The sequence below is a fragment of the Diceros bicornis genome, chromosome 5, assembly GCF_020826845.1.
Source record: "Diceros bicornis minor isolate mBicDic1 chromosome 5, mDicBic1.mat.cur, whole genome shotgun sequence".
Taxonomy (NCBI): Eukaryota; Metazoa; Chordata; class Mammalia; order Perissodactyla; family Rhinocerotidae; genus Diceros; species Diceros bicornis.
This window is the reverse complement of record NC_080744.1, coordinates 71974360-72262717: the sequence shown is the minus strand read 5'-3', so window position 1 is coordinate 72262717 and position 288358 is coordinate 71974360. Positions and strand designations below refer to the sequence as shown.

Below are 288358 nucleotides of genomic sequence, written 5' to 3'. Positions count from 1 at the left end.
GCATCCCAGCCATGGGTCCCACTCCAACCCAGGCCACCTGAGAAATGGGTTTCCAAAGCACTGTCACCACTAGGTGACCCCTGAAAGTGAACAAGGCCATAGCTGTTCAGGCAGCATTCCAGGACATATGCAGCTGTTTCCCCCCACTATGTGGGATGCACAAAGGGACAGCTGGCAAAGACAGTGGACCAAGATGCATTGGAGGCTCTAAGGGGAGGATCTAGAGCAAGGACCTTGTGCATTGCCTCAGGCCCAGCAGCAGCTTTCATTCTGCAGCCTACCTCAGAGATACCTGTGAAAAGCCCATCAGTGTGGATTTACAATGTAAACGGGAACCAAATCCCAATCAGTTAATACCAGATCCCAAGAGACAAGGTGAGATCTTGAAGCTCTCACCTGTAGATGCTTTAGAACTGTCAGGAGTGAAAAACAGGGGACCCGAGGGCTGTGCTGTTCAAACTGTGATGAAGGACAAACAGCATCTGCCACAGTGAGGAGCTTGTTAGAAATCCAGAATCATGCACTCCACTCCAGACCTACGAGATCAGAATCTCTGGGGGTGGGCCCAGGAATGTATTAGCAAGACCCACCAAGTGATTTGTATGCACCTTAAAGTTTGAGATGCACTGCCCTCGGGATCTCTTGGTCCCAATTAATTCTTTCCACCCCTAGATTTGCTAATATTTCCCACTCTATCTCTTGACTCTTTTTTGGTGGCAAGGGGAAATAATATTTCAGGAACTGATGGAAATTAAAAAATCACTCCCAATTCAAGCCTCTAGCAAAATAGTGATTTTCATTATGTGTCCATATGTTCCCTTCTAATCCTTGTCCACGTGCAAGATTTATTTTTTTCATTAATGCCATCAGTTACATAATTTAAATCATACTCTATCCTAACATTACATCATAAGCATGTTTCTGCTACAGTCTTCCTATTTATCATTTTAATGGCTCTAAAACATGCCATCTAGTGCATGTACGTAATTATCCAGACTCCTATTATTAAGTACTTGGATTGCTTCCGTTGTCCCTACTATACATGTTCCAAAAGAAAAAAGAAAGCTAAAGACAGATATGATGAGCCCTGGGGGTTTGCTCAGGACAAAGAAGAATAAATATTTAAATTACACCCCCTCCACCTAAGAAGCATATGGGGGAGGGAGACCTGTCTAAGCATTTGATCATATTAAGGGGAAAAAACAACTAGAATTTCCAGCTTCTGTTGTTGCTTTATGCTGTTAAAGGATGGAGGAGATGGTCCTGTGTGATCAGAGCACCTTAACCAGTTTCTGGCTAGCTGAGATGAAGTTTGGCATTGTGGATGGAGAGATAAATTGTTCAGCAAAAGAAATGAACAGAATTTTTGAGAACTGGAAGCTGGCAGAGAGGAAATGAAAAGTATTCAAAGAGAGAGGCCTGTGACATTGGCCACAATCCAGGACTTAAGGGAAAATGTGACCAGAGAGAAAATTCCCACTGCAGGGAATGGGCGATGGACTTTCCAGACAGTGGTGTCTAGTGGCCGATTTTAAGTTGTTGCCTATTCTGTGCTCTGCTACAGTCCCTTCATGTTACTCCAAATCCTCAATAAAGTCTGATACACAATCCACTTTGTAGCAGTGGTATTTGGGGACAATAAAGACATCTGGGAGGTGGGAAATGTGAAGGAATGCAATCTGGAAAGGGAAAGCAGTCCCAGGGACAAGTGAGGAAGCAGGAAATCACAATGACAGTCACTAGGAGTAATGTGACCCCTGAGAATGTTCAGTTAGACTGATATGAATAATAGGACACTAGTTTTACCAGCCTAGTATATCAATTTCTATCATCTCTATTTCATTTGTTCCAATTACTTGCTCAAATGTCTTATTTCTTTGTTCTTACTGAATTGAATGACAAGTATCCCCTTATCTTATAAAATTGTCCCAGAATTCCGGAGGCTAACTCAATCCAAAAAGGGCTGGTCCTGCTTCCAAACACCAGTTGGAGAGAAGTGCAAAGCCTGCTGGGTCTACTAGTATGGTTTCATGCCTTGTGGTCTCACCATTGAAGACTGGTCCTGCCGTGTATGATGGATGACAATCTGCAGTGCCCTCTGTGGCCTATGGCACAGTCTACTGAGAGGCACTTGACCTGAGCTCCCAGGGCCCACATTCATATGCCCAGCCCTTCTGTCCAAACATAGCACAAAGACAGGTGGTCTGTGTCTAGAGGAGCAGATAGCCTCAGCCATGCCAGCCCTCCCTGTGAACTTATGTCCTTGATGATCATCAGCTAAGACTCTCCCTCCCTCCTGGGGATTTTCTCTTTGGGATCTGTGTCAGTCGGCATCCTAGCAGGAAAGAGATGGCACACTCAAAGTGTTAACTGAAGAGGATTTAATGAAATAACATTTACAGAGGTTGAGCAGAGTTAAGGGAAACACCAGAGGATGGAAAAACACCCACGGACAGGCCACAGTGTGCAGCCATTACCACTCAGCCTGAAGAGAGAAGGAGAGGGAGGAGTGTCCCCAGAACCCTGCGGGAGCTGGAGCAGTGGGAGAGGAGTCACCCAACAGGAGCCATGGCCACAGGTAGACAATCAAAACTCCTGCCAAACTGCAGCCCAGTAGGAAGAGTGGGGGGAATAAATGCCTTAACCTCTCACCTCCTGCCCTCCAATCTTCTGTCTGGATCTCCTATTAGCCAAAATCAACAGAAGCTAAAGGACAGGGGACCCTGGGTGATATGGTCCATATATGTCAGCATACTGGAGCAAATGAAAAATAACCAGTACAACCCACCCCTGTTACCACTCAGCATCCATTCATGAACTTTTCTTGGATGGGGAAAAAATATATGTCCCCAACCTAGGGATATAAAGTCTCATCAACCAGCATATTGTCTGGGGTGATATCAATTTAGTCCCACTCTACCCTGGAACCTACATTGTAATGTATCCACCTCTAGGTGAGTAAATGAAACAATTAATATAAAGCATAGCTGCTAGAGTCCTGCCTTCTATGGCTGATCATGAGGCCTAGGTTGATAACCGTAGTGTTGTTCTTCTACCATTCCATACCCCCTCTACCTTCAACAGTCCCTCAGCTGTTGGAGTATTTTATCTAGTGGAATGACCCAAATCTTCATTCATAGAGGATCCAAATTCTCGGTGCCCTGTCTTTATTGGGTTGCCAGTTTCCGCAGACCCCCAAAGAACATGAAGAGGCCTTGAAGGCCTCACCTGGAAGCATTTTTGAACCCTCAAGAGAGAATAGGTGCCTTAGGACAGCACTACTCAAACCATGGTCTGAGGGTGGATAACATCAGCATCACTGGAGAACTTGCTAGAAATCTAGATTCATGCTCCCATGCCAGATCACCCCTATGGGATGGGGAGTAACAAGAGATTCCTTCGTGAATCCCTGAATTCCCAAGCTAGTCCTCCTTGCCCCCATTGTGTAGCAGTAACCACAGTTCCCCTTGGATATTGGGATCAATCACCCTGACAGCACAGTGATCCCCTTCTCTGCCTACTGGTTCAATATGAGGACACCCAAATGGCCACAGGATGATCTCAGTTTCCAATTTAACAGACCCCTAACTATGTTCTCTGGTGGAAGCATTTCTTCTTTGTCACTAGGCATTTCCAAACTCACCAAGTTCAAGGTTACAAGGATGGAAAACAAAAATTCTATAAGTGGGTTATTAGGTATAATAGTGAGAGGAATCATTCTCGCCTTCATCCCTTGGTTCCCAGACTAGGATCATCCAGCTAGAGGGAAGATGGCACTATATACTGGCCTCCGGATTAAGGTAAATACTGCATCCTGTAGGTCAGCCACCATAACTGGAGACTTCCACAGGCCATTCTATATTTCAGTCATGCCAACTGCTTCTGAGTGATGAGGCATGTAGTAAACCAGTGAATTTCATGGGCGTGAACCCACTGCTGCACTTTCCTTACAAATGAGTTCTTTGGTTGAAGTTCATGTTTGTGAGATATGCTGAGATGAATGAAACACCACAAATGGTGGGGAGGGCAGGGAGGGCAAATCCATATCCAAAATATGAATCTATCCCCACTACCCTCCATGATGGAAGGGGTCCAATGTAATCAACCTGCCACCAAGTGGCTGGCCTGTGTCCCACAATACACCTCTGGGGAATGGTGCCATATCAGGGGCTGAGCATTGGCCTCATCCATTGGCAAGTTGCATATCCAGAAGTGATGGAAACCAGATGAGCCTTAATGAGAGAAAGTTCATGTTGCTGAACCTATGTATAGCCTCTATCCTTTCCACTATGGTCACTTCGTTCATGGTGCTATTAGCAAGCACCAGAGTGGCTAGGGGAAGAGGCTGACATCCATAGGTTGGGTCATCTTGTCCACCTGATTATTGAGAGCCTTCTCTGCAGTACAGGCCTTCTGATAGGTATTTAGTTGGCACATGAATATTTTCAGATTTGGGGCCCCATCAAAGACGTCGTTCCACTTACATCTCCACAAGACTGCCTTGAATCCTCTCTTCCAATCTTATACAGTTGGGTTAGCACTCTGATTCTCCTATTGGGCATGGCTAGAAGCTCCATAGAACATCCCTATCTGCCACAGACACTTCCTGTACCATTGGGTCGGCTGGGTCTTAAGGCCCAAACAGCAAGGTAGCTTTCATCACAGCCTCAACCTGTTCTAGAGCCCTTTACTGCTCTGGGCCCCATTCAAAACCAGCAGCCTTATGGATGTACCTAGTAAATGCATCAGAATGGCACACACAAATGTGCTATACATCACTCCAAAAATCCAAAGAGGCCCATTAACCATTGAGCCTCTTTCTTCACAGTGGATGATGCAAGGTAAAGCAAAATATTTCTCTTCTTAGAGGGGATATCCCAACATGTCCCAGACTTCTATAACCCTAGAAACTTCACCAATATGGCAGGCTCCTGAATTTCCATAGCAGTTTTCTCTCACCCTCTGGCAACCACGTGCCATCTCTGGTTGCTTGCTACTTCCCACTCACCAGAGCCAGTTAGCATAATATCAATGTAACAGACATCCAGTTCTGTGGGCTGACAAGATGATCAGGGTCCCATATAATAGAACAGAGATTGGAGAATTAACAAATCCCTAAGGTAATGCAATTAAGGTATACCACTGTCTCCTGCCAGGAGAAGGTAAACTCTTTTTGATTATCTTTATTTATTGGGATGCAATAGACAGTATTTTCTAGTACAGTGGTTCTCAAACTTTAGTGTGCATGAGAATCACCTAGAAAGTTTGTTCTAACACAACTTCTGGGCCCCAACTCCCAGGATTTTTAATTCAGTTGGTCTTGTCAGTCCTACAATTTGTCAGTTGGAGTCCTATAATTTATATTTCTAACAAGTTACAAAGTGATACTGAAGCTGTGATCCAGGGACCACACTTTGAAAACTGCTGTTCTAATAAGACACCAGGGACCACACCAGGTGCATTACAGGTGCCAGAGGCTGGCTAATCTTCTCTACTAAAGATACCACATCTAGAACAACTTCTGAGAAGGGCATCAATACTTGATTGTGTTTATTAAAATCTAGAGTCATTTTCTAGGACGCATTGACTGTTGCACCAGACAGGTAAGTTAAATGGTGATGTGATTAGAATCACCTGCCCTACATCTCTTAAGTCTGGCAGGAGCACAATTCCCCTGAGATGCAGCATTGCTTTTGGTTTACTATTTTGGCACAAGGAGGCAGTTCCAGGGGCTTCCATGGGGCCCCTTCTACACTAATAGCCCTCACTTCATGGGTCAGAAAACCAATGTGGTATTTCCACCAGTCACTAAGTATGTATATCTTTGCTGACTATACATTCCAGAACCAGAGAAATAACTACAGGATGGGTCGGTGATCCCTCTGGACCCACTATGAGATGCTCTTAGGCCACCTGACTCTTTTAAGCCCCGACTCTGACCAGTAGATCACTGTGGAATTTAGGGGATGAGCTTTAGTTCTGAGGTGGTTTCTAATAACTGACACAAGTCCTGGGTATTTCTTTCTTCCCAGTGCACAGGCACCCTGGTAAATCGCCATTGGTCCCTCTAGGAAACCTTGGAAGGACATTTGCAGTATACTTACAGCCAGGTCACAGGGACCTTCCCCAAAGGGACCTAGGTTTCCCATAAATTCAGGGACCCAAGCTTGTGAATGGACTTAGATCTGGGAAAAGAATTAGTGGTCATGAATTCTTACTAGGATGACTCAAGTCAAATTTTGGCCCACAGATCTAGAATTTTTCTGCTGATATAGGTCATCTATTTCATTTCTAGGTACCTCGTGTCAATCAGCCATGCCCCAGATCCCAGTGGTTCAAAACATTCTTATTACCATTCTGCCTCTGCTGATTTTATGGTAGTAGCACCCACCTTGTTTCTGAGGGTTAAGCACCACCACGTGGCCCCTTCCAGTCTATGGAACCCCATTAGCACTACTGAAATCTGGCAACCTAATGCCATAGCATCATCTCTCACCATTATCTCTAACCTATAAAGGACAGTTCTTCAAGAATGCTGGGACTCCTCTTACTAATGCAGTCTTAATGCCTCGGTGAAGGGATTGTCCTCAGGGCCCTCCAGAGAAGTTTTTGAGGTGACTGAACCAGTTGCAAATAACAGACACATTCTCATCTCCCTGAGCCTTTGGACTCCCTCTGCAAGATCCCAGGGAAATTCCAGGCATCACAACCTCATTGATTGCAGGCCATTTATTGACTTTATATTTCAATCAACTTAGCAGACTATTAATGCCTCTCTCAAGTGCTTGAGCCATCATATTAAATCCAGAATCCTGTGTGACTGCACACACATCAGTAAATTCTTATCTTATATTTTGTCTTCCTTGGTCTAAACCGATTGGAATCTATTCCCATCCATGCTCGCCAGACTCCTGCTGATACCAAGTGGCAGGATTTTCCAACTTCTGCAGTGTTGATGTTGAAGACTTTGTACTTTTCCCTCTGGCCAATCCTAGGACCTAACTCTAGCTATGGTCCTGGAGACAATAAGGGTGTGTGGGGGAGGGTGGATCCTGCAGCTGCCCCAGACGAAGTCACTGAAAAGTTTAATGCAAAAAGAGGCTGGTTCCCTCAGACAGGGGTGAAGGGGCTGTTTCCACTGACAAGGAAGGTTCAATGGAATTTTGGGGTTCAACATTGTCAGCCTCACCTGTGCCTGCCCAAATTTCCCCATCCTAAGTCTCAGGATCCCTCCTTTTTTTTTTTTTTTTTAATTTAATTTTATTTATTTTTTTCCCAAAGCCCCAGTAGATAGTTGTATGTCATAGCTGCACATCATTCTAGTTGCTGCATGTGGGACGCAGCCCCAGCATGGCCGGAGAAGCGGTGCATCGGTGCACGCCCGGGATCCAAACCCGGGCCGCCAGCAGCGGAGAGTGCGCACTTAACTGCTAAGCCACGGGGCCGGCCCTCAGGATCCCTCTTAAACACTGTACTTACTTTAGCTAAGAGACTTTAACACTCACACTTAACTAACATTGCACATTTAACTGGCACTGAAGCTCTGCAACCCAGACCTTGTACCAGATCCTTAGCCATGTCTGTCCTGCAGCTAAATGAAGTAAAATATACTTTTACTTCTGCATACGTGCCTTCTGTCTTCTGGGGCTTCGGCTGTGAATTCAACTTTTGGAGTTTATCTTTCTCTTCGTGTAAATTCTCCAGGGCAATCATGAGCAGTCAGCCCACCCCAGAATGTATGTAATCATCAATCTTCCCATAGCAACTGAACACTAATGATTCCTCTAATGCTTTACTCTCAAGCTGCACTCCATCCTACACCACTATTGGTAATGTTTTGATAACTGTTAGTCTACATGCCACAGACTATTAGTGTCCCACTTCCTCCAGCAAGGAGGTTACCCCTGTGCTCATCAAATATCCGAGGACCCAATTACAGAATCTTATTTTAAGAGTCTGTTTCCTGATGCCACTCCTGGTACTAATTGCTCTATTAGACAGGAAGGAGAAGGTATACTCAAGGGATTAATTGAAGAAAGTTTAATTAACGAACTATTTTTAGAAGTGTATTCAGGCACTAGACTTGCCTCCAAGCAATGTTGAAAGGACCCCTCCTATCTAAAACAAAAAGGCAAAGGTTTACTTAGCTTTCAGCAAGGAGATAAATACACAGACAGAAACAGAAAATTGAAGCTTTATATCAGAATAGATTAGTAAACACTTAACTATATCATAAAGGGTAAAGGGAAAGAAAGCATCAAAAATAACTATAATCACTTCAATTTGGTCAAAAACTCAATGGCACAAAAAAGAATAATTTGTGACAAAAAAAACATAGGAGGGGAAGAGGAAAAGGATAGAACATGCATAGGTTAATGGAGATAAGAGGCTACCAGAGAAAGGACTATCCATCTATGAGATCTTTTATACAAACCTAATGATAACCACACACACACAAAAAATCAGAGCAGAGCCACAAATCATAAATAAAGAGAAAACTGAGAAAAACATCACAGGAAACCACCAAACCGATAGCAGATAGAAATACAAGGAAAAATAAACAATGGAAATATAGAATGACCAGAAGACAAAAGATAAAATGGTAGTATTAAGACCTCATATATCAATAATCACTCTAAATGTAAATGGATTGAATTCATAAATATGAATTCAATGTTGGTGAATATCCCGCCTTCAGGAAACACATCTCAGCTCTAAAGACAAAGAGAGGCTCAGAGTGAAGGGATGTTAGATGATACTAAAAGAAAGTGACAACCAAAAGAAAGCAGGTGTAGCCATACTTACATCAGACAAAACAGACTTCAAGACAAAAAAGATAATAAGAGACAAAGATGGGCATTATATAATGATAAAAGGGACATTCCACCAAGAAGACATAACACTTATTAATATATATTCACCTAACACGGGAGCACAATCGTATATAAAGTAAGCATTAACAGAACTAAAAGGAGAAATTGACAGCAACACAATAATAGCAGGGGAGCTTACCACCCTCACGTCAATGGATAGATCATCCAGACAGAAAGTCAACAAGGACACATTGGCTTTAAATGAAACACTAGACCAGCTGGACTTAATAGATATATATAGAACATTCTATCCAAAAACAGCAGAATACACATTCTTCTCAAATGCACATGGAACATTCTCAAAGATAGACCATATGTTGGGAAAGAAGGCAAGCCTCAATAAATTTAAGAAGATTGAAATCATATCGAGCATCTTTTCCAACCGTAATGGTATGAAACTAGAAATCAACTACAAGAAAAAAGCTGGAAAAGTCACAAATATGTGGAGACTAAACAACATGCTACTGAACAACTATTGGATCAATGAAGAAATCAAAGGAGAAATAAAAAAATATCTGGAAACGTGAAAATGAAAATACCATACCATCTCTTATGGGATGCAGCAAAAATGGTCTAAGAGGGACATTTACAGTAATACAGGCCTACCTCAAGAAACAAGAAAAATCTCAAATAAACAATCTTATACTATACCTAAAAGAACTAGAAAAAAGGAGAACAAACAAAGATCAAAGTCAGTAGAAGGAAGGAAACAATAAAAATCAGAGCAGAAATAAACAAAATAGAGACTAAAAAGCAGTAGAAAAGATCAATGAAACTAAGAGCTGGTCCTTTGAGAAGATAAACAAAATTGACAAACCCTTAGCCAGACTCACTAAGGAAAAAAGAGAGAAGGCTCAAATAGATAAAATCAGAAATGAATGAAGAGAAATTACAATGGACATCACAGAAATACAAAGGATTATAAGAGACTACTATGAAAAGCTAAATGCCAACAAATTGGATAACCTAGAAGAAATGGATAAATTCTTAGACACATACAACCTCCCAAAACTGAATCAAGAAGAAATGGAGAATGTGAACAGATCAATTACAAGTAAAGAGATTGAAACAGTAATCAAAAATCTCCCAAAAAACAAAAGTCCAGGCCCAATGGCTTCTCTGGTGAATTCTACCAAACATTCAAAGAAGATTCAATACCTATACTTAGCAAACTCTTCCAAAAAACTTAAGAGGAAGGGATGCTTACTAACTCATTTTACAAGACCAATATCACCATGATTCCAAAACCAGACAAGGACAACAAAGAAAAGGAAAATTACAGGCCAATATTCCTTATGAACATAGATGCAAAAATCCTCATCAAAATATTAGCAAATCAAATACAATACGTTAAAAGGATCATACACCATGATCAAGTGGGATTTATACCAGGGATGCAGGGATGGTTCAACATCTGCAAATCAATCAATGTGATACACCAATAAAGAATGTGATACACAAAATAAAGAATAAAAATCACAGGATCATCTCAATAGATGCAGAGAAAGCATTTGACAAGATTCAACACCCATTTATGATTAAAACTTCTCAATAAAATGGGTATAGAAGGAAAGTACCTCAACATAATAAAGGCCATATATGACAAACCCACAGCCAACATCATGCTCAATGGTGAAAAACTGAAAGCCATCCCTCTGAGTACAGGAACAAGACAAGGATGCCCACTCTCGCCACTCTTTTTCAAAATAGTACTGGAGGTTTTGGCCAGAGCAATTAGGCAAGAAAAAGAAATAAAAGGGATCCAAATTGGAAAGGAAGAAGTAAAACTGTCACTATTTGCAGATGACATGATTCTATATATAAAAAAACTCTAAAGAATCCACCAAAAAACTATTAGAAACAATCAATGAGTATAGTAAGGTTGTAGGGTACAAAAGCAACTTACAAAAATCAGTTGCATTTCTATATTGTAATAATGAACTAGCAGAAAGAGAACTCAAGGTAAAGTCCCATTTCCAATCACAACAAAAAGGATAAAATACCTAGGAATAGATTTAACCAAGGAGGTGGTTAGCAATCCTGAGAAAAAAGAACAAAGCTGGAGGTATCACTCCCTGAATTCAAAATATACTACAAAGCTATGGTAATCAAAACAGCATGGTACTGGTACAAAAACAGACATACAGATCAATGGAACAGAACTGAGAGCCCAGAAATAAATCCACACATCTATGGACAGGTAATCGACAAAGGAGTCAAGAACATACAATGGAGAAAGGAAAGTCTCTTCAATAAATGGTGCTGGGAAAACTGGACAGCCACATGCAAAAGAATGAAAATAGACCGTTATCTTACACCATACACAAAAATTAACTCAAAATGGATTAAAGACTTGAACATAAGACCTGAAACTCCTAGAAGAAAACATCGTCAGTGTGCTCTTTGACATCAGTCTTAGCAGTATCTTTTTAAATATCGTGTCTACTCAGGCAAGGGAAACAAAAGAAAAATAAACAAATGAGACTACTTCAACTCAAAAGCTTCTGCATGGGAAAGGAAACTATCAACAAAATGAAAAGATAATCCCCCAAGTGGGAGAAAATATTTGCAAATCATATATCTGACAAGGGGTTAATTTCCAAAATATATAAAGAACTCATACAACTCAACAACAAAAAATAAATAACCCAATCAAAAAATGGGCAGAGGATATGAACAGACATTTTTCCAAAGAAGACATACAGATGGCCAACAGGCACATGAAAAGAGGTTCAACATCACTAATTATTCATGAATTGCAAATCAAAACTACAATGAGATATCATCTCACACCCTTCAGAATGGCTATAAGTAACAAAACAAGAAATAACTTTGTTGTGTTGAAGAGGATGTGGAGAAAAGGGAACTCTCATACACTGTTGGTGGGAAGGCAAACTGGTGCAGCCACTATGGAAAACATTACGGAGATTTCTCAAAAAATTAAAAATAGAAATACCATATGATTCTGCTATTCCACTACTGAGTATTTATCCAAAAAACACTAAGTCAATAATTCAAAAAGATTTATGTACCCCTATGTTCATTGCAGCATTATTCACAATAGCCAAGATGTGGGAGCAACCCAAGTTCCATCAATGGATGAATGGATAAAGATGTGGTATATATATACAATGGAATACTACTCAGCCGTAAAAAAAAGACAAAATCATCCCATTTGCAACAACGTGGATGGACCTTGAGGGTATTATGCTAAGCAAAATAAGTCAGACAGAGAAAGACAAATACCATATGATTTCACTCATATGTGGAAGATAAACAAACAAACACATAGATAAGAAGAACAGATCAGTGGTTACCAGAGAGGAAGAAGATGGGGGGAGGGCAAAAGGGTTAAAGGGGCACATATGTATGGTGATGGATAAAAACTAGACTACTGGTGGTAAACACGATGCAGTCTACACAGAAACTGAAATATAATAATGTACACCTGAAATTTATACAGTGCTGTAAGCCAATATGACCTCAATAAAATAATTTTTTTTAAAAAGAAGTGTAGGCAGAGATAAGAGAACCAGCAAGGAATGGTGAAAAATATAGGATTGATGACAATGAGAAGCCATTACCACCCCTTGCTTGGGGAGGGAACAGTGATACAGAATCCAGCAAGCATTGTTGGGCCATAGGTCGAGGAACACACTGGGTCACAGCCACCCTAAAACCATAGCGCAGCAGGAAACGAGTCAGGAGAATAAACACTGCCAGCTTCTTTCCCCTTCTGCATTCCACTCTCTGCCTGTGCCTCCATTGCCCAATCTCAACCAGAAGCATTAGCCTGGGTGATGTCATTCAAAGAGGTCATCCTCCCAGGACACAGCAGCACAGGGAAAGATGGAGAGTAGATCTGGAGGGACAGAAGGAGAATAACTCGCATTAGGCCCTTGGTGTTCTTCCCTGCCCTCAGATCTTAGGCATGGCCCAACTAGTGCATCAAAATCAGTTTTCTAACTTTGAATATTTGGGAAAGGGGATTGGAGTATCTGTCCCTGATGTCCCTTGGGCTTCTTACGCAGTTTGGTCCACTGTCTCTACACTCTTCTGCACCAAGGACAGGGGCAACCTTGCTAAGTCCTACTGCATTCCCTCCTCCAAGAAAAAGAGTGTCTTCTTGCCTAATACACATAATTAAGAGGGACCACAGAACTGAGACTCCTTCAGCCTGACTACACAGAGAAGCAGCTGGTCAATATACCCCTTCCCCAGTAATTACACTCTATATTATAAGCCACTCCCATTTCACACCAGTCAGTCCATTAAGTGGGGAGATGTTAGGCTTCATCCTATAGGTAGAATGGGGGCTTGGGCTTCCTACTAACATATATTAAGAGAATAGTGACCCTAAAGGACTGGATGACCCCAGGAAGCTGAACCTTGGGCTACATAAACAGTGCTGAAGTGAACATGCTTATGCATGTGGGTTTTTTCCTTCTCTTGGATTACCAAATACAGCTCTAATATCATTTGAAAGAAGAGCTTGGTGTTGAGCTCATAGCTATGAAACAGGGAACCTTGTGAGAAAAATGCCACACACATTTATGAGCAGCTGCTTGTAACAGGGGCTTTGGACACAAAGATGAGTAAGGCACAGCCCTGCCCTTGAGAAGCTCACTTCCATGGGTCAAAATCAAAGTTCCAACCACTGTATCACAATTTGCCAGCCTGAGAAAAGTGTTTTCCTAGAGGTTCAAAATTCTAGAATCCAGTCTCAGCTCTGCCATTCACTAGCAGCGTGAAATGAAAAAGTCTCTTCATTTACACAAAAAATATCAAAAACAGTGTGGGGTCCAGAGATGCCAGTAAAGAAGCAATATTGAGAGCAAGGTCAGCATCACGGTGGAGTGAGTTGTTCCCTTAGTCTCTCCCGCTAAGTTACAACCAAACGAACATTCACTAACCAACAGAGGATTTCCTACAAAGCACAATAGGATGTCTGAGAGATCCATGCAGCCATACATCTGAAGTGGGGGTACTGGATCCCCAGGAAGCAGTGGAAGGAGGTGAGTGGATGCCCTCACCCTCCCCAGCAGCAGTGATCTAGGTTATGGGTTCTCACACAGCAGCCAGCATGCAACAGTAAGGTGGGGGGCAAGCAGGCCTGTGCACAAATGTTTTCACTTTTGGCACAGCTCAGCCACTGCAGAGGTGACCCCACCAAGCACAGCAGCCCAGGTGAACTGCCCATGAGCTCAGAGCAGGCTCACGTGCACAAAAGAAAGTGCCCCTCCCCTCTCACCTAGCACACCAGCTCGGCCAGTCCCTAGCCAAGGCAGCAGTTCCACACCAGAGCACCTGCGTGTGCAGGTGTGACCTGCCAAGTGGCTGCAACCAGCAGGCAAACACAGATGAGCCCTACTGGCACAACTTCCAGCAGCCAAGGGGGGGTTCAGAAAACACAGCTCCTGCTCCCCGCTGCTGCCCAGAGGTGGCAAGTGGAATCTGCGACCTGATACCACTACAAATGCCTTGGCAAAGGATCAGTTCATAAAACACCATGAAAAACTATAGTAACTCTTCAGAGCAGAAGGAAAATGACAAGTCTCCAGAAACCAATGCTGAAGTTACAGAAATTTAAAATCTAAATGACAGAGAATTCAAAACACTTGTCACAAAGAAACTCAACGAGTTACAAGAAAACTCAGAAAGACAGTTCAATGAACTCAGGGGTAAAATTAATGAGCAGAAGGAATATTTCACCAAAGAGATTGAAATTATTAAAAAAAAACAAACAGAAATTCTGGAGATGAAGAACACAATGAATGACATATAAAAACAATCTAGAAAACTTAAAAAACAGAGATGATGTTATGGAGGACAGAATTAGTGATTTAGAGAGTAGAAATATAGACATGCTTCAGGTGGAGGGAGAGAGATAACTAAGTCTTAAAAAATGAAGAAAGTCTTCAAGAAATATCTGACTCAATTAGGAAATGCAACATAAGGAATATAGTATTCCAGAGGGAGAAGTGAGGGAGAAAGGAGCAGAGAGCTTGTTCAAAGAAATAATAGCTGAGAACTTCCCAAACCTGGGGAAGGAACTGGGCTTACAAGTACATGAAGCGAATAGAACTCCTAATGACGTCAATGCAAAAAGACCTTCTCCATGGCATATAATAGCAAAACTGGCAAAAGTCAATGACAAAGAAAAAATATTAAGGGCAGCAAGGCAGAAGAGAATACTCTACAAAGGAATCCCTACCAGGCTTTTAGCAGATTTCTCAGCAGAAACCTTACAGGCAAGGAGAGGTTGGAATGATATATTCAAAATACTGAAAGACAAAAACTTTCAACCAAGAATACTCTATCCAGCAAAACTACTCTTCAGATATGATGGAGAAATAAAAGCTTTCTCAGATAAGCAAAAGCTGAGGGAGTGCATCGCCACTAGACCTCCCTTACAAGAATGATCAAGGATACCCTCATAACTGAAACAAAAAGGCAAAGGTTTAGACAGCCTTGAGCAAGGAGATAAACAGATGGACAAAATCAGAAAATTGCAGCTCTCTATCAGAGCAGGTTAGCAAACACTTCATTATAACATAAAAGATAAAGAGAAGGAAAGCATCAAAAATAACTATAACTACTTCAATTAAGTCACAGACTCACAACACAAAACAGAATAATTTGTAACAACCTAACAACTTAGGAGAGGAAGAGGAAAGGGATGGAACCTGCTTAGGCTAATGGAGATAAGAGGCTATCAGAAAATGTACTCTTTCATGTACGAGATCTTTTATACAAACTTCATGGTAACCATTAAACAAAAAAATCAGAGCAGAGACACAAATCATAAATAAAGAGAAAACTGAGAAAATCATCACAGAAAATCACCAAACTGAAATGGCAGTCAGAAATACAAAGTAAGAGAAACAACGGAAATATGGAACAACCAGAAAACAAGAGATAAATTGGCAGTATTAAGCCCTCGTATATCAATAATCACTCTAAAAGTAAATGGATTGAATTCTCCAATCAAAAGACACAGAGTGGCTAGATGGATTAAAAAATAAGACCCAACAATATGCTGCCTCCAGGAAACACACCTCAGCTCTAAAGACAAACACAGGCTTAGAGTAAAGGGATGGAAGACAATACTCCAAGCAAATAGCAAGCAAAAGAAAGCAGGTGTTGCCATACTTATATCAGACAAAGCAGACTTCAAGATAAAAAATGCAATGAGAGACAAAGAAAGGCAGTATATAAAGATAAAAGAGACATTCCACTAAGAGGACATAACACTTATGAATATATATGCACCTAACACAAGAGCACCAAAGTATATAAAGCAACTATTAACAGACCTAAAGGGAGAAATTAACAGCAACACAATAATATTAGGGGACCTAAACATCCAACTTACATCAATGGATAGATAATCCAGACAGAAAGTCAACAAGGAAATAGTGGACCTAAATGAAAAACTAGACCAGACGGACTTAATAGATATATATAGAACATTCTATCCAAAAATAGCAGAATAGCCATTCTTCTGAAGTGCACATGGAACATTCTCAAAGATAGACCATATGTTGGGAAACAAGGCAAGCCTCAATAAATTTAAGAAGATTGAAATCATATCAAGCATATTTTCTGACGACAGTGGTATGAAACTAGAAATCAACTACATGAAAAAAGCTGGAAAAGTCACAAATATGCAGAGACTAAACAACATGCTACTAAACAACTATTGGATCAACAAAGAAATCAAAAAATACCTGGAGACAAATGAAATTACAGCACACCAACTGTTATGGGATGCAGGAAAAGTGGTTCCAAGAGGGAAATTCATTGCAATACAGGCCCACCTCAACAAACAAGAAAAATCTGAAATAAGTAATCTCAAATTACACCCAATGAAACTAGAAAAAGAGGAACAAACAAACCCAGAGCCAGCAGAAGGAGGGAAATAATAAAAAAGAGCAGAAATAAAAGAAGTAGAGACCAAAAAAAAGAGTAGAAAGGATCAATGAAATTAAGAGGTGGTTCTTTGAGAAGATAAACAAAATTGAAAAACCTTTAGCCAGACTCACTAAGAAAAAAAGAGAGAAGGTTCAAATAAATAAAATTAGAAATGAAAGAGGAGAAATTACAATAGTTACCACAGAAACACAAAGGATTATAAGAGAATACTATGAAAAACTATATGCCAACAAACTGGATAACCTAGAAAAATGGATAAATCCTTAGACTCATAAAACCTCCCAAAACTGAATCAAGAAGAAATAGAGAATCTGAATAGACAATCACAAGTAAAGAGATTGAAACAGTAATCAAAAACCTCCCAAAAAGAAAAGTCCAGGACCAGATGGCTTCTCTGGAGAATTCTACCAAACATTCAAAGAAGATTTAATACCTATCCTTCTCAAACTATTCCAAAAAATTAAAGAAGACAGAACACTTCCTAACTCATTCTATGAGGCCAACATCACCCTGATACCAGAACCAGACAAGGACAACACAAAGAAGGAAAATTACAGGTCAATATCACTGATGAACATAGATGTAAAAATCCTCAACAAAATATTGGCAAACCGAATACAGCAATACATTAAAAGGATCATACACCATGATCAAGTGGGATTTATTCCAGTAATGCAGGGATGGTTCAACATCTGCCAATCAATCAATGTGATACACCACATTAACAAAATGAGGAATAAAAATCACATGATCATCTCAATAGATGCTGAGAAAGCTTTTGACAAGATCCAACATCCATTTATGATAAAAATGCTCAATAAAATTGGTATAGAAGGAAAGTACCTCAACAGAATAAAGGCCATATATGACAAACCCACAGCCAGCACCATAGTTAACAGTGAAAAACTGAAAGCCATCCCTCTGAGAATAGGAACAAGACAAGGGTGCCCACTCTCACCACTCCAATTCAACCTAGTACTGGAAGTTTTAGCTAGAGCAATTAGGTAAGAAAAAGAAATAAAAGGGATCCAAATTGGAAAGAAAGAAATGAAACTCTCCCTGTTTGAAGATGGCATGATCCTGTCTGTAGAAAACCCTAAAGAATCCACCAAAAAACTATTAGAAATAATTAACAACTACAGCAAAGTTGCAGGGTACAAAACCAACTTACAAAAATCAGTTGCATCTATACACTAGTAACAAACTAGCAGAAAGAGAACTCAAGAATACAATCCCATCTACAATCACAACAAAGGGGATAAACATCTAGGAATAAATTTAACCATGGAGGTGAAAGACCTATACAGTGAAAACTGTAAGATATTATTGAAAGAAATTGAAGAAGACATAAAGAAATGGAAAGATATTCCATGTTCATGAATTGAAAGAATAAACATAGTTAAAATGTCCATATTACCTAAAGCAATCTACAGATTTAATGCAATCCTAATCAGAATCCCAATGGCATTCTTCACAGAAATAGAACAAAGAATCTTAAAATTTATAAAGAACAACAGAAGACCTCGAATTTTAAATCTTAAAATTTATAAAGCAGTCCTGAGGAAAAAGAACAAAGCTGGAGGTATCACAATCTCTGACTTCAAAATGTACTACAAAGCTATAGTAATCAAAACAGCATGGTTCTGGCACAAAAACAGACACACAGATCAACGGAACAGAACTGAGAGCCCAGAAGTAAACCCACACATCTATGGACAGCTAATCTTTGACAAAGAAGCCAAGAACACACAATGGAGAAAGGAAAGTCTCTTCAAAAAATGGTGCTGGGAAAACTGGACAGCCACGTGCAAAAGAATGAAAGTAGACCATTATCTTATACCATACACAAAAATCATCTCAAAATGAATTAAAGACTTGAATATAAGACCTGAAACTGTAAAGCTCTTAGAAGAAAATATAGGCTGTACCCTTTTTGACATCAGTCTTAGCAGCATCTTTTCAAATACCATGTCTACTCACAGAAGGGAAATAAAAGAAAGAATAAACAAATGGGACTACATCAGACTAAAAAGCTTCTGTAAGGCAAAGGAAACCATGAAGAAAACAAAAAGACAACCCACCAATTGGGAGAAAATATTTTCAAATCATATATCTGACAAGGGATTAATTTCCAAAATATATAAAGATCTCACACAACTCAACAACAACAAAACAAACAACCTGATCAAAAAATGGGCAGAGGAGATGAACAGACATTTTTCCAAAGAAGATATACAGATGGCCAACAGGCACATGAAAAGATGTTCAACATCATTCATTATTAGGGAAATGCAAATCAAAATTACAATGAGATATCACCTCACACTTGTCAGAATGGCTATAATTAACAAGACAAAAAAATAAGAAATGTTGGAGAGGATGTGCAGAAAAGGGAACCCTCATACACTGCTGGTGGGAATGCAAACTGGTGCAGCCACTACGGGAAACAGTATGGAGATTTCTCAAAAAATTAAAAATAGAAATACCATACAATCCAGCTATCTCACTACTGGGTATTTATCTAAAGAACTTGAAATCAATGATCCAAAGAGATTTATGCACCCCTAAGTTCATTGCAGCATTATTCACAATAGCCAAAACGTGGAAAAAATCCAAGTGCCCTTCTAAAGATGAATGGATAAAGAAGATGTGGTATATACATACAATGGAATACTACTAGGCCCTAAAAAAGGACAAAATCATCCCATTTGCAACAACATGGATGGACCTTGAGGGTATGACGTTAAGCGAAATAAGCCAGACAGAGGAAGACAAATACTGCATGATTTCACTCATATGTGGCAAATAATGAATACATGGATAAAGAGAACAGATTAGTGGTTACCAGAGGGAAAGGGGTTTGGGGCGAGAAGTGAAAGGGGTAGAGGGACACATATGTTTGGTGACGGACAATAATTAGACTACTGGGAGTGAGCACAATGAAGTCTATCTAGAAACTGATAAACAATAACGTACACCCAAAAATGGTTTACAATGTTGTAAACCATTATGATCTCAATAAAATTACTGGAAAAAATAAAAAATAAAAATAAATAAAATTTTATTTAAAAAAATATAAAACAATTCATGAATTTGTAAGTCATCCCAACACTCTTCAAGTGGCAAGATAGTTAAATTAAGTTATATCTGATATTTTGCCAATTTTCAATCATATAAAAACCATAGCTGTGCAAATATTTTTGTTTTGTAATTATGAAAACATATGTCAAAGTAGGAGAATAGAATGTATTTTATTTAACAGTTCACAGCTTGACTTATATCTTTTAAATACTGACACATAAGTGGGCCCCCATGTGTACTCTTGACTTAAGCCCACACATATTAGGGGTGGACCTATGAATACGACATAATCCCTGACCCCAGTGATGTCCCAGATAGTCATTCATTTATTTAACATGTACATATTGAGTACCTACTATGTACTAGGTAGGCGCTGTCCTAGGTACTGAAGAACTTTCCATGAGCAACAGCTGACTCTGCCCTCAGCAGCTTAAAACCCAGCGAAGGCAGACATTGCTCAGATCATCACAGACAACAATGGTCTATTTATCTCTGGGATCAAGTCCTCAGTAGACACAGAGATATGCCATCCAGATCCTGCTTCAAGAAAGGACTTAGTGGTCCAGCTTTGGGATGATGCTGTTGACAGACAGTCTCAAAAGGAGACTGGCCCTAGTCTGATTTTCTGCTCTCTCTAACAGCAGAAAAATACAAAATACAGACTCTTAAAGCAAGCATCCACTTGTCGTCCATCTCCCATAGGCTGTGGTTCTTTGAGTCACTTCCCGCCTCTCTGCAGTGGGAGGGAGAGGACAGAGAGAGAGAGGGATACTCAGGAAACAACTTCATACTGTGGAATACAACCCTGCCACATTAATTTTTCTGGAGTTCTTAAAAGGAATATGCTTCCAAACTAAAGAAAGAAAAAAAGTTAAAAATATAACCACTTTTGAGGTCCATTTTGGGGTCAGGAATCTTTGAGATAATATTAATTATGACACTTAAAATCCTAAAGTTCCCTTGTCCTCAAAAACGTCTTGACCCCAGTCTGGCCTCACCCTCAGAAGAGCTGTAAACATGCAACAGGCACTTCAAAGGCAAACCAACACGGGTGAGAGGGTGCAGGGCAGGGAAGTCCCATGGTGGAAGCAATAGGGCTCCTCTCTCCTCGCTCCTCGCACAGCACAGACAGCGGCTCCCAGCCCCTGGTACCCGGTGCCTGCCCAGCCCAGGGCAGTGGAGTGCCCGTGAGTCCAATCAGCTCCCCCGACACCCTCCACTGTAACCTCCAGCAGGCCCTATCCTGCCAGAAACACCTCTGGGCTTGCTCCTCCTGGGCAGGTAAAGTTTAAAATGGATGCTATTCTCGACCGCATATTCATCCGTTTGTACTCACCATGGCTGCTGGTTAACGACAGGAAGCATAAATGAAACATGAATTAATAGGTAAGATATAACGATAATTATGGCCAACGTGTCTGGGAATGCTCATCACCAGATCTGTCAGTTCCATCCATCCGGCCACAATGCCTCTAGTTCTTAACATACCACAGTTAAAAAGAGAAAATTAGGCCATAAAAGTCTTTTTTTGTCTCTTTCATATCATTACACGCAGATAGGTTGCAATAAGCTCAGTCCCCAAACTAAAGACCATTAAATTCACTTGTCATCTGCGGCCGGCAATGGCCCTTTCGGAGATGGAGACTGGAAACAAAGAGGCTCACTGTCGTGAAGTTCAGGGAGTCACTGTTGGAGAAAGCCTGGGCCGGACCCATATTAACATCTATTACTTTGGTCTCTACCTGTCCTGTGCGTGCCTCAGACTCCAGGGCCCGATCCGGTGGGTTTTCCCAGCATCGCCAGCCCCCTTGAGCGCACTAAATGCAACATGACGGGCCAAGTGTGTGACCTCAATAGCTGACATCAGCATTTTCTGGTGCCAGTGGGGCCAAGTGGATTAATAATGACTAAATGACCTTTGCCCATGACCCGGGGACCTCCAGTAAAGCTCTGCTGTGTGCAGCAGCCTTTTAGCCATATTTAGGTTAGGGCTTTCAAGGAAAAGGAGATGAGTGTCTTGCACAGACTGATGCCAGGAGACAGATCTAGGGGAACAGTCTCAGAATGCAGGGTGGAGAAGAGGGATTTCAGGGGAGTCAACAGGAGCAGAGGTGCCCTGGGAACAGAAGCCCCCAGGAATTCAGAAAAACTCCAGGGAAGGCTTTAGCCTTCCAAATTCAGAGAATAAGTGCCTTGATCAATCTTATCCAGACAGTAGGAGTCTGGGAGACCCTGGTGAAGTCTGCATTATACAGGATTTCCACTGAAATCAGCACAGCATTGGAGAATACAGCCCAGGGCGCAGCTCCACGAAATAAAGTCAGCTGTGCAAGAGCAGCTCAGCTCAGAGCACGATGCTTCCCAGCCTGTGGGTGGCAGGGACTACTAGCTGCTCCCCAGTACACACTGTCCCCTTTTTTAGCAACCACACTCAGATTTTAACTGGGGAAGTGATGTGTTCAGCTAAAAAAAATATATTCCCAGTCCTCCTGTGGAAGATAAACAAATACATGGACAAAGAGAACAGATCAGTGGTTACCAGAGGGGAAGGGGGTTAGGAGGTGGGCATAAGGGGTAAACGGGCACGTATGTATGGTGACTGACAAATAAGAATGTACCACTGAAATTTCACAATGTTATAAACTATTATGACCTCAATAAAATAAAAAAATAAAGACAAAAATAAAAATTGTAAAACTAGAAAAAAAATATTTATATATATATATTCCCAGTCTTTCTTGCAATGAGGTGTGGTCATATGACTAAGTTCTCGCCAATGAAGTGCAAGAAGAGTGTGGTACGGGACGCCCAGGAAGGCTGCTTAAGGAACCTAACTCAGCTGACCCTTCTGCCCTTCCATCCCTCCAACCCCCAGCTCTTTATTTTCTCTTTCTGCAGGCCTGGAAGTTGGGTGTATTGGCTGGAGCTCCAGCAGCCCTTTGTACCATGAGGTGACTTTGAGAATGAAAATCATGTGCTGAGGATGAGGAGCCTGGGTCTTTAATGACACTGTGGAGTTGCCATACAAACTTCAGACTTCCTGGCCCCAGGAAGCTTTTATGTAAGAAATACCAACCTCCTTGATGTTCCAGGAAATGAGAAGCATGTTCCATCATCAGGGGTTGGCACTGGCGGGTAGCTCTGCCTGGGGCACTCTCTCTCCAGATATCAGCCTGGTTTGCTCCCTCACCAACTTTAACTCTCTGGCAGAAAAGTACTAAGAACCTAAAGCTCTAAGTCATTCTCTGACCACCCTGCATATAATAACGTCCATGTCCCCAGTGGTCCAAAGGACCTATCCCCATCTGTGATACTATGTATCTTTTCCTCGTCCATTTCTTATTGTCTATCTCCCTCCACTAGAACAGAAGCGTCACAGGGCAGGAGTTTGGGCTATTCTGTGCATTGCTGCACGTTCTGTGTCTAGAACAGTGACTGACACAGAGAAGGTGCTTGATAGAGGTTTGTTGAACAAATGAATGGTGCAATCTGATGGACAGGCTCCGTGTGCTCAATCGTCCTCCCAGGCCCTGGCGTGGGGTCCATCAGATCCAGGAAGGGTCACTGGGCAGCCTCCCCCTCTATGGTCACCAGGAATGAGGCTGGGATTGGGGCTACCTGTCTGCAGTGGGTGGGGCCGAGGAGACGGGGCAGGGCTCAGTCTCCTGACTCTGGCAGGCTTGTGAGGGGAGAAAAGCTAGCCCCTGGCCCCTTTTCTGCCCTCTCCCAGTTCAGGTGTGTGCACCCGACACGGGGGGTCTGCCCAGGATTTATAACATGCTAACACAGCTACAGGGCCCTTGAACCAAGTCTGTACCCCATGTATGCCCATCAGTCAGCCCCAAGAAATACTTGATGTGTGGGGTGCTGGGATGGGTGACTTTATGTGTGAACTTGGCTGGGCCATGGTGCCTGGATATTTGGTCAAACATTATTGTAGGTGTTGCTGTAAAGGTATTTTTCAGATGAGATTAACATTTTAATTGGTGGACATTGAGTAAAGCAGATTATCCTCCATAATGTGGGTGGGCCTTATCTAATCAGTTGAAGGCCTTAAAAGGAAAAAGACTAATGTCCCCAGAGGAAGAGGGAATTCTTCAGCAGGCTGCTTTTGGATTCAAACTGCAATTCTTCCCTAGATCTCAAGCCTGCTGGCCCACCCTGCAAATTTTAGACTTGCCAGCCTCCCCAATCACAAGAGCTAATTCCTTAAAATAAATCTCTCTCTATATATATACACACATCCTATTGATCCTGTTTCTCTGAGGACCCTAATCCTAATACAGATGCCATTCTTCTTCTGTATTCCAGGAATACTGGGAGGCCTCAGATATCTGATGAGAAAGCCCCACACAGACCCTCAGCCTCACTAATAAAAATGAGTAAACAATTAATGAATGTCTCCCAAGGAAGCAATACACACCTGGACCCACTGGATCAAATCAAGAACATGCGTGGACGTTGCATACTATGAAAGCACAGGGCTCAGAGCATGGAGACGGAAGACAATGGCTTTATTTATTATTGAATGAAGAACCAGGCCTACAGACAGAGGGGGCCCCTGGTCCCCCAGGGGAGCTGAACCCTTATTCCAGGACAGCAGGGAGATCTCACACTGGCAAAACAGCAGGCAGCACTTTCCCAGCACACTGGCCAAAGCCGATGCGGTAACCGTCCCCCTGGCAGTGCCCTGGAACAGAGGAGGACAGGGGTCAGCCATGAAGCTGCCGAGCTCACTGGAACCAACGCCCAGGCAGCCGCGGTGCCAGACAGCACACAGCTGGGCCCGAGGTGGGAAGGCGCCATCAGAATGACAACCACGCATTTCAAACAGAAGAATAACCCTCCCCAGAAGGTGGGCAGAGCCCCAGGGCACTTGAGATGGAACTCTGGGCCTACCCCACGGTTGGGGACCCTCAGAAGCACTGCAAGGATGGCTTGATGGCTTTCCTGACACGTGATCAACTCTCCCCACGCGGGTTTCAGTTCAAATCCTAGGTCTGCTCATTAGCCTGAAGCCAGACTACCTGAGTTCAAAGCCTGGCTCCACCTCTTACTGGCTGTATGATCTTCCCCCGAGAACTCAGTTTCCCCATCTGTGAAATGGATCTAATGATAGTATTCCCTGCATAGGCCTGTGCAAAGATGATATGAGTAAATACACAGAGAACGCCGAGAACAGCACCTGGCCCATAGCAACTGCTCAATGAGTGTTGGATATCATGACAATTATAAGCCGGGGGACGGGGGCAACTTGTTTAACCTCTGAGCTCAGCCCCATCGTCTGCAATGGGAATAACAATCCTTCTCTCCCAGGGCTGCGAGGATTAGATGAAATATGCAGGTGAAGCCCCCAGCACGACATCTCTCACAGACTAGACGTTCAACAATTGTTAGTTCATTCAATCCCATCTCAACAAAAGTGACGGAAAGGCAGAGAAGAGGAGAGCTTGTCCCTGTCCTAAAGGAGGGTCCACTCAGCGGCAGCAGCTGGTCTAGACAAGAGTTAGAGGAGAGCACAGCATGGAGGAGACAGGAGTAGAAAGAAGGGACATCTGAGCCGGAACTTGATGGCGGGTGGGAGTTCACCCGAGGGGACACAATGAAAAGGGCCTTCCAGACAGAGGGAACAGCGTGTGCAAAGGCACGGAGACACAGGCGAGAGATGTACTTACTGCATTTGTTCAGTGACGCTGTCGTGCAGGGCACCCTGAAAAGCCAGTTCACAGAGGGCTCTGAGAAGCCATGTTAAGGACTTCGAACCTTATCCTGAGGACACTGAGGTGACACAGAGGAGTTTTCAGCAAGAGAGAGAAAGCTATGTTTTACAGCTATACTTTAATGAGAGCCCTCTCTGGTGGCCCCAGTGAGAAGATGGATGGAAACACGTAGACTTATCAGTGTTGGATGTTTCTCAAGGGCCCCAGGCCACGTGGAAGCTGGTTAAGGTGTTGGCCAGGGCGGTGCTGAGGCAATGGTGACCAGGCCTACGATGGACATGAGGGACACTGCAGGGGATGTCCGTGACCTTGAGTTATATAAAAATGCCACCAGAGGGTCAGCCCTGGTGGCCTAGTGGTTAAGTTTGGCGCGCTCCACTTCAGCGGCCCAGGTTCAGTTCCCAGGCGCAGACCTACACCACTCACCTGTCAGTGGCCATGCTGTGATGGCAGCTCACATATAAAAAGAGGAAGATTGGTAACAGATGTTAGCTCAGGGTGAATCTTCCTCAGCAAAAAAGAAAAAAACCCCAGACCCCCTCACCTGCTGATTTAGGAGACAAGCCCTAAATCTGTAGCGATGCCTTCTGCCACCCAGTGTGAAGAGGAGAAAACGACGAGCTGCAAGGCTCCAGCAACCAAAAAAATCAAAGCTCACTGCTGAGAGGACGCGCAGCCATCTGAACACTGAGACCGAGGGCAGATTTGTGAGATGAGGTCGGTGACGTCTCCACGGGGACAGGCTCTCTTAGGGGGTCCTCACGGCAGCCCCCAGCTCAGCAGCGGCTTACTCCACCCATCTCCTCCCTGCTCCCCCCACCTGCTCAGTCACCTGCTCTGAGCGCTGGCCTTCTCTGGGAAGGCAGCAGCTGGGATGCCAGAGCAACATCCCCAAACCAGCCCCTCACCCTCCCTGGCATCGCCAAGGCGCACCTCTGTGCCCAGGGTGCCAACCCTTAACACTCAGGGTCACCCTTGGTCCAGAGCAACATCCTTGCCTATTTGTTGCTCAGTTTCTTTATTTTTCTGTCAGTCACTTTTGAATCCCAATGCTCAGAAATATCCATAACCCTGAGGGAAAAAAACCTATTAAAGCAAAACCTGGCAGAAATTCATTAATCATCTATCAACGCGACTAACTCAGGGCTGCAGCATTTTTAAAGAGCCTTCTTCCTGGCACGCTGCAAACACTGATGGGGTGTCCTCCTCCTCCCTCTTCCCCAATGCTGGGTGCTCTGTCACTTACCACTGCTCCCTCCTGCCCTGGAGTGACAACGGCGCCACCACTGCCCTAAACAGCACGTGCTTGCTTCCTGAATACAGACGCACGATTACACCATCTCACTTCCCAACCAGCCATCCTGGCCGGCAAACCTGGCGACTGCTCCCCATTTACAGCCGCCACGGCACATGGCCTGGACGGGGTCTCTCAACCTCAGCACTAGTGACATCTTGGGCCAGACGATTCTATCTCATGACGGGCTGTCCTGTGCACTGTAGGATTTTAGCAGTATCCCTGGCCGCCACTCAGGGATAATCAAAATTGTCTCTAGATATGGCCCAGTGTCCCCCGAGGGGGAAACCCGCTCTGTTTGAGACCCCTGGCCTAGAGGATGAAGGGAGCTGTCCCTCTGCACCCCGTTGAGGAGGGGCCTGAGTCTTCCAAAGCCCCAGACTCTGCTCTCCAGTCTGGGGCGGAGACGCTAGGGGACAGGTGCATTCATGCAGGACAGAGAGTGCCGAGAGCTCAGAGCACGAGGAGAGTCTGCACCCAAGTCACAGCGTGTCACTAAGCGCTGGAGAGAAGGGAGAGCCGGCTCCCCGCCTCTCGGGTTGGGCTCTATCAACTACGGAGATGGGAAGTAAAAGCGTGCCCACCTTCTCTGGAATATTAGCCCCGCCGTCCTGATCTCGCTGGCCCTTTCCTGGAAACTGACCTTCAGCCTACTCCCCACTCCATCCCCCCAGTGGGAATGAAAACCCATAGCTACAGCCCAATTTTCCAGCTTCCCAGGGGGCCACACCTGCAAACACATCGGGGTGCACACCCTCACCTCACAGGGGGACGAGACTCCAAGGCCAGAGACATGGGGCCAGCCCCAGGTGCGTCAGTGGCAGAGCCAGCCTGAAATCAGGGTTTTCCCTCAGCTCCCCAGAGCTTCAGGGGAGTCCCAACTGTACTACGTGACTAAACAAAACTAAAGGAAATGATTTGGGATAATTTGGTAAGGTGAAGGTGGTGGGCTTTGCATCCCAACGGAGTTGGTTGCATTCCAAGGATGCCATCCGCTAGCTGTGTGATTCTGGTCCAGCTACTTAACCTCTCTGGACCTCCAATGGCTCATTTGTAAATCAGAATAATAGTACCGTGGGAATTAAATGTGATAATGCATGTAAGGTGATGTGCATAGTACATAGCACACAGTAAGTGCATAATAAATTGCTATTGTTGTGTTACTGTTGTCTTCATTGTGGTTTTTTTGTGTGTGTTTTAGTTAAAAACTACTGGTCAGCAGGCTTAGGTTTAGACTTCTGGTTCAAGACGGGGATCTGATTCCATACATTAACTCTTTCCTTCTCTTATATTCCTATGGAAATAGTCAAAGAAATATAAATAGAAAGAAAAAGTCTGTAACAACACTAGATACAAGAAAGGAGATCCTAAAAAAGATGGAACTGGTACTGGGTGTTAGAAGACATGGAGGATGAAGAGCAGTGGGAGGGGCTGGAGGGCATCACGGAGGATGAAGAGCAGTGGGAGGGGCTGGAGGGCATCACGGAGGATGAAGAGCAGTGGGAGGGGCTGGAGGGCATCACGGAGGATGAAGAGCAGTGGGAGGGGCTGGAGGGCACCATGGAGGATGAAGAGCAGTGGGAGGGGCTGGAGGGCTCATGGAGGATGAAGAGCAGTGGGAGGGGCTGAAGGGCATCACGGAGGATGAAGAGCAGTGGAAGGGGCTGGAGGGCATCCCGGCAGTAAGAACAGCATGTACAAACACCTGGAATTGGCAGTGAGCTCTGTTCTGTAGATGGAGGAGGCCTCCCTGCCCAAAAGGTTGGCCAAGGTTGGAGCACAAGAATAGATACCATTGGTTAGGCTAGAGAGCAGGGAGGGTGGGCAGGAGTTGAGAGAAAACAGAGCCACAGCCTGAGCCTTTGGGGCCCCAAGGGGGTAGTGTGGCTGAATTAATCAAGCCAAGACCCCTCCCACAGGCACATGGGCCACTGTCCATGGTCCTGGATGAGAAGGGTCACTGCTTCTATGTCCTGGGACTCCTGGCCAGCCTTGCCCAAGAATTCTGAATCAGGCAAGGGAAGCAGTGATGGTGGGGAGAAAAAAAGGAGGAGACAGAGAGACACAGAGGCAGACCTGATGGAAGATGCTACCACTGAGAGACTGCAGAGGAAAAAAGGGGAGATTTTTGTTTGGATATTGTTTCCAAATAATTTCAGATACCAAGAAAGAAGCCACAACTACCTACAACTACCATCAACTGTCGGAAGGAGAGGGAGAGATGCACGTATGGAGCAGTACACGGCAGTCACATATCTGTGACAACAAACACGCTCTTTCAGGGCCCAAGCTGAACACCAGATGGGGAGAGAGAGCGGAACTGGGGATGGATGAGTTCCATCAGAGTGCTCAGAGATTTCTGCGGATGTTGTTTGTTTGTTTATGTCACCTTCTCTTACTGAACATTTTGTGGGTTTTGGACTCTCAGAAACGAGATTCACATTGCACCACAGAGAGACAAGATGACATGATGGTTTAAGAGCATGGACCCTGGAGACCAACCACCTGGGTTCAAATTCTGGTTTCCACCCTTTTCCATCTGTGTGATACTGGGTAAATACGAATCTTTCTGGGCCTCAGTCTCCATATCTGAAAAATGGGGCTAATAGAGCACCTTCCTTGTAAGGACTATAAAAGGTATTACATGTGAAGCACTTGGAACAGTGTCTCAGAACAGAAAGTGCTGCCTGTGTTGGCTGATGTCAGGACCTCTGAAAGTTCTATCCCGTTTCCAATGGTCAGAAATTGATCTGGACAGTCACCCATGATGAGAGAGCAGGGAGATGACATGGTTACATCTGAGCAGGTACAGTCAGAGAAGCAGGAGAGAGCCAGGAAAGGGCTGCAGAAACAAGCGTGGCTTTCAGCAGGAGGGTGGCTCGGCAGGGCTATGTGCCCAGACAGGTTGTGGAAGGTGAGGGCACAGCACTCCGCCAGCTCTGGTTACCTCACCAAAGGTGACACAGCTGACACACCGACTCCACCTGTCTGTTTCCCCGCTCACCCTCTCCTTCCCACAGGGGAGCAGAGCTCAGATCTCAGCCCTGTCCACTCCTTAAGGTTTTCAGTCGTCCCCTTCAGTATGAAATCTTTTTTATTAATATATAATTTATGCCTCTTCTATTGCCAATTTATAATTCTTCATTCTTGTTCCAGGGAATTCCACCAATCTATTCTCATTTCCCTCTTCTCTTGCCAACATGTGCTTCTTCAGATCCAAGGAATTGCCTTTCCCTGAATGTCTCTGCCTGGCCTCCATAAATCCTTCTGGAGCGAGGCATTATATAAACAAACAAACAAGTAAGTGACCCTCACAGCATCTTGGCTCCTTTCTCCTACCTTCTCTGGCTCAAACACCAAGAACACATGTGAATCCCACCTGCCCAAGTTATCAGTCTCCTTTCTTCCAGGCCCTGCATAGCTGCCAGGTCTAGAATGGCTTGGTTGGGGCCTATATTACAGTCATGACAGAGAGTTCAAGCCACAGTTTTCTCCTCTCCCATCCCCTCTCCTTCCTTCCTGTCCTCAAACCGAAACTTCAGAAAGTGCTTTCACTCAATCCACAGAACCATGATCGAAGGCCTGCAGTAGGTCTGGTAAGCACTGCAGAAACACTGGGAGCAAAACCGGCAAGAGAATCAGAAGGCCTGAGCTGCAGCATCCCAGCTCATCAGTGTGTGACCTTCAGCAAGCAACCTACCTTCTGGCAGCCTATGTTTTTTACTCTGTAAAATCAGGGCAATGATACCTTACCCAGGGGCTCTTTTGAGTATAAAATGAAATAATGGAAGCGGACATGCCTACAACATGGTTGGCCCCTAGCAGATACTCAGTAAATATTAGTCAAATTGGGACTAGAAAGGGTATGGTAAGGCTGTAGAAATGGGAGGGGCAAAATGGGTACTTATTGATTAATTCTGGGTATCATTTGCTTCTGTCTTGAGCTCTGCCCACATCTCCTCTACCAAATCCACTTCGTTTAATCAACCAACTAACAATCACACTGAGCACCCACTATGTGACTGGCACACAGTCAGACTGCAGAGAGATGTAAAGACTGAACCCTGCCCTCTAAGAGCTTTGTGATAGGCTGAATGATGGCCCCCAAAGACATCAGGTCCTAACCCCTGAACCTGTTAGTGTGACCTTATATGGTAAGGTTTTTGCAGATGTGATCAAGTTAGGGATCTTCAGACGAGGAGACGATCTGGGTGGACCATAAACGCCATCACAAGTGTGTCATGACAGAGAGGCAGAGGGGGATCAGACAGACAGAAGTGGAGGAACCAATGTGAAGATGGCCGTGATGTGGCGACAAGCCAAGGAATGCAAGCAGCCACTAGAAGGTGGGAGAGGCAAGGAACGGATCCTCCCCTACAGCCTCCAGAAGGAGTGTGGGCCTTCCCACACCTGGAGTTCAGACTTCTGCCCTCTAGAACTGTGAGAGAATTTCTGTTGTTTTAAGCCAGCAAGCATGTGGTTTTTTGTTACTGCCATCACAGGAAAGCAATAAGAGCCCTTAGTCAAGCATGGGAACAGACAACCATACAATTAACCAGGATTCGGTGTTCTAAGTGAGTTGCTAGTGGAGAGCACAAACAAATTGATTCTACCTGAGCAACCAGAGAAGGCACTATTGGGGCTGAACCAGAGTTAAGTCCACAGGTATGCAGGCAGTGGGGAAAGCAGGGTTACGTATTAGAATGAGGTTTAGTGGGAGGGCAGAATCAAATGAAGCAAGGGTGTGAGGCAAAAGGGAGCCATGAGAAGATGTTGAGCAGAAATGGAACAGGGGGAAAGCACACCTGAAGGATGATTTTCCAGGTACCGTGAGCAGGATGATTGCAGGGGGCTGGGGCAAAAGCTGTTCTAGCAATCCAGGCATGGTAGGATGGTGGTCTGGAGCAGGCCAGCTGCACAGAGATGGCAGGATGCTTTACAAGGATGCTCAGCAGGCCGTGCAGATGAAATGGGTCCATGGTTCCACCCTACAGAGCAGACAGTCAGTGGTACCAAGACAGGGTCAAGGAGGCGGGGTGACAATAAGACATACCAGGGGAAATGTGTGGTCAGCAGGGAGAGAGCAAGACGTGGAGTGTGAATGCAGAGGACAGAGACTCCCTCACCCTGCTTAGAGGGCAGACAGGCACCACTGATTCACACAGTTCACGTAAGGACCCCCATTAAGAAGGGCTCAAGATGCTGGGCCTTCTAAAAAGTGGATTCTAAAAACAGCAATGACGAGAAAGAAAACAATGGGCTGGCCCCGTGGCGTAGTGGTTGGGTTCAGCGCACTCCGCTTTGGCAGCCCAGGTTCGCGGGTTCAGATCCTGGGCGCAGACAAACACCACTCATCAGCCATGCTGTGGCGGTGTCCCACATACAAAAAATGGAGGAAGATTGGCACAGATGTTAGCTCAGGGCTAATCTTCCTCAAGCAAAAAAAGAGGAAGCTTGGCAAGAGACATTAGCTCAGGGTGAATCTTCTTCAGCAAAAAAGAAATAAAATAAATAAAAAAAGAAAAGAAAACGATGAAGATTATCACCAATTTTAGGTGCTCACAAGGTAACATACACTCTATTAGCACTTTAGACACTATCAAAGGGGTTAAGAATCGGGGTTCTGAAGATAAGCTGCCTGGATGGGAAACATGATTTCATTATTTACTGGCTGCAAGATCCTGGGCAAGCTGTTTAACACCACTTGGCCTTTGTTTTCTCATCTGTAAAATGGTGCAGTAGTGACAACTGGAATATAATTCCACAAGTGCAGAGACAGCATTTGTCTTGTTCACCACTGGAACCCCTGTACGAGACGCATAGGAGGTACTTGAGAAACGTCTACTGAAGGAACCAACTGGCTCATCTTACCCTTACAACTACACTGTGAGGTTAAGTATTGTACCATTAACTCCATTTTAAAGATGAGGAAACTGAGTCTCAGAAAGACTAAATAATTTGATAAAGGTCACATAGCCGCTGGGGGATCTGGGAGTCCAACTTGAGTCTGTCTGACTCAAGAGAGGGCTGCGGACCATTAAGGTGCCTTCCTCTCTAGCAATAATATGTGGTAGGCAGAGTGGGCCCCCAAAGACGTAAGGGGTGCCCTAGTCTCCTCGGAATGGGCTGCTGGGAAACCTCAGTCACTAACAAAGCCTGGTCATAGGATGCAGGGTCTCTGCACTGCAAAGTCCAGAACAAAGGGAACCTGCCACTATTTCATAATTTCACTCAGGGAGACAAGAGACAAAGCAGGACTTCTATGATCTTTTAGGTCCAGGGAGACTCAGATTTAAAGTCCCTGGTGGCCAAGGCTGTGGTGAAGGACACAACAAGCAGACACAGACCCGGGAATGCCAGAGTGGGACCGAGTTAGGACAGATGGCTTCGTGGCCAGATGGAAGCCACATGGTTGGAACAGTGCACAGCAGGCAAGGAGAAGATGACGCCCGCCGGGCTTGGCCGTCCTCACCTGTTATGATGACTTCATCCCCATCCAGGAGAAACGTCCTGGTCTGTCCATTCCCCAGCTCTATGGCTTTTGTTCCCCTCCATGACAGCTCCAACATGCAGCCAAAACTTTCCGGCTCCTTCATAACAGGAAAGGGAAGGAAGGATCATATGTATTTATGTGTTGGTGAGCACATCTGCTCCGGTGTGGACAGTGCTTAGCAAGGCCTGGGAGCCCCAGACGGAGGCAGGGGGCTTCACGTCCCTCAGAGACCCTGTCTTGGGGCACACTGTGGAAATGCCCTTGAGGCTCGGCCCCCTGCCCCTGTTCACCTTGGTCAGGACTTGGGGAATGCCAGACCAGCATCCCCAGGCCCCTCTGCCAGGCCTCTGCCACTCTGGAGGCTGCAGCTTACCCAGATACTGTTGGGCCTGACACCCTCCCACTGGGAAGACATTTCCCATCCAACAAGAGGCTGCAGTCAGGACCCTGCAGGAAGTGACTGACACATGTGCCACCCCAAAGTCATCATCTCTTAAGGCTCCAAGACTCTACCATGGGCTTTCAGTGGCACGGGGTGTGGGGCGGGGGAGGAAGGGCCTCAGCAGCAGGACCACTTCATCCTGCGAGGGTGCAGTATGCGACGGTGACCACCAAATATGATGGCCATTTCCTGACTCTCCCCGACACGTCATTCTGAACCTCTTCTATGTAGACAGACATAGCCTCCCATTCTTACACCAGTCTCTTTAGGTCTGAATTTGGAAAAGAAGCCCCTTCTGCACCCAGAGATGGATGAAGCTATGAGTAGGACAGAGTTGTAAGATATGCCCACCTCAAGCTGGATTCCCTTCTCAAGGGAGAGCTGAGGGCCCTCTGGTCTGGGTGGGGAGTGGGGGGGCTCTACATGGGCAGCTCCCAAGGCAATCGGATACTCACTGGCCCGCTGATGGTTCCAGAAGCCAAGAGGTCCCCCGGCCGCAGGTTGCAACCATTGACAGAGTGGTGAGTGAGCTGCTGCAGCATCGTCCAGTACATGTACTGAGGGCAAGGGACACAGAGGTGGGGACGAGCAGGGGTGGGTTTGTCCCAGCCTCCCTGAGGCAGCTCACATAGCCCGCCCCGCTCACAACAGCCTTCCCTGGGCTTTCTCCCTGGCTCCCCCAACTGGCTCTCCCAGGTCCCTTAGAGCAACAACAAGCTGTCCTCCTGCAGAGTTACCCAGGGACCTTCTCCCACCTCTCTCCCAGCTCCTCTGCTCCTTCCAGCCCTCCCCTACCCCACCTGCTCCAAGAAGCCGACCTCACTGCTCAGACCCTCAATCTGCAGCATGCTCATCTGTCCCTAATTATACTCTGCCCTGTGGATATCCTTGAGTCCTAAGTTGACACAGTTCTAGGCATCATCACAGCACAGGCTTCTCAAGAGCAAAGACCTCACTTGCATTCTCCCACCCTGGGCCTTGGAACAAACACTGGGCAATGGAGCTGAATGATTCACACAGGACATCAGAGCAGGCTGAGGAACAAAGGAGTGCTGAAGGAGGTCAGACTATGGGGAAAGGGGTCCAAGGACCACATGCCAACCGAGAGGCTCAGACGCAACACACGCCTGTGCCTCTCCAAGTCCACAGCTTCCTAGATTGGCCACTCCTGGAGCTACATACCCAGGCAAAGGAAACCTTAGAAATAGATTCTTGCCTTATATCTTCTTACTAGCCTAAGGAGCCCAGAACAATGTTAATTAGAGGGAAACAGGAGGAAATAGGAACACATTGATTCAGAGGATGTTTGAATGGTCAATAAACATACGAAAACGTGCCCACTTGCATTAGTCATTAGGGAAATCACAATCCCCCAGAATGGCTAAAACTAAAAGGCAAACACCACCATGTGTGGACCAGGATGTGGAGCAGCCAAGCAGCTGAAACACTTATACACTGCTAGTGGGAGTATAAATAGTTGCAACGCCTTTGGAAGTACCCCTGGGCTGAGTATATACATATATATACTCTGTGACCCAGCAATTCTATTCCTGGACATCCACCCAACAGCCACCTGTACGTATGTGCACCAAGAAACGTGGACTAGAATGTTCATAGTAACTGTAATAGACAAAAAAGGGAAACAACCCAAATGTCCATCAAGAGTAGAATGAATAAATCAGTTGTGGAATATTTACACAGTGGAACATGATACAGCAGTGTATAATGAACTACCACTACAAACAGCAACATGGTTGAATCTCACAAACAGAATGTTAAAACAAAAGAAGCCAGACAGAAAAGAATATGTACTGTATGATCTCATTTCTATAAAACTGAAAAACAGACAAAATTAATGTATGGTAGTAGAAGTCAGGAGAGAGGTTACACTTGGAGAGAGTGATGAAGTGACTGGAAGGGGGCACCAGGAGGCGGCTGAGGTCCTGGAAATTTTTTCTGGATCTGGGTGCTGGTTGCACCAGGATGTTGACTTTGTGAAAATTCATCAAGCTATACACTTATAATTGTGCATTTTCATCTATACGTGTTATGCTTCAATTAAAAGTTCACTTAAAAAATATAAGTCACTCTGATCAATCCAGCCCCTGGCAGGACAGGAGAAGCCAGAGACTAGACCCTTATAGGAACATCTATTGTTCCCCAAGAAAATCACTGGCCACGTCTACGCAGCCTCCATCTGGAGGGGTCTCTGACCTCACGGTCTCTTTGGAAAGGAACAGGGCATGGAAGTTCCAGGCCCTCATGCTGACCCACCAGCATATCCCACAGTGGATGCTATTCCCCCGTTCCTGCCAGGAAGAAAGATCTCCCTCATTCCCTCACTTCCAAGATACAATATGCCTAGCTTCAAAGCTTACCTTAAAATTGGACTTGCATATGGTAGCTGCCTGGCTCATTCCTTCTCCTATTGGAAAGACAAGACAAGTCACATTGACAAAGAGACTTAATTCCATAATCAAGGAGGGAAAAAAACCCACTTTGTAAGGTGAATTGTTTTGTGGTCTAAGCTTCCAATGTGATTTCACTCAAAGAGTCCATGAGACACAAGCTCACAGGATATCAGAACTGGGAGACTTCCAAAGAGAGGATCTAGTCCAGGGATGGCAAACAGATGCACACAAGCCACGACTTTCTCCTCCCACACCCATGGCAGCCAGCATGAATTGATCACGGCACTTATTTCCTTCGAATTCAAATGTAGCCCCACAATCCTTCTTAACAGAATGCTCCTGGCAGCCAATAATTAACTGGAGATGGTATACAAGTTGAAACCTATTTGCCATACCCCGAGGAGCCCTTTGGACAGCTGAGGCCATCTGTCCCCTGCCAAACTCCTTCAATGATGGGCAGTGTGCTCCTTCATAACGTACTTCCACAATATTTATTAAACACCCACTACTTGCAAGGCACCAGGCCATTGCTGTACCATTTCTGAACAGTGCTAATAATTAGAAAGCTCTTCTCCCCCAGAATCGCCCTCCCCCGCTTGGCCCTGGCTTCCCCTCTGAGGCTGCACAGAACAGGTGTGCTCCCCATGTAAGGTCAGGGTCCCCCAAGCCTGCTCCTGCCCATATCCTTTCACGCAGATCCCCACTCGGAACATCAGAAGTGCACATTCAGGACTGGAGTGGAGAGGGGGTCATGGAAACATCCCTGCACTCAGTCCTCCCTCTCCTAGGTCTTTCCACATCTCCAGACTCTGCACCTTCTTATAATCTTGTCCCTTTCCCAACAGTGCACAACCCTGGATGTTTCCAGGTTTCCAGGCAGGAGGAAAACAAGACAGAAATGGGCTCCACAGAGGCACGTGTGGGTCTGAGGACACGAGCCTAGAACTTAGGACACTGGGTTGTAGTCTCAGCCTTGCCATTAGCCAGCTAAGCGATGCAGGATGAAGCCCTTTTCCTCTCTGAGCCTCAGTTTCCCAATCTGTAACATGAAAGAGTGGGGCCGGCATGGTTTTCCAGAGGGCACGATGGCAGCTATGAGGCTCTTTCTCACAGCCCTTTACTCTACGAAGCATCCTGCTCCCGTGGGAGATAGCTCCTTCCTCCTTCCGGAGGACACTGAGTCTGCTGCCAGGAATGACCTCCACAAAGGGCCAAGACCCTGGAGCTGGCAGTGGGAAAGCCACAGCAGAGCCTGGTATATAAGACAGGACAAAAGGAGGAGAGAAACCTAGGAAGAAAAGAGATTTAGCCAGAGTATGGCCCAGGGGATCTGTGTGGCCCCTAGGCAAACCACCCCCAGCCCTGAGGGTCCCCATCAGGAATGGAAAGTGACGCCCGATTCTTCCTAGATACAGGCACTGTTCTAGACCTTGACACGGGTCGACCTCCTTAACCCTCACAACTGTGCCATGATGTGAATGCCATCATTATTCCATTTTACAGACAACAAACTGGGGCACAAACAGGTTCAGTAACTTGCCCCAAGTCCCATAGCTGGACAGGGGCAGAGCCAAGACTCGAACCCCACATAGCCTGCAGGGCCAGGCTCTTTATCACCGACGCTCCGCTGGTCTATTAATTGACCAGCTAAGCAGCCTTAGGGGGACATGGGCCCTGTCTGCGAGGCTCTCAGAGCTGACCCAGGGTAGGGCGTGGGGTCTGGGTGTGCGAGCTCTGTGTGGCCCCAGAGGGCAGCACCAGGCCTCCTGTGGGCAGGCCCATGAGGACACACTTTCCAACAAGCACTGGATGAAATGTGCCACCCGGGTGAGGGGTCAGCAGTGGTGTGTGAGCAGAGGCCGGGCAGACCCTGGGTGGGGGGGTTGGAGAGAGGATTCAAGTAGAGGACAGAGGTCCCGACTCCACGCTTTCTGGCCCTAACAGTTGAGAGCTCAGCGATACGGGGTTAACACCATGTGGGCCCAGTGTGGTGCCCTTTGAACACAAGGGTGTCCCTTCCTTCCTCTTTCCTTTACAAGAGCGCCACATGTCTCCAAGCTGCAGCAGGCGACACCTGTCACCCCCCGGGGAGCTCAGGAGCCATCCAGGCACCAAGCCCCTGGACGCACCCTCCAACTCCATGATAGTACCTTTCAGGGCGACAGAGAGGTTGATGTCGAACGTGTAGGGCTGGTCATGGCAGAGATACGGCAGGGGTCTGGGGTCCTGCAAGGGCAGAGCACAGCACAGAGGGGCGCTGGCAGGCAGGCTGAGCTGGCCCAGACTGCGCCCACAGCAGACCAGCCAGGCCCAGGCACAGAGGACCCAAGGTAGAATAAGTGTTCCCTCTCCAGGGACCTAGTACCGTGTCCCTGACGGTGCAGGGCGAGGGTGGTCTTATGTGCCAGGCTCCAGGAAAAGAAACCGAGGGAGGGGCATCAGTGGGTCAAAGGTGCAGGGGCCAAATGAGAGATGTCCCAGAGAGCTGGGGGTGGAGGGACACTGGGGAAGGTGGGCAGCGGGAGGGCCAGAGATGGAGAACAAAGCAAGGCCTGTGGGGAGAGGCCTCTGGGGCAGCAGAAAGGGAAGGTGGCCCCCAGAGGCCACAACCCTGCCTGGTGCTGGGCCCAGCTGTGGAGGCAGCTTTGATGGCCAGGCCAGAAAGTCTGCACTGAGGCCAAAACAGTGTTTTCCCAAAGTGCAATACGTGAATCACCAGTGGTACGTGAGATAATTCTGGTGACTTTATTTTAATAGTTATGTGTTTCTTTTTATGATTAACTTGGTGGCTACCGACACCAGTAGGGATATAAAGTTCCTTTTCTAAGTGCATTATTTGAGTTTAAAATGGGAGCCACTTTAAAGAAAAGCATTAAATAATAGTTCAGATTGGCAAGAGTTGAGAAGGCTGCACATCAATGGAATGTGGGAAGGGCTGGCATAAAGGGAGAGGGAGCCAGCGATCTGCAGCAAGGGTAAAGCAGTGCCCTGTGGACGGAGAGAGAGCTGGATGAAGGATGGAGGCTGGAGGGGACGAGCCTCAGGGGCAGCAGCAGCCCAAGCGGTCCATGGGCCAGACGAGGCTGGGAGGGTGGGATGCAGAAGCGACAGGTACGGACTCACCCCGAGGGGGAAGAGACAAGTCTTGGTGACTGAAAACGATGGGGGGTGTGCTGTGGCAGGAGCGTGGGAACCCCACAGGAGCTCCAGGAGGAGCCGGTTTGCGGGGAAGATTCTAAGTTTCTAGCAGAGCAACGTGAGATGACAGCAGGGCTGAGAGGGCCGAGGAGCGTGGGGGGTCTGGATGCAGGAGCCACGCGTGAGGTGGGGGCGGAGGCCACCAGCGAGGGGAGAAGCTCAGGGACAGTGTGGAGGGAGGGGGGCAAATGGCTGAGAGCTCAGCGGGGCTGCCCCACGTGGAGGACAGAGCCGGACTAGAATATCGCTGGGCTCGGGGAGACATACGAGAACCGGGACAGGTCGGGTGCCAGGGCCAGGGGGAGAGAGTGCCAAGGAAGAGTAGGGGCTGCCAGGGGGTCCAAGATGAAGACGACACAGGCCACAGCATTGGCCAAGCTCGCAGGGCACTTTGAAGATCACAGCTCACTGGCAGTGATGGGGCGGGGGCAGCGGCCAGACTGCGTCTGGCTGAGGGGTGACGGGTAGAGAGCAGCGTGGCAAGTGGTGCAGGCAACAGCAGGAGCAAGAAGCAGGACCCCCTTGCTGCCCGGCCCCACACCGCATTCTCTAAGTTGGGCTCCAGGGGGTGCCATTCACACAGAACACAACTCGATAGCGACCGGGGAAGCTGTGCAATGTGGTGGTACCGGCAGAGACCCCTCCTTCTGCCAACTAGCCAGTGCCCGTGGCCTCAGAGGACTCTGAAGGTTACAAAATTCTGTGTTTTCCCCAGGAACTGTGCAGGGGGCAGGGAAAGCACAAGGCAGAATGACTGACCTCCAGGCCTGCCTGAAGGTCACTGCAACCAAGACCCCGGCCACATGCGCATGCTGGGGGCAAAATGCTTGGTGGGCAAGCAGCCTTGGAGGCGGAGGGGCCTGGGTCTGAAGCTTCCTACAGAGGGTGTGCTTACCTGCTCTGGGTTGGGCACGGCAAAGGGCAGGAGGGCATCCATGGGCACCACCCACGGAGAGATGGTGGTTCCAAAACTCTTCCCGAGGAACGGCCCAAGAGGGAGGTACTCCCACTTCTGAATGTCTCGAGCTGCAGGAGAAGGGCGGAGCAGGGCTTACAAAGGCCTACGGGGCCTCGCCCTAAGGGTCCCTCCTCCCCTTGACCAGACACCCAGCACAGCCCTCCCCCACGGTGCACAGGCCCCAACCAGGTTGCCCCAGGACCAAGTGGCCACAGCATTCAATGCCAAGGGCGGAGGTCCTTTGAGGTCACTGTGCCAGGTTATAGCAAAGAGAAGGATGACGAAAGGGCAGGCAGGATATTTCCCCATGAAGGTGCTGGAAGCTCATCCTCAAACTGAGAGGCAGACACTTCCTGGGACTTATGGCACCACCTCCCTCCTACATATGGCAAGGGGTTGACGCAGGCTCAGAAACTGGGCTGCTTAGTTTGAAATCTTAGCTCAGTGACTAACTGAAATCTCTCTATGCCTCAGTTCCTCACCTGAAAAATGGAAATATAATATTATTTAAAAAGGTAATAATAATATTACCTTGTAGAGATTCAGCAGGAGAGTACATGTGAGGTGTTCAGCACAGGGCCCAATACATAAGTGATCATAAATATTAACTATGACGTCAGCCTTGTCCCTATTCAACTTCAAGAAAATCAGAGCTCAGAGAGGGGAAGTGACTGGCCCAAGAGCTCAGAGCTGAGAAGTCGTTTGATACCCACACCCATGCTCTCAGCCACTATACCACCCGGCTGCCTTTGACCAGACCCAGACCCAGGAAACCATCCATGGCTTCTGTGCAAGTGTCCCAAATACCCAGTCTTCACCCAGAGCAGAGTGTTCGCAGTCAACCAGCCTCAGGACACCCAACATCCCATAATTACCACTCCAGTCGTTCATAAGGACCATTCCAAAAATGTGCTCATGGGCCTTGGAAATGGGGATTGGCTCTCCCAACTTGTTCCCAGGGCCTACAAAGAAAGCCTGATGTGCGGAAAAGTTGATTAGAATCGGGGGCTGACCTGCCGCCCCAGGTCACTTGCTTGGAGGACAAAGGTCAGGCATTTCCAAACCAGGGCCAGGGACCAGGACTGCCACAGGGGGCCTGGCAAGGCTACAAATCCACGGCATTTCTAAGTCATGAACTGCCCCTGAGTGGACAGACGGCCAACTCTGGAAAGTGGTGAGAAGCGGCATGCCACTGCACGCCTAAGGCCCTCCTCACGTGCCCCTGAACACCACAGCAGCCGCCTCTCCCTCCCGCAGTGTGCCCCACGCCACTCTGCTCTTTCCGCCTCACCCGATACACGCTCTGCATTTTACAATTTGACAGCTACCTGAGGCTTGTGAAAAATGAAAATATCAGGGTTTGTATTCACGACATAAAAATCAAAAGGCTGCCTCCGTAATGCAGCAAAGAGAGCCTGATGGGGATCCCCCCTACCCCAATCCCTTGCCCCACCGCCTCTGCAGAAAAACATCATCAACACAATGTCCAGGAACCAACAGAATATCTAGACATCACTGGGGGAAAAAATTGGGAAGATAACTGTAAAAAGCATGCAGAATCAGCTACGATATTTGCAACACCTGAGTCACAGTTTTATTTGTTCTGTGACAGGGTTTAAACATTGCAAATTTTTCATCAAGACAAAAACAAAATCCCCAAAGGGCACCAGATTGTGCTCTCCACCCGCACCGTTTCTCCACACTGTGACTTTCTGCCTTTTCTTCACCTGTCCCCTCCACCCGCCAACAGGGATCAACACCGGTGAAGTACCTGCCTGCAGAGTCCTAAGTTCTCCCAGAGAGAAGGCCCTGCCCCAAACCAGGGCTCAGTGCCCCGCTCTGGTGGATCTGGACTGGGAGACCTCCTCTCAGGGTGCGCGTGGTGCCCACACTAAGGCAGCAGGAGGCAGAGGGCTGGCTGGGAATGCCCTGCTACCGGGAGACTACTGGCAGTGCCCACCCATTTCCCTCCTCTGGACCGAATCCAAAGAAATCACAGGGCAGGACTGGAGAGACAGGAAGCTCCTGCCTGCCTCCAACCAATCTGGATTCCCACAGCCACAGCCCTACCGGGTGGCACACAGCCCCTTCTCCTCCAGCTGCCATGAGGAGACACTCAGGGCTTCCCGAGGCGTCATCTAAAAGCACGGGTGCTGACTGTGGGAAGCCCCCTCCATCTGCCTGCCGGCACTTTCCCCACTGGGCCTGGCTCCACTATGCGGCATCTGACCACCCAGCAGAGACTGAAACACTGCTCCTGTTCGCAGAGTCCTCCCCTCCAGTTCAGCTCCTCCTTCCTAGCACTTTCCTGGTCCCCTCACCTTGGGGCTTCCCAGAGTTCAGTGTCCCTCTTAAAATGCAGCGTGAGGGATCCTTGAGGTGATGGAAATGACTGGATCAGGGTCAACACCCTGGTTGTGATGCCGCACTAGAGCTACACAGGACACCACCACTGGGGGAGACTGTGTGAAGAGTGTTTGCGAGCTCTCTGTATTATTTCTTACAACTGCATGTGAGTCTACAATTATCTCAAAAAAAAGTTTAATTTAAAAAAGTGTGCAGCCCTGAAATAACCAGAGTTCTGAGGCTGTGTGGGCACAGTCACAAGTGCAATGGGGCTGATATAGTTGATTCTTGTTATTCGTAGTAGTTATATTCTATAAAGTCACCACAAACACTGAATTAGCAAATACAGACCCATTGCTCCTAGGGGAAATACAGGGTTAGGCTCCTGGGAGCCTCTGGTCACATATTTACAGCAAGTGATCAATCTATAACCTTGTTTTATGTGTGTTTCTGTTTAAGGACATCTTGTTTAGCATACATTGTGGATTCACTAACATGAACTCACAGCCACCAGAACTGTAACTCATGCCTGAAGGAAGCTTATCTAACACACATATTTTCTCCAAAAGGGCACGCTGCAGCCTTCTTGTGCTTAGGAACACTAGACAGTACTTAAGCACTACAGTTGGCAGGCATTTTAAAGAGCGAAATCACCAACAAAAAGAACAAAAATGCAAAATAACGTGGCACTAAACAGACAGTGAAAAGGACACTTATTAACAGTATCAGAGCCGAAACAAGAAGGCAGAGGATGGCCTTGTTCCACCTCAGCTGGGAACACGCACATAGAGCGACAAATTTTGTGCCACTCTGCACGTTGTCTGTGAATGACCCCCCGAAAGCTCTGCGAGTATTGATTCAGAGGTTGCAAATTGACTTTAGTAAGTAGGTAAATTCACAAACACAGAATCCGTGAAAAATAAGGATCAACTGCACTTCCAAGGGCCACATGGGGACACCGAGCTGCCATTAACGTGGCTGAGATAGGGGAAGGGCCCACTGTGCAGGGCAACCATCCCAGAGAGCTCTCCTGCTGTAATGTTTATTTAGATCCCATACCAATAAAACACCAAGGTACAGCTTACCATTTCCAACTCCATGTCCAAGAGTTTGCAGGCACCATATACAGGAGGCTTAGCTGGAATAACACCAGAAAAGGAGGCTGTTGTGAGTGTCCTGTTGTGAGTATTGGGCCATGGAACTCACTGCATTGGGGGGACACAGAGCTGAGCACCGGCAGGGCCTGGACAATGGGGCACTTACAGTCATCAGGTCTCATCTGTCCCATGGGCCTTCGGATTGGAGTACCAGACACCACGACGGAGGAAGCACGGCCATGGTAGCCCACCGGTAAGTGCAGCCTGATAGAAGAAGGCAAGAGAACGAGGCATCAACACTGTTATACATTGCAAAATAAATTTCAAAAAATTTTTTAATTAAAAACAAAAAGGAGTCAATATATATACATGGTTCACAAACCAAAAGGTACTCTCAAGTATCAACAGATAAATGGATAAGCAAGATGTGGTGTATACATACAATGGAATATTGCTCAGCATTAAAAAGGAAGGAAATTCTGACACATGCTACATGGATGAACTCTGAGGACATTATGCTGAGTGAAATAAGTCAGTCACATTTTAAAAGACAAATACTGTATGATTCCACTTATATGAGGTACTTAGAATAGTCAAGTTCATAGAGACAGGAAGTAGAGTGGTGGTTTCCAGGGGCTGGGGAGAGGGGGGAAATAGGGTCATTATTTAATGCGTGCAGAGTTTCAGTTTGGGAAGATGAAAAGGTTCTGGAGATGGATGGTGGTGATGGTTGCACAACAACGTGGATGTACTTAATGCCACTGAACTGTACACTTAAAAATGGTTAAGATGGTAAATTTCATGTTATGTGTATTTTGCCACAATTTTAAAAAATCAACAGGTACTTAAACAGTGGGAAAAAGCAAGACTTTCTCCCATCCTTGTCTCCAGCACCAATTTGGTGCTGATGCAAACACATGCTGAATAAGAGTAACAGATACTGCGCGGGTACACAGCACTTTCAACATGCCGGCACCACACGGGGTGCTTTTCCTATTGTTTCCCTTTTAATGTACTCTTCACAAAAGCCCTGCCCAGCAGGTGTTATCAGCCAGCACTGAGCAAACTCGGGCTCGGAGAGCATCCACGGCTTGGCTGAGGTCATCCAGCGTGAAGCATGGGCGCTGGGATTCAAACCCAGGTCTCTCCAACCACAAAGTCCTGCTGCTTCCACTGTAGCCCCCTCCCTCCCTACTACAATGGGACCCTGGGACTAGACCATAAAGCTTAGAGCAGAAGAGCCAGCCAGGGCAACAGGAACACTGTCAAGAGCTCTGCTTATAAGACAGAAATATGGGAAAGGAAATGAAAGAGGAAAGCACCCCCAAATATCAAAACACATTATAAAGCGATTTAAAATAGTATGATACTGCTAGGAATGGATCAACTGAACAAACTGAGACCCATGTGTAGATGAAAACATAGTACATGACAAATAAAAATTGATAAATGTTTTTGCACAAGAAGATAAGTTATGTTAGACCCTGTAGTGGATTGAATGGTGGTTCCCCAGAAGACGTGTCCACATCCCAACCCCAGAAAACGTGAATGTGACCTTATTTGGAAAGGGGTTAAGGATCTTGAGAGGAGGTCACCCTGGATTATCCAGGTGGGCCCAAGATCCAATGACAAGTGTCCTTATAAGAGACAGAAGAGGAGAAGGCCGTTTGAGGACCGAGGCGGAGACTGGAGTGACGCGGCATGCAGCCACCAGAAGACGGAAGAACAAGGAAACAGACTGTCCCCTAGAGGCTTCGGAGGCAGTGAGGCCCTGCCAAAACCTTGATTCCAGACTTCTGGCCTCTAGAATTGTGAGAGAATACATTTCTGCTGTAAGCCACCCAGTTCACAGTAATTTGTTATAGCAGCCCAGGAAAGCAATACAGACCCATACCTCACATCACACATAAAAGGAAACTTCAGATGGATTACAGATCTAAATTTGTAAAAAGTAAGGCTATAACAAGTACTAGGGAAAAAAATACAAAAAAAATACTTGGGCTGGAGAAAACCTAAGCAAGACATAAAAGTAAATGCCATAAAAAAAATGATTGATGTGTTTGACTTTATAAAAATTTAAAACTTCCATATTAAGAAAAACAGCAAAGCAAAAGGATGACACACTGGGAGAAAATATTTGCAATGCATTACAACAAAGGGTTAATTTCTATTACATACAAAACACTCTTTCAATTACTAAGAGAGAAGTGACTGTCTAGAAACCTGGCAGGCAGCAGGCAAGAAGATCTGTGAAAGAACATCTAAAACCCGGTAACAGTTTTACCTCTGGAGAAGGGAATCAGATGGGGGAACAGGGTGGGAGGGTCTTGCTTTGTTCCCACTGTTTACCGGTAAATCTCTTTTGAATTCCAGACCATGTAAGTGCACTGACACTTTCTTGTTGCTTTTAGTTTTTTAAAATGTTTGCAAATTTATTTTGCAACATTTATGATATACAAAAAGATATAACAACACATAATCTCCATAATATATAAAGAACTCACACAATTGAACAACAAAAAAAACAAACAACCCGGTCAAAAAATGGGCAGAAGAAATGAACAGACACTTCTCCAAAGAAGATATACAGATGGCCAACAGGAATATGAAAAGATGCTCAACATCACTAATCATTAGGGAAATGCAAATCAAAACAACACTAAGCTATCACCTCACGCCCGTTAGAATGGCTATAATCACCAAGACAAAAAACAACAAATGTTGGAGAGGATGTGGAGAAACAGGAACCCTCATACACAGCTGGTGGGAATGCAAACTGGTGCAGCCTCCATGCAAAAGGGTATGGAGAGTCCTCAAAAAATTAAAAATAGAAATACCCTATGATCCAGCTATCCCACTACTGGGAATCTATCCAACGAACCTGAAATCAACAATCCAAAGAGGCTTATGCACCCCTATGTTCATTGCAGCATTATTCACTATAGCCAAGAAGTGGAAGCAACCCAAGTGTCCCTTGACTGATGACTGGATAAAGAAGATGTGGTATATATACACAATGGAATACTACTCAGCCATAAAAAAGACAAAATCGTCCCATTTGCAACAACATGGATGGACCTGGAGGGTATTATGTTAAGTGCAATAAACAAGAAAGAGAAAGACAAACACCGTATGATCTCACTCATACGTGGAATATAAACCAACACATGGAAAGAGAAAACTTGTATGTGGTTACACGGGCAATGGGGGTGGGCACAAGGGGTGAAGGGAGACATGTATGGTGATGGACAAACAAAAATGTACAACCCAAAATTTCACAATGTTATAAACTATTAAAATATCAATAAAAGAAGATATAATAACACAAATAACCACAGCACCAACAAGCTAAAGAAATGTCTTTGCTAATCCAACGAATTGCCCCCTTCATAGCCCTTCCTGCTCCTTCCCTCCCTTCCTGCTCCCTACCCCAAAAGGAGCCACCATCTGGAATTTGGTGCCCCCATTCTTCTATATTTCTATACACTTTTACTACTGTGTAGTATTTTTTGCATCTTTTTAGATAAATGGCAATTTACTATGCATTTGCCTTATACTACCTATTCAAAAAAATTTATTTTCTAAAAGACTGAGGTGGGGTCGGCCCCATGGCTTAGCAGTTAAGTGTGTGCGCCCTACTGCTGGCGGCCCGGGTTCGGATCCCGGGCATGCACCAATGCACTGCTTGTCCAGCCATGCTGAGGCTGCGTCCCACATACAGCAACTAGAAGGATGTGCAGCTATGACATACAACTATCTACTGGGGCTTTGGTGGAAAAATAAATAAATAAATAAAATTATTAAAAAAATAAAAGACTGAGGTAGATTTAAGCTTAATTACATAGAGTGATGTCAATGATAAACTAAAGTGAAAAAAGCAAATGCCAGCATGGTCGTGTGTGTGTGCATGTAACCTGCAGAGACGCAGAGGCAACACGGCCAACGACTGTTCAGAGTAATTGCCTCTGGTGAGTGAGCTGGGGAAACGTTTCCCTTTCCTCCCCCTTTCCTTCCCTTTACGGGGTTATGTTACAAAATACAACTGTAGACAACTACATTACACGTAATTATTCAAACAACACAGAAGTTAGTCAGCTCTCCCCATGCACACTCCCCCCAGGGAAGCAAAGTGGGTCTAGAGTCTATTATTCTCTGCCTTTCTCTGTGTTCATGCCAGCCTATGCAAATATAAGCGTGTGTGCGTCTATGTGTATGTAAGCGTGTATGTAGGTGTGTACGTGTGTATATGTACATGAGTGTGTATGTGTGTGTGCATGCATGTGTGTGTGTGTTAGGCTGAATACCAGCCCCCCAAAAGATATCCAGGTCCTAATCCCTGGAACCTGTGGATGTTACCTTCTATGGCAAAAGGGACTTTGCAGATGCGGTTAAGTTAATGATCTCGAGATGGGGAGAGTAGCCTGGATTATCCAGGTGGGCCCTAAACGTAACCAAAGGGTCTTTATAAGAGGGAGGTAAGAAGGTCAAAGGATGAAGTAGATGTGATGACTGAAGCAAGAGGTTGCAGTGATTTGAGAAAGGGGTCACAAGCCAAGAAACATAGGTAGCCTCTAGAAGCCAAAAACACCAAGAAAATGGATTGTCCCCTGGAGCCTCCAGAAGGAACCAGCCCTGCCAACTGACGTTAGCCCAGTGAGACTGATTTTGGACTTCTGGCCTCCAGACTGTAAGAGAATATATTTGTGTTGTTTTAAGCCACCAATTTTGTGGTAATTTGTTACAGCCACAATAGGAAACTAAAACAGTACGTACGTGCATATATATTTTTTCTGTCTTTTTATAAAAATGAGAACTCACTTTACATAATACCTTCACTTAAGATATCCTGCACACCCCTTTTGATCCTAAACCTTTCTTCAATAACTACAAAACATTTCATATTGTGAATAGATCACAATTTTTCAATATTCCTCCACCAATAAGCATTCAGACTGCTTCCAGCTTAGGGTCGTTAGAAATACTGCTAGTCAACATTTTTGCTCTTGAATACAAACATTATTTCTATAGGCCAGATGCATGAAAGTGAGCTTGTGGGCCAAAGGGTATGCACATTTTAAATTTTCAGTGTTTTACTTCCTGTATTTTCTGTTTGGGTTAATCACAATAAGCATACATTACCTTTCTAATAAAAGACACACACATGAGTAAAAAAGGCACAGTCGAGGCCACCTTGCATCACACGTCACGAGAGAAGGACTGTTTGCTCTTATCCTGCAGAAGGAAATGGGCTGCGACTCCCTCATGTGGCCTGGAGACTGCACAAGGCCAGAGTCTTGAATATCTGCCCATCTCCGGTCCCCGATTCAGCCCAGCCTTGTTCTGCAACCTTGGCCTTGTTGCTTAACTTCTCTGGGTTGTAACCTGCTCTCTCTCCTCTTCTTCTTCCTCTTGGTTCTAATATGCATTTCCCCTCCTGGCACAGCCTATCTGAAACACTCACTGAAAGAGGGAAAAGCGTGTCCGCCACCCCAGCTACAGAGTGTGGCTGACAGCACCTAGCCTGGGGTGTGCACCTGCCACTGTGTTCTAAGTAACTGTCACATTCAAAGGACAGCACAGAACAAAGGGGCAAGGATCTCAGCTCTGCGTTCTCGGCTCAGGCAACGGCCTTGACCTCTACCTTCCTCTCTGAGTCTGTTTTCCCTCCTGTGAAATGGGGCTAGCAGTCATGGCCTTGGTGACCTCACAGAACTACTATGAAGATCAAATAAATGAACGTATCTCACATTTTGAGCTGACCACATTTTGAGAAATACATAGCACGGGGCACACTTGAGGATTCTCAGTCATCGGAAAATGCTAAGTATGAAGAACGCTAGGATTTAAGACTTGAGGCTAGAAAAATAATATACGGCTTACAAATGAAAGAATCTGAAAGGATCTTAGTGACTCAGGGGATCTAATTCTAACCTCTGTTCTCCAGATGAAGGAGTTTAATGGACTTGTCCCATGAGCCCACAGCAGGTCCAGCACATCTTCTGAGAAGACGAGCAGAAGCTGAGATAGCTCTGCCTTCAGAAGTTGTGACATCATGGTCATTACTGTTTTTTATCCCCAGTTTACTTTAACCTAAGAGGGACTTGGCAGTTCCTAGGACAACGTGCTGCTAGAAATGGAAAGACAGACTTTGAACTTATCCACACTGTGGTCCAGGACATACCAATTTGGCATCAATGCATTTTCCTTGCTCCTGAACATGATTCCGACATTCGTAGCATGATGCCGAGAGGAATAGAAGTCCGTGTAGTCGCCTGCAGAGGAAAAACATGAGATCCCACCAGTGACCCAGGTACCTCAGGAAGAAGGGATGGTTCCAAGGATTAGGGTGAGAGAAACAAGGAGGAGGAAGCAAAAGTGCAAGCTTCTCCTGCATCCCTCTTCTGGGGTTTTGGCAGGCAGGGGCCATGAGTGCACACCCAACATTTGCACTGTCCCAAAGCTTGGCACCAAATGCAACACAAATGAGCCTCACTAAAGATTCGATATGAGAACTCCCATCTGAGAAACATGTAAGAAACAAGGAACCAAGACTTTCTGAAACAGACAGTGGAATTTGAATATGAAATGGCTGACACCTCTTCCCTTCCTGGGTTTCCCACTCACCTCATCCAACCCATGGGCTCCACTCGTCATGCCTTTGCTTAAGCTGTGCCTGCCACCTGGACTGGCTTCTCCCTTGCATCTGTGTGTCCAAATCCTGGCAACTCTTTGAGGCCCTCCTCCATGAAGTCATATGCCCACTCTCTCTAGCAGGATCTCTTCTCCAAATCCCCTCATCTGATCCCTTCTTGGGGCAGGCTGCACGTCCCACTGGTGTTCCGCTTATGTGTGTGTATCTCAACTCTGCTAAATTGTAGCCACTTCAGAGCAGCCCCAGCCCAGGCCTCATTTTGTTTGACTCACTCTCAGTGCCAAGAACAAGGTCTCAATCACTGTTGATTATGAAGAACGAACTGGGAGGTTTGCATGCTGTAAGCACCATCTCATATAAGGGAGAGAACTGCTAAAATACACAGGAAAAACAAGTTGGGACAGTTTGCCTATTTACCCGCATAAATCTCTCTTCCAAAAAAAAAAACACACAGGGTAGGCCACACCAACACTCTAGACTAGAAATGGAAGTGGTGAAGGACGAGGAGAGAAAGAAAATTATGGGGCCGAATGGAGCAGGGAGCACACTCAGCCTTTGTCGCCGCTTCCCATTTTCAGCCCCAAAGCACAGAGATAACAGCTGAGATATTTTTTAGAATAAATCTATAACAAGAAAACAAGAAAGGGTGCCATCAGCCAACCAAAAATTATAAGGAATCCCTGAAAGACAACTGGCTTGGCAAAAAAAAAACAATAGCACAGCCTCTTGATTGCTAGAGAAGGAAGAGAGAGTGGCTCAGAGAGTACAAGTGATTCAGCCCCTGCCCCCAACCCCGCCCTTCACCCAGCTTTTCCCAAGCAGCCAGCAGCAGAAGACTTCACCCAGGCTGAAGAGCTAGTCCAGAGAGCAGACACAATGCCCCTGGAGGTGGGCGGCCCTCAGGAGAAAGAGCAGCCTCATAGCCAGGAAACAAATACCAGAGCTCGCCACCAGAAGCAAGTCCTGCCCCTTTCCTGGGGGCCGGCTACAGGAAAAGCTGCATCCACAGACATATAATGGAGGAGTTTTGTAGACAAATAAAGATGAGCACGAAACCCAGAATCACCAGGAGAATCCTCACCATGACAGAGATGCCAATTCAGCTTGTGCCAGAAATAAAAGAAAGGAAACAGAATTAATGGAGACACCAGAAGGAGCTAAAATGAAGCACACTTTAATATATTTAATAAAAAAGGATGTTGCATCCATAAATCAAGAACAGGTCATTTGTGAAAAAATCACCTCAGATCTTGAAAACAAAAAATGGAAAGTGACTAGACCATCTCAGACTCAGGGAGGGTGGTTCTGGGCTCCTGTCTGCCCTCCTCCCCATCTGGGTCAGCCCGCCTCAGTCCCTGACATTTGATGCTGGACATATGGTTCCCTCAGCCCTCTTACAGGATGGAAAGCTCGTAAGACACAGAAAATCATTTATAGACACCTAGAGAAAATGAAAAAAGATCCTGTGTTCTAGCTCTTCTCTTAGAAGCAGAAACATAGAAATGAGTGGGTCTTACTTCATAAAATCATGGATCTGAGGGCCAGAAGGGGCCTGGCTTAAAACTATACTTTCAGGTAGATAATTCATATTAGTCTCATTTCATAAATGAAGTGAGGCCCACAGACATTAAACAACTTGCCCAAACCCACATTTGAATTCTGACTCTGCTGTTTCCTGGCTGTGTGTGGCCTTGGGAAAGTTCATTTGCTGCTCTAGACCTCAGTTTTTCCAATGGCAGTAATAATGCCAATCACAGGCATACCATTATAGTAAAGGAAATAAGATGTCTAAAGTACTTATCATAGTGCCTGGCACATAGTAAGCCCAAAATAAATTTCCTTCCCTTGCCCCCACTGGGAGTCGCTGCTGCCCTGCCATAGCTATTTCAACTCAATTTCTCATTAGAGAGGATCAAAGCAGACTCAAAGATCGAATCTTTTTCAAATAACAATCTTTTAAAAAATTACAAGAACGTGTCTCATAAACTACGAAGTGCAGTATAAGTGTCTATCCCTCCAGCATTTACTTTAGAACAACACAGTAGTGTATTTTGTAATAAGACCCACTTGCCCTGCCAGGAACCCAGGGCAGAGCCAGCACAGCCTTTCAGAGCATTCCCGCCAAACTAAAAAAAAAATTAACAGTTTCTGCCTCTTGTTCGTTTGTTTTCTGTATATATGTACAAGTCTATATCAGGATCACTTAAAGGGGGTTGGAGACGGTGACGTCCGGGCCAGGCTGTTAGGTAGAGCGAGAGGAAGGCCAGCCCCCACCCTGGAGGTGCCTGCAGACTAGTTCAGGGGGGAGGGCATGCTGTTCCAAAAGGCTGACAATGATGTGGGGGACAATGCCGTGTACTTGAGACCACCAAACTGTGCACTTAAAAATCATTAAGATGGTACATTTTACGTTATATTTTATCACAATTTAAAAAAATTATTTTAAAAACCTCCTTAACAATAAAGCTTATTTTTTTTATTTAATAAAAAAATACATGTTGGGGCCAGCCCAGTGGCATAGTGGTTTAAGTTCGCACACTCCGCTTCCGCGGCCCGGGGTTCGTGGGTTCGGATCCTGGGCGTGGACCTACACACCGCTCATCAAGCCATGCTGTGGTGGCGTCCCATATACAAAGTAGAGGAAGGTTGGCACAGATGTTAGCTCAGGGACAATCTTCCTCAAGCAAAAAGAGGAAGATTGTCAACAGATGTTAGCTCAGGGCCAATCTTCCTCACCAAAAAAAAAAACGTGTTATGAAAAAATAAATAAGGGAAAGAATGTAATACTGAGGGGAAATACCAGTTGAGATAGACACAAGAGACTTACATATGGCATGATTCTATTTATATGAAATTTCTAGCAGAGGTAAACCTATAGCGGCAGACAGTGGTTACCTAGGGGTGGAAGCAGGACTGCAAACAGGCACAAGGGCACTATTTAGGGTGATGAGTGCTTTAAAATGGGATTGTGCGGATGGCTGCACAACGTATGTATTGACTAAAGCTCATTAAACCATATACTTACAATGGGGCATTGTGGGATATGGAAATTATACCTCAGTGAAGCTGTTTAAAAGCAGAGAGGGTTGAGGGGCGGGCGCAGTGGCGTAGTGGTTAAGTGTGCGTGCTCCACTTCAGCAGCCCAGGGTTCGAAGGTTTGGATCCTGGGTGCGGACCGACTCACTGCTTGTCAGGCCATGCTGTGGCGGCGTCCCATGTAAAGTAGAGGCAGACGGGCACGGATGTTAGCCCAGGGCCAGTCTTCCTCAGCGAAAAGAGGAGGATTGGCATGGATGTTAGCTCAGGGCTGATCTTGCTCACAAAAAAAAAAAAAAAAAACAAAGGCGGGTAGGGGAGAGGGTTTAGAAAGAAGTCGAGAAAAGATAGAACCCAGAGAAAGGAGATGAAAGGAGAGGGAGAAAGGGGAGTGAAGTCCTTCGTCAGGGAGCCAGTGGATGCTGAGTAGAAAGTGGACGATTCTTATCACACTTGGGTTTTGACTTGAGCTATGAGCTTCTGAGCACAGCATTTCAACTGTTTTTAATCCTCAAACTCTTAGATGAGGGTAAGCAAATCCTGAACCTGGGTGCGCCTGTCTTTTGTACATAGATCAGCCACAAGGAAGGCTTCTGGGGGCTGTTCTAGGACAAGGGCCACAGAAACCAGGGCAGAGACAGCAGGAAGGCCTACCAGGGCCCTGGCCGCAGCCCCGTCTTCCGGAAGGAGCTGGCCAGACCAGCCAGCCTCTCAGCACACAGGTGCCCAGGAAACCAAGAAGGCAAGCACCGAGGGGGCTGGTGGACAAGCAGGGAGGAGCCTTCTGCCTCAGGCTGATCCTGCCTCTCTCTGCTTCAGGGTAAGAGAGTTTGGTCAACTCCAATTTCCTGATTGAAACTCCAAACAGACACCCTGCCAAGGGCTCAAACTGGGGCCCTTCAGGACCTCTGGCCTCCTTCTTCAAAACTGCTGACTCATGGACTGAGCTGAGGGCACTTCCCCCACAGCCTTTGGGGAAAAGAGAGCGATCTGCTGTGCAGGGAGCCTTGCAGCCAACTGCAAACTTGAGCAGCCAGCAACTACCCTCGGTGAGAGCTCTGGCCTTTAGACACGGCCTGAGTCAACGCCTGGGTCAGCGACGGGGAGGGGGTAACAGCTCTAGAACTCCTCCTCCATTACCTGCCCCACCAGGAAGCAGGGACCAAGGGACCTGGCCAGCCATCCTGGCCCACTAAGCTGCTCCAGGCACGTCTAGGAAAGAGACTACTCACCTATGGCGGCGGGAAGATGCATCGTGGCAGAAGCCTGGGAGGTGAACGCGCTGAAACACAGAACCAGGGACTTCAAGGTCGAGCAAGCGGCGAAGCGGGGTCCCTGCTCTGGTCACCCACCCGCAGGCTCAGCCCACACCATCCCCAGAATCCTGCTCACAATCTCCAGTGAAACCTCCTGGCTGGCCTGGGGCCAGGGCTGGGCCGACATGGGCCACACTAGGGAGCGCGTCCACCCACAAAAGCCGGGATGCCTCTTCTCTGCCTCTATGTTCCACTCTAGGAAACAGGCTACATTACTCCTACTGGAAACCAGACAAGGACACAGACGATGCTGATGAGGAACGGCTGAGTGAGCAAGGGACTGGGCCAGGGGGCCTCACCTGGCCACTCCTGTCCAGGGACAGAGGTAATCCCAGTCAGCCCAGAGCCCTCCCACCAACATGCAGCCTGGGGTGGGACTGGCTGAGGCCAAGGCAGCCAAGTGGTGACTCAGAATGGCCCTGACTACCACACTGTCCTCTTCTCCCCGCCCACCAATGTCCACGCGCTCCTCACTGCTTCCGAAGCTCCGTGTCATCTCTGAGCCTGGCTTGGCTGGCAGACAGCAAGTTCTGCAAGAATCCTCTTGCCTCCTTCCAGGCAGCCTGACCCAGGCCCATGAAGCTGTTGAGAGTTGGCTAGAACCAAAACAGGGAGAAAGAAGACCATGCATGGGAAAGCCCTGGGCAGGATCCCTCCTGTCAATGGGAGAGAGGCTGGCCAGCCAGCCAGCCAGGGCCCCTGTCACTCATCTCCAGTTCACTCAAACTCACAGACCTTTGTTCCTTAGTTCTGTCATCTGTTCATCAAACTGGGGAAAGGCATCACCTCTCCTGGTGGGGCTTCATCCTCTCATGGACTTGCAGACAACGCAAAACCCAGGAGCTGCTATCTGGGACAGCAGCCCAGTTAAGCTTGGCCTGGCCTGCAGTTGAAGGGGGCTGCGTTCCTCCAGTGGAGGCACACTCCAGTCTGCAGGGCTATCGCAGCCTAAACCAATCCCCTTCATGTAAGTTAAGAAGAGGTTTCTTGGGCAGACAATCTCCAGTGGATTCTGAGGGCCAGAGTTCCAGCCCCAGCTCCAATCCTTCTAGCCATGTGACCTTGAAGAATCGCATCTCATTTCACTGCTCAGGTCCTCATCCATCTAATGAGGATTCCAATTCCTATGCCAGAGGGTCATTGTGGGGACCGAAGGAGAGGATGTGTGTAAAGTTCCTGGCACACAGAAGGTGCTCAATAAATATCACTCTCCCTCCTGACTCAGGAATGGGAAGATGCACATCAAAGCATCTGACCATTTACAGGGAAGTCAATTCACATCCATCCCACATGGACATGTACTTCAGGCTGCCTCCTAAATGGTGGCAACACAGACGACACTTGGCACCAGCTGTCCATTCCTCCCGGGCCGTATCTGCGGACCTGGAGGGCAGGGCCCATGCTCCTTCCCTCAGAGAGCCCAGCAGGCACCTCGCACAGTCAGAGGCTCAGGGTTTAATGAGGAAATTAACCAGTTTCTGGAGAGCCTCATCTCAGAGAGGCTGGGAAAGGCCCAGGACTGCAGAGAGACTGACACCTCCGAGGTGTCCCAAGGCCACTTCCTGTCCTGATAGACAGCTCGTCTATCTCAGAACAACCCCAGCCTTATCCAAGTAAAATCTCTCCAGACCTCTGAAGGCACTACCTCTATCAGAAATGGAAGGGAGGGCTGGCCCCGTGGCTTAGCGGTGAAGCGCGCACACTCCGCTGCTGGCGGCCCGGGTTCGGATCCCGGGCGCGCACAGACACGCCGCTTCTACGGCCATGCTGAGGCCGCGTCCCACGTACAGCAACTAGAAGGATGTGCAACTATGACGTACAACTATCTACTGGGGCTTTGGGGGAAAAATAAATAAATAAAATTATAAAAAAAAAAAAAAAAAAGAAATGGAAGGGAGGGCCGGCCCCATGGCATAGCAGTTAAGTGTGCGCGCTCCGCTACTGGAAGCCCAGGTTCGGATCCCGGGCGCACACCGAGCCACCGCTTCTCCAGCCGTGCTGAGGCCGCGTCCCACATACAGTAACTAGAAGGATGTGCAACTATGACATACAACTATCTACTGGGGCGTTGGGGGAAACAAAAAAAAAGGAGGAGGATTGGCAATAGATGTTAGCTCAGAGCCGATCTTCCTCAGCAAAAAGAGGAAGATTAGCATGGATGTTAGCTCAGGGCTGATCTTCCTCACAAAAAAAAAAAAAGAAAAGAAATGGAAGGCAAAGAGCTTTTTTTTTGGTGGCATTTGCAATAAACGGGGCTGAGATAGGGGGCAAGCCATGTCACAAAGTCCTACCTGCTCGAAGACATCCTGGTGTTTGGAGAGGACAGGCCCGGTGAAGAGGTGCTTAATGACACTAAGGTCCAGGATCTGGTCGCCAATGGCCACGCCAATCCTCAGTCTTGGCTGGAGGAAGACGGTGTGGTCAGCACTGGGGAAAGCCTTAGACCAGCAGTGGCTCATTTACACAGAAAGTCTGTCTATTTAAGAGCCCATGGGTCCCCTCTATGGAGAGGGACTGAGGAACTGGATCCTTAGCACCATAGCCTAGCTCCCTTTGCCTCCCAATGGGCTGAAAATGCCCCTGTGATCTCTGCCCAGGCAGAACCTAGTGTCATCTCTGCCTCTAGGATGAGAAGGGAAAAGAATCTCTGTTCGCTGAATTGGAAATAAATCATACACCCTTTGGAGTGGGGAAGGTGTAGATGGCCTAGTCCAAGCCCCTTATCCAGGCAAAGTCCCCAGCAAAGTTCCTCAGGTGTTGCTTAAATGCCTCTGGTGATGAGGAGCTCACCACCTCACCACAGCTGGATTATTTCTCAGACTTAACCTAGGCCTTCACTCAGGGCAATTCCTTTGCACAGCAGAGCAGAGAGGGCCCCATGCACAGTGCTGAGGGCCAGGGGTTTGGATTAATGAGCTCTGCTGTGGCTCAAACAGAGCAGAGCTCAGGTCATGAGGGAGCACAAGCCAGACTTCTCAGAACGTGCAGGGAAAGTTCCTTTCCACACCATCAAATCCCAGCTTCAGCTCTGACTATGCAGATGTCTCAAATATTTGGCAAAGTCTAGCCTTTGCCCCCATGACCCTGAGCTTTGCCCGTCAACAAGGAACCCGAGAGCACGTCTGCAGAGTTGACCTCCAGGGTCTCTGTCCTGAGCCTGGCTTCCAGCTCTCCTGAATGACCAGCTTTGCCATTTCAATTTCAGGGAGCTTAGAGGTGGGATTACTGGCTGGCCTCATCTCCACAGGCTGCTTATCTCCATGGGCTGAGAGAAGATGGCCATCTCTCCGTGCACATCAGCCCCTGTGACCGGGGTAGACAGAGCCACACCCTCACCTGGCCCTGAGGCCCCAGGCAGACCCTGCCCCGGGGAAGGCTGCCTGGAGAGCCTGGCTAGTCACTCTCAGCTCCACTGCTTAGGGCCTCAGTCTCCCCCTCTGGAAAATGGCAATTGCTGTGATGGGCAAGGAGCTGGGCCACCTGGAGCCCAGTGCCGCCCACTCAGGGGATATGCAGGGCAGAACCTTGGGCCATTTTTCTGACCATGGCCCCCACACCCAGCTGAAGGCAGGAAGGAGCCACCACCCTTGAGCAACCTCCAAGACCTGGTCACAAGCATGGCTGCCTGCTTCCTCAGCTGCAAAGCAGAGACGGGAAACAAAGGCAAGAAGATGCCTTTGTGCTCCAAACTGTGACCTGAGGACCCGGAAAAATAGCCTGAGAGACAGAGTCCCTCTACTTTAAATGTTGAGAGTTATTTTCTTCAGCGCTGGACTGGAAGGGGCTCCCGGCTGGGACCCGGGATCCCTGAGTTCTGCCTGCTCTGTCACTCACCATCCTGTCACTTTGGACAAGTCGCTGGTCCTCTCAGGGCCTCAGGTTCCCATGAATAACCTGAAGGAGACAAACTAGGAGAGATATCCCACTTGTCTAACTTTAAGAGAATAAATGTGCACTGCCTCTGTTCTGTAACATTTGGTCACATCTGATAGAGAGCTGTCCAAAGGAAAGCTTTACCCAACTCCCAGCTGGACAAAGAGGGAAAAGCATCAGGTTTGGACGGTGACAAATGTGGACTCCAACACAAATCTGCCTTACTGGCTGTGAGACCTGGAGCAGGATCCTTGGCCCCTCTGAGCCTCAGTTTCCTCATGTGTAAAATGGGGACAGTAACACAATGGCAGCTTTGTTGTGAGAATTCAATTAATTAATCTCTCAATACGAGGGTAGACATTCATTGAGACAAAACCATTTATGGAGCACCTACTCCATACCAGTAACACACTAAGGCTGCTAACGCACTGGGGAAAGGGGAGCAACTTGGTTCCCGCCCTCTAGAAGCAAAAGGAAACCCAGGGTGTGGTGACAGATAAAAGCCATGGCTGGGGTGCAGTGGGGGGCTCATTCAGTGAGCATGCTTAGGGGACGTCTCTGAGGAGGTGACATTTAAGCTGAGTCCTGAAGAGTGAGAAGGAATCAGGCATGTATAGAGTAGAAGAAAGAGTATTCTAGACAGAAGGAACAACACGTGCTAAGGTCCTGAGGCAGGAAACTGCTCTTAGAATATTCTAGAAAATGAAAGGCAGCCAATTTGGCCAGAGAGGACAGAGAGCCAGGAGGCAGAGGCAGGGCCGGACCACAGGAACTTAATAACTTGGCAGTCAGCTCCAGACTACTACAATTCCTGTATCTCAGAATTGAGATTGAGTCTTCAGATAGAGCCATTATACTTTCTACCAGTCCATGAGCAACCCAAGATGGAGGGAGGGTGTCTCGTGTGTCTTTGATCCCCAACTCCCAGCCCAGGGTCTGACCCAGAGTTGGGGTTCATAAGCATTCACTGAATAAAAAAATGAATGAAGTGATTGCTGGATTAGTTCACTATTGTTCTACCCAAATTATAAAGGGCTGGCTGCCAGCAGGGGGAAAGGGGAGGCTTTGCCTTGGCAACTAGACCAGCCTGGAGAGGCAGCCACCAGCCTTAGAATGTGCAACGCCTGCAATGATAGATTCAGACGAGGCCTGTTCCGCTTGAAGGCCCCGAGCCTTCTGGAATGCCAACGGGGCCAACTCCCCAGTCCAGATCTCCCTTCAGATGGCAGTAGGAAGGGGCTCTCTCTCCCAGACCTCCCTTGTGGCTGTCCCTAATTCTAATATGACACATTCGAATCACATTCTGATATGAAAACAGCAGGGGCACCATGTCTGAAGGCCACTAGCCACACTCTAAGGGACATTAATTCCAGATTCCTCTGGAAAAGCAAGTCAGAGAACCCCATCAGGCCCTCGCAAATGTTTTTGTCTAATTGGTTTGTACTCTCAGGAGAGGTGAGGACCCCAGTGCTGAGCGCAGAATGTTAGAGGAGCGCAGAGGGAGGGCTGCCAGCGGAGTGGTTAGCTAACACAGGTTAAGGTTTAACTTGCCTCCTATTTGCATCTGTGTCCCTCTAGGGGACTGAGTGTTAATTTTTTGCATCCTTGCAACATCTGGTCAGGCCTGGCAGTTGTGAAACCACACAATGACTCTCCTAGAACAAGGCATTTTCTGCAGGCAGGCCCACAAAAGGTCAACCAGTTGGGGCCAACGATGGGCCACCGGGGGAAGGGAAGCCCCTTTCCAGGAAGGGGCCGATTGCCAGGAGCTCCATTTAGCAAACAGTTCCTGAATACTGTTGGGTGCAAGCAGATTCTGGGGTTCTATGGTTTACAGAGCTGAATCAGGAATGCACCTTTAAAGCTGGGAGCAGAAATCTAAGCCAAAAAAATACCATGAACAAATCCATGGGAATCTGCTTTCCCCACCCAGGGACCTTCTCATACATTTGTTGATAAACCCCCCGTTTTCAAAAATTTCTTTCTACCAATCTGACTACTAAGTGAAAGTACTAAGTGAAAGTTCATTTCTCTGCCCAAAAGGGCTTCTTCTGATCAGCAAGGGGATGTCAGGGAGCCCAAAACAGGAGCTGAAAGAATTTCAGCTGCAGGCAAAGAAACTTGACATCTTAGACCCCACAGCTCTACTGCCAGCAAATGCGCTCATCCCTCTAAGCTACTAAAAATACTGGGGTCAATTAATACATCCCGGGTTCTAGGGTTGGGAGCTAACCTGAGAGATGAACAACCGGCCACAATGTGGTGTCTTGGGGGAAGGAAACACACCCCAATAACCTTGGAGTAGGCAGAATGATTGTGCACTTCAGAAACTCGTCGGTAACAATAATCGAATTTGCTCTGCCTGCCTGGGAGGGAGATTTATATATTCCATTTCATTTTGCACTTCATTCTCATACAAACCTGCAGAAACTAAGGCTGAGAGGTTCAATAACTTGCACATCTAGGAAGGTACCGGGCGGGATTCGAACCCACATGCCCTCTCCACGACCGGCTCAAGAGAAAAATGGCCCCTGCCTCCGCTCCGCCCCCATCGCACTCCTCAGGACGGAAATGCGAGGCGAGGCTCCTCAGGCCCCGAATGACACCGGGGGTCTTCGCAAGAGGCGTCTCGCAGGGAAACGACAGGCCTGACGTCCTCTTCGGTCGGGTGCTGGCGGGAGGTGGAGGGGTGGGCGAAGGCCCGAGGAGGGGGAAGGCGGAGTGGGGGCCCGGCGGAGGGGACGCCCTCCCTCCCCGCGCCCGAGGCCGAGTGCAGCAGCTCACGTTGCTTTTGGTGGAGAAGACGCCGTAGGGCAGGTTGTGGATGGGGAAGTCAGAATCCGCGGCCACCGGGACGAACGACATGCTGGCAGGCACGGAGCAGGGCGGCGGGCGGCGGGCTGCGAGCAAGACTGGACTCTGCCGGGGTGGTCCGGCCGGATCACGACCCCTGCGGACTCTGACCCCTCAGGCCCGGCCCCCTAGAGCTGTCCGGGTGACACAGCACGGACGCGGACCGCCTCCTCTACGAAACCCGCCCCTCCGCGAGCCCCGCCCCCGCGGGCCCGCCCCCAGTGAGCCCCGCCCCCGTGGGCTCCGCCTCTCCGTTGGCCCCGCCCCCGCGGCCCGCCCCCAGTGAGCCCCGCCCCCGTGGGCCCCGCCTCTCCGTTGGCCCCGCCCCCAGTGAGCCCCGCCCCGTGGGCCCCGCCCCTCTACAATACCCGTCCCTCTTTGAGCGTCCTCCTCCCCGCGTCCACCTCCCGGGAGACTGTCCAGCTCCCGGTGCAGGGCCTTCGGTCTTACCGAGAGCAATACCCAGCTTGGCATTTAAGGCTCTGCCCTGGGTGGATGCAGCCTCGTTTTGTCCCGGCTGCGTGCCCTGCTTTTCAGCTCAACAGAATTCTTGTCGGTTTCCCTGACACAGCAGACACTCACCCCAGGCGCTGCCTCCTGGGCTCGAAGGATACTTCCAGGCGCGTCCATTCTGCCTTCATAAACCATGCTAATCTGTCAGCCATGACACTTCCACTTTATCGATGAAAAGAACAATCGTGCCTGTTTGGAAGGCTCAATTAATGAGAATTAATCTTCTAAGTATAACCCACCTGTTTATGTCACATTCCAGTGTTAAAATGACGTTGACAAGCTTTTGGACCTTGGACAAGTTACTTAACCTCTTTCAGCCTAAGCTTTCTTCTCTTATAATATTGGTGATAATAGTTCCTGCTTCACCGAGTTGATACAAGAATTGAATTAATTGTGGAGCGCTTGTGCCTAGCATATGGAGACTATATATGTTTGTGTGTAAAGAGAAAGAGAGAGAGGGAGGGAGAAAAGAGAGAGAGGGAGCGAGAAAAAAAGGAAAGAAAAGAGAGAGAGAGAACAAATTTACATCTTAATCCTCTTTCCAAAGCAGATGGTCATAGCTAAATGGGCGAGGAGTTGAGATCCACCTCTGGCAGTAACTAAGTCTTAGCCTTGGGCAAGTTCTCCAATTATCAGTTTTCTCACCTGTAAAAGAGAGGTAGTAATAATAATACCTGCTCGGGGATTTCTGTGATGGTCAAATAATGCCTGGCACGGAATTAGTGATCAATTAACTATTTTTTCCCACAGGGACATCCAACTAGAAAGCCAGCCATTCCTTTGTTTCTGTGCTTTGCTTTTCTTTATGAAGACAATCAAAAAAGGAGAGGATGGCACTGTAAAGGTAAAGTGATCGTCACTGATTGGAAATAAGTTTATAATATAAACGCAGATTTCTTAAAAATCTAAAAATTATTCTTGTAAAATTATAAGAGTATAGGCTGCACAATACTTATCAATACACAAACCAGTATTTGAAACACTGATTTTTGACTAACTTGCTTTGGAATTCTTACGACAGTAGAGTCAAAAGTTAATAAATTAATGGATACACAAGCAGAGCTGACTAAAAATAAATTTGAAAACAAATTTAAGCCAATATCCTAGAAATTATTTTTAAAGAATATTTTAAAGGTTGCAGAACCATCCCAAGGTTTGTAAAAATGACCCTTTCTCTTCAAAAACATTTTTTATGAATAATAATGATAAACAGACAAATAAATAAATAAATAAAAGTAAATAAGAAGTTGCAACCCCTTCACTGCAATGTCTTGCCCCATTTCACCTCTCATCCACTGTCCTCCTCCCTAAATTGGTTTAAATCATCTTATTCTTCAAAGCACACATGTGTCAACAGCCAGTCCCAAGTCTCCAAGCAGTTCCTCCCTATCTTCCGCTGTCTAAACATCTCTGCCTTTTCAACAAGATCAGCAGTAAAGTGTGTACCAAATAACTTGTAATTAGAATAAAGTATTAAAATTGTGAGTGACTAATGTAAAGAAGGAAGAGGAGGAGGAGGTGAGGAAGGAGGAGAAGGAAGGGAAGAGGAAGAGGAAGAAAGAAAAAGAGTGAGGGGGAAGGAGAAAGGGAGAGAGAGACAGAGTAGGGAAGGAAGGAAGGAAAAATGGAAGAAAGGAAGGAGAGAGGGAAAAAAGAAGGAAGGAAAAGAAAGAATGTTAGGGCAGATTCAAGTTGTTGTCTGTAATCAGTCATGTGTAGTCAGCTGGAATTTTTTGAGCCAACGTTACAGCCAGGACGCTGGGAACACACATGAGAGTGGTCTGTGTGAGGGCTTCAGGCACACATTTAACCCGCCAGGATGAGGTGGGATCCTAGCAGAGTTAGAAAAGTAGCCAGCAGGGCCAGCCCCATGGCTTAGCGGTTAAGTGCGTACGCTCGCTACTGGCGGCCCGGGTTCGGATCCTGGGTGCGCACCGACGCACCACTTCTCTGGCCATGCTGAGGCTGCGTCCCACATACAGCAACTAGAAGGATGTGCAACTATGACATACAACTATCTACTGGGGCTTTGGGGAAAACAAAAAAAGGAGGAGGATTGGCAATGGATGTTAGCTCAGAGCAGGTCTTCCTCAGCAAAAAAAAAAAAAATAGTAGCCAGCAGTGGGGCAAGGGTTCCCTGAAGGTCCTTGAGGAAAGGCACAGTGAATGCAGGGTTAGGGAGGCTGCCCTGCAGTTTGGCTTGGAGGCTGGAAGCTGGTAGGATAATGTGAGATGAAAGGGCCTGAAACCAGAAGGCCTGAGATGTGGGATATTACAAGTAGGGCAGGCGACTGAGCCCCTCTTCCTAGGCCCTGAGATGACCGAAGCTGCTGTGATCACTCTGTGATCACCCTGTAAGGGGCTCAGTCCTGCCCAGCCTCTTGGCTCTCATCTCCCACCCTGAGTGGCTTTGCCAAGGGCAGAGCTCAGTTTTGGTTAAGTCTGCCTTGGGGAGGGATGAAGGGAAGTGTCTGGCAGTGGTAGGTGGTCTGACTTGTTCTGGTAGGTTCCATAAAGGGGAAAAGAGGAGAGTTGCCCCCCTGCTGCGGAAGATATAGCAGCACCACAGCAGCTTCAGTTCCTCTTTTACTGAGAGTGTGCCATGTGAGCGGTGATGGGCCAGGAGCTTCCACTGAATACACGCAAGCTAATGAAAGCCTAGATGATAAAAGCCTGCAAAGAGAAAACCAAAAACCTTTTTGGGTGAAGGGGGCGGGGCAGAAGTGTGTGTGGGAAGGGGTGTGGGCATAAGATAGTTGAAGGGGGAGTAAGATTTCATAGTTTTAAAATAGACTTGCCAACCCACTAATTATATATAATGTCTGAAAACACCAAAGCTGTTCTCTATTTGGAAAAAAAACATTTGAAGTAACTTGCAAACACACTATATTTTCTTTTCTTCCTCCTTTTTTGGGAGGGGGTGTGTTGAGCCTGTACATTACAACAATTCTAAGAAAGAATTTTAAGGAAAAAATGCCCATAATCCCACCATCCTACAGGCTCCGTTTGTGTGCACATGATTTTTGTGAACTTTACTTAGAGGCAATTTTTCAGTCTGCCTACATTTTTCTCCTGAACATTCTTCCTTGTGGCCAGATAGACTTCATTATTATCATTTTCACTGGCTGAAGAAGTTGCGGTGTTTTGGATTGTAAGAATAAGGGAGCGGTGAAGATCTGCACGCACAGAATGTTTTCCTTTTCCTACACTGTTGTCCGAGGGTAAATGCCTGTTGTCAAAGGGTGTGGACGCCTTCAGGACGGGAATTGAGTTTTAGCACCTCCATCACTCAGGGCTGGTTTGAGCCTCTGCAGCACCAAATGTGGTGCCTCCGTGGATGCTAGAACGCAGCATCGATGCTAACACTAGAGGCTTCAGCGGTTACACTGCAGGCCTCATTCACACAGCATGCCCTGTACTCCTTCACAGGAGAACTGGGAAAGGGCTTTCTGAATCCAAGGCACGGATATCTTGCAAGGGCTCCAAGAAGCTGACGGTTGCCATTCAGATAAGCAGGACATGGACACTGCCTGCACTGGGAGCCGAGTGGGGTGGTCTTTTTTTGTGCGATACTCAGAAGTCCATCTATTCCCCTTCTCCCCACTCTACTTGCACTTGAATTACTTGAGTGCAGTTCCAGGGTCCTCTAAATGTTGAGCTCCCTTGAGAGAACAGAATGTCACTCGTGTTTGCACACGACATCTATTCCTCTGATGCTGAAATGTATGATATACATGCCAAACACACAGTGTCCACTATAAGCCGTGTACAATAGACATTTCTGAGCACAAGCCTTAAGAAGAGAAGACATTTACCTCGCTAAATGCTTGGTCTCTATCACAGTTCCCTCTTTTTCTTGACTTCTTTGAAGCAGAGCCAGATGAACCAGCTCAACCAGGCCTGGGGTTTTTGCAATATAAAAAATTTTCTTCCTGCCCTCTTTCTTTCTGTCTTTCGTCTGCTTTAACTGTTTCGGGTCCTATTGTATCCATATTTTGATAGAATACTGCCTCAAAGCCATTTTGGATTTAAGCTGGATCTGAATGACCCACAAACAATGGGCAGCATGTTAAATAGAGTATCATTGACAATTGACTAGATAGTAATGTTATCATACAATAAGTTTTCACTTACTGTTATCAAAGCACAGGCAACTTTTCAGATTATTCTTCTCTGTAATTTCAACAAGGTACTTATAACTTTGTTTTACTTTCTTGCATGAATACATATTGAAGAGTTTTCCCATACAAATTTTTCCTTTTCCCATCTGAATTTTCAGGGCTTTTCTGAGCTAGAGCTGTGAGTCCAACCCTGCACCCAGAAATGCAGAGAAATTTTGATACTTAACATGTACTCTGTATTCAACCTGTTTGGCTTAGGTAAATAGATAATTCTCAGTGCCTGTCTCCCCAAACATCGCTTTCCTCTGTCAACACTAACTGCACACTAAAATACGTCTCTCATAAACGTCTCTGCTCCCTCCTGCCTAAGATAACCCAGGAATATAGCACCGAGTTTAGACCTGCTTATCTCTCACCTAAGGCTTCCGGACCAAAAGTTCTACTCCTAGTCTGCCATCTGCCTTCCTGGCTTATTACTGGAAATCCCTCTATGCCATCCCTCTGTGCTGGACAGACCAGGGGAAGCTAAAGCTTCAGTGTTTACCATGCCTGCGCTTCCTTTTGAGGGGAGTGACCCAAATCTGTTCTTTCTGCCATCAGTTCATGGGGCTCCTTCTTGTACATTGAGGGAAATCAGCATAGCTACCTGGACATAATACACTGGGCTAGACCATCGCTGTCTAATAGAATGTTCTGCAATGATGAAGATGTTCTATATCTGTGGTATCCAATCCAGAGCCACTAGAGCATTTGAAATGTTACTAGTGAATGAAGAATCAAAGTCTTCATTTTATTTAATTTTAACTGCTTTAAATTTAAATTTAAAAAGCCACATACGGCTGGTGGCTACTACACTAGACAGCACACCTATATACTCTGCTGCTGTCTGTAGTGGTGTCCCATGGCCCTGAAATTGAACATGACTTTTTTTTTAAAGGAGTGCAAGATTCGCTATGCTACCTAAACGTAGACCAAACCAGAGAGCCAGAAGAACCAGCCCAAACATACCTATCTTCTTCAGGGGTCTCTACAGAGTTATCTGAACCTACCGTCAGAGGAGAGCCACTTTGTGTTTTTAATTAATACACTTTATTTTTTAGAGTAGTTTTAGGTTTAAAGAAAAATTAAGCAGAAAATATGGAGAGTTTCCATATACCCCCTACCCCAACACAGTTTCTTCTATTATTAACATCTTGAATTTGTATGGCACATTTGTTACAACTGATGAACCAGTATTGATACATTATTATTAAGTAAAGTCCATGGTTTACATTAGGGTTCCTCTCTTTGTGTTGTACAGTTCTATGAGTTTTGACAAATGCATAGTCATGTATCCACTATTACAGTATCATACAGACTTAGTTTCACTGCCCTAAAAATCCCCCGTGCTTCACCTATTCATTCCTTCTGCCACGTGAACCCATAGCCACCACTCTTTTACTGTCTCTATAGTTTTGCCTTTTCCAGAATATCATAATAGTTGCTAGCCTTTTGAGGCTGGCTTCTTTCAGTTAGCAATATACATTTAAGTTTCCTCCATGTATTTTTGTGCCTTGATAGCTCATTTCTTTTTATCACTGAATACACTTCCATTATATAGATGTACCATAGCTCATTTACCCATTCACATACTGAAGGACATCTTGGTTGCTTCATAATTTTTGGCAATTATGAATAAAGCTGCTAAAAACATTTGTGTACAGGTTTTTGTGTGGAAATAGTTTTTAACTCATTTGGACAAATACCTAGGATGCAATTGCTGGGTCGTAGGGTAAGACTATGTTTAGCTTTTAAGAAACTGCTAAAAGTGTCTTCCAAAGTGGCTGTACCATGTTGCATTGCCAATGAATGAGAATTCTTGTTGCTCCACATCCTCAACAACATTTGGTGGTGTATTTTGGATTTAAGTTATTCTACTAGGTATGTAGTAGTATCTCATTGTTGTTTTAATTTGCAATTCCCCAATGACCTATGATGTGGAGCATCTTTTCATTTGCTTATTTGCCCTTTATATATCTTCTTTGATGAGGTGTCTGTTCAGGTCTTTTGCTCATTTTTAAATTGGGTTGTTTTCTTATGGTTAACTTTTAAGAATTATTTGTGTATTTTGATAAAAGTTCTTTATCAGATATGTTTTGCTAATATTTTCTCCCCGTCTTTGGCTTGTCTTTTCATTCTCTGAAGTGTTTTTTGCAGAGCAATTTTTAACATTGATGAAGTCCAACTTACAATTTTTTCTTTCATAAATTGTGCTTTTGGTGTTTTTTATCTAAAAAGTTATAGCCAAACATAAAGTCACTTAGATTTTCTCTTATTTTCTGTAAGTTTTATAGTTTTGTGATTTATATTTAGGTCTTTGATCCATTTTGAGGTTATTTTTGTGAAAGGTTCAAGGTCTGTGTCTAGATTCATTTTTTTTACATGTGAACATCCAGTTGGTCTAGCACCATTGGTTGAAAAGACTATCTTTTCTCCATGAATGGTATTTGCTCCTTTGTCAAAGATCAGTTGACTGTATACCTGTGGGTCTGTTTCTGGGCTCTCTGTTCCATTCCATTCATCTGTCTATTCTTCCATGAATGCCAGTCTTGATTACTGTAGCTTTACAGTAAGTCTTGAAGTCAGGTAGTGTCAGCCCTATGACTTTGTCCTTCTTCAATATTGTGTTGGCTATTCTGGACCTTCTACCTTTCCATATGAACTTTTGAATCACTTTTGTCAATATCCACAAGATAACTTGCTGAGATTTTGATTGGAATTGTGTTGAATTTATAGATCAAGTTGGGAAGAACTGACAATATTGAGTCTTCCTATCAACGAACATGGAATAGCTCTCCATTTATTTAGATGTTCTTTGATTTCTTTCATTAGTTTTGTAGTCTTCCTCACATAGGTCTTGTACATATTTTGTTAGATTTATACTTATTTCATATTTTTGTTGGTACCAATGTAAATGGTGTAATTTCAAATTTAAATTTTTCATTGCTGGTATTTACAAAATCAATTGACTTTTGTATATTAACCTTGCATCCTGCAATCTTGCTACAATCACTTATTTGTTCCAGGGTCTTTTATGTTGATTCTTTGGGATTTTCTACCTGGACAATCACGTCACCTGTGACCAGTTTTTTTTCTTCCCAATCTGTATACCTTTTCTTGTCTTACTGCATTAGCTAGGAATTTCAGTACAATGTGGAATAGGAGTGGTGGTGAGAAAGGACATCCTTGTCTTGTTCTCAGTCTTAGGGGGAAAATATTTAGTTTCTCACCATTAAATATGATGTTAACTAGGTTTTTTGTAGATTTTTTTTATCTAGTTAAGAAAGCTTCTCTGTTGTCTTAGTTTTTAGAGTTTTCATCATAAAGGTGTTGAATTTTGTCCAATGTTTTTTCTGCATCTATCAATATATTTTTCTTCTTTAGCCTATCGATGTGATTACATTAGTTGATTTTCAAATGTTGAACCAGCCTTGTTTACTTGGAATAAATCCCACTTGTTTGTGGTGTATAATTAATACATTATTGGATTCAATTTGCTATTTTGTTGAGGATTTTTACAACTATGTTCATAAGAGATGTTAGTAGTTTTCTTGTAATGTCTTTGTCTGGTTTTGGTATTAGGGTAATACTGGCCTCATAGAATGAATCAGGAAATATTTCCTCTGTTCCTATTTTCTGGAAGAGATTGTAGAGAATTGGTATAATTTATTCCTTAAATGTTTGGTAGAATTCACATTGAAACCATCTGGGCCTGGTGCTTTCTTTTTTGTAAAGCAATCAATTATTGATTAAATTTCTTTAACAGATACACACCTATTAGATTATCTGTTTCTCCTTGAGTTTTGATAGATCTTACCTTTCAAAAAATTGGTCCATTTCACCTTAGTTATCAGATTTGTAGGCACAGAGTTGTTCAGAAGATTCCTTTCCTCTTTTAATGCCTACGGGATCAGCAGTAATGGCCCCCTTTCCTTTCTCATAGAGCAACTTTTTAATATTACAAATATGTCAGTGGCCTTTTGGGACTCCAACAGGCTATCCTCTAAAAAGGTTTCCAGATGTTGCTAAGGTCTTTTGTTGGTTAGAGTCTGTCCATCTCTTATCTCTACATTTCTGACTTTCCATTCTACTGGCTCTCTGAATTACTCTTGATGCTGTGTTAATAAAAAAGGAAAAACAGAAGGGCAGGAAGCCAGTCTTTGAAAAAATACCACAACAAACTACACAGGTTCTTTCCTTAATTCCCCAAAATGACTATTTAGATGTTCTAGAAACTCTACGAGAAAAGAGGAAGTCTAGCCATTATCAGTTTAGTATAAATTGTCTTTCACATTGGGAAAAACATCTTCTGAGTAAGAAGTACTCTGCTTAGAGTAAAGGAATAATTTCAAGACTGTACTGCTCAATACAAAAGTTAGCATTCCAGGAAAATTAGGGAAAGGACACTTGGCTAGACTTGAACATAGAAACCCCAGACAAATTAGTGTATGAAGACCACAGTACAAGATAATTTGTGATTTATTGTTTTAGTATTTAGGTGTGTAGTGAAGCTGAAATACTTTGTGTTAATGGATTTTTGTGACAATTTTTAAAAGTAATTTACAAATTAAATGCTGAGGCTGATTCCACAGCCATTTCATGCATAACCTCCAATTTCAAAATGTGGTCATCAAAACTGCTTTATAATTAACTTTTTCAATACTTTGGACCTCAGGTACAGAAAATTTGATTAATCATAATCCTTGGTTCATGACACCCTCAACATTGGTTTACACACGGCCTGATTTTAGTTATGTCTAATGTAAGCATTCCGAACCTACAATCAGAACCTACTTACTCTCAAAAATGTTGGGGTCTTGACCATATGGTACCACATCCCTTGCCTCTACTCATCTAAGGGTATCATCCTGAATTTTCTCATCACTACCCTGCTTCCTCTTCATATAAATTACATCTGTATGACTTGCATAAAAGAGTGTATTTTATTACTTTTTATAGGTGAGCATGTCGTATATTTTGAGATGTTTTTTGCTTACTATACTTCGAAGGCTTACTATATTTCTATTTTGTTGTGTCACTAGGCATCATTAGTTTTGATTACTGTATAATAGTCCACAGTAAGAATACACCACATTTTATTCATCCATTCTTCTTCAGTGGGGACTTAGGTTGTTTCTGGGTTTTTGCTTTTTGTAAATAGTGCTATGAAAATTCTTGTACAAGTCCCCTGTTACCTATGTGCAAGTTTTTCTTAGGTATACACTTAGGAGTGAAATTTCTGGATTATAGGATGTGTGAAAGTCCAACTTTAAAAAGTAATGCCAAATATTCCAAACGATTGAACCACTTGTGCGTGTGTGTGCGTATGTGTGTGTGTGAGAGGAAGATCGCCCCAAGCTTACATCTGTTGCCAATCTTCCTCTTTTTTTGCTTGAGGAAGACTGTCCCTGAGCTAACATCCATGCCAATCCTCCTCTATTTTGTATGTGGGACGCCTCCACAGCATGGCTTGATGAGAGGTGTGTAGGTCCATGCCTAGGATCTGAACCTGCAAACCCCGGGCCGCCGAAGTGCAGCACGTGAACCTAACCACTATGCTACCAGGCTGGCCTCGGATTGAACCACTTTTGGCTAACACCAGCAACCTATAAGAGATTATGTGGAATTCCTCCAACACTAGATATTACCAGACTTTAAAATTTTTGCCAATTGAATGAGTATAAAATGGTATCTCATTGTGGTCTTGATTTGCATTGTAACTTCTCCCAGTTTGTAACTCATCTTTTCACTTTCTTTGAAGAAACATACCTTATGGCATCTGTTGGTGAATAGAATACCTCTTTTAATAGACAAATTCATGAGTAACGCTTTCGGTTAAGGCTTTGTGTCTTCAGTAGTCCTTGTCTATCCCAAGGTCTAAGAAGTAGTCTTTACTTTTTTTTCCTGAGTTGTAAATTTTTGTCTTTTACATTTAAGACATTAATTTCTTTTCCTATGTATGGCATGAGATAGGGATTAATTTTCACCTTTTTCCATACAGATAACCAACTGTTCTAGCTCTAATTATCAGACTCCTTTCCCCACTGTGGTGTGCTGTCTCTCTCTTATATCAGACTTCAGTCCATGCATGGCTTTTTCTGGGCAATCTAGTCTATTCCATTGGGAAATCTGTACATCCTTAGCTAATACCATGCTATTTTAATTAACATGGCTTCATAGTGAGTCCTAACATCTGGCAGGACAAGTGCCCACATCCCTGCTCTTAATTTTCTGAAATGTCCTAGCCCTTTGCTTTCTTTTACCTTTTAATGCAGAATCACCTTAACTAGTTTCATGAGAAAACTTGGTGGGATTTTGATTGGACCAGCTTTGAATCTATAGGTCTATTTAGAGACAAATGACATCTTTATGATATTGTCTTCCTAGCCATGAACATGTCTATTTATAATGAGGTCTTAGTTATTATCTCTTACTAATGCTTTAGAATTTTTTCTTAAAGAGGTCTTTGACATATATTGTTAATTTCCTTGGTAGCTGGTATTACTACTATTCTAAAAGGTGTTTTCTGGTTTTCTAGTTACTACTGCTGTAAAGAAATGCAACTAGCTTCAGAAAATCAATGTTATACCTAGCTACCTAACTAAACCCTGTATTTCTAGTACTTTCTGGATTTGGGTTTTCCAAAAAAAAAAAAAAAAAAAAGTAATGTACAAATAATGTTTCCTCTTTTCTACTTCTTATGACTTTGTTTTGACTTACTCTGTTGTCTAGGATCTCCAACACAATTTTGAATATAAGCAGTGATACTGGGTAGCTCTTTGTTTCTGACTTGAAAAGGGAATGAGTTTTTTTCTTTTTGGAAGGTGCTTGCTTTTTTGTTTATTTGTTGGTTGGTTTTACATAGAAAGTATCAGCTTAAGGAAACTCTTTTCTAGTCCTAATTTATCAAAAGTTTTTATCATAAATGGGTGTTAAATTCTACTAAATACTTTAACTGAATCTACTGAGATAGTTATAAAGTTTTCTCTTATTTTAATCTGTTAATGCGATAAATTACATTTACAGATTTTAATCCTAAACCATCATTACATACGTAGAACACACAAGTAAACAAATTTAAACCCAGAAATTTGTACTGTAAAATACTGCTTTCATCTATTTTACATATTTCATGTTTAAAAAAAAGGTTGCTGTCAGATAAGTTTGAAAACCACAGGACATATTATCTTGAGGGTCTTTCCACTCCACAATTCTCCAATTGCCATGTCTGAATTATGCTCTTTCAGTTTCTCTAATCTTACCAGAAAATGAAGCTTCTACTAGATGCTAATTCAGTGTGACAGAGTACAGAACAGACAATCAGACAAGAGCTAGAAAATATGACATCTAAGGGACAGAAAGAAGTTCTTGGCTTTAAAGAAACGCTGATATCTTCAACTCACAAGAATGTAAGAACACAATTTATCATCAAAAGATTAGTCACAAACAGATGCGAGATGAATGATAGTAGTACTCTTACAAAATTAATAAAGTAGAAAATGAAAGGACTAAAAGTCAAAATGAACTACCAGAAAGAATACGGAGAAAAAGTAACGTAAGGGAACATTATGGTTTTCCTTTTTATTTAATCAAAGACTGGTGGATAAACATAAATACAGCACAATTATTTCAGATCATTCTTCATATTGTATACACACAGACCAATGAACGTAATCTGAAAGAAACCTGCAGTTAGCAACGAAATGCATACAGCTTTTCCTTCCCTCGCTCAAAAAAATTTAAAAACACACAAACTTAGAATCTCATCAGCACACACTCCCTTGTGACAAATGATTCAGACATAAATAGTGGGTGCAAAGAAACTATATGCTAACACATGTATAACCTTTGTTAATGAAAAAACAGAAGCAGCCATAATGATTAAGATACATTCAGTTACTGGTAACTAGTTGTGCCCTAAAGGGCATCATCAAAAGAGAAATCGTGCTGCAGAGAAAAGCTATATATACATACACAATGAGAAAATAAACTGCAAGATTAATGCATGCATGTTTAATACTGGAAAAATCACAGCCCTCCAAAATTTCTCCACGTTTGTTATAAAAGCCCTCTGCACTCAACTAAAATTAAAATGATCTTAAAAGGATAATACTTGTAAAGTTTACTTAAGTCTTTTCAGCCACAGAAACTGCAATGGAAATAAATGTTCAGAGTCATTTTCAAAACAAAAACAAAAATCTATTCTTCTGATGACATGCATGATTAAAAGGTCTATGCAAGATACATTGCTCTACATTCCCAATGACTAGGAAAAAAAACCTCAAGTCAATTTTTAGTTTGCAGATGGTCAAAGGATTTTGTATTCCAGCAGGAGTTCAAATCTTCTGGATCTTTTCACCAACAACTACCGGATTTTCTTTTCTGATTTTCTCAGCAGCATCAGCTTTGTAATTGTAAGAGCAATTGTGTACATCTGAGTAACGGTGTACACCACAGTAAACATTTCCACACCGGCATTCAAACCCTGAAAATGGATTAATACACACATGTGAATTGGATGGAAGGTCTAAATATTAAGTTCCTTAGCATAACTAATATGAAAAAGATCATGTATTTAGGGCAGCAATCTAAACTAAGACTCATTCTAAACGAGCAGTTTCATGATGTAGTAACTTTCTTAAAATTCACTAGCTGATAGCTCCATTTCTTGTTCTTATATACAAATATAGGTCTGTACCACAGCAAGTTATAACCACTTCTCTGAGCTCAAGTTTTTCTACCTGTGACATGGCCATAATTACTACTTATCAAAAACAGGATTGCGAAATTAAAAATGTGAGAACATTTCTCAAATACAAATACTACAATGTGAAAATGAGCATACTCTCAGAATGCAATCTTAAAATTTAATTAAGAAAGATGAAACTTCTGACAGAACTGTTAACAAAGAACACATTAACCATATTAGCTTTCCTTAGGTAATTTCCAATGGAGATGCTAACTGTAGAGTAAGTGCACGGGATCTAAAGTTAGGTTGCCTAAGCCTGAATCTCCTTACTAACATAGGCAAATTACTTAGCCTCTCTGAACCTCAATTTCTGCATCTGTAATTCTGGAATAATAAGTTACTGTAAGGATTAAATGAGGAATGAATTAAGTGCTTAACATATAGTAAACATGCAATAAAGGCTACTTATTTTAGGGAAATGCCCAAAAAGTTGAAGCCAAAAGAGAGATATAAGGAGTGTGGATAGTCTTTATATAAAACTGGTCCTGCTTTCCAAAATTAGGATTTTATGGTATGCTGGAATTGTTGGAAATGGAGCACAGGATCAATATTTTAAACATTGACATCTGATGTAAACTTCCTTTACCACATTTTTTTTTTTTACTTCAAAACCATATTCTGTAACATCATAATAATGAATGAAAAATGAAGCCAACAGTAACACTAGACTGACAGAAACTTAGTAATTTTCATCTTGTCCAATCTGTCAAAGTTTCAGCCTTTCAATCATGAAGTCTGAGAGGTTCTGAGATTTATAAAGACTATATTTGATACTAAATATGTATATTTTAAAATGTCTTACTTGTTCATGTTTGTATTCTTTAAACAAACACATTTGCTAAGGTATAGGTCAGCCTTAAATAGCTTTGATATCAGACTGTGATCTCCTTTCCTCTTTATCTCCAACCTATTCCTTATGGCCAGAGAAGACTTCCTAAAACATAATTTTGCTCAAAATCTTAACTACTCTTCTCAGCTCATAAGCCAAATTTTTACGCAGAGTATTCAGCACAATGTCTGGCACATAGTAAACAATAAATGGTAACTATTTATAGCTGCAACTCCTCCCCACCAATTAACCACAGCAGACATTATTAGCCTTGTCTCTATTTCTGACTGCAGTATCAAACACCCTTCTTCACACATTCTATGCTATAGCTACATTGCCCATTTATGCTCTCTGAATATGCCCTATTCTTTCCTTTCTCTGGGCTTTTGTTCAAGCTATTCTTTCTACCTGAAATGCCCCTACTTCCATCAGTTATAAGTCCTACTCGTCTTTCAAAACCTAGCTGAAGACCCATTCTGATGCTTTCCTTGAAAGACTTCTACTCCATGCTTCTTTTATATAAATCAATTCTCCCGTCCCTGAATTCCCAAAACAATCTATTTGACTGGACTCAGTGTACTTTCTTTATTAAATATCCAAATAGTATTTTGAACATTTTTTTCTCCCTCTCTTAATAACAATACCATCTAACAGCTCTGTTACCGCAGTCAACGTGTATTGATTACTTATTGTGTGGCAGCATGAGGCTAATCGCCTTACAAGTATTAACTCACTGAACCCTCACAACAACCTATGATTAGCCACAGGCAAAGTACTTCACAGCTCACCAAGTACTTAAGTATTCTCTCAGGTGCCATTTCTGCCTCTTTGAAGGCCAGAGCCACATCTTGGCCCTTTCACAGCACCTGGCACACTGACCTTACTTGTCTAATATTCTCAAACTCAGCTGAAATGAACTTTTAAAAGAAAAGCTACTCATTTCACTTTTAGGTATATAATTAAAGCTACTCTTATTTCTTTAGGAAAATTAAGCTGATGCATATCCAATATTAACTCTCATGGGAACAGAAACAATCTTAATAGAAGCCAGTAATAGTAAGCCATGAGTTATTTTAAAACACAATCTTAATTTTACACCATTTGATTTAGCCCTTACCAGTAAGTCCCACTTTCTTCCTGCACATGAAACAGCGATTCTTTTTCTGTTTTGGTTTTTCAAGAGACTTGCTTTGCTCTTCAGATGGCTGCTGTGCCGTATCTGATACTGAAGCTGACAAAAATAGGAAGGTGGTAAAATTTAATTATTCAGTAAGATTTTGATATTTGGTGGTGGTTGTCCCCCACCCCCAGTGATTTGTTATTCAGAGCATAACTGAGGACTTTATCTATTAGCATGGAAAGATCCTCACATTAAGTTACAAAGTAGTTTACATAATATGACCCCCTTTTAGTTAAATGTACGTACGTATATATGTATGTATATATACACACATGCAGAAGACCTAGAAAAATACATTATGTTAACAGTAGCTCTAGAAAGTGCTGTATTTTCTAATTTTTCTAATAATTATGTATTTGACCAATAAAAGGCATACACACACACACAACTTGGGTATTCTAACAGAATGTGCATGTAAGAAAATGGCCATGTGCAAACTTCTATATATTGTTGGGGTGAGAACTATGTAGATTTCTCAGAGAACAAGGAAAAAAAGGCTGAAACCAAGATTTAGTGGAATACTACGTATGTTTAAAATTCTCTGAATGTTTCAAATAAAACCTTTAAAATGCTAGGAATAAGATAAATTGATTAAAATGTTATAATTAAGATAATAAATTGATGCATTTAGGTAGTGAAACCAAGGCCAGTTGCACCAAGACAAGTCAAATTACTGCCCCTAAATCCTAACTAATATGACCCCCCTCCCTCCTGTCACTAACTACTCTGGCCATCCTGAATGCTATCACCAGAGTTACAGTCCATACACATGACTTAGCAGACATGACATGTTGCTCTAAAATGGTCAGTGACTTGCCACGGATCAAGTTGATATTTTATCACCAACTAGTCCTTCAGGAATCTACTGCTCAATCTACTGCTATGGGACTATGCTAGGCACCTCTGCTCAGGCTGTTTACAACCAATTCAAAAGGGCTTCCTTTCTCTCCTTCATTTCATCTAGGTCCTCTTCTTTCTAAGGTTAAGCTCAAGGACCCCTTTCTCCAGGAAACTCCTGTCTTAGCTGTCTGCAGCTTTTCACTCTGATTACCCTTAACTCCCTTAAAAGTCTCTACCAAATACTGGGCACTTCACATGAGCCCCGATTTCAATCCATGCTTCACGCATTGCATCTAATCATCTGCCATAAGCGAAAATCTAATGATGTGCCCTCCAATGTTTAAAATTCTTTCACAACTTCCCACTAACCCCCAGGATAAAGTCCAGAGGTCCTTCATGATTTTTCTCATCCTCCTTTCTCTAGCCTCGTCTCTCACCATTCCTCAATGATACTCCATGTTTCAGTCATGCTGAAGTATTTGTAGTATCTCTGAACATACCAAATTCTCTCTTCCCTCTGGGCTTTTGAAAAGTTGTCCTTTCTATGTGGAATACTTAATACTTTTTCCATGCCCTCTTGTCCCTCTCTTTACCTGGCTAACTCCAATTTGTCTTTCTTGTTTACGCGTATAACATCAACCCTTACTCCATTCCCTTCCCCACAACTCAAAATAGGAAACCCTTCTATGTGCCCCAGTTGCACTTTCCATACTACTATAATTGCCTACTTGACTTAACTTGGCTTTAAGTAAACTCCTTCAGGACAGGAACCTGTCCTTTTCATCCCTGTTACCAGTGCCTATCCCAGTGCCTCCTACCACACAGCAGGCACTCAACCACGATCTGTTGAATTGAATTACTGAATTACTTACCTTATGTATTTATGTGCCCTGTTTCCCCAACTACACTGTAAGCCCGCTGAGGAGAGGGATGGTATCTTATTCCCTGTTTGAATCTCCAGCACCTATCACAGTGAACTACACGTAGTAGATGCTCAAACATTTGGTGTTATGGATTCTAATCTGCTTATGTTAACACATTATCTCATATTTTAACAAAATACGACAAAAGGCAAAACACCACAAACTAATGAGTAAATATACATGAATGAAGAACCCTATAACATGACTACTCCATCTAGACGTTCTGAAGCTAGATGGGAGACAGTTCTACTAATACAAACATTTTACTTTTGAAACAGAATATGGACACATAAAACCTTTTATTTTTAATAAATAAATATCCCTAGAATGTAAGCTCCATGAGGCAAGGGCTGAATGTCTTGTTCACTGTTTTCTATCCCCAGCCCCTAGAACAGTTGTCAGATAAAGTTTGGCTGTGTGTAAAGAGCTCAAAAATAGTTTAACTTGCAATCAGGAAAAAAATCTATTATATTTATTGTCTTTGAAATCTATACACCACAATATCTAACCTGTTCTTCCAAGAGAGTCTGATATTCAAATAAACTAATATAAATAATGCTTTAATGGCACTAACAACACTACCACAAGATTATGTATTTTAACAAAACTGGTTTAACCACTGAAACACAAACTTTGGTATCTGGAAATGGAGAAGAATGAAAATACATTTATCTGTTATGCAGACAAATGCTATTACATACCTCAACAAAGGAATTTCACAGTATTAACCCTAAAGATCTGTCTACAGCAAATGATTTTTTTTTTAACTGAGACAAACACACAACCTTTAAAGTTAAGGATCAGTTCAACACTGGCTATCTAAAAGCTTATAAGCTAGGGCTCAAATTTGAGGCTGATCAACATCTACTATATCCCCGTGAGACTAAGGTAACCTCAGCTTACCTGAAACTAGTCGCTGGTAGTCTGAATTTAAACATTCACCAAATGAATTCATGGGCAAGATGATATAGTACTCTGTAAAAGTCTATGATTCCCAGAAATTACCCTGGTTTCCTCAGTTTATATATGAGATTTAAGACCAAAGCAAGCCTTATCAAACTGTAAGTTATGGAAAAGGAAACAATTCTATCTTTTAAAAGGGCCATACAGTGGACTAAAGGCCAAAATATCATAATCTTATTGAACCTGAAGCCAAAATAAGGACAGTTTCCTCAGAACTAGGCAGTTTTTAATAATCTGAAACGAGAATTGGAAACAGAGATCACCTGCTTGTTAATGATTAAGAACCGGCGGCGGCCTATGTTGCATCCACTGATCCTAAAGGTCTATTTGCAAGGCCTACACAATGACACAAAAGCTGTGAAATAAACTGTACAGCACTTGCCAACTTAATTTTTTTTTTTTATGATTCCCCCCCCCCCCCAAAGCCCCAGTAGATAGTTCTATGTCATAGTTGCACATCCTTCTAGTTGCTGTATGTGGGACACGGCCTCAGCACGGCCGGAGAAGCTGTATGTCGGTGCGCGCCCGGGATCCGAACCCAGGCCGCCAGCAGCAGAGCACGCGCACTTAACCACTAAGCCACGGGGCCGGCCCTGCCAACTTAATTTTTAATGGGAATCCCAACTAGACAAAGTCTACTGGCCACTACTTTTAATTTTAAGATACTTCAAAAAGCACCAGGCAGGTAAAATTAGTTTAACTACCCACATGGAGGATCACATTCAAGAGGAACAAGGCCCTCTGCTCTGGGTCCTGTAAAAAAAAAAAAAAGAAAGAAAGAAAAAAGTACACAAATATAACAATGAGTACGTAAAACTATTTAGCACTATCTCGGTTTGGGGGCATATTCATACACATGGTAAAAAATAAAACTGAACATAAGATGACATTAATAGGTAACCCTCAAACACTACCTTACAGTAGATACAGAATCTATGTAATATAACATATATGCCTTCCTCAAAGAGTCATGACAAGTCTCCTCATTCAAGGATTAGACTAAGCATTTTTGAGGGGACTATTTCTGCTCACCACTGTACACCCAGTGCTGACACAGAGCAGCTGCTCAAAAGATACTTATTGAATGAGCGTACACTTTTACAATGACCCACTGGGATAAAATTCATTTCCCTTCTCTGGACCTCATTTTCTTATATGCAAAATAAGAAGTTGGAGCAAGTGATCTTTAAATTATTCCTAGTTCAAAAATTCTTTACAAAATGCGAAAAATCTAAATATTCAAGAGAAAAATAAGCCTGTATAGTCAGTGTCCAAAAGAAATACAATAAGTCGTATATTTTACATTTTTTAACAGCCATGTTAAAAAGTAAAAACAGATAAAAATATATTACCATTTAAAAATGTAATCAATATGAAAAATATTAATGAAATATTTCACTTTTTTTGGTACTAAGTCTTCAAAGCCCAGTGTATATGTTACACTTACAGTGTAACTAGCAAATAAATATGTACCAAATATCTAATTTTGGACTAGCCACATTTCAAGTGCTCAGTAGCTACACAGGGCTAGTGACCACCATCCCGGACAGAGTAGCTCTGTAGTGAGATCAGTTTCTATTAGCAGCTATCTGGGGGCAAAAAACTGTTACATTAATCTTCTTAAAATACAACTTTGTGTTGTCTTAAAAAACAAACAAAAAGCAACCAACCTTCAAAATGGCTCTCTTCCCTGACCATTGATAGAAACAAATATCTTAGGGATTTTTCCATGATCTGGTTCGAAACAACCTTTCCAGCTTTAGTTCCAACATATACTTGTCTGAATCGGCCACCCCAGCAGCTGTTGTTCTCACTATTGCCCAAATTCCATTTTTTCCTACCTGTACGCTTTTGCTCTCACAATTTCTTCTCCAGCAAAAAAAGCCCTTTTCACTGTGCCTATCTTTCATATGAATGGAATCATACAGTACATGGCCTTTTTCACCTGGCTTCTTTTATTTAGCATGTTTTCAAAGTCCATCCATGTTGTAGTATGTATCAGAACTTCATTCCTTTTTATGGCTGAATAATATTCCTCTGTGTGGATATACCACATTTTGTTTATCTAATCATCTGATGCTGGCCATTTGGGTTGTTTCCACATTTTGGTAATTATGAATAATGCTGCTGTGAACATTCTTATACAAGTTTTTGCGTGGACACATATTTTCAATCTCTTGGGAATTAGGAATGGAATTTCTGGGTCATATAGCTAACACTGTTTAACTTTCTGCGTTAACTTTTTTTTTGGTGAGGAAGATCAGCTAACATCCTGAGCTAACATCCATGCCAATCCTCTTTTTGCTGAGGAAGACTGGCTGTGAGCTACTATCTATTGCCATTCCTCCTCCTTTTTTCCCCCAAAGCCCCAGTAGATAGTTGTATGTTATAGTTGCACATCCTTCTAGTTGCTGTATGTGGGACACCGCCTCAGCATGGCTGGACAAGTGGTGCCTCAGTGCGCGCCCGGGATCCGAACCTGGGCTGCCAGCAGCGGAGGAGCGCGCGCACTTAACCGCTAAGCCATGGGGCCGGCCCCTCTGCGTTAACTTTTTAACTGCCAAACTGTTTCCCAAAGTCGCTGCACCACTTTACATTCCCTACAACAATGTATAAGTGTTCCAATTTCTCCACATCCTTAACAACACTTGGCCATTTGTATATCTTCTTTGGAGAAATGTCTATTCAAATCCTTTGCCCTTTTTAAAACTGGGTTGTCTTTTTATCGTTGAATTGTAATCTTCTTTATATATTCTTATCAGATATATGATTTGTAAATATTTTTTCCCATTCTATGGGTTGTCTTTTCACTCTCTTAATAGTATGAAAGCAAAAGAAAGTTTTTAATTTTAATGTAGTTCAATTTATCTATTTTTTCTTTGGTTGCTTGTGCTTTTAGATGTCATATCTAAGAAACAATTGCCTAATCCAAGGTCATGAAGATTTACACCTGTTATCATTTAAAAGTTTTATAGTTTTAGCTCTCAGAGTTAGGTGTTTGATGTATTTTGGGCAAATTTTTGTATATGGTATGAGGTAGGGGTCCAACTTTATTCTTTTAAATGTTCCAGCATCATTTGTTGAACAGACTATCCTTTCCCTATTGAATGATCTTGGCACCCTTGTTGAAAATCAATTACCCACAAATGTAGGACTGTATTTCTGGACTTTCAATTCTATTCCATGATCTATATGACTATCTTCATGCCAGTACCACGTAGTCTTGATTATTGTAGCTTGTGTTAAATTCTGAAGTTAGGAAGTGTTAGTCCTCCTCCAACTTTGTTCTACCTTTTCAAGATAGTTTTGGCTACTCTCATCCACTCTTTAAAATCAGAAGAAATCTATAATTTTTAATCCAGACACCTTTCCTAAATTAGTCCAAAGGGACTGTCCCTCTCTGATTGCTCTGAACCACTGACTTGACAATTCAACTTTGTATGAAGTCAGGAACCACTCAGTGCAGCAATCCCCTCTACATTGTTCCTGACAATAACTCAGCTTTCCCAGAATGCTTCAGTGATGGAGAGCTTACCACCTTAGTAGGTGATTTCATTCTACTGTTGGAAAGCTTCAAGAGTCTCTTATCCTAAGTCTCCTGTAACTCCCAAATCACTGTGGCATTATAGAGAATAAGAATATCTTTTGTAGTTTACAAAGCTCATTTTGCCTCCATTATTTCACTGACTTTTAATACCCTATAATGTGGACATGGTTATTATTCTCCTTTAAAAATGATGAAAGCAAGGCTTAAACTAGTGGGGGGGGGTGTCAAGATATGAGAACAGAACCTATGAATCCAAATTCCATATTCTTTTTACCATGATCCAATCTCTGAGGGACTGAGAGGTTAACCAAAGTTAAGCATTTTGTTCAATAAGGCAATCAAGTATGATAGTTCAGAGTGGATTAAAACACTTAAAAGTTTTGCTTTTTTTTTTTTAAAAGCTAGCTTTTGTGAACTGGAAATCTGACATTCCTAAGTGACACTGTGTAAGTGAGGTACTGCTATTTGTTAAATTAAAAAGTATAATTAAATGAGAAACATGCTATAATATGCTAAATTCCCAGTTAAACATGAGAAAAATTCTTCAGAGCCATGAGGACAAAATGAAAGCAATACCACAGACCTGATGGCAATATATCCTAGTTATAAGCAGAATATCTACAAAGAAAAAAGCTATTTCAAGGACACTATTCTGAAAACTCCAATAAAAAATGCTAGGAAATTCTGGCTTAGGCACACAGCTGCTACTCATGTATTCTCTTCCATCTGGGATGGTCTTCCAATCTAAATAAATTTTCCTTGAGGGATGCAAACAGAGTAAAAGGAAGAAAACATATACCTGGGTAGGTCATCAAACCAGTTGATCCTACCCTGGGAATGGAGAGGAGCTGGATGTGGCAACAGGAACACATACATCCACACTCCAGTCCAGGAAACACAATTGTCTAGGGAAAGAATACTGGCCTAGAGTCAGGTGCCTGGGTTCCAGTTCCAGCTCAAATGACCATAGGACTTAAGTCAAAGACTTTGTCTCTCCGTCTCTTTTCGTCCATCTATCAAATAGATGGGAAAAAATTCTCTGCATTTGTTCCTAATAAACAGGAAAATCACAAGTACATTTATGTGTTATGAGTGTATGTGTATATATATATAGACGCACACATATTTGTGTGCATGTTTATAATAAAAGACATTCTTAATTCAACAATATAAGGAAGATATTTTTTAAAACTAGGCTGTTAAGAGATTTTACACATCAAAAACTAATCCTCTCAAATTCAGATGAAACTTATACCTGAGTTTTCAAAGATTCTGCTATGCTGAAATTATGAATGCTGTTTTTTAAAGATACTTAAAAGTTAATACTGCTTTAACCTACAAGTCATTGAAATCACACATGAAAAAAGGAGTCTATAAATTTTTGAAGCCCCCTACAATTTCTCCTAATATGGCATCAAGACCACCTTTTGCATTAAGGTACTCAGGGCTAGGTGCGGAAAACTATATTGTTCTTTATGCACCATGAATGGTATAAAAGCATTTCCTATTATGATAGTTCACCAACTTATAATCTTCATTCTTTGTCACACTGGTACAACCGGTGTTGCATCCTTGAGCAGCATACATTTTTTCATTACCAACATTCTAAAATTTGTTCTATCATAAGACAAACATTAACATCTTCATGATTAGCAGCCTGTTTCCATTCTTCCTTACTTAGCTCTCTCTCAAACCTGCTAAGCAACCCTTGCTTCTTGAAATTCTCCCTTGGCATCTGTAGCCTAAAACTAACCAGGATCTAGATGACTTCTTCCTTTCCCCTTTGCTGACTCATTATCTTACTTGCTCCTCTTGATTTCAACCTCTTGTTTTTCAACCTGTGCCAAGGACTTCCAAATCTTAGACATAATACTGATCACACATTTAAATACCTATTATCTACCTACAACTTCCATTGAGCTCTTTTAATTTTGAAATTTGATCACTTCCAACGTACTATATCTAAAATCTCATCTAACCATATTACTTCTTCCAGCCTCCCTGTCTAAAGCAACCACATCATTGCCACTGTCACAAAACTGAAAGCTTTAACACCATCCTTGTCTTATTTCTCATGTCCAATGGATAACTAAATCTTGGGAATTTTTCTGTTTCTACTTTTAAAATAACCCTCATCCTTGCTCTTCCTTAAATTTTTCTTTTTAACTAAAAAAAAATTATTCACTTATAATATTTATGAATTTATAATAACATTTATTTATTAATATATATTAAATATATTTATATATTAAATATATATTTATATATTATTTTTATATATATTATTATAATATATTAAATATATAAATAACATTTATTAATATAATAACATTATAATTTATAATTTATAATAACATGCTGAGTGGACTGGAATATTTAGTAAAATAGTGTTATTTTCTTGCTATAGCAAAATCTACACATAGGCAAATTGTGCCAATCATTTGTTGGGCATGATATCAGAGCAAGGGGAATTACCTAGCTTAACTAAATTTAAACTTGCGCAACCTTAACACTGCCTGATATATCTGTTGCCACCCTGTGGACACCATGTACAATGGAAAGTTTCACTGGTTAGGGCATTTTCTCTCTTTAAATCATGCCATAGGCAAAATGCCAAAATGCTCATCCTTGGGCTTGTCTTACCAGAGTGTCCTTCCTTCTTCAATTAACACATTGTTTCTACACATTGGCAGAATATAACTAATTAAGTATAGATTATTTAACAGGCTCCTAAATGCTTCCTCTACTATCTCTGCCCACTAAGAAAGCCTTCATATACATTTTCAAGTCTTCCTAGATCACTGTGATCCACATAATGGAGATATAAAGAGCACGGGCAAGAACGAGGGGCACCATGCTGTAAATATAAGTAATTGAATGTGACTGTTGTGCTGTAAGTCCCAGATAGGGAAAGAGGGGTGACTGCTAGTCAAGTTAAATAGTCTCTTACACAATCTGAGTCAAAAAACAAGAGATTTCCCTCAAGCCAGCAGCCCCACTTTGCTTGGAGAAGAAACAGTATTTAGATTAAACTGGCCAAAATAGTAAAAGAGAATAGTATAATACTACCACTCATTCATTTATTTATATTTCTCAAAGTAAACAAATTCTGAATTTTCTATGTTTATGCCAATGACATAATTATATATAAGTGGGAAATGACTCCCAACATTTCAGTCAATTAAATACTTGAGAATATAAAATATTCTGCTCCTAAAGAAAATAAATATAAAATTATTATTTTAGGCAGGTGATTTAAAAAATATATGCACCTAGGACAGTGCCTGACCTGTAATACTCAAATGTTAAATAAATGACAAAATATATGCTAGTTCATATGCAAACCTTGCAGGTCTTCTGTTTCAGGTATTGCTTTGTCCACGGATGTACTGTCCACTTGGGAAGATGCTACAGATTCTGATAAAAGTGACTGATTTGATACAGGGCTAGAAAAGCAAATACATTTATAGATTTTAAAAGATGATCTCTAGCATGAATAGTAACTAAAATGACACAATAAGATTTCAACATATCTAAGTAGATCAGTAAGACAAAAATTAACAAAGAGATACTTTTTTATAACTTAACCATAGAGCTTTGAAACAAGAGACCAATTTGGACCAGAAGTCTACTGCTTTTGAAATAAAGGAATAGTGTGTGTCCTTTGTGTATGAATTCACTAAATGAAAACTAGCATGCTAAAGATATGCTTAAGGAACCCTAACACAAACTTGTAAATGATATACTGGTACAGCAGAACTGAACATATCTTATCATGAACTGGAAAAAGAAAGTACAGAGTAGAAACTTAATATTTGTTTCCTAACAATTGAACAAAAAATGAAACAAATATTTCTGTACCTGCAGGCTTCTAAATGATGTGACTTCAAAGTTAAAAAGAAAAAACACACTACAATACAAATAAATATGAGTACCACATCATGATATTAAATAAAGAGAACCTGTGACAAGACTGTATTTTTTAATACAAAGTGCTAATATTTGCAAAATAAGACTAAAATTAGAAGAACTTCACATGCTTCAAAAGGACTTCAGGGATGGGTCAGGATACATTATGAGGAAGAATAAAGGAAAAGCTGTCTGAAAAGGAAATCTGAAGACTTAAAAGACAACCTTCCGCCCCCACCCCCGTGTAAAACAATAAAAAACCCTTTTTAACTAGTCAGTAATAATAGTGAGACAGATACAATTTTAGGCCAGTTAATCCTAAAGTGACTTTACATAGTTTTCCTTAATAGAATTGATCAAATATGGAATATATTCTTTAGTTTTCATTAGCTTTCCAATCCAATTCAGAAACTACATTTTACCTTGGCTGCATAGATGAAGATGTAGAGTCTAATGTTGACTGAGCTTCTGGGACACTGCCATCTGTGCACTGAACTGGTAAAGATTCAGACAGACTACTGACAGAAGTTGCTGTAACAGTACCACATTTCATATTAGTGATTCTGTACTCTGGGCAGTCCAACACTTTATCTAAATCAATCAAGCTCAATTTTCCACAAAATATAGTATTACGGATTTTGTTTTACTATAGAACATGCTGATTCATTACTTTTAGTTAAAATTTTTTCAATAGTTTTCCAATGAAAAAAATGTTAATTTTAACAAAGAAGGAAACCATATACAAATTGTATATATTAATACATTAAATTCCTATTTCTCAGGACTGAATATCACCCAAACTCTTTAATTCACAAACATCTTCCAAGTACTAGCGCACAAATGAGATATTTAAAATAAAAGATAATTTAGCAGTAAGGCAATCATAGGCACAATTAAACTGTGTGCTCAGCACATTAGGTTCGATTATTTTCCCTGTTCTTCATAAGGCAGAAAGGTAGATGATGATTTAATTTAAAAAACCCAAAAAACAAAAAAATAACAATTTAAATTCATTTGATCTCAGCCTTAAGAAAATTTGGAGAAGTTTTGATTAAATGGTTCTAGCTTTTGCCTTGAACATGAAAGCAGTGACAAGAAAGACTCCACACAAAATTTTAAATGAACTAAGTAACAGCCTGCACTTTCATTAACCACAGAAATCTATACATTTAGGCATTAACTTACACAAAAGTATCCTAGATGAATACTATTAACACTTTACTTTTGTAAAGTTTATACTCAGAATCCTCATGATCATTCTTACACAACTACTGAAACAAAAGCCCACCTCAATTCCAGGAGAATCCTTGACACAAAAGGCATAAAGAACTCAAGTGAACTAGGGTTGAACATACCTTACTCTGAGTCAAATTGCCACACCTCTCCTTCCTAATGGAGCGAGGCTTTGGCTAAAATCAGCTGTGGCTATCTACAACCCACTCTGTCCTTCTACAACTATTTTGGCTTCAAAAGTCATCCCAGATAAAAGAACCAAGGTCTTCTTATAGTCCTCACTCCCTTACACCTTTACAAGATAACTATACTATATATTGAAGTACGCCTCTATTTTAATAAGATGATCAAGTTCCGTAGCACAGCAAGTAAGTCTATGGAATGGATTTATAGTAGTTATTTTCAATGGGTAAGGATACTCTTATTTCTGTTTCCCTACCACTGATAATCACAATATGTAATGAGAAATTTTCCTGATATGAATATAGTAATATAAGTACAATGTGAGAGCAGAAAAAAGTATATTGGGTACATTGCGCTATCCAAGTATATCTCAATTATGAATACTGCTATGTTTTAACAGAATTACTTACCAGGTGGGCTTATTCTACCATTACTACTATTCTGTCTTTGAAGATGTTCTTTATAGCATACTGAACACATGCCATTTGTACGGGGGTTTCCATAAAATCCGCAGCCAGTAGAACAAAGCATAGGCACTTGGCTGTGATTAGTTTCTTGAGCCATGTTCCTCTGTTGCACACCTGAAATTTACATAGAATTAGCCAAGAAATCAGACACACACTGCAATCATACATTATCTAAATTTGCTTTATATAATAAAGGAAAACACACATATACTCCCCCCTTAAACCACTCTATGCAGCTATCTCAAGACCTAGGGCTAAGGTAGAGAGAGAAAAAATCAAGACCAAAAGGATACAAACTGAACTTTTATCTCCAACCCACTCTACACAAGCAGGTCTGTACTGGCTCAGAAAGTATTAACTCCTAGAGACAGGTATCTGTTCTGAAGACTCCACACCATCAGAATGTTAAGGAAAACCCTTTAAGTCTAGTTCAATTCGGACTCCTAGTAACAAGAAATACATATTGTAAGTTTTGCCATGTTATGCTATTAAGTTCTAAGCATTTAAATTTTTGCTCGAAGTTCATATGTTAACTTGTATAATTTATTCTGTTTAAAAAGCATGTAACATAATATCAATGCTGGTGAAGATATGGAGAAATGGGCAGAATGCTGGTGAAATGAAAAACTGGTTCAATCTTTTTGGAAAGCAACTTAGCAATTCACCTTAAGAGCCTTGTGAAAGATTGCCCTCTGAACCAATCATTCTCCTACAGGGGTCTTCAATAGAATAACTAGGTATAATCAGAAAAAAGGACACAGAAGAATATACAAGAGATGTGCTTCACAGCACACTTATAATGTTGACAAATGTAAAATAAATGTCCAACATTAGAAGAATGGATTTTTTCAAAAGTTATTAAAAATATTTTAGGAATACTTTTTGAAGGAGGAAAATGCTGATATAATGAATGAAAAGACACAATATGAAATGTATATACAATATGTTGCCAGTTAGGACAAAAAGAGCATCTATTAATCATCAAAAAGGACAGGAAAGAATACATCCAAGGATGGCAAAGCTAATGGTGATTTTTTTTCTGATTTGTATCTTTTTGGTACATTTAAGGTTCTCTTAAAAGAAAATACTACTTGCCTAACTGGGAACAAACTATTTTTTTAAAGTATTTAAAATTTAAAAAACTAACAGGACAGAGGAACTGTTTGGGGACCACATGAAGGAAATAATCAATTACAGCACATGGAAGAACCCCATGGGCCATTCTTCCCATAAAGCAAGTGGTGCTTTGGCATGAATAACATGACAGAAGGTAGTAACAGGCTCTTTCTTACTAAAAAAAAAAAAAAAAAAAAACTTCTCGAATGAAATGAAGGTTACTCCAAAATGAGTGTGCGTATATTTACAGATGAGTCTATGTTCAAAGATTATGAAAGATAAGACTACCAAAGGAGGACACTGTTTTGTCACTGAAGTTTCCTTGAATTAATAAGCAACGAAGGAAAGCATTCACTGTTTACCATTAACAGATATTTTCTTCATCTAAATTATTTGAAAAGACTTGCGGGTTGGGGGGATTTAATGTAAATTTCAGAAGCAAGAGCAATAAAACATTTGACTGGATTATAAAACAAAGCAGCAGGCTTATCATTTGCCTTTAAAAAGAAATGTCATAAAACTGTTGAGACTATTTAGCCCTTTAGCCTAGGAATACAATTTGAAAGTTTAACAAACATTTCTCTTACTCCACAATGGCAAATCATTTCAGAATCCAATCTTTGCTGCTCTGCTTTACATATAGGCTGCTTTAGGTGCCTCCCTCTCCTTCAGTTCTCTAAATACACATATCAAATAAAAAAATAACAATGATGGGATAGAAAAGCTAATGTGAAACACTTTGTTGATTTTTTTTTTTTGGCCTACGTTCCTGAGAGAGAGGAACTGTTTGTTTGGTTTTGGAATCAGGGTAATTGCTGAAGGTCACGTATGTAGCTAATAAGTGATGGAGCCGCGATTCAGTAGAGGTAGTCTGGCTCCAAAGTCCACTCTCTAAATCAGTGGTTCTCCAAGTGTGCTCCATGGACCCCTGGGGAGGTCAAAACTGTTTTCACACTAACGTTAACTAGTTATCTGCCTTTTTCACCGTGTTGACATGTGCACTCGTGGTGCAAAAGCAATGGTGGGTAAAACACCTGGAGCCCTAACAAGGAGCCAAATTAAGACAGTGGCACCGATGTATACTACCAGCCATATTCTTCATCACCACACTCGCACAGTAAAATTATTAATTTTATTAAATCTTGACCCTGAACACACACGTCTTGTTAATGTTTTGAGGCAAAGTGAGAAGTACACACAAAGCATTCCTGTTGCATAAAGAAGTATGATGACTGTTGGAAGAAAAAGCACTTATGCAACTGTTCGAATTGCGAACTGACCAAGTCACCTTTTTCATGGAACATGTTTTTTATTTCAAAGAACGGCTGACAAACTATGGTTATTCAGACGAGTATATGGCAGACATTTTCACAAAAATGAATGAAGTGAGCCTGTCACTTCAAGAAAAACAGCTAAAAGTATTTATTGGCAAGGACAATATTCAAGTGAAAAAAGCATGACAAGTATCTCCAATTTTTAGAGTTTCTGATAAGATCAGTGGTGATATTAATGACATGTTAGTAGCTGGCACTACATATGAACATTTGGAAGATATGCCTAAGTCAGTGAACCAATATTTTCCAAGTGACCCAAGTATGACAGAACAAAATTACTCGTGAACAAAAGATCCATTCAAAGTGGAGGATAGATCAATGAATTTCAAAGTAACAGGACAAAAAGTTTCTACATAGTTTGAGATTCTACACTGCAACTAACCATTTAAGAAACTACAAATTGTCAAGTTTTGGTGTAATATCAAAGAGCAACCTCTATTATCTGAAAACGTTATTAAAATACTCCTTCCTTTTCCACCTACGTGTCTGTGTGACACTGGTTTTTCTTTTTTTTTTTTTTTTAAAGATTGTATTTATTTATTTTTCCCCCAAAGTCCCAGTAGATAGTTGTCTGTCATAGCTGCACATCCTTCTAGTTGCTGTATGTGGGACGCGGCCTCAGCATGGCCGGAGAAGCCGTCGGGTGCCCACCCGGGATCCGAACCTGGGCCGCCAGCAGCTGAGCGCGCGCACTTAACCGCTAAAGCCACGGGGCCGGCCCGACACTGGTTTTTCTTTATAACACTGTAACAGAGGGCTGGCCCCGTGGCTTAGCGGTTGAGTGTTCGCACTCCGCTGCCGGCGGCCCGGGGTTCGGATCCCAGGTGCGCACCGACGCACAGCTCCTCCGGCCATGCTGAGGCCGCGTCCCACGTACAGCAACTAGAAGGATGTGCAGCTATGATAGACAACTATCTACTGGGACTTTGGGGGAAAAATAAATAAATAAAATCTTTAAAAAAAAAAAAACACTGTAACAGATTGAATGCAGAGGAAACTATGAGAATCTTGCTGTTTGTTATTAAGCCAGACCTTAAAGAGATTTGCAAAAATGTGTAACAATGCCACTTTTCTCACTAAATCATGGACAGGGATGGTAATTTTCCATAAAATATTCTTAAAGAAATTATCAAATACTTTGTAATTTTTCTCAGCTTTAATTTGAAATACGATAAATATCACTAGATATAACACAAACAAAAGCTCTTCAGGGTACTCAATAATTTTAGAGAATATAAAGGTCCTCAAGTCCAAAATTTTGCAAATCCACTGCTGTAAACTATGAGAATCAATGCAGGCAGTATCACCTCAAGGGGGCAAACACTGATTCTTTAAGGGAAACGAGCATGGAAAAAAACCTTACTCTTTATATATAAAATACAGATATACCTATAATACATAAACAGATATACAGTATACATGTGGAATTAAAATTTTATGAAGGTGGGAGGCCAATTAGGAAAAAAACTGTTTAAAAATACTCTTTAATGGGGGAAATAAAGAAAAAAAGATTGAGCAACATTGTTCTAAACCACCAACCACTCTATGCTGCCTATTAATGACATTAAAATGATATGTTATAAGATAAGAAAATTAAAGGAACTTTCCCCACTGATTTTTCACAAATTTGTGAAAAGTACAAAATGACCACCAAGCTTTTAAAGCACAGTACCTGCTTTTGAACAATAAGATTAAAACTCAAAAATATGTAACACTAGCAATGTCCCCAAGCCAAACTGCCCTGCACAGCAGCACAAGGATTTTCAGAAGAGCTTTCTTATAAAAAACTATTATACTGGCAGATAAAAAGCACAAATGATTTCACACGTAACTTAAAAAAGAAAAAAAAGAATCAACCTTATTTATTCACCTTTAGGTCACTAAATATACCTTTCCATGAAGATTCAGAAGAAGATCAAAACCATAACAGGGTATCTTAGTACATCTTAGTGGCAAAGATAGGGTAGCTATGGAGAAACTGGAATTCTTGCCTCCCCTTGCTACTGTACCTTTTTGGTAGGTAAACAATTTGCAGGGCCCATCAGTCTGGCATTCAGGAAGGAAAAGAGGGAAGGGAAGAGAACAAGAAGGCAGAACAATTCCTTAATTGCTACATTGTGGGATTATAAAGCTTCAAATCCAAGGAGGTGAAGAATGAGATTACCAGACATAAACAGAAAAACAAATTAGCATGGCATAATAAAAAAAATCTTATGAATTGCAGAGAATTCAGAAAATGTGATTTCTGATTCAATAACATTCATAATCAAAACTACAACCAATTACCCTCTCTACCCCCTCGGATAGTACTTAACAGTTATTCAGAATTTACCACTGGCCAAGAACTGTTTTTATTGTTTTATTTATATTATCTCATTTAATTCTCTCCAGAACCCTATGATGTTGGTGCTGTTGACATCCTCATTAATAAAATGAGGAAACGGATAGTCGAAGAGACTTAATAATTTGCTCAAGGTCACATATCTAGTAACCCAGTTACATCAGTGACTTTTTCTTTATCTAAAAAACGAACAGACATTCAAAGTCCATCCTGTCCCTAGCAAATCTGTGATTCTGTGAGCATTCCTAAATTCTTACGTTTTTCATTTAAAGATAATTTAAAATTTCATTCATTTATTCAACCTTAAGATATTATGCAGCTTTAATTAGCTTAACCAAACTCTTCAGAGAATTTGTTTTTCCTTTAAGTGTTTCTACCTAAGAAATTCTCACTAGCATAAAAAATTCAAGATCAAATATTGTAAGACTACAAAGAAAATTCATTACCAATTATTAAAACCTTGACAAAAGAACAGGAAGGAATGAACACAACATAGACTCAATTATAACTGCAAATACATGTCAATTAAACCTACTTCCCTCTGCTTCATTCCCTCGAGTTAAGTCATCGAGTTCCAATAATTTTCATTTTGAAATGTCTCATGCTTTTTTCTTTTCCATTCCAATTCTGATTTTCATCACTTTACACCTGGGTTATTTTAAGAGTTTTTTTCTTTCTGTTTTACTGCCCCTCCTCCCAATCCATTTATTTAAATTCTCCTAAAACACCAGCTTCTCATCCTATTACTTCTGTTTTAGTTATTGTCCCAGAAAGGAGCACTAGACCTAGCATTCATGCTCTACATAATTAACCCCACCAACCCAATTTCCCTACAAAGTATGCTGTGTGAAAAGAAAATGGGCTTGGGGTCAGAGCAGCACTCCAGCTTTGCCGTTTTTATTACCTCTAAGCACTCGGACATGTTACCAAACTTCTCTAAGTCTCAACTTCCTAAGAGGGTGCTTATATCATCTATCTAACCAGATTAAATAAGAATGCAAATAGAAAGCATCTATATAGTGCCTGGCACATTAGCAGAAACTCAGTAGCTGCTCTTCCTAAAAGCAAGAGTCCTTTGCTCCCATCTGTTTGAAACACATCATGCTCATTGCTGGAACCAAGCATGTAGCTCGTACTGCTCCCTCCTTGGTAAATGCTTCCCAATTCTGCACTCTGTCTATAACAATTCTATCTACTTCAGGAATCAGCTTAAATTCTACTTCATCTGGGTCCATTTCGGCCCACCTTGATCCTCCGCTGCTCTGTATTTCTAAACAATCTGTATGTACCACCCTTTTGGGGCACCTAAGTTTATCATTACTCGAGTGCTTTATAGGTAATACAAGTCATTTCCCAGCTACACTGTAGGTTTCTTCTTCAAATCCCCTTTATGCCTAATATGAATTGCACAAAATATTTTGTTGAATACACACATTTTATTATTGTTTGAAGTATTCATGTCAGGCAAAAAACGGTTATTTTCCATTGAAAAGGGGAGAAAACAGATTGATGAAAAATGCTTCACATCTCAGTTCTCATAATTTATATAATGAACATTGAGCAAGAATGACCAATAGCCCAAGCAAGTTATAAATGCATATATTTTTTTCATTTCATTTCATTGTTTTTCTCCCTCCTCCTGAAAGAAATAGGGAGGAAACATAATTTGTAATTATGTTAGTCTCCTGAAGTTGTAATTCAGTTAGTCTACTGAAGTTGCAAACTGGCAAACAAGTTAAGTCTGACCCACAGCCATGTTTGGTTAAGCTAGCAAATATTCATTTTTTTAAATTAGTTGTTAGCATTCAAAAATTGGGGAATGTCACATAAAAATTCCAGATTTCTAGCTTCTCTTGAAAAATAGCAAGACCTGACAACAGCAGACTCCCGTTCCCAAAATTAAAAGCCATCAACTAGGACCCCTCCTAGACAGAGCCTGTACCTCCAACTCAAGGCCACCTTCACTTTCAGTTACCTAATTTTATAAGCATCAGAGTTTTTAATTCCAAGGTTAACACTTATGACCTTTTCAATTGGGGATCTTTACTATTAATTTCAGGAAAAGAAAAAAATACACATGTTGAGTTAAATAAGAGTGGACATTAAATTTTGAAGTAGTACTGCAGGCACAAAGTGATAACGCCTGCCTTTTTAAATCACTGGAAAACCACTCAGAATTGGCTAATCTTTGCAATTGTATCAAATGGAGATTCCCGGAAAAGAGCAAGGTAGAATTTATGGTATATACTACTATAATTTTTTTTTAATAATAATTGATCAAAAAAGGAATACTCATCCTGGCATAGACGCTTGAGATTAGTATTTCCTGGTAGCATACAGTAATTTCCCATAGAATTCTGAGCATTTGGATCTACCAGCTATCATATGGGCAATAGACATATGTTCTAGGAGTCAAGAACCTTTGCAGAGATGACAAAAAAAATCCAGGAAAGTTCATAAAGCAAATAGATCAGAAAGTATGACTCACTATAAAACACTTGGGATGAATGCTACTCACTCTGATAAAGTATAGGGACTTTGGATTAGGGTTCCTACTGTACTGAGGATGCTTTGTAGTTCTCTCTCTGTATAGCAGTCCCCAGTTCCCTATGTCAGGTTGTCTTTTCTGCTGTTGCTTGGGCTACAAGACAAAAAGGCACGAGTCCGGCTAACATGAGGATAACATCTTTGGGGATACTACATATTCTTTCCCAGAAAATAATTAATTCATCATTTCCAACATACTAGGTTATATAAAAGACCCCAAAGTTAATTCTAGTAAATACAAACCTCACTTTCCCAGTTATCAGTATAAGGAAAGTTTTCGTTGACTGGTATAATAAATCTCACAAGAAGAGGCCACTGTATTGTCTGCAGCTCAAGAAGACAGGTTTTAAAAAAACTGATTGGCATTCCCATTTTAGATGGCTCTCATTTGTTATAGTCTGCCCAAAAATGTTTAAATCAGGGGTTGGCAACAACTTTTCTGTAAATGACCAGATAGGAAATCTTTTAGGCTTCACAGGTCATACAGTCTCTGTTACAACCTCTCGACTTTGCTGTTGTGCAAAAACAGCCACAGACAAAATGTAAACAAATGAGGATGGCTGTGTTCCAATAAAACTATACTTATGGCCACTAAAATTTGAATTTCATAGAATTTCCACATCACAAAGTGTTACTCTTTTGATTTTTATCCCTAACCACTTAAAAATGCAAAAAACATTCTTAAGCTTATGGGTTGAACAAAAACAGATTACAAGCCAAAAGTCTGCCAACCTTTGGATTAAATAAGCAAATGACTTGAGTGTAATCATCACTACAGATGATGCAGGGAGGCTATGGAGACATGGGACTCAAGCATAGGTACTATTAACTGTGGGATTCTCTCATCCAAAGCCAAGGTAAATGTTAAGTATCATTTGCTCTTGCTAAGGCTCATCTAAGTATATGTTCATCACCCTATAAGGCGAAAGGACTGAAAAAGGCAATATCTTATCCAAATCTGTATCCCCAGGTCTGGTTTATACGGAGTTATAGCTAAGACGTAAAAAACGACAGTAATGCTCTTGGTACAAACCCACCTCTATTTAGCACGTTGTTTTCTACTCACCAAGGCTAAATAAACCCATGGTGTCTTAACAATTATAAAATCATTCAGTAACTGAACCTGGAAGATATCTATATTCCTGAAACTGATAGTTTTTGTCTGACTAGTATGTTTTCCTTCCTTACTCTTTCAGGTAACAGAATCTTTCTTTCTTGTGGGAAGACCATTTCATTTGTTTTGGGTAGGCCTAACTCCTCCTTCCCAGGGCCAGACCTGTCTCAGGGGTGGGCACATGATCCAAGCCTCGGCCTGTGACTCAAGCTGGGCCAATCAGTCCTCCCTGGATTTTACTGGTACTACTGGGAAAGAGGCAGACGTTGTTCTGGGATTACCAGTTGTGAAGACAATACAATGTAAACCTGGTGCTGCTGGTGGCCATCTTTGCCAGAATGGAGAAAGAGTCCACGTGACAATTAAAATAAGATAAGCAAGGCCAAAATGGGTAGGGAGGAGAGTGCCCAGAGAAAGATGAGTTGAACTCCTGCATACACCTTGCTGAGGACAGACAGCTCCACCCCTTAGACTTCGCAGTTATGCTTATGTGAGACAAATTCTGGTTTTGCTTTAGTTTGGTTTGAGTTTCTGTCACTTGCAACTCCAAGTCCTTAGGAATATTAGAATCAAATACTAAATGTTGCTCTACTAAAACTCTCCAACCTCAGAGAATAATCAATGCATATCAATACTCCATTAGTTCAATTGAGATTCCTATAGTAAAGAAACCTACAAAAGTAAAGAAACCTACAAAAGTAAAGAAACCAACAACTCCCATTCTTTATTTTTCTTTTAACATATAAAAGTATACAAGTCACAAGTATAAAGTTCAAATTTTCACAAATTGAACACAACTGTGTAACTAGCATCTCAATCAAGACACAGAATATCATCATCAGTACCCCCAAAAAGCTTCCTCACACCCTTTTCAAGTTATTACCCTTTCCCCCAAGGATAACCACCATGTTGACTTCTAACACCCTAGATTAGCTTTTCCTGTTCTTGAACTTTTATAAATGGAATTATACAGTGTATACAATTGTGGCTGGCTTGTCTCCAATTGTTTCTGAGAGTCGACCATGCTAATTTGTCTGTCTGTAGTCCATTCATTCTCACTGCTATCTAGCATATAGTCCACTGTATGAATAAACCACTATCCATTCCAGTGTTGATAGGATTTGGGAACTTTCCAGTTTATGACCATGACAAATACTGCTGTTATAAACATTATTGTATGTGTCTTTTGACTAACATACATAGACATTTCTGCTTAGTATATACCTAGGAGCAGAAATGCTGGGTCATAGGAAATATGTATGTTCACCCTTAGCAGATACTACTAACAGTTTCCCAAAGTGGTTATACAAATTTACACTCTCCTGGCAACTTCAGAGACTCTGGCAATGTATGAGCATTCCAGTTACTCAATATCTCACCAATACTTGTATTGTCTGCTTTATTGGACTGAATGGTGGCCCCAAAGATGTGTCTACATCCTAATCCCTGGAACCCGTGAATACTACCTTATATGGCAAAAGATGTGATTAAGTTAAGGATCTTAGGAGTAGGAGCATATCCTGGATTATCCAGGTGGGCCTAAGATGCAAACACATGTATCCCTAGGAGATAGAGGCAGGGAGAGTTTTGAGATAGACACACAGAAGAGAAGGTGATGTGAAGACAGAGGCAGAGACTGGAGTAACATGGCCATAAGCCAAAGAATGTATGCAGCTACCAGAATCTGGAAGCAAAGAATGCATTCTCTCCTAGACCTCTACAGGGAGCATGGCACTGCTAATACCTTGATTTCAGACTTTTGACCTCCAGAACAGTGAGAATAAATTTCTTTGTTTTAAGCCTCCCAGTTGTATTAATTTGTTATTGCAGCCCTAAGAAATCAATACATTTGCCTTTCTATTTTAAATATTCTTATAAGTGTGTAGTGATATGTCATTGCAGTCTTATAATTTCCATTGCCATTAACAGTAAGGCAGCTGCGCATATTTACATATGTTTATTGGCCATTTGGGTGTCCTCTTTTGTTAACTGCCTATTTAACTTTTTTGTGCATTTTTTCTGTTGGATTGCCTTTTGCTTATTATATCTTCCACTCTGGCTTGTCTTTCCATTTTTAATGGTGTCTTGAAACAAAAAATTCACCTTAATCTAAATTTTGATAACAATTTTCCTTTATAGTTATTTAATAAATCTTTGCCTACTTCAAGGTCATGAAGATGTTCTCTATTTTTTTTCTAAATTTTATTATTTTACCTTTCACATACAGATCTGCAATCCATCTAATTTTTTTAATATAAAGTGAGGTAGGGGTTACGATTGATGTTTTTCCCAATATGGTTATCTAATTAACCCAAAACCATTTATTGAAAAGACCATTCTTTCCCCACTGCACTGCAGTCTCACCTGTGTCCATACATCAGGGACCATACACATATGGGTCTTTTCCTAGACTCTTAATTCTATTCCACTGGTCTGTCTGTTTTAAATTATTATAGATTTTGGACAGCTGGTATTAACTTAGGTTTGGATACCTGGTATCAGTTTTATTCTTCCTCAAGATTGCATTGCTTATTCTTGGCTCTTTGCATTTCCATACAAATTTTAGATTCAGTTTGTCAATTTCTATTAGAAAAAAAAAAAGATCTGATGGGATTGTGTTGAATCTACAGCTGTACAAACACAGTGTTGAATCTACAGATGTACAAACACAGTAAAATATTCCTCAATTTATTTAGGTCTTCTTTAAATTCCCAATAATGTTTTATAGTGTTCATGAAGAGGTCTTGCATGTCTCTCGTGGATATCCCCAGGTATCTGATTTGTTAAAATTGACTGTATGTGGTATCTTTTAAAAATCTCATTTTCTATTTGTTTGTTGCCAGCCTCTAAGGTGGCCCCCAATGATCCCATGCCTCCTGGTCTTCAGTCCCCTCCCACATTTTATCCGTGTTGGTCTGGATGATCAACAGAATACTGCGGAAGTGATGGTGTGTCACTTCTGAGTCTAGTTATAAAAGACACTATGGCTACTGCCTTGCTCTCTTCTCTTGGATCACTCACTCTGGGGAAGCCGGCTACCATTTCATAAGGAAAGGTCCACAAGTTGAGTAACTGAGACCTCTGGCCAACAGCTGTATGAGTGAACTTGGAAGCAAATCCTTCAGCCCTGGTCAAGTCTTTGGAGGACTGCAGCCTGGGGTGACATCTGGATTGCAAACTCATGAGAGACCCTAAGTCAAAACCATACAGCTAAGCCACTTTTTTTCTTTTTTTAAAGATTTTATTTATTTATTTATTTACCCCCCCAAAGCCCCAGCAGATTGTTGTATGTCACAGCTGCACATCCTTCTAGTTGCTGTATGTGTGATGTGGCCTCAGCATGGCCGGAGAAGCGGTGCGTCGGTGCGTGCCCGGGATCCGAACTCGGGCCGCCAGCAGCGGAGCACGCGCACTTAACCGCTGAGCCACGGGGCCGGCCCTAAGCCACTTCTATATTCCTAATAAAAACTGCGTGAGATAATAATTGTTTGTTGTCTTTTTTTTTTTTTGGTGAGGAAGATCAGCCCTGAGCTAACATTTGTGCCCATCTTCTTCTATTTTGTATATGGGATGCCGCCACAGCATGCCTTGAGGAGTGGGTGCGTAGGGCCATGCCTGGGATCCAAAGCTGCAAACGCGGGGCCACCAAGGGGGAGCACGTGAGCTTAACCACTATGCCACCGGGCCGGCCCCTGTTTGTTGTCTTAAGCCACTAAGTTTTGGGGTAATTTGTTATGTAGCAATTAACAACTAATATAGTTACTGGTATATATGTATCTTTGCTTCTCTTTTTGTCCTCCTATGGTCTATTTTCAACACAGCAGCCAGTGACCATGTTAAAATTTAAAGTAAATTACACTGCTTGATTACTCAAAATCCTCCAGTGGCTCCCCAGTTCACCAAGAGTAAAAGCCAAATTCCTTACCAAGACTTGAAGGCTCTACATAATCTGGTCCCCCACTACTCGACCTCCTCTCCTACTCCTACTCCTCCCTGATCATATACACTGCCAGGTATGTTCCTGTCTCAAGGCCTTTATACTTGCTGTAACTTCTACCCTCCAGAAATCCTTATGACTAGGCTCCCTCACCTCCTTCAGGTCTGTGTTCATGTCACCTTTTCAGGGAGGACTTCCCTTACCACCCTATGTAAAACTGCCCCCAGCATTCTTTATTACCCTTTCCAGTTTTTTCTTCAATACTCTTATCTCAACCTTAATTTACTATTAAATTACACTTATTCTGTTTGTCATCCCTCTACTAAAATGTTACCTCTGTAATGGCAGGGATTTTGTCTATTGTGTTTACTAATGCTTAAAATAATGCTTGGCACGTGGTAGGCATTCAATAGTTGTTGAATGCATGCATGAAACTGCCCTGCCACCTTGCCAGCACACAACCTGTAGCCAAGTATTTACCCCCAAGGCAAGAAACTGCAATAGGCTCTTTTGAAAGAAACTGAATTTGCTGTTTGAGAAGAGATCTAGGCCGGCCAGCAGGGACTGCTAGATGTGGTTATGCAGTTTGTGCACTGAACAAAGATGCTTGACCTCAGGCCCCAAGCTTTTAGGTATCTTTCCCAATTCACTCCACTCGGAAAGGGGTTCATTTAGCAATTTGCCTAGTTTAGCATACCAAACATAGTAATTTTATAATTAAACTTCAATTGTAGTCAATTTTATTTTCTCAAACGTACCTAGGTCCCATATCACATACCTTAAAGAATTAGACATAGTTATCATCTGCATAAGGCAACCTAATATCCTTTGTTGCAAAAGGGGGGACCCACTCAAATTTTCTCATTGGTTTCCACACTCATGGGCTTTCATTCACTTTTCTTCTCAAAAAGACTAACATAAAATAAGATCTGTATATATGCAAGATCCATACGCATAATCCTTCTTTTTACTCCCTCCTCTTTGACCTTAAAGCTTATAATTCAACCATGCAGACTTCACCTCCCTGCCTAAACCCCTTTAAGGAATCTCTTCTAAGGCAAATCTCTAATTTAGTCTCCAATTTGTAAATGAATGTCTCTCCCTGATTTCTTCCATTTAATATGGTCATTCTCTAAATTTCTTCTGTTCCCTTCAAACTTTGTACAACACTTTTTATACAAATAACTGGCTTTATTATTAACTTTATTTAACAATATTTATATATTGCTTTATGTGCCAAGCACTGTTGTAAGCACTTTATAAATATCTACTCCTTTAATCCTCATAACAATCCTATGAAATAGGTATTAGCAACATCCTCATTTCACAGATGATGAAACTGAGGCATAGGAAGCTTAAGTGAATTGCTCAAGGTCACACAGCTATTAAGTGATGCAAGTGAGAGTCAACCTAGGCAGTCTGGCTGGATTCCATGCTCTACATCAGTAGTTTTCAAAGCTTATCTGTGGGCCCCTGGGGATCCTTGAGATCCTTTTAGAGGTCCAGGAGGTCAAATCAAAACTATTTTCATAAAAACAAGAGCTTGTTATTTGCCTTTTTCACTGTGTTGACTAGCAGTATAAAAGCAATGGAGAGTAAAACAGGTGGAGCCTTGGCATGAATCAAGGCAGTAGGACCAAACTGTGCAAGCAGTCACTGTATTCTTCATCACCACACTCTCACAATAAAAAAAGCCACTTTCGCTTATGAATATTCTTGATGAAACAATAAAATTATTAATATTATTAAATCTCGATACTGATTACACTTCATTGCATTCTTCCTCTCTGACCTAATTCTGGGATACTGGCACCCATTCAAGTTTCCTGTCCATACACCCCAAATCGAAGTCTACACTAGGACAGAACTGGGCACCATGCTCCCCATCAGTTTCTCATTTCAGGGAAAGGCCGACTAAGGAAATATACCTACACAAATTCAGAGGAAAAGAACTGATAGCTACTTATTGTAATCAACATCATTCTTCAACATGAATTGAAATATAAACAATGAACGAATGATATGGTAAGGCCTGAGAGTAATATAAAAGAGAAAAACCAAATTAAATATACAAAAGAATTATTTAGTTTTTTCAGGGTTGTATCCTCAGCACTGTAGATTATAGGTCAGTACACTTTTTCTCTAAAGGGTCGGATAGAAAATAATTTAGGCTTTATGCACCGTACAGTCTGCTGCAACTACTCAACTCCACTTTGGTAGTGAAAAGGAAGCCACAGACTATTATGTAAATGAGTGGGCATAGCTGTGTTCCAATAAAATTCTTATTTACAAAAAGAGGTGGCCAAAAGAATTTGGCCAGTGGGCCACAGTTTGCCAATCCCTGTTCTAGATCAGTGCCAGGCACATTTGAGGTATTCAAATATATGTTGGATGAATAAAGGAATGATTTCAAAACTATTTTAGTTAGAATATTATCAGGAAAGAGAGCAAAATTTTATCACTGTCAGTCAGTTTTACTTTCTTTTGTCATAGCTCTTCATTCAAGGGTACCTTGTTTCATATACTTATTTGGTCCCTGTTGCTCTACTAGATGCTATTAAAGACAGAAGTTTATGATACGTGGTTCTGTTCTCAAGGCTCAATATAAGTATAAGGACAAAATATTAATGTGTGACTTTCTTATGTCTGCACAGACATCACATCTAACTCCAAAATTACAATAATCCCTATCAGCCACAAAAACACAAAATACTAAGAAGCAACAAAAATAGTTTTAAACTAACTCTACCCTCATAGAGACATAAAAAAAAAATGGATGCCCAAAATGATCGCAAGATTTTCAGAAGCTGATTTCTTTTTAGTTGAAACATCATACCTTGGGAAGAGGAATAACAAATACATTGTGGAAAGAGGCATGACTATAAATCACTGCAAAAAAACTATTATATACACAGGGACAACTTGATGTATAGTATGGCTGGTGAAAAGAACAAAGAACTGAAAATCTTAAAGTTGGTTCTGATTCTGCCACTTCTTAGATAAATGGTCAGCCTCAGGCTCCTCATATTAAGATAAGTTCTTTTCTAATTCATAGGATTTGGGTGGATAAAATGAAACAGTGATTGTGAAAACACTTTATAACCCATAAACAGCAATATAAAGCTCAGAATTAGATGGCTTTTTAAAGTCAAACATCTGAAGTTCATCATGACAGGGAGAGCTGCCAAGTATCAGGTATTTAATAGTAGCTGCAGTCGTAAGGCCAAAACTCCTTATTTACTCACAGCTCGCAAAGGGCAGGTACATAAAAGGCTTCCCTGCCACATAAACAGTGATCATCTGTTAGGAGATCTCAGAATACATCTCACTTCCTACTGATATGACACAACTTTCTTGATCAAAAGTGTGAGGGAATGGTTTCTAACATCCCTCTCTCAAAAGTTTATAAAAGGATGCATCCATTATTCTGGAGAACTGCCAAAAAAATTTACTAAGTGCTTATTATTAGTATTTATAATTGTCAGGGAAGCATAAAAGCAAGTATGTGGTCTCATCGGAGGAAAGAATCCTATGTGCCTGGAATATAGGATGGTGGGAACTGATCCTAGAAAGAGAGTAAGGCCACATCATGAAGTCTTTGTATTCATGCTAAGGAATCTAAATTTAAACCTGTAGGCAATGGGGAATCCTATCACTCTAGAATGGGAAAGGAGGGTTTAACTAAACACTTCACTACCATTTTTTATATACCTCAGGTCGTTCTGAAAAGGATGTAAGGTGACTTTAAAAAAATGCTGTATGACATCAGAAGTAAGCAAAAATAGCCAATCCAAGGAAAAATAAGGAGAACTCAGGTATATCGTCAATAAATAAAATGCATACCTAAAAAGGTATATTTGCTAATTAGAAGCCATTCATTTGATCCTATTCTTCCTAGCAGCCAATGCAAAGGATATGAATAGTTAAGAGGTATAATATTCAAAACAAAAACAAAATCAATTACTCACGAGAAGTACAATTAATCTTGACTCAGATAACATAAGAGCATTTTATCTATAGTTTATAAGCAGAACACAATGTGATATGGTCAACAATATCTATAAGGTAAAATATAAGTTTCTGAGGTTGTTTATTGGTACCATCTTTCAATATAAACCAATAGTTTCATAGCCAACTTCAGTTAATAGGCAATCTACAAGGAGCCAGAGTCAAAAATAAAATCTTAAAGCATCTAAGGGTATGCATGGACTTATCAGGCATGCCTATCATTCAGGCAATCCTTCAGTAAGTTTACTGCTCATAACCATGCTTATTTCTCATAATTATGTGTTCTATCAATGATTGCTGAGGCAGAGGGCAGGAGTGGGGAGAAAACTGAGATGGTAGATTGGGTCAAACACCTCTTCTTTAAGCAGAACAGTTCCTCTTTAGTATTTTTACATATCAGGTTTCTGTAAAAGATTTCACTTGAACAAAGGGATTCAAATGGCTAAAACAAATACTGAAAATCCATTCTAAATTCCTGATTAAGAGCATACTCACAATGCTCAACAGTAAGCCAATCTGGGGTATGATTGACAGACTATCACGAATACTTGAGAGCATAACTAGGCCACCAGTTAGGCAGCCACTCCACCTCTAAATTAAGATGCTCTGAGCAGGTATCCACAGGACACCATTTCAACTTCAGTTCTCCAAACCTTTTCCCTAAATTAAAAAATCAGATCAGAAAACTACATACTTAGATACGTATTAGTAAGCACTCATCGAAAATGTTATTAGCTCTTATTATTGTGTACTAGGCCCTGTGCTAGGCACTTTATATGAATTATCTCATTTAGTTCTCATCTTATTTACATGTTATTGTTAGTGCTGTCAAGTCAATTCCAACTCCTAGCGACCCCATGTACAGCACAGCGGAAGCCTGCTTGTCTTTTTGTGCCATCCTCTCATCTTTCAGTGTTATATCAGACAACGCTCCACTGCTATTCACAGGGTTTTCATGGCCAGTTTTTTCGGAAGTGGGCAGCCCGGTCCTTCTTCCTAGTCCAGAAGCTCAGCTGAAACCTGTCCACCATGGGTGACCTTGCTGCTATTTGAAATAGTGGTGGCACAGCTTTCATCACCACAGCAACATGCAGCCACCCCAGTATGACAACCAACAGGTAGTGTGGTTCCCTGACTGGGAAATGAACCTGGGCCATGCTGGTTAACGGTGCCGATTCTTAACTACTAGACCACCAGGACTGGCTGTATCTATATGAGGAAGGTAATATTATCACCCCTCCCCTTGCTTTTTAATCAGTTAAAGAAACTGAAATCAGACATGCCAATCATTGTTCCTTTGTTAACATTCCCTTTTAATACAATCTGTACCGTGTACAGCTCTTAGCTCTTGCTGCTCTGTCAGTACTGTGGGATAATACCTCCAGATGAGCTAATTAGACCTGGGTGAAAACCTGACCCAACGAACCAATCTAAAATCGGGGGTGCAGGTGGGAAAGAGGTAGAATATCAAACTCATAAAAAGATAGCAAGGCTGTAAACTTCTTGCAATTCCATAAGATTTTTCATAAATCTTTTTAATAATCCCCCTTGTTTCTTCCTTTAGTTAGAATGGATATCTGTTCCAATGTGTTCCTGTCCCTGATTAGAATCCAGTGAACAGTGAGTTCTTTCAGAACATAAAACCATGGTTTCCACTTCTTGGTATACCCTCTAACACCAAATATTTCTAAACACACAGTAAGAGTGATGATCAGTGCTGAAATCCAGACTGCTTTTAGTTTTTAGTAGGATCATCCCAAACAGATCCTCTTACAATAAAACCACTGATACCTAGTCCTTCTTGAAAAACTTTAGATTAATGTACCACTTATAATACTGCCAGTCTTTCAAAAGTGCTTCTAGATTAGAAAGCACTCCACCAGCACCTGAATGTAAAATATGGCTCACTTGAAGCCAAGAAGCAGTCCCTACTGACAGAACTCAATACCTGCAGCACTGCTTAACCCACCCATCCATGCCTTCATTTACAAATCACATTATAATGATTTTTGTAAACTGCCTAAAAATCACTTTACCTAAAATCCAGAGAAAATATACCTAACCTTCACCAAAATTCTTCAAGAAATATTTTTGCTTCCTTTCCACTTCCTCTGTGGAGTTACATCTGAGGCAAGAGCCAACCTTCCATGTTCCAGACAAACAGAGCTGTGTGTCATCAAGAAATGTCATGTTTAATGTAAATACATTACCTAGATTCAAATCCAACCATCTAGAACAGCACTGTCCAATACACTAACTGAAAATACCCTACTTTGTGATTTCCAAATTCTTAATCCTAAGGCCTGAAAATCTATTACTTTGAGGATTTAGAATATGCCACTTAATGTTCCTCCTCTCAAAGAAGCAAAACTTTAAAAATAATAGTAATATTTTTCAAGTACTGATGGCTCACTTAACCTCACAAGACCCCATATTAGGTAGCAAATTACTACTATATCTATTTTATGGATTAGAAAACTGAAGCACATAAAGGTTTAAATTATCTGCTCAATATCACACGGCTGTTAAAGGGATAGTTAGGATCTGATTCCAGGCAGCCTGACTCTACAGCCTGTGTATTTAACCATATTACAAAGCCTTACACAGCCCAGAACTCTGTGTTAAAGCATACTGCAAAATTCAACAGTAAAAGAAGCTAAAACACATTTATAATCTAGGCAAAACTCTGTCCCAGAAATGGGTACACGATCAATGAGAAGCCTATGTGGTAAGGTAAAGGGTAGGGCAGGACTGATGGGACAGAGTATTATGTATGGTGCTCACATACTCCTACATGTACTTTCTAGCCCAGTAAAGGCAATTAGCTCCTTAGCACTCTTCTCTACCTGCTTGGTAGAAGAGTAACATAACACACGAAGAATCATCTCAGAGAGAAAAAAGGAGAAATGGAAATTGGGACCAATTTACCATCATGCAATCTCCCCCAAATCCTTTATGGTTTTAAAAGCTTCTCTCTTTCCTATTGTGTCCTTTCTGCCTAATCTCATCTTAAAACTCAAAGTTTCATTAGTATGTTCTAAGGGCTTCACTCCCCTTGAATTTTATTTTTGACACTAATTAAAAAAGAGAGGAAGGAAGAGTATTGGAGTACTGTAAACAAAATAGCAGCACCAAATTAAACTCGGCTCTACAAGTGAAATGCCAAATGACTAACTGGAGAGTTAAATCTCATATTCCAGACCTTAAACCTTCATTAAAGTGAGACTTGTCATCATTAAACAAGAAGATTATAATAATTCTTCTTTAGAGCTATTGAAAGATTAGGAACTAGATAACCCCATGGAGACTCAGATAGTGCTGTTTATCTTCTGACCAATCCAGAAAGGAAAAAAATTGGGCAAACTAAAACCTTGAGTTTTTCACTACTTTTGAATGCAACTACATATATCTCCTTCATTTCTGCCATGTACCCTTTGACTACTTTCCTAAGAATATTCATATTCAGTGTATATTCTTCATATACTTTCTAAATATCTTCTCACTCACTGATTCTAAAGACAATTTTGATTTTCCTTCAGCCAATATATTTGTGATGTGAAAGAGAAAGTAAGTTCATCTTAGTGCAAATAACATTCATGCTACTCCATGTCTCCCTAAACAGCTAACAAGATTTTATGAATCTTTATCCACATGCTCATCATTTTGCTCAAGGCAGCGTCTTACATTTCAATCATCTCATGTATACAAACCATGCATTCCTCTAAGGGGGGAAAATATTCAATTAAGAGTCTTACTCCCAAATCCATGAAGAAAAAACAAGGGAGGGAGGAGTAGGAAAAAACCACCACCCCCGCCCCGCAACTGATTCTTCAGGTGGTAACTTTTAGTAAAAGAAAAAGAAGTTTTTTTCTTCAATAGGTATTTATAAAGCACTTCTAAAAACAAAGTTGGCAAGTTTGAAAGACTTCCAACTGCATTTAGGAATCAAGAGTTCCTTTATTTTGAAGTATACACTCTCTCTGATTAAATAGAGCTATCTTAAACATTATTAATTATAATTTAAATTATTAAACTATTTCCAAGAGCAATTTTCAATATTAATATCTAAAATCATATTCCCCAAATACATTTTTATGGTTGTTGAGCCAAAATATTACTTTAAAAAGTCTGAAATGAACTGCAAAATAAACAGCAATCTAAGGAATTATAATCTTTTGCTTCACAATAACATGAGTAATGCAGATTCCAATGCTTAGAGTAACTGTGAAAAGATGCATGGTCACTAATGATATTTTAGTTATTAAGTGTTATTCTCAAAAATACACCCTAAATGAAAATCTACCACTTACTCCACCCTCAGTATCTTACCCACCAGAAAAAAACAGACCCTAAAAAATGCCTCATCATGATTTAAGTGTATCTTCAAGCACTTTAGATTTAAAAAATTTTAAGTTACTATGCCCAGTTACATAGGGTTACAGGCTAAAGTCTACTCACACAGTTGAGGTTGATGAGCAAACAGCTGTCCTGTATCTTGAGACAGACATTAGCTTCCTGCCTTCCCTATCCTCATAAGCAGCTACTTAAAGTTTGAGTTTTATGCAAGAAAACATTTTAAAGCCTTCAGTGTTTTACTGCAGCAGACTTCAGATTCATTCCTGTAACACATTTAACATGAAACAGAGTTGAGACAGTTAAAATTAACTATGTACATTTTAAATGTCTAAAATTTTAAGGAGTGCTTTCACTATTATAATAGCTACTAGTTACATAAAAAGGGTTGCTGAGGTAAAATTAAGAAATAAAAACATTTCATTTGGTATTTAACACCAATGTATAATATATCAATATGTAACTTTAATATATAGATTTTTCTTCACCTGGCCACAGGCTAGGTGAGCAAGGTAATCATTTATACCCACCAAAGTAAGCAAAACTAGGTATTTTCCTAAAGCTTAGCTAATTTTTCTAGCATAAACAGCCACCAACTAAAGAACAACTTTTACAAACAGACAGTCAATGGCGTGACTTCAGTGTCCTAAGAATATCCCTTGGGAGCCTCTTGATTGGGGAGAATGAGATTCTTGGTCCTGTTGTGACAGGATGAGGAGTCATATTTCTGAGATTTACTATCAAGGTTTATAGCACATTTTCCCACCTATTCAATTTTCTACAGTACCATTATTGCTACAGGTTAACCAAGTGTTAGAAGGCTTGTTTGGAAAAGAAAGCTGCATTCCATCAAAATGTCCTAGAATATACCCAGATAACTACTTTTCACTACATGTACAATATTGCCCTCAATTTCTATAGTAAATTTTAGGAAAAGCTTTAGGATTTCACAAACAGAGTAAATTTACTATTTAAATTAACAATATGGCTTAAAAACACCACGAGAAACAGCATCCACTCAAATTTCACTGATTAATTTTTAAGTATTATTTAATGTTGAAATATTTATTGCACATTTGCTATGCTATAAAAGATGACCAAAGGTTTTAGGCTTCATTCAAAATAATTCAAATGTTTCTTTATAATCTACTTATTGTCTACATGTAAATGATTTAAGAAGTAATTCAAAATCTCATAAAAGTTGTAACTTGATAGAATAATTTTCACACAAGTTAAAATATTTGTCCCAGAGTCTAACTGTGCTTCAGTAGAACTTACTGAAACTTTCCGATTTTCACCACAGGTTTAAATGAGCCTAAAATACAACACAATAGCTAAAAAATAAATTGTACCAATCTTGGGCTGTAAAACAGATGCATGCTTTCTGTAAAATAATAATAATAATTAGCTAAAGAGAGATTATGGTGTAATAGACAGCACCCCGAGAATTTTACATGCACACTTAATCTGCATTCCACCCTAAAAGGTAGATGCAATTATGACCACTCTTTACAGATTATCGAACTGAAGTTTGGAGATATTAGGAATTTGTTTAAGATCACAGAGCTAATAAGTGGCAGAGATAGGACTTGAATCCGATTTATCTCCAAAGCCTGGTGCTCTTAAGCATCAACCCAGATTATGGACAACAGCAATCTATCATACTGATCAAATCATATCTAGAACTGATATCTGGATTTGGTACCCTATGTTAAGTGTGATATTGATAGACGAGTGTTATCAGGAAGCCAACAGGATAGTTATAAATTCAGGAAAGCCATCTCTTACAACAAACGCCTGTTAGAAAGGGGAGTAAGGAACCTCAAAGATAAAAAAGGAATGCATTTTTAAGGGCTGTTAAAGAGAAAAAAGAGCAGGCTTATGTCATGAGGCACAAAAGTACAGAATTTGAAACAATGTGTGCAAGTCTCAGAAGACAAATTCCAGTTCAACACAACATTTTCTAATGATAAGGAATCCAACAGCTGGAACAGACTCCTTCCTATATTACTGAGTTTGTGTAATTAAATATTTAACTCTCAACCACTATAGTTATAATCAATTTAGGTAAAATTAACAAAGAATGTTAAAATTCTTTGTGGATGAAAGTTTGATGAGGAATAGTATATACTGAGTCTCAAAATATCTCCCCACAAATTACTTATTATGAAAGGAAAATAATAACTTTTGAGTGGAAGAACCTGGCAGATACCACATTAACCAGAAGATCAGAGTTAGTATTACTGATAATGGGACAAACGGACATGTGCCTCCTGATGCAATGCACTGAGAAGCACACACCACTAATGTAGCATTCCTGTCAAAACCACATTTCCTAAATTTAATCACAAGGACACATTAGACAAATCCAAATTGAGGGAGATTCTATAAATAAATGGTCTGTCACTCTTCAAAAATGTCAAGTCACAAAAGACAAAGAAAGGCTAAAGAAATGTTCCTGATTAAAGGAGAATAAAGAGACATGACAACTAAACACAATGAATGATTCTGGGTTGGATCCTGGACTGGAAGAAAAATTATTAAAGAACATTATTGGGAAAAATAGAGAAATCTGAACATGGACTGCGTATTAGAAAACTGTATTATATCAGGGTTAAATTTCCTTAATATGATAACTGAAATGTCCTTGAAAAGATGAGAATGCCCTTGTTCTTGGAAAATATACATATAAGTATTATATGGTAAAGGAACATGATATATGCAACTTATTCTCAAACAGTTCGGAAAAAAATAATATGATAAGAGAATTACAGAGCAAATGTGGCAAAACGTCAACAATGGGTGAATCTTGCCAAGGGGTATTTGTGAATTATTTGTATTATTAATGCAACTTTCTATAAATTTGAAATTATTTCAAAATAAAACCTGAGAAAAATAAATATTTGAACCTGATGTTCTAAGGATTCCAGATACCTAACAACAACAAGCGAGCCATATTTCCTATCTTATCTCCGTACACTCAAACTCCAATCCAAAAGCAATTTAAACTGATTTGTGATTACCTATTCAATGAATTATAAGAAATAGTGCTCTCGTTTAAAACATCAAATCCAAGTGCTAAATGACGCGTGCTATTCCACTGATGACAAGGTGTGACTCAGTGGATCTGAGTCCAGTGAATGTCTGCCTGCTCCCAATCTTGTTATTCTATTGTAACCTTCCCCAAACTACACTGCAGTCAAAAAGACAAACTTCTCCAATAGAGCACTGCTCTTCTTCAACTGGGAATGCAAAAGGTGTGTCTCCTTACTAACAACTCCAAATTAAGTCAATTTTTGGTTATGCCAGGTAGCAAAGCAGAACCAAAGCAAGAGATAATGAGTGATCAATAATATATAAGGAAAATACTAAAAAAAAGTCACCCCAAGCAAAATTCTATAATGCCAATAAAAAGCCAATGAAGCACTCATTTACTACAGAGCACCTGGAAAAGACAAGATAACAATGTTAATCACTGAGAGGCTATAACACACAAATGGATAACACACAAATATTTCAGTGGCATAAAACCATAAAATAAATTAAAGCGACGGAAGAAAGAAAAGAGGGAGAGGAAAAAACAGAAAAAAAAACAGAGAGAATATGAATGAAAGAAAATATGTAAGAAAGGAGAAAATCCTGATGGTCACACATCACCATTCTAATTTCAAGTTCTCCTTCCTCTCCAGTTTATATTTTTTTCTTCTACATTTTAACTTCTGTTTATCTTTTATTGTCTTCTACCTCACCTGCTGTAAGAGTCTGTCTTTGTAAGTACACTAATTATTTGCATCTTATGCCCATACTCCATTTTTTTTAATGGTCAAGCAGCCCAGAACAGTATTCTATTAGGAAAATCTCACAAACAATTCACCTTGGTAAGGACTGAAATGATAGAACACATCACCTAGCTCATAGTCTAACAGAGGAGGAGGAAGGAATTAGAGGGGTAGATAGCCAGCAAAATTGAAGCCAGAGCTGGACAAAGTTGACAGGGGAAGAAAAGATGCAGTTTAGTCTCCTATACTAATCTGGATATACTCTCTATCAGGTATACACAACCTATAGCACAATATTTACTGGTACTTTAGTTAATGCCAGATCAGAAGCTCTGTTACTAAGCTCCCCTTCTTCCAGAAAGGCTCTATATCAGATTAGTCTTTGTAACCCAAAAGCACCAAACCCTACCTTGTTTAAAGAAGTCATTTTAATTTTAACAAGTATTTGCAGAATGCCCAACTGCAAAACAAGCAGTTATTTTATCCCAATCCCAATCCCTGCCTTCTCTCCCATTTTCTGAGGTAGCATGTTGTCAAACCTTCTACTTCAACAGATCTACCTACTAGCTCTCCAAACTTTTCCTCTGATCTCAACTCAAACTCCAGTTCTCTGAATGCTGCAGGTAGATGCTATCGTAAAAAAAGGATGAGAATAACCCAGTGAGAATGAAACTTGACCAACTCAAATCTGAAATTTAAGCCAATTTTAAACCTAAAATTCCTAATTTAAGAAATGTGTATACGGACATTTGTATGTATACATACAATACAGGGAGGGCAGGGAGTGAGTTTTCAGGCATCTCTTGCTTCTAAATCAACTCTACTCTATACTGCCAAGGAGATTATAACATAAACATATGAGTCAGCAAATATAGTTCACTTCACAGGCTTCATTAAATCATTAAGCCAGATCAACATGGTCCGCAGCTGAATTTCCAGCAACCTCCTAATATATGCCATTACAAATCTTAAACCTTTATCTGTAGCTTCTTCTCTATTTCCCTTAACTCAAATTGTACCACGTAGGTCCCAACTTGGAGGAGAAAGGAGATGATATAGACAGAAATGAAAAAAGGCTCCAAACAATAAAACTTAGTATAAGACAGAAATACTAGGGGGTAAGGGACAGGAAGTGTTGCAAAATAGCCATGGTTCAACTAGTCCATTCAAAATTTAGTATGTCTTGTAAATGCAAGTTTTAAATAAGGAATACTATTTTAGAAGAGGTTTTAGTTAAGGGAAAAGGCAGTAGCTTTTTTCGGGGGCAGGGGGAGATCAAGAATAAAATAGAAGTATAAAGAATAAAAGAATTATAGTTGGCAATTCAACTCTTTCCCTGCAATAAATTTCACTCTTTTGGTTTAATATAGATTTTTCTATCTTCCCTACCAAAACTAAGAAAGAAAGCCTTGCATTTAAACTAGAACAAAGGTCCCACTCCTAGGTATTTTACACACATGTCCTCAAAAGATTTGTACTCCAATGTTCATAGTGGCCTTATTTATAACAGCCAAGAACTGGAAACAATCCAAATGTCCATCAAACAGTGAATGGACAAAATTGTGATATATCCACAAAATGGAATACTATTCAGCATAAAAAGAAATGAACTACCGATGAATATAACAACATGGAATCTCCAAATTATTATGCTAAGTGAAAGAAGACAGATACAAAAGACTGTATAATGTATGATTCAATTTATAAGAAATGCTGCAAAAAGCAGCTGTGACAGAAAGCAGATGCAGGGACGAGGAGTAGGAGGTGAGATTAAAGGGACACAAGGTAACTTTCTGGGGTGATGGAAATCTTCTATGTCATGATTACAGTGGTGGTTACACAACTATATTCATTTGTCATAACTAAAACTACACACTTAAAATTAGTAATTTTTATGTATGCAAATTTACCTCAATAAAGCTGATTTTTTAAAATAAAATAGGACAGAGTAGAAACAGCCATTTTGATTAAAAATATTACTCAGAGTTATATCTATGCTAGGTAAAGGATAAGTATTACAAGTTTGAGTTACACCAAGAGGAGCCACATAACTGATGAGTTCAAGTTTCTGCAAGTATCAGTTTTCCACTAAGTAATTATTTTATTTTTTATATCTTGAAATAATTTTCTAAATAATTATCCTTGTTTAGCTATAGCAGAGAAACAAACTTTTCCCTTTCTTACCTTCTCTCTATATCCACTTCTTACATCATTTCAATATCTTGAAAAGGATTTGGTACCTTGAACAAGATCAACTTGGATTTATTTTAATAACATTATTATTTTACAATAAGCATAAAGCATGAATTGGAGCTTGAATATGTTCATCACCAATTTTTAAAGTTATATGTGTGGGGAAGCTGATAATTCTGACACATTCTACTAAACATTATTTGCTAGTCCTAGATTTTTAAGTATAACTGACATTAATTTATTACATTTCAACAAAAGACACCTCCCAAATAAAGGAAGCATAGCTTATTCCTTTCATCAGGAATCACTTCTGAATGTTTCCTAATTCTTTGGAAAACACAGAGAAAGCAGTTTCCCCACACTTCCTTGCTCAATCACTCAAGTTATGTTACAAAATAACTCATGTTCCCACAGAATTTTCAATTTCTAAGAACTTCCATTTTTAAAAAAAAGTCCTTCTCTTGAAAAGATTAGTAACTAGTATTTAAATATAAAACCTAAAGATTAACTTATAGTAAATTGGGTAATTTGAGGCCAAGAGACTTCTTCAGAGAATTTAAAAGACTTTAAAAGTATTTTTAAGAAAAATCATTTCATTTAAAACATTTTTACTCATTTACCACAAAGTTAAAATGCTCAAACTAGTAGCTATTTTTTTAAAAGAGTAGCCTTTCAATTTAAACAATTTTTCTCAATTCTATTAGTATAATAGTTATATCAATGCTGCCAAGATAAAATACTCCAAGGTAAACATCTTCAATGAACCCATTCACTCATTGCTGACAACATATATGCAGAGCTGTGAGGGATACAAAAATATAAGACACAAATTCAGCCTCAATGAGTTAGGTGGGGTCCTTTTCCCATAACTCTTACTATTTAGAAGTTTAAATAAATTACAATGTTACTACCCATCTAATAAAATATTAATATTGAATAACTGATATGTTCTAAATACTATGTTCAGTTTATTATAGTCTGTTCAATGAGAATACACAGTTGATTAAAAAAATTTTTTTTGCTACAACCATCAAACCATTTTTTCCCCTGTAAATCCTCTTGCATTTATGCTGGTTAACAGTTATCTTGCATATAAATACTATATGTTGCAAGTGGGATAAATATAAATGGAGAAAACTAAATATAAAACCACTCCTATTTAGAAACAAAGCACATGTTAATACACAAGTTACTTTCCTGGTCAAAGTTAGGCCATGTAAGTCAGCCCATTACATTTGATAACACTCAACTTTAGGAGCCATTTGTCTTGCTCACCACTGTATTTCTAGTATCTGGCACACCTGCACAGAACAGGTGTTCTAGGCACTCAAATGTTTATACAATTGATTTGATTAACACTTGACTTGCATTTATCCACATCACAAAAAAAATCCTAAACCCCTATATATCAACTATAAGAAATCCAATCACCCACGTAAAAATCAAATTACCAGAGTCTTTTCCATCTTTAATTTTTAGGATCAATCAGGGAATACTTTAGCAGTGCAGAACATACTAATCTGGTTTAAATTCGCTCTTTCCCTCCTTTCAGGCCATTAAACAGTCAGCAGATTAATCTATGAACAATCTAAAACTAGCATGCCAGATGACAAGCCCATGTTTAAGACTTTCTAATTTGTACTATATCAAGAATTTAATAGCACCCATAGGTCATTTAAGAAAGACATAACAAAAACTGTATTCAAGTACAATCAAAGTAGTCTCTCTTTCACATCATTAAAACATTCTAAGTGTGTATTTTCACTACTTCTAATGCTGAAAAAAGCACCACTAATTTGACTAATTTTCAAGTCTCCCTTAATTAGGAAAAAAAGTATAAAGCATATTTGCTTTAAAACTACTTAGGAGTCAACTCCTGAATCTGCACTGACCTCGTTTCAACACCACATAGAGATCATTTTGATAATTTAGGTTCCTATGTTAGTGATACTTGACATAACTTGTCTGGCAGGCCTAAATCACTCATTCCAAGATCAGGCTTTTCTCTTCCGTTTCTATGTGTAGTTATAAAACACAAAATAAATTGCTAGGCACCATACTCTTTGAAGCCATTTAGCATTCAGCTGAAAATTATTTCCACTTCATCAACAATGGACTCTGTAACAGCTCCTTACTTATTGGTCTTAAATCTGCTGGATGAAGTCCAACTGGATCCAACATTGGCCTCAATGTATTGCTAGGAAGTTCAAGTCCCAACGATCTGCCTTTAGTCAGCCAGAACCAAAGACCAAGGAGAGTAAGATTCAAAATATCAAGAGATAAGCAAGTTTGAAAAGTCAAGCGTTTTCCTGGATTTCCTGAATCCACTAAACAGGCATTTCCCTATATAACCTTTACAGCAGCGTTTCTTAAATACATGGATTAACGGCATCAGAAAATTGCAAACTCCTAGGTCCTTCCCCATACCTAATGAATTAATTTCTGGAGGTTGAGCCCAAGGATTAGCACTCTTTAAACAAGCTCCCAAGGGATTCCTAGATTCACGTTTGAGAACCACTACTTTAGGTACACTGGGAAATATTATTTTAGCATACAACACAGTAAGTACATATTTACAGCTGAAAAGAAAATGGTTTCAAATTACTGTAAAGGTGATAATTGTAGAATAATTTAGGTCACTTAAAATTAGGTCAAAGGATGCATCTCAAAAGAATCTGTTAAAAAACAATAGTTTCCCACTATAAGCTTTGGAGAACCACTATTTAAAATTTTAGCAAATGCTTTTCGTTGGCTAGGCATAAAAAACGTGGTCAGGGGGCTGGCCCTGTGGCGCAAGCAGTTAAGTGCACACGCTCTGCTGCGGTGGCCCGGGATTTGCTGGTTCGGATCCCGGGCGCGCACCAACGCACCGCTTGTTAAGCCATGCTGTGGCGGCATCCCATATAAAGTAGAGGAAGATGGGCACAGATGTTAGCCCAGGGCCAATCTTCCTCAGCAAAAAAGAGGAGGATTGGCATCGGATGTTAGCTCAGGGCTGGTCTTCCTCACCAAAAAAAAAAAAGGAAAAAGAAAACAAAAAAAAAAACGTGGTCAGTACTAACTATAGTAGCTGGTAGGGAACAAGTGGTTTTACGTTTTCACCATTTAGTAAGCATAATAACTAAAATAAGGGTAGTATTAATACAGAGATTTCCTACTCAGACACTGGGGCAAAAAATTTATCAGTAAAATTTGGGGGAGGTGGAGGTTAAAGTAGGCAGGAGGAATTTATCAAGACGAAAAGTCTTGAACTAATATAGTACTCTACTCCTGGGGTGATAATCGTCCATTTTATATGCTTTGCTCTGAATTGCTGGAGACACATTGTGATATAACAGAAAAAGAGCACAGAGATTTCCAATTTCAAGATTAGAGTAAAAAGTTTCGCTCAAAACTCATGCAGTAACTCAAGGAGAACAAGAAATAGGAATACAAACTCTTTCTTCAGTGAAACATGAGACAACTGTAATGCTGAACTGCAACATATTTATGACATGGTGAGTGACTGAAGGGATGGCAAATGACTTAGCAAAGGGAAGAAAAGCCAAATCTAAGTAACTAGTTGAGGGGAAAGGGATCAATATAGCATGCGCCATTTGTCCTAAGGAAACCTGGAAGTTGTTAGGAAAATGAAAATTTGTATAAAGAGAATTTAGATCTCTCCTCTACTCACCAAGCCCCCACCCCAAATGAAAGAGTTCAAACAGCAAACAGAAAAGAAGTTTCTCAGGCAAAATAGTGCATGCAAATGGAAGGATCGGAACCACCATATCTTGAAAGCCTCCTTGTAGTAAGCACTGTACTAGGAACTTTATATACCTTCTCAAAATTATCATAGGTTTAAGGAGTTATAATTTTTAGCATATTACATTTAAAGCATGTATGCAATACATACTTCTCAAAATCTTGGAGATAGACATTTAGCTCATTCAATTTATGGAAAATGTCTGCCTTATAATCTAAATGGCAAAGCCAGTCCTCACTGATCTCACTCCACTTTGGGTACCACAGCTATAGATGAAGTGGTCACACAGGGCCAAATGTAGTTGTACAACTAAGGTTCTTGCAGATCTGTGATATAAAGTGGAAAAGCTGTGGCAACTGGGGGAAAAAAAGAGAAAAAGAATAACTTTTGGAGAGAAAAAATCCCTGGCTTCACTCTCTCTGCCTCAATTATTTCCAGAGGGTAAGGACAAATCCACATGAGAATACTGTCAGTGCTACCCTCCTATACTAATAGAAGAGACCAAGCAAGCCGTTCTTCACCCAGAGGGCTATTTCTCATAGAGAACTGAAAATTTTATAAGCTTTCCCTGGTTTCTTCCTTTTTTCATAAAATAGGTAACATATGCAACATGTACACAAATGTTTGACTTCATACAACAAAGTTACAATATATCTACTATGCCTATATTATTCCAAGATGTTCATATTTAGCAGAGAATGTGAACTTCTAAGGTTAACGTGGTTTCTTTTCTTTTTTTTTTTTTGTGAGGAAGATCAGCCCTGAGCTAACATCCATGCCAATCCTCCTCTTTTTTTTGCTGAGGAAGACTGGCCCTGAGCTAACATCTATTGCCAATCCTCCTCCTTTTTTTTCCCCCAAAGCCCCAGGAGATAGTTGTATGTCATAGTTGCACATCCTTCTAGTTGCTGTATGTGGGACGCCGCCTCAGCATGGCCCGACAAGCGGTGCGTCAGTATGCGCCCGGGATCCGAACCCGGGCTGCCAGTAGCAGACCACGTGCACTTAACCGCTAAGCCATGGGGCCAGCCCCCCATGAGGTTTCTTTTCCTGCTTTTTCTAAACTTCTAAAAAACCAACCACTACGCAATAAAAGTTGCCATCAAAAAGATGGAATGCCCTTTCAGAATACATATTCTGATTAGGCAAATGTAAATTACGAAATAATTAGACCTCATGGGATTATGATCATTTAAAAATGCTTAGCTGTGGCTAACACCTTATAGAAACTGGGGTACAATTATCTTGCTACCTACATTCTACGTACTTTGAACATTACTTAATACCTTTTCATCTCTTCTATTCTAACTGTTTAAGAAGCTGGCTCTAACAAATGACAGGCAATATACAAAATATTTTACCTACAGTACTAAATAATTCTACCTCTTCTTATCAATCAACACTGTTTCCTTTCTCTCTGCTAAAAAAACTGATAGTCACTTAGATTCATCTAACTTGCAAGATTTCTGGCTAGTATGAAATATGTTTGTCTTCCTAAAGTTATTTATATATATTATTTGTTTTGTTTTAAGATGTACCATAAACTTGAAATCAAATGACCACAACCACCAAGCCAAGATATCATTCTCTTCCTACTAATAAACACCTTGAATTATGTAGCTTTCTTATTTTGAGTTAAGGTACTAAAAATATAAAAGTTTCTATTCCAACCTGTCAACTGAAAAATTACTGTAAATGATTTGGTCTGAACTTGAGAAATAAGTTTGCTGCATTATCAAGAGTAAAATTTTAAATTCAAGAATTTTATCATCTGTTAACATCAATGGTCACAGTGAAGTATTAAATATATGTATTTAAAATTGGGATCCGTTTCTTATTAGAGACAATGAAGAACAAACCAAGGATATTGATGACAAATCAGCAGTCCTCTGTGCTATTTTTCTCTAAAATGTTTCACTATTGATTTTCATGGGAAGCAAGACAGCTCATTTTGTGAAAGCAATTGGACAAGGAGTCCTGGTAACCCATTTCCTTCAAAGGGATATTTAATTATTCTGAGAAAACTATCAAAATTATTAGAAGAATAAAATATAGCTTGAAGTTTAGTCATATACAAACCAGCAATTAAACATCTAGATTCATCAAATTCTTGTGATGCTCCCTCCCTTGTCATTTACACTTCTCTAGTTTCATGTGCATCCCCCTTGACCCATTCTCTAATAAAAAAAATCACCTTAATAGGTTACTATACACATCTTACTGACTAAAAAGACAAAATAATACTAATGAAATCTTACTTTGCAAGTATTTTCTTTGAGGACTTCTCTTCCTCCTACTTGCCAAATGGGGTGACACCTATGGTGACCAAATCTTCTAAATCAAAACCTAGGATGTGTGATCTAACAAGATAGAATATTTAACAGAAAAACATGTACCTCTGGAGAGGGTGCAGAAAAGAGGCAGATATATCAGACTACCCTCAAATTTTTGTACTGCTTCCAAGTATGTGACCCTGTATTTTACGGATGCCAAGTTTATTTCTGAAATATTCCAAAAGTTTGGAAGGCCAATAAAAAATATTTGAAAACTGGGATGCCCAAAGATGTAAGGCTCCTGGCACTGTATCTCAAAATCCCATCACCTGCTATTTGTCTTTTTTTTTTCTTTCTTTCTTTGCTGGGCAAGATTCTCCCTGAGCTAACATCTGATGCCAATCTTCCTCTTTTTTTTTTCTTTTTTCCTTTTTCCTCCCCAAAGCCCCAGTACATAGTTGTATATTCTAGTTTTAAGTCCTTCTAGTTCTTCTATGTGAGCCACCACCACAACATGGCTACTGACGGACGAGTGGTGTGGTTCCATGACCAGGAACTGAACCTGGGCCACCGAACCAGTGAGAGGGATGAACTTTTAACACCTAGGCCATCAGGGCTAGCTCTATTTGTCTTTCCATGTACAAAGTTCAGGTTTCAAAGCTCTAACTAACAGCTCTAAGCAATGTCTCCCAAATACAACTCTAGCTCAGACCTTTCTCCAGAGTTCTTTTTGCTAACTGTCTACTAGAAATTCACTCAGATGTCTCATCAACTCTGCAAGTAAAAAGACTATGAAGTGACAGTGGGGCAGGACAAACCAAGAGAAGCTAGTAGCTAACTTGGAGTAGCAGAACGAGAATAGAATAGAATTGAGAGGGTTCATGATAAATGCTTTACCAGCACTGTCTCTTCTAATCTTCACAATATCCCTTATAGGTAGGAAATATTATCACCTCCATGTTAGAGACAAGGAAACTGAGGCTTAGTGAGATTATGGAACTTAGGTCAAACAGCTAGTAAGTGGTAAAGCAAGGATTTGAACCCAGAGTATGAGTCCAAAGCCCAAGCACCCATACATGCTAAAACCTCAACAAGAGATGAGATGTAGATTCTGGTGAGCTGTGGTCACTGGTTAATTCAAGAGGCATTTCTTGAGCACCAAGCATGTGCCAGATACTGGGGATACAAAAAAAAAAGATGATCTGGATTCAAATCCCTGCCTTACCACCTAATAGCTATATAACCTGAGTAAGTCTCCAGCTTACTCTCAAATGATTCAGAAAAAAAAAAATGCATATATTTGTACATACACATACACGCGTGCACACACACACACACACACAAAGAGACACAGAGAGAGACTATGATAAAGCAAATGGGACAGAGCATAACAGCTGAGAATCTAGGAAAAGGAAACGAAAGCTCCTTGTACCATTCAAGCAACTTCTATGTAAGTTTTGAAATTCAATCAAAATAAAAAGTTACAGAAAAATTCATAGAGGCATCAAAACATAAAATTATGTGATTTTCTCTGGTAGCATTCAGCAGATCAGGTTTAGAAGCAGAGTATATAAATGGCAGAACTGTTCCAAGATTAGAAGCTAAGAATACTGCAAAGAAAAGTGCTTGAAGCAGAAGACAAACTCAGAAGCAGGGTGGGGTGGAGTGGGGGAAGCATGGTCCAATCCTCACAAAACCCCTAGAAAGCTAGAACTCGATCAATTTCTATCATTTGACACTCACTGAAGTAACAATGAATAATCCTTTCTGTATTCCTCTGTCAATCTCTCTTCCCTTTCCCAGGAAGTCATTTGAAAGTGATCTTAGGATCACAAACCCAAGGTTCAGGAAGATTAGTAAAATTACTTACATTACCATGGAGCTTCAACAACAACCCTGGCAGTCTCCCTGCCCGGAATTTCTTTCCTTCTCTAATAAGCAAATCTGAATGGCAAGATCATGCTCTGGTGTGAGACTTGCCAATTTGAATAAAGGCTCTGCCACATAACCAGCTGTTTGACTTTTGCCAAGTGGTCTAACCTTTCTCTGCCTCAGTATCATCATGTGTGAAACAGGGACAATAATAACACCCACCTCATGATATTGTTGTGAGGACTTTAAAAGTTAATGTGGGAATAAAGGGGAACTTCCTCAAGTTGATAAAGAACATCTACAAAAATGCTCCAGCTAACATCATACTTAATGGTGAGAAACTTGACGCTTTCCCACGAAGATGAGGAACAAGGCAAAGATGTCCCCTCTCACCATTCCTTTTCAACATCATTCCCAAAGTACTAGCTAATGCAATAAGACAAGAAACAAAAATAGAAGGTATACAGATTACAAAGGAAGAAATAAAACTGCCTTTGTTCACAGATAACGTGATTGTCTATGCAGGAAATCCAAAAGAGTCAACAAAAAAACTCACAGAACTAATAAGTTATTATAGCAAAGTTGCAGGATATAAGGTTAATACACAAAAGTCAATTGCTTTCCTATATTCCAGCAATGAACAAGTAGAATTTGAAATTCAAAACATATACTACTTATATTAGCAGCCAAAAAAATGAAGCACTTAGGTATAAATCTAAGAAAATATGTATATAACCTATATGAGGAAAACTACAAAACTATGCTAAACAAAATAAAAAAGAACTAAATAGAGAGAGATGCCATGTTCAAGGATAGAAAGACTTAATATTATCAAGATGTCAGTTCTTCCAAAATTGATCTACAGATGCAATGCAATCCCAATCAAAATCCCAGCAGATATCAACAAACTGATTCTAACGTTTATATGGAAAGGCAAAAGGCTCAGAATAGCTAACATAATATTGAAGAAGAACAGAGTTGGAAGACTGACACTACCCAACTTTAAGGTTTAGTATGCAGTACAGTAATTTAGACAGTGTCATACCGGCAAAAGAACAGACAGATAGATTAATGAAACAGACCAGAAAATCCAGAAATAAACCCACATAAATACAATCAACTGATTTTTGAAAAAGCAGCAAAGGCAATACAATGAAGCAAAGACAGTCTTTTCAACAAGTGATGTTGGAAAAACTAGACATCCATATGCACAAAAGTGAATCTAGACACAGACCTTACACACTTCACAAAAATTTACACAAAATGGATCATAGACCTAACTATAAAACACAAAACTTATAAAATTCCTAGAAGATAACAAAGGGGAAAACCTAGATTACAGTATGGCAATTACTTTTTAGATACAACACCAAAGGCTGATCCATGAAAGAAATAACTGATAAGTGGGACTTAATTAAAATTAAAAACTTCTGCTCTGTGAAAGGTACTGTCAGGAGAATGAGAAGACAAGCCACACACTGTAGGAAAATATTTATGAAAGATATATCTGATAAAAGATCCAAAATATACAAAAAACTCTTAAAACTCAACAAAAAAACACAATTCAATGAAAAAGTGGGCTAAAGATCTTAAACATCTCACCAAAGACATATAGATGGCAGATAAACATTTAAAAAGGTGTTCCACATCATATGTCATCAGGGAAATACAAATTAAAATGAGATACCATTCCATACCTATGAGAATGCTGAAAATCTGAATACTCTCAACATGAAATATTGGCAAGGATGTGGAACAACAAGAAACTCTCATTCATTGCTGGTGGGAATGCAAAATGATATAGCCACTTTGGAGGACAGTTGGTGGATTCTTACAATACTAAACCTACTCTTATTTTGTGATCCAGCAATCATGGTCCTTAGCATTTACCCAAAGGTCTTTGAACACGGATGTTTATAGCAGCCTTATTCCAACTGATACAACTCTGAAGCAACTAAGATGTCCTTCAGTAGGTGAATGGATCAATTAACTGTATTACATCCACAAAATGGAATACTGAGCACTAAAAAGAAAGCTCTTTATTACTCTTTCCACTGTACCATTTCAGGGTTGCTCCTTTTCAGGTGAAGAGAATAAAGCTTTTGCCATACATACATACACAGACACACATACACATACATACATACATATATACGGCTCTGTCACCAGGGCAGTCTCAAATATATCTAATCTTCAAGGGATGTCTCAGATTTTACTTTTTCTAATTTCCTGATTATTCTAGTTTACAGTGATCTTTCTCCTTGCGGGGCTTCCACAGCAACCACTTAACAAACCACAGTTTGGCACTTGGTAATATACAATACTGACTTACAGGACAGAATATTACTCATATCCCCTAATTTTGCCAAACAGTAAGTGAACTTTCTTCAGAAAAGGACCAGTCTTTCAGCACTTAGCAAACTCACCTGACTAGGTGACTAGGTCTGACTACCTGACTAGCCTCTATGCTCAGCACGATAAGAAATTTACTAATTGAAACAATTATTTTAGGCAATTAATGAGACCTTTTCAGTGTAGGTTTTCACTTTAAATAATCTGCCAAGAACAATTTCTCCTACTAAAAGTGAATGTATTTTATAAAGTTCTATAGCTACTAAGATTTGGTATTTATTGAGAAATAGATACACTATATATATTTAAAACAATTACCTAAAAATTTAAGAGGAGTTGTAACCACGGGCCCATTTAGAACCAATATGAACAGACTCCATGTCTTATCAACAAAGTGATTAAGGACTGTCTTTCAGAAATACTGCAAAGTCACGGAGCCAGGGCATGCGCAAAAGAAGAAATCCCAGAGAACTCAACAACCGGACACGACCGGAACTTGAAAGTCGGACACTTGATCAGAAGCAAGGGGTCCCTCATTCAGGAAGATCCAGTGTTAAAATTCCTTCACCATCTCATCAAAAATGTTTAGAGGGGGGGCCGGCCCGGTGGCGCAAGCGGTTAAGTGCGCGCGCTCCGCTGCGGCGGCCCGGGGTTCGCTGGTTCGGATCCCGGGCGCGCACCCACGCACTGCTTGGCAAGCCATGCTGTGGCGGCGTCCCATATAAAGTGGAGGAAGATGGGCACAGATGTTAGCCCAGGGCCGTCTTCCTCAGCAAAAAAAAGAGGAGGATTGGCGGATGTTAGCACAGGGCTGATCTCCTCACAAAAAAAAAAAAAAAAAAAAAAAAAAAATGTTTAGAGGGGCTGGCCTCATGGCATAGTGGTTAAGTACATGCGCTCCACTGCTGGCGGCCCGGGTTTGGATCCCGGGTGCGCACCGACGCACCACTTGTCAGGCCATGCTGTGGCGGTGTCCCACATAAAGTGGAGGAAGATGGGCACGGATGTTAGCCCAGGGCCAGTCTTCCTCAGCAAAAAGAGGACTGGCATGGATGTTAGCTCAGGGCTGATCTTCCTCACAAAAAAAAAAAGTTTAGAATCTCATCATAAAAGTTTAGAACCTCATCATAAATGTTTAGAACCCTGTCATAAATGTTTATAACCTTACCATAAATGCTTGAAGCCCACCAATCAAAACTTGTCATGCCAGCGTTTCCATGTGCCAGCCTGTTCTCCCTAACCTCTTAAATTTTGTCCCAAATCCTGAATCGGGGAGACAGGTCTGAGGGCACATACCCCTGTCTCCCTGCAGACCGATCTTGCAGAATAAAGCTGATTTTCCCCCCAAAAGTTGATTCCGTAATTAATTGGTTTTTTATTTATGCGCATCAGGCAAGAGAACCCCAATTGTGTGGTAACAAAGTGATTGTGAATTCTATTTACCAAAGCTCAGTAATAAATTCTTTTCAAATTATATTACATTATTATAATAAAAACATTATTATAACATTTAGAATCTATTAAATGAACTGTTTTGCATTTTTATTATTTAAAAAAATAGCAAAAGATTATTTTGGATAGAATATGCCAAATTAAAACCTTTGAGACTAGTATGGCATTTACTGCCTCTAAAAAACTTTAATGGTAAAACAAAATAAAACTTCTGCTTTTATAATGGGCAACTAAGAATTTTTATTAAAAGTTTATAATTAGATTAATCCTCAACTGTAGTCAATAACTCAATCCCTTCAAAGAAACAAATATTTACCTATATTTTCAAAAGTTCTATCCATTTGATCTTTTTCTTTTAACACGAAGTTGCTTTCAAAGCTATAGATGAAAAGGCTTTTTTTTTTTGGTCCAATGGAGGTCCTTTTGCCTTAAAATATGTTGGAAAGGGATAGCGGAGAGGGATAAAAGAGAAAAGAAATGAAACATTTGAAATGAAAATGATTCCAAATCAACTGTTTCTCAGTTTCCCTCAATCTTCTTTCTACCTGAGATTAGCTGCAGTAGTATTGAACTTTTTTGATGATATAATATTTGATGCGCAAGAATATATGTAGCCTATTTCTCTACCTGTAAGTTACTCAGTAGCTTATTTGACTTGTGTCCACAGGCAGATGCTTTATACACCTGGAGGCAGAAATGAACACAAGGTCCAGGTGAATAGCTACTTAAGGAGGTCATTAGCATTTCAAATAGTTCAGATAAAGTGTTTTCACACTTTGCCTAATCTTCCTCTTACACAGCTTGGTCCAAGCTGTTATTAAATGTGAGGAATTCAGCAGCTCTGAATTCAAAACTAACCACATACATAAAACTACTTGTATTTTTCCTATGCCTCATTCTTTTATTTTCTTAGATTCTGGGGATGCTAAACATCTTATATCATTTTGCAGTGTTTCAAAAAATTGTCAGAAATGCTTTTTTGAAAATGCTGTTTTCCTTAAAGCACTTTTAGACTTAGGCAACAAGTTTTGAGTATGTCCTGGAAAGAGGAAATGTAAATAGAGGATGAAATGGAGTATGGGAAAAAAAGGATGGAGTTAAGTAAGCAGGGGCCAGCTTAGGAAGGCACATAGTCAGTAGTTAAAAGAAAGGACTTTGGTCTGGCAAACTTCAAAGCCTGCTAATCACTTACCAGCTAAGGCAACCTTGGACAAATTAGTTAGCCTTTCTAAATTGTCTCAGTTGTTAAATGAAGGTTAAAAATACTTACTTCTTAAGGTTGTTTGGGGTCTACCTCAGACAATGTTACAGCACAGAATTAGCTGGTATTATTATTCACCCTAAGTAGTTAAGACAGTTCAAAGGGCAACAAGGAATCACTAAAGAATTTTAAGTGGGGAAAGACAGACCTGACTGCACAGTGAAGAAAGTATCACAGAAAGCCAAAACTGGGAGTGAAGATGGTTAAGAGGCTGTTTTAGTAATCTAAATGAGAAACCACGGTGTGGCCTGTGTTAAGATGGTGAGGGAAAAAAAGTGGACGGATTCTAGAGATACTAGAGATTTAAAATTGACAGGAAGTTGTGGCTAACTGGGGGTGAAGGAGAAGGAAGAATGAGAATGACACCCAGGCTCTGGCTAGGATTGTAGTACCAGCCATTACTGGGACAGGAGGGAAAAAAGGATTTGAGGGATACTGTTGAGAGGATAAAATAAGCAGTTAAGTTTAGCTTTGTTGAGTTTAACAGAGGTATGGAAGAAACATTTGTGAGTTGGATGAATATGGGTCTCAAGTGCAAACAAAAGATCTGGATTTAAGATACGGATCTTGGAAACACTAATATATATCCGACGTTAACTGAAGATATGGGATTGCAGACTACCCAAGAAGTATAGAGTGAGAAGAGTGTTAAGGTCAGAATCCTACGCAACTCCAATACTTAATGGTTGTAAAAAGAAAACATATGCAAAGGACAGAGATCACAAACAGGAAGAAGCCCAGGCAGGATCATTCAACTCATGAGAAGAGTTTCAAGGAAAAAGTACTCAATAGTGCTAAATTTTGCTGAGAAATCAAGTAAGTCCTCACAGAAATCCATGAGGGGGAGGAAGGGGGCGGGGAAGTACCCAGGGTGCTCATATTGGGGAGAAAAAAAAAGATACAGAGAGAGAGAGATGGACCTGCTTCCTTCTACCAAAACATCACTAACCACAAAAATGTTAAGTTCATTTTTCTAATGACATCCAAAAGCAGAAAATCAGATTCAGTCGAACAGGTTCATAGACACATCAGTTAATAAATAAGCACTTCCTAAGTTATCAAGAAAAAAATTACCTCCTAAAACATTTACCTCCTTTTATAAAAATGCCATAGAGGAAAAACACTGCAAAACTGTAAAGTCCCTCTATTATACAGAATAAAAAGACCTTCTAAACACTAAGCCACTGGGGTTCTATGTTCTTTCAAGTTTTACCAACTTACTGCCCATTAAAATTTTTCCTTATGTTAGGAGGACAAAAAAAAAATCACTGCATTCCCTTTGAATGGATACTAACAGTAGAGATTTTGAATGCATTTAATATCCCCTCTAGACCACTTTTCCAAAATAAAATAGAGCTATCACTATTCTTATCTTGTCACAGTACTAGGTCATTTACAGAGTTTTCTTCTCCCTCTAGAAAACTGGTTTCTACCCTCCAAGTGCAACCAATGTACTAAAACGATACTCCCTAGTTCTGTCAACCAGAGACGGGTCAGTAGTGACACGATTCAAGATTATTGTTTCTCAAAGTTCTAGTGTTCCCAGAGTACTAGAAGAGTACGTAAACCTTTACCTTGGGTACCCATTAAAATGTAGTCTACAGCCAAACTTGCAATGATTTTCACTAAAATTGTTATATTTAAAATTATCTTCATCTCTACCTGGTAGCAATAAGATTAATCTGTTAAGAAAAAAATTAAATACGTCTTCTCAAATTCAGAACAAAGGAAATATTCATGATATAAATATTTAAACACCAACACAAATTTTAAATAATCAAGTGAAACTCAAAACAACTGTTCTATTCATGAATAAAGTATTTATCTGTATAAATTCTGACACATCTAGCAAATTTAAATGCACTGGAAAATTATTATTAAAGAATTATTTCACTAATTAAAAGTGATGAGTTCTGTGGCCGACCCGGTGGTGTAGTGGTTAAGTTTGCATGCTCCTTCAGCGGCCCAGGGTTCATGGGTTCAGATCCCGGGTGCGGACATAAAACACCGCTCATCAAGCCATACTGGTGGCGTCACATATACAGAAAAAAAAAAAAAAAATAGGGGAAGACTGGCACAGATGTTAGCTCATGGCCACTCTTCCTCACCAAAAAAAAAAAAAAAAAAAAGGGATGAGTTCTAAGTTTTTCTCTTCTATTCTAAATGTTAAGAATACCCAAGTATCTGGAAAAATCAAACTCTTTAGCTATGACAAACAAAATAAACAGACATCAAAAAAATTTTTCCCTGAAACAAACACAATGATCAACATACCAACATTAGCTCTGAAAGTTAGATACTAAGTTATCAGTAAATTTAAATAAAAATTTACAGAAAATAAGTTCAGTTATTTAAATTGCAAAATGAACTAGACTATTTAATTCAAGATTATACATGCTCAACTAACGACTGCATCAATGCGTTACAGCTTACCCATGACTTATTGTCTCCCATTTAAATTTAATTACTATTTTTAATTGTCTTGAATTTTGCTTTAAAACAACTTTTTAAGTTTATTCTGGATCATTAGTTACCAAGTTCATAACCTGAACAGTTATAGCCTATTCCATTTAACAGACTAGCTGCTAAGAGTATACAGAATCAGCAGTTATTGCCAAACAGGGAATGCTCTTAGAGACAAACAGAAACAACACAGGTCTAGAACCACTACGTGTGTGTACAGTCATCTTCTGACCTTTAATTGATGAAATTAATTAAATATGAAATACTGCAAGGGTGCTGATATACCATTTTAAAACCTACATCTATATATACTAATTCTGTTTTTATATTGTATAAAAAAAAATTAGAAATGCATAAATAGTGACAAAGGCTATTCATACCGGTTCAGAGACAGGTAAAATACTGTTAACTGGCACTACTCCAGCCCTCTAAAAATGTTTCTGATATATTTTCTTGGAAGAAAATATTTCCACTGGCATGTGCTTACCAAAAGCAGCATGTACCGAGGAAAAACACTGGCCTGAAAAGCAATGCCAGTGTAAAATATTAAGCCCTGTACTTAATGATAGCAATACATATAATAAGTAAAATACACAACAAAGATATAATTGCTCACTTAAGTGGGTAAAAATTTTCCCAATTTCCTTCAGCCTTTTTTAATGTTCAGAAAATGGATTTAGATCCATCTACATCTTGGAAAATGGAATTTAAAATAGCCTATTAGTTTAGGCAAAAAGTAATCAACAAGTCAGAGAGCTTCAGAGGCACACTTTAATAGAACATTTCAGGGGCTACCCATTAGAGAAATTTTGAAGCACATCCTGCTGGTGGCAATATAAATTGGTATAACCTTTCTGAAAAGCAATTTGGCCACTGAAGTGTTCATATCCTTTGACTGAGGTAAGCCCACTCCAGGGGATTTTTCCAAAAGAAATAAATCTTTAAAAAAAAAAAGAGGAAAATATTTTAAAATTTACACACAGAGGTCTGTTCAATGCAATACCATTTAAAATGATGAAAAATTAGAAATAATTTAAATATAAAACAGGCAAAAGACTAGGTAAATTAAAGTCCCACTAACCTAAGACAATTATATAGCAATTGAAATTAAATTAATTTTAACAACTGATGAAATAGTTTAGTGAAAATATAAACTGCATTTATCTACTATTATGGGAAAAAATACAAGAATATGATAAGGTATAGAAAGGAAAAGGAAAAAAAATAAGACCACAACACAATGAATTTCTCGTGGGATTATGGGTGACTTTTCTTGATTTTCCTCTTATTATTATTATAGCATTGTTTAAGCAATAGATAGAGCAGAATAGCATTAATTTAAAAACATTTGCATGATGTAGAAGAAGTAGCAGAGCAAATACAAGTATACTTGCTGAAACGCTTAGCAGGCATTTGGGTTGATTATTCAAAGGAACTTTTTTACCTTAATTTTTATGAGATAGAAAAGCAACAATATAAAGAGAACAGCCTCTAAAGAAAACTTCTGGTACTGAAACATACTACAATTATTTCATAAGTAAGAAATGTCAATAGATTCATAGATACTTTTTTTTTTAAAGTTTTGGTAGCCTACTTATAGCTCTTAAAAACGTAAATCCATTCATTTCTTGTTTCAAAAGGGTGTTAATTACTTGTCTCCACCTTTGAAAGAAAAGAAGTTTGAATGAAGGAGAAAGCAGTTTTACCTTGTTCTCTATATAATGAATCAATGATGTTTTAAAAAACAAAGCTAAAATTATGAGCATAATAAAAATGCCAACATATTGCTAAATTTAAAATATACTGAAGTGAAAAAGAGGGGTATGCTGGGGGTAAAAAAGAAAATTAAACAGCTGGCATTTCGAGTCTTTAACAAGGACAAATTTAAGCTCACTACATTTATCTGTCTTTTAGCAACTTAATAACATCTTAAGTTTAAGGAAAATGACATATTAAATAAACCTTCTCAAGATGTCATTTACAAAAACTGACAAATGACTGCTCACATGTCCAACCCAAGAGAAAAGCCTGTTACTGGAGATGATTTTGATTCAAACATGTTTTAATGACACTCAAATTCTGAACCAAAAATAATGATAAAAGAAAGTCAAGTTTGATTCTCTGAACACCTATTTCCTGTCCAAACAGCCCTTTTGTTCTGCTTCCCTGCTTAATTTTAATGCTCAGTTTGCATCAGAAAACAGCAACAATGACAAAATCTAGCACACACAGAAGCACAAAGGAGCAAAAGTGTAAAATAAAGGATCATTAAAAGATTAGAACAAAAATCCTACCAACAAAACCTCCACAATTTTCTGTTTGCTTCACCTCAGATTAACTTCACTTGAAGCTGTACTCCAAAGCAACCAAACCTGAATACCAAGCTCCTCCTCCTCCAATTTTAGTGGCTGAAGAGTAAAATCTCCTCCCTGTTAGTGCCACTGATAATTGTGATTGGATACAGCTAATATCCATTATTTTAAAGAACTTTTCCTTGCTAGCAGGTTAGGTTAAACACACTAAAACCCCCTGGATAAGCTGGTTTCTTAAAGAAACAGTAGGTAATGTGTCAGTTTTCCCATCATAGACTATTTGCTTACTCTTTTGTCTAGGTAAAAAATAAACTAAGTAACACCAAGGAAAATCTCACAGAAGCTTTAATTTGCAGTTCAGTGACCAACTGTTTAAAATACAATGCCTTTAACCTAAGTCATTTGCTATTTTTACAGAGCCCTGAAGGTGAAGTTATGCTTTATAAAGACAGACTCCTTTTTCAATAGAGTTCACATTTTGCCCGAAAATTTTAAAACGGCAACAGAAAATACACCGCAAAATTTTGCTAAGAGGAACAAAGCAATATTTTGTCTTAAGACTTAAGAAAATAAATAGCACTAAGATACTGAATGCAGAAGATTCATTTCTAAGCTATCAAATATTCACTGATAACCTGTTCTCAGTATCACAAGAACAGAGTAAAATTTTCAGTGACATCAGAGATTGATGTTTCTACTTAAAACTGAAGAAAAAACAAGGCAGAAATATTATTTCTATACCACCACATTTACAGGTCTGACATTGTGGTATTTTGACAAGGTTAATGCTTATGTACTGCAAATGGTTATCTATAATAGGAAAAGGCAACTGGTTCTAATGACATTTTCAGGTATAAAGTTTAGGATGGATGAAGTTTCTTTTTTTCCCCAAATGACTGTTGTTTTTTAAAAGAAGAGTAGACACTATTTTGCACTCTACTTCACAGTATTACTTTAAGGTGGCATGGGCACCCTAAGATGCAGGTGAAGGGTATACTCCTCTTAAAATACTAAATTACATTAAATGTTACTTTTACTACAGAGATTCTAAAGAAATACTATACAAGCACTCATATTTTTAAACCAATTTTATACATTACTAAGTTTGCTATATTTTACTATATGTTTAATTAGAACTGCTTATGTTTTAGTAGCTTGGCCCATCAAATATTACTCTGACATTAATCATCTGACTGAATAGCATTTAACTCAGTAATTTTCACCTCTACCAAAAATTTTGACTAATTCATAAAAATAAATTAAAAATTAAAGAAAATTAGAGTGGCTTCTTCTCACAATATATTTTCAATAAGTTTATATAAAGAGTTTTAAATTTAAATTTACAGTTTTCAAAGTTCAAAATCTTGCAAGCATTTTTCCTCAAAGAAAATTCATGTATTAGAACAACACAAAGCCAAAAACTTGTTTTGGATACAAAGAGAAGTCTTTGTAAGAAACTGAAAATTCACATAATTGCAACTAGACATGAATATGGAGTAATACCCTGCAGAAGCCCAAACAGCTGCATAATCTATTATGCCTTTTAAGTGGACAAACTGAAAGAGCCAATTCACAGAGGTCTAGTCCCAAGATCCTTTGCAAGGACTCACTGCTTTGAATGCCCAGTACTTCATGAGTCAAGTTCAGGTTTTCTCCCACTATGTAGACACTCTTGCAAAAGAACACTGGAAGCAAAAGAGGCACAGGAGCAAACAAGAGAAAGAATATATAACTTGAGTTACAGCATAAAACTTGAGAAAACAGGTTTTAGATGGCCAAAATTTTATAGGGTTATGGAAAAAGAAATCGCAAACATTTTTAAGCTTTTTTTTTTTTTTTTGGTGAGGAAGGTTTGTCCCTAAGCTAACATCTGTGCCAATCTTCCTCTATTTTGTGGACTTCCTCTATTTTGGGGGACTCCAACACAGCATGGCCTGATGAGCTGTGTGTAGGTCCGCGCCCAGGATCTGAACCTGCGAACCCCAGGCTGCTGAAGCAGAGAGCACGAACTTTCACCCACCAGGCCACTGGGCTGGCCCCAAAGATTTTAATCTTACAATGCGGCAAGCATAAAATTAGTAGTCGTGGGAACCAAATAAACCTTTGTTCTGACATGAATTTTTCACTTCAAAGTTAATTATTTGTATAAAACAGACACATATTACATATACTAATATAACACCAACACCACTCTCAATCTATAACTAAAAGAACAGAGACATGGACTTGGCTATTCCAGATTGTTCCAAGATCTCCAGAACCTACCTGAAAGAACTTCAAGGTTATAAATATCATTTTGGGTGGCTCACAGGTTAAAATTAAGCGTATTTTATTTCACTTCTAAATCAGTAGCAAAAGAAAACAAAAATAAATAAAAGGAAAGCAATACCACAACCAAGATTATCTGCAAACAATATTGCTTCACAGGAACAAGAAGCCTGCAAAGGCTCCAAGGCTCCCTGATTGCATGTGACAATACCACTTTTTGAACATCAAGTATTCAAAGGATATCTTGTACAGCTCAGAGAGAGAGCTCAGAGGTTTTTCCAAACCTATAAACTAAAAACAATTTAGAAGAGAATAAACCACTGAACAACTTGGTCTCCAGTTTTGATTAAAAAGACCTTATATATGGGCCGGCCCCGTGGCTTAGTGGTTAAGTGCACGCACTCCGCTACTGGCGGCCCAGGTTCGGATCCCGGGCCCACACTGATGCACCGCTTCTCTGGCCATGCTGAGGCCGCGTCCCACATACAGCAACTAGAAGGATGTGCAACTGTGACATACAACTATCTACTGGGGCTTTGGGGAAAAAAAAAAGGAGGAGGATTGGCAATAGATGTTAGCTCAGAGCCGGTCTTCCTCAGCAAAAAAAGAGGAGGATTAGCATGGATGTTAGCTCAGGGCTGATCTTCTTCACACACACACACAAAAAAGAACTTATATAAAGGATCAATACTTAGATTATTAGAAATAACTTTTGGTACGGACAGAGCAGGGTGAAAACTTCCTGAGAATTTTAAAGGACTGAGAATAGCTCAAACCAGTCTTCCTACAACAGAAATTAATCCTTGGCATTAGCCCTGGGCACTATAGTTGGTTTATGCAGTAGCTGATGAAAGAATCACCCTGACACTAGCAAAACATGACCCGGGTCACTAAGGATAAAGTTGGAAAACCACCATCCGATGAGGAAAAAAATATTTCCCTGACTAATACACATTGCCTACAAAAGTAAGATATGTATTTAAGTTTGCAACTCCTAATGTGTATCTTCTAAATCATTAAGAGAAAAAAACACGAGGTGGGGGGGGCGGAGAGCAGTAATGGCCCATTCCGCAAAATACTGAACACACTAAACACAAAGGAAACATTAAGGAAACAAACAGATAAGAAAGGATAAACCAAGCCGATAGAAGAGATACCTTTCTATAAGACAGTAAATTGCTTTGTTTTAAGTCTAAAGGGATATACAAGGTCTAATAAATGTAAATTAAAAAGGAACAGGGATCACAATATCAAGACCAAAGTATAAGTAAAGGAAAAAGCATTCATAATCCTCAACTATTAAGATTTAATAGTTATAAATTTTCACGTGCCAAAACATACCATAGATCATCTAAGTAAACTGCTAGACAGAAAAATGACAGAAAGCAGACTGGTAAACTTTAAGTTCCCTCTCTCCTTAGCAGACTAAGCTAGAAAAAAATAAAAGGAAGATAAAAACATGAATGATCCATGCTAATTATTTAATAAGATAGTTATCAAAAGAAAAGCTTCTTTGCTCAACAGTCATAAAAAATTTTTACAAATTATCGTGACGAAGAAAACTAACAATTTTGAAAAGCAAAAGTTGAATAGGTAACATTTTGTGACGATTATACAATAACTTTCAAAGTGAACAGAAAAGTTTATTCATTCACCAAACCTTATGAACAAGGCTAGCTGCTGTGGATGCCATGGTGAACTGTCCCTACCACTGTCGAAACTTATGGTCTAGAGTCAGATCAGTGCTGTCTGAAAGAAATATAATGGGAGTCACATAAAATTTTCAATTTTCTAGTAGCCACATTAAAATAAACAGTTAAATTTATTGTAATAATATATTTAACACAAAACACGTAAAGCAGCATTACTTCAATATGTAACCAATATTGGTTATTTTCATCTGTTTGTTCTAGAAATCAAGTTCACATTTCATACTTATAGCACATCTCAATTCAAACTTGCCATATTTCAACAGTCAGGTGGCTACTTAAATTTAAACAAAATACCATAGCTATTAGCCACATGATTATTTATAAATTAAGATAAATTTCTACCATTGCAAAAGACTCTATATCTCTGCTGCCCAATACAATAGCCACTAGCCACATGTGGCTACTGAGCACCTGAAATGTGACTAGTAAGATTGAGGAACTGAATTTTTAATATTATTTAATTTTTATTAATTTAAATAGCCACAAGTGGTTGGTACCTACCAAGTTGGGCAGCACAGCTCTAGAGGAAGAAATAGACACTAAAACAAATCACACTTAATGAACTGCAGTTGTTACATGCGTTTACAAATATGAAATGAGTAAATATAGCCAACAGAAGGACTTAACTTTTGTCAGCATGAAGGAAGCATTCTCCAAGGAAATCACAATTAAGCAAAAGGGGACAGCATACGCAAAGCTCTTGAGTGGGAAAAACTGAAAACACACTAGAAATAATGAAGTCAAGTACCAAGGAGCAAAATAATCTAAGTTATTCGTAGGAGACTGATTTGGATCACAGAATCTAACCAGGATAGCAAGGCAGAAGAGAAGTGGAAGCAGCTGCACCACTTGGAAATAATAAAAAATCTCCCAAATATGTCTTGCAATAAAGCTCGTCTCACCCTCCTCACTCAGTAAACTCCAGTCATTCCAATCTCCTGTCAAACCCTACATCAAGCCAAGTACTTTGCGTCCCCTTTGTGCTGGCAGTTCCCTTCAATTGGGAAACTTCCCCCAGCTCTTTCTTGATCTTAGAACTCAGAATCACGGTTCCAATTTTCTACACAGGACAAGTTTTGGGGCAGTAATCCGCTTGGAAGATGGGGGAGGGGCTTGAAGTTCTTTCCAAGACAATTTTTACAAAAAATTTTACAAAAGAAATTCAGTGTCATTATTTTTTAAAATGTTCTGACAGATTGGAGAAGCTAAAGAAACTCCCCAAACACAACTCAGTGCCACCACTAAGCCTAAATGTCACATCCTCAGAACATCCAATTAGCTTCCAATCTCTATTAGCATATCATATTTCTTTCCTTCCTAGCACTTGTCAAAACCCTGAAACTTCTTTATTCATTGGTTTGTTAATAGCCTAGCTTTCCCAACAGACTGTAAACTCCATGAAGGCAAACACCTTCGTTGTTCACCACTGTATCCTCAATTTAGGACTATTGTCCGCTAGCATGGAGCAATGGTGGAAAGAACAAAAACTGCAACTGCAGGGATTTTTAAAATACACATAAATAACAAAAATATTACATGTTAAAATTTAAAGAACACAGATAAAACTGTACTCAAAGGAAAATTTAATAGCATTAAAATTTTTTTCATTATACACAAAATATTAAGTGTAGAAATAATACAATCATTTTTTTAATTTAAAAATTCAAAACCGAATACAACCTGAAGACTCTAAGGAATCAATTAAAAAACTCAAGGAGTAACAAAGCAACAACCAAAAACTGGGAGGAAAAATAGGGAGAGGGAGAATTACAATAACAAAATGAAAACACATTATTAGTCCCAGTTACTAAAACAATGTGCACTGGTATCAAATCAATGGTACTGAATAAAAGCTAAAAAGAACCAAGTACTCATGCATTTAGCATATGATAAAGGTAGTTTTATTTCAAGGCAACAAAAAAAATTTTTTTTAATAGGGCTGAAATAACTGATTAAATATTAAGGAAAAATAAAAGAAGTTATTCCACTTCACATATTTGTCAAAATAAATCTCAGATGAACAGAAAGAGACAGACGTGAAAAATGAAACCATAAAAGAACTAGAAGAAAACAGTTCTCTGGGTCGGAAAATTCACTCAACATGAAAGTAAAGTAGAAGCCATAAAAAGAAAGTATTAGCCTAAATTTCTTGAAAGGTTAAAACTCCTTCTTGTTTAAAAAAAAATACTGTTAAGCAAATAAAAGGCAAATGGAGAGCGAGAGAAAATACTTGCAGTGTGTGGCAAAGGGTTGCTATCCTAAATATACAAAAGGCTAAAAAGGGTATCACAAATATAAAACACACTCAAAATGAGTAACAGACAAACTAAACGACATCCAATACCCATATCTCTGTTCATCATCATAATTAATTAATCTAAGAAATATATAATAAATCTTATGAAAAGGGAAGGAAGGCAGGAAAGAAAATAGTGTTGGTAAAGATATGGAGGAAATGTGTATTCTCTCATATTTTTAGTCAAACTTTATACTGGTTTGGTCAACTTTATACTATAATGTTAGTCAAACTTTTAAGACAAGATTTGGCATTATTTATAAAAAGACAAAAAAATGTTCATATGCTTTGACTCAGCAGTTGTAAGACAGATTGAATCCTAAAGAAATGAGAAATACCTAGAAAGATTTAGCTCTTAAGATGATCTTCAGAACACTCTAACAGTGAAAAAAGAATAAAGCAACACAAGTTACACACAATTGGTGACTGATTAAATTACAGTACTTTCATAAGATGAAATGGTATGTGCCCTTTAAAAATCACATTTTTAATATATGGGGATCTAATGGTAAACATGAGGAAATCCCTGCCCTCAAGTAGTTTACATTCAAGAATGGGATAGAGAAAATAACCAAATTAGTCATGAGATGATAGGTTCTATAAAGAAATGAAGCAAGGTAACATGGTAGTCAGGGAAGGTAGCCTGCAAAGGTATCTCTAAAGGAGCGACATTTGAGCAGAAATATGATTGAGCGTTCCAGGCAGAAGGAACAACAATTTTGAGAGAATAAGCTTGGCAAGCTCAAGAACCCCAAAACGGCCAGTACAGCTGGAGGTGCATGAGTCAGGGAGAAAGTGGTAGGAGATTCATCTATGAAGCTGGCAGAGCCAGATAGTCTAGACCAGTACCACCCAATTGGTAGCCACAAGTCATGTGTGGCTACTGAGCACTTGCAACAAGGCTAGTCTGCGATATATTTTAAGTGGAAAATACCCATCGGATCATGAAAAAAGCAAAGTAAAATATCCCACTAATAATTTCTTACACTGATTACTTGTTGAAATCATAATATTTTGGGTTAAATAAAATATATTTCACCTGTTTTTTTTTTTTTTTAACTGTGGCTATCAAAAAATTTTACATTACTTATGGGGTCCCATTATATTTCCATTGGACATTGCTGGTCTAGGGTATAAGCACCATAGTAAAAGGATTGAATTTTATTTTGTGTATTGAAAAGTCATTAGAGGGTTTTGAGCCTGGGAGGAGGTAATCTAATTTACACACTTAAATGATTGTTCTCCACAGGAGCAATGAGTAGAACATAAGGGAGGGAAAGCTGATGCAAGGATACCAGTTAGATGACTACCATTACCATCTTATGTACAATAAAGGTGTTGAGATGGATCATATTTGGAATAAGTTTTGAACGGAGAGGCTGCCTAATATTGCTCAGAATTCAACTTTTAATTGTTTAGGATATGAAGAATACACACACAGACTGGGGGTAAAATGTTAACAATGGTTATTTATTCTTTGTAACTTTCTATTTCTTTTGAAAGTTTGGGGAAAAAACCCCAAAACACATTGCCCTTATAATCAAACACAAAAATGAGGTTTTTCTAAGCAAGATAAAACAGCCCTACCAAAACAAAGCATCATGGTATTTGTCTGCAAGCTACAAATACCCTAAAAAAAAAAAAAAAAAAAAAAAACCATCTCTATTCCCATGACTTTAAATAAAAACAGGTTATTCAAAGCTATACATAAACTCATATTACTTACACACACACACACACCATTTTCAGGAAATTAATACTGCTCCCTAATTTGTCACTACATTGCTATTAGCATGATAAATAAAACAGACAGCTCTAGAAGCACACCTTGGGGCATTCCCAAATCTGAGACAAAGGAAGCAAAAAGTACTTAAATGTGTGGTTAACATATCCTGATAAATCAGCACCACACATCCTTCTGCAGAAATGTTCCAAAGGACACACTCAATGTTAATTCCACGGACTAACACTTTGGTCCTAATCCGTTTCCTTCAAGTTTCTGCCATTTGATAGGTGCTTCCCTTAACCACAGTCTGCAAGACTGGAAGGATAAACTTAGGCCATGTTTCTTTTACATGACTATGTTAAGGCACATGAGAAGTTTTAAGTAACTTGCCAAAGATTACACAAAAGGGGGAGAGATGGACACAGAAAGAGTGATTTATTTTACATACAATCAAGTGTTTTTTCTACTATATTTACTTTTGCATTGAAAAAGGGGAGATAGCAAATACTGTCAGATTTCTTCCAACGTGATTTCAAAGGAAAAGATTCACTATATACAGATTAACAGGAATCTTGGTTTCTGACACAAATATTCAAAAACTATGAACCAATCACTCCGGCTATGAATCTTCCATTACGACACAAAGAGAATCCTAAAGTTTTTCATTCATCTTGTTGCTAGTATTTCAATCTATTTTACTCCTGACTACCTAAAACTTTCTAACGCAATCCACGTTGTTGTTTACTGCAGAGAAACTCTTGCATTGGTGCGCCAGGAAACAAATGTTCATAGAGCACAGTTGCTGATAGCAAAGCAAAAGAAAAAACATCATCTAAATGCCCACGGGTTATAGAAGGTTAACACAATATTATACAGCAATGAAATGAATGAACTACGGTCACATACTATTCTCATAAAGCGCCAAAGAAAAGCAAACTAAACAACACATTGTTTGAACATACCCATATATGTGACGAAACTATTTCAAAAGGCCAGAGAATGCTAACCACAAAATCCACTGGACTGGACGATCCCCTCGGTGAGGAGAGGCGGGGTACAGGACGGATAAGAAACTCACAAGCAGATGCAGGTTTTGGTCATGTTCCAGTTCTTGTGTGGGGGGGAGGAGTCATGGATTTTTATTACGCTTTCTCTCTTTATACCGTACTGTGTTATGTATCCTTTTGTGGTATTGAATACATTTTTTGAATACTTTTTTTGCTTCTTAAAAAACGGTTTTATTGAGGTATAACTAACATACAACAAACTGCACACACTTAAAGTGTAAAGTGTGATCAGTTTTGACACACATACAGCGAATTATCCCTAGAATCAGGATGATGATCCATCCACCCCTAAATTTCCCTCCTGTATCTTTGTGATTCCTGCCTCCCTTAAAGATATTTTAAAACGTAAAAGAAAAAAAGGTAAAAGACAACTTATTCCGGAAATTTAAATGCGCATATTTTGCAGAAAGAGAACACTTTCCTCTGAAGCTCTGGACTAAGTAATTCGGCCAGTGTCCCAAAATTGGTAACATAATTATTACATAACTAACCTTAAAAGTTTATACTATTTTATATTAAAAAGTCAAATTCCGAGTTTGATGTGAAAGAGGAATTTAATCCTCTTGCTCTGAGCACCAAAACCATTAAAAAGTGCCCAGTTTTTACCACAACTTTAAATAAAAATGCTGTGTAAGTAACACTGACAACTTAAGTTGAACTTCACGTTACCAACTTTTTAGTCGTGAAGATAAATTATAGCGTTTTAACCGTGTGGCTTAGCACAATATTTCAAAATAAAGTGAAAATCATTTCAAACACAATATTCTTCTGTCCTTGTTGACGTAGGGAGACGCAAACTTGAAAATAAGATTTCAAAGGAGAGAGAAAAGTCAGAATCCCGAGGACCCCCAACAGGAGCAGCGGGAAGAGACGACTCCCGCCCCCTGTCCAGTCTGACGGGACACCTCCCCTCCTCCCCGGTTTCTGAAAACGCGGCAGGTGGAAAACTAGTCCAAGAAGGACCTGAGACTCGGGTTGGGGGGGTGGCTCTGGTGACAGGGGCGCGCCCAAGGGGGCTCGCGGCCCTCCGACCCCCATCCACCAACTGCTCAGAACGCGGCCAGCGCGGCGGCCGCGCGCCCGCGGCGAGGAGGGTCCCGACCCCGGCGCGGCATCCCCGCGGGCGCCCGGCGGGCGTACGAGGGGTCGGACCGGGCACCCCTTCGGCCCTCGGCCCCCAGCAAACGCCGGGCCCGGGCCGGCGAGCGAGCGGTCGGCAGCGGGCCCACCACCTGCTGCGCCGGCCGGCCCTCCGCTTCCGGCTCGCGGCGCCGGGAGGGGCCGGGGGCGGGCCGCGCCTCGCCTCGCCTCAGCCGGGTGGGGGATGGGAGGGGGGAGGGGCGGCGCCGCGCCGCCCGGGCCCCGCGGGCCGCGCTCCTCACCTGGCGGCGGCCCTCTCCGCCTGACGCGCTGCCCGCCGCCGCCGGTCGCCGCCGGTCACTGGGGACAGGTGAGGCCGCCGAAACCCTGCTTGCTCCGGCCCCGCCGCCGCCAGCCCCTCCGTCCGCTGTTTATTAAACTTTTCTGTTTGGTTGTTCGGCCTGTGACGCGACCGCGGGGGAGAGCTCGGGGATTGGCCGGCGCCGGGCGCTGACGCGGCAGCCCCCGCCCGCAGCCTAATTATTACCGGCCCAGGCGGAGCTGCGGGCCCGAGGCGGCGAGGAGGGGTGGGGCTGAGGCTCGGGGCGCACGGCGATTGGCCGGATCCCGGAGAAGGGGCGGGGCGGAGCGAAGGGAGACGCTCCCCCGCCCTCTCTGCCTCCACTTGTCCCTTACCTCGCCCGACCGTGGGGCCTTTCTGCCGCGGTGTCTTTCCCTCCCAAGGTTGCGGGAGGGCGTTTGGAGGGGTCTCCCGGAGATTCAAAGGGTGTGGGATGTAGGTTCCGGTCCCTCTGCTACTTCTCAGGGCGTTCCGTATTCCGGTCCCGGCTCGAGGCGCCAGAAAGAGTTGTGCTCCACCTGCCAGTTGTGCAAGAAGGAATTCTGAGATCTCTCCACAGGCAACCCGGTGCCACCCCTATCTTTGCAAGCGCAAAGTCCGAGCTCTGGGTGGGTACTGGCTCGAAGGCAGTACTCTGCCCTGTCCTGAGCCTGGTCTTGGAAAGAAGCAAGACTAGAAGCGCGCGTGCACACATGTGCCACACACACATGCACGGGCACACACGTCCCCAGCAGCACCCGGTTCACAACCTTCCCAAAGCGCGGGTCCAGTTCTCAGCTGAGTGGTGCAGGCCCCGCGCTGCGCTGGGGCAAGGGATGATGAGGAGAAGGGCTTCCCCGAAGTTTCTCAGCCTTCGGGTTCACGTGCAGCACAAGCAAGAAGTAGGAGATCATACATAGTTCGCCGTCACTCAGACCTACCATGAGTGAGGGCTTCGGATGGGGCCGACAGGTGGGAGGCGGACTGAGTCCTGAGAATCCTATCTTTATTTTAATAGTTGATGTTTTGTTCATCATGAATTTTTTGCATTAATTTTGATTTTTAAAAAATGTATTAAAATGTTATCTTGATTACTGAGCTTTTTGGTGCCCCTTTAAATTGAACACTTGAAGTGGGTTTTTCACTATCCACACCCTTGTCGGATCTCGCTTGGAGGAGGGAGATTTTGATGTGACTGACAATGTAAACGTTAGATATTGTGCACTAGGCCTTTGGGACAAGAAGTGGTCAATTACAGAGGAGAAGATAGAGGCCAGAAAGAAGTCTTCAAGGAAGAGGTGGCATTGGTTTTGGACACTGAGGAGTGCAGAAGAATGCATAGGCATGCTGGAAACAGAAGGAAGCATTTTCCTGCTCTCCTAAAGAGGCTGGAAGATGCAATTCAGGGTTTGAAGAACAGAGTGTGAGGTGACAAACAGATGCTTCAGGGACATGGCAAGGAATGTAATATGTCAAGTTGAGTCCAGTGTAGGCAATAGGAGAGGAACTGGTAAACTAGAGAGTGCTTGCCCAGGGCCTAAAGGTATTCAAAATGTGTTGTTAAAAGACATTCAAATTTAATTTTAAAAACAGACATACAAACAATGGGCTAACCCAACAAAAGAGGATTTTGCCCAAGGATATCATCTGTGATCATGGAGACCAGGTTATAATGGAGACTAGAGATAGTTTTAGAGTCAATTATTACAGGTTTTAAAAGCCAAGTTGAGTAGTTGACTCTACTTAATGGGAAATGGGAAGCCATTACAGAACTATAAGAAGGAAAGGAGATAGTGGACTATAACAATTTAGTAGGTTCTCCTGGTACTAGGAATAATTTTGCAGCCTGGGATACTTTCAACTGTTCACGAACCTCTTGTCATTGGATAGAAGCACTATATGGACAGAATTTAGGATTTTGGCCAGGGTTCGAATCCTTACTCCTATAGGAGTCAAGAAAGCCTTCACCAAGGAGTAGGCCGTTATACTGGGTTTTTAAGGATGAATAGGAGTTTGGTAGGGATAAGCAGAGAGGACAAGCACAAGACTGAGGTCATGAAAAGAGCTGGCGACTGAGTGTAATGAATGTTAGGAGATGGGCAGAAGCATGGCCATGAGTTGACAGAGCTGCTTGCCTGAGTATCTTCTTCAAGTGCAGCACCCTTTCAACATTTTTAAGACACTATCTCAACATGATGTGGTTTAGACCAGTGGTTCTTAAAGTGTGATCCATGGGCGTCTGGGGGGTCCCTGAAACCCTCTGAGGGGGTCTGCAAGGTCAAAACCATTTTCATTATAATAGTCATTATTTGCCTTTTTCACTATCTTCTCATGAGTGTATAGTGGCATTTTCCATAAGCTGCATGATGTGTGACATTGTAACAGACACAATGCAGAAGCAAATAGGAGAATCAAGCTGTCTTCTGGGAAGCCAAACATTAGAAAAGAGATGTGTAAAAATGAAACACATTGCCACTCTTCTTACTGACTTACATTCTGGAAAATATAGTTATTTTTTGTTTTTAAAATATTCTTTATGTTAACATGTAATAGGTTTGTTATTGCTATTTTTAAATGAATTAATAAATATTTTTAAATGTCTCCTTTTTAATTTCCATACAGTAAATATTGATAGATATAACCCACATAAGCAAAAGTTCTTTGGGATGCTCAATAATTTATGAGTATAAGGGGGTTCTGTGATCAAAAACGTTGAGAACCTTTTGGTTTATATGCTCATGAAAAGTCAGTAGAAGAAGCACGATTAACACAAGTCTGTGAGAAGTTTTTCTAAGGATACTTCCTCCCCCGCTAAGCAGAGCCTCAGAATCTGTTCCGGCCCTACCCCTCCCTGGCCAGTCCTCCCTTAGGTTAGAAGTTAGGGGGCCCTTGGAGACAGTATTGAAAAGGTAGGCTGGTGGGTGGATTAACATGGCCTTTACTGCTTCCCTTCATTCCAAGTCTGTGCTGAGAGATTACAGCATTGCATAGTGATTTGGAATTCAGGCATACCACTGGCACTAATTAGCTTTGTGGTCTTAAGAAAAGCATGTAAAATGGAAACAAAAACCTACCTCAATGGGTTATGAGGATTAAAAGATACTACATTTGTGCTCATCCAGGGAATGTTGCGTGCTGACTTTTTGCCAGACTGTGTTGTTAAGTGCTGGGATACAGCAGGCAGTAAGAGAGAGAAAGGCCCTCCTCTCACCGACTTGCTTACGTAACGCTTCTTGTTGGCAGTGTACATAAACAATACCTTTCTAGCATAGGCACATAACAGGTGCTCAATAAATGATAGTTTAATAGCATTGTTATCTCCAGCCCTTCCTCTTTTCTGTGCTTGACACCAGGATATCCAGTATCTGTGCATTAGAGGCATTCAGTACATCCAAGGCTCATTTTCTTCCCCCAAACACATTCTTGCCTCTTGTAGTCCCAGTTTTGGCTAATGGGGACACCATATTTCCAGTTATTAAAGCTAGAACCTCATCCTTTTCTTTCTTTAAAAAGAAAATTTTTTGAAGAAGATTGGCCCTGTGCTAACATCTGTTGCCAATCTTCCTCTTTTTTCTTTTATCTCCCCAAAGCCCCAGTACATACTTGTGTTTCACAGTTGTAGAGTTGTAGCTCTTCTATATGGGACGCCGCCTCAGCATGGCTTGATGAGCGGTGGGTAGGTCTGCATCCAGCATCCGAACTGGCGAACCCTGGGCCACAGAAGCAGAAGGTGTGAACTTAACCGCTATGCCACCAGGCTAGCCCCTACATTAAATTTTTTTCAAGAGTTTTATTGAGATTTAATACACATACCATATAAGTCACCTATTTAAAGTCTATGATTCAATAGTTTTTAGTGTATTCACAGAGTTGTGCTAATATCACCACAATCAATGTTAGAACATTTTATCACCCCTAAAGAAACCCCATTCCTATTAGTAGTCACTCCTCTTTTCCCCCAGCCACCCCTTACCCAAGCCTAGGCAACCATTAATCTATTTTATGTCCCTATAGATTTGCTTATTCTGGATAGTTCATAAATATGGAATCAGACAATATGTGGTCTTTTGTGACTGGCTGCTCTCACTTAGCATAATGTTTTCCAGGTTCATCTATGTTGTATCAGCACTGCATTCCCTCTTATGGCTGAATAATATTTCATTATATGGATGTACCACATTTTATTTATTGATACATTCATCAGTTTATGGACACTTGGGTTGTTTCCACTTGTGTTTCTTAAGTCCTCCCCTCCCCAACATCCAATTAGTCACACATTTCACTGATTCTGCCTTAGAAATATCTCTGAAATGTACCCCTACCACCACTGGCCTGTACAACCTCCTAATTACATCTCATCTGAATTTAAGCAATAGCCTCCAACTCCTATTCTCTTCGCTACATCCCCCACATCCTACCCAATTGATCCTCCAGCTGCTTCTTAAAACACAAATTGAGCAGGTCAAACCTCTGTTGGCTCCCCGTTCCTACTGGAGCAGTTCTCAAACTCCTCCAATAAGAATACCTGGAGCATTTGAAAAATTCAGAGTGCAGGTCCATAATCTGGCACAGTAAATCAGAATCTCTAGGGGATGAGCTTGAGCGTCTATTTTTAATAAGCCCCCAAGTGATTCTTATTCTCAGAATAGTTTGGCCTAAAACAATGGTTCTAAACTGGGGCTGACTTTGTCCCCCAGGGGACATTTAGCAATGTCTGGAGACATTTTTCGTGGTTATAACTGGGTGGTGGGAGTGTAACTGTCATCTACTGGCACTGGGGATGCTGCCAGACATCCTACAATGCACAGGGCAGCCCCCACAAAGAATTAGTGGCCCCAAATGTCAATCATGCCAAGTTGAGAACCCCTGGCAGTGTTTGTAGGAGATAAAACACAAACTTTTGCATTTGAGGCTAGCCAGTTGGTCCCCAACTCTATCAAAGATCTATTGCTCCATAAGAAACATCCCCAATTTAGTAGGTTAAAACGATTTACTATTTCTCACAATTCTGTGGGTGGACTGGACAGTTCTGCTGTCCCCTGGAGTCTCGCGTGGAGAAGCTGCAGGTAACAGTTGAGCTGTGATCCTGTTCAGTTGGGTCTCTCAGTCCACATGGTCTTTCATAGCGTGGAGGTTTTGAGGATACAAAGGGTGTGAGCTTGAATGCCACCTCTGCCATGTTCTATTGATTAAAGAAGGTCACAAGACTGACCGAGATTCAAGAGGTAGGGAAATAAACCCTATCTTTTAAAGCAAGGAGGTTGCAAAGAATTTGTGGCCATGTTAATCCACCCACCAGCGGACCTTTTCAATACTGTCTCCAAGGGCCCAGTGACTTCTAACCTCAGTGGGAACTGGCCAGGGAGGGGTAGGGCCAGAGCAGAATCTGAGGCTCTGCTTAGTGGGGGAGGAAGTACCCTTAGAGAAACTTCTCACAGACTTGTGTTTATCGTGCTTCTTCTAATGACCTTTTCAGAGTTTAAACTAAAGATTCTCAACCTTTTTGGTCCCAGGACCCCCTTATACTCGAAAATTATTGAGGATCTCAAAGAACTTTTGCTTATGTGGGTTATATCTATCAGTGTTTACTATATTGGAAATTAAAAAGGAGATATTTAAACATATTTATTAATTCATTTAAAAATAGCAATAACAAATCTATTATATGTTAACATAAAGAATATTTTAAAAACAAAAAATAACTATATTTTTCAGAATGTAAGTCAGAAAGAAGAGTGGCAATGTGTTTCATTTTTACACATCTCTTTTCTAATGTTTGGCTTCCCAGAAGACAGCTTGATTCTCCTATTTGCTTCTGCGCTGTGTCTGTTGCAATGTTACACATCATGTAGCTTATGGAAAATGCCACTATACACTCATGAGAAGATAGTGAAAAAGGCAAATAATGACTATTATAATGAAAATGGTTTTGACCTTGCAGACCCCCTCAGGGGGTTTCAGGGACTCCCAGACGCCCACGGATCACACTTTAAGAACCACTGGTCTAAACCACATTGTGTTGAGATAGTGTCTTAAAAATGTTGAAAGGGTGCTGCACTTGAAGAAGATACTCAGGCGAGCAGCCCTGTCAACTCACGGCCATGCTTCTGCCCATCTCCTAACGTTCATTACATTCAGTTGCCAGCGCTTTTCATGACCTCAGCCTTGTGTGTGTCCTCTCTGCTTATCCCTACCAAACTCCTACTCATCCCTCAAAACCCAGTACAACCACCTGCTCCTTGGTGAAGGCTTTCTTGACTTCTATAGGCAAAATTAGGACTCCTCTGTTTTGTGTTTTCTCACACTTTGTTCCTCTTTCTGCAATAGCACTTACCATGTTAAATTGAAATTTATCAGTCTGTATGTTTGCCTCCTCTCTAATTAGACCAGAAAGTTGTTTTTCTGAAGTTTGATTTTTTTTTCCATGTTGTCATGAGATGAGGGCATAAATTGGTCCATTTCCAAATCTCTAACCAATTATTCTAACATATTTATCAGTTTTCCCCTTCCTCATGGTTTTGTTGGAGGACTCCTTTATCATATATTAACTTTTTGTGCATAATAGATTCTAGATCTAGGCTTTTCCACTAATCTTGTTCTTCTGCTTCAGCATTGTATTTGTTTTTTTGAAGACTCATGATACTTTAATCTCATTGCTTTATAATAAGTGTTAGTATCTCCTGGATCTTGTCTTTCCATCACCTGTTGCTTTTTTTTCTTCTGAACTTGATTTGAAATTCTGATCTGTTTATGCCTCCAGGTTAACTTTAGAATAATTTTGTCAGTTTCCAAGAAATATCCTGCCAAATTTTAATTGTGATTGCATATACCTAAAACAATTTGAGGGGGCAGGGAGAGAAATGTGTATTTTCACAGAATTTGGTCAGCCCGTAAAGAATTTTGCTGGGTTGTTTTTTCTTTTCATCGATTCAGCTTAAAAAAAGTCTCAATGTATTTTGTTTCCTTAATCTTATATAACTTAGTGAAATATTAAAGAGAAATACACATGATCATAGTATTTCTCATTAATAATTCACTTACTTATATTATGCTTTGTTGACACTGGATGAAATTTTGTTTTTTCTTATATTTTTAAACTAGTCATTGATAATATATTATAATGCTATTTAATTCTCTTTACCTATTTACCTGATCATTTAATTGATCTTTTTTTTTTTTAATCTTGGCAAGCCCTTTATTTTTATTCTTTTATTTTTTTTATTTTTGTTGAAGAAGATTCGCCCTGAGCTGACATATGTGCCAATCTTCCTGTATTTTGTATGTGGGTCGCTGCCACAACATGGCCACCGAAGAGTCGTGTAGGTCTGCACCTGGGAACCAAACCAGGGCCACTGGAGCGGAAGTGCACTGAACTTAACCACTAGGCTACGGGGCCGGCCCTAATAGATCTTTTAAAATAGTTTCTAATAACTTTTCAGTTGATTGTTTTTTGTCATTAATCAGGTAGTATTTTCCCTCTTCCTTTCCAATTTTTATACTTTTTATGTTTCATGTCTTACTGCTGTAGACAGCATTTTCCAAGCAAAATTAAATAATGTTGACAACATATGACACTCTGGACTAGTTCCTGACAAATGCTGATTTAATCGCAATAAATACCTTTTTAAAAAAATGATGCTAAGGAAGTAATTTCTATTTTTATATTTAGTTTTTATTAGAAATGGCTATTAAATTGTATGACTGACTTTTCCCCATCTGTGAAGATCATTTCTAAGATCGTTTTCAAATTTGATCTTAGTTGTAAAGTAGTATATTAATAGATTTACTTACTGAATTTTTCTTACATTACTTAACATAGCTACAGTGAGTTTTTTATTTTATTATATGGTTTAATTACATCTGCTAATATTTTATTTTAGATTTTTCATCTATACTACTTGATATAGCCCAATTCATCGGTAGTATCAAATGAGTTTACATTAAATGATTCTAAACTCCCATCTTACCTATGATAAAGGTTTTTCTCCCTTACCGTCCCTTCCATGATAATTCCAGGAGACTTGCTTGGGCCAAAGGATGCTTACCCTCAAAGAGAGAAAACCAGAACATCAATCAAACCAGCAGAGGAGTCTCTCTATTTGTTTGGTTGTTGTTGGTGCCATTGCTCCAGCCATCAGTGTCCTTGTAGTCTTATCCACGTGCTTTCTTCTCCAGCAGTAGTTCATCTGGGCAGAAGAGGAAGGAGCTAGGAGATCTGCTCAGTGGCGGGCTAGTATTCGAACACTCCCCACCCTCTCCTGCCCCAGCAGTAAGGAGGCAGCAAGGGCTAAAGGCTCTGCCTGGACAAAATGCTTCCCTTTGTCTCTCCAGGTCTCAAGTTCCACCTGCTTTAAGATGATCAGATGCAGGAACACCCATTGCCTTGCCCCCTGGGCCCATTGACAGTTCCAAAAGTTAGGGTGTTTATAATTTCCAGTCTTCTCCATGATGCTTATAGTCTCCTAAATATGTATATTCATATGTGAGATTGGTTTTCCGGTATTATTCTTGATAACTTTCTCAGTCTCTGCTTGACTCACTAGTGGAGTCAGGTTTTTCACTCCATGTTTTATCAATTTTGACAATATGTATTTTTATAGGAAATGGTCTATTTCACTGAGATTTTCACATTTGTTAGCGTATGCTCATACTGTGAGTCCTCTGGGGCTAATGTGAGTTGCCTCCAAGCACTGGGATGTAAAGTTGTCTGCTGAGATTAAACTGTAAACCCAACTCATAAGGATCACAATAGAGATGTTTAAAGGTTGTAGTCATCGTTTTAGGTTGTGGACCTCTTTGAGGGTCTGATGAAGGCTGTAGATTCTCTCTTTAGAAAACTGCGCAAACTATACGTAAAGTTTAGAAAGTTCCCATACCCCCTAGGACCTATCTGTGGACCATGGACCTATCCCCATGAACTTCAGAGCTCAAGAGAGAGTGGCCCTCAGGCCTTCCATTGTTAATGTAGCCTTTTCTAATGCCCTAAAATATCCAAACAAAGCATGTGTCAATCAGAAAGGGGGGAGGGTTGGTCACCATGGAATCAGACAAAGGAGTGTCAGAGATGCAACCATTGGCGGTGCCCACTGCAGCACTGTCCAGGGCATAGGCGGGTTCAGCTGCTAGATTTCATATACGCTGGTTTAGCTGGAAAGACCATTCTTATTATAAGATGAAAGTGTTTATCCAGTTTACATTCTCTACAAGGCTATTTTGATGATTAAATGCTCAATTTATCTGACTTCCTTTGTTAGTAGTTAATATAATTGGGCTGTGTTCTAGCCTCAGTTATATTTCTCATTTTTAATTTATAAATTGGTGCTTGGATTTATACATCAGTCTTGTGAACTTGGCTAATGTGAATCTGCCTGTGAGAAATGGATCTGATGACAAAATCAGCATTCTGAGATGCAAGACTGAGGGCCTGATGTGGTAACCACAGGAGGGTAGGGAATGCTGCCCCATGAAGCCTCTCAGGGGACCTCCCCCTGGCCTCATCCAGGCAGGACATCCTAACGACATTGTGATGGCCAAGCTAGCCATTCTGTACACCTAGAACTCTCCTAAACCTACCTGTATATCCCTTCTCTTCATTCTAATTGTAATTACTCCCAATCCTTGCCTAGAGTTCAAAGGATTGTCTGTTTTTCTCTCTTTTAAAATGTACCTTCTTGTATTTATCGATTCTACTCTTTTTTATAGCTTCTAATTGATTTAAGTACTTTATCCTAATTACTTTCTTCCTAATAGTTTCATGAGGACATTTCCCTTCTCCTAAAATCATAAATTGAATGTCTGTTTTCTTATTATCTGTCTTATATGGAAGGCTTTTTGATAGTGAATTTACCTCTGAGCTGTGTGTCTCTTCTATATGTAGGTCCCACACTGTTTGACTTTCATATTGGCTTTGTTTCTCCTACACCAGGCTCCTCTCATTTGTATTTGCATAACTTTACTTCTTTTAGCCTATTGTAGTCTGAAAAACTGTCTAGAAGACCCTAAGGACACATGACAACTAAATGCAGCGTGATATCCTGGATGGGTGGGATCTTGGAACAGATAAAGGACATTAAGTGAAAACTAAGGAAATCTTAATAAAGTATGGACTTCAGTTAGTAACAGTGTATCAATATTGGTTCATTAATTCTGACAAATGTGTACCATGTTAATAATAGAGGAAACTGGGTGTGGGGTATATGGGAACTCTCTACTATCTTCATGACTTTTCTGTGAATCTAAAATGATTCTAAAGTAAAAGTTTTATTTTTAAAAAAACCCTCTCGGTCACCCCTCAGACACCCATCAGAACCTGTTTCCCCTCCGGTGAACTCACATGCATCAGTGACCTGCTTTGACTGGGCCTTGGGCCAACAGACCCCACTCCTGGCCACTTCTTACATGTGTCCTGTTCAGTGCACAAGACGAATGGACGCCCAGCCGTTGCTGGGAACCCAACACTGATCTGCAGAAGACAGGGTGCTGGGTATTTTTGTTTGCCCCTCTGGATACAATTTTTTCGTATTTCCCCCAGTTCTGTGCCCTGAGAGGCTGACCCACGTGGACTGCCTCAGTGAGTGTCCTTGGCCCTGGCTCCACGGAAACACTGGCAGGAGAGGGGAGGGAGGAAGGACTGTGAGGTTGGGTATTTATTCTTGGTTCTTGCCTTGCTAGCTCACAGAAGATTGGTGATATTCTTCTACCAAAGGCCACAGCTTCTGTCAGTGTGGCCTTTTCCGTTCGGCTTCTCGTCCGGGTTCTCCTCACTGCTCGTTCCCCTCACCTCTTATCAGCCCAAAGCACAGCCTTCACTCAGCACTGTGGGTATCGAGCTTATAGGTAGCACCTGGCAACCCCGCCAGTGCCTGGTACCAGGCAGATATGTGCTTCCCTCATTTTGGGCCCTCAGTAAATGTTTGTTAAGTGAATGAATCAGTCAGTTAATCACGAAGTGTTAAAGTTACCAGAGACCCTTGTGACAAAACAGGGCAGTGGTTAGAACACTGGGCAGTCAGGGCTGGGCTCAAATTGTGGCTCCTTCACTTACCAGGTGTGTGATCTGGGGCAAGTTGTTTATGTTCTCTAAGCTTCAATTCCTAATCTTGAAAGTGGAGATCATATTTTCTTCATTAGGTTGATTAAATGAAAAAACAGTTTATGCAAAGTGCTTAGCACAGTGTCTGGCACGAAAATAAATACTCAGTAAAGAGTAGTTATAAATGTTATCTAATCCAGTCATGGCTAAAATTGGATGGTCTTTTGCAATAGATAAATGAGTAAGGACACACACAGCCAGTTAGCAAGCAACTAAAAGTAATTGGCAAGCAAAGTTGTAAACGTGTTCAGCTACTCGCTAGTAAGCAAGGAAATGCAAAGTAAAACAACAGTGAGATACTATGTCTTGCCTCCAAAATTAGAAAATTTATTGAATAATATTTAAAGCTGGAAAGGACGCAATGAAACAGGGACTCTCAATCAGTCATTTTGGGGCTCCAAAATACCAGAAGGCAATAGTTTTCAAAATTTAAAATGCACCTACCTCTGACCCAGTAATGTGTTTTTAGTAGTCTAGATCACAGAAATACACAGAAAAAGTGTGAATAAATAAGTTTCTTTGGGCCGGCCCTGTGGCTTAGCGGTTAAGTGTGTGCACTCCGCTGCTGGTGGCCCGGGTTTGGATCCCGGGCGCACACCGACGCACCGCTTCTCCGGCCATGCTGAGGCCGCGTCCCACATACAGCAACTAGAAGGACGTGCAACTATGACACACGACTATCTACTGGGGCTTTGGGGGAAAAATAAATAAATAAAATCTTAAAAAAAAAAAGTTTCTAACACCATTGTTTGTGATAACGATAGACAGCTAGGTAGCTAGATAGGCAGACAGATAGATGGATAGAGAGAAACCCACTTAAATATCCATCAATAAGGGAACACCTAACTAAATTATGATACAGCCATCCTATGGATTGCTATGTACCTATTGAATACAATCAAGTCCATCTCCAGGGCTGCTGCATACTGGTGTTCAGGTTGTTCACTGCACAAGGGAGCCACAGCCAAGAGAGCTTCATTGACATCTTAGACACATACTGAGACATGAGAGCTCACAGATCCTCATGTTTAAGTTAGCACTGGCACACATGGCCATGTGCACACTCACTGACATACACGTATGCATGTAAAAGTAGTTAAAACCTGGCCCACATGTGTTCTGGGAGCACACTGAAGTCTCTTCTTGTTCGCCTCCTGCCCCAATTCCTGCCTCCTGTCCAACTCTAAATCTGACACCGATTCCTCATCTGAAGATGGAGTGTGCACTCTTTGGAGGCCCAAGCACCCAGGTGGCCGGGGAGTTCACGGTATATGTGGGTGAGAGTGTGGGTGCCTGTAGGGGCACAACCAGGCTGCTGCCTGTCATGCTCTGGGACACATCCTTGGCAAGCTGATCAGATGGAGCAATAATACACTAACAAAAATATTTTATTTGAGGAAGGAGTGCCTTTTTCTAAGTCTGGTAAAGAGTAAAGGCATTGAATAGGTTAGTGAAGGCCCTGTTGATTTCTGTGTGTATGGCAAAGGCAAGTTGCAGAACAATAGGTGCAGTGTGATTCCAGTTAAGCAAATGTCTACGTAGATGTCAATGCAGAGAAAAGAAACTGTGACTCGTGGCTGTTGCTGGACAGGAATGTGGGTAGGGAAGAGAGGAAGGCAGACTGTGAGATTTTGCTCTTTTTTCTTCTTTATAGTTTGAAGTTTTTACAATGTAAATGTACCCACATACTGCTTGTATAATTTAAAAAATATCAGGAATAAAATAAGAAATAACAACAACAAAGAAATGCCAAAGCAAATTTCAACAACTATAGCCATTCAGTAGAATATTTCAGTTTACAAAGAGTCTGTGAGCTATCTTTGAAAGTTAAGTAAATAAAGCAGAACAGAAAGTTCTATGAATATGAAAACCTGTCAATAATATATTAAATGAAAAAGGCAAGTCACAGGACAGTACTATGTTAAGATCATGTTTGTGTTAAAAATATGGATACATACAAATAAAATAAACGCCTGAAAAGATAGATACTAAATTGAAAATAGTGTTTATTATCTCTGAAGAATGGGTTTGAGTGGTAAGAGGAAACGTATTTCTGAAGTATTTAAATTTTTTAAATGAATATATACTAAGTTTATAATAAAAACTAAATTATATATAAATAGATGTATAAATTATATGTATTTATATTTATATATACATATGCATGTACATATATGCCTAGGAAACTAGATGGGAATGTTATATACCATAAATGTTAATAGTTTTCTTTTAGTAATGAATAATGGGATTGTGGATGATTATTACTATTGGCTTTTTTAAATGTATTTTCATGTTTTCACCAATGATGTTGTATTTTATAATCTCAAAAGAAATTTTTAAAAAAGAAAAAGTTAAAAAAAGAAAAACCCAATAAAACTGTATAGTATGATCACTGGTTGGTGAAAATAAGCAAAAACTTTGTACATGGGAAAAAATTGGGGAAAAACTAGAATCAGTGGAAATTTAGATGTTCAACATTTTTCTTCCTCTTCTGAATTTTCCACGTTTACTATTGTGAATGAGTGTTATTCTTGTGCTAGAAGAAAGCATAATCGTTCTCATTTTTTTAATAAGACAGTTAGGTGTGCTCAACGATCATCATTTTAGAGATGAAGACGCTTACGGGCAAGCATAGCATTTGCTGCCAGAACGGGTGTAGCCCTGGAGCCTGTCTCACAGCTGGGTCCCAGAGCTCCTTCCCGTCTCCCTCCAAGCTGCCCTCACGCTTCTTGTCTTGCGTTTGGAGAGTCCACAAGCACCTAACTGAGGGCAGACTCCCTCGTTGGCCCCCAGGTCCTGGTTGTCTGATTCTGTTTAGTACTAGGGTGCTCGAGATCAAACAGCCCTTAGGTGGTGAAGTAGGGTGACCAGTTCATCCCAGTTTGCCAGGGAATTCCCCAGTTTTAGCACCTAAATTCCTGCCTTCCAGGAAATCCCTCAGGCCCAGAAAAATTGGGACAGTTGGTCACCCTACAGTGAATTGTGATTCCAAGGACACCACGCTAGGAATCCGGGGAGCACTGTTCTCACTCCAGCTCCCTGGGATGTAAGATATCTCGCAGTAAAACAGTACTACCTGCTCTGACTTCACCTTAAAGGGTCATTTCAAGGAACAAAAGAAAACAATGCTTGTGAAATTGTATTCTAGACTAAGGGCTATGTCCACATATGGAGTTGGAATGGTTGGGGTGGACTTTCCCCTTGGAAGAGTCAGTCAGCTGGAGCCATGGAAGCATGCCCACAGCTTTCTCATCACAGGCAGCTCTCCATTCCTCTCTTTGACACCCAAGATCATGCCCCCTTTGAACAAGGTAGAGAGTTGACTTCTCCAAAATTCTCTCATGGGCCCAAGCCAACACATCTTCAGCTCTGGTGAAATGTTACTCCCTACGGTTGCTCTAGTGTAGGGTTCTACAAACTTTTTCTGTAAAAGCCTGGGATGGTTAATTTTATGTGTCAACTTGGCTGGGCCATGGTGCTCAGATATTTGATCAAACATTACTCTAGATGTTTCTGTGAAGGTGTTTTTAGATGAGATTAGCATTTAAATTGCTTTGAATATTTAGATTTAAACATTTAAATACTTTGAGTAAAGCAGATTGCCCCCCATAATGTGAGTGGGCCCCATCCAATCAGTTGAAGGCCTGAATAGAATGAAGACTGACCTCCCCCAAGCAAGAAGGAATTCCCCAGCATATGGCCTTAGGACTTACAACATAGACTCTTCCCTGGGTCTACAATCTGCCAACCCACCCTACAGATTTTGAATTTACCAGCCTCCGTAATCACAATGGCCAGTTCCTTAAATCAATCAATCAATCTCTGTCTCTGTCTCTGTCTCTGTCTCTCTCTCTCTATATATATATATATACACACACACACATACACATCCTATTGGTTCTGTTCCTCTGGAGAACCCTGACTAATACAAAGCCCAAATAGATAATATTTTAGGCTTTGCAGATTGTATAGTCTCTGTCACATATACTCAACTCTCTCTTAGCTCAGAAGCAGCCATAGACAATATGTAAAGGTATTCTTGACCTCGGCACTATTGACATTTTGGGCTGGATAATTCTTTGTTGTGGGAGCTATCCTGTGCACTATAGGATGTTAGCAGCATCCCTGGCTTACCCACTATTTGCCGGTAGCACCCGTCAGTTGTGATAATCCAAAATGTCCCCAAAGGGGCAGAGAAGGGAGCATAACCCCACCTCCCCATTGAGAACCACTGATGTAAATGAATAAGCATGGCTGTATTCCAATGAAGCTTTATTTACAAAATAGGTAGTGAGTTGGATTTGACCTGTGGGCTGTAGTTTGCCAATACTACTCTGGGCAATGAGGACAACCTATACCAGTGCTGACCTGGAGCTCTGCAGAAGGAGACCTGTGGGTGGACAGCGATGAGGGGCATTGCAGGAGACCCATCATGTCAAACTATATCCCTTGCAGAACCTTGGACCCAGCCAAGTCCCAGGTCAAGGATCCTGGCCACATCACAGGTAGAGGTTTTTGGGGTAGATGATGATGCTCTGGCCTTGACAGTACCGTTGCTGTGAAGAGGGGAAGCCTAAAACCAGCTTTCATATTCTTCCTGTGCATCCCAGTTGGGGTTCAAGTGTTGGAGATGACAGGGATAGTAGATGCCTCGCCACACTTCCCCTGGGCTGCCCTCGTGGCTGCCTCCTTTCCTTCTCACCATTTCCACAGTCCTCCACCAAGCAAGAAACTGTGTTTCCTAACCTTTAATAACCATTTTCATTTGGCAGCCAAAGTACGTTAGCCTATTTCATGTGGAAAGCAATTGTTTTTCACGCTTGTTGGCCTGGCATGCAGATAGGGAAGGGAGAAGGAGGCAGGGGAGGTGTCAACAGTACCCAGGGAGGAGGGAGGAGGGGTACCACAGAGGCTGCCATGGAAGGATTCATTAGCTATGGCCTGTCCTCATGACCCCCACACTGGCACATTTCACTCCCTGAAAGCTCCAGTTAATAGGAGCTCCATGGTAATTTACATTCCAACAGAAGAAGATCTTCCTGGTCAAGCTATGGGCTAAGGGGAGGGGGCACTGAGCCCCACTCCAGTTGTATCTGTAAGATTGAGAACATAAAGTCCCCTTTAGGGAAGCCAAGTCTTCCAGGAGCCTTTGGCAGGGTGTTGTGCGAGGGTCTCAAAAGCAGGTGGTAACCAATGGCACCCAATCAGGCCGGCCACCTACAACATGCAGGGGTCAGTCCTGGATTAGAGCAATGGTTCTCAAACTCGAGTGTGTATCGGAATCGCCGAGAGCTAACACAGCACACTGAGGCCCAGGCTCATTGAATGAGAAAAGGGTCTGGGCCTTTATTTTTTTACCGTGTTCTCCACCTGGTTCTGATCCAACCGAAGTTTGAGAACCACTGGGTTAAAGCCTTACTGGTCAAGTGTGGTTTGTGGACAGGCAGCATCAGCGTATCTGAGAGCTTGTTAGAAACGCATCACCTCTGTGCCCTCCAGGACCTACTGGATCAGCATTGCCGTTTTAACGAGATGCCTAGGTCTTTTTATGCAGCTTATACTTTGAGAAGCACTAGGTTGGATCAGAAACTGACTGGGTAGTGGGTGGGCCCCTCAGAACAAGACTCTGGGCCCAAAGAAGTGACCTTAGCTGAGCAGGGCCAGCGACCAGAATTAGTTCAGGGCGGGGTCACCCATCTGAACTGAGAGGGACACGGAAGAGTCCAGTCAGACAGAGCTCCCTGGTGGGGAGAGGAAGGAGTGGTCTGTTACTCAAGGAAATGGATCCCGGGTTTGGGGTGGCAAAGAAATCTTGGGAAGCAACACAGGCCCAGACCACAGCCAGAGGCCACTTACAATAGGCCCCATGCATGCTTTCTATTTGCAGGGCCTCTCACAGGCTATCTGTGAACTTTGCCCAGGCTTCCTGCTCCAGGCCAGCAGCTGCCTGAATCCTGAGCCCTCAAACTTGGCTCTTTCTTAGCCCCAAACTCAGCCTTTGGATCTGATGGTGAAATCCAGATTCTTGGTTTTACAGGTCCTGCTTTCCAGCTTGTATTCACTGGTAGTTGCTCGAAGAAACTGTCCTGAAGACCCACTCCTGCCCCGGGGCCCACCCTAGCATTGGGAGTCTGGGGTGGGGAGTGTATCTGCAAGCCCCTGGGTGGTCCTGATAGACAGCCTCCTATACATGACTTCATCTTTGCAGGTTTCCTCCCCTCGTCCTTCAGGGCTACCGAGTAAGAGCTCCACTGCTACCTAAGGCAGGTCACTGCACCACCCTGTGGTTCTCAGGTATCCCACCCACAACTTAGTCCCTTCCTAAATAAGCCTTCCTCACATTATCCTAATTTGAGCGAGCTACCTGTTGGGACCTGATTGACACAACTGGGAATGATCACTTCCTTCAGGAGAGCTCTCACCCCAACCACCCTGGTGGCCACGGAGCTCATCAGAATCCAGGTGTTCACCATCAGAACACAGCATGCACGATAACTTGCTTGCTTCCTGAGAAGAGATGAATATGTGGGGAAAACTTCCTAACAGCGAGAATGACCCAGCCAGTAACCAGACCCTGGAAAGGGCATGAACATCCCATCGAGGCAGATTTAAGCAAAGGCTAAAGGCCCCTTGATCTGCAGAGTGCGGCAGGATTCCTTTGCTGCACATGTGGGAGGCTGGGCTGAGTGACCCAGACAGTTCCTTCCAGCTCTGAGGTTGTGCGTCTACAAATAGCCCCATGCTCCTCCTACGCCCTCCTCACAGCTCTCCAAGGACTCAGCTGCTAGCCGGTGGTAAATGTGTTGATTAGGAAGAAGAGGGAAGATTGGCCCTTCTCTTGGAGCCTTGTTTTCACCTCATCAGCTGGCTAATTGTAACTGACCCTGAAGGTACAGCTGGGTGGGGGTGGGGACAGAACCCACAGGAGTTGGCAGCTCAGAAGTTCAGAAAAGTCAACATATAGATTTCCCGGAGGAAGCGTAGGATAAAACATAGGATCCTCGTCTAGGCAGCTGCCAGACTTCAGACTGTGGGCGACTGGGTAGCCAACACTCTGGAGATCTGCCCAGGAGGGGGAAACCCCGGCACTGGGCCGTGGGAAGTCTGGCAGGAACAAGGCAAGGCCAGGGACAGAGTGTTGTCAGATACGGGCCAGGGGCCTGGGCAGCTTAGAGATTTCTCATGGGGTGAGAAAACGAGAGAGGGCTGGGTTCCAGGAAACGTGGGTGCGCTGGGCTGGTCCCTGGGGTCTGGAGGTCCTATGTCCAAATGGCAGCAGAGAAGACCCAAGAAGGGAGGCACATGTCCTGGGTTAGGGGCTTCCTCTAAGCCCCACTGAATGGAGAGACCAAGACCACTCCTAACTCCTTCGTTATTGAGCCCCTGCTCCACGGAGCACTGTGCTAGCTGTGAAGGATAGAGTGAGGAACAAGAGCAGCAGGGCCTCCACCCTCCTTCACGGAGCTCCAAGCTGCCTTTCCTGCCTCCATCAGGACTGATTCAGCAGGTGACGTGTGGCTGAATCAGCAGGCAGCAGGTTTGAGTGGCCTGGATCCTGGGAGCTGGGGCTGGCAGGGCGCCGGATCAGAGAGGCAGGTGCTGACACTAAGATCCTTCTGTGCAGCAGTTGATGCCTCCCTCTATTAGCCCTGATGCAGACCAGCTGCCCTGGAATGTATGCGAGTAGGCAAGTGCAGCAAATGGCGCAGACTGTAGGGAGACCCACTGTACTGGTTTACCCAGGACTGAAGAGTTTCCTGGGACAATGCTAAAACTGAACCAATCCTGGGGAAACTGGGACAGTTGGTTACTCAGTACAGAGTGGTGATGCTCAAGGATTGGTCCTCGGCAGCTGAGAGTGAGAAGTGGATGTGTACCAAGTGAGGCCATGTACAAAGTGAGTAATTGCTGGCCCCAAGGCACAGCCCCCAGGCTTGATCCCTGGAAGTCTGAATGCTGCAGTGTTGTTGTTTGTTCCCAGATGCTCTAAAGGACCACACAGCTGGGTGTGTGGGAAACAATTAGTGGCATCTCTGACCCCAATTCCCCCAACTCTGGTTCATAAGTCACTCTTATACATGAGGAAATGGAGTCTAGAAAAACACTGAAGATCAAATAATACATTATTTTGGTTTGGGTGTCTGCTCCCAGTGTTCCCTGGGCGCTGTGTTCTCTTATCACTCTGGATGGTGCGTGTTTATTGTCTGGCTGTCTTTCCCACCAGACTCTCCTACAGAATCTCGAGTCTGGTGACTTAGTGTCTAGCACATAATGGGGACTCAGTAAATGTTCAATGAGCAAATGCACAAAGACGCAGTTTATCTGTTGCAGAAACGAGGAGCCAAAAGGGCAAAATGAAATGGTGAAGCTGATCATTTTGAAACATGGTAAAGTCAAAACGAGAGGACCAGAATAGGTGCTATAGGAAGTCTGGTTTCAAGCAAGCAAACAGGAAGCATTCAGGCAACGACCTCACAATCACCCACGGGGCTTTGTGTTAGATTTCCTGGCAAAGGTTCTGTTTGTTTAGGGGCCTCCCCAACAGCTGGTCTGACTGCCAGGTCCAGTGCTCTCTCTTCTGCTGGCTATTCGTTCCTCCAACACACATTTGCTAGATCCTACTAAGGAAGCACTGGGCTCCCTAAGGCGCTGGGCAGGGCATTGACAAGGTGTAGAGGCTATAGAAAAGGGAGCTACGCACCCCCCACCCCTGCCACAGGGGTGCATGTGTCCCAGGGGAACTCAGCCCAGACAGACACGTGCACACGCACAGAGCCGCAACGCAGTAGAGAAGTGCTGAAATGTCAGGTGTGGGTGCTTCCTTTTGAAGGCCATGGACCTGGCAGGTGTAAGCCAGAACCTTCGGCATAGCCGGCAGGATGCCATCCCCAGTGGCTTGGGCCTGCCTTGTGGCTCCTCCTTGAGTCTCCTGCACCTGCATCCTTGCTCACCTCTGCTGGCTCTGGGCTTGTCTCCACGTGTGACTCTCAAGGGCCACCGGCATGTGCGTGCTCCACTTGGCTCTCAGCCTCTTCCGTGCCAGCAGATGCTGGCCGTTGACTCGCGCTTTACTCACTCCCGACTCCACCCTCTCCTGCCCCCCTGACTTTGATGCTTGGTGTTTGCCTCCCGTGCCTACTAACTCAGTAAATATTTACATGCAATCCTTCCTCTGTGCAGGCAGCGGGCTGGGTGCTGGGCTGTATTGGTAAACAAGACAAGTGCCTGTGGAAGTCATTATGGGAGAGGAGGAAGACAATAACCAGTCAATTATACAGTGTGCTGAGTGCCATGATGGGTGTAAGCACCTGTGCCAGAGGGTGGAGTAGGGGTTGGAGGTGGGCAAACGTGGAGTAGGGACATTGGCAAGGAGGCTGCAGCTCTGTTTCTCAGTTGTAGATTGTGCCATGAATTACATACATACAATCATATCTTGTCCATCTGTCCCCATCACCCAACACTTCATTTATTCATTCATTTGTTGGCTCATTCACAAACTATTGAAACACCTATTATGTGCCACGTACTCTGCTAGGTCTTGGGAATACAATGATAAAAAGGCTACTTCCTGTGCCACATAGGACTTTTAGGTTCCCAAATATGTCCTATTCCTCCCTACCTTAGAACCTTCACACTCACTGTTCCCTCTGCTTGGAAGATCTTAGTTTTAACCCCCATCCCCACTCCCATTGCCAATTTACTTCTTCCATTCTTTAGACCCCAGCCCAAAGGTCACCTCCTTGTGGAAGGCTTCCCTGGCCCCTTGACCAGTTTAAGGCCCCATTATGATGCTCTCATAACAACCTGTCATTTTCTTTCATAGCGCCTGTAATTATGTATTTATTAGTGGAACTATTTTATTAATGTTGGCTTCTCAATCATCTCTGTCAGAGACTCATTTATTATAGTATTTAGACTGTCTAGAACCTAGTAATGCATTTAATAACTACAGATTGAATGGATAGATGGATGGATGGAAGGATGGCTGGCTGGCTGGATGGATGAACTGGAGCTGAGGCAGAGTGAAGGCAGGGACCAATTAGGAGACTGACCCCGTAGTCAGGGAAGGAAAGAGATGAGAATTGGTGAATAGGCCAAGGCAGTAGAAGGCAGGTGAGGAGAAATTTGAGGAGAGGAAAGCTGAGGGGAGAATTGAGAGGAGAGAATCGGCAGGATTTGGTCTCTAGTTGAATATCAAGCGTGAAGCAGAGGAAGGAATGCAAGTTGATAACCAGGGTTCTGACTGAGGGCTGGGGAGATTGAAGATAAAAGGGAGAGCCAATTTAGAGGTATGGGATAAAGAGGATGACCTGCTGATTTTGAGATATCTGTTGAGGCAATGAAGTGGAAATTTTAAATTCTTTTGGGCCACTATAAAGTTTGAATAATACAAGCTGTTCTAAGACATAAACTCCACAATAAAAGTCTGTAACGCAATAAAAGTTTTTTATTAAAAAAATTGATTTTTGGTTTACATGATGGTCCAGTGCAGGTATTCCGAGTGAGCATGATGACGCAGTGTTTAGGGACCCAGGATCCTTCCGTCTTGTGGCTCCATCACCTGGGGCCTCGGAGCTGAAGGGGAGAGAAAGTGGAGAACACACACTTGCTTCTTAACCACCTTGGCCCCAAAGTGCCACCTGGCATCCAAACCCTCTTCCAAATTTTATGAGGCAGAACCTACCTCCCACCATAAAGCTAGAAATCAGACTTGCTTTCTCAGACTTCCTTGAGTCCAAAGCGTGGACACACGACCCAGGCTCTGTCATTCAGACACTTGACCCCCAGACTTCGGTTTGGAAGTTAATGACTCAAAGAAGCAGCAGCCAAGCAGAATCCACTCAGGAGAGGGAGGCAGCGGCCAGTGTTCAGAGGCTATGGTGGCAGCTGTTCTAGCTGCAGCATTCACTATTCAGTCTCAGTGATTAGTGGCCCAAGGAGCTATGCCTGTGTCCACTGGTGGCAGTTTTGTGGCATGATCTTTGACACTGTTCTTTGCTATGCTGCCTGGTTGCCCTTTCAGGGATTCTGGGAGCTACTTAATATCTTTTTAAATGGAGTTTTTTCTGCTTAAGGTGTTTTCTGTTGCTTGCAACTGGACACTGGGTCTCATACAGACCAAGTATAAATGTGCAGACAGCAGTTGGATACACAGGTGTAGAGCTTGGGAGATCTGGGCCAAAGATATCCATGGAGGTGTTTGAAGCCATGGGAGGGGATAAGATAGCTCTGGAGTCTGTGTCATGGCAATGGAAAAGGGCCTGGCCTGGAGACTTGACAAATGAGCAGATGAGAAGGAGCTAAATGTTCAGCTCTGTTCGTAGCCCACTAAGGCCCTGCGGGGAGTTTGCTGTTTGGGAAATCAACTCCTAGTCCAACGAAATAGATCACTTGTTTCTTCAAGCCACCTTTTCTTTCAGGTGATTTTCTGCTGCTTCTTTAATGACAGAGTTTTGTCGTCTTAAGGCTGCCCCAGAAGACTTCTTCCATTGTGATGATAATTACAACACCCACTCATCTAGAGTGATAATATCAAATATGTGACATCTGTGACACCCTCCTTACCATTGCCCTCCCAATGCCAACAATCTCTGGTAGTCACAACAGGCATTTCTACCTAACTGCACTATTTCCCAAAGAACCCAGATACAGCCTCAGAATCCTTCTCAACACGGTTTTCCAGACAGCCCTAATAAATTCATGGAGTTGGCTCATGAGATGCAGCCTACTTGCTAGCTCAGGCCAATAGTTTTTCAGTTGACGCAAGTGTTTTTATATACATTATCTCATTTGCTTTTCTCAACAGCTTTATGAAGTAGTTGGTATCAGACCTGTTTTGCTATCTCAAGGAGTTAAATGATTTGCCCCAAATTACGCATATAAATCATGGGAGGGTCAAGATGTGAACTCAGAGATCCTGATGTAAATCCCAAGGATGCCAACAAGATATTCCTCACCTGTGTGTCTTATAGGTTACAAGGGTTTTTTAATGCATTTCAGGAGACAGAGCAAGTCGAGACCAGTTGCTAAACCTCTTGAGCTGGCCCAGCAGACAGTAATGGTTCATCTAGCTGAGAAATGTGATCATGTTCTAGATAAGCAGCTGTAACCTCCCCATCTCTAGTTGGAGTTTAGGAAAATGTTTGGTTCCATGTTCTAAAAATCCATGGGTAGAGCTGGCCCCGTGGCTTAGCGGTTAAGTGCGCACACTCCGCTGCTGGTGGCCCGGGTTCGGATCCCAGCGCGCACCGACGCACCGTTTCTCCGGCCATGCTGAGGCCGCGTCCCACATACAGCTACTAGAAGGATGTGCAGCTATGACATACAACTACCTACTGGGGCTTTGGGGGAAAAAAACAAAACAAAACAAAAAAATCCATGGGTATATACCAACAGGAGCTAGAGAACAGAAACTTTTAAATGTCTGGGAAGATGGGCCTTGAGCATCTGGAAAGTTGGATCATGGGGAGTAGAGCCATAGCCACTGAGATTTAGGGACAGAATTTTGTCCAATAATTCACATTTTTAAAAAAGTAAATGTGTCTGGTCCTTTAAGGACACACATCAGGCCCAGTGAAAGGCACCAGAACATGTGTGGTGAACACTTGGATTGATATACACACACCCATTCTAAATGAGAGGCTGGAGCTAAAAATGACATTTTCCAGACTCCCTTGTCCCTAGAATACAAGATGTGAATCAGTTTCTACCAACCAGACGGACTCACATGTGACGTTGAATTATGTAGAGAGAGAAATGTGGCAGGGATTGTGGTAGAGGCTGTATAGAACTGGTGGCTGCTGGTGGCTTCCTGATTTAGGAGGTGGCTTATTGGAGATGACTGGGGTGGCCGCTTCCTGCTTCTGAAGCTTCTTGATCACACATGAGCAGAAGATTCCCTGGCTTCGCAGTTCTGTGTTGTGGTTTTGGGAGTCCTTCCTGGAGGCTCATTTCAGTGTCTGTTTCTTTAGTCTCTCCAATGATTCTGTGATCTGTCTTTAACCCTTAATAAATGCCTTCCTATTCAAACTAGCTGGGATGGATTCTGTGGTCTGCAACCGAGAACTCAAACCAACACCCCAGGCCTGGGAGGAATGCATTTGCCTGTAGCTGAGTTCTTCCTGGTGGTAACTCAGAGGCCTTCAGAGGCACATTCTGAGCGTGGAGCAGATGTGCTGCCCTCCACGGGGACCAGGACTGTGCCACTACTCTGGTTCTAGCTGAGGAGGTGTCCTTTTCTGAACCAGAAGCCCAGCTCTTCTGGGAGTTATATAGGCTTCCGACTGGGGAGGTGGTTACTGTTCCTAATATCGCTGGTAGAAAGGAAACAGAAGGAAGAAGTGTCCATTCTGCTTCTGGAAAGAAAATAGAGAGCTGTACCTTGAGCACGTCTTTCAATAGCCCTGGCCCGGGGGTCTGCGGTCTCTGCTCCTACCGTCCCATGGTTGGGTATGGAGTGTGTGTGTGTGTGTGTTTGCGTGTGTTAATAAGTGAAGGACCAATCCTCTGGGGAATTCACTCACATTAAATACTGGGCTTGCCCTTGTATTAATCATGGCTTCTCTTTGCTATATTCTGATGCTTTGATATCTTGGGGCCCTGCTGAGCCTGGAGGGACTGCCCTTCCCAGAGTTAGGCAATTCCTGGAGATAGTAAACAACTCACCTGTGAGTGTGCCTTTCAAATGCAAACCAACCAATCTAGAGCCCACACCCCCACTACCTCCTCTATGGGCTCTCACACTCCAGGCCACTATCCACCTGCCCAAATTGCCCCAGGACCGAGAAGCAGACAACTAAAGACAGCCCCACTTATGCCCAGAGTCGGCTGACTGTTATTCACACTAACCAATCCCAAGCCTTCTCACCCGGCCTCACCTGTTCCTGCCTGTGGAAACCCCAGTAAAGGTTCTTGCTCACATTTTCCCCTCACTCCTTCTGCCTCCTGACCAACCTGGGGCTCTCCTGCGTGTCCCTCGTGGTTTGGCGTGCCCCCTTCTCTTGGGATCTGTGAGTATAACAAACTATTTTTTCAATGGCAGTCGCCTCCTGGTCTGTTGGCCTTGCCATACTTAAAAAATTATAAAACCTGTATTTTAAAACACCCCTCTGTTCATCCATCCATTTAAAGAATGTCTACCTAAGCCTCTTAAGTGCCAGACATGATTCTAGGCCTCAAGAATCCAGTGATGAGCAAATCAGACACTGTTGCTGCCTTTATGAAGTATAATTAGGGCAACAGACAAGAAACAAATAATCACATAAATAAAGGTGTAGTTAAAGAATATGAAAAATTATATGAAGAAAAAGATTGCAGGGTACTATGTGAACATGAGGGAGTAGGATGTGGCTTCTAAACTAAAACCTGAAGCATGAGCCAGGTAAAAAGTGGAGGAGAGGGGTGTTTTGTTTTTTGTGTGTGTGAGGAGGACTAGCCCTGAGCTAACATCCAATGCCAATCCTCCGCTTTTTTTCTTGAGGAAGATGGCCCTGGGCTAACATCCGTGCCCATCTTCCTCCACTTTATATGGGACGCCGCCACAGCATGGCCCAACAAGCAGTGTGTCGGTGCGCGCCCAGGAACCGAACCTGGGATCCCCGGGCCACCACAGTGGAGTACGCGCACCCGACCGCTGCGCCACCGGGCTGGCCCCACGGGGAGAAGAATATTTAAGGAGAGAGAATAGCATGTGCAAAGACCCTGGGGGCAGAAAAGAGGGTATGGCAGAGGAGAAGACAGGGTTAGGATGGCTAAAGCACCACGAGTGAAAAGAAGCAGTTCCAGAGAGGGTGGCAGGATTAGTTCACACAAGCTTCAAAGGACATCTTAAGGATTTTGGAATCCTTTGTAAAAGTAACAACATATCTTTGAAGGATTTTAAGCAGAGTTATCTAATCTTTTTAAAAAGACCATTTGGCTGCTGTGAATGGGTTACAGGGAGGACAAAAATGGAAGCAGGAAGAGCGATAGGGAGACAAGTGCAAAGATGCGGACTGTCGAGGCCCAGGATGGCGGCAGGAGAGATCCAGAAAAGGGAGTGAATTTGAAATTTGCTTAAAATTAGAATTGGCCGGACTTGGCAATGGGTTGAACGTGGCAGTGATGGAGAGGGAGGAGTGGAGGCTGTGTAGGAGCTCAGTCTAGAGCTTGGCCCACTGCAGCTGTGGGGCCCTGAGCAGAAGGGATGTGGGGAGGATGACTCTTGGTCTAGACAGCCTGAGTTTCTCCTGTGTAGCGAGCTCTACCTTTACTGGAGTACAGGCCCTGGCAAAGCCCCAGGCCCACCTCCTGAGCCCAGCCTCTCTTCCCAGGGGTCTAAGCGATGCTGGCAGAGGGGTGATAGCATCTGTCGATTGGCTTAGCTCCCTGCCCCTGACCTGTGCCACCAGAGGACTTGGCCCAGGGACCTGGACCTGGGCTTACCTCTGCTGCCTTGACCCCAGCAGAGCTGCAGGTCCCACAGGGAAGAAGGAGCTGCAGGAGAGTAGGATGTGAATTTTCTCCTTTTCTCCCCACCTATCTTTAAAGTTCCTTGAAAGGAATCATTTGCTCTTTTTTTTTTTGGTGGGGTCAGGGGTAGGGTAGAACAACTTTTCCAGGGCTAATAAGACCTCTCTCCTCCAGGGAGTACAAATTAGGTAACTGCGTTTTTTAAAAACTGGACACCCTCCTCCACAACTATCTACTTCTACTTCTGCCGCTTCATGCATGGAGAATTAGTTTTTCTGTTGCTAAAGAAATGAGGCTGGCTGTTTTTTAAAAAATCAAATTCACTGAGATAAAATTTACATACAATAAAATGCACCCATTTTAAGTATACACTTTGATGTGAGTTGTCTTTTTTTCAGGTCGACGGGTTTTTACAAGTGTCAACTCCCCCCATGTAACTGCCAGCCAGCACGATTGAGTTATAGAATATTTCCATCACCTCAGAAAGTTCCCTTATGCCCCTGTGGAGTCAATTCCCAGACCCCAGCCCGGGAAACCACTGATTTGCTTTCTCTGCCGTCACAAGATTAGTTCCGCCTGTTCAAGAATTTCGCGTGAGTAGAATCATATGACATACAGTTTTTTGTGTGTCTGGCTTCTTTTACTTAGCATAATGTTTTAAAAATGTCTCCCTGGGGGCCGGCCCGGTGGCGTAGGGGTTAGGTTCACGTGCTCTGCTTGGGGGACCCAGGGTTCGCAGGCCCGGATCCCAGGCGCACCCTGATGCACTGCTTGTCAAGCCATGCTGTGGCAGTGTCATATATAGAGTAGAGGAAGATCGGCACGATGTTAGCCCAGGGTCTATCTTCCTCGGCAAAAAGAGGAGGATTGGCAACGGGTGTTAGCTCAGGGCTGATCTTCCTCATTAAAAAAAAAAAAGTCTCCCTGGTGCTGCGTGTATGGGTAATCCGTTTTTATGGCTGATCAGTGTTCCATCGTATGGATGTACCATTTTGTTTATCCATTCTCCTGTTGATGGACATTTAGGTTGTTTCCAGTTTGGGGCTGTTATGAATAAAGCTGCTATGAATATTTGAGTACACTTCTTTATGTGGATGTACGTATTTTTATTACTCTTGAGTAAAATACTAAACAGTGGAATTGTGAGGTTGTATGTTAAATTGGTATTTAACTTGATAAGAAACTGCCAAGGGGCCAGCCCTGTGGCTTAGCGGTTCAGTGCGTGCTCGGCTGCTGGCGCCCAGGTTCGGATCCCAGGTGCGCCCGGATGCACTGCTTGTCCGGCCATGCTGAGGCGGTGTCCCACATACAGCAACTAGCAGGATGTGCAACTATGACATACAACTATCTACTGGGGCTTTGGGGAGAAAAAAGGGAAGAAAAGGAGGAGGATTGGCAATAGATGTTAGCTTGGGGCCGGTCTTCCTCAGCAAAAAGAGGAGGATTGGCATGGATATTAGCTCGGGGCTGATCTTCCTTGCAAAAAAAAAAAAAAAAAAAGAAACTGCCAAACTCTTTTCCAAAATGATTGTATCATTTTATACTCCCACCAGCAGTGTATGAGAGTCCCAGTTCTCCATCTTTGCCACACTTGGTGCTGTCAGTCTTTTTTGTTTCTTTTATTTCTATTTCTGTTATTGAGAAGTAATCTCTCAATGTGTTTTTTACTTTTATTCTTTTCCATTTTTGAGGTATAATTGACAGAAAAGATAGCAGTATATTTAAAGTATAACCATGTGATTATTTGATGTATGTCTATATTGTGGAATGATTCCCACAATCAGGTTAATTAACACCTCCATCACCTCACACAGTTACCTGTTTTTTGTGTTTTGTTTTTTTTATTAAGAACACTTAAGATCTATTCTTAGCAACTTTCAAGTATAAAATATTGTGGTATTAACTATAGTCACCATGCTGTACATTATCCCCAGAACTTATTCTTCTTATAACTGAAGTTTGTACCCTTTGACCAACATCTCCCCATTTCTACCACCCCCTAGTGCATGGCAACCACTATTCTACCCTCTGTTTACAGTTGGCCTTGTGGGTGTTGCATCTGGGGATGTAGTGGGCCAGCTGTATTCATCATACTAGGCTATTTTATGTAACGGACTTGAGCATCCATGTATTTTGGTATTTACATGGGTTCCTGGAACCAAGCCCCCGAGGATACTGAGGGACAACTGTATATAAGTTTGACTTTTTGGATTGCACACATAAATGAGATCATATGGTATTTATCTTTCTCTGTCTGACTTTTTTTTTACTTAGCATAATGCCCTCAAGGTCCATCCATGTTGTTGCAAAAGACAGGACTTCCTTTTCTATGGCTGAATAATATTCCATTGTGTATATATACTGCATTTTCTTCATTCTTTCATCCATTGATGGCTGGCTAGGTTGTTTCCATGTCTTGGCTCTTGTAAGTAATGCTGCAATAAACATGGGGGTGCAGATACCTCTTCCACTTAGTGATTTCATTCTCTTCAGATATATACCCAGAGGTGGGATTGCTGGATCATATGGGAGTTCTATTTTTAACTTTTTGAGGAACATCTACACTGTTTTCTGTAGTGGCTGCACCAATTTACATCCCCACCAACAGTGCACAAGGTTTCCCTTTTCTCTACATCTTCACCAACTCTCTCAATGTGGTTTTAATTTGCATTTCCATATCGACTAATGATATCAAGCTTCTTGTCATGTGCTTATTAGCCATTTATCTATTGTGAAATGCCTATTTAAATCTTCTGCCCATTTTTAAAAGCTGGGCTGCTTGTCTTTTTGTTATTGAGTTATAAAAAAGTTCTGTTATATTCTGGGCGCAAGTCCTTTGTCAGATATATGAATTATGATTTTTTTCCTTCCAATCTGTGACTTGTCTTCTCATTTTAACAGTGTCCTTTGAAATTTTTAATTTCGATTAAGCCCAATTGATCAATTTTTTTCTTTTATGGTTTATGAGATGGGCTGGCTTTTTTGTGAAGCCATCAGGCTCTTCCTAATAGGAACTGTAGGGTTATTGTAAGAAAAAAATGAGAAAATAAGGACTTCTGGTCTACACGAGTAAAGCTTGTGTGTAGGAATGTGGAGGAGTCTGGGGAGGAAGGAAAACTTAGGAGGGAGGTTCCAAGTGCCAGGACCTTGTACCAAGACAGTGGAAACAATGATAATAGTAGCTAGTATCTATTGAGTGCTTACTATGTTTGAGGCCCTGTTGTAGACTTTTCAGATCTATTAATCATGGAATCTTCACAACAGCCCTGTGGAATGGGTACTATTATTATCCCTATTATACAGATAGGGAAACTGAGTCATGGGGTGATTAAGTAACTTTCCCAAGGTCATGCAGCTAGTAAGTGGCAGAGCCAGGATTTGAACCCATATACAGTGGCTCCTGGCTCTTAACCACTACACTTTGCTATGTCTTGTCAAGTAGGGCTCCTGGCTGGTAAGCATCAGGCAAATAAGCTGAAAAAAGCCTGCTGCAGGGGTACCGTTTGAGTGTCCATTGGTATCCTCACCAGAGTACCAGCCAGGCTTCTGGTTCCCCCAGATTCAAAGCAACGTTGTGTGGCACACAAAAATACAGAACTCATGCCACAAACAGGGTAGGGAGACCAACGACCTCTGATTCTGCTTCTTGACCTGCCCCTAGGAATGTTCTCATAGAATTTTACCTCCCACCTCCCACACTCTGAAGCCGTTTCCATCCCTGCTGGGGAGCTCCATCAGTCCTGGACATTGCCCCTCTATTTGCATCTCCTGCCTCTACCTCCTCCTCCAGCCGTTTTATACCAGTTTGATCCCTTGGCCCCATTTGTTCCTCAGTTCTGAGGGACTGCCTCCAGAATCTCACCACCCCGCTGCTCACCCCCACAGGCTGAGGGCTGGGAGGAGCAAGACAATGTGGTTCTGTCTTCTATTTCTGCAGGTTGAGTTGCTGCCACTCTTTATAAAGATGTGAAAATATTATACAGAGCAAACATATTTCAAAAGATCACTTGAAGAGAGAAAACTTTTTTTCCACTTTTTTAAGCCAGGAGAAAAACCTGTACATTTTGAGATTATTAGAGTCAGGATGGTATCTGGCTTCTTCTTTATCATAGAAAGAATAGCTGTGTCTAAGCATTTGTAGATAAACAGTTGACAGTAGCAGAGGAGAGAATAGAAAATGGAAACTGAAAGATTATTGTGTATAATTAAAATACTGCTCTTTCCAAAGATCTGGGGTAAAAGAAGTCTTCAAGTGATCCAAGCCAGCAGACAATTGGATGTAATGGAGCCTGAAGGGCCCAAAATGAGAGAGATGAGCTATTGAAAATATTAATGAATTCAAGGGTTTGATAAAATTTGAAGCTAAAATGAACTTTTTATTGAACTCACCTTTGGTGAGGTTTAAGCGAGACCCCCTAGGCCACAATAACCCATACGTATCATGAAAATTTATCCGTAATGGAAGATTAATTCTGAATGTGGACAATTTTTTATTTAAAACTTTCAAATTATATTCTTTTCATTACGTGGTAGTTATACATGACTGAGTTTCATTTTGAGCCACCTCTGCCTCATTTTCCTAAATGTCGTGCAAAATGTATTAGTCCATCAAATTACAAAGGCCCTGCTTTTGAACTATAGTTACAATCACTTCTGGTTTTTCTTGGGACGTGTTTAAGCATGGAGCAATTAACTCCCAGTAGATGGAGCAGGTCAAAAGGGTCAACAACCTGCAACTAGATGTGCCCATGGGCGCCTGGTGTGGAAAACACAGAGGATATTGCCAGGAGGTAAGGGTGGTTCCGGGTGAATGGTTGGCCTCTGGGAACAGTGGTATAGCATGGACAGGGGGATGCATATCCCTGTACTAACATGCCTCTCTCCCAACATTTCAGCTTAATTTACTCATGTTATACCAATATCCTGACTTTCCAGAGCAGGGAAGGAATGTATTGGCAAAAAAATGTGATTGGACATAAAACATGATAGAATATGGTATCAACTATGCAGCTGGATTCCAGTGTTTTATTGTTCTGCTACATCCCGTTTTGGCTTTTATTCATTCAGGATAAAGATTAAAAGCAAAGACAAACTCTGGGTATTACCTTTTGCCCAGGAGAGCATGCAAGAAATGACAGGAATCCTCATCAGTTATGTAGCACAGGAATGGGAAGGTAGGAGCTGGCACTATCTGGAGACGCAGGCAGGATCCACAGATTCTAGGAGAGAGGGGCCCAGGCAGAGAGATTCAGGTCCCTGTGACACAGGGGCTCTGGGATATAGGACCAGCAGCCAGATCGCCTTGTTGCTGAAGCCCCTCAATACCCCTGGGGTCCCCTATGTCCCCCCGTCCAGGATTGTGGGGCAGATGGGCGTCAGAGAGCCACAGAAAGGAGAGGAGTAAGACAGGGAGCCTAGCAGGTGCTGACATGCTCCAGATGAATGGTCCACGTAATGTGGCTTCCTACTCACCGCTGTGTGCTCATCCTCTTTCGCTCACCTGCCAGCTAATTTGAAGGATGTTTGTTTATACTCAGTTTTTTACTCATCTCCTTGGAGAGGAGGATTTTCAAGACATTCCGCCAACCCAAGAACTTTGTGGTGAGGAACTGAGGTGCAAGGGAGCGGGGTGGGAAGAGGGATTGAAGAGACCTGCCTGGACTGCCACAGGCCTTCGGCACATTTTGCCACCACTATCCACAAAGCCTGCCTCGGTAAAATCTCTGCAAACAGTCTGCCCTTTCCATATTTCATATTTCGTAGCAACTGGGACCTGCCCCACCTTGAGATCACCTCATCCCACTAATTACCATAATGGCTTAATTCTTTCGCCATTTTTGCCCTGCCTCAGTAATGATGATGAGTGGAGGAGTGGAGAAAGTCAGTTGGAGATGTTTGAGGAACCCTTACCAGGGCTCTCTAGGTTGCTGGGGGGAGAGAGGCGGCAAAGAAGCCAAAGACTGGGTAGTGGCTCCTCTTCTGGAGTCCTGTCATTTGGGCAAGGAAAGAAGCATTGCACAGACTCGAGGAGTCTGTTATTGAAACAATGCGTGGTTCACGTTATCATTTAGCAGGGCCTCTGGAATCAAGACCCAGATTCTTACAATATTTAAAAAACAAAGTTTCAAAATTACAGGAAAAAATGATATAAGGAGATAGTGTCCTCTCCAGGAGGTACAGCTTTGTGCAAAATAGAAGAGGACTTCCCTTTTTCCAGCAGACCCAGTGTATGCCAGGGTAGACACCTTTGCCCTTTTGGCTGGGTGCCAGTGCACGGGGCACAACTTTCACAGTCTCATGTGGTAGCTGTATTCATAGTCCCTCATAATCTGGCTTCGAGTGTCCTTCCTGCTTCATCTACCATTGCTGCCTTCTTTGCTGTGGGGCCACAAGACAACCCTCCCTGTCCCTACCAGGCCACTGCTCTGCAGGCCCCGTATCTCTCTGACGCTCTTCTCTCTGTTGTTGAAACCCCTTCTCCGCCTGGTGAAGTCCTACATATTCTTTTTCTTCCCCCCGGTAATTTTTAAGCCTCTTTTTTTTTTTTTTTAAATATTGTGAAATGTAGCACTCACTCAGAGAAATGTGTAAAACATAAATTCACAGCTCCATGAGTTATTATAAAGCAAATATCCAAATAAGCAACACTCAAGTCAAGAAATAGAACATTCCGAGCATGCCAGCATCACCTCCTCCCACTTCTGCTCCCCTTTTCCCAAAGCCTTGTCTAATTCCAATCCTCTCCCTCCATCATTTTGACTTTTATGGAAACCACTTCCCTGCTTTTTCTTTTTTCTTTTTACCACATGGGAATGGAACCCTAAATTCTACAGTTTAGTTTGGCCTGTTTTGAACTGTATATAAATGGAATCTTACAATATGCACGCTTGTGTTTTGCTTCTTTGGCTCTATTTTATACTTGTGAGATTCATCTATGTTGCTGTGCGTAGGTGTAGGTAGTTCACTTACAATGTCGTATAGATTTCCTTTGTATAAATATGCGAAAAATTATTCATTATACTGTGATGGAAATTTGGATTATTTCTAGTTTTTGGAGATTATGAATAAATGCTGCTGTGATCATTCTTTTGCAAATCTCTCGCTCTATACGTGCACGCATTTCTGCAGGGTGCAAACCTTGGAGTGGAATTTCTGGATCTTAGGGTATGCCTACTGTCAACTTTAACAAATCCAGCACACTAGCGATTATATCAGTTTATATCTCACATCAGCAGTATATGAGAGCTGCAGGCGCTCTCTATCTGTACCAACACTGGTGTTGTTGGTCTTTTACATTCTAGCCATTCTGGTGAGTGTACATGGTTTTAATTTGCATTTTCCTGATGATTAGTGAGATTGAACACTTTTACATATATTTATTGGCCATTTAGTGTTCTCTATTGCAAAGTGCTTATTTAAATGTTTTGCTCATTTTTTTACTATGTGCTCTTTTTCTTTCCTTATTTTGGATATATATATATGTATATATACATATATATTAAAAATATATATTTAATAAATATATGCATGTATACACACATATATGTATGTATATATACATATATGTACATTCATGTATATATAGAAAATAAACACACATCATAAAATATGTATATATTTATATATGTAATTTTTATGTGTATGTAAATATGTACATATATCTTTATTATATACACATACAACATATACACATATGTGTGGATAATTAGTTCTTTTTTTTTTTTTTGGTGAGGAAGATTGGCCCTGAGCTAACATCTGTGCCAGTCTTCCTCTATTTTGTATATGGGTCACTGCCACAGCATGGCTTGATGAGCAGTGTGTAGGTCCACACCCAGGATCCAAACCCATAAACCCCAGGCTGCCGAAGCAGAGCACGTGAACTTAACCACTACACTGCCAGGCTGGCCCCTATAATCGGGGCCTATATATAATCAGTTCTTTATACAATATGGATATGATGCTCTTTGTCAGTTACGTGTTGCAAATATCTCCACCATTTAGAGACTTATCTTTCTCTTCACGCCATCCTTTGATAAAGAGAAGTTTTTAATTGTTATATAGTCAAATTTACCAGTCTTTCCCTTACTCTGAGTGCTTTAATGTCCTATATAAGAAATATTTTTCATGAATATATTATCCTACAGTATCTAGTAGAAGCTTTTAAAAGTATTTGAAATGGAGATATAACATGTATAAAGTGTGTAAAGTGCATGAAGCTTAAGTAAAGAGCTTAAAGAATTTTTACATATGTATACATCCATGTAACTACCACTTAGTGCAAGATAGATTTCTCTTGGGTGTAACGTATCTACAAAAAAATACCCATGGTAAAATTATCATATGACCCAACAATTCCACTCCTAGGTATATACTCCAAAGAGTGGAAAACAGATGTTCAAACAAAAATGTGTCCATGGCAGCACTAGTCACAATAGCCAAAGGGTGGAAACAACCCAAATGTCCATTAGCTGCTGAATGGATAAACAAAATGTGGTCTATCTACACAGTGGAGTGTTATTCAGTGGTACAAGGAAATGAAGTACTGATACATGCTGCAACATGACAAACCTTGAAAACAATACGCTGAGTAAAAGAAGCCAGACACCAAAGGCCACACATTGTTTGATTCTGTTTTAGTGATTGTCAGAGACTGAGGAGAGGGGAGAATGGGAAATGACTGCTTAATGGGTACAGGGTTTTGTTTGGGGGTAATGAAAATGTTCTAGAACTAAAATAGTGGTGATATTTGCACCACATTGTGAATGTAACTAAAGGTAAATTTTATGTATATTTTACCACAAAAAAAATTAGCAATTACCAAATGTTGGTGAAGAGGTATGGCAACTGGAATTCTAGTATCTTGCTGGTAGAAATGTAAAATGGTACAGCCACTTTGGAAAACAGTTTGGCATTTTCTTTTAAAGTTAAAAGTATACTCACCATATGACTCCCAATTCTACTCTTAGGCATTTACCCAAGAGAAATGAAAATATATGTTTATACAAAGTTTTGTAAAGAATGTTCTTAGAGGGGCCGGCCTGGTGGTGTAGTGGTTAAGGTCGGCATGCTCCGCATTGGCAGCCTGGGGTTCGTGGGTTCCGATCCCAGGCATGGACCTACACACTGCTCATCAAGCCATGCTGTGGCAGCGACCACATACCAAATAGAGGAAGATTGGCACAGATGTTAGCTCAGGGCCAATCTTCCTCTCCAAAAACAACAAAAAACAGGAGAACTGATTATACACACATAAGTGTATATGTTATATGTGTATATAATAAAGTTATATGTACATATGTACATATACATAAAATTACATACATATATAAATATATACATACCTTTGCTCTGTCCACCAAAAGACATGTACAAGAAGGTTCATAGCAACTTATTTATTTATTTATTTTTTAAAGATTTTATTTATTTATTTTTTTCCCCCAGGGCCCCAGTAGATAGTTGTATGTCATAGCTGCACATCCTTCCAGTTGCTGTATGTGGGACGCGGCCTCAGCATGGCCAGAGAAGCGGTGCGCCAGTGTGCACCCGGGATCCGAACCCAGACCGCCAGCAGCGGAGCGCGTGCACCCAACCGCTAAGCCACGGGGCTGGCCCCATAGCAACTTATTCATAAAGCCCCAAACTGAAACAATTCAGATTTCCAACAACAGGAGAAAAGATAAACAGAAGTTAGAACGGTGGTTGTCTTAGAGAGGGGGGTGTAACTGACTGGAAAAGGCAGTGGGAAGCCTTCTGGTTTGTCATAAATATCTATCCTTAGGAATGTGATGACCCCCGGGCAGAGAGTCTATGCTGATAGCCATCATCAATGACAACTGAAAGGTCAGGGTATAGGGCTTTGCTCTGGTCTCTGATGCATATCCAGTAAAACCAAAGACTATAAGGAACTAAGACCAGATGTCTGCCCTCTACTTGGAGATCAGATGTCTGCCCCAACCTGGAGACCAATTGCCTCCGCTACCCAAAGATCAGCCCCCTATACAACTGGCCTGTAGTCTTTGTTCTGTAAGATGGTTCTTTTGAACATTAGTGGGCCATCTTCCCCCTTGCTTGCTTGCTTCCCCCTTGTAATAAAGTCCTTTCTCACCCACCTCCTTGCTTCTTGACTATTGGCATGTCTTGAGGCAGGCAGATGACCCCACTTCGGCGGTGACACACACTCATGGTCTCTACCTTAATTTGGGTCCCAAGTATGTCTCCCCTAGTTACAAAAGCATTAGAAAATTACAAAAGCGTCCTAACCAGCCTCCATCATTTCCAGTCCTCTCCCATACAGACTCTCCTCTGTTCCTGGAATGTTCTTTCTTATATGCAAATCTGACTGAGTCAGTGCCTTGCTTCAGGCCCCATTGCCCACAGGATAATGTCAACTCTTGTTAGCATGCCTTAAGACCCTTTATGACCTGGCCCGTGCCCACTTCTAGCCTTTCTTCCTCTGGTTGTTGAGACTCTGGCTATTTGTCTCTAGTTTATATTGAAATACTTGAAGTTCCCCCAGCTTCTATTCTCTTTCCCACCCCCATCCCTCTGCCTCAGCCATCTCCCGGTACCTCTTTCTTAGCCTGGCAAACTCCTACACATGCTAAAGCATCAGCTCCATGGTAATCTCCTCCAGGAGGCTTTCCAGTTCACCCTGTGTTCCCCTCCAGAGCACTTGGCACATGGGATTACGATTGTCATGCACTTGGCTGTCTCCCTCACTAGATTGTGAATAACTCAAGGGCCACGTTTTCCCTCACAAATCACCAGTGCCTAGCAAGAGGCTGTCACAGATAAGGAATTCCTTAAAATATTAAGGATGTTTACTGCAAACACAACAGACATAGCCACTCTGATTTGCAGGTGTTTCTTGTGAGGAGTTACTATTGCCATTTGTCAGAGGCCTCTGATTTTCTTCGTCCCGGTCAAAACTTTGGTAATGGTGCCTGCAGCATTTCCACTCCGAGATTAAACACAGAGAGGAAGGGGCTCACAGCCTGCAAAGGCTTCAGTTCCTCTGCTGCAGTCCCACTTGGAAACACGAGGTGGCGCTCTGCAGAGGCCTATGAGATAGGCTCTGAGTGATCAACCTGCCTCGCCCTGCAACAGTGAAGCCCCAATAATCCAGAGTCAATGACAAGACTGATACTCGATTTGACTGTTATGATGAATAGAGCTAACAAATGTGTGCATTTATTCATTCATGTCCATATGTGAATTTAAGAAAAATTTACAAGTAGCATTTTATCTATGTATTTTGGAGTCAGGCAGTCCTGGGTTTTATTCCTGGCTCTGCTACTTGTTAGCTGTGTAACCTGTCAAGTTCTAGGTGTCAGATTCCTCCTCTGTGGAACAGAGTTATTAATACATTTTACGAACTTTAAATGAGATGAGGTTTGCCAAGTTCCCAGCATAATTCCTGGCACATACTAGATGTTCAATACATATTCATTTTCCCTTTTAAACATCCTTATATCACTTTATTTGCCTCCTTGACACCCATTGCTTTCTATTTTGTTTTATAATCGCTTCTATGTCTGTCTTGTTGCTGCTTATTCTAGTCTGGGAACCCCTGGAGGGTAGGACTTGTCTGATTTTTCTCTATCTTCAGCACCCAGCTCAGAGCTAAGTACACAGCAGGTGTTTGGTAAACATTCAATGAAAGGATGGCGACTGAATATACTCCTTCCTCACCTCCACCCCAGTGTCCTCTTCCTGGGCCAGATAAAAACCTAAGTTATTCAGGTCTAAGTTCTTGGCTATTTTTGCTTAAAACACACGATTGGGAAAATCTGGTAAAACCTGAACTGGTACTTTTGTTGCCAGTGACCCCCGAGGCTTGTCTGCCTGCACACGCCATCTGGACAGGTTGGAAAGAGCCAGGCAGCCTGCCTGCAGTCATGTCCTTAGAAAAGCGATCCTCCTGGGGCAGACTTGCTGGCTCTGAAGAGGAGCGCAGCTCCTCAGGGTGACACATAATCACCTGTTGTGGGTGGGAGCCAGCAGGGTGGGACTTGCCACTTGGCTTGGCGGGCAGGGAGGGCACAGAGCCAGAAAGGGCAGGTGGGCTGGAATCACCCTCCCTCTGTTTGGGTTTCTGTCTGAGTCCCTCTAATCCTGCCAGCCCCTGTATTCCTGAGGAGAGAGGTTCAGGCATCTCCCCTAAGAGGCTTTTCCTACCCGGGATGGGTGGCATCCAGATTGCAAAAGGGGAACAGACTCAAGTTCCCTTTGGTTGAGGGAAGGCCTGAGCAGATGGCCCTGCACTATGAACAGTGCACCAATGAACGGCCGTTGAGATGTGAAGAGACTGTGCACAGGCCGTGAGGTCTTCAAACCACTGCCTTGGGGCCAGCCCCGTGGCTTAGTGGTTAAGTGCTCACGCTCCACTACTGGCGGCCTGGGTTCGGATCCCGGGTATGCACTGACGCACCTCTTGTCCTGCTGTGCTGAGGCGGCATTCCACACATAGCAACTAGAAGGATGTGCAACTGTGACATACAACTATCTAGTGGGGCTTTGGGGAGAAAAGGGGGGAAAAAAAAAAAGGAGGAGGATTGGCAATAGATGTTAGCTCAGGGCTGATCTTCCTCACACACAAAAAAAACAACAAACCACTGCCTTGAGCCCTAGCACATTGTCAATATGCCCAAAGTGCTGCAGAACACAATCCCCATAAGGAAACAGGGCAACTCACCTCTGACCATAAACTCCTCCATGCCTGGACCAGGATTCCTAATGGAGATTCAGCTCCAGGGATGGGGCTTTACCCTCACTGGGAGGCTGCCTTAAAGCCCCCAACTTGGCCAAGAGGTTGAGTTTTCCCCTGTCTGTGACATTTTTCTTTACATAAGTGATAGTTCAAATGACTTGAGAAGTGAGAAGTGGGACTAGAAGATTCTGGAAACCCCCCAAGCTTTTCTAATTCTGAAGCAGTATGGCTGTTGAAACTGTTGCAAGGATGGAGATGGGGATACCAAGGATGACAAAGGAAGGGAGTTTCCTTTGGAAGGTACCTTTTACTAGAATGGTTACTTCTTGAGAATACTAGAAAACAAAGGTCATAAAGACACTCAAATTCAATGGGGCTTCTATTTTTTAAAAACCTTTTTTATCATGGAAACATTTTAACATAAGACAGAGAAAGTAATATAATGAACCGCCGTGGACCCTCCACCCCCGTGGACCCTCCCCCCAGCTTCACAAATTTCCAACATTTTGTCCTTCTTGTTTCATTTCTTTCCCAAGTTTCTTTTTTTCTTTTTGCCAGAGTAGAAGCAACTCAATTTATTTGAGGAGGCTAATAAGCCATTATAAAGATGTAAGATAAGGATCAAGGAATTTATGGAGCTGGGAGGGAATCTGGAAATGTTCTGGTCCGTTTTTTTAGGTTACAGGTGGAAAAACTGAGGCCCAGAGAGGAAAATGAGCCCTGGAAGGCAGAGTTTGAGCCTGGCCTGGAAACCAGGCCACCGAACTCCCCGTGTCTGGAGTCTTCCAGCTCCAAGCGATGAAGAGCCACTCAACGAGGCAGCAAAATCTGCTGTGAAGGAGGGAAAGTGCTGGGAGAACTCCGAAAGATCTCAAAGTCCTTAGAGCAAATGAAGCCACTCACACTGACACTTTCCAGTTTATGAAACATCCTCATCTTGATTAGTACGTCTGATCCCTGCAACATCTATGAACAATAGGCGTTATCATTATAAATATTATGGGAAATTCCAGAAGGTAAAGTATTTAAGTTAGTGGCAGAGCCAGAACTAGCATCCAGGTCTTGAAATGTCTTTTCCAGCCCAGGGCCTTTCTCTCTGCTGGGCTGTGTCCCTGCTGCAAGGTGGATGCTCTACAGTTGAGCCCCTAAGTGTTAATTGCAGTCTTCGCCTGAAGAGGAAAAACCACAAAGCCAGTGGCTTTGTGAAGGGAGGAAATCTGGTCTCCTTTATAAGATCCTGTTGTTGCTGATACTGTTGTGACTTCTGACTCAGGCCAGGGTACAGGGAGTTCCCCGCCAAACGGGAACAGCTTCCCTGGTATGGCTGAAGGTGATACAGGAAGAGTAAGGGGACAGAGCATTCCAGAAGCCTTTGAGCATGAAGGGCTGCAGGCTTGATCTGGAGTGAGTCTTCTCTCTCACTGCCTGCTGGGCAGTGTCTTGAGGGGAGGGAGAGGGCTAGCACCTTACTGCTTTGGGTAAGGTGAGGACATTTTCTGGGGCCTGAGGCAGCCAAGCCAGCCCTGTCACACCATCCTGCAAAATACTATATTCACAAGTGCTCTAAGTCCCAAATATCTAACCTTCACAGGGTCTTGGGACACAGGCACAGCCATCAGGGAAGAGGCTGCTGCTCCCCTATTCTGCCCTTAGCGTGAAGGGGGGTGTGCGTGGAGAAGCCCGCCCTGACTGACTTTTTACTAGGGCCAAAGTCTTGTGCTAGATCCTTGACGTTTTTTTTTGTAATTCTTGAAACATACCTATTATTGCTATTATTTGTCCCAGTTTACAGATGAAGCAACTGAGGCTCAGAGAGGTTAGGAAACTTCTCCAATGTCACAGAGTTGGAGACTAGCCAAGCTGGGATTGGAGCTCAGTTTCCCCCAGCTCTTTCCACTCTTGCCAGCTGGCCCCAGCGTGCAGAATATAGACTCCCCTGTCTCTGCCTGCCTCAGCTCCTGGAGGACGAGGTGACACTGCTGCTGCCGGCACATGTGCTCAGGGCTGCTGTCCTTGTCTTTCTTCTGACGACTGTCCCTGTAGCCCTTTTGTCACTCACATGGCCCTCCCTGGCCCCCTTCTCTCTACCTCCCACCTCTATCACCCACCTCTTCAATACAACTTCTTCTCTCTGTTGTGTTAGCCCTAAGCTTCACGTATATTTGCATTAGTCAGGAGTTTTTTTTTTTTTTGTGAGGAAGATCAGCCCTGAGCTAACATCCCTGCCAATCCTTCTCTTTTTGCTGAGGAAGAACATCTGTGCCCATCTTCCTCTACTTTACATGGGACGCCGCCACAGCATGGCCCGACAAGCGGTGCGTCGATGCGCGCCCGGGATCTGAACTTGGGCGCCAGCAGTGCACTTAACCACTATGCCATGGGGCCGGCGAGAGTCAGGACTTTTTAATTTCTAAGTGACAGATGCTCACTGAATGTGATAAATTGGATTATTGTTGCCAATTCTTCACTCCTTGCCTGTAATGAAGTTATCAATCCATGCCTTTTTTCATATAACTTAATAGAACTTCCCACTAGAGTAGGTGTATATATTTCCCTGAGGTTTCAAATGTGCTTTGTAGTTTGGTTTGGCCTCTTGTGCTTCTGCTATCTGTCGTGAGAAAAGTGTACCCTATGTATTAGCTGCTCCTGGAATACGAGGCCTGGGGGGCTGACTGGAACTCAACCCACAGTCTGAACCAACTTGCAGACCTGCACGTGAGGAAAAGAAATGTTTGTTTCTGTAAGTCGCTAAGACTTGTGAATTGTTTGTTACACGGGATTATTACAGCAATAGCTGACAAAACATTGACTTAAACAAAAAAGAGAACTTTATTGGTTGACATAACTGAGAAGTCCAGCAGTATATCTGGTACAGGTAAGACTGGAGTCAGGGACTCAGATGATGTCATCATGGCTTGGTCACTCTCCATGTCTCAAACAGGCTTTCTCCACTCATTTGTATGTTCCTTCAACAAATAATGATGGCGTGCCCACTCTGTTCCAGGCTCTGAGGTTACAGTGGTGAACACAGAAAGGCCTCTGCCCTCGGGGAGTTTATGTTCTAGTGGGAGACACAGACAGTAAGATAAGTAATCTAGTGCCAGGTGGAGATAAGTGCTACGTAGAAAATAAGGTGAGGAAGAACGCCACGCAGATATCTGGAGAAGGGCATTCCAAGTAGCTTGGAACCATCCGTGCAAAGGCCCTGAGGGCAGGATGCATATGGGGTATTCCAGGGCAATGGGAGGGGAGGCAGGAATAAGGCAGATGGGGGGCCAGGGACCAGACCACCTGGCCTCTTCTAGGTATGGTAAAGAGAGTTCAGAATCTTGTTCCAGTGTGAAAGGAAGCCATAGAGGGTTTTGAACAGGAGAGTGTCATAAAATATTCTAGATATATACATATATTTTTAAATCTTGACAGTACATAAAATGTGCATTTTATGTGTAAGGTGCCAGTTTTTTAATACAAACTATTTAATAAGTAGACTTTCAAGTTTGCTTTGGAGTAATGAGGTTGACATCTTCCAATTCAATATGATTCAGTCCACCTAATGGTAATCAAGTATGTAATCTTTAGTTTGAAGATTAATCAAACTAGCTTCTGGGTCTCCTCTCTGACAGCCAAGATTGCTGCGGGTACAGTTACAGAAAAGTCATTAAAAGTCAGCTTGCTTGCAAAAGCCACACACTGTCAACACTTTCCTACCCAGAGTTTCCTGACAATCTAGCCTTTTCCTTAGGCACCCTTGTGTCCTGGGTGACACCACTAGCAATATCACACAGGACCGGTTTTTAGGTAGTTTCAAAGATGCCAATAATGGACAGTTTTCCTATTACAGTCAATTCATAATCTAGCTTCTTAATACACTTAAAGTAGCTGTGTGTGTGTGTGTGTGTGTGTGTGTGTGTGAGAGAGAGAGAAGAATCAGCAAAATAAAAGCATGTCTTCAGTTATTTTATAAAGTAAAAGAATTATCTGTTGAACTTGACATCATTTCCTTCCACTCTTACTTTCCTACTCTCCAAAAGGTTAGTCTTCCCTTCCAATGAAACTATTCTTCATAAAGTCAAATGGATATGATCCAGCAACTCCCCTTAACGGGTATATATCCAAAAGATTTGAAAGCATGGACTCAAACAGATATTTGTACACCAGTGTTCCTAGTAGCATTATTCACAATAGCCAGAAGATGGAGGAAACCTAAATGTCCATTGACAGGTGAATAGATAAACAAAATGTGGTATATACACACAGTGGAATATTATTTAGCCTTAAAAAGGAAAGAAATTCTGGTATATACTACAACATGGAAGAACCTTGAGAACATTATGCTAAGTGAAATAAGCCCATCAAAAAAGGACAAATGTTATATGATTCCACTTATATGAGGTACTTAGAGAAGTCTAACTTATAGAAACGGAAAGCAGAATGGGTGGTTACCAGGGCTGGGGTAAAAGGGGAATGGGAAGTTAGTGTTTAATGGGTTTGGAGTTTCAGTTTGGGATGATGCAAACGTTCTGGAGATGGTTAGTGATGATAGTTGCACAGCAATGTGAATATTGTTAATGCCACTGAACTGTACACTTAAAAACGGTTAAAATGGTACATTTTATGTTGTGTTTTACCACACGTACATATACACAAAAGTCAAATGGATTTTCTGCTCCAAAAACTTTGCTGAAACCAAGTTCTGGCATAAATCTGTCTGCTACAAATTCCATGTTTTGCCTCATTAAAATGCAATTCATTCCAATAAACCACAAGGCAAGACCTCGGTTAGGAACTCTTGTTCTATCTTAATAACACCGATAATTATTTCTTTTACTTTTTACTCTGAAGGTTTGTACAAGTATTTAAATATTAGGCAGGCAAAGTCACAGTGTAAACCTCACTCTGCCTAGTAATTCATTGGAAAATGTGATCGTAGGCCTTGATCCTCATTTCTTGAGGTAGAATGCTAGTGCAAAAGCACCAGTGGAGATTTCCTCCACTGCCCCAAAGGCTACCACCCGTTCTCCATAAATAGCTTCTTGTCCCCAACCAGGTCCTGTCAGCCTTCTTTACACAGGGCATAGTTTCAATAGCATGGAAGAGAAAGGCCTCCTCTTTGCCATCTTTAATGCGTGTCAATAAGGAGACTCTCTATTTCAGAATGTAAGTTGTCTGTGTCACCTTGAAGCCACAGAAACGTGTTGCTTCTGTAATCTGTACTTTTGGACTAAATCACTGCACCGGGGTTTCATATCCAGCTCCATCACTTACTGCGATGAAAGCCCGAGCCTGTGATATAAAATCTCTCTCCACAGGCATCAGGGCTTCCAGTGCTGAAAGTCCTTGGAGAGATCTACCTCCTCCACTGTCTCAAAGGAAGCCTCAGCTTTCTGGTACATCTGCCAAATGCCATGGTATTTGACAGGAAAAATGGTACACAGCTGTGATTCTCGCTCAGTAGCGGTCCATCTTCCATGCAGGTGGCAGTACTTTAGTTTTAATGGACTTGGGAAACTCCTGGAAGCTCTTCCTCTTGCTCTCACTCCTTATCTGCCAGGCTGAGCCTCTTCAAGGGAGAGAGATGACCTGTTACAGCTGGTGGTTAGGTGACAGTGGCAAGCAGGGTGTGGGCAGAGAGAATGATGGATGAGGGGTGGGGGAGGAGGTGTGTGCAAAGTGAATGAAGAGAACTGGTGGTCCTGGGAAGCACAAATTGTGGGGCAAGGATGGAGGCAGAGACAGCAGGTGGGGGACCATTGCATTTTCAGGCAAGAGATGATGGTGGCTGGACTAGCACTGGTGGCAGTGGAAGTGGTGAGAAGTGGTCGGATTTGGGATATATTTTGAAGGTCGAGTTGTTAGGATATGTTGATAGATTGGATATGGAATGGGAGGTGAAAAGAGAAGACAAGCATGGTCCCAAGTGTTTTGGACTGAGAGGATGGTGATGCCTTTTCCTGAGATGAGAATCACCGTGGGAGGAGTAGGTAAGGAGGCATGTGGGAAATTGAAAGTTCAGTTTGGACATGTTAAATCTGAGGCGCCTGTTAGATGTTCAGGCAGCCCTGGTAGTCTAGTGCTTAAGATGCTGTCACCGCTGCAGGCCGGGTTTGTTTTCTGGTCAGGGAACCACACCGTATGTGTGTCTGTTGTCATACTGTGGCAGCTGCATATTGCTGTGATGCTATGCCACTGAGTATTTCAAATACCAGCAGGGTCACCCATGGTGGACAGGTTTCAGCAGAGCTCCCAGATTAAGACAAACTAGGAAGAAGGACCTGGCCACCCACTTCTGAAAAAAGATTGAGCATGAAAACCCTGTGAATAGAAGTGGAGCATTGTCTGATGTAGTGCCAGAAAGTGAGAGGATGGAGCAAAAAGACTGGGCAGGGTTCTGCTCTACTGTACACAGGGTGGCTGGGAGTCAGAATTGACTCAATGGCACTAACAACAAATTAGATATTCAAGTGGAGAGGTCAGGTAGGCAGTTGGAAATTTGAGTCTAGAGTTAAGAGGAAAGGCATGCTGGAGATAAAGATTGAGTGAGAAGAAGTCACAGATTTCGGCATGTTCTGGATCACGCCACTCCTCACCTGCCACATCTACGTTGGTAGGAGTCAAAGATAGAGTTCAGCTGATACAGCTGGTGATAGAAGTCCTAGTCCTCAGGAAAACTGCCCTTGCCCTTGACTGAGGGCCTGAAGCCATAGTTGGGAAAAATCAGGCAATTCTTCACACTCCACGCTTTCCGCTGACTTCTCCTGAGAAGGCCTTACCTTCACAGACTCTTTAAGGCTCAAGTGGTGGCAATGTTTGTAGGCAAAATGTCACCCCTCTACTCTTTCCCCAGTGCTACTTCTGTGCCACTGATGCAGTCCCTGTTCTCCACCAAATCCTGTCAAATCTGTCCCCTCAGGTTCTCTTGACTTTCTGCTCCTCTTTAGTCACTGCTATAATCCTGGTTCGGGCCTTATCTTCTCTGACTGAAATCACCTCAAGAGTCTCCATTAGTATCCAGAACATGTAAAGAACTTTAAAACTTAGTAATAAGACAAACAATTCAATTTTTAAAGCAATGGACAAAAGATCTGGACAGTTGCTTCAGAGCAAGATATGCAAATGACCGATGAACACACAAAAAGATGCTCAACGTTATTAGTCATGAAGACACAAATTAAAACCACAATGAGCTATCACTACACATCCACCAGAATGGTAGAACTAAAAACACTGACATCAAATGTCGGCAAGGATGTGGAGCATTCAAGCCTCTTATACATTGTGGTGGAAGCACAAAATGGTACGATCACTTTGGAAAACAGTTTGGCAGTTTCTAATGAAGTTAAACTTATCCTTATAAAAAAAACAAAAACATGGAGTTGGGCTGGTGGCACAGTGGTTAAGTTCGGCACACTCCACTGCAGCAGCCCGGGGTTCGTGGGTTCACATCCCAGGTGTGGACTTACACCACACATCACGCCATGCTGTGGCAGTGTCCTACATACAAAATGGAGGAAGACGAGCACAGATATTAGCTCAGGGTCACTCTTCCTCACCAAAAAAATAAAAAAAAAAGAACAAAACAAGTCTTATCACGTGACCCGCAATTCCACTCCTAGGTATTTACCCAAGAGAAATGGAACAATGTGTCCACGCAAAGACTTGGAAAAACAGCTTAGCAGCTTCTTATAAAGTTTCTAAGAAAGTTAAACATGCACTTACTATATGACCCAGCAATCCCTTTCCTGGATGTTTACCTAGGAGAAATGAATACTTATGTTCATTAAAAACATTTGTATATGAATGTTTATAGCAGCTTTATTTACAGTAGCCAAGACATGGAGACAACCTAAGTGCCCATCAATGGATGAACGGATAAAGAAGATGTGGTATATATATATGCAATGGAATACTACTCAACCATAAAAAAGATGAAATCTTGCCATTTGCAACAACATGGATGGACATTGAGGGTATTATGCTAAGCAAATAAGTCAGATGCAGAAATACAAATACCACATGATTTCACTCATATGTGGAAGATAAAAAAAACAATAACAAACAAACACAGATACAGAGAATAGATTAGTAGCTACCAGAGGGGAAGGGGGTAGAGGGAGGGCATAAGGGTAAAGGGACACAATTGTACCAAAAAAAACAAAAAAAGAAATTTAACTAATTTGATCGTTTTCATCTGAGGGTAAGAGCAGAGAAATTTGGAGTCTTAAAGGAGTGCCATTATAGAAGTTTGGAAAAAAAAAATCTACATGTGAATGTTTATAGCAGCTTTATTCATAATAGCCAAAAACTGTAGACAACGCAAATGTCCATCAGCAGGAGAAAAGATAAACCAGTTAGGGTATATGCACACAATGGAATATATTACTCAGTAATAAAAACAAACAAACTATTGATACACTCAACAACATGGAGAATCTCAAAATCGTCATGCTGAGTAAAAGAAGCTAGACATAAAAGAGTCCATACTGGTTGATTTCATTTTTATGACATTTTGGGATAGGAAAAACTAATCAGTTGTGATGTCAAACAGATCAGTGGTGGCCTATGGCCAGGAGGTAGGATGAGATTGATTACAAAGGGGCCTGAGGCAACGTTTGGGTTGGTCTAAATATTTTATATCTTCATAAGGATGTTTACATTTGTCAAAAGTCTTTGAAGTGTCCACTTAAAGTGGATGGATTTTATATTTGGAAATTATACCTCAATAAAGTTGATAAACAAACTCTGTTATCCCTGTCTCCTCGGAAAACAATCCTGCAGATGTAGTACTGTCCAAATAACCTTCCCCAAATGCAGATCTGACCATGTTACTCTCCTGCTTAAAACCCTTCAAAGGCTTCTCTTATTTTTCAGACAGTTCCAAACTCCCAGCCCAGTACACAAGGCTGCTATGACCTCACTTCTGATCTATCTCCCAACGTATCCACAGCCCTTGATTCTACATTTAGCCTCATCAGAAGTAAACTTCTGGATTCATACCTGTGTATATTTACCAATGCTGTGCTCTCTGCCTGGTAGCATTTTATTCTTCCCATAAGAGCCAGCTTGAATGCCAGCCTCCTCTGGGAAGCCCTCTAGTGTTGTTATGTATTGTGACATTTAACATTCTGCAGTTGAATTTTCTGGTGGTTTGTGTGAAACCCCATTACACTGTGAGCACTGTGTCACTGAAACAAAACCTGTGTATCTGCATCCCTGGACCCAGAACAGGGCCTGGCATGTGGTAGATGCTCAGTAGAGTTCGTTGAGCAATTGGCTGAGTGAGTGGCTTTGGCTCTCAGTACTTTGCCCTTTGAAGGTATTCTCAGTTCTTGGCTCTCTGCAGAGAATTACCCTTGAGGGGCTCAGTTTCGCTTGCTATCACAAAGCACACTTCTACTTCCTCCATTTGTACCGTATCTTTTGCCATTCCATTTAAGGCAGTGGAAAGTCCAAGGCCCGCTGCCCAAATCACTTGAAGCTCCTATTCAAATAGGCTTTTCTCTTGAACTTTTCCCAAGATGACATTTGGGGAAAGAAGAAAATTTGACTTTTGCTTTGCTGAGTAAAACTCAACAGAAAAACTAGTATAGCTCCAGCCACAGTATCAATTTGGTTGTGAAGTAGGCCATTTGCAAAATACTCGATGTTGTTGACAATGATACTCATAGAATCCAGTCAACATCTATCATGAGCCTTGCATGTGACCATCACTGTGCTGGCCCTAAGGAATCAAAGATAAGTAGGACAGCCCTTTTCCTAGAAGAGCTGCCAGCCTGGAGTCCAGCAGTGGGTACAATCAGCACAGTAGCTGCTGTATAATATACACCATGAGATTTGCTGTTACACAGGCACAAATTCCTGTGGAAGTGCACACTGAGAGAGTTTTCCTGGCTAGGGTGGGTAGAGAAGGCTTCATTTGACTGGGCCTTGATGATGGAGAGGATTTGGAGAAATAGGAGTGAAAGGGAAAAGCCATTCTGGTTAAAGACAACAGAAAGAACAAATTCCTAGAGCCAGGAAAGCACCCCGCAGAGTCAGGGCAAGGATCTGGAGTGGGGTGAGATTAGGTTGACTAGGGAGGTCAAGCCAGAGTATGAAGATCCTGTTAGGAGTTTGGGCTCCTCTTCATAGGCGACAGGAAGCCGTTGGAGGATCCTGAGCTGGTGAGCAGAATGATCAATGGGTATTCAAGTAAGATTCAGAGAGGGTGAGGAAAGACTGGTCTGAGTGCACATCTGTACACACAGATGGGAAGGGATGAAGGACAAATTAGTACATTGTTCCATGTCGTACTCAGAAATTCTATCTTATATGGGACTATTCATAATTTTAACCTCCCTCCTGGCTTTTTTTTCCCTACTCCTTCCTCTTCCTTCTGTTTTGTGGCCTCTGCAGCCTTAGTTAAAAATCCCACCCCACTGGCCACATCTGTTGACACCTCTCTCCTTCCCTCCTTGCCTCTCAGCTCCCTTGGTTCACAATGAGTTGTTCTCTCCAGCACCCACTTAAGCCTTGCTCCCAATACAACAGGAGAATCAGGGGAAATCCTGCTTGCTTATTTGCTCAAAGGATTTCCGGGAAATTAGTCTCCTCAGATAGAAACGAAGCTCCCACCAGGAGCCTTGTCACATCAGACCATTGGCTTTTCTTGACGAGGAGTGGACTTGCTTCCATTGTGTTCTCTGATTGTCAAGGCTTGGCCCCACTGGACCAAGGGAGATGACAGGGAGGCAGGCAGGTGGCTTCTTGTGCATTTCCCCCCTCCCGTTAGTATTACAATGGTGCTACCATTGAAAACCATTGTTCTCTGCAGAGAATTTTCCAGGCCTTGGAAAAGGGAAGTAGTCACAATAAGCTCAGAGGAGCTCTAGAGTAAATCAGGGCTGGGAGTTCCCCTGAGCCACCTCCTCTGAAGCAGCCAAAAACCCACCAAGTTTCTGCCCAAGTTCTGCCTTGGTGAAAAGAGAAGTTGACCTCAGCAGTCTCTCCCCGAGGTCACGCACCCAGGATCCTTGTCCTGGAGCATGGATTCCTCTGGCCACTCATCAGCCAGAGTAGCTTCAAGGTTCTTCCCTCATGTTCTGCATCAGAACTTACCCTTTGTCAGTCATTGCTTTCTGCTTCCTGGTCAGAGCAGGAAGTGACCTAATGACATAATGAGATCCCTGTGATCAGGAGGGAGATAAAATGAGATCTTCTCCAGGCAATCTTGCCTCAACAGAGTTAGAACACTTCTATCTTCAGAGAGTTCTAACCCAGGGGACTCTCAGCCCTGTGGTAGCCTGGTGGGAGAAGAGGCCGGCAGGATGGCATTGAAGTACCTTCTGGTGCCTTAACAGCTCAAAGGATTGTATGAGGATGACATTGATTAAATTGTACATGATTGTGTGTGTAAGTGATCTTGCCTGTGACTTGCACACTGTGGCAGTTTTAAAAACATGGCTGCAAGTTCTTTGTCACTCTTCCTATCTATAAAAGTGGTCTCTATTTCTTCCCCTTGAATTTGGGCAGGCTTGTGACTACTTCTACCAATAGAGAATGATAGAAATGTTGCTTTGTGAGTTCTAAGCTGTGTTATAGAAGGCTTGTCATCTCCTACATTTGTCCCTGGAACATTTGCTTTTGGGACTTTGAGCCACATGTAAGAAGTAGGACCCATTTGAGATTGCCAGACTGAAGAGACCACACAGAAGGATCCTGAGGCTACACTAAGAGAGAAACCTGGCCAATCCCAGCTGTTCTAGTCCCGACTCTTTGAGTCATCCAGCTCAACCCCAGACATCGTGGAGCAGAGACCAGTCATCCCAACTGAGCCCTGCCCAGATTTCACATTCATGAGCAAAATATATGATTATTATTTTAAGCCACTAAATTTTGGGGGGTGGTTTGTTAGAAAGCAATAGATAACTGAAACATATGTGTATAAACTTATGTAAGCATATTGAATAGACATAAGGTTGTAGTTCACATATATGTATGTGATAATTGCAACAATGTAGCCAGAAGCACTTTACAAATGGAAGAAGTTGTTGATTATTAGGATGATTCGTACTCTTCTTATTGTTATTCTCATGACAAACATTAGTAGTTCCCTCAGCCCTAGCCAGGACTCTATGCTTCTACAGTAGAAACTTCTGGACAAACAGAGCATAGAGAAAAACCTTATTTAGGCCATAGGTACTTGTTAGGTGTGGACAGATTTGGGAAATCATTTTCTATCATCACTCGCTCCCCAATCCCTCTGCCCCTCTCAATCCACAATAGACCAGTGTCACTCATGTGCTTTCCAGAACCTTAGAATTGTTACATGGCCACAAACCTGGCTCCATGGCCCCAGAATGGGTTCCAGGAAGGGTCCTCATGTTTGAAGCTGTACTGTAGCAACTTCCTCTAATTATTCTCTTCTGCAGTTCCTTTGACTGTATGTAATATGGCATAGTTTCTCCCAGACTGAAAATACTTTAGGGGCAGAAATTTTTATCTCCAGCACCTAACACAGTCCCTGGTACTCAGTAGCATCTTAGTGTATGCTTATGGAATACTTGAATACATATATGGTCTCCAGACCCCACCCGTTCTGGTTGACTCTCTCAGAGTGTACCTGGGGTGGACCCCTAATTTAATACAAAATTCCATGTGTGGACAGAGTGGCTCAGGGGATGGGGAACCAGGTGCCAGTCCTTATGGCCTGTATACTAGACCTGGTGAGTGCAGATACAGATTATAGTGGCACTGAGAAAGGATACCTCCCTTCATCTTCACACCTGGTTCGTGGTCAGCTACTTGTCTCTGTTCCAAACTTCCCTCCACCCCATCCCACCCCACTCCAGTCTTTTTGCACTTTATTTACAAAGAAATACTTCTTTTTGGAAAACACTTTGTCTTTCTCTCTCTCACCTATCCTTGAAAAGTGATTATTTAGAAACTCTCCAAAATAAACTAAAGCAGGCTACCATATTTAAGAATTTTTAAAGCAACTCCTTTTTGGATCCAGAAGATCAGAAATATAGAGCCCTAAATGTAGTTGGCCCCGGTTGTGTTGTACGTGCATTTTATTTATTCGATAAAGATCAACTACCTGCCTTCCCTGGATCCAGGCTTAGGCTCTGGCGAGAGAGAGAAAATGTAGACCTTGCCCTTGGAATGTTCATTGCAATTCTTAAAGCACGTGCTTATACTATTTTTCCAGAAATGCTCATCATCATGGGAACGTAATGGGGGGTAGAAAACAAATTTTCCCATCCTTTTGATGGTTCTTATGATGCTCAACGATGATTTGAGGAGAGAAAGCTGCCTGTTTTTGGCTTCATGCTCCTGTGGGCCAACAGACGTAGTCTAAGAGGGAGTGGGAGGACCTCCCCAGGGGAAATCCTGGAGAATTGGCTTGACCACATGTCTGTATGCTCTTTTGTTCTATACAGGTCCCATGTCAGTTCAGTACTCCCAGAAGAAAGCCAAGAGAAGATTAGATGTGTAAGAGATTTATTGGGGGAAATGCCTGTAAGGGAAAATGGGAAGGGAGGTAGAAGAAGCTGGAAGAACTGTCAGATCACAATGCAGGGCTGACCTTGGCGAAGAGAGAGCAGGAAGGAAGATTGGGGAGGAAGAATCTTAGGCTGTAGCGTGGTCTAAGAAAGTTTCCACAAAGCTGATGGCAAGTCATTGAATCAAAGTTACCCTTCAAAGGAGGTTGACTTTCAGGAACTGGTCTTAGTATTCCCGCCTTGCTCAGTCATTGACTCAGAACAGCCTGTGGGGAGCATGAACTCAGTGCAAAATCGGTGGTAGATTCATATCCTGGCAGCTGGGGCCCTTAGTCAATTATATTCCTGCAGTAGGAGGTCTGAGAGGTGCATTTTCATGGCTGCCACAAGTCCCTATTAACCAGCACCCTAAGCAGCATCTCTCCCTTCCTCCTAACCCCTTGGTGATAGTTCAGAAATACAAGTTATATGTGACCTTTTTTCCCCCTGTTTGCAGCTGTTCATAGACACTGATGTAACAATCAAAGTCACTCCATACGTGGATGGAAAAAAAAGTGAATTCAATTTCTCCAGAAACCCTGAATTGTCTCCTCTTTCTCCCACCCACTACTCCTGCCTAATAGCAGCACTGGCCCTTCAGTCAACAGAAAGATGCAGCTAGCAGACAGGAATATGGTTCTCTAACTGCCTTAATTGTCATGTACTCTGGTGAGGAGACTTGAAATCTGCCTTCAAATCCCCAGCGCTCCTCTTAACCAGTAATTTTGCCATGTCCGCCAGCTGTTTCCCAAAATTGCTGCCAAAGCTAAATAAAATGAGAGATTTGCATTTCACTTCAAACTGTGCACTTATGAAGTTATGCCCTTACTGGGAAGCCCAGTTCCTCATTAGTCCATGAAAGAATGATGGGGAACTAGCATTGATTAAGCGCCTGCATGGTGACAGGTGCTACATAGGTCGTCTTGTTTCACTTCACCTCAACCCTCTGATGTCAACATGTATTGTCCCATTTTACAAACCTAGGGCATACAGTGAGTAAGGAAAGAGGGATTTGGACCAAGTCTGGGTCCTCTGACTCTAGGTCCGGTTCTTTCTGGTCCCACAATTTCTGATCCATACATGAATTAACAGTGTTGGCTGAAAGCAGGACTTCGTTTTCTATCTATAAAAGTTCTAGAGTAATCTCCGTTCCAAATTTTCATTCATCCAGTTTAGCCACTAGGCTGCATTTAAGACTTTTTTTTTGAGGTAAAATTCACATAATGTAAAATGACCCATTTTAAAGTGAACAATTCGGTGTTTAGTATCTTCACAAGATTGTGCAACCACCACCTCTCTGTAGTTCCAAAACATTTTCACCACACAATAAAACCCTGTACCTATTAAGCAGCTACTCCCCCCACCCCTCGGTCCCCAGCAATCACCAATTTGCTTTCTGTCTCTATGGATTTCCTTATTCTGGATATTTCATAAAAATGGAATCATACAATATGTGACTTCATATTTGGCTTCTTTCACTTGGCATAATGTTTCTGAGGTTCATCTATGTTGTAGTATGTATCAGAACGTCATTCCTTTTAACAGCTGAATAATGTTCCATAATTTGTTTATCCATTCACTTGTTGATGAATATTTGGATTGTTTCTACCTTTTGGCTATTGTAAATAATGCCACTGTGAACATTCATTAGTGCATAAGTATTTGAGTACCTGTTTTTGGTTCTTTTGGGTATATCCTTATAACTGAATTGCTGGGTCATATGTTAATTCTATATTTAACTTTTTGAGGAACTGCCAAATTTTCACACGGGCTGTACCATTTTACATTCTCACCAGCGATGTGCTAGGGGTCTAATTTCTCCACATCATTTCATTTAAGACTTTTAAAGCTGAATTAATCATTTACAGGATGAGGAAGTGGCCTCTCTGAAACATTTTCCTCTTTCACATTTTAAACTTTCTCTTTCACATACAGCCTACTCATGAAAGTAACTAGGAGGAAGGATATTATCAAGTGATGCAAACAGAAATTCCACCAGCCTCTAGATATCATTATGTGTCATATCCCGTCAAGTTCTGTGAGCTTTCGCTTCAAATAGCCTCAGCCACCTCCAGGTGAACAACAAGCTCAAGACTTCGCGTTTCAGCAGGCAGAAGATGACAGACTGTGAGTTTGGATATATTCACATGCTGACCCAGGACTATCTGAAGTACGTCCTGCAGATACCACAACCCGGATCTGGTCCAAGCAAAACATCCAGAGTGTTACAAGACATTGCTTTCTCAGTTCAAAACGAAGTTGAGAAGAATCTGAAACCATGCTTGGACAATTTTGATGTTGTGTCCATAGATTCTGCCAGAACAATATTCAATCAAGTGATGGAAAAGGAATTTGAAGATGGCATCATTAACTGGGGAAGAATTGTGACCATATTTGCATTTGAAGGTATTCTCATCAAGAAACTTCTACCAGAGCGAATTGCCCCAGATGTGGATACTTACAAGGAGATTTCTTACTTTGTTGCTGAGTTCATAACGAAAAACACAGGAGAATGGATAAGGCAAAATGGAGGCTGGGTATGTGTGATAGAAATATTCTTCATTGTTCTTTACTTTGAAATAAGAATTGACAGTTTTCTTGGGAGTTCAAAAAAAATCTACCTAAGGATTGTATTTTCTTTGGGTGATTTGTTTTAAAAGTTTTTAATTTTTAAAATAAGAAGAAATTTCTGGCTCATTTCCAATGAATCCTAGAACTTTACAGTTAGAAAACACTTTTGGTTCCAGTTTTTATTCCTAACTGTAAATTACAGGAAGGAGGTTTGGGGACTTATAAAGCAGCTCTCTAACACATCTTCAGAGGCAGCAGTGCAGAGTCTAGTCTAGGACTTAGCTCTTGCTAGCGTTGGTTGTCATGACAATGTAGAATTAGTACAGGAAGAGTGGTATTAGATGCTGTTATTATGTTGTAAAAGATAGGTCTAAATTTTTGCAAGTTTATTGCTTACAAATTGATTTTTTCCAGTTTTCCAGTATAACAAATTCTGGCTATTGACGATTGTTGATAAAAAAAATAATGTACTGCACCAATAGCAAGAAAGGTTATTCAAGAATTTCCTAATAAAAATTCACTTTATTATCAATGCCTCAAAAAGCCAAGACCATATAGGGGGTCTATATTAGAACTCATGTTGATAAGTGGCCTTTCACAGCTGGATGTTTATGTTTTTCTTTATATCCCAATACACTTAATACTTTTTTAAAGCACTTATGTCTCCATGGATCCTCTCTCCAACCCCCAATCCTGGCCCTCCCCTCTCCCCAGAGGTAACCATTGCTATCAATTATTTTACATGCAAAATATGCCTATTGAATATATCCATAGAAAATATACATAGTATTTCTTCGTAAAAAAATTTTTTCTTCCATACTTTTTTTTTAATTGAGATCATAATAGTTTATAACATTGTGAAATTTCAGTTGTACATTGTTACTTGTCAGTCACCATATAAATGCACCCCTTCACCCCTTGTGCCCACCCCCCAAAATTTTTATATGTATAAATAGTACATGGTACTTTTTCTGCTTTTTTTCACCCAACGGTATTTAAAAATAGTATTTTCAAGAGTGCTGTTGTATGTAAATACTGTCGAATGGCTGGCCATTTCTAGCTGATGGATATTTAGGTTATTTCCAGAGTTTGCTATCACAAATAATACTTCATTGAATATCTTTATTCATACCTTCCTCCCTTTCGCATGTGTTTTTCTAGGGTGGATACTGGGATATAGAATTACTGGGTCAAGGTGTGTGTACATTTTTGAATTTACTAGATCCTTGCCCTCCACAGTGGCTCTACCAAGTCACCCTCCTGTCTGCAGCTTGTGGAGCCCCCGACACTCCCCCCGCCCCAGCTGACTAACACTAGGTTATAGCATTCTGTCATAATTTCCCCACTCAGTTGGGTTAAAAAATATACCTAATTTATTTTGTTATTTTAATTCTTATTTCCTTGATTGCTAGTGAGGTTAAACATCTTTTCACGTTGAGCATCTTTTCATGTTTATTGACCATTTGTAATTCTTATTCAGGGAATTGCCTGTTTATATTCTTTACCCATTTTCCTATTATTATGTCTTTTTCTCATTGATTTGTAGGAATTCTTTGAATATTCTGGATAAAATTATTTTTATATATGTGGCAGATATCTTCTAACTGGTTGTCTTTTAAAACTATAGATGTCTTTGGTCATTATAAATGTTTTAAAATTCGATGCAATCGTATTCATCTTTTGCTTGATGTCTTTTGCATTTTGTTTAAGGCCTTCTGGCGTAATGATAGGGCTTACTGGAACCGCTGCCCTTTCTCAATCACCTTTTCTTTCCGGAACTCTTTTTTCTAACTCAGCTTACTTGGGGCCGGAGGAAGCATGTGAGATATTTAGTCATATTTTCTTCCGGTTGGCTGTGGAAAGCTATACTGAAGGACTGGTGGAAATTTCAGCTATGATGTGTAGGTTTCAAGTGAAGGCAAAAGTTATCTAGCGTGGAGGCTCACGTGTGAGCCTGTAGAGAAATACTAGTTTGGAACCTCTCTACGGGCTGTCAAGAAATATAGTTTGCAAGCTCTCTATGGGCTAGGATTGTATTCCCAATGCCTAGCAAAGTATTTGGAACACATAGACAGTGATAAATATTATTAAAAATTTAACTTCTTCACAATAAATTTTGTGAGCCTCTAGAAGTCATAATCACTGGAGGGTGTGGAATTGTCTGAGGATTTCTAGAAGTGTACTCATCTTTCGGGGGTGGTACAGGTATAAGTGTGCATATGGCAGGATGACCCTATCTTGAGTGGAGATATAAATACACACATGTGCCCGCACTTGCACATTCAGCCTTCATGAAGTCCTTAAGTAGATTTTAAACTCTTGACTTTTACACCTCAATAGCTTAGGTCTTAGACATGATAGAAAACACTTTTTAAGACGTCATTTCAAAGCAACCTCAATATTGCTTTCCCGTCTCAGACATTGATTCTGTTAACGGAAGGCAGTGCGCTTTTGAGTCAGTACATATTAGCATGGCAAACTGGTATCTTCTTTTCATAGTGATGTTGACAAATCTGCTCCAATGAATGAACTTACTCTTGAATGCTTCCTTTCAGGGGAAGCAGCACAATCACACGCCTATGCTAGTAGTCAGGTGGCTCACAGGAAGAGGGGAAGAGAAGAGGCACTTTACGTTATCAAGACACGAGCACCAGCTTCCCACTTTTCACCCTCCTGAAAAAACTCCCAAAATCACTGATTATAAAGCACATGAGCTATTGTCCTGTCTATAGTCATCTATATTTGCTTCTCATTGGCTTCAAATGAAAAATGCATGTCTAAATGAAAGATGAGAAGAGCATTTAACCTACAACTGGAGAATACCTATAATTTAATTAAATTCTAAAAGTGGCCAGAGGCTTTATGAAAACTTTTGTATCGAGAATGTGGTATATGAGGACAGCATATATATTAAGAATAAAATCTGAATCAGATGGACCTGGGTTTATTTCTGGGCTCCAGTGTTTACTACCTGTGTGACGCAAACCAGTTACTCAACTTCTCTAAGCCTTGTTTCCTCATCTGTAAAATGGGGAGAATACAGCTACCTATCTCCTAGAACTGGTATAAGGATTAAATCAGTTAATATTATATATAAAGCACATAGAACAGTTTCTGCAAATAAATACTCCATAAAAGTTTAGGGTTATTGTTATGATTAGCGGTAGTAGTGTTGTCTAACTTCCCTGATTAAATATATTTAGTCTCCATAAATTATATGATCAACTACAGTTAGAGATTGGTCACCATCTAAAACAGATGCCCAAAAGGGAAAAACAACACCAGCGTATCAATAATGGGACTCATAATCTCATAACTTATTCTTTTTCTCATTTTTATTAGTTTGAGTTCTTTCCTTCCCCCCACTCTTCTTTCTTTCTTCCTTCTGCCCTCCCTTTCCCCTCCCTTCCTTCTTTTCTTTTTTTCCCTCGTTTTTTTTTTTTACTGCTTCCCATCTTCTTTTTCTTCCTCTTCCACATTTACCATTATTTCCTCCTGTCCCCTGTGCCAGTTTGAAGTGCTGAAAATGGATGGGCTCTCCTGAGATCTGAAAGGAGAAGTAGTGCTATTTTTCAGCTGTCTTCAGCATTCATGAGGCAAGAATGGTTCTTAAAAACCATTAGTTCCGGTTATAAAATAACTAAGTCATGGGGATGTAATGTACAGCATTGCAACTATAGTTAATAGTACTGTACTGCATATTTGAAAGTAGCTAGGAGAGTAAATTACAAATTCTCATCACGAGGAAAAAAATTTTTTAACTATGTGAGGTGATGGATGTTAACTAAACTTGTGATGATCATTTTGCAATATATACAAATATGGAATCATTTTGTCATACACCTGAAACTAACATAATGTTGTATGTGAATTACACCTCAATTAAAAAAGAAAACCCATCATGAGAATGTGCAAGAGGTGAAACTCATGTCTCACACTTTGGGATCACCTTTCCCTTTGAATCAGGTGGCTTTCCTACTTTTGCCCTCTTCAGTAAAGCATTCCCTTGTGCCTGTGCTGGTGAAGCAGAAAGAACCCTCAGCCCTCAGCTCCACACAGGAGGAATCATGTCTACCTAATGCACCACTGTGTACCCCATGCTTGGCTTAGGGCCTATTATATAGAAGGTACCCAACAAACACTTGTTGATGGAATGATTGAATGAACTAACATTGAAACTGAGATTTGAATCCTGATTTTCTCATTCACTAAAGATATGATCTTGGGTAAGTCACTGAGGTAACCTGAGACTCAGATCTCAGATTCCTTATATAATGTATATAATATAATATAAGATGATATAATATAATATAATATAATATAAATTATACACATAATATGTAATGAAGACAATAATACCTACCTTAGAAGGGAAGTTAAAAGATTAAAGACCATTTCTATAAGAGTGCTTTGTAAACTGTCAACTATAATACAACTATGAAGGTTATTTGGGAAATTCCAAGAAGTTTAAATATACAATTCTTAAAACTCCTCTCATACCAAAAGAAAGCCCCTTTGAAAGTAGGGATGTACAGTCAGAGTTGGTGCTTTCCCAGTAGCCAGCATATTAAAGCCTGAGTCATAAGAGTTCACCCAATTAGGTTTTATTTTTTTTATGATCTTCTTGCTCTGAATAACAGTCTGGTCAATTTGAGGCCAAATCAAAGGAAGTATGGAGACACGCAGATGATTGACTGTTCAGTTTCGCAAAGGCATTTCCAAAAGGTGTAAAGATCTAGTAGTGAGGTGATACAATCTCAAGTATTCTTATATATCCTTTTTTTAAATAGATTCTGGAGCCAAATTCTTCTTATATTTCTTTTGAATTTTAACTTGAGATTCTAAAAATCATTTAATGAAAAGTAAGGTGAAACATAATTGAAGGCTCCCTGTGAGTCCTTCAGGAGCACTCTCTAAGTGCTGGCTCTCTAACCTTGGGCGTCATCCTTGACCCCTCTCCCTTGTGCCCTACATCCAACTTATCAGCAAGTCCTGTTGGCTGCACCTTCTTCTACCAAGTGCCCCTGGGCCTCTTTCCCCTCTCACTTGACTGAGTCTTACCAGTTTCCTTGCTTTCATTCTTGCCCTGTTATGGTCTATTCTCCACATAGCAGTGAATTAGATCACGTCCTGGCCTAATTAAAACCCTCCCAAACACTCCTTCACCCTGGGAATAAAAATACAAAGTCCTGACCACTGTACCCAAAACCCTACAGGATCTGGCCCCTAACTACCTCTCTGACCTCACTTTCTATGAAAACTTCTTGTGCTCTCATAGCTGCAGCCTCCCTGGATAAACTAAGCACACTCCACCCTCAGAGCCTTTGCACTTGCTGTTGCCTCTGCCTGGAATAATCTCCCCCCAGAAGTTCACATGGCTCCCTTCTTCCCTTCACTCAGGTCTCTGCTCCAAATTTGCCTCCTCAGAGGACTCTTCCTTAATCAGCCCATCTAAGACAGTACCACTGCCACTCTGTCACCATACTCTGCTTTATGCCCCTCATAACTGTTCTTGTGACTGGACATCTCCTTACCTATTTATTTGCTGGTCTGTTTTTTGTCGGTCTCTGTGATGAGAATTTAGGCTTAGTGAGGGCAGGGATTCTGTATGTTTAGTTCACCAGTGTGTTTCCAGTGCTTAAAACAGTACCCGGCACGTAGTCAATGCTCAGTAGATATTTCTTGAATGAATAAATGAATGAATAATTGCTAGAAAAGTGGGAATAACATCATGGTATTTTTCTGTATCTTTAAACAATTCTGAAGGTCTGATTTTCTTCGAGTTATTGATACAGGATATTGTTTTATGCTTAAAGCTTTTTTGAAGCCAAGGTAACTGAATCTAATAAACTGTTTCCAGAAATAACCAGATCTGGGCATTTCTTGTTCACTACTGCATTACTGACAGGGTATCAAATCCAAAAGTATGTTTATTTCTACATAATGGTTTTAAAATACAAATAGCATCATTAAAAAATATTGTTTGAAAGAAGAAAAATCACTCCCATTACCCTAAAGTGTCTACATGCGTACGTTGTATGCAATTATAATCAAGGTGAACATAAGAGTTTTTTCATGTGACATTATATTATAAATACTTTCAACACTGTCTCACATATTCCACGTTAACATTTCTAATGAGTATTTCACCAATGTTATGCATCAGAATTTACTTAACCAATTCCTAGTTGTTAGACAATTGGGTTGCTTCCTGTTTTCCTTCTTAGAAATAATGCTTCAATTCTGAACATGGGTATATTTTTCCCTCCACGTTTTAGAAGACTACCTCATGATCAACTTCTAATGGAATAACTGGTTCATAAGATACCAGTGTAATGACACTCCTCATACATGTTGGAATACACATTGCTTTCCAAAAGGATTATATCAAGGGAACAATGTCACAACAGCGTTACTAGCATTGGGCAATAGCATTAAATATAATTTTGAGAGTTTAATAGACTTAAAATAACAAGGTCAATTTAATAGGCCTAAAAAGCTGTAAGATTGTATTAATGTGTGAATTTCTTTAACTGGTAGTAATGTTGGATTTTTTCCATGCACTTGTTAATGATTTATATTTCTCTTTTCAATAGGCTTTGCCTCTTTAACTATTAAAGGCTTGATGGTTTTTCTCTTACATTTGAATGAAATCTTTCATGGCAAATGTAAAGAGTTTCCTAGTCTTCTTGTTCTTCTTTTTTTCTTTTGTTAAAATACGCATAATATATTTACCATCTTCACCATTTTTAAGTGTCGAGTTCAGTTGTATTAAATACATTCACATTGTTGTGCAACCATCACCACCATCCATCCCCATAACTCTTTTCATCTTGTAAATCTGAAACTCTATACCTATTAAATAATAACTCTCCATTCTCCCATCCCCCTAGCCCCTGGCAACCACCATTATGCTGTCTGTCTCTGTGAATTTGACTACTCAAGTACCTCATATAAGTGGAATCATACAGTGTTTGTCTTTTTGTGACTGGCTGATTTCACTTAGCATAACATCCTCAAGGTTCATCCATGTTGTAGCATGTTGCAGAACTTCTTTCCTTTTTAAGGCCGAATAATATCCCATTTTAGGAATATACCACGTTTTGGTAATCCATTCATCGGTTGATGGACACTTGGATTACTTCCACGTGTTAGCTGTTGTGATGCTTATTAATTCTTATTTAATCAGATTCTTATCTGATTAAAAGAATAATTCTGTCATTCTTTTAATTTTAGCTTTTTATAGTTGTTAAAAAATTTAATCTTCATACAGCTGAATTTGTCAGTTTTTTCCTTTGTTCATTCTCTTTAGTTTAGAAGTTGAATGTATGTAAGATGACATGTTAACTGCCCAATCATAATAGACAATGATAAATGTCACAATAATAAAAACTCATTTTAGAGTACCTCATTCATATGGGGTTTATGAAAATTCTAGGAAGGGGAGCATTGAAGTGGATGCATGCCTAGAATATGTGGGAAATGTATGTGTAAGGGCAGGAGGAGAAGAGGAAGAAGAAAGAAGCAGCCATTGGTTCCCTCTGTTCGGGCACGACCGCATGTGTCTGAGAACATGACTTTGCATTTAACACATAGGCAGAAGCTGGCTTTCTTGGGCAATCTTTTAAGTGGAAAATTCCCCTGACTGGCATTAATCTGTTCTGTGCTGCAGGGGATTCTCCAAGAGATGATTCCAAGGCACAGCAGAGCTCTCAGGTCTCCTCCAGCTATCAAAGAGATATGTGTGGTTTACTTTTAAGAATTAGTCACACTAGGTTATGAACCACTTGAAGGCATTTGTAACCCAGAATCTGGAACTTGCTAGAGGTAGAACAAATGTTTACTAGATGAACACTTAAAAAATTGTTTTAACAATTTCCTAATCCTTTTGGTGGTTGTTTGGAAATTTATGGAGTGAAAAGAACAGTGTTTGCATTCTAGTACAGTCCAGGCACTAAGTTGGGTAACCTTAGGTAATTTATTTTTTTCTGGGCCTCAGTTTCCTCATTTGTCAAAATAAGAGAGGGCATTAGGCTGCATGATCTCAGAGGTACTTTTCAGTGAGGATGTTCTATAACTACCGATCATAAATTAATTAAATATAGAGTTCAGTTCACTGTGATACTCTATTTAAAAAGATTTTTTAAAGCTATGTCTGATTGGGGCTGGCCCAGTGGCACAGTGGTTAAGTTCATACACTCTGCTTTCATGGCCTGGGGTTCGCGGGTTCGGATCCCGGGTGTGGACCTAGACCCCGCTCATCAGGCCATGCTGTGGTGGCAGCCCACATACAAAATAGGGGAAGATTGGCTCAGATGTTAGCTCAGGGACAATCTTTCTCACCAAAAAAGAGCACAAAAACAAAAAAAAAACCTATGTCTTATCAAAAAGAGAATGAACTGTAATAGAAACAACAACCTTTTCGTAGGCTCAGAGGCACTGATTTTATTTAGCTTTATTGTGGGTCCTCACAATACGGTTTACAAACATAAATGCATATTTTAATGTCAGACAATTGAAAAAGAGAAAAAAAAATGAGACTTTCTCTCCTCTAGAGCTGTGCTGTCCAATATGGTATCCACTAGCCACTTGTGACTATTAAATAGTTGAAATGTGGCTAGTCTGAATTAAGATATGCTGTGAGTACAAAATACACATTGGATTTTAAAGATTTGATACAAAAAAAAGAATGTAAAATATCTCATTAATAATATCCATATTGGTTACATATTGAAATCATAACAATTCAATTAATAATTTTCAAATAATTTTGCCTTTCTTTTTACTTTTAAAAAGGTGGCTATTAAATTAAAATTACATATGTAGCTTGCTCTGTAGTTCTATTGGTCAGTGCTGCTCTAGAGCAGTCTGGACTTGGAGATAGCAAATGATGATGAGGATGAACAGGATAAAACTAGTGAAAGTACACAGATTAACTATCTGCGTTATTTAAACGAAAGTTTCTTTGCTTTTCATTCCAGCAAACTTAGTCTCCGCTGATTTTTAAAATGTTAAATTTATTCTCTTGTAGGAAAATGGCTTTGTAAAGAAGTTTGAACCCAAATCTGGCTGGCTGACTTTTCTGGAAGTTACCGGAAAGATCTGTGAAATATTTTTTTTCCTGAAGCAATACTATTGACCAAAAAGGACACTCCATCTTGGGAAAACTGCCTAATTTTCTTGACTCTAACAAGAAGTATTGCCAATACTTATTTCTTCTAAACAAACAGCTTTGGTGATGTACGTTGACATTCCAGAGTTACAGAAATTTTGTCCCTTTTTTAATGAATAAATTGTATGTATTTGTCTCTATATGTAATTTGTGTCCTGCCTGGAAGTCTTGTTAAAGGATAAAGCTCAGTACAGGCGACAGATATTGAATTAAAGGGATGATGACCAAGAAGGTGGTGTCCTTTCTGCCCCTTGGCAGATTTTCTTAAATGTATGCCCATTACCCAAAAGTCATTTCTGCTAGTCTACACTGCACAGTGGGTGGGGTCTGCTTCCCACCTCCCTCTGGGCCCCATGCTTTCTGTAATCCCCAGTGCCCCTGGATGCTTGGGGTTTTCCACTGTCACTCCCCCACCAAACTTCACTCCCTGGCCTGCCGTTTGGAGTTGGTGGATATGGCCACCAGATTTGCAGAATACTCTGGGCTAGCTTGAACAAAGACAGTTAATTAGGTAAATAATTCAATGTTGAGCCATTGTTAAACTTTACATTTAAAAAAAATTCACTAATTAGAAAATTATGCTTTTTGTTAGACCCTATGTTCCAATTTTTAGGTCGGCAAATTTTATTGCAATATGGAGCACTATACCTTGTTCTAGACCTTTCCACTCTTCCATTTCTTCCCACAACACAATCTCTACCCCCATGGGGCTTGCATTACCTTTCTGAGGAAGTTGTTGATAGATCTAGTAGGGAAACCAGAGCCCCTCCCTCTCAGGGCATGTGCATTTTCATGGGGGATTTCAGTTAATTCATGCTTAATTATGGGGAGTAGGATACTGGGGCAAGTCAGCAGGGAAATATCTTGGGCAGAGGTAGCTTTGGCTTACTTACTGAATCACATCTGAGAGGCAGCTGCCTATGCCACCTGGAGCTTGTATCTACAGAGGACAGGGAGCATTTTCTTTCACCTCATTCAGCCAAGTGCCTCCCCTCCCCCTGCCCAACTGTGTTAAGTTTAATTCATTTTTGCATTTATCAGAGCTAAGTGGTGGGAATGAATAGTCATGAACGGACGTAACAGGAAGTACGTATAGGAGTACTGCTACCTGGAAAATATTTGCACAAGAAACCACAAACCCTGGCTTTTACACTACAGTGATCTTGTTAACAAAGTGACACTGGGAAATCAGTGACCATTTCCAGCTTGGTTTTGACCTGGTTTTCAAACTGCAGCTTATTACATGTGTTGTTTCTTACTTAGGAAAAAAAAAGGCTTTTATGAAACGCAACTCTTACCTCACAGCATACACAAAAATGAAAGTGAAACAGACCATAGACCTAAAAGTAAATTAAAACTATAAAACTCCTAGAAGAAAACATAGGAGAAAGTCTTCATAACCTGAAGTAGGTAAAGATTTCTTAGCTACAGCACAAAAAATCTGAACCAGAAAAGAAAAAATTGGTAATTTAGAACTCATCAAAATTTAAAAATTCTGGGCCGGCCCGGTGGCTTACTGGTTAAGTGCGCGCGCTCCGCTGCTGGCGGCCCAGGTTCAGACCCCAGGCGCGCACCGATGCACCACTTCTCCGGCCATGCTGAGGCCACGTCCCACATACAGCAACTAGAAGGTGTGCAGCTATGACATACAACTATCTACTGGGGCTTTGGGGGGGAAATAAATAAATAAATAAAATCTTTAAAAAAAAAAAATTTAAAAATTCTACCCTTAAAAAGACACCATTAAGAACTCAAATGGAGGGTATGTGAATTATATCTCAATGAAGCTGTTAAAAAAAAAAAACTCAAAAAAGCAAGCCACAGAATGGGCGATAATATATGTCACACTAATGTCTGACAAAAGACTTGTATCCAGAATACATATAACACTCATAATTCAATAACAGAACCATCAACCTAATTTAAAAATGGGCAAGAGATTTGAATATACACTTCACAAAAGCAGATGGTGAATAGACACGAAAAACATGCTGGACACCATTAGTCATCAGGGAAATGCAAATTAAAACCACAATGAGACCAATGCTCACCCTTCAGAATGGCTAAAATGAAAAAGACTGACAATACCAAGCTTTGGGGAGGATGTGGAGCAACTGGAACTCTCATACACTACTGGTGATAATGTAAAATTGTACAACTACTTTGGAAAACAGCTTGGCAATTTCTTATCAATTTAACCATACACTTACCGTAGGACCCAGCAATTCCGCTCCTAGGTATTTACTCAAAAGAAATAAAAACGTATGTCCATACTATTCATAGTAGCTTTATTTATAATGGCCAAAAAAGGGCCGGCCCCGTGGCTTAGTGGTTAAGTGAGCGCGCTCCACTGCTGGCGACCAGGGTTCGGATCCCGGGCTCGCACCGACGCGCTGCTTCTCTGGCCATGCTGAGGCCGCGTCCCACATACAGCAACTAGAAGGATGTGCAGCTATGACACACAACTATCTCCTGGGGCTTTGGGGGGAAAGAATAAATAAATAAAATCTTTAAAAAAAAAAATAATGGCCAAAAAAACTGGAAACAACCCAAATGTTCATCAACAATCGAGTGGATAAGCAAATTGTAACATATCCATATAATGGAATATTACTTAGCAAAAAAAGGAATGAAGTACTGATACATGCAATGGAATGGATAATCTCAAAAACACTACGTTGAGTGAAAGAAGCTACTCACAAAAGAGTACATAGTATATTATATTATTTACATGAAACTTTAGAAAAGACAAATCTAATAAATAGTGACAGAAAGCAGATGAGTAGTTGCCTGGGACTGGGGTGGGGAGATTGACTGAGAAAGGATTTTTAGGGTGATGAAAATGTTCTCCATCTTCGTGGTGGTATAAATTTGTCAAAATTCATAGAGTTGTACACTTAAGTGCATTTTGTTGTAGATAAATAATATCTCAATGAAGGGATTTAGAAAAAAGCTTGTTTTGTGGAAAAATGATAAACACTCATTATAAACAATGTAAACAATAAGGAAAAGTACAAAAGGAGAGAAATAAACATCGCCCCAAATACTAATTTAAAGTGGAATGCTATTAATGCCCAAATAAAATCATAAAGCACTCTTATTTAATCCTAAAAGGACATCGTCATTGTACATTAAAGCCTTGTTGACGCTCTACCAGGCTCTCTGCATGTTTGGCCCTCACTTCGTTTCTCACATTTCATGTCAGTTGTGTCCTCCGTGGTGGTCTGTCTCTTCTGCAGCTTCGTTGGCCTGTTTTCAGCACCTTCTGCCACAGACTTTGATGCATGTTGTTCCCTCTGATTAGAACACTTCTCTACCTCCTCACCTAGTTAATGATTATTTGCCCTTCAGATTCAATTCAAAGGTTACTTCTTTAGGCTTGCCTTCCTTCACTAGGTTAAATTCTCCTATTACAGTCTCTCAAAACACCACTATCTCAATTACAGTTTTATATTTGTGTGACTTTTAAATCAATATGTCTGTTTCCTCAACAGATAGTAAGTTCTATAGGGGCAAGAACCCTGCCTGTTTGTGCTCACTGTTTTATCTGAGAGCCAGATGAAAGCTCAATAAACATTTATTTAAAAAATAAAGAATGAATGGTAATTGGTTTTGGAATAGGCAACACCTGAGGCTGGGGTGAGGCTGGCCATCACATTCCCAGTAATAGCATGGAAGACAGTAACGGCTGTTTGCTGATTGTTTTCTGCATGCTAGGAACTTTAGATACATAATCTCTTTCAATCTTCATGGCAGTCCTCTGAGGTAGATATTACCCCATTTTACTATTGAAGAACAGGCTTAAAAGCAGGAAACAAACTTGCCCAAGGTCATAGAGTTGGGTGAGTAGGTCACAGAGGACCCACACTGGTACTCACTGCCCTGGGCCTCCTCTTTCTGTGGCACTTCCTCCTGATCCCATGGTGCCGCCCAGACCTTTTACTTCCTTCCCCATCCCTTTCACAAGTTGAAACTGTGTGTGAAAGCCAGCTGGGTGAAACTGGTTTCCGCACTGATGGCGTGGGTATTCAGCAGCCAGGTGGGTGTCCTCACCCTCCCTCTTCGTTACCCTCCACCCTCTTATGTGTGCCCTCCCTGTAGTATCGCCCCAACTTAAACTAGTCGTCACTATTTTGAATCTGGAAACTTTTTGCTGAGGGCATAGAGTTACTGACAGGGAAATGTTGCTTTGTATAATTCCCTGGAACATGAAGATAAAACAAATGTTTTCTTTATAATCAGTAGCTCTGCTGGAAGATGCTATTAGGGACACAGCATCAGGATGGGCATGGCTAAATCATTTTTCCACAGTGTTGGTGGGTTTTCTCTGATTCATCTACCTTATGACCAAAGGCAGGATTTTTAAGACAGCTGACTGAGTCTTGGGCTATGATTTATTGCCTTAACAGAGTAAATCTAACTGGCTCACACGAGAACCAAAGCCATGACCAATGTTCTCTGGAACTGTTCTAAAGTTGAAGGCTAATGACTATGCTATTTGAGCAACAGAAGACTGTATATACATACAGGAAGCGTTTATTATAGACACTTGCGACACAATTATTTTGACACAGTTTAATTCCCATTGACTTTGCTTTCTGTTTCACTGAGAACTTCCACATGTCCTCCCCACCATATCTACCAACTACTTTGCATCTTGACTGGTATATTTTTCTTCCCTCCTATTGTTATTGTGAATCATTTGTTTGAAGGCCAACTCCTAAACTTGTGTATTAAATCTCATTCCTTATTGCCTCCTTAGGAACATCTCTTCAGCATCACAGAATTTTCCCTTTCCACTGAATCAGTCTCATAGCACATGGACTTGCTGTAATTTCTCCTAAGATAAAAAGAAATGAAACCAAACACACAGTCTTTCAGCAACCACCCTATTTTTCTGCTTTCCTTCACAGGAAAACTCCTCAAAAGAGTATCTATGCTTGCTGTCTCCAATTTTTCTCCTCTCATTGTCTCTTGAATCCTTACTACCAGACTTTTATCCCCACTACTAAGTTCAAGGATGAATTCTCAGTGCTTGAATTTCTTGACATAATGACATTTGACACAGTGGATGACTCTCGCTTTGTATTTGACTTCTGAGGCACCGCTCTCTCTTGGTTCTCCTCCTATCTCACTGGCCACTCTTTCGCCATCTCCTTTGATGAATCTTCCTCATCTCCCCAAGCTAACTGCCTAACTCTAAATATTGGGGTGTCCCTGGCTAGTCCTTGGCTTTCTTCTCTTCCTTATCTACACCCACACTTCAAATATCTCATTCGGTATCATAACTTGAAGGATCAACCACATGCTTATGACTCTCAAATTCCTATCTCCAGCCCAGACCTCCCCTGGGAAATGCAGACTCATATATTCCACTGCCGATTTTTTTTTTTTTTAATAATTTTATTTATTTACTTTTCTTCCCCCAAAGCCCCAGTAGATAGTTGTATGTCACAGCTGCACATCCTTCTAGTTGCTGTATGTGGGACTTGGCCTCAGCATGGCCGGAGAAGTGGTGCGTCAGTGCACGCCCAGGATCCGAACCCGGGCCGCCAGCAGCGGAGCGCGCGCACCCAACCGCTAAGCCACGGGGCCAGCCCTCCACTGCCGATTTGATTTCCCTCTACTTGGATGTTTAACAAGCATCTTGAACTCACTACGTCCAAATCTGAATATTTGATTGTCACCACCCCTCAAACCTGTAACCCTGCATCCTTCACCGTCTTAGTTAATGGCATTTCCATCTTTCCACCCACTCAAGCAAATTTTTTGGATTCTTTTTTTACTCTCCTTTTTTCTCACACCCCAAATGAAATCCTGAGGGTCTTTCACCACCCTGAGACTTTTGAAGAGTACTGGTCAGGTATTTTGTAGAATGCAATCTGGGTTTGATGTTTTTTTGTGATTAGATTGGGGTTATACATTTCTGGTGGGAATACCACAGAAATGAAGTTGTATCCTTTTCAGTGCATCATATTAGGGGGTATATGAGTCTTATTATTGGTAATGTTAACATTGATTACTTAGTTAAGGTAGTGTCTGCTAGGTTTCTTCACTATTAAGTATCTTGTGGAGGAATACTTTGAGACCACAAAAATGTCCTGTTTCTGTTTTATTCTTTGGCCCACTAATTTTAGCACCCATCAATAGTTCTTGCCTGCAATAATTATTAATACTATGTTTGCCTAATGGTGATTTTCTACTTCCATTATTCCTTCCACATTTATTAATTGAAATTATATAAGGAGGTATATCCCTTCATGTATGTATGTGTATATATATATATATATATATATATATATATGTCAGTATGGACTAATGGATATTTATTTTATTCCATGGGTTATAATATAAGATTATTTTTATTTTGTTGCTTAAATTGTCCTAGCTTTGGCCATTGGGAACTCCGATTTGGTTCCTGGCTCCCTTTTGACATGTTTGCTTCCTTTTCTTTTTTTGCTGAGGAAGATTCGCCCTGAGCTAACGTCTGTTGCCAATCTTCCTTTTTTTGTATGTGAGCCGCCGCCACTGACAGATGATTGGCATAGGTCCGTGCCCAGGAACTGAACCCGCACCACTGAAGCAGGGCACACTGAACTTAACCACGGGGGCTTGCCCTGTTCACTTCCTTTTATTTTTTTGGAGGAAGATTGGCCCTGCATTGACGTCTATTGCCAATCTTCCTCTTTTTTCTCCCCAAAGTCCCAGGACATAGTTGTGTATCATAGTTGTACAGTTGTAGCTCTTGTATGTGGGATGCTGCCTCAGCATGGCTTGATAAGCAGTGAGTAGGTCCGTGCCTAGGATCCGAACCCATGAACCCCAGGCCACAAAAGTAGAAGCCGGGAACTTAACCACTAAGACACCAGGCCGGCCCCCTTCGCTTGCATTTTGATCACTTCCTTACTTTTTGGCACCACAAGATGTTCCAGGCCCAACTTTTTCCTGCCTCAATTCTAGAATCAACCATTTCTCCAAGAAGCCCTGGTTTTTAATTGGAGAATGATGTTTAAAAACCAAGATCTGGATGCTAGATTTCTTTGCTACTGGAGTGTCATTGCTTCCAGGCCCTCTCGTAAACAGAGCTAGGAAATATATCTATATGTATTTAACATACGTATCTCTATTTATTTCTGTATCGATCCATTTGTATCTAATATTTAAAACCATGAGTTCATACTGACATTTTAAATTCCAATCCAACACCACAGAGTTCAGTCCACCCTTCTCTCTTTCCTTATTTCTCATTTTTTTTTTCCAACAGGGAGACAACCTGACTCATTATCCACATATATTTACTGATTTGTTCAATTCTAGAATAAAGTATTTTCACAATTGCTAATTTATGCCCCATGAAAAATAAATGTACTAACTAGTGTATAACATTTGTATAAAGTCATTTTTGACTTTAGCCTTATGGTATACAGTCAAAATACTGTTTTCTAAACTTACTTAATTTAGTTCATTTCTTCTCCACCCACTTTGTTGTGGTTATGTTAATCATTTTCAATACAGTTCAGTTTGTCCCTGCTTGTATTCTACTGTGGCTTCCCACCACCCCCTGGTTGTACGTACGTACGTATGTATGTATGTATGTAAAACATTACCATGGTTCTAAAAGAGCTATACAAAAAATATAATCAAAGAAATGTCTCTTTCTCCTCCTCTCTCCATTCCCACTCTCCCATTCTTTCCACCCTGTTCTCACCCATTCCCTGTGGTACCCAAACTCAGTTTCTGCTTTATGCTTACTGCATTTTTTCCCCCCAGAAATGAGTAGATACATGTATATTTCCTTTTATCCCGTTATTTATTTTATGGAGATATAATTCACATAAATTCACCCTTTTAAAATGTATAATTCAGTGGTTTTTAGTATATTCATGCTGTTGTGCAACTATCACCTCAATCTAGTTTTAGAACATTTTCATCATCCCAAAAAGAAACCCTGTACTTCACTCCCCATTCCCCCCGCCCCAGCAACCACTAATCTACTTTCTGACTCTATGGATTTGCCTGTTCAGGACATTTCTTATAAATGGGATCATATAATATGTGGCCTTTTGCGTCTGGCTTCTTTCACTTAGCATACAATTTACAAGGTCCATCTATGTTGTAGGATTTTATATTCCCATAATTATGAGGGTTCCAATTTCGTCACTTCTGCACCAACATTTATCACCTTTTTTTTTTTTTTTTGATTATGGTCACCCTAGTGGGTGTGAAGTGGTATCTCCTTGTGGTTTTGATTTGCATTTCCTTAGTGCCTAATGGTGTTCAAATCTTTTCGTATGCTTATTGGCATTTGTATATCTTATGTGAAGAAATGTCCTTTGCTCATTTTAAAACTGGATTATGTTTTTTTTATTGTTGAGGTGTAAGAGTTCTTTATATATTCTGGATACAAGTCCCTGATCAGATATATGATTGTGAATATTTCCTCTCATCCTATAGGTTGTCTTTTCATTTTCTTGATGGTGTCCTATGATGCACACGTTTTAAATTTTGATGAAATCCAATTTACTTTTCTTTTGGTGCTTGTGGTTTTGGTGTTATAACTAAGAAACCATTGCCTAATCCAAGGTGATGAAGATTTATGCCTATGTTTTCTTCCAAGAGTTTTATTTTAGCTCTTATATTTAGGCCTTTCATCTATTTTGAGTTAAATTTTGCATATGGTGTTAGGGAAGGGCCCCAAAAGCCAGTCCTGGTGGTCCAGTGGTTAAGAATTGGCGCTCACTGCCGTGGCCTGTGTTCGTTTCCTGGTCAGGAAATCACACCGCCCATCTGTCAGTCGTCATACTATGGCAACCGAATGTTGCTATGATGCTGAAAGCTATGCCACCTATATTTCAAATACCAGCAGGGTCACCATGGTAGACAGGTTTCAGTGGAGCTTCCAGTCTAGACACACTAGGAAGAAGGACCTGGCCATCCACTTCTGAAAAGATTGCCTATGGAAACCCGATGGATAGCAGCGGAGCACTGCATGATATAGTGCCACAAGGTGAGAGGATGGCGAAAAAAGACCAGGCAGGGTTCCTCTCTGCTGTACATAGGGTCACTAGGAGTCAGAATCGACTGCATGGCACTAACAACAAAGGGGTCCAACTGTCTTCTTTTGCATGTGGACGTTCAGTTGTCCCAGCACCATTTATTAGAAGACGCTATTCTTTCCCTATAGAATTACCTTGGCATTCTTGTCAAAAAAATCGATTGACCATAAATGTAAAGTTTTATTTCTGGACTCTCAATTCTATGCCATTTGCCTATCTATCTGTCCTTAAGCCAGTACCACACTGTCTTAATTACCGTAGCTTTGTAGTAACTTTTGAAGTTGGGGAATGTTTTCCGACTTTGTTCTTTTTTAAGATTGTTTTGATTATTCTGTGTTCCTTACATATCCATACGAATTTTATGATCAGCTTATCAATTTCTGCGAAAAAGCCAAATTTGATAGGAATTGCATTGACTCTATAGATCAATTTGGGGAGGATTGCTATCTTAACAATATTAAGTCTTCCAATCCATAAACATGCGATGTTCTTTCATTCATACAGGTCTTCTTTCTTTCAACAATGTCATGCAGTTTTCTGAAGTTTAACACTTCCTTTGTTAAACTTATTCCTATGTATTTTATTTTTTTTGATGCTATTGTAAATGGAATTGTCTTTTTAAATTTCCGATTATTCATTGCTAGTATATAGAAATCTGTATTAGTCAGGGTTCTCCAGAGACACTGAACCAATAGGATATATATTTACCTAATCTTATTATATACACCTTATATCTTATTATATATACCTAATAATACATAATTACAAGATATATAACATTAATATTATCTCCTGTTACATATATATATAACAACAGAAGCAATAGGCGATATCTATCTATAAAGAGATTTATTACAAAGAACTGACTCGTGATTATGGAGTCAGTTCTTTGTAATAGCAAGTCCAAAGTCTGCACAGCTATTGCCCCAGTTTGAGTCCAAAGGGGAAAAGCTGCTGTAGAATTAGGAAGACCCGAAATATGTCCCAGTTTAAAGGGCGTCAGGCAGGAAGAGGTATATTTGTACATTGATCTTATACAACTGTGCTGAACTCATTTATTAGTTCTAGTAGTTTTTCATGGATTCCTTAGGATTTCCTATATCTAAGATCATGTCATCTGTGAACACATATAGTTTTACTTCTTGCCAGTCTAGATGCTTGTTATTTTTCTTGCCTAATTGCTCTGTACCTCAACTTTTTTTTGTGTGTGAGGAAGATCAGCCCTGAGCTAACATCCATGCCAATCCTCCTCTTTTTTTTTTTCTGCTGAGGAAGAACGGCCCTGAGCTAACATCTATTGCCAATCCTCCTCCTTTTTCTCCCCAAAGCCCCAGTAGATAGTTGTATGTCATAGTTGCACATCCTTCTAGCTGCTGTATGTGGGACGCCACCTCAGCATGGCCAGACAAGCGGTGCATTGGTGCACAGCCGGGATCCGAACCTGGACTGCCAGTAGCGGAGCACGTGCACTTAACTGCTAAGCCACGGGGCCGGCCCCTGTACCTCAACTTTTAAAGAGTTATTAAGAGAGATTAGCCCTTTGTGGTATATGTTGCAAGCATCTTCTCTCAGTTTGCCAGCTGTCTTTTAATTTTGTGTATTTTTTTATGATACACAAAATCTAAAAAACTTTTATGTAGTCAAATTTATTAATCTTTTCTTTTATTGCCTCTGGATTTTGAGTCATAGTGAGAAAGGCTTTCTTTCCCTATATCGAGGTTAAAGAGGAATTGTCCTCTTTTATTCTAGTACTTGTATATTCTCAGTTTTTACACTAGATCCTTAATCCATCTGGAGTTTTTTCTTATGCACAGTATGAGATATGGACATAATTTTATCTTTTAAAAAAAATGGCTATCCATTTGTCCCAGCACCATTTATTAAAAAGTCTCTGCTTGCCCCAGTGACCTGAGACGCCACTTTTATCATATGCTAAATTTCCATATGGTTCAGGTCTATTTCTGTGCTTTCTATTCTATTCCAACCTTTCATTGTGATTCAAGTGGCTGTAAGTACCACACTGTTTTTATTATAGAGGCTTTATAGTATGTTTCAACATCTGGAAGGGGTAGTTCCTTCCTGTGGTCTTTCATTTTCAGTGTTTTCCCAGCTATTCTTAAGTGTTCATTTTTCCATACAAACCTTAGTAAAATTGATTTATTAACATAAACTTTACTAAATTTTCACATAAACTTGCTAAATTTTCTCTAAACTTCCAATTATTTTAAAGTTTCATTTCTTTATCCTTTGAATAACTAACCCTCTCACCTGTTCATCAGATCACTGAGTGACAACATGTGAGGGGTGAATCTGACATACAAGAGCCTTTCTCTACACCTAGTTATTCTCGAGTTACCATCTTCTCTCATCTTAATCCAGGTCAAATGCCTTGCAAAAGAAAGAAAACTTGGTGTCTCCATTTCCTTATCATCTGTTTCTGATGGAATAGAGCTTTTATAGTAGCAGCAAGTTCATTATTCTATAGTGAAAATATTGTTTGACCTCGAGCCTGTAACAAGCAGGGCAACTTACTTTGAGTCCTGCATTTTCTAGTAAGGGAAAGTTACTCTCTGCATCAATGATCTGTCCTGCCCATCACCAATAAACCAGCTCCCTCCTACTGTCACCAACTAGGCTCCTCCAGAAGCTCAAAGGTGGGTTTGGAAGCAATCGACTATTTTTCCAAGCTGTTTCTTTTCCTTTTGTATGTTAAAGAGATGTAACCACCTACCATGCTGAAACTGACCAAGCCTCACCACAAGTGCTAAGTCCATGACCTTTGCCTTGTTTTTAATCCAAAGATTAAAAGCAGCTCTGCAGGAGGAGCTCAGGCCTCCTTATGTGGAAGCACGTTCTCCAACTGAGCCTCTGCAAGCGAATACCCACTCCTCCCTTTGGAATATTCGTTCCCCAACCCAATTAAAAGTTCCTGCTTCCCTTTCTTTGGGAGACGCCATGACTTTGAAAATGATTCATGGCCCTCTATTTGCTGCAAATACACTTTACTTCGTGATACAACTTCCACTGGCGTAGAGTCTCATTTAACTCAGCAGGAGGCGAGACCACTTTGTTCGTAACACTACCTACCGGAAAAGAAGATAGGAAGATGTTTTGCAGAAGAAAAAAAAGTCATTTGCCCTTTAACCAGTAGGACTGCGTTATCATACCTATTTCTCTCTTCTGCCTTCCTTTCAGGCCCTTACAGCCCCAGCACTACACCACACAAGGCACGAAAGGAATCAAGAACATCGTCGCTGGCCTTTTACTACAGGCCCAGCGAGGTTAAGCGGGCCGAGGTGTCCACGGTTGCCGAGCTAGCCAGTAGCAGGGCAGACGCTGCACAGGCTGCCATTCGCTACTCGCCGTGGGAACGGCGGGAGCAGACTGTGAGGGCGGCACAAAGGTCGGGCCCAAGGGCGGGAGGCGTGGTGCGGCCCGCGATCCGGAAGCGGGGGCGCGCCTCCCCGAGCCCGGACTCTCCCCCAGACCGGCCGATCCCGCGGCGTGCGGACAGGGGCGGCGGCTAAACCCGAGGGCGTGAGGGCGCGGTCGGACTCGGGAGATGGCGGCGGCAGCTGTGAGCGGCGCTAAGCGGAGCCTGCGGGCGGAGCTGAAACAGCGTCTGCGGGCGATGAGCGCCGAGGAACGGCTACGCCAGTCACGCCTCTTGACCCAGAAGGTGCGAGACCATGAGGCCCGCCACTGCTGCGGACCGACTCCCTGAAGGCCAGGCCGCACCTGGCTTGCGTATCTGCGCAGGCGCAGGCCTCCAGCGCGCCCTCTGGCGCGCGCACGTCTCCCCTGGCGCGCGCTCGTCGCCTAGTGGGTGTAGCGATGCTCTAGGCCAGGGTGTCTGGTGAAGAGCGCGGGGTGAGAGTCGTGGGGCTGAGGAGGGAGAGGATGGGAGTGGGTGACAGACTTCTGCCTGGCAGGGGAGTTGGTTGGATGGATGCACCTTGGCGTTGAGAACTCCTTAATGGGGAAAACGGAGGTGCTGAGGTAAGAGCAGCGTGAGAACAGAAGGATCTGGTGGGCAAGAGAGGTGGACACCTGAGCGCTAAGGTGCCTTCAGTGAGTTTTAAAGATAGTGAACTACGAGTAAGAGTCCAGTCATCTCAGTAAAATGACCAGAGAAAGATGCAGTTACTTGAGACGAGGGGACACAAAAAAGGGTGTAGAGATGCCCAAGGACAGAAGACGAACGTTGACTGCACCTCACCAAGCACGTGGAGGGCCTAGCGTTTTCCTGTCAGGCAGAAGATGACCCTTAAATGCTTTTTTGAATTAGTGAAAGAAAGAACTGATTGTCATACTTAGGCTGCCCAAAACTGTAGGAAGCAGAAGACAGAAGTTAGGGGAATGAGTGAGATTCCCTGTCTGTTGGTTATAAACACTTTGGTTTTGTTACTTTCACCGCCCAACTTGCTATATATTTTCAGTCTGTTTTTGCAATGTCAGTTTTCTTGTCAGTAAAATGACAGTCGTATCCTGTGGTGAAGGCTTATTCTGAAGATGTCTGGGATTTTTGTTGGATACGGGAGGAAAAAATATCCATGTCTTATGAATAAGTAAATATTAGTAATTCTAAGTCAAACTAATTATGTCTTCCCCAACAGTCTGTCTCTGACAGAAATACCATTTGGAAATTAGCATGGGGATTCTTTTCCTTGATGTCCCTTGAAATTAGATATGCCATAAGAATTTCTTAATTACCCTTCACGATTCTATCATCCATTAGTTTCTCAAATTCAAGGTTCCTATGGGTTAAAGCAGTAAAGCAAATACACACATTTCACCCACCTCTTCATATATGTAGGTGTGCATGAGGGGATCTATACAGATGTTAATTTATTCGTTCAAAGTGAATTATTTTAGTTACTATGAGGAAGGCATTGGTGGGTGCTTCGGTGGATGCAGAGAAGTGTAGGATCTTATCCTTACCCTAGGTGCTTCAAGTTTAGTTAATTAATTCACATATATTCAACACCTACTGTGGTCCATACTTTACTGTGTACTGGGTTGTAGGGATGAAAAAGATATGATCATTGCTCTAAAGGAGCAAGCAGAGAGTGTAGAAGAGGAAACAGATATATGAATAAAGAATTTCAATGCTATTATATATGATAAACTTAAACACCAAAGCTGTGGAAACATAGCTTGGGGGAGGGGGAATCAGACGTCTTCCTATAGGAAGATGTTTGAGATGAATTTTGTAGTACAAGATGGATTTTGTCAGGTGAAGGGAAGATGAGATGGGTGAACATGAGCAGGAGTATTTTGGTAAGAGAGGGAAGGACACGATTTAACATGGGCTTTGGAACTGCACAGATCTGGATTTAATTTGACTCCACTCCATTTTAGCTGTATATGGCCTTGGACAAGTCTCCTAATCTTTTTGAGCCTCTGGTTCCTTATCTATAAAAGGAATATCCTTGTAGTTATATTGTGAGGGTTAAAGAAAGAGATGTGTAAAGGGATGTATTCAGTGCTTTACATATTTTTGATATATCCTTTAGGAAGAGTATATTGGCAGCAATTTGGAAAATGAGTTGGGGAGGGAAGAAAGAAAAAATATATGGAGACCAGAAAGGGGCTGTTGTGATAATTCAGCTGAGAGGTAATGATGTAAACAAGGGCATGGGCAGTGAAAATGGAGGGGAAAAAAAGCAGGTAAATGGGAGTCTGTGCAGTGAGAACCAGTGGGGCTTATCCGCTAATTGGATAGAGGTTAGAGAGTACTCGAAAAGGAAGAGGATCACTTGTGATTCCAGAATTTAGAGCTGGGGACAAAGGTATTTACTAAGCACAAGGAATGTAGGAGTTGGAGCAGATTGTGGAGGGGCATGGGGAAAATAAAGATGAGTTCAGTTTGGTTTCTTTGTCTATAGAATATTAGAATTTATAAACTACAGGTGGGAACAGTAGCTATATAAAGGCAGAACCACTGACAGCAACAGTGACAACTGAGAGCTGGCATCAAAGGAGGAGAGAGAAAAGTTAAAAAGCAAACCCATGACTCTCAGTAATAAATACATTTTACCCCATACAAACAAATATACACATATAAGAAATATGTTTTGCAATCTAGTGTTTCACAACTCTTATTATATACAATAAACTTTAATATTTTCTATTTCATTTAAAAAGGCTGATTGTAACCCACTGTGGATTTCATGACCAACCAATGGATCATGGCCCGAAACATTAATGTACTGTGACTAGAACAGTGTTTTGCTATGGTGCATGTTCAGTAAAGGTATTAAATGATGCCTTTCTTCCAATAATTGAGAAAGGCATATTTATTCTGATTGACACAGCACCTTTTGTAGAATTTAGAAATTTATCAGAAAAGTAATGTATGGTAAAGAAATTCAACTTTATGCCATATCTTGACTCCTTAACAAATAAGATGAGGAAATTAGTGCCCCTGAACTCACTTTGTCTTCCATTCTATCTGCCAATTTCTGACACCTGTGTCATTATACTTACATTGTCAAATTTTATATTGGTACTCTGTTCTATAACTGTAATGAATCTACTGAGCATTTTTTTGTGGCTGATTTCCAAACTTGAAGTAAATAGTATTTACAATATTTTAGTTATATAGATAGTATTCACTGTAGAACTAAGTTGTATGATTGGATATGTAAGAAAAGGATATATAATTCTGTGTCACTCGATGTTTGTGGCTAGGAGGGGAGTGTTGTCAAGTGTCAATACCAAATATTTTCTTTTTTCTTACGCTCTACAGTTGCTCAAAATCAAGCCATATTTAAGTTTGTTCCTATTTGGAGTATAAATTTCTAATTTAGCTCTGTGTTTTTCAGGGAGTTTCTTATTGCCTTTGTTTTTCCTTTTTTGGCAAAACAAGAATATGCCTTTATCTTATCAATAGATTCTTTTTCGTTTTGTCTGTTAAAATAATCCAGTTTCTTCTTGAAAGCACTCCAGCCTCCTGCTCGGTCTGGTCTGGTTGCCTTCTAGCCTATTGCATAGCCATTGCCCTGGGGTTCCTCTTACTCTACTTTTAAGTTAGGACTGTTGGTTCAATACAGTGTGTTCTTTCTCGGATTTCTTTCTTTATTTCTTTTTTTCTTCATCTTATTAGAGTATATATTCAAGTAATTTTTTTTTGGAAAATATATATGGGGTAAACTTTTTAATAGTTTATACATTAGAAAATGTCTTTACCCTCATATTTGATTGATAGTTTGAATTTCAGGTTTAAAATTATTTTTGCTTGTTCTGCTCACCCCCATGACCTCCATTCAATCTGAAGACTGATAACCTTTATCTATTATATCTTTGATTACTTCTTTTCCTTTGTGCCTTTCTGCAATTCCTGTTAATTGAATAGTAAAAACTCTAGATTGATCTTCTATGTCTCTTAACATTTTTTCTCTTTTTCCCCATTTCTTTGTCTTTTTCCCCTACTTGAATGCTTTCTCCTGATTTGTTTTAGTTTTGGTAATCTTAATTCCCAAGTATTATTTCTCAATTCTCTGATTGCTTTCTTTCCATACCAGCCTATTGTTGTTTTATAGATGCAACTATTTTCTTGAATTTCTCTGAGAAAACTAATTAGAATTTTAAAAAATTCCTTGTTCTCTGAATTATCTCAGTTTCTTGCTGGGTCATCCCCCCTTTTTTTATTCCCTCTATTTTGTGTTTTGGCTTTCTAAAATGTTTGATGAACTTTTGTCTGTACATGCTTATGAATGAAGGTGTAATAGCTAATGGGGATTTCCTTTGCCTTTTATAGTCACTTTGGGGTTTCATGAGAGGAATGGATTCTACCTGACCTATATGCATGTTCTCTGAGTGTTGTGATCTGCTGCTGTTTTGTCTGTAAATACTGTCCCATCCACTGTCTGTCTTACAGAAAGTAGTCGAGTCTCTATTCTCTTGTTCTCAGTGCTATAATGGTTTTCTTTTTGTGCATCTTTACTGTCATATAAATGAGATTTGAGAAAGGAAGAAAGATAAATGTGTGTGCACAGTCTCACGCTGAATTTTAACTATTACTGCTTGTTCAGCTCTTGATTTTCTGTATTCTGCTGTAAAGAGAACAAGATAGACACTTAACTTTCTCAGAAAGTGCCAAAAGCCTCAGATCTGCCCAAGGTCTGGGTTTCACATTTCCATTTACTTTGCCTATTTCAGGCCTCATAACAGCTTAGGAACTTGTTGGAAAGGTGGAGTTAACTTCCTGACTTATTAGGACTGGTTTGCTGTGCTCTATCTGCTTAATTTCTGTGTGTCCTTTTTTTTGTTTTGTTTGTATTTATTTATTTATTTATTATTATTTTTTTTTGTGAGGAAGATCAGCCCTGAGCTAACATCCATGTTAATCCTCTTCTTTTTGCTGAGGAAGACCGGCTCTGAGCTAACATCTATTGCCAATCCTCCTCCCTTTTTTTCTTTGCCAAAGCCCCAGTAGATAGTTGTATGTCATAGTTGCACATCCTTCCAGTTGCTGTATGTGGGATGTGGCCTCAGCATGGCTGGAGAACAGTGTGTTGGTACACGCCCGGGATCGGAACCTGGGCCGCCAGTAGCGGAGCGCACGCACTTAACCGCTAAGCCACGGGGCCGGCCCTGTGTGTCCTTTTTTATTAGGAACAACTTGACTTTCTGTACCTGTATCTTTCTGCCAGTCATATTTATAAGCCACTTCTGCAGTATCTTCTTAGCTCGGAGAACATGGAAGAAAAGAAAAGGAAGGGGGAAAAAAAGGAGCTAACAGCTAACTTCTGAGTCTGAGAAGTTCTGAGATTGTTAGCTTTTCTGTGGTAAGCAAAGCTCAGCCCCCTTCTGCCTGATGAATGGTTAAACTGAATATGAAGGGATTCTTTTTTTTTTAAATTTTTTGTTTATTGCAGTAACATTGGTTTATAACATTGTAAGTTTCAGGTGTACATCATTGTACTTCTATTTCTGCATAGATTACATCATGTTCACCACCAAAATACTAATTACAACCCATCACCACACACATGTACCGAATTATCCCTTTCACACTCCTCCCTCCCCCCTTCCCCTCTGGTAACCACCAATCCAATCTCTGTCCCTATGTGTTTGTTTATTGTTGTTATTATCTACTACTTAATGAAGGAAATCATACGGTATTTGACCTTCTCCCTCTGACTTATTTCACTTTGCATTATACCCTCAATGTCCATCCATGTTGTCACAAATGGCTGGATTTCATCATTTCTTATGGCTGAGTAGTATTCCATTGTGTATATATACCACAGCTTCTTTATCCATTCGTCCCTTGATGGGCACTTAGGTTGCTTCCAAGTCTTGGCTATTGTGAATAACGCTGCAATGAACACAGGGGTGCATGTACCTTTGCAAATTGGTGTTTTCAAGTTCTTTGGATAAATACCCAACAGTGGAATAGCTGGATCATATGGTAGTTCTATCCTTGCTTTTTTGAGGAATCTCCATACTGTTTTCCATAGTGGCTGCACCAGTTTGCACTCCCACCAGCAGTGTATGAGAGTTCCCTTCTCTCCACATCCTCTCCAACACATGTTGTTTCCTGTCTTGTTAATTATAGCCATTCTGACGGGCGTGAGGTGATATCTCATTGTAGTTTTGATTTGCATTTCCCTGATAGTTAGTGATTTTGAATATCTTTTCATGTGTCTGTTGGCCATCTGTATATCTTCTTTGGAGAAATGTCTGTTCAGGTCTTTTGCCCATTTTTTAATTGGGTTGTTAGTTTTGTTGTTGTTGAGATGCATGAGTTCTTTATATATTTTGGAGATTAAGCCCTTATCAGATGTATGGTTTGCAAATATCTTCTCCCAATTGTTAGGTTGTCTTTTCGTTTTGTTGATGGTTTCCTTTGCTGTGCAGAAGCTTTTTAGTTTGATGTAGTCCCATTTGTTTATTTTTTCTATTGTTTCTCTTGCCCGGTCAGATGTGGTGTTTGAAAAGATGTTGCTAAGACCAGTGTCGAAGAGCGTACTGCCTATGTTTTCTTCTAGAAGTTTCATAGTTTCAGGTCTTACATGCAAGTCTTTAATCCATTTGGAGTTAATTTTTGTGTATGGTGTAAGGTAAGGGTCTACTTTCATTTTTTTGCATGTGGCTATCCAGTTTTCCCAACACCATTTGTTGAAGAGACTTGCTTTTCCCCCTTGTATATTCTTGGATCCTTTGTCAAAGATTAGCTGTCCATAGATGTGTGGGTTTATTTCTGGGCTTTCAATTCTATTCCATTGATCTGTGTGTCTGTTTTTGTGCCAGTACCATGCTGTTTTGGTTACTATAGCTTTGTAGTATATTTTGAAATCAGGGAGTGTGATACCTCCAGCTTTGTTCTTTTTTCTCAGGGTTCCTTTAGCTATTCGGGGTCTTTTGTTGTTCCATATAAATTTTAGGATTCTTTGCTCTATTTCTGTGAAAAATGTTGTTGGAACTTTGATAGGGATTGCATTGAATCTATAGATGGCTTTAGGAAGTATGGACATCTTAACTATGTTAATTCTTCCAATCCAAGAGCACGGGATATCTTTCCATTTCTTTGTGTCGTCTTCAATTTCTTTCAGAAATGTTTTATAGTTTTCGGTGTACAGATCTTTCACCTCTTTGGTTAAGTTTATTCCTAGGTATTTTATTCTTTTTGTTGCAATTGTAAATGGGATGGTATTCTTAATTTCTCTTTCTGCTACTTCGTTGTTAGTGTACAGAAATGCAACTGATTTTTGTATGTTGATTTTGTATCCTGCAACTTTACCATATTCGTTTATTACTTCTAAAAGTTTTCTGGTGGATTCTTTAGGGTTTTCTATATATAAAATCATGTCATCTGCAAATAGTGACAGTTTCACTTCTTCCTTTCCAATTTGGATCCCTTTTATTTCTTTCTCTTGCCTGATTGCTCTGGCTAGGACTTCCAATACTATGTTAAATAGGAGTGGTGACAGTGGGCATCCTTGTCTGGTTCCTGTTCTTAGAGGGATAGCTTTCAGTTTTTCACCATTGAGGATGATATTAGCTGTGGGTTTCTCATATATGGTCTTTATTATGTTGAGGTACTTTCCTTCTATACCCATTTTATTTAGAGTTTTTATCATAAATGGATGCTGTATCTTGTCAAATGCTTTCTCTGCATCTATTGAGATGATCATGTGGTTTTTGTTCTTCATTTTATTAATGTGGTGTATTACGTTGATTGATTTGCGAATGTTAAACCATCCCTGCATCCCTGGAATAAATCCCACTTGATCATAGCGTATAATCTTTTTAACATATTGTTGTATGCGATTTGCTAGTATTTTGTTGAGGATTTTCGCATCGATGTTCATCAGTGATATTGGCCTGTAATTTTCTTTTTTGTGTTGTCCTTGTCTGGTTTTGGTATCAGGGTAATGTCAGCTTCGTAGAATGAGTTAGGGAGCTTCCCCCCCTCCTCAATTTTTTGGAAGAGTTTGAGAAGGATAGGTATTAAGTCTTCTTTGAATGTTTGGTAGAATTCACCAGGGAAGCCGTCTGGTCCTGGACTTTTATTTTTGGGGAGGTTTTTGATTACTGTTTCGATCTCCTTACTGGTGATTGGTCTATTCAAATTCTCTACTTCTTCTTGATCCAGTTTTGGAAGGTTGTATGATTCTAAGAATTTATCCATTTCTTCCAGATTGTCGAATTGGTTGGCATATAGCTTTTCATAGTATTCTCTTATAATCTTTTGTATTTCCGAGGTGTCTGTTGTAACCTCTCCTCTTTCATTTCTGATTTTACTTATTTGTGCCTTCTCTCTTTTTTTCTTGGTGAGTCTAGCTAAAGGTTTGTCAATTTTGTTGATCTTTTCAGAGAACCAGCTCTTGGTTTTATTAATTTTTTCTATTGTTTTTTTGGTCTCTATTTCATTTATTTCTGCTCTGATTTTTATGATTTCCCTTCTTCTACTGATTTTGGGCTTTGTTTGTTCTTCTTTTTCCAGTTCCTTTAGGTGCATTGTTAGATTGTTTATTTGAGATTTTTCTTGTTTGTTGAGATAGGCCTGTATTGCTATAAACTTCCCTCTTAGAACCGCTTTTGCTGTATCCCATAAATTCTGGCATGTCGTATTTTCATTTTCATTTGTCTCCAGGTAGTTTTTGATTTCTTCTTTGATTTCTTCATTAACCCAGTCGTTGTTCAGTAGCATTTTGTTTAATCTCCATGTATTTGTGGCTTTTCTGATTTTCTTCCTATAGTTGATTTCTAGTTTCATACCGTTGTGGTCAGAAAAGATGCTTGGTATTATTTCAATCTTCTTAAATTTATGGAGAGTTGTTTTGTGGCCTAATATGTGATCAATCCTGGAGAATGTTCCATGTGCATTTGAAAAGAACGTGTATTCTTTGGTTTTTGGATGGAATGCTCTGTATATATCTACTAGGTCCATCTGTTCTAGTGTGTCGTTTAAGGCCAATGTTTCCTTATTGATCTTCTGTTTGGATGACCTATCCGTTGGTGTAAGTGGAGTGTTAAAGTCCCCTACTATTATTGTGTTACTGTCTATTTCTGTTTTTATGTCTGTTAATAATTGCTTTATATATTTGGGTGCACCTACGTTGGGTGCGTAGATATTTACAAGTGTTACATCCTCTTGTTGGATTGTTCCCTTGATCATTATGTAATGCCCTTCTTTGTCTCTTTTTACAGTTTTTGTTTTAAAGTCTATTTTGTCTGATATGAGTACTGCTACCCCAGCTTTCTTTTCATTGCCATTTGCGTGGAGTATCTTTTTCCATCCCTTCACTTTCAGTTTGTGAGTGTCTTTAGGTCTGAAATGTGTCTCTTGTATGCAGCATATATATGGGTCTTGTTTTTTTATCCAGTCAGCCACCCTATGCCTTTTAATTGGAGCATTTAGTCCATTGACATTTAAAGTAGCTATTGATAAGTATGTACTTACTGCCATTTTTTAACTTTTTTTTTTTTTTTCCTCAGTGTTTTAGTAGTCCTTCTCTGTTCCTTACTTCTTCTATACAGAATTGATGGTCACTTTAGTTTGACCTCTGTCTGAAAGATCTACTCTTTAACTCCCCTCCTCCCTCCTTTTATGTTTTTAATATCATATCTAACCTCTTTTTTGTGCATTTGTATCCATTACGTTGTAATCATGGAAATAGATAATTTTTCCTATTTGTGGTCTTCTCTTTTCCCCTTAAATCAGTCCCTTTAACATTTCTTGTAGCACTGGTTTCTTGGTGACAAACTCCTTTAATTTTTGCTTATCTGGGAAAATTTTGATCTCTCCTTCCATTTTAAATGATAACCTTGCTGGGTAGAGTATTCTTGGCTGTAAGTTTTTTCCTTTTAGCACTTTAAATATATCGTGCCACTCTCTTCTAGCCTGTAAGGTTTCTGCTGAGAAGTCAGCTGATAGCCTTATGGGGTTTCCTTTGTATGTAACTTGACATTCTCTTGCGGCTTTTAGGATTCTCTCTTTATCTTTAATTCTGGACATTTTGATTATGATGTGTCTTGGTGTGGGCCTCTTTGGGTTTATCTTGTTTGGGGCTCTCTGTGCTTCCTGTACCTGTTTGTCTGTTTCCTTCCTTAGGTTAAGGAAGTTTTCATCTATTATTTCTTGAAATAGATTCTCTGCCCCCTTGTCTCGCTCTTCTCCTTCCGGGACACCTATAACACGGATGTTAGTGCGCTTGATGTTGTCCCAGAGGTCCCTTAGACTGTCCTCACTCTTTTTAATTCTTTTCTCTTTTACCTGTTCACCTTGGGTAATTTCTTCTAGTCTTTCTTCCAGCTCACAGATCCGTTCTTCTGTATCCTCTACTCTGCTTTTGAGTCCCTCTAATGAATTTTTCATTTCCAGTATTGTATTCTTCACTTCTGATTGGTTCTTTTTTATATCTTCCATTTCTTTGTTGACATTCTCACTGAGTTCATCTATTCTTCTCCCCAGATCAGTGAGCATCCTTAACACTCTTAGTTTGAACTCTCTGTCGGGTAGGTTGCTCATTTGTGTTTCACTTAGTTCCTTTTCTGGGGTTTTGTCCTTCCCTTACTTGGAATGTATTCTTTTGCCTCCTCATTTTGTCTCTTTCCCTGTGCTTGTGTCTACGTATTAGATAGGTCAGCTACGTCTCCTGCTCTTGGATAGGTGACCTTATGTAAGTGATGGCTTAGGAGGCTTCCAGTGTGCTTCCCTCAGTTCTCAATGTTCCAGGGGTGGCCCCTATGTGGGCTATGTGTGTCCTTCTATTGTGGCCTGTTAGCTCTCCCTATAGGCGCCCAGGGAGGCTGAGTTATGCTCCTGGCCAGGTGTTGTAATGCTCAGCTGCTTGTAGTTGTTGTGGGCCCTTCAGTCTCTTTATCAGGTGTGGGGCACCGCAGCACAGTTGGCTGTAAGTTCTAATACCACATTTGTGTTGCAGTATTTCTTTTAAGTGAGTAGGCCCCCAGCGTGGCAGGTTGTTTGGCTCAGGGCCTTACAATTGCTGTAAGCCTCTAGCCTATTATGTCTCTTGTCAGCTCTCTGAGGATTGCAGCTGGGTGGGGCTGGCCTCAGGCACAGGAACACCCAATTGTTTCAGGCTTTGGAAGGTGGGGCAAACCTCCTATGTGGGTCTTTGAGAAGCACAAGTCTTCTGCAGCTGACAAGCCCTGTTGCCCACAGGTCCACACACACAGTCAACACAGTCCTGCCCCGTGTGCGTGCCCCGACCTCCCCAAGGGGACCCAGTCTCTCCACGGCGGGAGCTCCACACACTCCGCCACCGCCCCACACTCTCCACCCGCTCCTTGTGCACACCCTGCCCCGCTCAAGTCGGTTCAGTTGCCAGGCTGCAGAGAATCCAGTCACCAATCTATGCAGGCCCACACGTTGCCTGAGGGCTTGTTGTTGGGTGGGGCCAGTCTCTAGGGTGGGCTGCCTGCCTTGGCTGAGCTGGATTAAATCGGTGCTCTAGCGGGTGGAGCAGACCCTGGGCTAGCAGGCCTCAGGGAGAACTCCAATGGCGTCTGTGTCAGCACGCTCACACCAGGCCACAACAATGGCCGCTGCCAATGTCCCAGTCCCTGGAGAGGTCTCACTCCTCACCGAGATGCACTCAGGGCCTATTAGGTGAGTCTGTTGTCACCAAAGCACTGTGCACCTTTCTTTCTGGTGATTTTAGGATGCTTTCTGGAACGGGTGAGTTTGTGCGCGGGCCCTTTAAGAGCCAGTTTTAGTTTCTTTGTGAACCGGGTTTTCTGGGGGTGCTCCCCAATGTTTTAGTAGCAGGCAAAGTCAGATATTATGCCGCTGGTCTCGATTGTGCTGCGTCCACACAATGCCCACAGCGGGGGCGCTCCCCGGCTCAGGGCCCCGCGCCTCCAGGGAGGCTGCGTACCTGTGAGCTGCTCCCGGCGGCTGTGAAGCTGGCGGCTTGTGAAGGCAGCGTTTCTCCTCTCCAGAAGGGAGTCTCTGCCTCTTCCACCTCAGTTAGGATTGTCCGTTGTTGCAGGAGTTCCTCTTATCCAGTTTTCAGTTCTGTCTCAGGGGTAATTTTTCCACGAGTAGTTGTAAATTGGCTGTGCCCACGGGAGGAGGTGAGTTCAGAGTCTGCTTACGCCGCCATCTTCAGTAATGGAAGCTGAAGGGATTCTTTCACCCAGGTCCACGGTCTCACAACTTGGCACTTGCTTTTAGGGGGTCCTTGCCTCTCCAAAATCCCCTCGCCTCCCATCTTTGTGAACATTTTAACATTCATTTGAACAGAAGAGTTTTCGGAAATGGGATGGAGGTGGGGAGAGCTAAAAGAATTATATGGCATGTTCTCTGCCTCCCAGGAGCTTATGGACTGGTCAGAGTGCTACATATAGGGCACATGAAACAATTAGTAATCAAGTCTTGACAATACATAATTAAGTGTTAAGTTGTATGTTAACTCTAAACGTTGTAAGCATTCTGCAGAAGTCAGGAGAAATTAGGGCTTGGGTTGGGCTTGAGTGGGTAGAATTTAGAAAGAGAGAAGCCTGACAATCCAAGGAGTGAAGAAGCTTGTGGGAGCCAAGGTTCAGAGTTAAATAAAGCAAAGACCCTAGGGGAAGTGTGTGAGATGACTGAGGACTGCTAGAATGGGTAGACGGAGGTCAAGCCTGGAATTCTCTAAACAGAGAGCAAGGCCCCACAGTGGCTTTTTAGAGTTTTCACAGTTACTGGAGTAGGAGTGCCAGGGAGATGTAAAGGGATCAGAGAAGTAAGTGTTGGGTCCAGGACTAAAAGTCAGGCTTCAGGATGCAGCACTATACCGCTCTGCTTTTTTTTTTTTTGCTTTTGCATAGTTGAAAAGTTGGAGAAAGCTGAGCGAGAAGGGAGAAAGTGTTAAAACTGTTAAGGGGAGTCAGTATTTTTGAAAGTGTGATCTTGGAAAATATAATTGCTATCATTTCCCATTAGGTGATTGCCCACAGTCAGTATCAAAAGTCCAAAAGAATTTCCATCTTTCTGAGTATGCAAGATGAAATTGAGACAGAAGAGATCATCAAGGACATTTTCCGTCAAGGCAAAACCTGCTTTATCCCACGGTACCAGTTCCAGAGTAATCACATGGATATGGTGAAATTAGCATCACCTGAAGAAATTTCTTCACTTCCCAAAACGTCCTGGAATATTCATCAGCCTGGTGAGGATGAGGTTCGGGAGGAGGCCTTGTCATCAGGTGAGTGTTACGGTATTGGAATTGACATTTTAGGATGCTGTCAGACTGTGACAGGTTGTTAGACCTCTGATCCACTTGTTATGTTGGGTCAGTGGGGGTTGCTTTTCCTATAAGGATGAATTTGTGTTTCCTGTATATACCAGGACACCCACATTACCTGGCTTAGGATGAGACGCCCTCGGTAAGCTGTGAAGAGTCAGTTGTAATAGTGAGGTATTGAGGTATTGTTGCCTTTTTGCAGACTCTTGCCCTCACCCTGTGGGTCGAATTATACATTTTCACTGAATAATATTATCATTTCCCATGGTTTCAATTATGATCTGTATGTTAATGAGCACATTATTATTAATGTTAATAAACATTTGTATCCTCAGTGCGGACCTGTCAGCTATCTTCTGGACATCTCTACTTGGATGTCACATGGACATCTCAAACACAACATGTTCCAAACTGAATCATGTTCCCCTTAACCCCTGGTACCATCTGTCTCTTTTAGTGCTTGGTACCATCAGCCACCCAACTGACCATGCCAGAAATCTCAAGATCAGCCTTGGCTCCTCTCTTTCTCTCATGCCCCACGTGTGGTCTGTTGCCAAGTCCTGATGATTTTAGTCACTGAGTGTTTATTGAATCTATCCACTTCCCTCTGACCCCACTGCTACTACTGTAGTCTAAGCTACCATCTTCTCTTGCCTGGGTTATCGTAACAGCTTCCAAACGGTACTTCCTCTCCTTGTCTTGTATCCTCTCCTCCCTCTCCATCCTTTATAGACACAGTAATTGAAACAACATTTCAACAACACAAATCTGACCACTTCTCTCCCCTTTAAAGTCTTTCAGTGACTTCTTGCTGCCCTTAGGTTGAGGTAAACACTCCTTAACAAGGATCTTCTTGATTTGGCCCTGCCTGTCTCCATTTTCACACCTTTCTCCTCCTCCACTTCATAGTCTAAGTTCCAGCCACTCTGAATCTCTCTCAGTTTCCCTGCCCCACTTTGCTTTCTCTACTGCTGGAACTTTATACATGTGCTTCCCTGGCCAGCAGCCACTTGGGAGATTTAATCATTATCAAGCAGACAAAGAGCTGAAAACAAAACAAGCTAAGGGTACTATTTTGAAATAGAGTGCCTCAAACCTGTCTTAGAGGTGTATATTTTTGACTAAGACTTAAATGGTTGCAACAAACCCTAGATAGCTTTATGCAGTCTTCTCCCAATTTCTGTCCCCTTCCGAAATAACAATGTAAGCTACGAAATCACTATGACAGGGTGGGAGGGGACGGAGTCAAGGGCTCATAGTAGTAGGGGGATTATCTACTTTGCTACTTTAACTTACGCTGTATTATCCAATCCTGTGCTTTGATAGATGTTAGGTACCAAATGTACGCTCAGATCTACCTCCTTTGTGTCCTACATGAGTAGACCAGATGAATGCCAACATTACAAAACTCTTTCATATCTTCAAGAAGAAATATGGCAAGCATTTTAAGACAATGAGACATAAGGGAGTATAGCATATCTTGGGCTAAATCATAGCCCAGATTTATAGATAAGGAAAGACAGGAATTGTAGGCTCTGACATTGCTCATACTTAATGCACCTACTTCTCCAGACTCAAAGGTGGAGCCAGGATACTCTCCCAATTTTGGTTTACTATAGTAACAGCTCCTCCAATGCTTGCATCATCTCTATAATGTCTCTGCTATTTGAAATTCTACTTGGTGTCTTCCAGTAACCTGTTCTGCCAGAGGCAGCCCACTGCCTTTGTAGAACAGCTCTGCCCCTTCTTGAGTATGTTCCTAAGGTTAGCTAAAATGTGTCACCCTGAACCTTCATGTATTTGTTCTATTTCTGTTTAAGTACAGCAGTGGGAAGAGTAAGGAAGAAGCATGATCATTCCTTTTGATTTACTTGCACTTCACGGTTAGGATAAACTCAGTCCAAGTCAATGAGCTAAGTTATTTTTGTATGGCTTTTAGCACATCATTTGGTGCATAGGAGCTGTTCAGTAAATGGTAACTATTATTGATTTTAAGGAAGGAAGGTAGAATTATTCATTATATGATCAATACATTGCTGGTTGTGTGTTTAACATTTTAATAATTTCCAACAAACATTTTCTGAGCATCTACTTTGTGTCAGAACTGTGTTACCTCTGGAAAGATAAGGTCCTGGACTTCAGGGGGCTTACACTCTAGCTGGGGAGACAGCAAACATATGTAAATAGAATAAATTTCCCAACCTGCAGTATATGTCAAATATAAGTGTCAAGTAAAAAGATGCAGAATATTAAGAAAATAGAAGTTCGGGGCTTGGCCCTGAATAGAAAAAAGTCCACAGAAAAAACCGGTGGTTCATTTTTTTCCTCCTCTATAACATTTATCCATGTATATTTGTGGGACAGATTGCTTTTTTCCCCATGTGTTTTTCTTTGCAGATACTTGCAATCTGGGTTGGAAAAGGATAGGCAATTATACCTGTAGTTTCTTGCAACTGCAGTCTGGGAGCTGACGCTCTTCTTCACTGTTGTTTATAGAAATGTTCCAGTAGGCAGTCTCTGCTATTTGTTATCTCCCAGCATCACATTCTGCACTGTGGATTTTTACTTGCATCAGCAGCTTAGAATGTGGCAACTCCAGTGCTAAAGCATAAATCGAGCTTCACAGTGTTTGGGACAAGCTGATTAGAGCTCAGATTGTCCCCGGTATAGCTTATGTAGTCTATTTTTTTGGTTTGCTCAAGTTATCTCAGCTTAGAAAAGAGTGAGCTTTACTGTCTTCAGTTGCAATTATAAGTTCCTAAGCAAAAATTTTACATGGGGCATTTTTGAATTATGTATACAGCAAAATAACAGATGGATAAATGAAGTAGAGGGGCTGCCTCTTTACTGAATTTATCCTCAAAGTGAGGGCTGCTTGGGCAATTAGATTAGCCGGGAATTTTTCCGTTGAAAGTACATAATCTGATTCAACCTGGGCTTAAGCAAAAGTGGGATTTTTATTGGTCCAGAGACTGAAAAATCCACAGAGAGCTAGCTTTAGATATGGCTGGATCAGAGTCAGTAAGATCTACTCTATCTCTGCCTTTGACTCTGCTTTCATCTATGTTGGCCTCATTTTTTGATGCCACATGGTGGGTCCATGGCAGCTCCCGGTTCCACAGCATCCTTACTGCCAGCAGTCCCAGCAGAAAAGAGCAAGTCTGTTTTCTAACAGTCCCAGTAAAATACTGGTCTTAACTCTCATTGACCCAAATTGGGTCAAGTGGCTATCTCAAAATCAGTCTATGGCCAGGGACATGGACTCGGCTGAATGACTTAGGCCTAGGTCTTACATGCCTGTCCCTGTGCCATTCACTGTGACCAGGGAGCAGGGATGTGCTGACTGACTAGGCTGGGTCCTACGCCCCACCTCTGCAGCCCTACCCAAACCACTGAACTAAGAGTGGGGTGGGAGTGATTCACCACAGGAAGAACAGATGCTGTTTCCAGAACAAGGGAAATGGATACTGAACAGTGAAAAAATCGAACTCACTTATGCTGTCAGTTACTTCTGGGATTCTATAGAATATAACAAGCTCTTTGCAGTCGTAACTTTGTCAGTGCTGAATTTTATTTCTGATCTTTCTGGAGGCTCTTTAGGAATTCGTACCTATTTGTGGGTACCTGACACATAACCTAAATAAATGATCACAATGAGGACTTTCTAGTCCTCAACCAAAACATTTTAAAGTAATTGAATGTGGCAGGGTCAAGGATAGAGTCTGAACATGACATGTGCAACTTCCTTCCAGGTTGTTCATGATCATTACTTTTGGGAGGGTTAGGATTGGTTCATTGAAAGTAATTACCATTAAATTGACCTCATTTCTTTCTTTAATAGGGTTGCATGACATCTACAAGAATGTAGTAAAGAGAGTGGGTATGAATTTCATCAAGGCATTTGACAGAGTCATGACATCCTTGAGGATAGGCTGAAGAAATTTGGATTGGATCGTAATACCTCATTCAGAAAATGTTTATTGAACACCTAGTCTGTGTGAGGTGTGGTTGGGATGTAGTAGGGGACAGGAGGGACCTGGTCCCCGCCGTTGTGGAGTTAACCAGCCTGTTGTCCTCACGGAGGCAGGCTTGTGCCAGCGTGTCACAGGGCTCTCTCCTTTGTGCTGTCCTGTTCAGGGTTTTGTTGCCACTTAGGTGTCCCACTGTCCCTGAATTTAAGCATGTCTAAATTCATTCTTATCAATCTTTGTGTTTTTTCACGTTTCTGTTAGTAGCCAGTTTGCAAACATAGAATTGTCCTTGTCTCTTCCACTCATCCAGTTATCAAGTATCAACAGATTTTTCTTTGTAATGTTTTTATTACCTGTCTCTCTCTAATTCCAGTTTTGGGGAATCCTTTGTCTAGGATTTTGATTCTTCATATCTGTTCCATGGGAATAAACTTCAAATTGGTTTCTTGGCCATATTAATTTTCCTAAAATACTTTTTTGTACAAGTCACCTACCTCGTTCAAGCCTTTCCCTGTATACTGGATAGATCTGTATACCTGAGCAGGCCATGGTTCCTGCCAGCTAATTGTTACCAAAAGAAGGGACATTGGATAAAATTTCAACATTCAGATCACTGTCTGGACTTTACCTGTCTTTCCACCTTGACTCCTGCTTCTTCTGATGTGGTTCCTCTGCTTCAACCAAAGTGGTCTGCTGGAAGACAGTATTTCACAGCAATCGAGAACATAGGTTTCAGAATCACATAAACCTGGATTTGAGTTCTGATTTTGCTCCTTTCTAACTGTGTGGCTTTGGAAAGCTTGCTTAGTTGCTCTGAGTTTTAGTCTTGTCACCTACAAATGGTTATCATGAAACTACCTCCAGGCCTGTTATGAAGCTTACAGGAGATGCTGTCTGCAAAGTGCTTGGCCCATGGTGGGTGCTCAGTCAAGGTTGCTGCTGTGGCTGCTAATTTTTGCTGCTGTTGAGTTGTCGTCTGAGAACATACTATGTGTATTACTGTGAAATTTGCTGCTACTGTTTCTCCAGGCTACAATGTCTTATGTGTTCTTTCAAGGCAGTATCTTTTAGTTTCATGCTTAGATCATTTCCTTTTGAGTCAGACTGATCTGAGTTTGAAGCTACTCTTTACCATTTGGGCAAATTATTTATCTCAAAATACAAATTTTTTCATTTGAAAATTGGGGATAATAACAGCACTCCTCACTGTATTGTTGAGAGGGTGAAGTAAGATGATGTATGTGAAGTGCCTGGTACGGCCCATCATGTAGTTAGGTATCAATAAATGGCAGTTATTATTAATAATAAGCTGCAATTATGTTCTCCAAGCCTTCCTTGGCTGCCCACAATACATTAGTTCCTTTCTACCCTAATTCTCACTCACCTGGCATTCGACATAATGTATTCTCTTATTTTATTAATTCTCATTGGAGGTGTGTTTATTTTCTTTGCTGGTAGACTTTATGATATTGTTATTTAAGTAAGAAATATATATTTGGTCTTTGTCCCTGGTTCCAGGCACAAAGCTCCTAAAACCCTTGGAATTTCCTAAGTGATAAGAATGATAAAGATGTCTTGATAGTCATAACAAACCTCTTTCAACCGCATTTGAGTTATGTTAATGAGGTGACTTTTGGACCCCACCTAAGGATGGGGGCTGGTTGCCAGGGGAACCAACCATGTAATTAGAGGGTCAGAACTTTCAGTCCCCCTCCTCTGACCTCTGAGGTGGAGAGAAGGGCTAGAGGTTAAATCAGTTGCCAACAGCCGGTGATTCAATCAATCATGCCTATGTCATGAAGCCTCCATAAAAACCCTAAAGGATGGGATTCAGAGAGCTTCTGGGTTGGTGAACACCTAGACATTCAGGGAGAGTGCTATGCCCAGAGAGAGCATGGAAACTCCATGCCCTTTCCCCATGCCTTGCCTTATGCATCTCTTCCATCTGGCTGTTCCTGAGTTATATCCTTTTATAATAAACTGGTAATCTAGTAAGTAAAATATTTCCCTGAGTTCTGTGAACCACACTAGCAAATTAATCAAACTCAGGGAGGGGGCCCTTAGAACCTCTGATCTATAGCCGGTCAGTTGGAAGCACAGGTGACAACCTGGACTTGCCATTGGCATCTGAAGTGTGTGTGTATGGGGCGGGGCCAGTCTTGTAGGACTGAGCCTTAACCTGTGGGATCTGATGCTATCTCCAGGTAGATAGTGTAAGAATTGAGTTGAATTATAGGACATCCAGCTGGTGTTGGAGAATTGCTTGGTGGTGTGGAAAAAACACACATTGGAGGCTTGGACTCTTGAAGAGCAGGGACCTTTTCCTAAATCATCCATATTCCTGGTGCCTAGCATCTTGTGTTTCACATCATAGACTTTCAGTAAAAGTTTCTTGAGGTGAAGCCAGCACTATTATGAATTCAAAGAATGCTTATATAAATATTTTTCACCCATTAAAGGAAAGCTGGATTATAAAAATAATTATAAGCATGTACATAGGGGCACTTAAAAAAGTATATCAGAAATAGTTGTTTTATAAGATACTGTAACATTTTTATTTGGTATTTGTAGGTAAAGGATTAACATCATTCCTCGGCTAGAATAACCTTGGAGTTGATCTTCTCTCAGCACTGGTTTTGGGGAAGCTATAGCATTAAGATCAAGGCACCTGCCGTGTTGCTGTGTTCTGCCACACCTGGGTTGGGAGCTGTGAGTCAGTGTGTAAGGCCTTGGGTCTCTGGGACTAGATCCATGTAAAAGACTGGTAGGAACTGGCAGGTTTCAAGGGGACTTCCATGTACCTTGGCTCTTGCCATTTCCTTTGTGGATGAGGGGGCAAAAGAAGCTGTGTACTGGGGTAGCTGCTGGGCCCAGGATGAGGTGAAGATGCTGTTCTGTGTCTTCCTCTAATGCTAAGTACACATAGTAATACCTAGATTGAATGCCTATTGCGTCGCCTGAATCAGATGCCAGGTGAAACCCGAAACAACTGCTGGGTCCAGTCTGTTGGTGTTATCTAGGAATGTTCTGTGGAGACTTTAACACTACTGCCACCACAAATGATTGTTAGAGTGTCCATGAGAATTTTTTTTTTTTTTTTTTGGTGAGGAAGATTAGCCCTGAGCTAATGTCTGTCGCCAATCCTCCTCTCTTTTGCTTAGGAAGATTGGCCCTGGGCTAACATCCGTGCCCATCTTCCTCTACTTTATATGTGGGACGCCTGCCATAGCATGGCTTGATAAGCGGTGCGTAGGTCCGTGCCCGGGATCTGAACCTGCAAACCCCGGGCTATCGAAGCGGAGCATGTGAACTTAACTGCTATGCCACCAGGCCAGCCCCGAGAATTTTTTGTTTGTTTAATTTTTACTAAGCCAAGAAAGAAGTAGTTATAAGATTATACATGGTTTGATGTTTCGATAAGATTTACAGCAACAGCTTATGCTCTTACTGGAAGTGGTGTTTCTAAACCTTTAACACATGTCTCTCTTGCTTCACAAAAATCCCCTTCACTAATTTTGTTTGAACTTTCAAAATAACTTATCATGACTAGCAATAAATTAAAGCAATTGTAATTTTGGAATGTGCTTCTGCACATTGCATATGGCCCTGCAGGAATTTTGGGTGACCTCTCTCCCTGGACAGTCGAGAATGTTGTCCCTGGAGTTAGGGACTATGGCAGGTAGAGTGAATCCTTATGGCCCTTGCTTTGTCTTTCTTGTTTTCAGATGGGATAATTGAAGCCCGGGGAGGTCAAGTGACTTCCCTAAAGACACACAGGCAGTTAGTAATACTGCCATGGTCACCCAGGTCTCCTGTTTTCCACTCCAGTGCCCTTTGAAGTGCCTTCTTAACACCTTGTTCTTTGAGATTGCTTTACCGCTTGTTATCTCTCCTGACAGCGCACTGCATTAGAACCGTTTTTCATGGGACAGGTACCCTTGGTGACTGTATTCATGGGAACATTGTCACATTTTCCCAAGGAAGAACTTGCACTTAGTCACGTGTATCTAAAAGTCCACTGGTCTTGAAGGTAAGCTTTTTTAAGTCATTTTATATTCAAGTAAATGCACACGAAGAAGAGCCAAGGCTTTCATTTATAACAGGGCCTTTCATCTGAATGATAAGTGTACTCATGATAGGCCTCCTTGGAGTTGTTCCAAAATCATCTATTTTATCTTTGCAGCAACAACTTTAGAATATATTCTCATTTTGGAGAGTGGTAATTTACTTTTTGTTAACTCCCAACCCATTAAAATTAAAAGATACTTCCTTAGGGGTTATGGCCTGTTATTCTTGCCAAGTTGGGTTAGCCTGCTAAATGTTCTATTTAAGTATAATGATTCATTGAATGTACTACTAAACACTTAAGTATCATTAAAAGGACTAAACCAGGTGACTTAAAACTCCCCACATATAGAACTTTAGGTGTTTATAAACTCCTTTTCCAGTTCAATTTTTATTTTATTACCTTTAATTGAGGCATTAAAATGTTTATTAGGTTTACGTATGTTTCTGTATAATGTTCAACTTAAAAAAGAGGCAGAATTTTTAAGAGGAGTTTGAATTAGAAAAAAATAAATTGTTTTTAGTTTAGTTTTCTGACCCGTAAACCTCAAGCTAGAGTGGTGAAAACCTTTGTGTAAATAAATGCCACCATGGGTTTACATGCCATGAGAAAATGTGCTGGGGCCGACCCCGTGGCTTAGCGGTTAAGTGCACATACTCCGCTACTGGTGGCCCAGGTTTGGAGCCCAGGCGCACACCGACGCACCGCTTCTCCGGCCTTGCTGAGGCGGTGTCTCACATATAGCAACTAGAAGGATGTGCAACTATGACAAACAACTATCTACTGGGGCTTTGGGGAGAAAAAGGAGGAGGATTGGCAATAGATGTTACCTCAGGGCCAGTCTTCCTTGGGAAAAAAGAGGAGGATTGGCATGGATGTTAGCTCAGGGCTGATCTTCCTCACAAAAAAAAAAGAAGAGAATGTGCTTTTTCTTCCAGTTCTCTTCATCAGCAAGTTCTCTCTCATTCCCTCTCTCCCTCTCTGTCCATCCCTCTATCCTTCCCTCCCTCCATCTCTTCTGTGCCCCCCGCCCCCAAGGATTAATGAACAATCCTGTAGAAGGCCTAGGGAACTTCCAACCCCCAGACTGGATATAACTTTCATCTTATTCATTTGTTCTATGGGCAAGAGCCAAGAGAATCTATTTCTTTCAATGCCTTCAGCAACGATAACATTTCTTTAAAATTCTTCATTATAGCATTTTGAATGGTCATAAGACTGGGATGTTTCTTTATGATGAATTATACCATGTTCTTCTTTCCAGAAAAATGAGTTAGAGAATTTTCTCCATTGAAAAATGAGGACCAGAGATGATGTCAAGGAAGTTGTGCCGGTAAAGGAAGTGAAATTTCACTTTTGTCTCTAATGACCTTGGCAAATGTTGGGGTTGAATTCTTTATCTAGATTATTGCAGTGACCTCCTAACTGGCCACCCTTCTCCAAACACTTGTCTTAGTTGCACGTTTCTGCCAAAGTGACCTTTAAACTCAACTGGGTTGTATTACTCTACCACTTGAAAACTTTGCCTTCATTGCTCAGAAATAAGTCCAGATTCTGTAGCAAGATTCAAGGAAGAGGAAAAGAGGGATGTATGTGTGTGTTTTCTCTTTTTGAGAAGGTCACTTTGCCTTGCTCCTCTGCTTCCCTCAACCTGAAATGCACATCTTCTTTATCTGCGTTTTGGAATCTTAATCATCCTTTAAGGCTCAGCTGAAATGCTGCCTCCTCCAGAGCCTCCTGAGATTCCCTCGTCAGATTTAAACACTTCTTCCTTTGTGTTTCTACTTGTGTTCTGAAACCTCAATATTATTTGTTATTGGATTGGCTTTATTACATCCCATGTCTGTGATTTCAAAGGTTTGCTTTTTTTTACGTTAATACTTGCAGGGATTGGGAGCCTACCACTGAAGGGGGAAGCCCGTTCCACTGTAGAACACTTTATAAGAGGTTAGAGGGTATTCTCTGTATGCCTTCATGTGACTTGCACCTGGCAGTCCTTCTCCCACCCCTTAGAGAAATATGAATCGTCTTCAAACATTTCCCTTGTGTTTGGGCTCAGCACAGTACCCCAGTGAATTTTAGGTGTCCTCTTTTTCTTCACCAGCTTAGATATCCTTTTGAAAGTACAAGCCTAGTAATTGTGTGTTGAGCAGATGACTGATAGTAACTGCAAAGAAATGCAAACATAATAGCACATAATCCACCAGTATTTATTTTTTATGCTCATCATCATCTGCAAAACCAGATATGTATCTGTAACTAAGCAAGCCAAACAAGGCAATATTACTATTGCATGAAGTAGGGAGCGAGCTATGAGATGGAAATTGAACAGAAACAAAAACTATCTTCCTGATTGCCCATCTCATTACTTTGGTTTAAAACAGTGAAATCCACTATAAAAATTTAAGTGTTCTTTGGGTATAGTGACACAGGAAGCCAGAATAACTTATAAGAAGTCTTGGGATGAATTAGTTTATCAGATTGTCTAGACAAGTTGTTTTCAGACTTTAAGCCACGACTCGTTAGTGGCTTTTAAATTCAATTTAGTAGCATTAAAAAAAGAAAAAAGCAAGAAAGAGATAGAAAAAAAAAAGCCTTTTATTTCAGTTACGGGTTGGGTGTATGTATGTGTACGCGTGCATGCATGCATGTGTGTGTGTCTGTGTGTGTGTATATATAAAAATGGGTCATGAGGGGCCGGCCTGGTGGTGTAGCGGTTAAGTTCGTGTGCTCCGCTTTGGCAGCCCGGGGTTCACAGGTTTGGATCCCGGGCGCAGACCAACGTACTGCTTGTCAAGCCATGCTGTGGCAGTGTCCCATATAAAGTAGAAGAAGATGGGCATGGATGTTAGCCCAGGGCTAATCTTCCTCAGCAAAAAGAGGAGGATTAGCATCGGATGTTACCTCAGGGCTAATCTGCCTCACACACACACAAAAAAAGGGTCATGATGTTTTTCTTACTGTAGGTTCCAAAAAGTTTGAAAACTACTCTTTTAGGGGCCTGGTGGAATATCAGCGGGCACATAAAGCAATAGGACAAACATGGTACATTTTCTTCAAGTGTTAATTTTACTTAAACGTTTTGGTAAAAATAAACCCGGAAAAACAAATACACAAACAAAATCCCACATTATTTTTTATACCAAAACAAGCGCAAATGTAATCTGTTGTAGAAGATAAATAAAATTCATGAATTTTAAAGATAAAATTTTAAAGACAAAACACAAAATAGTGAAAGATAAACAACTTTGGCTGTGGAGGGCTACCTTGGGCATGCTTGCAGACAGATCTTCCAGGGATTTTTGGCCTTTTCTGTAGTTACTCTCGTGGAAAAGTTTGGGAAGTACTGGTCATTTAGTGGGATCGCAAAAGCATGGAATACATGAGAGAGGAATTTTTTTGTGTTAAATCTTTTTTAGTGCATAATTTTAATTCCTCTGTTGATTTTTTTTGCTGAGGAAGAGTCTACCTGAGCTAACACCTGGTGCCAATCTTCCTGTTTTTGCTTGAGGAGGATTCTCCCTGAGCTAACATCTGTGCCAGTCTTCCTCTATTTTGTATGTGGGACGCCGCCACAGCATGGCTGCTGACGAGTGGTGTGGTTCTGCACCCAGGAACCAAACCTGGGCTGCTGAAGTGGAGTGCACCCAACTTAACCACTGGGCCATGGGGCCGGCCCATTTAATTCCGCTGTTGATTTATTTTTTATGTTTTTTAAATTTTATTCAGGTCATAATAGTTTATAACATTGTGAAATTTCAGTTGTACATTATTATTTGTCAGTCACCATATAAATGTGCCCCATCAGCCCTTATGCCCACCCCCCAATCCCGTTCACCTCTCGTAACCTCTGAACTGTTATCTTTGTCCACGTGTTAGTTTGTCTTCCACATATGAGTGAAATCATATGGTATTTGTCTTTCTCTGTCTGGCTTATTTCACTTAACATAATACCCTCCAGGTCCATCCATGTTGTGAATGGGATGATTTTGTCTTTTTTTATTGCTGAATAGTATTCCATTATATACATATATACCACATTTTCTTTGTCCAATCATCAATCGATGGACACTTGGGTTGCTTCCACTTCTTGGTTCTTGTGAATAATGTTGCAGTGAACATAGTGGTGCATAAGTCTCTTGGAATAGTTGATTTCAAGTTGTTTGGGTAAATACCCAGTAGTGGGATAGCTGGGTTGTATGGTATTTCTATTTTTAGTTTTTTAAGAAATCTCCATACTGTTTTCCAAAGTGGCTGTACCAGTTTGCATTCCCATCAACAGTGTATGAGGGTTCCCTTTTCTCCATATCCTCTCCAACATTTGTTGTTTTTTGTCCAGGTAATTATAGCCATTCTAATAGGTGTAAGGTGATATCTTAGTGTAGTTTTGATTTGCATTTCTCTGATGATTAGTGATGTTGAACATCTTTTCATGTGCCTGTCGGCCATATGTGTATCTTCTTTGGAAAAATGTCTGTTCATGTCCTCTGCCCATTTTTTGATCAGGTTGTTTGTTTCTTTGTTGTTGAGTTGTATGGGTTCTTTATGTATTTTGGAGATTAACCTCTTGTAGGATATATGATTTGCAAATATTTTCTCCCAGTTAGTTGGTTTTCTTTTTGTTTTGTTCCTTGTTTCCTTTGCCTTGCAGGAGCTCTTTAGTCTGATGAAGTCCCATTTGTTTATTTTTTCTTTTGTTTCCCTTGTCTGAGTAGACATGGTATTCAAAAAGATCCTTCTAAGACCGATGTCTAAGAGTGTACTGCCTATATTTTCTTCTAGGAGTCTTATGGTTTCAGGTCTTACCTTCAAGTCTTTGATCCATTTTGAGTTAATTTTTGTGTATGATGAAAGATAATGGACTACTTTCCTTCTTTTGCACGTGGCTGTCCAGTTTTCCAACACTATCTACTGAAGAGACTTTCCTTTCTCCATTGTATGTTTTTAGCTCTTTAGTTGAAGATTAGCTGTCCATAGCTGTGTGGTTTTATTTCTGGGCTTTAAATTCTGTTTCCTTGATGTATGTGGCTGTTTTTGTACCAATGCCATGCTGTTTTGATTACTATAGCTTTGTAGTATATTTTGAAGTCAGGGATTATGATGCCTCCAGCTTTGTTCTGTTTTCTCAGGATCGCTTTAGCTATTTGGGGTCTTTTGTTGCCCCATATGAATTTTAGGATTCTTTGTTCTATTTCCATGAAGAATGTCATTGGGCTTCTGATTGGGATTGCATTGAATCTGTAGATTGCTTTAGGTAGTATGGACTTTTTAACTGTATTCTTCCAACCCATTTACATGGAATATATTTCCCTTTCTTTATGTCATCATCGATTTCTTTCGATAATGTCTTATAGGTTTCATTGCATAGGTCTTTCACCTCGTTGGTTAAATTTATTCCTAGATATTTTATTCTTTTTGTTGCAGTTGTAAATGGGATTGTATTCTTGAGTTCCCTTTCTGTTAGTTCGTTATTAGAGTATAGAAATGCCACTGATTTTTGTAAGTTGATTTTGTACCCTGTGACTTTGCTGTAGTTGTTGATTATTTCTAATAGTTTTCTGATTGATTCTTTAGGGTTTTCTGCATATAAAATCATGTCATCTGCAAACAGCACGAGTTTCACTTCTTCATTGCCTATTTGGATTCCTTTTATTTCTTTTTCTTGCCTAATTGCTTTGGCCAAAACCTCCAAAACCTCCACTATGCTGAATAAGAGTGGTTAGAATGGGCACCCTTGTCTTGTTCCTGTTCTCAGAGGCTTGGCTTTCAGTTTTTCTCCATTGAGTATGATGTTGGCTGTGGGTTTGTCATATATGGACTCTATTATGTTGAGGTACTTTCCTTCTATACTCAATTTATTGAGAGTTTTTATCATAAATGGATGTTGGATCTTGTCAGATGCTTTCTCTGCATCTATTGAGATGATCATGTCATTTTTATTCCTCCTTTTGTTAATGTGGTGTATCACGTTGATTGATTTGCAGATGTTGAACCATCCCTGCGTCCCTGGGATATAAATCCCACTTGATCATGGTGTACGATCTTTGTAATGTATTGCTGTATTCTGTTTGCCAATATTTTGTTGAGGATTTTTACATCTATGTTCATCAGTGATATTGGCCTGTAATTTTCCTTCTTTGTTTTGACCTTGTCTGGCTTTGGGATCAGGGTGATGTTGGCCTCATAAAATGTTAGGACGTGTTCTGTCTTCTTTGACTTTTTGGAATAGTTTGAGAAGAGTAGGTATTTAATCTTCTTTGAATGTTTGGTAGAATTCTCCAGGGAAACCATCTGATCCTGGACTTTTATTTTTTGGGAGGTTTTTCATTACTATTTCAATCTCTTTACTTGTGATTGGTCTATTCAGATTGTCTGTTTCTTCTTGGTTCAGTTTTGGGAGATTGTATGAGTCTAAGAATTTATCCATTTCTTCTAGATTGTCCAGTCTGTTGGCATATAGTTTTTCACAGTATTCTCTTATAATCCTTTGTATTTCTGTGGTATCCATTGTAATTTCTCCTCTTTCATTTCTAATTTTATTTATTTGAACCTTCTCTCTTTTTTTCTTAGTCTGGCTAAGGGTTTGTCAGTTTTGTTTATTTTCTCATAGAACAAGGTCTTTGTTTCATTGGTCCTTTCTACTGCTTTTCTGGTTTGGATTTCCTTTCTTTCTGCTCTAATTTTTATTATTTCCCTCCTTCTGCTGACTTTGGGCTTTGTTTGTTCTTCTTTTCCTAATTCTATTAGGTGTAGTTTAAGGTTACTTATTTGAGATTTTTCTTGTTTGTTAAGGCGGGTCTGTATTGCTATGAATTTCCCTCTTAGGACCGCTTTTGCTGCATCCCATGTGAGTTGGTATGGTGTATTTTCGTTTTCATTTGTCTTCAGATATTTTTTGATTTCTCCTTTAATTTCTTCAATGATCCATTTGTTGTTCAGTAGCATGTTGTTTGGTCTCCACATATTTGTCACTTTCCCAGCTTTTTTCTTGTAGTTAATTTCTAGTTTCATAGCATTATGGTCCCAAAAGATGCTTGATATGATTTCATTCTTCTTAAATTTATGGTGGCTTTCCTTTTTTCCCACCATCTGATCTATCCTTGAGAATGTTCCATGTGCACTTGAGAAGAATGTGTATTCTGCTGTTTTCAGTTGGAGTGTTCTATCTGTATGTATTAAGTCCATCTGGTCCAATTTTTCGTTTAAATCCAGTATTTCCTTGTTGACTTTCTGTTTGGATGATCTATCCATTGATGTAAGTGGGGTGTTAAGTTCCCCTACTATTATTGTGTTGTTGTTAATATTCCTTTTAGGTTTGTTAATAGTTGCTCTATGTACTTTGGTGCTCCTATGTTGAGTTCATATATATTTTTAAGAGTTATATCTTATTGGTGGAGTGTCCCTTTTATCATTATATATTGCCCCTCTTTGTCTCTCATTACCTATTTTATCTTGAAGTCTACTTTGTCTAATATAAGTATGGCAACACCTGCTTTCCTTTGTTTGCTATTAGCTTGGAGTATCGTCTTCCATCCCTTCACTCTGAGCCTGTGTTTTTCTTTAGAACTGAGATGTGTTTCCTGTAGGCAGCATATTGTTGGGTCTTGTTTTTTAATCTGTCCCGCCACTCTATGTCTTTTGATTGGAGAATTCAGTCCATTTACATTTAGAGTGATTATTGGTATATGAGAGCTTAATGCTGCTGTTTTCCAGTTGTTCTGTATTTCCCTTGTTTCTTGTCCTGTGTATTTTGGACTACCAATTCAGTTTGGTAGTTCTCTATGATGGTTTTCTAAGTTTTCTCTTTATTTATCATTTGTGTCTTTGTTCTTATTATTTGTTTAGTGGTTACCATGAGGTTTGTATAAAAAATCTCGTAGATGAGATAGTCCATTTTCTGATAGCCTCTTATTTCCTTAGACCAAGTGGATTCCATCCTCCTCCTTTTCGCCTTCTAAGTTATTCTTGTTACAACTTATCCCATCTTGTGTTGTGAGTTTGTGGGTAAAATGACGAGATTATATTTATTTTTGATGTTTTCCTTCCCTTTATCTTTGATGTTATAATTAATTCTTTGCTAACCTGTTCTTCTAGAGAGCTGCAATTTTTCTGACTTTGTCTACCTATTTTTCTCCTTGCTTGAGGCTTTGTATCCCCTTTCTCTTTTTTTTCCTTAGGTATGAGGGCCTTCTTGAGCATTTCTTATAGGGTGGGCCTTGTGGCGATGGACTCCCTTAGCTTTTGTTTAACTGGAAAAGGTTTTATTTCTCCATCATATCTGAAGGATATTTTTGCTGGATGGAATATTCTTGGCTGAAAGTTTTTGTCTTTCAGAATGTTGAATGTATTATTCCACTCTCCCCTAGCCTGTAAGTTTTCTGCTGAGAATTCTGCTGAAAGCCTGATAGGTGTTCCTTTGTAAGTTATTTTCTTCTGCCTTGCTGGCCTTAATATTTTTTCTTTGTCTTTGACTTTTGCCAGCTTTACTACTATGGGCCTTGGAGAAGGTCTTTTCACATTGATACAAATAGGAGTTCTATTAGCTTTTTTTACTTGTATTTCCAGCTCCTTCTCCAGGTTTGGGAAGTTTTCAGCTATTATTTCTTTGAGCAAGCTTTCTGCTTCATTCTCCTTCTCTTCTCCCTCTGGAATACCTATAATCCTTATGTTGAATTTCCTAATTGAGTTGGCTATTTCTTGGAGAATTTCTTCATTTCTTTTTGTCTTAGTTCTCTCTCCTCCTCCATCTGAAGCATTTCTATATTTCTGTCTTCCAGACTGCTAATTCTCTCCTCCATAATATCAGCTCTGTTATTCCAGATTTTTCTTTATCCATCCATTGTGTTTTCCATCTCCAACATTTCTGATTGGTTTTTCTTTATAGTTTCAGTCTCTTTTGTGAGGAATTCCCTGTTCATTAATTTTCTTCCTGATTTCATTGAGTTATCTATCTGTATTTTCTTGTAACTCATTGAGTTTTTTTATGATAGCTATTTTGAATTCTCTGTCATTTAGATTATAAATTTCTGTGGCTTCAGGATTGATTCCTGGGTGCTTGTCATTTTCCTTCTGGCCTGGTGTATTAATATATTTCTCCTTACTGTTTGATGGCGTGGATTTGTGCCTTCGCATAGTGATAGCATCTGGTAGCAGCTTCCAACTGCTGCCACTGGGTGGGGGTCAAGGGCTGTGTATTCTGACCCTGCTGTGATCCCTTTCATCTGTGCCTGACCTTAGAATCTATGCTGACAGGTCCCACCCTACGATTTCCGGTTTGCTCGCTCGCAGCTGCTGCTTTTCTAACCTGTGGGTGGGTGGGCTTGCTGACGGGCTGAGTTGGAGTTCTGGGCAGGGGGAGGGGCTCTTTCTTTTGCTGGTGTGATCCTGAGGATGTTTTCGCTCTGCCTTCGCTATCTGCACTCCTGGGGTGCTGGCTTGATGAAGACACCCCCACAGTAGCTTAGCCACCTCTGTGTGGGGCTTACCTCCTTCCACTTCCTCTGGGGGATCCAGCACCTACACCATCAGATATCTGGCTTTGTGGATCTCTCAGACATCTTTTGTGTTGTGTGAATGTCCTCTGTAGATTTTTGAATGTTTGTTTCATTTTATCTTGGGGAGGAGAGTCTAAGGGAAGAGCTCACTGCACCATGATGCTGACATCATTCCTCCTCGAAGATCACTTTTTCTTCCTCTGTTGATTTTTTTTTTTTTTTGGTGAGGAAGATTGGTCTTGAGCTAAAATCTGTTGCCAATCTTCCTCTTTTTGCTTGAGGAAGATTGTCTCTGAGCTAATATCTGTGCCAGTCTTCCTCTATTTTCTATATGGGATGCTGCCACAGCATGGCTTGACGAGTGGTGTGTAGGTCCATGCCTGGGATCCGAACCCGTGATCTCTGGGGCTACCAAAGCAGAGCATGTGAACTTAACCACTACACCACTGGGCCGGCCCCTCCTCTGTTGATTTTAAGTTATGCTTTAAATTTTTTTAGTGGTTGCTGGAAGGATTACATCTTTAATTTAGCACAATTTGCTTCAGTTTAATACCAAATTCCACTACAATATAGCAACTTTTCTGCTACATAACTCCATTCTCCCTCCCCCATTTGTGCTTTTAATATCATCTAAATTTCATCTGTATATACTATAAATATAATACAGTGCTATAAGTATTGCTTTAAAAATTTTTTGTTTTGAAAAGGAATTAAGAAAAACTATATAATCTTTCGTATATACTTTCGTATTAACCATTTCCACTGCTCTTTATTCCTCCCTGCAAATTTGAGTTACCATCTGGCGGCATTTCCATTCAGCCTGAAGGATTTTCTTTAGTGTTTCTTGGACAGGTCTGCTAGTAATGAATTCTCTCAGATTTTATTTATCTTGGAATGTCTTTTATCTTACCTTTATTTTTGAAACAGTTTTGCTAAATATAAAATTCTTAGTTGAGTTTTTTTTCCCTTTCAGCATTTTGAGTGTTATTCTCTTGCCCTCTGGCCTCCATTGTTCCTGATGAGAAGTCTACTGTTTGTTTATTTTTGTTTCTCTGTTTGTGATGGGTTGTTCTCTCTTTGTTTTTCAGCAGTTTGACTGTGATATGTATAGACGTGGATTTGTTTGTTTTTATCTTGCCTGGAATTTATTGACAAGGATTCTTGGTTTTGTAGATTAATGTTTTTCATCAAATATGAGAAATTCTCAGCCATTATTGCTTCAGTTCTTTTCCCTGCCACTTTCTCTTTCTTCTCCTTCTAGAATTCCCATTCCATGTATATTGTGCTTGATGTTGCCCCTCAAGTCTTGAGACTGTTCGTTTTTCCTTCAGTCTTTTCTCTCTGTCCTTCATGTTGGATAATTTGGGTAGATCTATCTTTAAGTACACTGCTGGTTTCCTTCTGTCGTCTCAAACCTGTTGTTGAGTGCATCTAGTGCATTTTTCATTTCAGTAGCTGTAATTTTCAACTCTGGAGTTTGATACTTTTTCAAGTTTCTATTTGTCCACTGTTATTCTCTGTTTGTTGAGTCGTTGTCAGGTATTCCTTCATTCTTGGAACATAATTTCTTTTAGTTCTTTGCACAGAATTTTCTCTAGTACTGACAAAGTAAGATTTTCAGATTTTTCTACTGTGTCCTTCTGGAAGTGATTCTGAGCCAATGGTTCTGACAGTGGTGGTTTTCAAACACCTGGACCCCATGAATCTCCACCCTCTGCTGATCCATGTGTGTGTAGGTGCAGAGCACATCCGAGTTTCAGCACTTCTCATGTTGGCCTTGGCCTTTACTTTCTGCCAGGCTCTGTCAGGTCTCCCCTGTACATACCTGTAGTTTCTAGTTAGCCAGGTATGCAAGAAGAGCTTATCTCAACCCTTCTATGGTTCTCTCATTTTAGTATATCTATATTAAATTTCTGAGTATTCTGTTCTTGCACCAACTGGGATTGCAACCTTGGCAAACAAAGCTGTGGTTTTCCCTACTAAATTTGCCATGTCTAGCTGACAAAGCCACCTGCCACAAATCAAGTCTGCCTCTTCTGGAAGCACAGCTACTGGTTTTCCTGGCCAGCCCTATGCTAGTTAAACTGCCATTCTTGAGGACTGAGCTGAGGGACCAGGAACTTCACCAAGCAAGAGAGCCAGAGTCTTCTGCCATTCCTGCCTAAAGCCTTTTGTTGATTTCTAGATCTCTGAAATGGCTATTTCTGGACAGTTTTGTTATATCTATATATATATATAATCTATATTTTTTTCAGAGAAGATTCACTGACTTCTTCATACCACCATAGCCAAAACTAATGTTCAAGAGAGGAACTTTTTGATTTTGCAGGAGTATGTGGTACCTTGGAGAGGGAGGCTAGAAAGGGTGATGACATCGTTTGATGTAGGGGCAGGTGTGGTTATGTGGGAGAGATGCACAATATAATAATGGCAATAGTACAAATTTACTGAGTGCTTACCACATGCCAGGAACAATGCTAAGCAATTTTTATGCATTGCCTCATTTAATTCTTTCTATACCCTGCGGAGGGATGGGTGCTGTTAATTTCCTGCCCCTCTATTTTATAGATAAGGAAAAAGACTCAGCTTAAGTACCTTGTCCGTGATCATACAATTCATGAGTAGCAGAAATGAGATTAAAACCCAGGTCACTTTGGCTCTAAGACCCAAGTTCTCAACCATGGCATCATATATCTATACCTGGAGTCCTGGCACAAGCACGCATCACAATGGGATTGAGATAGGAGTACAGAAAGGAGGGTGGGTACTGAAAGGTGGAGGGTCCTGAAGCTCTGTCCAGTCTCTTTTGCTCTTTTCATTCTTTGTTTCCAGGAGGTTTTACTGCAGGCCCTTCAGTATTGACTGCATTCTACTGGGCAACTCTTGTGGTCTGGCTGTCAGAATTCTGGGTGACTGCTGGTCCAGTGCTCAGCCAGCTCTGATCTCACCAAGTTGTCTGGGCCTGCAAAATCCTTCAGCAGTGCACATTCTCCATGGTGAAAAGGCAACCTTCCCCACATGACATTTCCCAAACACCCATGATCCCTGACCCCTTAATACCAGAGGGTCCACAGCTTTATCTAGTGATGTCATAGAATTAGACCAGAGAAAACAGAATGTCTTCATTGTAGCATACCTAACTGTCTCTATAAATAAAGCATAAACAAGCCATGTAAGTTCAGGGACTTATTTTTATTGAACTGCAGGATTTCTGTTTGGGACTCATGTGATATGTGTCCTATTAAAATGAAATAAACTAGTTGTAATTTTTAATTTTAATAGTATTTAAAATAAGCATTTTCTTTTCTTTCTTTATTTTAACCAAGCATTTCAAAGTGGTACTTCAAACATTATACAAAGTTTCCTTGAACTTAAAAGTGCTATTTTTGGTTTTTATTTTCCTTGTAATCAGCTTTAAGTGTGATGTTAGTGTTACCACACACAAACACAGGTTCTTTACCCATCACACAAGAGGGGCCAGATAAAACTGGAATGCCAGGCTTATGGCAAGGAAAGCGTTTTTATTTTGGGTGACGTCAGCTGGGAGACAAGAGTGAGCCCTCAAATTCATCTTGTCTCCCTGAAAGATGGGAGGCAAGGGGTATTAAAGGTTGTGAGGAATGCGGCTGCTTGTAGGGAGGGGGAGCCTGTGGCCTTGCTGTCTGGCCCTTCCCCACCAGCCTGCACTTGGCCTTGTGAGGCTGCTTGCAGGGAGGAGGTGGGTGAGATAAGGGAATCACAGGTGGGTGTCCTTTAGCCATCTCTGTCTCTGTGGTGGCTGGTGGATTCTGGCGCCAGGAAGCCAAGGAGTTGGGGTCTGGGAAGCTTCAGCTTCTTGATAGTCTCTGGATATCAGTTTCCCTGTAACAAACCTCAAGAACTGGGAATTAGCCAAAACTTCAGTATGACCCAGCATGAGGCCACCTGGGCTTTTAACAATTTGTAACTTGTATCTGCCTTGTGAAGTTCAGGGATGCAAAGGTTTAAACCACCAATATTTACATATGAATGCAACTTAGAGAAGCAGGGAAAGAGGATGAGTGCTTTTGGATTTAACCCCCTATGTGCTGGGTTTAGTGTAGGGGAACTGATATCAGGGTGGCCTCATTAGTATTTTCCTTGTCTGACAATATCTGTATCAATTCATTAATTTTATGATTCAGCAAAACCGTAAGTGAATGATGAATTACAAAAGAAGTAATGAATGAGAGAATAAAGTGGAAATTGCACACTAGAGGGATTTAACATTTTTACTGCTTGTGACTTCCTGGAGTTTTTTTTTAAGCAAATTATTTATCATAAAGTACTAACTTCGTGTAGTGTTTTAATTGATGTTCAACTCTTCCAGAAAATTTACTGTTGCATTATATTCCTAAAATTTTATAAATGGCAAGTAATCTCGGCTGTTGATGCCTAGCTTTCTAGTTCATTCAATGGCGTGTGAGTTTGTTCAGTTGACTTGCTTTCTTCCTGACTTCCAGCTGAGCTCAGCTATGCTAAGTGGTTGGGAATTCTGAGGGCTGGGAGTAAAATGGGTGGACAGAGGGAGCATGGGGTCCATCAGTGTTGATGGTGAAGGAGGCAAGGGCAGGCCTGGATGGGGCTAGGAGACATTTAGACTTTAAACACTTTGGGTAAGGGTCGGGAGGACATGAAAAATGTGAGAGATGAAGTCCAGCTCCTTTTCCTCCTCTCCCCAGTGACCTTTCTCTCCCTTCCGTTCTTCTGTCTTCCTTCTCTTTCTCCCCTTCACCTCTCTCTTTCCCTTTTCCTCCATATAATCCCCTAATATTTTTTTAATTTTCAAGTAATTTCTGTTTTTTTAAACCACTTTATTGAGGTATTGTTGACATACAAAGCACTGTACATAGTCAATGTGTACAACTTGATGTGTTTGGAGATAAGTACACACCCATGAAACTGTCACCACAGTCTATGCCATAAACTTCTAAAAGTTTCTTCCTGCCCTCTTTATATATTATTATTATTATTTTAAGACCACAACATAAGATCTACTCTCTGGCAAAATTTTAAGTATACAATACAGTATTGTTAACTATAGGCACTATGCTGTGCCTATAGGAGTTAACTATCTCTTCGTCTCTAGGAGTTAACTCATCTTGCATAACTGAAACTTTGTACCCTTTAACTAATACCTCCTTGTTTCTTCTTCCTCCCATTTAGTTAAGTAATTTCTGTTTTTATTATCTCTCCTATACCTTCCTGCTCTCTTGTGATTTTTTTTTAAGACTTCTTATTTATTTTTATTTCTTTCCTGTTTGTTAGTAAAAGCATTTAAAGTTTCTAATTTTTTTCCTCTGAATATCGCTTTAATGACAGTCCATGGATTTTGACATATAATGTTCTTGGTCCCATTGTGATAATAGTATTGGATGCTTCATTGGCTCAAGAGATATTTAGTTTTAAAAATTTCTAAAATATTTTGACCGCTTTCTAATTTTATTGCCCTGGAGTATGAGAATATTGGCACATATAATTTATTGTTTCTGGAATTTATTAAAATTTTCTTTGTAGGTTAATACTTTTTGGTTATTGTGCTTTAGTTGGGAATTGTAGTGGAATGTAGGAAACAGAAATCCTGTGAAATAGGGGCTTAAACAAGGAAAGGGGTTATTTTTATTTTCATGCAACAAGAATTTCAGTGGCAGGTGGTGTTTGGCATTGGCCCCTCAGCTTAAGGATGTCAGGAGTGCAGTCTCTGCAGTTTTCTTGGCCTTTCTTTCATGTTTGTAAAATGGCTGCTTCAGATCCAACCATCACATCTGTACTGGGCAAGAAAAAGGAGGAATGGGGCAAATGGCGGTTGTTGAATGTTCTCACTTTAAGGAGCTTCCCTGAAAACCCTTACATCTCATTGGCTTGAACTGTGATGACCCCTATCCATAAGGGAGGTTGTTAGGAATATAGTTTGTTTTTGTTTTTTTAACAAATCGTAGTTCTGTTAATAAGGAAGAGCAGATAGGCTGTGTTTTGGATCAGTAACTAACAGTTCCTGCTAGTGTTATATAGATTTGAAAAGAATCTGTATTCTTTGTCTAGGGGACAAAGTGAGGTGTCTAGTTGCACATCCAGATATATATTCCCGTGCTTATAAATTATGTCATGTAAGCTAACTCCCGCGTATCTTTAGTTGTGTTTATATGTAAATATGAAAATTTGAGAGTGTTATTGTAATCTCCCACTATAATTAAGATTTTGTTAATTTCTCTAACTTTTCTCGTTTTATATGTTTCAACACTATGTTTCTTAGCACTGAAGACTTCTTAACTGTTGTGTTTAATTGCAGATTTTTTAATGGATATAAACCAATCCTATTTTTCCATGTAAAGCCCTTTGTCTGGAATTGTACCTTGTTATCAATTTTGCTAGCTCTCCGTGTTTGAATATGCCTTTGGCTCTCTCCTTATTTTAATCTTTGGTGCCATTTTCCGTGAGCCATGTCTCTTGTAAACAGCATACAATCAGATTTTTGTTTTGGCACCCACCTGGGAGTCTTCTTTCATTGGAGGAGTTCAACCTGTCCTCCCTTTAGTGATAACTAGTGTGTTTGGCCTTCCTTCTCTTACTTCTGTCATCTTGTTTTCTGTTTTTGGAAAAAAAAGTTTTTTTTCGCCGTTTCCTTTTCTTTGTATCCTTTTTCCCCTCTAGTACTTGGTAGTTATGCATTCATTTCTACTATTGGTTACATTAAAATATTTTTGAACCTCAAATTCTCTCTAGCATTATCAATATAACGTCTATTGACTTTGCTTCTTACAAAAGATAAAGTGAATGTGCTTTTTCTTCCTAGTTTTTATCAATATAAACTGAGATTTAAGGAATCTACTTTTTAAGGAATTATTTTTTTTGACATTTGATTATTTTCTTACTATGTTAATAAAGAATAGTCATTTAAACTCAACTCTAAATTTTCCTGGGTTCATGGTTCACTGCTTCAGCTTTTAAACCATGTCTTCTTCATTCTTTATTTATGTATTTTTATTAATTTCTTGGTCAGATGGAGTATTCCTTTAAGTAATTTTTTTCAGTATGATCTATGGGTGCTATGTTTTCAGAATGCTTTTATTTTTGAGACTGTGTTTGTTCACATCAGTGAATTCTTGAATGGGGATAGAATTTTTGGGTCACACTTTTATTTTTTTCACTCAAAATTCTGGATCAAGGGTTGGCAAATATTTTCTGTCAAGTGCCAGATGGTAAATATTTTAGACTTTGCCGGCCATGGGATCTCTGTCACAGCAGTTCAACTGTGCTGTCGAAATTCGAAAGCAACCATAGATAGTATGTAAATAAATCCACATGGCAGTGTTCCAATAAAACTTTATTTACAAAAAGGCAGCAGGCCATATTTGGCCCTTGGGCTGTTTCTAGACAATTGATCCATTATCTTGTGGCATTTAGCATTGTAGATGAGAAGTCTTGTGTCATATCTATTTTTTCCTTAATAAGAAACTTGTGTTTTGCTGCTTGACTTCTCTTAGGAATTTTTGTTATCTTTGAAATTTACAAATTTCATACTCGTTACTTTTATGAATTTATCTTTCATTTTAAATTTTCATGTCTTTTTCAGATCCAGGGAACTGTCTTCAGTTATCTCTTTGATTATCACTTCTTTGCTCTGTTTTCTGTTTTTGGAATTATTATTATATTTACTTTGGTTCTCCTGGATCTGTGGTACATTTCTCTCAACTTTCTATCTCCATCATTTTCACTTCTTAAATCATTTTGAATTCTGATAGAATTTCCCTATTTAGTCTGCTATTTCATTAATCAGGATTTTTCCTCCACCTAGTCTGTTATTCACTTGCCATTATTAAAATTTTTAAATTATCAATCTTTTCTTTTTAATCTCTAAGCAATTGTTACAGACCTCAGGTTATTCCCTTTTTTTTTTCGGTGAGGAAGATTAGCCCTGAGCTAACATCTGTTGCCAATCCTCCTCTTTTTGCTGAGGAAGACTGGCCCTGGGCTAACACCCATGCCCATCTTCCTCTACTTTATACGTGGGACGCCTGCCACAGCATGGCTAGATAAGCGGTGCGTACGTCCGCACTCGGGATCTGAACCTGCAAACCCTGGGCCACTGAAGCAGAGTGCACGAACTTAACCACTATGCCACCAGGCCAGCCCCTAGGTTATTCCCCCCCCCCTTTTTTTTTTGTGAGGAAGATCAACCCTGAGCTAACATCCATGCCAATCCTCCTCTATTTGCTGAGGAAGACTGGCCCTGGGCTAACATCTGTGCCCATCTTCCTCCACTTTATATGGGATGCCGGCACAGCATGGCCTGACAAGTGATGCGTCACTGCGCTCCCAGGATCCGAACCTGGGCCACCAGCAGCAGAGTGTGCACACTTAACCGCTACGCCACGAGGCCGGCCCCTAGGTTATTCCCTTTTTGATGACTGTGTTATCCAGTTTCATAGATGCAATGTATTATCAAATCTCATTTTTTTAAAGCTTTCTCCTAGAATATGTCTATTTTAAAGGGAGATATTTGCACTGATTCTTCAAATTAGTCATTCCCTCATCCTTATTGTGGGAGTTATGTAATTCAATCTTTAGCATGGTAATTAAATACTTCCACAGTATTTAAGTAAGTAAGAAAGTAAGCATACTTTCAGAGTTGTTTTCTCTTTTAATAAATACAATGACTAAAATTACTTTGTTTGCTAAGAGTCTGCTTTCCTTCCTTTTCTAGATTTTATGAAATCCTGGTGGCCTAAATACATATTGCCCTTCATTAAATATGACCTGTTGTAGCCACAGTACCCCAAAGCTCAAACCATATGTACTACCAACTAAACTACCAACAGTCACTATTCTTTCATTTTTCATGAAAAGGTCTACATTTTTTAACATGCCTAGAAATACCTCTGCTTTCCTCAAACCCATCGAAATACAAGTTATCATATTTTACTTTGATTCTAAGAAGATTATCTTCTATGAAGAAATAGTCTACTCTGTACAGAAACCCATCACAGAGCTCCTTCAGTGATGACTCATTTTCACATCATGAAGTTATAAATGAATTTACAGAAGATTTATTATACCATATTAAAATGGGGGAGAAAAAGTTCATATAAATTAAAAACTATTACATATTTTTTTTTCCTCCCTAATTTCTTTTATTCAATGGAAATTCCTATTTAAGTTTAGGGTGCTTAAAAACAAACTCGATACTTCATTCTGCATGCAGCACCTTGCTTATTGCTTTTACTGTCTCCTAGCACTGTGCTACAAGTCGCAAAGTATTTAGAGAACAGCCAGACCTCACTCAAATCATAAATCACAAATACCACAGTGGTCCATACCGACCTTGGATTGCTGATTGCTATGGCAGCACCCCCTACACTCCCCACATATACCCACACTCTCCTGTCTCTCTCTCTCATACACTTAGACCAGGGCTTCAGTGTGCATTCTTCTATGATCCCAGTAAATTGTAGGTCTGTGTGTTAACTGGAGATAACTTTCCAAGTTGAAGATTTCGAAAAATTCTATGGACTTAGAATTTTACATCTTTAGTGCTGATTCTTAATCTTCATATTTAGAAACTTGTAATTTCTAGATTGGACAAGTTATACATTTCATAATTCTGATAGAAACTTTCATTAGAAAAAGTTTTTAGAATTTTGATTAGATATTTATGCCCCCCACTCCACACTTGTTCTAGTAACTCACTAGTGACTAGGTGTCTTAAATAAATGTGGTTGGAAAACTTCTGTTAGTTTTTATGACCATCATTATGTTTTCCTATTTGTTTCACTTTTTACTAATCTACATTAAAAAGATTTCAGAAATATTTCTGAATTTTATTATTATAACAAGTTATAAGAGAAAAAGGATTTAACTGGTTATCTAAGAAAAATATCTACTTACAGAATAATGAGTGAAAGTGATATTATATATTTGTCATATATGACATATGGAAATATACTTAAAAAGGCATATGGGAAACTTCATTGTCTCTTGACCGTTTTTTTCACTATGCAATCTTATTTCTTCGTACAGAGCATATTGATTTTACTCTGTTGCGAGTTTGGCTTTCTACAATCACCTCAACAGTTAATTGATGAAGGGAGTCAACCAAGAATTGTACTTCATTTGTAATTTGCTAACTTTTAAGTTTCTATTGAGTTGGAAAAGGTAGTGATAATAGTGCTGACAATACACCTGAACTACCTTGAATAGGAATATTTAAAGTTGTGTTAAGCTATTTCAAAGCAGAGGTGAGTTAGATGGAGGCTGGCTAATGGGGGAAACTGTGAAGTAAGATAAATAGTTGAGGTATATGGTTTTGCAAGTTTGCCTTTTTGATACTAAAAGAGTATTTTTTATTACTAGCAGTTCTTGTGGAACAATGGCTTGGAAGTGGTGTGTTTGGGTTCATGTTCCGTGTGTTCATGCTCACTGATAGATCACATGGCCCCAGGGTCATGCCTACTGAATAGATCCTGCACACCTGGAGTCTTGTATTTGGTCAGCTTGGCTGTTTCATCAGGCTGCTGTCTGTCATCCCACTGTATTGTAGAAGCATCCACATCAGCTCCTTTTCTGCTTTTGGGTTCTGTCCAGATCCTAATTTCTGACAAGAAGTTTTACATTATGCTCCATCCAGGACTCTTTCGCAGTACTGTTTTCCAGTGCCATTGGGTTACCTCTGGGACGTGTCGATTCAAACTCTCCCATCAGGGTAAATGTTTGGATAATGTACTTTACAGATGCATCTAATATTTGGAAGACGTAAGAGACAATCAAGGGAAAATTGAGGATGAAAGGAAACCGCCGAACTCAAAGCAGTGGTCTTCTGGGCCTCTGAGCAGGGCCTCCCAGGACAAAAACACAGACCCTTTATTCATGGGGCCTGCCTATATTCCTTCAGCTGGATTTATTCTCAGCTGTTAGCCTCTCAGAGGCCCTCGTAGCTGTCACACTGGTAAAAAGATGCTCCTGTTCCTTCTCCTTCTAAACCTTCACACTGCAGTGATTTTTCTCTCCTCTCATCTGAAAGAAGTTTAGGTTTGTCCCATGTTGGTTCTTCTGATGGGATCTGTTATTCAGGCCCAGATAGAGAAAGAAGAGTTTAAATTTGTTAGTTTATTTTGCTTGCTTAGAGATGTAAACTGAGGGGAGCAGGGAGCAAGCGATTGTTGTAGGCAACTGCTGGAGGGAACTTGGCCACTGTTTGCAGAGTTTGTTTTAATTTCCCCTTATAAAATAAATAAGCCATGGGAATGTAATGTAGGGCATGTTGATTATGTTTAATAATACCGTATTGCATATGGTATTCTAGCTGGGAGAGTGGATCTTGAAAGTTCTCATCACAAGAAAAAAATTTTGTGACTATGTATTTTGACAGATATTAACTGGACTTATTGTGGTGATCATTTTGCAATATATACAAGTATTGAATCATTACATTGTACACCTGAAACTAATATAATGTTATGTCAATTATACCTCAATAAAAAAAGAAAAGTTTGTTTTCTGCGTAGTAGTGGCAGCCCGGATTTGCAGGGGCAGAAGCTCCATGTTGTGGAGCCTTTGTTAGGAGATGTGGCTACACCTTACTTAGCACACTGCACTAAGGGTAAGCTGGCATGAGGGCCCAGGCGATCTTCCTCATTAAGTTGGCTTTGCACTTGTGTCCAAGGCCCCAGAAGGGTCAAGATTTGCTTCCTGGCTGTTTGCTGCCCAGAGACCCATCTTTACATCACATACCTGCTCCTCCCGGCTCAGGTTTTGACTGAGGTTCTGCTGAGGTTTCTTCTGGCTGTTCCCAAGGCAGCCTTTTCTTTAGCATGTGATTTATCATCTTCCTTTTTCCTAAATTGTATCTTGCAGAAATACCCTAAAGTTGCAGACATAGATATGGCATCCTTCCCTGGTTTCTAATACTAATAGGTATTTTTTCCGGAGTTTATTTTCCTTTGTTCATTTTACTGGGAAAGTAGAAAGTCGAATATGTGTGCTGAGGTCCTCATCTTGAATTTTCTGAGTAATTTCTTAATAATGCAGTCTTACAAGTTCAGGTACATTTCTACTTTGTCTCCTTGTAATGGAAATTATGTATCTCTTACAAATCAAGATTTTCTTTATGAACAGTAGGAGTTATATTATTGATAACATTTTGGCTTTATCTGCAAAAGGTTGCTGCAGTATTTTCCTTCGTTATGAACTCCTTCCCTGAAAGAAACAAAAAGCATATTACAGTATTTGGAAATCTGCCTGGACTAAACAATTAATTTTTTGTGTGTGTTTTTTTAGTCTAGGAAGCAGTAAATGCCAGCCATAAAAATACCCTCTATTCCATATGCCTAAGGCCCAAAAGAAATAAGAATTAGGCAAATGAAAATCAGGAACTGAGCCCAGTGGTCAATTATACACATTCTGCCCTTTTCTTTTCTGTGCTAAAATGCTTTATTTGTTCATTCATTTATGCAGCAGATATTTTCTGAGCCCTGCTATGTGCCAGACACTGTGTCAAGTTTGGGAGTGCTAAGTTGGCATAGCCTGGAGCCTGCTTATAGTTATGAGTCAAGTTTCTTAGACTCTATTAGAGGAGGCACTATAAAGTGTGCAAAGGACTATGGGAGCTCCATTTCTGGAGATTTAATCCTAGTGGGTTCAGAACGTAAGGCAATAGTTTCCCAAGGAACTTTACATACAGAGGCAGAGATACTGATAGATAATTAGCAGCTGCCCTTTGAATGTGTACTAAGTACTAAGCCTTATACTAAATGCTTTTATATATGTAATCTCATTATTCATCATGACAACAATATCATCCCAGTTTCACAGATAAGGAGAGTGAGTCTCAGAGCATTATTTATGGGCACACTGCAGTTAAAAGGCAGAGCCGAGAGTTTCTGCCAGGTCTGCTTTACCCAAAGGCATGCTCTTTGTGGGACAGCACAATGCCCTTCCATGCTGCCATTATGTGCTGTGGCTGTGGATAAGAGGAGGGCATGCTCAGCCTATCGGTTAGAATTAGGTTTGGCTGCATATGGCAGAAAATCCCAAAGTGACAGTGGGTTACTTGGAAGAGAAGTCTGGGAGTAGTATTAGTAGTCAGGGGCTGTCATGGAGGCCACAGTCATCAGGGACAAGTTTGATGCATCTGCCGTATGGTCTAGCATGGCATCTCAAGCTTCACCTGTCAGCTCTGCATTCCAGGCAGTGGGAGGAAAGAGGGGATGATGAGGGAAAAAAAGAGCGCCTCTTATGTTGTAAATCTCCTTTGCTAGAACTTGGGCACAAGGACGTTATGTAGCTGCCAAGGAAGCAGAGAACAATAGTCTTATAGTGGGATTTATGGCCTCCTGAATAAAGTCCTAGTTCTGCTACTAAGGAGGAAGGGGAGAATGGATGTTTAGGTGGGCAACCAGCACCCTCTACCACACTCAGCCGAAGGCAGGTTGTGATTCGGTTGGTGGTCATGGGTTTACTCGGGGCTGGAGGAGACTGGCAGGCCCATGTTGTGAAGGGTATTGTATGTCATGCATATGGGGTTGAACTTTATTCTGTAGGTCCTGGGAAGTTATTGAAAGGCTTTAATCAGGGGAGTGACATGACCAGTTCTGTGTTTGGGAAAGATTGCTTTGCCAGCTGTAAGGAGGACAGACTGGGGAGATGAAGGCCAAAGAGACTAGGAGTGTGGCATCAACTGGGAATCTGATGGAGTACAATGGATGAGAAATGACAACCACGTGAAGAGTGGAGAGGGTGAGTGAGTTCTGACCTGTGCAGAAGGTAGAGTCTCTAGGCTTTGGTGACTGACCACTTGAGGCTGTTGAGGGATGGTCTGACTTTGCCATCTGGGGGTGGGGCTATTTTATTTATTTATTTATTGAATTGTAATTGACATACAATACTATATTAGTTTCAAGTGTACAACATAGTGACTCAATATTTTTATTTATTACAAAATGATCACCACAATAAATCCAGCCACCATCTGTCACCACACTGAGTTATTATAATATTATTGACTATTCTCTGTGCTGTACACCACATCCCTATGACCCATTTATTTTATAACTAGAAGTTTGTACCTCTTAATCCCCTTCACCTCTTTTGCCCAACCCCTCCTCCCCTCCCTTCTGGCAGGCACCAGTTCATTCTCTGTATCTTAGTATCTAAGATCGATGAGAGTAGGAACAGTCTGTCGCTGTTTTTTTTTTTTTTTGTGAGGAAGATTGGCCCTGAGCTAGCATCTGCCAATCCTCCTCTTTTTGCTGAGGAAGACTGGCCCTGGGCTAACATCTATGCCCATCTTCCTCCACTTTATATGGGACACTGCCACAGCATGTGGCAAGCGGTGCATCGGTGCGCGCCTGGGATCCGAACCAGCGAACCCCGGGCCACCACAGCAGAGCACGCGCACTTAACTGCTTGCGCCACCGGGCCAGCCCTCTGTTGCTGTTTTGTTCGTTTTGTTTTTCAGATTGAGTGTGGGGCTATCAACTGAGGCAGGGAATGCAGTAAGGAGAGCAGCTTTGGTGGGGTTGGGAAGCAGATAGTGAATCCCATTTGAGGTGGCTCTGGGGCCTCCAGGAGATGCTGGTAGGTAGCTAGTTGGATGTAGAGTTGTGGAGGTCAGGAAATAGGAGATATTGATTCAGGAGTCATCAGAGTGTGGTTGTGGGGTGAACCCTAAGATTACAAACAGGAGTCTGGTATGTAGAAGATGAGGCTATGACAAATATGGGCCAGACTAATGTTAATTTCCCTTTCTAGGTGAGGTTTTCTAGGTCACATGTTTTTGAAATTCTTTCTTAGATTAGTATAATTTGCAAAAGAGAGAAACTATAAATATAAATTTGGAAAGGGTTAGCTAAAAGGAGAAAACAGCAGAATCTTTAAGTATATGAAAATGGATATTAATAATAGGCTAGAATTAAGAGACTACAGATAAAGGTAGTTTTTTTTGTACCTGTGCTTTTGCTGTAGAAAGGGCAGGATAAAAGGATAAAAAGACACTGGAATAAGGAATGGCATCATTTGGCAAGATAGTCTTTCATTACGGCTGATATGATCGATGAGAGTAGGAAATTAGAAATATAAGAATTGTCCTGCCACTCACCCATCAGCTTTTCCAATCTCTCCTTCCAAGAGTAATTATTAATGTTGTATTTTCAGTTACATGTTCAGATAGTGACAAACCATAAATAAAAGCAGATTTAACCAGCTGCTCTAGGTAAGACTTGCCTCTATTATTTTATGTACCCTTTGTAGGTTTAACAAATAAAATGAAAAATGTTGAAGGAAAGGATGATTTTACTTATATTATTTATTTGTTTTTTGGTGGTGGGAAGGAGGCATGTCCCTGAACAAGCTGCCAAATCCTTGAGATAAGGATATAGTCTTTCATGAAAAAGCTGGAATATAAGGGGATTGATAGATAGCTAGCCATCTTGGCCAATCCAAGTTAACTGTACTTCATTTCAGTTTGTGTCGTGTGGTGTTTAAAAACCAAACAAAATAGAAAAATCCCCAAATGGTAAAGCAACAATTCATTTATTCATTCATAAAAGTAATTACTCACCTGTGGTAAATAATTTCAATGGTTTAGAAGGTCATAAAATGAAAAGTAAAAGTCTTACCCCACCTCTTTTCAGCCTGTTCCCCAAATGTGACCACTGTTAACATACTTGAGTATCCTTCTGGATCTATGTGTGTGCATGCTTTAAAAAAAAAATTATACAGACAGGATCATATTCTACATTCTGTTCTACATCCTGCGTTTTCACTTGTTGGTAAACCTTAGAATGCTTTTCATAGTAGGACATGTAGATCTTCTGTATTGTTTAAATGGTTGCATAGCATTGATGTGCTCTAATTTATTTAACCAATCCTCTGTTGATAGACATTTAGGTTGCTTCCATTTTTTAAATGTTATAAACAACGATATAAAGAACATCCTGATATATTTTTACATACTTATACAAGTAAATCCATAGGAACATACTTATACAAGTAAATCCATAGGATCAATTCGTAGCAGTGGAATGGCTATGGATTCTAAATTTTTATAGATATTTCCATATTGCTTCCAAAAAAAGCTATACCACTGTACATGCTCACCACCATCATATAAGAGTATTTTGACCTTTCTCTTGATGAATGAACATGTGAGTGAAATAGTGAATGCATGCACACTCATGACCACCTGTTGTGTGCCAGGCCCCATATGACGCCCTGGAAAGGAAAAGATGTGTAACGGGCGGTAGTCTCTGGCCACAGAGAGCTCACAGTTTGTTGGGGGAAAGCAGCTGTGGGGAGAGGGAGGATGAGAAGTGATTAAGATGGGGGTTTTGTCTCAGATGGAGCTGGGTTTAGTTACTGGTTCTGTTGCATACTAGCTGAATGGACGCGTATGTAAACCCCTTAATTTCTCTGTCTCTGTCCTTTTATTTGAAAATGGAGATAATAATGTCTATCTCACTGTATTCTTACAAGATTAAATAAGAAAGTTTATGTGAAGCCTTTAGTACAATGCCTACTACATAGTAAGTACTTGATGATGATGACATGATGACGATGATTACTATTATACATGAAATAGTGATTTCAGTCCTGGTGATAACGATCGCAGTGGGAATGTGCCCAGAGTGCTCTGGGGACCCAGGACGGAGAGTTCTCTTTGCCTGAAAGTGTTTGGGGGGCAGTTGTATCTGAGCCAAGTCTCTAAGCGTGAATAGTAGTTTGCCATGAGGTTGTATCAGGAGGAAATACATCCCTGTTAATAAGTTTCTCAAGAAAAGTACACAGCAGCAGGAAACCTCACTGATATATTGAAAATGTTGGGAACAGTCTCAGAAGAAATTCATTTGGGGCATCTTATGACCCTTGCTGCTTGAATTTTCAACCTTAGAAGTATCTTAGTTTAGTTTTGATTTATCATTGTTTCTGGTTTTGTTTTGAAGAATTAATCAAAAGAGTAATTCTTCAATTTTGTTTTAATTTCCTCCTTGCTTCTTTAAAAAATTACAATGGTTAATATGTGCTCATTATGGAAAATGTCAAAATATGTAATCTTTTCTATGGTTTTTAACCTAATTTGTCTTTTATAACGTGATATTCTTTGCCCCATTTCTTTTGGAGAGTTTATTATTTTTTTATAGTCACCATTTTCTTTATGGTTGGTAACATCTCTTTATATATTAAATTTAACCTTGAGTCTCACATGTATGCTGCAGATATTTTTATCCATTTTATTACTTTCTTAATTTCGTATATGTTTTTATTTGGAGGGATACTGATGTTTTAAAATTTTATTAGTGAAATCTCTCAGTCTTTTCCTTTATGATTTCTGCCTTTGGTTTCACTTTTAGGGAGTCTTTCTTTGTTCTTGAGAATCTATAAACTTTCATTTTATCCTAGCGTTTTATATTTTTTAATATTAAAATCTTAATCCTTTTTGAACGTGTGTTGATGAATAGGGAAGGAGTCTAACTTTTTATAAATGATGGCCAGGTGTCCCAACACCATTTAGTGAATAATCTACCCTTTCCCTGCTGGTTTGAAATGCCACCATTTTCATGTATTAAATCTTGTTTGGGTCTGTTTCTGGACGTTTTAGTCTTTTCCATTGATCTGTTTACCTCTCCTGGTGCTAGTGCCATGGTGTTTTGTTAATATAGCTGTATAATGGCTGTTTAATGCATTTTAATACCTGGTAGGATAAGTCCTGCCCTATTATTCTTATTTTAAAAAATTTAGCACTATTCTTAAACATTCATTTTTGAGATTAACTTTAAAATTACGCAGTCAGTTTCTCCCCCTAAATCCTCCAGAGATCTTGGTTGGATTTCTATTAAGTTTTTAGATTAGTTTGGGGGAAATGGATTTCTTTATAACATTCAGTCTTCTCCGGGAATATGGCACGCGTCCCCAGTTGTTCAAGGATTTTTCTGTGTTCCTTTGTAGATGTTTTTGCTTTTAGTCATGTTGTTTCTGCACATTTCTTGTTAAGTGTATTCCTAATCAATTAATATTTGTTGTTGTTATTGTGAATGGAATTTTTTTCCGTTATAATTTCAAGCTGGTTATTTTTGTTGTATAGGAAAGCATAGGAACATAGGCTCAACTTTCCAAATGGAACCAGAAGCCTCTGAAGTAATTTTAAAGTTATTTTTTTCAAAATTTTCTTAAGTGTGTAAAATCAAAGACATCCTTGATAACATGTTTTCAAAGTGAGGTATCCAAGAGTAGGTTTTTTTCTTTTTTCAGTTTTTTTTATTGAGGTCATAATGGTTCATAACATTGTGTAATTTCAGTGTACTCCCTCCCACTCTGGTAACCACTAATCTGTTCTCCTTATCCATATGTTTATCTTCCATATATGAATGAAATCATGCGGCATTTGTCTTTCTCTGTGTGGCTTATTTCACTTAACATCATACACTCAAAGACCATCCATGTTGTTGGAAATGGCACGATTTTGTTCTTTTTTTATGGCTGAGTAGTATTCCATTGTATGTATATACCACATCTTCTTCATCCATTCATTAGTTGATGGGCACTTGGGTTGCTTCCATATTGGCTATTGTGAATAATGCAGTGAACATAGGGGTGCATAAAATTCTTTGAATTGTTGATTTCAAGTTCTTTGGAGAAATACCCAGTAGTGGGATAGCTGGATCGTATGGTATTTCTATTTTTAATTTTTTGAGAAATCTCCATGCTGTTTCCATAGTGGCTGCACCCGTTTGCATTCCCACCAGCAGTGCATGAGGATTCCCTTTTCTCCACATCCTCTCCAACATTTGTTATTTTTTTGTCTTGTTAATTATAGCCATTCTGACAGGTGTGAGGTGATATCTCATTGTAGGTTTGATTTGCATTTCCCTAATACTTAGTGGTGTTGAACATCTTTTCATGTGCCTGTTGGCCATCTGCAAGAGTAGGTTTTTAGAGGCTCCTATTTCTTAGATGGGCTGAATAGTTTTCCTAATTTCCAGCAGATGTCAGTGTTTTACAAATTTATTAGTCAGAGGTGGTGGTTTTGTCTGCAGTCTCCCACATTTCTATATCCTTTAGTTACTTAATTAGCGTACTGGGAATTATTTGAACTGGAAGGGATTTTGGAGGTCATCTAAGTCAGTCCTTTCACTTTGCAGATGAGGGGACAGGCCTAGATGGGAAACGACTTGTCCAAGGTCACACAGTCACACAGCATGAGGCCGAAACCCAGGTGTTCTCGTTTCTAAAAGAGCCTCTCTCTAAACAACTGGTAAAAGGTAGTCACCAAATTCACAGAGAAGAAAAACTGTGTGGTCCAATATAGAAGTTATATTTGGGAGGAAGGGAAGCAGATGCTGTTCTATTTGTTTGGGTAGGTATATATATTTAAAAATTCTTAATGAATAAGATGTTAGATTCTTGGATTATAATTATAATTGAGTGAAATGAATTGAAAACCATTTGCTTTTGTTACCTGCATGTAGAATTATTGGATGTGAAAGTGACCTTTGATAGAATGTTCTGTTCTTCATACTGACTATGGATATAATATCAGTACTTGTATATGGTGAGTAGAATAACTCCCATCCCCCTCTCTGTACAGCCTAATTGGTTATGTTGAAAAGAAATAATATAAACAATTTAGTTCCACCTATGTCAGAAAATACTATCCAGGAATCTATAATCTTTTCCAATAAATACACCGAGTAATAGAAACATGTTGTTTGTTCTACATTATGAGAAATCAGGGCAAAGAAGCCAGAGGAATACTTAAGGGCAGCTTTCAACAACGTTATGAAGTGGGCAACATACCAGTTTTAGAAAAATATCCTTCCTTAATCAGCTGACTCCGCCCATCAAAATCTGCTTAGAGAAAGGATATGGGCCATTTAATCTTTAGTGCACAGGTGGGAACTTGCAGGGTGCATATAGTAAGCACTTACTTCTCTGACACCAGTGCTCACCGGATTTTGGAGAAGTGAGAGCCCATGTGCATTGGTGTGAAGGTGAAGGAAGTAACTGTGGATTGAGTCATAAAGGAAGGGTAGGGATTACATAAATACAGAGACTCGAAAGGTGGTGCATGTGTGTGGAAGGGCGGAAAGTGAATTTGTCAGGGCAAGTGGTGAACAGGTTATTATGTTTAGTGTAAGGTCAAACAAAGGAAGGTAAGATTGAAGGCAGGTTAGAGCTGGTTTGGTTTTAGACTTTTTGAGTTGGAAGTCACGTAATGTTTCTCTAAAGATTTTTAAAACTTTTTATTTTGAAATAATAAGTTGCAAAAATAGTACAGAGAAGTCCTGTATATCCTTCACCCAGCTTCCCTCGATAGTAACATCTTACACAATTGTAGTACAGTATCAAAACCAAGACATTGACCTTGGTACAATCTACAGTCCTTATTCAGGTTTCACCAGTTTTTACGTGTACTCGTTTATGTGTGTGTGTGTGTATGCATATTTCTATGCAGTTTTGACACGTGTATAGATTTGTGTAACCACTACAACAATCAAAATACAGAGCAGTTTTATTACTACAAAGGAACACCTCTGTAATACTCCTTCTAAAGGTTTTAAAAAGCTTTAAAGGAAATCCGGTTTTCTAGTTGGATAAGTGGGGATATAACCCTGGTGTCCAGAGTCCAGGGACTTGTTTGTGTTTGTAGTCCGAGACCTGGCGGGGAAGGGCCCCCTCAGGAGTCCTCCTTACATATGGTAGGTAGCATGTGGGAAGAGCAGGCAGTTTTGTAACAAATTTTATGAGGAACGAAACTGCTTAACTAGGAATATCCTACGTAGAGTTTTTTAAATGGCAGAAAAGATCTATTCACTCTTTTTCCTGGAATCTCAGAGATGCTTGTTCTGTGACTTCCCCACAGGCCAGTGGAGTTCTGATTTTCCTGGAGACTCAGCTTCGTTCTCTGAAGTCACTGATCTTTCTTTCATTTTCCTCTCAGAGGCCAACCGAGGGGTTCACTGGCTCAACCTGCAGAATTAAGTAGATTTCTTACCCTGGCATTGGAGGCACTTCTCAACGTGGTCTAAATGTATCCTTCCAGCCATCTTGCTTTTATTTCCTTCCTAAGTCCTTCCAAAGAGAACCAATCAGAAAACATACTCCATGCTTTCCCAAATATGTGCCTTTGCTCGTTCTGTTTTTATTTCTGATACTCCATCTCTGCCTCTCTGTCCTGACCCTTCAAGACCCTACTCATCCTTTCATTGCTCGTACAATAGGCCACCCCCTTGGTGAGGTTTTCTTGGGCTTACTCCCTTTCTCTGTGGAATACTTTCTTCCTTTTTACTTCTCACGTTGTCACTTAAATTACTCTGCCCCTTTTTACAGTTATTTAATTTACTTATACACACAACTTATTGGGTGTATTTCTAGCTGCCCAGGTTTTTAGATCCCAGAGGGTATGAATAGTTACTTCTCTCTCTGTGTCTTCTGCGGTTTTTCGGACAGGGCCTTCCATGTAGTAAGTTATTAGTAATGCTGTTTATTAATTTGACTCCATTGAATTTTGATTCAGCTGCAAATCCTCAGAATTTTTTTTTCTGCTTCCTTTTTCCTATCAAGCTGCTCTAACAGGTTTTAGAAACATTAAGAGTTTCAAGAGCAAGTTTCTCCCCCACTAGAAGAAGACTTATTGAAGCAGATAACAAGGATAGTTGGAGTGAAAAAAGCATTTGGAACTCATTGGAAAAAGATGTTATATAAAAACCAGGTACTATTATTTCAAGATAATAGCTTACTTTATCTCAGGCTTGCAGTAATAGAATTTGTTCTAGATGGCACAAGGCTCATATTAGCCGAGCTGCGAGTCCTCCTAAGCGTAGAAGAAGGGAGCAAGCAGAAGAAATATAATGTACCGTGTAATTTTATTTTAGTTAAAGGTACTGAACCAGAAAGTTTGCAGAACTTTCAAGTGCTCGTTTAACGTCTTGGTAAAACAAATGGTGGAAGCCAGGGAGAAGTTTCCATTCAAGGCTTAGGAATCATGCAGTGCTATAATTATTTAAAATAATGACTTTGAGAGCTCATCTTCTAAAAAGTAAGAAAAATAGAAAAGCTCTGGAAGCATGCGTGTATTTCTGTATCTGAAGAAATTATTCTTCACTGCTTTCGAGAGTAAACCAGGCTTTTCTTTTCTTTCTTGAGCACAACCTCATATGAACCTGCGCCGTAGGATGGGCTGCCCGCCAGATGCAACCAAATTTACCCCAATGCCTAAGTTCTTTCTTTCATTCTTTTTTTTATTGTGGTAAAAAACATATAACATAAAATTTACCGTCTTAACCATCTTTAAGTGTATAGTTCAATATTGTTAAGTATACTTACATTGTTGTGAAACAGATCTCCGGAACTTTTTCATCTTGCGAAACTGAAACTCTGTACCCATTAAACAACTCTCCTTTTCCTCCTCCCACCAGCCTCTGGCAACCACCATTCTATTTTCCGTTTCTATGAATTTGGCTGTTTTAGATACCTCATGTAAATGGACTCATACAGTATTTGCCTTTCTGTGAATGACTTTATTTATTGATTGATTATGTCACATAGATAGGCTGGATTTGTCCTTAAAATTCTCAGAGTCACTAAGCTTTGAATCTAAAGAGATCTGAGAAATTGAAGGATTCTATCCATACATTTTGTAGATGAGAAAAATCAGACAATCAGACGTTGCCTAAGGTTAGTGAAAAATCTCTGGAAGTTCTGTAATTTCTTCTCAATTTTATTGAACTTTTTTAGGTCTATCAGTTCATTAATGACAATGAAAGTATCCCAAACTCAGAGCCAAAATAAATGTGACATTTAGAAAATGCCATTTGGATAAAGCTGCTGGTGCTGATCCTATTTTCTGCAAAGCACTTTTGTATACCTGCAGTAAGGCCAGTTTAATTCTTTTTTTCCAATAAGATTTATTTTGGTCAATATCTGCTAAGATAGGATAAGCTGAAGTATAGTTTCTCTCTCTCTCTCTTTTTTGTTTTTGACCTATGGTAGATGCTCTAAAGCAGGGCTTGTCAAACTTTTTCTGTAAAGGGCCATATAGTAAATATTTGGGGCTTTGTGCGCCATACAGTATCTGTTGCAACGATTCAACTCGGCTATTTTAGTATGAAAGCAGAGCATGGCTGTGTTCCGTTGAAATTTTATTTACAAAAGCAGGCAACAGGCCAGATTTTGCCTGCAGGCTGTAGTTTGCCAACCCCTACAGTAAGGTATTGGGACCCTCACTTCTACTTTTTTTGGTCTTTGGCACCTAGCTTGCTATCTTTAACATAGGAGACAGTTGGTAGTTGTTGTTTGTGGTGATGGTGATGATGATGATAATTAAGAAAATAATGTAAATCAAATGATCATTTCCTGCTGACTTACAGTTTTGGAGTTAAAGTTGGCCCTTAATATCCGCCCGGTCTGCATCCGCAGATTCAACCAACTGCGAATTGAAAGGCCTACAATGGTTGCGTCTGTACTGCACGTGTACAGACTTTTTTTTTGGTCATTATTCCCTAAACAATACAGTATAACAACCATTTACAGAACATTTACATTTATTAGGTATTATAAGTAGTCTAGAGATGATTTAAAGTATAGGAATATGTGTGTAGGTTATCTGCAAATACTACCCCATTTTATATAAGGGACTTAAGCATCCATAGATTTTGGCATCCGCGGGGGTCCTGGAACCAATCCCCCTCAGATACCAGGTAATGACTATATTTTCTATATACGATGCTAGCCTTATGATATAATAAGAAACACTTAAGAAAAATAACTAATGTTTGAAGTACATCTTCAAAAGAAGGCTGGAAATTTTTCTGAGTATTCATAAAGATGAATTTTCCAAAGGAAAATAGCTTTGTTCTGATTGCAAAGATAAGATATACTCAAGCAATACAGAGAGGTATAAAGAAGAAATAAAAAATAAGCCCAAATCCCGAAACCCAGAGGTTACCACTGATAATAGCCATATGTAAATCTTTTGCTGGATCCTTTCACTTGGCCCCTCCAGATCCACTGTCTGCCTTTTCCACTTGCTTAGGACCCGGGAAGGTCTACCTGTATGGACTACATCAACAGGTGCCCTCACCCAAGTTTCTGGTTCTTCAGCCAATGAGGGGGGCCAGTGGAGACCCAGGGGTGTGGGAGAGTGAGATGGGGTGTTTACTCCCCTGTTGTCCCCCTCCCCCAGTGCTTCGTCTGCCAAGAGCCTCAATCCTGTCAGCTAGTCCCTCTAATTGCAGCCCTTTTGGTGCCTGTAACCTCGCCCTCCCCACCCCCACCCCTTGCACCTTCAGGCCTGGGAGTGGTCAAGGCTCCCCAGCAGTTATTACTGTGGGGGACTGCACCACCACTACTGCTTCCTCACTGCCCTACCTACCCTTTGAATCATCCCATTATTAAACTACTCTCACTTGCCCAGTTTGAGTGTGTCATCTGCCCCTCACTATGGCCACCTGACTGATATGATGTTGTGTCCAGTTTGACTGATCCCTGCACCGAGGCAGATGAGGACAATGTTCCTTGTCTGCTTTCCTTCTCCAGTCAAGAAACAAAGAGCTTCCACACTTCACAAGAGCTAAGAAATTAAAGTTCACATTCCAGCTCTTGCATTTACTAGCTGTATGACTTTGGACAAATTACATCATCTCTTTGACCTTTGGTTTTCCCATTTGAGCAAGGGGATGATAATAGCTATCTCATAGGACTGTTGGGAAGATGAAATGAGGTTGTCTCTGTGAAGTGCATTAGCACAATGTCTAGCACATGGCTTTTAAGTGCTGAAAGGGATTGTAAAAGAGCGACTCCATTTTCCTTGGTTTGTGAACAGATTCTCCTCAAAGAATCCTTTGTAAAGGGAAAGACCATTTGTAACAGGGGGAATCTTTTCCACAGCACTCATTTCAGAGACTTCATATTTCAGAGAGTCATCATGGCTCCCTGCTCTGCTCAGGGCTCCAGCTATCTCTTAATGGACGTCTCTGGCCTGCGTGTTTCTAGCTGACAGCAGGTGACAGTAGAGAGTCATACCCACCCTTGCAGGTAGTTTGAGCTAATAGGAAATCTGCATAATTTAACTCTTTTGGAGTGTTAGTGTTAGGAGTTTTGAGTACTCAAAAAGAAATAACTTTCAGAGTCAACAGAAAGAGAATAAGTATTATTCACACCCCTAAGTATAATAATAGCTAGCGTTTATTGAACACTTACTAGAGTTTTTGCATACCTCCATTTATTTATTTATCTATTCAGTCACTCTATTAAAGTACGTAGTAGTATTATTTCCATCTTAAGGAGAAGAAAAGGAGTTTTAGGAGAGGTTAAGTAACTTGATTCGTGTTTCTTAGCTAGTAAGCTACTTTGGGATTCAAACTCAAGCAGTCTCTCTGGAGGCCTGCACACTCAGCTGCCGTGCTGTACTGCCTCCAAGGTTCTTGTCCTGGAAATGCTAGATGGTTGATATTTTAAAAGAGTTTAAAAAAATTTGGTTATATATACACATGGTAAAAATATTGAAGTTGCACAAAAGGATGGAGTGAAAGTATAAAGTATCTTTCTCATCTTAGTCCTCCTGTTCCCCAATTCCTTTCTCCAGAGCCAGCCACTGTTGCCAGTTTATTTTGGATCCTTCCTGAGATATCCTTATAGGGCTTTACCGGTATTATAGGTAGAGGGGTGATTGGTCCTTATAATCCATCTTAACTTGAATTCTGTCCTATTGTCCTTGATATTTTTCTAGGCTCTCTGGGTTAGGTAGGAGGAGATGCTGTTAGAGAGATCCTCGGCAGCTAAGTCACCAAATACTATTCATGTTTATTTCTTTACCTAGAAGAATCTAAATTCCCGTCATCTCCTACTTCCTTCATTTAAACACACAGTCAGTGTTCACAGGGTTGAATAAAAGCCTTGAACTCATAAACACTTAGGTTTCAAATATAAGGCACAATATATAAGGCACAAATATAAGACAATGCAGCAATTGTCTTATATTCTGAATTCCTCATTAGCTGATTAGTGCAGTGTCCTGTCATACCTGGGGATACTAGGGAGATGGCTACCTTACACGGTGTGGGGTACTTGTCCCCAGTGCTCTTGTGACAAATACATCCCTGTATTTTGACTTGAATGTTAGGACCTGTGTAAAAAGAAAGGATTTTATAATAACAACAAAGAAATGATCAATCACATGATAATCTTGTCTTTAATACGTGGTTTTTACTACAGTGTGTTTGATTCTACTTGGAGATTCCCAAATGGCCAAAATATGTTGTGACCAAAAAGGCAGAAAGAGTGAAGGTACATTTACAACGTCATTAAAAAAAAATTAGCATCTACATGAGGCGGTTTAATTGAATATTCCTTAAGAGCATTATGGATTTGCAGGGAAATATGTTTTTTAAAAACACAATTTTTATATATAATCAGAAGTCAAATATATTTTATGATTGTAATCACATAAATAAATGATTTTGTTTATTACCTTGTATGCTCTGTACTGTTTTACTATTAAGAGTGATGCAAGGAGGTGGTACTTCAATCTTTCTGTCTAAGGCAACCATAAGGAGTTCAAAGCATATGGTATTGATTTTTGAGAGGTCTGCTACAAGAGTTATTATCGTGAATTATTGGTTCTGTATTTTATGTTAGGATTTCAGCTTCATGTTTTAGAAGCACGTTTGGTGGAAGTGCCTGTGTTGTTATAATCAGATGTGTGGCCTAAGGAGTCTGCATGCAGCAACTGATTAAGTTGACATTTGGTATTAATAGCTTAGAGACTCTTTACGTCATAATATGCTTATCCATTTTAGATTTTAGGTGAAGGCAATTTTGACTGATGTTTCCTAGCTAATAAGTGGCAGTGCTGGGATTCAGACCCAGGCAGCCTGTCTCGGAGCCTGCACACTCAGCCCCTCTGCTCTCCTGCCTGTATAGAGACCTTGCGGCCTGTAAAGCCTGAATGATTTACTCTCTGGCCTTTTATAGGAAAAGTTTGCTAACCCCTATTCCATCACGTCTCCCCTGGTTTTCTTCCAAACCATGGAGCTGAGGGAACATTTAAGAGCCAGTTCTCAGGTAAGGCTGTAAAAGCTCTGGTTAAAAATCACTTGAAGTTAAAAATCACTGGAGAAGCTCCTAGCGCTTCCCTGCTACCTGGCTCAAGAAATAGTGTCTGACATTTCTTAATTAAACCAAGAAAAGCTGTCATAATAAATGTAATGCTCGTAAATGGCGTAATCTGAGCACTGTGCTGAGGAGCTTACAAACATAATCTAATTTAATTTTCATGACCAGCCTTGTGAAGTAGGTGTTGTTTTTAGCTTCATCTTAGATATGGGAAGGTTGAAGCACAGAGAGGATATTAGGTTGCCCATAGTCACACAGCTAAGTAATAGCCTCAGGGCCCATGTCCCTGATCATCATACTGGACTGCCTCCAGAGGGCGCTGGTGTTTCAGAACTAGCACCAAATGAAAAGACAGATGTTGGTGAGCAAATACAATGTGTGGGGCTGAGTGAGCTTTCCGAAGGTTAGCTTTGCAGTTTTGGAGTGCAGAATCACCTTAGAAAGCCAAGAAAGCCTGGAGAAAAACACTCAACAAACCATGATTCTGCAGAACAATCTCGTGACTTCCAGAGAACACTTTCTGAATGATGAATTGCAATCCTGATGCAGTGGGGGCTCTTTGACTGTGCTGGTCACATTCTGTGCTAGCAGGGGCCTGCGAAGCAGGTGCACACAGGAGTAAACAAGATCAGGTTGACTTCTCTTGCATGTTGTGCTAATGTCAGTGTCCTCTCTTAATGAGCCTTTGAAAAATTTGAAAAATAGAGCCATGCTAGAGGCTTATAAAGAACATGTCCATGGACCAAGACTTTTTCTCTCCATCCCTCTACTGAGTGTTGACCTTGCAGTGTGTTAGGGTGGGTCTGAGGTCTACCTCTGTTAGTGGGGATGACCCAGGTGGGACCAGCATGGGCAAGGGGAGCTTGTTGACCCTGTACGTGATTTTCAAGCCCTGTGGATCCTTCATCTTTGGGGAGGGAAAGCATGCAGCACGGTGTTATGAAAGTGTGAAGAGCACCAGGTGTGTGTGTAGCGGGGAGAGGGGGTATGCATGTGATGATGGTGGTACAGCACAGGAAGAACTTCAGGGGTGACAACAAATGGATGAAGTCAAGCAAGGAAAACACTTGGATTCACCAAATAGCAGAAGCAGACCAGGAAGGGGGTCCTAAGGACCTGAAGCCAGGGGCAACAGGTGACCCTATGGTTGAAGGGAGCAGCAGTACCAGTCCTGTGGCTAGAGGGTCCAATGGCAACACCCCGTATAGGCTGTCAGGACCCCTGCTTGTGAATGGCCATTTCAGAGCCTTTCGTCACCTGAGAATCCCAAAGCCATTCTGTTTTTTGCTTAACAGTTGTACAGCTCACTTTGAACAAGCAGTCATGCAAGATAATGGTTTTATCATTTTCTTGTCCCATAATTTGCCTCCCTGGTCCAAACCCATATAACTTGGAGTTATTAAAGTAGGGGATGTCATGCTAGAATTGATCCATTCTGCAGATAATATACTTGTCTTTCAGAGTTTCTTTGGCCTAGAATTCTATTAAAATTCAAGCATGACGGATGACTTGGAAAACATTATGGCCCTCAAGGAAATTTTCTGTCTGGTGGGCAGACAGAGACATGCAGTCGGCTGTAGAACAAGGTAGACTTTAGAGAGAGCTATAATCAAAGTGCAGGGAGTAACAAGAATAGAGGGAGCAAGATGAATTCTAACTCGAGGGATTTGAGAATGTTATTTTCTTACCTGTTTCCTTTCTTCATTCTCTTCTACCAGCTGCCTACAGGCGGATGCTCTGAAGTTCTACGTTTTCTTTCTTATGTGTTCTTTCTGGTGGAAAATCTGACTGTTCTCCTGGATTTCCTTTTGGTGTCTTTGCCTTTTTAAAAAAATTGTGGTAAATAACGTATAACATGAGATCTGCCCTGTTAACACATTTTTAAGTTTATGGTACAGTATTGTTAACTATAAGCACAATGTTGTACAGCACATCTCTAGAACTTTTTCATCTTGTGTGACTGAAACTTACACCCATTGAACAGCAACTCCGCATTTCCTCTTCCCCTCAGCCTCTGGCAACTCTCCTTCTACTTTCTGTGAGTTTGGCTACTTGAGATACCTCGTATAAGTATAATCATGCAGTATTGTGCTTCTGCAACTGGCTTATTTTGCTTAAACTAATGTCCTCGGGGTTCTTCCATGTTGCAGCATATAACAAGGTTTCCTTCTTTTTCTTGGCTGAATAATATTCTGTTGTATGTACTACATTTTATAGTTCATTCATTCTTCAGTGGACATTTAGGTTGTTTCTGCCTCTTGGCTATTGTAAATAATGCTGCAGTGAACCTGAGTGTGCAAATATCCCTTTAAGACCCTGATTTCAATTCTTTTGGATAAATACCCAGAAGTGGGATTGCTGGCTCCTATGGTAGTTCTATTTTTAATTTTTTGAGGAACCTCCACACTGTTTTCCATAGCAGCTGCACCTTTTTATATTCCTAGTAACAATGCACACCGGTTCTGATTTCTCCACATCCTCACCAGCATTTATTATTTTCTGTTTTTTCTTTTTTATAATGAACATCCTAATAGGTATGAAGTTGATTTGCATTTCCCTGATGATTAGTGTTGTTGAATGTTTTTTCATATACCTCGTGGCCATTTTTATGTCTTCTTTAGAGAAATGTCTATTCAAGTCCTTCGTCTACTTTTTAATCAGGTTGTTTGGTTTTTTGTTACTGAGTTGTAGGGGTTACTTTGCCTTTAATTCCCAGATCTCCATGCCACTACCTGACAAACTCTGCACCATGTCTTCTGTTACTCCTCAGCCTGGTCCTTCTGCCCTATTCCCTTCTCATCACCCTGCTCCTGCCACCCTTCCCTTGGTTTCTGAAACATACTCAGACCCAACTCTGACATATCCTGAAAAATCTAGGTCAAGTCAAAGTTCCCCATGGATCCTTCCCTGACCACCCAGCCAGAGTGGCTGTCCCTCTGCTGAAGTCTCCGGCACTTCCTGTCTCTATTGCTTTGGGGCAATTGGCAGAGACCGCTGCCTTGCATTGGAGTGGATGTTACACGTGTGCGTATTTTATGTTAACTAAACTCTTGTCTTCTGAAGGGCAGGGGCTGTGTATCTCCCAGAGGACTTGACCACCTTGCCGCACTGTAAAGGGGCAGGAAGCCTAGAAAAAGATTGTGTGTGTGTGTGTGTGTGTGTGTGTGTGTGTGTGTGTGTGAGTTCTGGGTACAGAAGACAGAGCTGAACTTGAAGCCTGGGTGTGCTCTGGCAACAGAAGGAGGACATGGAGGGAGCAAAGTCTACATGCACAAGCCACTCTTACTCCCAAGAGAGAAAGGTTGCCAGGACAGGGACAAGGAGGAAAGGTGAAGCTCGGTAGCAGGGCCTTTTAGCCAGTTGGGATTGGCATAGACAAGCAGGTCTACGCGAGAGGATCATGACTGTAATCTGAGACGTGCTCTGCTGGATTTTGGCAGGCAGGGGTTGACAAGTGTGCTGGGAGCCAGAGAGGTGAGTTCACCTCACAATTCTGCAGGTAGTCAGAACAGCTGCTGATAGCGGGGCCCAGCCTAGCTGGCGGTCTGAACATCTCTACTCCGAACACCCTGTTCTGGAGAATTTATGGCTTCTAACCCTTGTATGTGCTTGCCAGCAGTGCTGTATGAGTGGTTAGTCAATGGCTAAACTGTAGGTCACCCAGAAGCCCCTAGGACAGCCTTCAGGAGGCCAAAGCCCAGGGCAGGAAGGTCACAGGACAGACCACAGGATTGGACGTGTAATGTGGCTCTTGAGTAGTGCTGGTCCATCATGCTCCCTGCCAGGGGCTGGTGGAGCATTCCCTAGGCCTCACAAAATCCATGGAGATCCTCCACCTTGTGACCTTCCTTGCCTTCTTCATAGGAGTCCCCCCACACCTTTCACTGTGGTCAGGTTTTTATAGTTTCCAAGACTCTGCCTTCCACCCTGAGCCCCAGCAACCTGCTCTGTCCTGATGATGCCATGGCCGGTTCTGGTCTTTGTGTTCCCTTGGAGCGTTCCAGCCAGAGCACCAATTATGGGGCCCCATCTTGTACCTCTGAAAAGTCCCTGAGTAGGTCAAAGGTCACTCTCACATGAATCCAGGAAAACCTGACAACCTGGCCTTGCCTCTCCAGTGGGAGAGGAAATGAAGAGGGTAGCTTGGTTCTCTTGACAGCTAACTCTCTTCCTACTCGCTGACTTTGAGGACAGCTTCATTCTTTCTGGCTTCTTTCTGACCCTCTCCTACTCTTCCTGTTGCCCTTATCCTGGACACTGGCCTCCCAACCTGGCAGGGGTGGAGAATCACCTGGATGCTTAGAGAAAGAAAGGAAGGAAGGAAGGGAGGAAGGGAGGGAAGAAGGGAAGAAGGGAAGAAAGAAAGAAGTTCTTAGGCCCTGTCCCTGGAGATTCTCTTTAACTAGGTGTGGATGGGGCCTGGGAATCTGGCATTTTTGTACCTAGATATGTAAAAGAACTGGAAGGATGGATGATGGACTTACTGGGTTGCTGAGTCATTTTTATTTCCTTCTTTGTCGGACTCTGTGCTTTTTGGATTTTCTAGAGTGATCATGCATTTCTTTAGAAATCAGAGGAAGAATAGGTGTCATTAAAAAATAAAAACCAGATCCCAGATCCTAGAGTGATCAGTCTTTCAGAAACCATTAACCCTCGTAAATTTGTTCTTCTTTTCTGCAGGGGGACTTGATCTCATCTTCATGCCAGGTCTTGGGTTTGACAAGCATGGCAACCGGTTGGGGAGGGGCAAGGGCTACTATGACACCTACCTGAAGCGCTGTCTGCAGCATGGGGCAGTGAAGCCTTACACCCTGGCCTTGGCTTTCAAAGAACAGATTTGCCTCCAGGTCCCTGTGGACGAAAATGACATGAAGGTGGATGAAGTCCTTTACGAAGACTCCTCAGCATCTTAAGTCCTGATGACTACAGCCAAATAATCAGTGTTTTGTACCAGAGAAAAGCAGAATACGTGTATTTTCCCTTGTCAAAAATTACTTGAAATGGCACACTAATGTGAATCCGGACTGTGTTGTTTTTAATGTAATTATAAAATACCTAACATAAAACCATCTTTAAAAATCAATAGAATAGTAGAATGTTAATTAAAATGGAGGCCATTGCCATATGGTTTTCAGGTTAACTTCCTGGTATTAACGTGACAAGCTGATCTTTCTGCTTTGAAATTTAAGTTAAATATTTATGAAGAACTGGGCTCCAACTCAGAGTGTGAAAGGAAGGTAAGCTCATTGGGAGCGGACACTATTTCATTAAGTCCTATCATAAGCCTGCTCAGTCTCTGGCAGGCATGTGGCGACTCTGCAATTATTAATTGATTTGTTGGTGTTTGCTTTGCATACACAGTTCCCCAAGAATGTTATACCACTTCATCACGACTTTATTTACTGACCCTGAAATTTTATGTCTGATACTTTATAGCTTTTGGTGGTTAATGGACTGGAATTTTTTATGATTTAAATTTCACCTGTTTGGTTTCCATCTCTGCTGATCTGTATGTCAGTTACTTATGAGTTTGAGATCTGATATCCTGTAAGTTAGAAATTGTTTCTGTTTATTTGTGTTTTCTGCTTTAGAAATGAAATCTGCTGTGGGCTGAAAGTTGGCAGATGGCATCACAGCTAGGGAGTGGTAATGTTGTGGGGGAAGATTTGGTTATAACCAAAAACCCAGGAGTCTTCCTAGACACTGCTCTCTCACTCACACCCCATGTCCAGCCTGTCACCAGGTCCTGTTGATTTTGCCTCTGAAATGCCTCTTACATCTGTCCTCTCCTCTCCATCATCCTGTTGTTCCTTTTGTCTAGCTGCTCAGAATTTCTAAGCTGAACTTGGCAAGAGCCTCATCCCTGGCTTCTCTGGCTTCAGTCTGGACCTCTCCAATTTGTTTCTCAAACTATAGTCAAAGTGATTTTATAAAACATGAATCTGATTGTAAAGCACCACTGATTGGAATCTTTCAGTGGCTGTTCAGAGCCTCCTGGGTAATGACCACATGCCTTCTCTTGTGTACAAAGCCCCTTAAACGAGGTCTCCCACCTGTCTTTTTCTAGCCTCTTCTCTCCCCACTCCCGTATTCTCCTTCTGCACCACTTGTACAAATGTACACGTAGTTCCCTGAACGTTGCAGGCTTCTTCTGCCCTTTGCACCTTGTAAGCGTGCTTTTTCCTCTGTCTGCAATGCCCTTTCCTCTTTTGTTCATCTGGAAAACTCCTGTTTATCTTTCAAGACTCAGCTCCAGTGTCATCTCTTCTGTAAAGTCTTCCTCTGTGTTCTCGAGCAGAGTTAATGTTCCTTCACTTGTCTAAATAGCCCTGGCCATTGTCCTCTTTATCATATGGTCCTACATATCAATTATTGATTGTCATATCCGTCCCCTTCACCAGACTGTGAGCTCCAAAGAGCAGGGATAGTCTTTATATTTCTCATGCTTAGTAGACACCAAGGCATATAGTGGATGTTTGAAAATTTTTTTGAATGAGTTAATTGAATACATTTGGAAGTGTTTCTTTTGAAGCATGGATCCAGATTCTTTGGATAATAGCATATGATTTGATGTTTTGTGCACAAAAGTAAAAACACTTTAAAAATGTCAATTGAGCTGAAATTGAACGTTCACAATATAATATGAACAGTGAGAAATGGGAGGGAAACAGGATGTCTGCAAGCTATAAAATCATATGACTGTGCTGGTTAGAAACCTTGTTAAGGGTTACTTCAACCATAAGGTTAGGGTGAATGTTAATACAGCTGACACGACTGTTGAGGGCTGAAATGGTTAAACAGTAAAATCCCCCAGCTGCTACAGGCCTGGAAACTTAAGCACCATTGAACTCAATCTGTTATTTTACCCAAGGAGAGCATTTAAAAAACACTCCCCAGCTCCTCAAGTACAGACAGAATACAGAGTCGACTTGCCAGAAGACCCAAGGTGCTGAGATTCAGGAAAGTCAGAGGTCTGCAGGGTCTCTCATCTGGAAAGAGGGCCATTTCCTAATGAGCAGTAATGAGCAGTGGTCATTGTGCAGACGGTATTGAAAAGGGAGAGAAAGCCCCGATGATGCAGGTGATAGCGACACTGTAACTCTGACTAGCACATTAGCAGATGCAGGGGGCAGGGCCTCGAGCCAGCATGATGAGAGTCTCAGGTGAGGGGATTATCCAGGTAGGAGAGAAATGGCGACTAGATGTGAACAGAAACAATTTTAGTGTTGGGGAATTGGAAATATATCGGAGCCCCAACATATGTCAGTGATTGCTGCCTATTCTAAAGAACTGTGCTTAATTTAGCTAGAAAGTAACCTCTGTGAAGTTCTAGTCGATCTAACAGATATCAGTAAGAACAGTGCACATTCAATCATAAAGTCCTACTAAGAAAATATGTCTGGGCATGGGTGGCTTGATGCAGAAGCTCAGTTCCTGGTCCCTGTTCTTTTTTTCTTTTGGAGATCGTTGAAATTCAGTGAATCGTGCTGCATTTTAATCATATGTTTACATGCTTATTTCCTCCACTTGCCTGTGAACTCCTCAAAGGCAAATTCTCTGCCAAATTTGTGGTTTACTCCAGGACCTACCAGAGGCTCGAGCACAAAGTAAATAGCCAGTAAATTCTTGATGAGGGAATGAACCAGTGTGCTTATTGCCCTGTGTTTTGCACTTGCTGGTTTTTACGTTGGTTGCTATTTGCTGCTGAGATTCTATCCTTTCAGCATTGTCTCAGGGTTGGATTGTTCTAGAACAGGTGTTCTGTTAACTGCGGTTGCATTGCCTTCCTCTGCCAGTCCTTATATGTGTGTGTCGCATTATCGTTGCTACCTGGCCTCGTTACTGCTTTCCTTCTTTGCATCTTTGTGATCATCTCCCCTCCTATGCACAGGCGGTCGCAGCCCCCCTGCCCTTTAAGGGCAGTTGCTAATCCCTGTGAGCACCCGCCCCAAATAAATGTTTGTTTATATGCTTAAAAATAAATAAATTTCTTTCCAAATAATAATGTCTTATACACATTAGAAAACATACACAAAAAGGAAAAGGATGAGGTAATTGAAACAGAACATATTTTCTTTCCTTTTTTTTTTTTGAGTTAAACCAACAGTTTTATCGAAAGGTGAGAACAGAGCCCCACTCCCTCCACCATCCTGGCAGCGTTGGCCTCAGGCGCCAGGCGTTCAGGCGTCCTGCAGCCCCAGAGAGCCAGAATATATTTTCTATAATTTATAATCTACTTGATTTTTAAAAGAGAAAGCAGTGTGATAGAAATTTTTGTGAAATTTATTGTTTTTTGAAAACCCTTACTTTAACCCCTTTTGAATGATTCAAAAGTCTGGTTCTAATTTCAGTTTATTTCAATATTTGCTTTTAACGACTTATAACTGAAATAGGTGTCTTCTAGAGATAAGGAGATCCACATGGAAGCAGTACTACATTTACTAGACTTTTCAGTTCTATCTACCAATTCTGCAAAGTTTTTTTTAATTGAGATTGGGCTAGTACATATCTGTTTTCTTGATGTGGATCAGTCATTCTTGCATATTAATCAGAAGGTGCCATACAGTTACTTTGTTAACAAATGGGTTCACAACTTATTGAAACCCCTTGAAATATTTTAAACCAAGTTAGAAAAATTGTGCTTTCAAGTATTTTAGTTGTGCAGATATGAAAGTGTTTATAGGTGTCATGAATAGTTTTTGGCAACATAATCATATAATGATGAAAACATTTCCGAATAACCATTTTCAGTCTGCTCTCGGCACATCACAAGTCTCTTTCTGAAAGAAGTTCCTTTCTGTCTTTTGAGGAAACATGCCTTACCCTGAAGATTCAAATTAAATGTATTTATTTTTTGGAGATATTTGCCTAGGTAGCAATTTACTGGCGGCCATTTATAATCTCAGAAAGGTCAGAAAATTTGGGACACTCACCTTTGTGTAAAAAATATGTGCAAAACTCATCTTTAAACTTAATGGCTCTTTTAAAAGTATCTTATCTTGGGGGCTGGCCCCGTAGTGGTTGGGTTCAGCGTGCTCCACTTCGGCGGCCCAGGTTTGCGGGTTCGGATCCTGGGCGCAGACAGACACCACTCATCAGCCGTGCTGTGGCAGTGACCCACATACCACAATAGAGTAAGATTGGCACAGGTGTTAGCTCAGGGCTAATCTTCCTCAAGCAAAAAATAGAGGAAGATTGGCAACAGATGTTAGCTCAGGGCAAATCTTCCTCAGCAAAAAAAAACCAAAAAATTTATCTTGAGATAATCAGAGAAATTGAGGTGAATCAAAATGTTTCTCATGGGTACTTCCTATCATATTGCAAAGTACTGTGAGTATTCTACTGTATCTTAAAGGTTTTAATTTTATAAAGTTCACTGCTACCCTCAGCATGTGGTGGGTTTCTTGTCCATAAAT

The 288358-nt window shown here is 41.1% G+C and overlaps 4 protein-coding genes and 1 pseudogene across 7 annotated transcripts; 2 read left to right on the top strand and 3 right to left on the bottom strand.

Annotated features, from left to right (window-relative positions):
* Positions 1 to 24382: 24382 nt before the first annotated feature.
* On the bottom strand, positions 24383 to 61717 carry FAH (fumarylacetoacetate hydrolase). Its single transcript, XM_058542218.1, has 14 exons — positions 61510 to 61717; positions 57144 to 57254; positions 55327 to 55448; positions 54769 to 54818; positions 50030 to 50120; positions 44015 to 44112; positions 43837 to 43889; positions 41281 to 41380; positions 40343 to 40473; positions 38400 to 38475; positions 36217 to 36263; positions 34294 to 34395; positions 33376 to 33493; positions 24383 to 24579 (listed from the first exon to the last, which is right to left on the bottom strand). The coding sequence occupies exons 1-14, from the start codon at positions 61588 to 61590 to the stop codon at positions 24500 to 24502; spliced, it is 1260 nt and encodes a 419-aa protein (XP_058398201.1). The 5' UTR covers positions 61591 to 61717; the 3' UTR covers positions 24383 to 24499.
* A 12090-nt stretch (positions 61718 to 73807) lies between these two features.
* ZFAND6 (zinc finger AN1-type containing 6) lies at positions 73808 to 144100 on the bottom strand. 2 transcript variants are annotated; one of them, XM_058542216.1, is made up of 7 exons: positions 143978 to 144100; positions 109930 to 110090; positions 89018 to 89188; positions 87614 to 87722; positions 86628 to 86728; positions 76947 to 77060; positions 73808 to 74736 (listed from the first exon to the last, which is right to left on the bottom strand). In XM_058542216.1, the coding sequence occupies exons 3-7, from the start codon at positions 89169 to 89171 to the stop codon at positions 74588 to 74590; spliced, it is 627 nt and encodes a 208-aa protein (XP_058398199.1). In that variant the 5' UTR covers positions 89172 to 89188; positions 109930 to 110090; positions 143978 to 144100; the 3' UTR covers positions 73808 to 74587. The 2 variants fall into 2 exon arrangements, with proteins under 2 accessions (XP_058398199.1, XP_058398198.1); XM_058542215.1 differs by lacking the exon at positions 109930 to 110090 and having other exon boundaries at positions 143978 to 144099.
* On the bottom strand, positions 143645 to 194374 carry LOC131405588 (ribonucleoside-diphosphate reductase subunit M2-like; annotated as a pseudogene).
* On the top strand, positions 170968 to 208676 carry BCL2A1 (BCL2 related protein A1). The gene is made up of 3 exons (XM_058542214.1): positions 170968 to 171150; positions 198722 to 199323; positions 208389 to 208676. Exons 2-3 carry the CDS (start codon positions 198904 to 198906, stop codon positions 208494 to 208496), a joined length of 528 nt encoding a protein of 175 aa, XP_058398197.1. The 5' UTR covers positions 170968 to 171150; positions 198722 to 198903; the 3' UTR covers positions 208497 to 208676.
* Positions 208677 to 220583: 11907 nt separating this feature from the next.
* On the top strand, positions 220584 to 285807 carry MTHFS (methenyltetrahydrofolate synthetase). Of its 3 annotated transcripts, none has more exons than XM_058542211.1 (3): positions 220584 to 221264; positions 233991 to 234252; positions 283623 to 285807. In XM_058542211.1, the coding sequence occupies exons 1-3, from the start codon at positions 221148 to 221150 to the stop codon at positions 283853 to 283855; spliced, it is 612 nt and encodes a 203-aa protein (XP_058398194.1). In that variant the 5' UTR covers positions 220584 to 221147; the 3' UTR covers positions 283856 to 285807. The 3 variants fall into 3 exon arrangements, with proteins under 3 accessions (XP_058398194.1, XP_058398196.1, XP_058398195.1); XM_058542213.1 differs by lacking the exon at positions 220584 to 221264 and adding an exon at positions 221390 to 221455; XM_058542212.1 differs by lacking the exon at positions 220584 to 221264 and adding an exon at positions 221497 to 221584.
* The last annotated feature ends 2551 nt before the right edge of the window (positions 285808 to 288358 follow it).

What these genes read in the sequence shown, in the direction of transcription:
- FAH (XM_058542218.1), bottom strand. Translation starts at nt 61,590, where the DNA reads ATGTCGTTCGTCCCGGTGGCCGCGGATTCTGACTTCCCCATCCACAAC. An exon ending in CCGTGCCCAACCCAGAGCAG is followed by an intron (nt 38,476 to 40,342) that starts GTAAGCACACCC and finishes CTGCCCTTGCAG; the next exon opens with GACCCCAGACCCCTGCCGTA. An exon ending in TATGCAAGTCCAATTTTAAG is followed by an intron (nt 34,396 to 36,216) that starts GTAAGCTTTGAA and finishes CCTTGCCCTCAG; the next exon opens with TACATGTACTGGACGATGCT.
- BCL2A1 (XM_058542214.1), top strand. Translation starts at nt 198,904, where the DNA reads ATGACAGACTGTGAGTTTGGATATATTCACATGCTGACCCAGGACTAT. An exon ending in TAAGGCAAAATGGAGGCTGG is followed by an intron (nt 199,324 to 208,388) that starts GTATGTGTGATA and finishes ATTCTCTTGTAG; the next exon opens with GAAAATGGCTTTGTAAAGAA.
- ZFAND6 (XM_058542216.1), bottom strand. Translation starts at nt 89,171, where the DNA reads ATGGCTCAAGAAACTAATCACAGCCAAGTGCCTATGCTTTGTTCTACT. An exon ending in TGGTAGAATAAGCCCACCTG is followed by an intron (nt 87,723 to 89,017) that starts GTAAGTAATTCT and finishes GTACTGTTACAG; the next exon opens with CAACTTCTGTCAGTAGTCTG. An exon ending in TCTTCATCTATGCAGCCAAG is followed by an intron (nt 86,729 to 87,613) that starts GTAAAATGTAGT and finishes TTGCTTTTCTAG; the next exon opens with CCCTGTATCAAATCAGTCAC.
- MTHFS (XM_058542211.1), top strand. Translation starts at nt 221,148, where the DNA reads ATGGCGGCGGCAGCTGTGAGCGGCGCTAAGCGGAGCCTGCGGGCGGAG. An exon ending in CACGCCTCTTGACCCAGAAG is followed by an intron (nt 221,265 to 233,990) that starts GTGCGAGACCAT and finishes ATTTCCCATTAG; the next exon opens with GTGATTGCCCACAGTCAGTA. An exon ending in GGAGGAGGCCTTGTCATCAG is followed by an intron (nt 234,253 to 283,622) that starts GTGAGTGTTACG and finishes TCTTTTCTGCAG; the next exon opens with GGGGACTTGATCTCATCTTC.